The 204432-nt window shown below is 42.0% G+C and overlaps 2 protein-coding genes across 6 annotated transcripts in view; both read right to left on the reverse strand.

Annotated features, from left to right (window-relative positions):
- The window catches only part of DMRT1 (doublesex and mab-3 related transcription factor 1), a 58310-nt gene extending 2559 nt beyond the window's left edge, over positions 1-55751 (reverse strand). Inside the window, exons 1-4 of the mRNA XM_054652567.2 lie at positions 55467-55751; positions 52265-52448; positions 32017-32300; positions 22504-22666 (exon numbers count right to left, since the gene is read on the reverse strand). Coding sequence (XP_054508542.1) covers positions 22504-22666; positions 32017-32300; positions 52265-52448; positions 55467-55751 — 916 coding nt within the window. The remainder of the gene's footprint in view (positions 1-22503; positions 22667-32016; positions 32301-52264; positions 52449-55466) is intronic.
- A 17690-nt stretch (positions 55752-73441) lies between these two features.
- KANK1 (KN motif and ankyrin repeat domains 1) lies at positions 73442-204120 on the reverse strand. 5 transcript variants are annotated; one of them, XM_077171235.1, is made up of 13 exons: positions 203986-204120; positions 171122-171254; positions 124143-124259; positions 98128-100779; positions 87758-87976; positions 87003-87111; positions 85782-85991; positions 83784-83871; positions 80880-81099; positions 78089-78231; positions 77350-77550; positions 75050-75148; positions 73442-74434 (listed from the first exon to the last, which is right to left on the reverse strand). In XM_077171235.1, exons 3-13 carry the CDS (start codon positions 124177-124179, stop codon positions 74372-74374), a joined length of 4041 nt encoding a protein of 1346 aa, XP_077027350.1. In that variant the 5' UTR covers positions 124180-124259; positions 171122-171254; positions 203986-204120; the 3' UTR covers positions 73442-74371. The 5 variants fall into 5 exon arrangements, with proteins under 5 accessions (XP_077027350.1, XP_077027352.1, XP_077027351.1 ...); XM_077171237.1 differs by lacking the exon at positions 203986-204120 and adding an exon at positions 196475-196587; XM_077171236.1 differs by lacking the exon at positions 203986-204120 and adding an exon at positions 193698-193780.
- Between the last annotated feature and the right edge of the window lie 312 nt (positions 204121-204432).

The following is a 204432-nucleotide window of genomic DNA, read 5'->3' on the forward strand; positions in this document are numbered from 1 at the left end:
GTGTCCTACAGACTAGCTCCTCAATGGTAATTCACAGCTTTCGGTTGTGCCTGCCAACAATTGCAGCTTTGGTAGGATATGGCCAGGTCTAGCACCAGGAATCATCTCCTTCTCCATAAGGTGCCTTATGTTATGTAGTACTGCAGCTGGCATCACCTCAACATCGCTGCTGGCTCAAGGGCTCAGCTCTCCAACTCTCAGAACCTCATTCTGCTCTGATTTAGCAAAGCCCAAGGTGTGTGAAGGATTACAACATGTTGTAAGGATTTTGTGTGTTCCTAGACTCCAGGACAAAAGTATGAGGGAAGTGACTGAGGTTAAAAGGGGATAACTTTTTGTTTAATCCCAAGTAGCCAATGGGCAAGAGGTTTATTTGTTTTAAAGGATTTGTTAATACTTCTAAGCATGGATGTGCCTGAAGTGATGTAAAGGTCCACTTTCAAATACTGACATCTATAAATCTCTGATCTTCGTGACAAAGTTTCAGAAAGTGTTGGGTTTTTTGAAGTTTTATTGGGCTGTTTTTTAAAAATTTATTTTCCAAACACAAAGAATCCAACAGATTCAACATGCTACAGTACAGATGTTAAAACCCTACCATAGCACAACTGCCACTTTGTTTTTGTGGTCTACTTTTTGAGCAAATCTATGTTAGTTTAGTATAGACTTGTGGAATGACACAGAGGACACCTTCTTTTGGTAGACAGACAACCAAATCTGTTTCTTAGCATCTCAAGTGATGGCTCCTAAGTCTCCTGGGCAAGTGAAGCTCCACCAATTTTTCCACTGACTTCCAAATTAATCAAAATTTTGCTTATTAGACACTTTGGGCTGTATACCCTGCTCTCTGAATATATGGAAGTGTATGTAATAAGAGCCACAAAGGTTTTAAAAACCATCTGGCACTACCAAGATTTACCTTGAGCAGGTAAGACTGCTACTTCTGTATCCAGACCTGGACTGCTTTATTGAACAGACCTCCACTGCAGTCAACAGTCACTGAAGTCAAACAAGGTGCAGTGAGTAGGTGCAATGCTGATAAGAAGTACAAGATACTCAGATTGGGACTTGTAGCTATAAAAAGGCAGCAAAAAGGAAATAAGCCATTCTGTTCCAGTGTTTTAATCATACAGCAATAAAATGTAGAAATTCCAAGTTCAAAGAAACAAAACCCATGTTCTTTTTGACTTAAGTATATGAGTTTCATCTGTTTGAGGCTTGTGGCTGATCCTCCCACAGTTGTTACAAAGCCCTTATCTGTGTAAATAACAGCACCAGAATTGGGTCTATGACAGTTTTTAAAGACCATTCCTTAATCTAATTAACTTTTACCCTTGGGAAAGCACCTGAATACTTTTGAGCCATATGAATCTGAAAAAAAAATCAGCTAATATCACACAGGAAAAAGTAGTGAGAAGGGATCTCAACCACAGACACAAAACCTTATGTCTTCTGACACTGGTAACTGCACTGACTTTTACCTTGAGTGATCCCCAAAATTTAATGGACTGAAAAGTCTAATACACTTTCAGTGAAGTGAGAAATCAGAAGGACATTCATGCTTGGAAAGTATATATTTTCTTGAGTATACATTTAAAAAAACGATCAAACTCTAAATAAGGAATAATTTGTAAGGATTCAAAACTGAGTGGTACAATTAATTTTTTTAATCTCTTTCACCTTTCTTAGGGAAAGGAAAGTAAGCAAGCATGTCAGGCTCACACACTGCCAAGGGTCATTCACTTCCTCTTGGTGTGCCTACTTGTGCACAGCACAGCTACACATGCAGGATGGAGAACTAGATGCCAGTGGCAGTTTGATGGCATGGGAACATCACTAAAGCATGCCTAAAGCTTTTGGCATGAGGGTGGACAGGGAATGCTCTTCGTAGTACCTTCTCCTCCAAAACACTTTCCTTCTGCAAATACTACTGCTGCTGCAAGCAGCAACTTCCAGCCCAGGCTACAGAGATCCCACATAAAGGCTCCTGAAAACCAGACTGGCCTGGGAAACCACTGGAAGTCAAGCCAAGAAGCAAGTCATGATACCTGCAGAAAGGGCAGAATAAAAGAAAATAGCACTGGCAGAATAAGAGAAAATTGCCATCTCCTCAGGATGCCAATTCAAACCACTAGAAGACATAAAGGGTGGCTGGCCATGCTGGCTGACTTGGTGGCTCGGAAATAACCACAGGTCAAATTCAGTTTGAACACACTGTCCTGTTTCCACTCAAGTCAACGGTACCCTGTTACTCTCCTACTCAGATTGCTGCCAAAAGGGCTGACTCTACCTCCCAGCATCAGGTCAAAAGCCCCAAATCAACCAAACAAACCCCCAAAACAGTCAGTGCGGCAAAATCAGCCACTAGGAACCAGAGAAGTATCAGAACCCTCAGCTGCTGTCTCAGCAACTGAGAAGACATACAAAAAAAAAGAGAATGGGAGAAAGCAAATTTTCCTGTTATGGAGAAAACATTAGAATGGCAGCAAGAGTGTCAAGGTCTGTCCTGATGTCACTGTAGATGATAAGATGGGCAAGATGCGGCCTCCAAGTGAACACATGCAGGTAGGTCAAGTAAATTCTCCTAACAGCTGCCTCTCACCTTGGGGAGTACTTAACCCTATGTTCTCGAACAAGGGTTCAACTCCTTAAGCAGAGTTAACTAACAAATGGTCAAAAAGAAAACCTACCTCTGTGATACCACTCATGTGGTCCATTCCTGTGTGAATGCTCCATTTAAAGACGGAGGACTATTGACTTACACCAGGGTGCAAACTGCTCATAAGCCAGCAGTGCAATGTGCTCAGTCTCATATCCTGGTATTTGGCCCCGTGCAGATCTAAGACACCAACAGACAAGAGCCTATGGGTCTGTGGGTTCCTAATAGGCCCCAGAGAAGCTTCAAGAAGAAACAAACTTGAATCAGCTCTGTTTTCAAAATCTTCTTTAACACAAAGATTCCAATTTTGTAAAGCCTCAGCAATGCATGTTCCTGAAGGACATTTGCTCTTGGTGAATCCAAATATATATTATTTCTTTTGTTCCTACTCTGTATGAATTGAAGTAAAAAAACCTCCAAATTGCTATCTTCTCCATTACATCTCTCTTGCTCAGGATGACTGGATGAAATGGTTCTTACTGAAAATTCCTGCCAACATCCACAAGTGCATAAATGCGCTATGCATTTCTGTGTTTGATTGTCCTTCTCCTCTGTCCTTTGGGCCTCACTACAGATCTGGACCAGGGAATAGCTTTCACAGGGATAAATCCCAGAAGCCCACTTGAAGCCAAGGGTGTCCGCTTGCTGCAGCTGGTCACCACAACATAGCGTGAGTGCAGACTTCTTCACAGCAGTATGATGTGCACCAATGTGTAAGATGAGGAGGCTGATACTAAGCAGTTTACAAGGGGAAAAAGAAAACTCAGCTTAAGAGAACCCTAATGGTTTTCTTAAAAATAAACTTCACATATTACTCTGATCAGCTGAAATGTCTTTATGACTGTTCCTGCGACCAATCTGTAATGGACTCTTCTGTGCTGACCACAATGCAAACTGACTTGCAAGAACACAGGAGTGATGATCCTTTTCTGCTTTGCAAACTATTACCACAACGGAAACTTGTCCAGTTCTAGAAATATATGTCTGTGGATATTTTCCTGCTGAAAAGAAGTTACAAGAGCAACAAACAGAGCTGCTTTTTGATGCAAAAATAAAAACAAGCCTAAGGATCCTGAAACAAACACACACTCCATCTGTGTCTCTTAACACAGGTGTAGTATTTCACTGCACTGCCCTTCTCCCCTTCTTAAACACCTACTCTTGTCACTAACATTTAAGGCAATTAGGATTATCCTGGATGCCCACAGTAGGACACATTTATTGTGTATTTTCATTTAGCATTAATTTTTGGCATTAGGAGCTCAGGATAAAAGGTAAAGATCTGAATAGAGATCTTTATTCAGTATGCTTTACCATGGATTATCTCAATTCTTTTCCAGTTCATGCTTGCAGTTTTAGCAACTAAGAAGGTAGGGCTATAACTGATGTAATTAGAAACCAGAAGCCAGAGAAAATATTCTCCTGTTGACTCCCTCACCTCTGGTTTCAAATTCTCTTACAGCAATATGTGAAACAATCAAATAGGAATTTCCACTTCTCACCCACTACCAGCTAGACAAACAGGTTGCTAAAATGGTACTTGAGAAGCTTGGGCTTTTTACTCAGACTCCAAAACATAGCCTGAAACTATACCAATCTTCTACAAAGCAACTGCCCTTCATGCTTGCATGCACAAACTGGAGCAGAGCAGTACTGATGGACCAATGCTCTCTCTTATCAGCTTTACATTCTGTGGCTAACTTGGTAACATTAAGCCACTGCAGCAGGCTAGGAAAGGCATAGGATGAACAATCTCAGAAAACTTCAGGTGTGCTGAGGTGAGTAACCTTGCTTTGAGTGACTGAAAGGCAGCATGCAGAATTCAGCTGATAGAAGCTCTCTCTGTTTGGCAGACATGAATTGTTACTTGCCTCTTGTGGATGTACCCACCCCAAGTACTCTACCGAGTCAGGTCCCAGCCAGACACACCTCCACAGAAACCTCCCCAGTTTATATTCCACTGCCAGGAACCTTAATGGCTAGTCCTCTCAAAAAGAAAGCATTGTTTTAATAATTTCAGAAAGATTTTGTGCTGGAAGACATGAAGCAAAATGTTATCCAGCATCTCAACATAAAGCAGGCATCTCCCACTGCTGGGTATCAAGGTAAAACAGACATTTCTGTAGATCATTTTTGACTCATCTATAAGTGAAAACATTCTGTACGATTACACATAAAGCATGACAACCTCAGCCACAGAAGAGCTGGGATGAAGTCACAGACTTGACCTATTTTCAACCTGGTAGTAAAACTACAAAGAAAGGTGTTGTGATTTAGTGCAGAAAGTATCTCCCTTTTCCCTCCCTAGCCTTCTCCAGCCCTTTATTTAATCCCCTGTGTTATCCTGGGCACACAGTTGCCCAGCAGCATGGGGAATTATAATGAAGAATAGGTGTTGTATTGCCAGTACTGCAGAGATACTACTCTTTCAGGCTGTAACTCTTGACTAGCAGATCTACTTTTGGAGATCCTTACTTCCCTCAGGTATTCAGGGTCCACCAGAGTCCAACAGTTTGCACTGCTGTACTCTGCATCAGAGACCAACGGGAATTTTGAGAAACAGAAACCAGGCCACCAACAAACCATTTAAAGATTCAAGTTTAAAGAACAGCCACAGAAACTTGGGAGTCAGCACTGATTTCCAGCAAAGGAAGATTTAAAAAGTTGCTTTGAAGTATAGGGGGTATTTGGACATCTGTCACTAACTGAGGAGCAGCAAGGAATCTCAGAGGAATGAAGTTATTTGCTTCATCATGTAACAAGACTGTGACAAAGCTAGGACCTTCCATCTCTCTCTTCCTGGAAGTCAGATACTGCTTCTCTATTCCACACACAACACTGGAGACTGATTCTCCATCAAAAAAGATGTCCCTGGTGTGTTATACTCAGAAGACTGACAAAAGACAGGTAGCACTGAGAAAAAAATGAACTTCAAATCCACTCTTCAGATTGTTTTTCTTACTCTTACAGTAATCAAATTCTGACAAGATTAAAATGCAAACATATCAATAATTTCTCATAAGAAATATATAACTATCTTATCAGCTACTGGTGCACAGGTCTAAGTTTCTATTTTGAGCATTTTATCCTGCCAGGACTGGTTTTGCATGAAATTGCTGTGCTATGGGGGCCAGAGTTTTGGAAATCCCTAGACTGTCGCACTACTGGGCACAGTACTAAGGCAGGTCTTAGCACCCCACATGCCTCTCCTGTGTGGCAAATTCCTGAAGCCAGATCCATGAAGTGAACTGTTTTTACAGAGGTTTGTTTGGCTGTTTTTTTCCCCATGAAAAGAGAACAAACCATTCCACAAACCAGAGTCACAAGAGGCCACACAACCATGTGAATGGCCATCAAGCAATGGCCATCAATGGCCTTGAGAGCAAGGCAAGAACAGCAGTGGACTGCCTACAACTCCAAATCTTAGACAGGAATCATAAAATAGTTTGGTTTGAGGGGATCTTTATGCTATCCAGTTCAACTCCCTTGCAGTGAGAAGAGACATCTCAAACTAGATCATGTAGCTCAGAGTCCATTCAACCTGACCTTGAATGTTCCCACTTGTGAACTTTCTGGACAACCTGTGCCAGTATTTTACCACCATCATTGTAAAAATTTTCTCCCAGTATCTGGTCTGAACTTACCCTCCTTTAGTTTAAAATCATCATTCCTTCTCCTATCTACTAAAAAGCTAATCATGCCCTTATCAGCCCCCTCTAACTACTGAAAGGCCCCAGTAATGTCTCCCTGGAGTCTCTTCTCCAGGCTCAAAATGGACTCACCATCCTTGTGAGATGGTTGAGGAAAGAAAGCCAGCTGACTCCTCTGTTTGTTCTAAGTTTGCAGAAATACTTGATCTCAGCAAAAACGGTAAGTGGGTTAGATTTTTCCAAAGCAAAAGTTTCTATCAGAACAATTTCCGGCCAGCTCTAAAGAAGAGAACATGGTATTTTTCTCTTGGCACCCTTGAGTTCCCTCAGGCACAGTTAGGTCACTTCATGCTAATTTTGTGGAGACTGATTACTCCATCTCCTCTGAGTTCTGCATCTTCTCCTACGCTGATGACACAGGTTTTTCCATTTATCCCGAACACCACCTAACCAGCAAATAATGCCACATCGAGGTGACTGAACAGGCAAAAGGCTTTTTTGTGGGATGACTGCTGACACTGAGGGTGCAGATGGAGATAGGACCTGCTTCCTGTTTCAAGGGAAGACCTCACAGGCTACATCTGTCTCCTGGACCAACCAGAGACAGCTAGGGAATCCCATCTCCTGGGGCATATAGCTGCCTTTCTTTTTTAATATATATGTATTTCAAACCTGTCCACACAAGAAGTTCCTTGTGAGTGGAAGGATCCTTCCTTAGAAGCATCAATTGTCCTACCTAAAAATGCACTACCGTTTGCAACAGCTGAGGCAACAAAAAGTTTTTTGAAAAACTTTAATGGTTAATTTTAAAGGAAAGAGAACATTCGAGGCTCAGGATAATGTTACCAAGTAGCAGAGTATGTGGAGACACAAAAGGCACAAAGTTTCTCCCTTGTGTAGCTGCGCTAAACCAAAGAAACAGGATTCCAAGAGCTTAATAATCACATAAAACCTTTCAGTATTCAGCACAGAAATCCAAATACAACATTATTTTGGCTGAATGTCTCTCCACTCTTGGGTCAGAAAGGCTGTTAATCTTCACTAGTGTATCAGGAACAAAAAAAATAGTTTGCACCACATCAAGACTAGCCATGTAAATGAAAATGTTAATTCTGGTCACTTCTCTTCATATATCATCATTGCCAATGTGAATTTATAAAACAAGGATGAAATCCATACCCGGGATCATCACTCCTAATGCTCAAAGCATAATAACATAGTTAATAATCATATACTCAGCTCTTTTAGGTTTAACAATTTAATTTTAAAGAGCACTGTCTCAGTGCAAGAGTGCTATATTATACAGCTTAAATTTTTTTTTTGGACATAATTTGCAAGCATTTGGAAGTCAAGAGGTTATTAAACTATCTGTCAAAAACACTAGGTCTAATGCAAGTGATCTGCTATGGTAAATACAATATATTTTCAACTTGCAAACAGTTTAATTTACTTTTAAAATTCTCTTATAATTCAACTGTCTCTGCTGGGAAGGGAGAAGAGTACCTTGTACCACACTTGCAAAAGGAACAGGAGAGGTTTGTCAGGGACTTCAGCATGAGCAACACTATATCACAGTCACCTTTGACTGTGCCCAAAATTGAGTAAGTGAAAAGAAAGAAAAAGCCTTATCACTTACATCTTACAATTTAAATGAATCTGCAATTTAAAAAGCCCAGAAGGCTTTAAAGTTACCTAGTATTACCATGGCATTACCATTTTTAATATTAGCTTTCATCTGGATCCAAGTTCAGCAGATCTGCAATGAAATGGTTCAACGAGTATTGATGAAATACACAGCACAAGATGGGTATGTGCAGAGTAAAAATGTTGCTACTTGTTTTAAAGTGAGATTTATTCCCCCCAAAGTTTAGGAACCTTGCTGCAGTAAGTCACAATACTTGAGTAAATAGGGACAAAAACAGAACACAAAACATTTTTGAGGTAGTCAAGTAAGTTAAATGAAGTTTCACACAACATTAGGCTTAAGACAGATCCGTTGTGTTGTATTTATATTCATTTCCATGAACACAATACAAGTAATGCTGAGTTGTGTGCCATCAGCTGGAGGGCATGAGCCATGTCTAATGATGCTGCTGGTGCTGCCAGCTGCATCTCCACAGGCCCAATGATGTCCTACAGCTCACCTGGTGATGCTCACCTGGTGGGAATGTCAACCCACCAGTAGCCAGCATTTTCTTCTGGATCATGACGGCAGCAGCCTTGCTAGGAAGGACCAAAACTCCTCTGAGATCACACTGGCTATAGTCTACATGCTGCAGAGCCTGCCAGTAGGGCCCAAAAGCCTTGGTTGTGTTAGTTTCCTTCAAGGGTACTAGGTCCTCCTGTGCCAACTTTCCTTACTAACATTGGAATGGGAGCAAGTCTAGCCAGCAAGTTTCAACATGCACTTCCCTGCCCTTGTCTGGCACTCTCTGAAGTCCAGATAGCAATAGTGGCAGGAAAGTTCTAAAATACTTAAACAGAAATTCAGAATTTTATTGTTGTCATCTGTTGTAGAGAAAATTTTAAGGCAGATCTCTGGGCCCAATCCAGACCCTGGTGGCTGTATCAAAGACTGCCCACCTCCAAGGAAATCACTCCAACACTCCATCTCAGTTGATTTCAATAGTGCTGAATGCAGCTCTGGTCAGTAAGAAGGTGGTTTGACACTCTAAGGGCAAGGCAGGATGAAGGCAAGTGAAAACTGGAGCTCATCCTCTCCTGCATCATACAGCCCTGCTGCAACCCACCACGGACATGGGGCAGTGAAGGGAGTCAAGAGCACAGGCTGCAAGCAGCTTGCACAACACAGTAACTCTGTACGTGGTGCTGTTCAGGGTCAAAGCAGGGGTTTTTCCCTCTCTTGAAAGACAGGGAAGGCAGTCCTACTCCACACACACACACAGCAGTTGAAGGCAGAAGGAAAAGCAGATGAAATGGTCCAAGTTGGAAAGTTAAAAGTCACAGTTACAGAGGTCAGCTCCACAGCTGAGAAGGGACAGTTTGTTTTCAAACTACAAACCAACCCTCTCGTGAGCCTTTTTAACTACAATTAGGCAGTTGCATATTCATTTTGGGTAGTCCCAGGGAACTAATGTACCCACCTAACAGGAACACACCAGACTCCTCTTAACAAGCCAGTGTTATTTCACTCCGATGCAGACTCTGTTGGCACAAACCTGCGTGCAAGTGTTTATGCCTTTGGAAAACTTAAGAGACTCAATTCACAAAATTAAAGATCCTGAAAGCACTTGTGATTCAGGGAAGCACTGGAGCAAGATGTGTTGGTAGACACAGCTTTACAAATTAGAAGTTCGTATTTATCCAAGGGAGGAAACAGCAAAAACTAACATGAGTGAAGTCTTGATTTAGAGTAATCAGAAAAATTTATACTAAAGTTATGGATACACAGCTATCTCAAATCTGCCTCAAAACTGAAATTTATCAAAATGTGTTTCATAAACCCAAAAGCCAATACAAAAAGTCTCTGAAACAGTGTAAAAGCAGTTGTTCCAGGGTGGGAAAACGGAACCCTCCTTGCAGTGACTGCAATTGCTCACAGACAGAACTTGAAACGCAAAATTATTTATGAACAAATGGGAGAGAGCTCTCATTGATTTTTCTTTTCCTTTTATGTCCAGAAAGGAAACAAAACTACTGGCCAACTGGACTTGGAACATTCTTTTACTTTCAGCAGTCTAATACATGATTAATACTATGCTTGGAATAAATAACCACCCTACACATAGCATAGAGGGTGTGACTTAGACCTCAGACAAATCTTCAACTTGAGAAATCTAATTGATTTAACAGATACTATGAGATAAACATCAGGCATAGAGCTTTGAAACTGACACTGTAAAATTATGAAAAAGCAAGGAATAAATGCAAATATGTAAATGCCAATGTTAAAGAAGAAACTAAATTAAAATTGTTTGGTTTATTTCAATATGAGCTACAGTGAATACTCTATAACCTGGCTCCCATTTTTTCCTCACCACTTAATAAAATGAATCCCCAAGAATAAAGTCTTCAATTCCCAACATAATTCAAAACTAATCTCAAGATTTTGTCAGACTTTAAAGAAAAACTTATTTCAGAAATAAGCACTCTTCCCAGTCCTGTCAACCATTTTTAAGGGAGCTGTAATCCACAAAAGCCTTCCGCTTTTCTTCCATCAGCCTGTGGGTACCAAGTGCAGAACCTTTAGTAGTAGAGGTGGGGGCACACTGTAGGGAACAGTAGGGGGCTGCTGGCATTTGCTGCTGCTGCACCACTGTGTGTGTGCTGTGACACAACAGGAATGTGCTCAGCAAAAGGCAATCAGTGGATAACCACCCTAGTGGAAACCACCCGGTCGCTTCGGTCTTCTCCTTAAAACACCAACAGCACTAAACAGGTAGAACATGGACACTCTCCTAATTACAGAGAGTAGAGCTGAGCCTCTCTCCTATTCTGATTATTCACAATCAGCATTAATATTTATAAAGGATCATAATTTACACATGTGGAAGCAGCAAGGGGAAGCAAATACTTTTATGCGCACAAAACAAGTTCACGGGCTTTGCAGCAGTATAGCATTACAAGTCTGGTATTTCTCCATTTTTCCAGTGTAGGAACATTTTGTCTTGTTCTTTGTTCTCAGTACTGCAGACTACCAAAATGTCACAAGCAGAAGCAGCTGTAAACTGGCATGTCTGATCTACTTCAACAGGTTTGGAAGAAACGAAATGTAATATATTATAGCCTATTTATGTCTGCAACAATTACCCTTCAAAACCCGAAGGAGAACAATGTAATTGAAGGTACATGCCTTCTTCCCTGCAGAAACCTCAAACAGCCTCAGGCAAGAGCCAATACAGATGTAGTACAAGGCATTAAGAGTGTTGGATGCTGTAGCTAGCAATTATCCTGGTATTTAAACAAATCTATCGCTCATCAGGAAAGCGTTTAGTGCAGTAGTCGGAGCGGAGCGAGACAGGCTGACAGGAGCACAGCTACTTAACTGTCCCCTCCAGCGATTACACTTTCTCAGACTGAGAGTCATGTCAAATTAAACAACTACACATTGACTTTTCACTTCTATAAACATTAAGGTATGATTGACAATTCTTGGATGCTATAAGGTAGTCACCATGCGTACAGTTAGCTAATTTGTGGCACAGGTTTTTTTCCCTTTTCTGAGCCATTTCTCTTGGACTATTTTTACAGTGCCCTATAGCTACCATCTGCTTTGGCTTTTTGCAGGGTCACCATAATAAAAGGTCATCGCCACCATGAGGCCTTCATGACAAAAGGTGACCTCTTGTCACCTTCGTGTGACAAAATAATATACAATTAAGTGATTGACCTAGTCTACAAAGTAACATTTTTTCTCTTAGTCCTGGCCCACACTTACCCATTTAACTAAAATTTGGAGATGTCTGGACAGCAACAATTGGATGCTAACACTGCAGTAAATATTGTTAATGTGGCATCTCGAATATTTTTTCTAATTTCTACCCTAAGTCATGGAGATCTCTTTGGTCTATGTAAATTGACACTGCAAGAGGAAGGCATCACCTGGCAGAACGGGAAATTAAATTAAAGGCTCTACAGAAGTGTTCTGAGTACAGTATTCATAAAGACCTCAAGCTTCCTGAGGCCATTACAACACCCCTATGACAGGGCACCACTTACTAATATCTGAAGGCTGCAGCGTAGTAAAGTTACTAGAAATTGAGCAGATACATAAAGCAGTCAAGGTTGTGAAGAAATACACATCCCTTTGATTTTATATGCAACATTGTGCTGCCTGAAACCACTATGATATAAATGACAGCTTTACTATCTATCCCACTAATTCAAGCCACAAAAGTAATGGTGTCCAAACTTTCCCCTCCCAAAATAAAAGGAGTAAAAAAAAACTACATAAATAATACTTAACACTTTTACCACCACTGCTGTCACCTCCTGCCCATTCTCTACACTCCCTCCTCCTTAAAAAACCTCACCAGATTTGTTAAAGCCTCTGGTAAAGAAGTGATTTGGATTAATACTGCATCATTACGAGAATTATGAATACAAGTAAGACTAGAATGCTATTGGTAAACCTGGAAGCTTCTATACTTACATGATTAGTGAATCTGAAGCTTTACCTTTATTTTGGCTGTAGCAGACTAGAAGATCAATTTCACAGTGTTGGCTCTTTCAGATAAATTTAACAAATCAACCAAATAAAATTAGAACTAATAAACACATTTGTGAAAATGGTTCTGAGCTAGAAAAGTACAGTTTCACTGCAGTATTAGTACTTAAAAACAAATGTAGGAACTGAAAATAGGTGAGGAGGACAAATTAAGTGTAGACATCTCTCCTGTCTGGTAGTAACAACTGCAGTCTCACCCCTTTTTTCCACTTCTGAACTGTATTTAATACCTGAGCATAGGTCTCAGAAATCTAAAATTAAATATAACAGTATTTCAAATATATCTCCCCCTCTGGTTGAAAAATCAGGCAATAATAAAACCAAAAAACTTCAGTGAAGATTCCAGAAAATGACAGCTTTGTTTCAGCCTTAGAAGATAGAGCAGTCACAGCACTGAAGATGGTGAAATATAACTTAATTCACAGGCTTTGCAGAACAGCACTGAAATAAAACAACAAAAAATCACAGGAAGCATCTAAAAATTCACTGCCTGTCTCAAGTATTTTCGTTCCTTTTAATCCATTAACTACTACCAAAGTACCTAACTTTTACTGAAGCAAGTTATTCTTGTCTGTAAGGCCAACCAGCACAGTGTGCGTTCCACTTAATACAGCTATTACTGCTTAACTCCAGAGGTGTTTCTCAGACCACCAGCTGCCCAAGACAGCACATTTATCTCCAAAGACTCAGTCTCAACTTACTGATACATAAAACGTCTTGGTTGTATTTTGCACTGACTTACCACTTACATAATTAGACAAAGGCACCTACTATTTTATCCTACTCTCAATGACCTTGTGTCCACACTGCAACTGAAAGAAGTAACACAAGCAAGGAGAACGTGACCAATCCCAGCACACGGCCAGGTGTACAGTAACTTCTGTAGTTTTTGTATTTTAAAGCTTCCGCTTAAGTTTTCTCCAAATCTTCTGCTCAAAGCTTCACCTTCCAAGCTCTAGGAGACATTCACAAATAAAAATTCCACAAAACCCAAACCTCTTCAGCTCTGTTCAGTGGTTACCAGCCAACCGCATCATCTCTACTGTAGATAGAAAACTCTTTGAAAAAAGAATTTTTTAAAAAGAAATGGCTACTTCGCTGAAGAGGTAACACTAAAATGCAGCACTTTAACAAAATACTGAAATACTTAGTAAGAAACAGCATGAACATAAGACAGGGTCCTGTCAGAGAAATCTGTGAGCGTATCCAGTCTTTGTATAGAGAATGTGCACATAGCATATGTGTATCTACATATCCATGTATATCGATCTAGGCACCCACACACAAGTGCAGGTATGTGTAGATTATATATATTATATATATAAAGCTAACTTTCAGTCCTCAGAAAACAAAAGCTATCCCCATATAACAGCCAAATTCCTACATAACTCAATTTCGACATCTCATCTGGTGTGAACTGCACTCATTCCTAGTGTAAACCCCAGCGCGCTCTGCAATGATATACTGTAATGTCACATCGCAATCTGGATTTACTATAAAGGGCTGCTGACGAGTTTCAGAGCAGTAAACATTGCTGCGAGGTGTATTTCACACTGAGCTGGTTTTTATGAAGAACACTTCACCGCCCAGCCACGGCACCCAGATGATGAATGGTGAAAGATGCATGACAAGCTTCATCATTGTTTGTAAATCTTAACTGTTCCTGCTCACTAACTCTGCAGGCAATTTTCAAAGACAGCGGCCGACAGAAGGACAGCACAGCTTTCCTGAAGGTTATTCAACTTGTACTTGGCCTGAGCTATGCCTGTGAGGAACACTGGAAATAAACTCGTTGGCTACACTGAATCATAGAATTAAAAACGTCTGATGAGCAGGCACACTGATGGTTGCCAAATTAAGAAAGCCCATTAAATAGCCTTGGTATCTGTCCCTACCCTGCCCCACAGGATTACATGCATCAAGTGCAGGGAACATACATCAGTATTATTTACACATGCAATATAAATATGTATATTTATAAACAGGCAGAATTAATTATGCGCTGTCTGGTCCTCCTCCCACATGACGATTCCCTGCTATCCTGTGCAGTTACACACAGCGCTGCAACATCCCCCAGCAAATTTGCCCACTGCTTGTAGGAAAACTAATTCTCCTCTGTCAGAAGTGACAGGGGAAAGGAAAAGACAGAAAACTACTCATAGCATGCCAGCATGGCAATGGGAACAGATGCAACCCTTCTTTGGTCCCCTGAGATCATTCAGGGATCAGCACCATGGATTGCAACAGCCACTTGCCAAGTGTCACAGTTCAGCTCCCTGCAAGAGGAAAGGCCAGTCTACACTACAGAGCCTTAGTAACTCCTTTTCTTTTCCCTTTTCCTTTAGAGCTCAGTAACAAACACTTCTTCTGCTAGAGTGTCTCACAATCTGCACATGGATACTTCATAAGCAGAAGAAGCTGCAGAAGAACTAGCTCAGATGGAGACTCTCACCCGAGCTGCAAAACAAGCATCAGCTGCAAGGTGGTCTAGAGAGGTTCTCCGAGACTGAAAAATTATAGCTAAATATGGAGTTCTCTCTTCTCTTAACCAGACAAGTTAAAAGGATGCGACTGCACATTAAAGCAAAGCAAAGAGGTGAGCGGTATCACTGTTACAATTACAAATCATGCCTAGATAATCACTACTGTCCTGAAAAGGTGTCTTCATTTGTTCTATCACTTTATGGAAAAGCCTGATAGTTGATTTCTACCAATTTCTGTTGCTGTGGAAAAAATTCTGTATCAAGAGATAATAAATTTAGAGCATCAAAGCCATACCAGCTCTAAAAGAGAGCAGCTCAACTGACAGTGTTGATTTGTTGATTTTTTTCAATGAAGGACCCAACATCCTTTAAAGCATGAAGAAAAATCCCACACAGTCTCATCAGCTATAGTAACATCCACCATCTGACATAAAGAGCAGCTCATATATGCACAAAGTTAAGTCCAAGAGCGCAGTGGGTATAAGCCACTCATCTCTCAACATATGGCTCTAAAATGCTTGTAAACTGCAGAAGGCACTGAGAAACCTTCCTCTGCTAAGAGAATGTGAAGCAGAAGAGGGAAGGTGTCCAAGGAAAGCTAACAGAGCCATTATGTATTCCAGGATAGCACCTGGCAGGTGCACAGAGAGAGGCTGACATGCTGTGCAGGATCCAGTGCTACCAGGGTGGCACCTCTCTCCCACTCCTGGCTCTCTGCTGCCCGCTCAGCAAGGCTTTCCCTACTGGGATTGATGGGACACTGCAAACTTCTTTTCATAGAAGGAAACTGAAGAAGTAGAGATTTTGGCAGTACACATAAATGTATTGATTTGGATCTGGCACCTGCCTGGGCCAAATGCACCACCCATTTAAGTTTCTTCAGAATAGAAGGACTTTGTTCAAACCCTTGTTTTACCAACTCAAAGCCTGAAACTCGTAACAAGATGCAGGCTTCAATTTCAAAAACACTGCATCCTTTGATCCACACAACATAATAAGCAATGGACAAACAAATCCAATGAAGAAAAACTCAGTTTCTCTGACAACTATGCATGCACATGTGGTTTTGCAGGTGTGGGGGGACAGGGTACCACTGGCAACTGCTGAGGGTTCAAGCTGTCCCATTCTCTCTTGCTAGGATGATGAACAAATGAAGGCATTCCCACATAGTTTCCACGAGAGCTTAAAATTCCTGCTAGGGGATGCTAAAGCCTTAGTCCAGAAATACCTATGTTTCCACAAAAACAGGTGAAAAGCCTTAAAACATAGTTTTTTCCTACTACTCTGGAGGCAGGACCAGTGGCTGCTCCCAGATCAAACAGTAAGGGTTTGTCAGTCACCCTGACAAAAATCAGAAAAAGTCATGAAACAAGCCTATAATTCTGCAGCCATCCAATGCAAAGCTGCTCTGTGTACTTTTGAGTGAGCATAATATAAATGTTGCATTTAGAGAAGAAACTACTAAAATGAGCCTTTTAATCAGGACTGAATTAAAGAAGAATGCAAAAAAATGCTCGTATTACTTTATTTCTAGGAGTTCCCATCAGACATTATAAACTTATTTTAATATTGCTCAAATCTTTACTAATACAACTTCATTTATAACACAGACCAGTAATTTATAAAAAGACCTCCACACACAGAAAAATGAGATGTCTTACATTATCAAATATATTTTGACAGCTGCTGTTACAATTACTGAAATTATCAAGTATGATTAATACCATCAGAATCAGGGTTAGCAACCTCATTAGTTTAAAAGATAAAAAAAGGCTATGCTCAACAACTGTCTGTTCGGCTACACCCAAAATTCCAGTTTTTAATGAAAATGACATGTTAAAAAGTCATCTGCCAAAAGAGATCTATAAAACATTGCAATGTGCATGCAACATAATTAAGGCATGCAGAAATACAATAGAAAATCTGCTCACTGTCACTGTAATCAGTGCCAAAGGGAGGCTGCAAGCAGCATAGCCACTGAGGACTGTAAGAAGCAGAAATAAGAATGCACAAAAAAATAAACAGCTGCCCCAAGTTCAAGTGACTAACTTGAACAAACTGTTGAAGATCTACAGGCTTAGATTCTTACCCCTTTTCTCTTCTTTGGTGTTATCTCAAAATCTATTGCTAAGAGTTTGATGTAAAATGATAGTGGAAACTAGAGTCTTGAGTTTTCAGCAAACACTGCTTGCTTCTTCATCATTAAGGACAGATATTCTTGAGTAGAGGTCACTTTTTAAGCAAAGGTCACTTTTTTAGACACACATACATAACAAACAAGCTAAATACTGATGAATTTCTGGGTGCAAAATTTTATCCTCCCCATACACTCTGCTGCTGAAACCCTTCCAAACTCAAGATGATTTCTGGTGATGCTCTCCGAAGAAGTGCACAGAAAAGGAGTAGAAGAAGTATGTCTCACACCTGACAACACTGGGACTGCCTGGGACTGAAAGAGCTACTCCTTAACTTACAGAGAATGCGGCTAGCTGACTGACAGAAGATAATTTGGGCTATTTGCTATAGATGTCTCCCACTTCCTAAGCACTTTATTGGTACAGCTTTGTCAGTGCATCTTCCCAGCTAGCTGCAAATTAAGAGCAGAGAGAGGTAAAGCTTTTTGCTGTTCTTTGGGGTAATTTAATTTCTCAGCCCTATCAAACAGCCTGCTTTGTTTGCAGTTCCATCTTTGTAACTTCAATGCTTGCAGAAAGCAGCTCACATTCAGGGAAATGGTCTCAGTGACCTTTTGCTTACCAGGACTTCTTGACCTCCCTGAACCTACAGCCAGGTGCCACCTGTGGCTGTGAAGTGTTACTTGTTTGTCATGGCATTCACTTCTAGGACATATATTCATGCAAAATTAAGATATATAGGAAGCTGCAAAAAGTTTTGGTACACAAAAACCCAGCTGGGAAGAAAACATCCAATCTTTGCATCTCTCAAACATGTTTCTGGGGCACATAGCATTCCTTACATTCCAGCAATGCTTTTGACAAAGTGAAACTTTTTATCTTAACCAGGGAGACTGCTTCCAACATGCCCTTTCTTGCAGAACTACTGGAAGAGGCTCTTTACAGAGCTGCTCCAGTTTGGCCCAGCTTCTCCCATGGCTCAGTACTGTTGTTGATACAGCATCCAAGCACAGAAAGAAGGCTGAGTCTCTAAATGCAGATTCCGGAAATGTCTGTGTCAGTTTCATTTCCACAACCGTAAAACTGGGCATACCTGCTATCTGAATTCTAGAAAGGACTGTGAGAAGGTGTTTTAGCGCTGGAAGTAGTTATGCTGACACAGAAAACCTGTTACTAGAAATGTTCTTCTTCAGAAAATTATGTTTGCTTATTTACACAAAACTGCTGATGTTTTTTCTGCATCAAAATAGTATTTTCTTACATGCCTTTAGGAGAACTTTCGGACTCCTGCTTAATGTTTAGGATGCAAACACAGCACTGCTTCAGGACTTCACTCCTTGTACTTCCAACACTCACGATACTTAGGACATGAAAATAAAAAATTCAAAACTGTCCAGCAGCTGGAACATAATTTTAAATGCAAGACATTTTTTTCACCATAGATAATTACATCATAATTATGGTGTAATTATCTCAACATTTCACACAATGATGACATAGAGGAGGTTTCATTCCATGCCAACTTTAAGACCAGGTAACTGCTTTAAAATCTGAAGTGTCTGCAGATACAGGGATGTTTATCCTTTGCATCTTTCTATTTGAATGTTAAATTTTTCTGCCACTTTCCCAAACCTGGTAAACACTTTCATACAGGTAAGTAAATGCTGCACCTTCATGCAGTGTAAACAGGACCAAGAGTGAGGCACATGCCTTGCATGTGCTTTCTTGCTTTCTCAAATCAAGGTTTTGCACAGTTATTTAATAGATGCTAGAGAGGCTTACTGAAAATCAGTGGAAGGAGTTAGACTATTCTGGGTAGTGTGCCAAACCTAAAAAGCCTTATTAAAAAAACCAACCAACCAACCCCCCCCCCCCCCAAAAAAAAACCCCAACCAAAACAAACAAACAAAAAGCATACAGCTATCCTACAGGAATTAATGGGAACAAAGTATTTGAGTTTTGGAGATTAAATATCTTGTTGTGTCCCACTCTCACTTCCCCACTTCTCAACTTGTCTTCCAAAACTATGCTTTTCCACGTACATGCACAAGATTTGACAACCTTCTCATATGTATTTTCCTCCCACTGCTTTTGTAGAAAAAAGGAGAAGGAAGTATTTTGCAGTACTAAGTATGAAAACCCCCCTTCCACCTAGAAATTACTGCCTAAAACCTAAAACTTGTTGACCTAAGGAAGCCCTCTAAAACCATCCTTTTGCTGTTTGTCACTGGTTTATCAACTTATCCCCTTTTTTCCCAGTTTCTGCTGATATGGCAGCAGCTGTGCTTAGCTGGAAGCAAAACATGTTACTTGGAAACACTTCAGACTGCAAGGAGATTGACTTTGATGGTATTTTGACACTCAGAAAACATCAGCCCATTACTATATGGCAAGACATGGTAACATGCCATGATGGTCCTGTACAAGTGCTAGAAGCTTCCAGAGATCTTCACTTCACTGAAAGAAAGAAAGCGTAGCTAGTTCATCCCTTTTACTGTAACTGGTCTAAGCAGACAGCTAACTTACCAGAACAAAATTAGTTTGTGGTCTCATCAAATGCCACGACAACACATGAACTGTCAAAGCCTCTATAATACTGACGGTGCAGCTAAAGTGCAGGTAACAGACTGAATGTTTGTGTAGTAAGACCACTGCAGATTTGTGCCTGGGAATTAACAACCATTTTTGCTAATGATGCACACTTTGGATGTTTTGAAAATGTGGCTAAATCCTCAGTTTTTTTTTTTGACCTGCAGCTCTTCTAAGCACACTGTCACCTTCCTGCAAAATTTCTGGCTTCACGTAAGTCTTCACAGTGGTCTTAAAAATATAGTCACAGGTTTGCTGCAAGAGTTTAGCTGAAATTTTACAGTCTACATTATATAACAAATTAAATTAGATGATCCTAATGTTCCCTTCTGGATCTAAAATCCATCAATACATATTTTTAAAAAGAAAGGAAGACTCTGAGCATGATTACCACTTGAAACATATAAAAGAAATAAATGAAGTATGATTTGCTTTTTTAAAAAAGCACTAGAGTTGTTTTCAGCAAGTAGCAATCACTAACCCTGCAGAACCATGTCACTTGGTCTTCATAACAAAGGAGTCAGGACAGAAAGCTCAGCCTAATGATCAACAGAGAAATACTTAAGAATGTATCTTTTGTAGGAGACAGCAACTGCAACAAGTGCAGGTCAATACTTTGGGGAAATGACCCATCCTCTGTAATACACACAATCACCCAACACTCATACAGGTGACAATAAAGAGGCAACAAACCTCTAACCCTCTCAGGTCTGTGAAAAGCACCAGAAGAAAAATGTCATGGAAGAGTAAATAATATATTTCCTAAGGATATTCTTTTGTCTGTAGACAGAAGAAGTAAAAACATCTCCTCCAAGAACATGCCTAAGAAAAAAGAAGATGCTTCTAAGAAGCCTGTTGGCTATGATCCTGCTCATGGGTTCAAATTTCTTCCAAAAACATTGGTGCCTCTTTCACCCACTAGCTCCCTGCTATGGAAAAACACTTCTTCAGAGTCTGGAAAATGCTGTTTGATCTCAGTAAATTACATCTCACTGCTTGTCGGTTTCTGATTGATGGTGTAACTTAGGGAACAATATCTGTGTGTGGAATAGTGTCTGGAGAAGCAGTCAGGGATTATTGAAAATACAGTATTTATGCAGTTTAAAAATCAGTGGAACATTACGTATAATTTTTTTCTAGAGTGATGAAAAATTACTGAAGTGCATTTGGGAACAAAGGGTATAAGGTCTTTTGTCTATTTTTAAAAACACTTGGCTGGTAAGACCTCTTAGTGAGTTAGTAGTGATGGATGCAAGAAAAAGTGTCAACCGCAGTTGAGCATAAAACCAACTGCTTCTCCAACCAATGGGCAGAAAGGAAGACGTCACTGTTCACTGGTGGTTAGAAAAGAGGGAATAAAATAAAATTGAAGAAAAGAGAAGGAAAATGAACCAAGGATCACTGATTTCTCTAAACCATTTAAAACTACTGGAGAAGGAAGAAAAGTCTAAGGTTTCATCACACCATATGTTGTTTCTTCATCTATCTAACATGCCACAGTTAGTTGGAAGACTTTGAGAAACAGCCACTATGAAAGAACAGCCGCCTCCTCAACAGAAATTATTCTGGAGTTAGTGAATACAAGGGCTCAGTGCTGATTTACACAAGCCACAAGTATGACTTTATGCACACTTCACCTTCCAAAACATCACTTGGATCCCTAAGGTGCTGTCATGACACAGCTACATGACACAACTGAAAGGACTTCAACCACAGAAAGACCATGACTGAGTACAATTATGGAACCTACACAACATACATCCTTCCAAAACACAGAAAGAGAAGACTAATTTCAATGTAGAAGGAAAGAGAAGGAAATGAGGATGGATGCTGTTATCAGTGCTGTAACTCAGTGAAATAAAAAAACTGAACAAAAAAAAAACTTGGCAGGTGTAAAGTGAATGAAAAAAAATACTTCCCACAGAGCATATAAAATGAAACTGCCAAGTTCACTGATTGGTACAGAGAAACAAAATGTGTGAAAAGCTTATTGTCCTGGCTCAGGACACCTTTGAATGCTGGAGAGTGTCAAGATTTTGTTCTCTGTTTCTCTTATTTCTCCAGCATCAGTTACTGACCTGATTCAGTGATGGAGAGGCAGCTCAGTGGAGTTGGATTACTCCAGCAGAGCCATGTTAACACCTGTGTTAGCACTGTCTGCTGTGGGATAAGGGAACAAGGAAGTGCAAGAAACACTGTCAAAACCACAGGGTAAATTCACCAGTGCTGGAAATTACTGCGGATTACAGTAATCCTTAGGAGAGCCTGAAACACAATATGGAAAGAAAGATTTATCTGCAGTAGTTTTAAATTAAGTAACATGGTATGATGAGTTTGAAAAAAAAACAGAAGCAAGTCTACAAGGGGCTTCATTATATGGTTGGGATGCAGTAGTTCCCACATGTGGTACAGAAAGGATGGCAAAGGCTCAATGGGAGGCCAGTGAAAAAAATGACAGCATTTCTGAGAAGAAAAGGAATTCTGAGGTTGGAGCACAAATTGTTATTTACTTCTGTGAGGGAGCCAGGTAGTAAGCACCAAAGACAGCACCTCAAGTACTGTACAATTTTAAGAGACATACCTAAATGCAGAAGGTACAACTGATTTGACTCCTGAATCATGAGGCTTCTAAAGTGCAAGACTACGTGACTGTACACCATCACTACAAGCCTTCCAGAAACCAGCCACTATCTTTAAAACAGCTGCTTGATGATGCTTAGCTTCCTTGCCAGCAGCAACCCATGCCTCCTGGTGTAGGTCCAAGGCAAGGTGGTGACATGTGCCCAGTGGGTGCACTTACCTCTGGCTTTTGACTCTGAGGAGGAGGGGATGTCCTCAGAGGTCAGGATTTGGGGGAGGCACATGGGAGCGCCAACCCCCTGTCCCAGGTAGGAAGCAGGTGGGTAGTAGGAACACATGCGGTACTGGGAGCTGACGGCGTGGTGTCTCTCCATGCCCTTCACCTGTCAGGAGAGAGAAATGCAACAGCAGCCTGTGAAAGCAAAGCCCCAGTGCCATGGGGGCACCCTGCTATCCCTCGCCCCCACCCCTCCATGGCTTTGAAGGAGGTCACAGTGGGTGCATGGGAAGTAACATTCTGACATGCTAGCCTTGGGTTCTTGATTTGGTGGCTTCACAGTCTGCCCACACTGACCAGTTACAGGAGGTGTGGTGTGAGATGTGACCCAGCAGCAGCAGCAGCAGCAGCAGCAGCAGCAGCAGCACATCTATGGCTGTTTTACCTCACTGCAGATGGAGATGCATCTGGCACACAATCAAGTACCCTTCACTGCAAGCAGCTTCCTGCCAGGTCCCCAGATTATGGCACATTCAAGTGTATACACCTGGCCAGTTTCAGAGGTGAAGTGTCCCTCCAGTTTCTACATGTCCTCAAAGACTAACCTATCTCAGACTGCTGGTAACTGCTCTGCCAGGGACTTACTGGGTGGCTAAGGAGGACAGTCCTATGGACCAACTCTCACAGGATCTGCTCCATGGCGTTGAGCAGACACCCAAACACAAGTACACCGTTTTTCTTAGAATACCGTAAGATGGGAAAAATATTTTCTTGAAAAAAAGCAAGTTGTGTTTAGACTAGACAAGAAGCTGGTTGTGAAGCCACAACTGGACACCAGCCAGAAGGTCTGCCATGTCAGCTCAGCATCCATCAGATATCCCTTTTCCCTTCCACAGATTGCAGCAAAGTGGCTACACTCAGAAATCAAAGTTTTTTCTACTCCAATGCCCTGATACCATCCAAACTGATCTCCTCAGAGGAGTGGAAATGCTTTCTTAAATTTGTGTTTTATGAAAGAACTAACAACTTCCTATTATTTGTTACAAAGCCCTACAATGCAACATGGCCTCCATTCTCCAAAAATGCAGCCAAAACAAGATTAACATTCTCAACAGGAAAGATAAGACTAGCTGGTTTCTCTAAGTATGCTGGGAAGTGAATGGCTGAAAGACAGAAAGCTTCTAGGCAGAGACAAACCGTCAGAGTTTTGTACCGGTTATGATAGTAGCAGTGCCAACAATAATGCACATCCAGCTATGCTATTACACAGTGTCTGCAAGCAGACATGCCAGGCAGCCTTTTCAGCTAGGTCCCACCTCAGGTCTGCCGGGTCCACTGTGGTCCCTGGAGCCCTGCCCCTCAGCCTTTCCCAGGCTGCAAAGCTCAGAGCCAGGGAGCAGGGGAGGCTGGGCATGCACCTGCTGTCCCAGACGGCTGCCCCATGCCAGCATACCTACAGGGTCTGCTCCTGGCAGTAGGAGCCACACCACCTCTCAGAACCACTCCACAATGCAGTCACGCCTTGTTTTCCAAGGAGAATTCCCTGTAAGAATTCCATATTCATTTTCATGTGCCTAGCTGCAAATAATGTGGCCCAAGCCACATAAAATCCTGTTGGTTCTCTCTGAGGAATGTTTTCAGTGAGATTAGGTGCACAGAGAGAGAATGGTGGCTGTTTACAGGAAGCAAGTGCACTTCTGTCTGATTTCTGACAGCAGCATCCTTGCATATACTTGCACATGTACTGAGGGACTTGCTTTTACCCTGTGAAAAGTTAAGAGTTTTTCTCCTATAAATTAAAGCAATACTTTAAATTTTTGTTTTTCTACTTTCACATGCAGAAAAAGCTCAACACACACTGAAGTTTCATCCAGAGTAAATAGTAAATTGCTCTTCAAAAACTTAATGAGTCATCCTGAGGAAGTCTGAACTCAACCACTGACATTGCTTCTCCTCTTCTGATGAAGGGCACTCTCCTTTTTGGAAACAAGAATCCCTCAACAAAACATTGCCCAAAAGCTCAGTCTAAAGGGCATTTTGAATCTGCACATCTGCAAAGCTCAACAGCTCTGGAAGTACCACGGGAAAAAAAAGTTAGCCAGTTGTTGCCTGTGTGTTGCGTGTAGTTTTCCTTCCCTTGGTGGGGCAGGGCAGCATCCCCAGACCTCACATCTCCACTTCTCCCTTGTGTAAGGCCACGTGTGCACACAAACAACCAAGAAAAGGCTGCCTGCAGGAGATAGATTCTTTCAGCTGTAGCAAAATGGAAGGATCACTCCCTGGCATGAACTCAATCATGCGCACATCTCCCCCCTCTAAAGTGGATGCAGTGATACACCTCCTTTCAATGCTTTTTTTAGGGGTTTTCTCCATTTCTAAAAAACCAACTCACCTAAAATCCCTAGATGCAATGAATTATTACTACTATTATTATTAGTGTGTGGTAGCTGGCTAGCAAGAGACATGTTTTATAATCTTATTACCCACACCAAGTCTATGAACCACAGTTGGACCGACACCCAGAGGCTTGGCTCTGCAAAGAATATGTTGTGTATTAACCACTGAAGAAAATCCAAAACCTTTTGGTTTTCTTTTATTAAACTATTTAGAATCTACACCACAGTAAATCTGAACCATAAGGTTTCCTTTTTATAGTGCTTAGCAATCCTATTTTACAGTAACAATAAAAAAACCAACCAGTTGTAAAAATTCTTGACCTTAGTGCTGCATTAAAAAAGCGGCTTGGGAGACCACTACCTCATGAGAAAGGACATTTGGTCTGTATTAACTCCTGCAGCTCTGTGGAATCCTTGCAGGTTTTTGGGTGCCAAAAAGGGAGATCAAGACAGCCTTGGGGAAGCTCGAATATTCAGATTATTTTCAGCCTGGGGCAGTTCAGCTTTCCAAATGCTACAGTAAGGTGTCAGGTTTGGGATCCTGTGCTAGGTCTGTCTAGGGGGAATGCTGGGGTCATGCACAGACCATAGGAGGAGAATGCTTGGCCTTCTGGTGTCTCCTGCCTCCCTTGCCCCTTCCACCCTTACAACAAAGCTGAGACAGGCATGAGCTGGGACAGTCCCACCAACCACTCTGGTTTGTATCACTGCAGGCTACATGCCAAAAGAACAAAGCATATTTTAGGTGAGCAAGAGCTGTGGAAAGGAAAGGCATGCATTAGTCTTTGCAGAGGGCATCCTGAATTCCTAAGTTGCTTCCCTTCCAGCCACACAGTGCTTGTGCCCTGCACCAGCTGCAGGATTCACCAAGTACAGACTTTAGTGGGAGACACATATCATCAGAGCAGCAGCTGGCCTATGCAACATTTACAGGTTCGCCTAAATTGTACAACACAGCATACACTCAGTAATGTTTTAAAAGATGTACTGCAAGCAATGGTGAGATGCTTAAAATTCATGAACAAATAAATATGGCCTGATTGGAAGGCCACGAGTGCATAGGAAATTCTTTCCCTGTGCCTTGAAAAGCCACTGTGAGGAACTGAGAGGCAGCTGCAGTTTGCCCTTGCACAGGTAAGCTGGAAACAGGACTTGTTAATCACTGAGCGAAATGGTCAGTGCAGCCCTCCAGCTATGTCCAAGTGACAGCATACATAGCAAAATCCAGGGAAAACATGAGGAAAATGCTTTTGCATCAGACCATTCCTGTAAAAAGCCTTTCTCAACAGCTGGTCGAAGACCACATAAAGCCCAGCACCCCTTCCCAAGCTGGCAGCATAACTCTACATATCTTCTTCATGGAAAAAGAGCCAAGGAGAGAAAGTGGCCAAACCAGAAACAGGAAGGTGTCAAAGCAGGCACCAAGTGGTGATTCACCTCTCTAGCCTCAGAGATTAGAAAATGATCCTGTCCTTCCCAGATATTTGTTTAGCCAAAACATCACCTGTGTACTTCTTTTATTTGCAGAAGCTGCCAGGCACAATCTCTATGTGAGCCTGCCAGTGTTATCTTCACACTTTCCAGCTGATCCCAACTATAGGGCTTGTTTCCAAGAAACACAAACAGGAGGAGGTCATGAATGCTATTCCTGGGTGACAAGGGCTGCAAAAATTTATAAACAACACAGGAGATCAAAGCGCAATCCTTCGGCTCTGCCACTGGTGTGCCATATGATCTTGGCAAAGTCACTTTACCCAGGATTTCCATCCTTTTATTTCACCCATGACTCAGCAACAAATATACCAAGCTCAGTAATTATGGAAACACCAGAGAAACTTGAAAGTTTAACATAGCCTCCTGCTTCTGTCTTGATTTTAAAGTCGATTTTAGTGGGCATAAAATTGCATTCGTGTCATTGCTTGCAAACAACAGAATTCACAGGTTGGTTTTTGGCATGGGCAAGAAGGCAGCCACTGGGCAATGAAATGGAAGTTCAGGCATCAGTAACCTCCCCTCTGTCATTTGTGAGCTGTGTGACTGTGACAAGTTATTTGACACTTCCCTGCCTCAGCTTCTGCAGTTATAAACCAGGTTTGCTGCTTCTCTCCCATCTTGCAATGTTACTGCTTTTGTGCTGACCACTCACAACTTCTCTTGCACTCATACTGGCCAAGGTGTTTCATTCCTAAAACCAGCTAAGCATGTTTTTCAGAAAAAAGAAAAAATGAGTCTATGATTCCCTGCCTTTACTTACTTTGATTCTAGCACAGAAAATACAAGACACATCTATATCTGTCCCTCCTTGATAGACAAACTTAATTAACCTTTGCTATTCTGTTCCAACCTATTCTTTTAGACAAAGGCAGTGACCCATAAACAATATGTTACCATCAGAATCTCAACTGCAGTGACACCTAGAGATATAGCCCTATCAGCAGTATTGGAAAATAAACCACTTAGATTAGCTCCTCCAAGAAATATGGATTGCATTCATGTCACACATGAGCTGTCAGAAACATTAGGATACTTTTAGCATAAATCTGTAGTGTGAAGGGTATGTTATGAATACAGTATATAATTCACTGCTTACACATAAAATTGGGACTGTCTTGGGTGACTTGCACAATGTATATATATTTACACACACATGCACACATTCTACACTGACTTTTGGAGAGTAAGACTGCAATTTCTATAAGAGAGACAGGCTTTTTGGAGGAAAAACTGCACCAGAAAGCAGAAGCAGGTGGAAGAAGTTGAAAAGAGACATCTTTTTTTATTAGCAAGTGGCTATTCTTCAACCTCCTAGCTGTCCTGTCACAGCCACATTCTTCTGGATTTAGTAAGATAATTTTTCCAAGTTTGGTACCTCTAAGAAATCTTTGGTACTTCTAAGAAATCCTTAAAAAGCAGTTTCCTACATCAGCAATACTAAATACTTTAGAGATGGTAAATGTAAATCCCACACTAGAAAGCCAGTCAAAATTTCTCACAAGTTATTTTTGCTCTAAACTGGGGTAAGGAAAGAACAAAAAAGATGAGGTTCTGAAAGTGAGAACACTGGTTTGCCAAGAATGGGAAGTTCCAGGAAAGGGAAGGGAAGAGGAAAAGGAAAGCTGAAGTTCTGAAATGTGTCTAAAACATCCACACCAGCCTTAACCTTTCCCAGGAGCAGGATACCTGGAGTTACCAGAATACCAAAGAAAAAGCAGCCACTGGTCCCGAGGTGTGGGGGCACATTCTGCATTCTTTCCAATTTTTAATTTTTAATGGTTTAGCTGCATGTACCAGAAGTTTTAACATTTCTGGGGCATGATGCTGACTCACAATGAGTCCAGATTAGACTTGTGCTGTGGAACACGTGCCAGCAGTTTGTCAGCTTTGAAAATCAAGTCTGATTAGATTCAGACGTGTCCAACAAGGCTTTACTTTTGCTGAGATAGAAAAGGCTTCAATCACCCCATATTCTCCCACTGCAGTGAGACCAGTTTCAGAAGCACCAACTTTCAAGTACACCAACTCACTCTGACACGTGGTACTTATGCTGGCAAACTGATTTTACTTTTAACTGGATGGAAGTGGGTGGAATGCACACAAATTCCCATTGTAATGAGCAATTACAAGAGCTTCAAGGGAAACTAGATGCCCACACAGGACAGGGAAAGGAGAGGTACAGTAACCACCAAATCTGCTACATTTCCTACCAACCTAGGCTTGTCTCTTCCTCAGGTGCAACAACAGACATAGGTGATTATCTGCCTTAGAGCTGGAAGGAGCAGCAGAATATAAATGACCAAAGGAGCCTCAACCAAAACAATAATGTTCATTACACTTATCAAATCATGATAGATACAACTTCTGGTGTGACTGTATATAGACGAGGAAAACCTACAGAGAAATACATAAAATATTTGAACCCTTATGAATCCACTCGAGCATGCCAGCCCCTGCAAAGAACAAAGACTAATGAAATCTGACATTAATCTACATTAAAGATTCAGTGATTCAGTTTATTTGCCAATGCTCAATGATGCATTAATCCTCATCTCATCCCACACACACTCACATGTTTCCTCCCTGGCTTTTCTCTCTTGCTCCCTAAATTCTGAAACAGCAGACAGCTGGGCTGCTCAAGGCCTTGTCTGCATCCAGAAGTTAAATATGCAATTCTCCCTGTGTGGTTCAAGTTAATCTAGGATCTGTGAGCCTTCACCAACTGAGTCTGAAAAAGCCAGGTGTCTTGTCTACCCAGCTTAAACTGGAATATCTTCCAGTGAGCACAGTGGTGACTTCTACCATAAAAGAATACCTCCTGTGGGCTCACACCTTAGCAAGCTGCCCTAATTTGGTTACAGCAAGCACTGCCCAGCTATGACTCTGGCAAAGAAACAAAGATCAAAAACTTTGATAAAAAAGTTAACAGCGATACATGTTAGAAAAGAAAATGTGCTTCTATTGGAGACTGGTTGAATAAAGCCTGTACATGTAAAAAATAAATTCAGTCAGTATAAGCTGCCCAGCAGAAGTCCCAGTATAGGTAACAGCTACGTGTTTCCTCTGAGGAGGATAAGCACGCACAGGTTTGCCAGCAAAACCTCCTGAGTGTAAGCAAGGTCTGATTCCTCTTTGAGGATCATGCTTTGAATTAAACTCTCCTTCAATTCCTTACTGTGCTTGACAGAAAGGCTCATTAGTTATTCATCCTCCATTTATTGCTATTTCTGTGATCTTCCCTTGCTGGTAACCCACATGTGCAGAATTGATGTAAAACCACGTGCAGCAACTGAGACTTTGTTCCCCTTACAATAAACCATCTTCAGTGCCACACAGGGTTTTACAACCTCAGCATCACTGTACCCACTGCCATCAAATGTTTTCTAGCCTCTCACTAAAACTTTTTATTATTATTTGTGCAATCTTACGCTGTTAAGAGGATGCAAACCCTGTGACTCAGAACTCTTCGATCAAAAACTATCCTACATGTACATCAGTCTGAGAAACAGTTTGTAAGTTCAAAACACTGACCCTGAACTACACCCTGCCCTGTGTCAGAGGAGAAGTTGATCCTGGTTTCATGACATTTAGAAGCTTCTGGGATTTAGAAGCTGCATCAATTCTGCAGGCCAAAAGCAGCACCTTTATTCTCTCTGCTTGGACATCCAAAACATCAAAACAGCACTGAGGAATCCCAAAAGGTCTGCTATGGAGAAATTAAAATCTTAGATGTGGTAGACAATTAAATTCACATAAAGGTGAATGGAATAATGTGGTATATCCCACAAGAGACATCACCGCTTTGAGCCTGCTGGGGGAAAGAAAACTGTCCTTTTTGAGAACACTCATGTAGTTTTTTTCCTTACTTACCCTGTAAAGATCTCACTAATTTGAATGGCACTTAAGCAGAAGTTAGTTTCTGCAGGGCCTGAAGAGAAGAATTATGGAAATCACAGAGTTGTTTTTATTTCTTTAAGGGGTGTCAAAGGTTCCACAGCAACTGGCAATCTCACAAGTGAGACACAGATTCTCTAAGCCAAGCCTTTCTGTATACATTACAGTACATGACAACAGAACTGTGAGTGAGGACACCACATCGTCATTCTAAGGTTTAACATACTCACACAACTCTTCCTCAAACACTATGTGCTAGGTGAAATGTGGGACTAGCAGCCTGCAAGAACATTATTTTCTCAAGGCAAATGTTGCCACTCTTCATTTGTCTTGTGATGGTGTCTCCATGCATCAGCAAGCTAAGTGCTGCAGATGCTTGAGAAGTAACCTTCTATCTGAAACATTCTGAGATACCAAGCTAACGCAATCAACCAAAATAAAAAAGTTGAAAAAACACTTGGCACCTCACACCACTACCATGCACAAAATCCTGTAACTCGCCTTGACTAATTTTACCCATGGCCTGGTGGTTGAACTCATCAGCTGGAGAGGACACCATCAACTGGAAAGGTGTACCTTCATGTATCAACATACTGAGAGAAGAAAGCTCTCATGGGATGGGCTTGCATTGCAGAAGGAAGAGAGATAGCTCTTGATCCCATACAGCTGTACTCATGGCAGAAAAAGGCATGTGGAATAGTGATAAGTGCTACAGTAATTGCAATCACCCTGGCATTAGTTTCAGCTCCTCGGTATCAAAAATTAAAACGCCCTTTCGGAGCTGGTCCCTCTGCCAGAGAAACCTGGCTAGAGAAACTCTCTGTCAGCAAACAGGATGACCTATCTGTTCACTTACACAAGGAGGTTTTGGTGGACATTTCACTGTTGAGTGGTTTCACAACACAGCCTTTGCAGAAGCAGCCTGCCCTGTCTCGATGCTCTACAGAAGAGGTCTGCCCTCTCCTGTCCTTACACAAGGGACACAGGCATACGCAGACTCAGAGGGCAGTCTTACCAGTTCAGTCTCAAACAGGAAAAGCATCTCTGCAGTCCAAAACCAAATAGTCCCAGAGTTACTGAAATGTTTCCACTTTGCCAAGAATCCCCCATACTGGCAGATTTTCCCTTTTTCCAGTTTCTGACTGAGTTGGACGCTACAATTATCATGTCCTAGAGTGCGAGGGCTTGATGTGCTTTGTATCCTAACGAAGTATATAGAGCTCTGGTTTGAAACTCGCAGGTACTGCCTGTAACCTGAACTACATGAATAAAAATCACGAGCTCTGGAGCTGCCAGAACACGCAACTAGCATGATGCCACGTCACATTCAACTGACTGCAACCAAACTGCTGCACAACAGCATGGTCTCCCAGGTCACCTCAGCGTATTGGATGTGAAACATGGAAAAAACCCATGCTTCTGAAGAGCAAAGCCTCCCAGGAATTACACCTTAGGCTCTCAGGATGTTATATTGGGCAATTGAATTGGACTCTTTTTTTCTGGAAAACAATTAATAATCTACTGTCACATAATACAGAACATAAAATCACGTTAGTGCCCTTTGTGCTTGTGGCAATTTATCCATACCATTATCACTGTCCGACTATGTAATTACTTTTGTTATGCTGCATTGCAACATTTTGTCTAACTTTCTCAAAATGGGTCCTAATGCCTCCCTGGAATATGGTTCTGGTTTTGCACTGCCACGAAACCAGCAAAGAGGAGATCATACCTGCCACTGTTTTCCTGACTGGCTTGGCATGTATGTTGCTGGGAGACTTCGAAGGCTGTTCTTCATGGCCGACCCTACAATTGTACCCCCTGTCTCACTTGAGGAAGGCTCACTCGCCACTGCCATCTGGTACTGGGAGTAGTTGTACAGGTTGTTGTAACAAGGATACAGAGATGGCTGGTAAAAACTGCTGTAGTAGGCGGAGTCCACAACCAACTCAGATGTGCTCTCCAAGTGCCCTCTGCTGGGGATGGAAGGGATGTCCTGAATGAGCATCCGTCCCTCTGGAAAAGAAAAAAAAGACCATTATCTTTCATCTTCTAATGAGCTACTACTCCTCCCAAAGGCTGGACAGAGACTGGTAAATAAGTAGGAGCTGAAAGCTAAACATGGCTGAGTGTTCGGTGGAAACTCAAGTGGATCAAGAACTACTCACAGTCCAAGACTGCCACCTACACACACCACAGTCTGTGAAACAGCAGACAAAACCAACTGCAGGTTAAAACAATGCTCTGAATCCTCAGTCAGTATCAACTGATGGGGACAATGATTTACATCGCCTAACTTTGCAGTCCCCTACTACTTTTTAATCTGTAACAGTGTGCCAAGTCTCTTGTAACTGTCTGGAAGCAGAAAGGATCTAGCTACAGAATGACTCCTCCCAGCCAGCATCCTGAAGGTGAGAGGACACCTTCTGAACATGCCTCTATGAGGGGCAAACAGCCACAAGGCAAGAGAAGCTGCAGTGGGCAAAATACCACAGGAACAGCCAAGGTGTCCCAGAAACCCACACGCTACCTGTGAGCAGTACGGTCCTCAATCCTTGCTGAGCATTCAAGCCCAAATTTAGCTCCCGTACCTAGAAAATCACCAAGCAGAACAAGATGCCCCACCACTAGCAAAAGAGGATGAGGAGAAAGGTACTGCGTGTGACTTGCTGCATCCACTCTGGACTGCCTCCAGATCTGGAGGTTAGCTGGCTGCGCTCCCCACAGGCAAGGTCTGTCTCCCTGCCATTCCCTAAGATGGGGATGCTTCTCAGACAATGGGAAGCCACGATTTCCCCACTTCACTGTCAACCAGGGCCCTGCAAAATTTGCAAGCATGAAAAACAGAAGGTGCTTGTTGGTACTATTGCATACCTAAGCTCTCTCTCATACATGGCATCAGTTACATTGCCAAGCCAGACATAACAAAAAACTGCCACAATCTTATATATACATTTACAGGGGGAAAAAAAAATCAAACATCCAGATCCCTCCATATCTGTAGTTCTGGCTCTAGTCTGCATGCCTGTGACCCTGCCTTGTACCAGTTCTCTGTAAGGAGCTCCTCTTCTCCCCATGATGCTGTCCTCCAATTGTTTTGTAGAGAAGAAAACAATGTGGTTTAAAACATATGGATGAGCTCCCAAGAGCTATTGGTATGGACATGAAGCAGCATGGGCAACAGGCACATAGGAAATAACAGCCCTAAGAGAAGACATTTCAGGCAGCTCTAGTTTGTTCTGGATCTTTCTCTTGGTGTACCTGTATCTTGGTTACTTACCCGTGGAAGGAATATAGTGGCATACCAGCCTCTCAGAGTCATGATAACAACATCTACAGTCCTGTGTATTAGGTGCATATTAGATCAAATTATCAGTTTTACCCATTATTGCTATTTACAATGCAATCTTGTTTCACTTCTTCAGCTATAATGAAAGCTTTCTGCAATCATGGATCATCTCCTTGCAGGTCACTAAATTACACAGTGCCCCCATTCAGTTCTTGCTGCCATTCTGTTGCCGTCAATGAACTATTTATTAGCAAAGACTGTTTTATGCTTCCCGCACCTGATTTTTCTGCAGAACCATGTCAGCTGGCCTTGTTTATCTGAAGTATTTCTCAAATTTGCATGCAAAACAGAAGTGCCTGCAACACCACAGAAGACTTTCAGAGTTTCTGCACTTTCATTTTGTAATTTTTAAAATTATTATCCTGCTTTTAGGCAAGACTCTTAGATCCTTTTGTCTGCATCTGATAAAATCAGAACTTAGACCACAGACACAGCACAAGCTTGACTCCCCTCCCTAAATTTACCTCTCAAATAAAGCTGCATTCCAGTTGCTCTGCTTTAAATGTTGCAAAATAGAAGCCAAAAGTAAAATCCTCCAACACATTCCTTGCTGGGATACAGATTTCACATGACAGAGACATGCAAGGCAATCACCTGCTAAACTTCTCACAAGGCTATATTATTGCACAAATGTGCGATTTCTTCTAAAATCTCTGCAGTGTCTTTCAATTTACAATGCATCATCAGAAGGGCTACTACTCCCCATTAAAAATACTAGCACCAGGAAGATGAGGTCTTTTTACACCTGCATGATCTGGATGAGGGGATCAAGATTATCCTCAGTCAGCTCACAGACAACACTATGTCAGGCAGGAGTGCTGATCTGCTGGAGGGCAGGAAGGCTCTGCAGAGGGGTCTGGACAGTGCTGGGTCCTGCCCTTGGGTCACAGCAAGCCCAGGCAGTGCCACAGGCTGGGGCAGAGTGGCTGCAAAGCTGCCACAGGAAAAGGCCCTGGGGGTGCTGGTGACAGCAGCTGAACATGAGCCAGCAGTGCCCAGGTGGCCAAGAAGGCCAATGGCATCCTGGCCTGTGCCAGCAATGGTGTGGCCAGCAGGAGCAGGGCAGGGATTGTTCCTCTGTACTCAGCACTGGTGAGGCCACACCTTGAGTACTGTATTCAGCTGGGCCCCTCACTCCAAGAAAGACATTGAGGTACTGCAGCATGTCCAGAGAAGGGCAATGGAGCGGGAAGGTTCTAGAACACCTGCCCTAGGAGGAGTGACTGGGGTTGTTTAGGCTGGAGTAAAGGAGGCTTCCTTATTGCTCTCTACAACCGCCTGAAAGTAGGTTGTACCCAGGTGGGGTTTGGACTCTTTTCCCAGGTACAAAGTGGCAGAATGACAGGAGACAGCCTCAATCTGTGCCAGTGAAGGTTCAGGCTGGCAATCAGAAAGAACTTTACCGAAAAGGTTGTTAAGCATTGGAATGGGCTGACCAGGGAAGTGGTAGAATCACCATTCCTGGAGGGTATCAAGGAATGACTGGATATGACACTAGGTGCTATAGTCAAGTTGACAAGGTGGTGATGGGTCAAAGGCTGGACTCAATGATCTTAATAAGTCTTTTCCAATCTAAATGGTTCTGTGATTCTGATTCTCTAATACACAGGAGAGATCAGTCACCGTGGGTGCCAGCAGCTAAAAGGAAGAGAGGGGGAGAAAGTAACAGCTTTTGTTGCAACTTTTGGAAAGCTCTTATGCAGTACACTTCCTAACATGGGACAAGATGGGCTAGGCTGGAACAGAAACCTACCCATAGCTATTCAACAAATCACACAACCATTCCTGATATTCCTGACGCTTCTGTGACATTCCAGCGGCTGTTACAGGGAGCTGTGCTACAGCTCCCTCCTGAAGAGCAGCAGTGGCAGTATTCTGCTGCATTACGGAGGAGGAAAAAAAATAAAAGCTTTTTGATCCTTCTTTTCCCTTTTTGTCTTCTATCTGTGGTTTGGGCTACCATCATTTGGCACCAGCAGCGCAAAAGGTTTGACTTGTCCCACATTTTCTTTTATGTAGCTGCAGAACACCCACCAGTGGTTCAGAGTTCAGGGCTGTTAAAACCCACCAGAAGTGTTCTCTGCTTTCTTTGGCCATCACTCCATGCTCCAAGTCCTTACACTACTATCAGCTGCTATCTCCAAAGCTGGTCTGCAGAGATTGCTCATTCAGCCACTCAGGCACCCATATGCATAAATCCCCAAGCATCAGCAGCCTGGGGCATTTTTCCCTTATAAACTCAGAGTTATGAAATCCATGCTCCTTGTAACATCTCCAGCACACAACCATTCTGAGCCACTGGGCCACACCACAGAGATGTGCCCCAGGAGATTAACAACAAAAAATATGAGCAAAGGGAAAGGCAAAAGTTCAAATGAAGGGAAAGACACATCCAGCTCCTTGAAGAACTAGGACTCCTGTGACACCGCAGGAAATACCGCCAGAAGAGTTAGTTTTCCCTAAATCCCACAAGACACCATGCTTCTAAATGTGGAAAGGACATATCTGTAGCAATCAACATCTGTAACTATCTAGCTGGGGTTCCTCTGGTTGGTCCTTGGCCCATACCTGTAAGGGCAGACTCCTACCTACTGGCTGAACCTTCCTACAGCCATGCCTCCAGCCACTCAACAAAGTGTTCTCCTCAAGAGAGGCTGTCAGCCTGTCACTGTGACTGTTTTCTGCCAGCAAGTAGAGAACACCAAGGTTAAGGAAGCAGCTTTCAGCTGATTTCTTTCTTTCTTCCAAATTCAACACAGCTGAATGGCTCTCCTGGCAAGAAGAGGGTCTTCCTCTGCCTTAGAGCTTGCAGCATTACAACACATGTATATCAGGGTGAAATTTTTGAGAGGAATTAAGTTCTCAAGAAGGTAACCCCTACTGCACTGTCAAGCTTCCACTCTGTCCCTCCACCTGCACTTAAAAAGATGAGATCTGTTGCAGGAGCTGGGCTTATGACTTGGCTGTCTTCACTCTCTAGATGGAAAGAGTAGGAAAAGGGAAAAGGCACCTGGGCCTTTCCCTTGCTATTACACACAAATTTAATATTCTGGAAGTTGCCTATACAACATGATCAATGGGGCTGAGCCAGTACAAGGAGGTACAGAAAATAGGGTAACAGTAACAAAAAAAGAAAGCAGTTTAAATTCGCACTCAGATTTTGGAATGCCAAGTCTACTACGTAGGGCCACCCCAGGCTCTTCACCCATGAGCAACACTTTTACAGCAAAGACAACAGTACCTCTTCATGCAGCTGTGCCCTTGGATCTCTTAAGTTCTTTTCTACATCTTCACTAAGTCCCGTAGAGAACCGATGCTACTTTTTTTGCACTATGTACACAGTGTGAAATATGGCCCACTCTTTCATAGAAGATCAATATGATGCACAATAAATACTGGTATTGATCTTTCAGTGTTGTAGACGACTCTCCGACTCTATGGCATATTAATAGTAGTTAACCAGTAATTCATTTCAGGGTGGCTGGTATTTTCTTTTAAAGAAGGTGAGTACTAGGGGTCAGTTACACATATATGTCTTTTACATTCAGTAACCTATGATGGGCTCCTGCCTTTGCTTAGCAGAGCACAGTGAAAAACACTGGTCCAGTTCTTCGGTAATGTAAACCAGTCTCAGACCATTTACTTCAATAAAGCTACGGTGATTTACACAAATTACAGATATGCATGGCAAAATCAACGCAGAAGCCAGTATATAGATCATTTGGGAGAAGAAAGGAGAAAGGCCAGGTAATTTACAGGAATTTCCATCATCATCTCCTTCTCACAGATGCAAATGTGTTTTTAAGGTATATACTGAGAAGTAAAAACACTGAAATTTGAAGGCTGCATAAAAGCATGGAGTATTTTCTATTCCAACTGTACTGTTAAGGGCCAGTTTTACATCTTATTATGTGCTGGCAACGGTAATTTAAGTATGTGTGGGTAAGCCTCTGATATGAGGTCAAATGACATAGAGTCTATACTATTAGACTTTCTTAGCATGTAAAACAGGGTGGTAGCACCAAAGTGCCTACTGGGAATGGTTACTGAACCACACAGAAATCTGGGGGAGATTATCAGTCATCCTACTTGTGACAGATGCACACCAGTAACTGTTTTATAAATCAGGATAGCAGAGCCACATTTCCATGTCTGGGAGCATGCCGTAGCATGGTTCAATTTAGTCATGTGGCATTAGACTGGATTAGTCTCCAACTGATTGAGCACTTCAGAAAAGGGACTGGTATATGCATTGTGGCAATTATTCTGAATTCAGAATTTCACTGCTCCCATTTACTGGCATGTGTTCTCATATAAACCAATGGTTCACAGTTTTGTTTTTTTTCTTTGCCTACAGAGACTCTGCACATAGACAGCTCTGCTGTTGAAAATACAGAACTGTGACTACTCAAGTAACACGATGACTCAACAAGCAGGTAAGCACTGCCCAGTAAGTAAGCTCAACCACTGGTAAGTTTACGTTTCCTGCAGTTTTCAATTTAGAGTGACACTTTTCACCAGTTTTAATACTTCCTGCAACCCAGCTTCTGCACAGGGACAGCTACACCATTAAAACACACACAAAAAATTATTCAGTCAGGAAACACCTGCCTTCATACCTCAAAAGAATCTTGTATCTGACAACTTCTCCCTGCTCAGTACATAAAGCATTGACACACTCCTATTAGCTGGTTTAGCAATATTAAGTCTTGCAATGCATTAGTTTAGTTCAATTCGTATCTGGCTTTGAGGTTGGACAGTAGCCTTGAACAAGGCCAGTGTGAAATCACTCCCTAACATCATAATCAGAAACTCTGGTACAATGTGTTTCTCCCACCAGACAATCATGACAGAGCTATTTCAGATGTCAAAGAAAGCTGGCACTATTACTTTCTGCTGAGAAACGCTGCCTCCCAGAGAACAAAACGCACACGCTTGCTCTGTCTTTGAGAGGAGTATTTCTACTCTCTTCCTATTAGAAGTTGTGGATTATCTTTGGTTCCAGCACTGAACTTTTAACTTGATATAAAGTTAATGTGCTAGACAATGTTCATTTCAGGCAAGGCTATGGGGTTGTGTAATTTTCTGCCACCCCCAAAAAAGGCCATTATCTGTAATTACCCATTACCATGCATAATTATTTCTTCTATTCTGGTCTATGGCCCCCAGGACTTCATGATGTTACAGCTCACTGCATTATCTTATCAAATTTGTTAAGGAAGCTTTTTTGACCTTTTGAGCACTTGTCACAGCGTATACAAAAGCCGGCAGTAAATTGTTGAAGCATGTACTATGTGATTTATTATTTGTACCTTGCATAGTGATACCGTACAAAATACTACACATGAACACCTTCCCTATTTCCACTCCCTGCTTTAGATCAAGTAAGAAAAGGAAAGGAAACCCCTCCAGTAACAGAAGGAAGGGAACAGGAAAAGGCTGGAGTCTCTCAGTGGGAATTTAAGAAGCATGACAGCAACAAGCAGCTAAACCAGAACATCGAACTCTGCAGACAACCCCAGCTGCTCTCTTCTCCAGTGCCACCTTTTTTCTTTCTCCTCTTTCTCCACAGAGTCTATTTCATCTTGTTTTCACAGCTTTGTAACCTGCTGATCCCTGCTCTTTCACACAAAGTCCATTTACTGCTCCTTCACTATGCAGAATACAAACCACCCCCCACTCACAGCTTTGGTTAATGCAGTATAGGTTCTTGACAGACAAATTTGGGCCAGTATGACATTCACAGGGATTGTCCTTTATGTATACTGATGTGAATGTGCAATAACCAGGATTTTGTGTTCATTACTCTCAAAGTTCCCAGAAAAGGACCAGGCAGTGATCAACATCCCAGCACTACCTGCTTTGGCTAAGAGCTTCACTGCACTCTAAGTCCATGTACTACACCCCTCTTCTTCCTAACGGCACTAGAACTGATGGTGACAGAGAAGCAGGGCACTCAAGAAAACAAGAGAGACAATTCCCTGTTATCCTAACTTTTGTTTTCCCCTTAGTCCCCTATTTATCAATAGTCTCCAGAGAGTGCTTTATCTTAAAACCTCTTGTTTAGGTGCTTGTATGCATAAAACTCTCAACTCATATCCCTAACTGCAACAACAAATTGACGAAATTATGACTTAGGAAACTAGTACAAAAAAGAGGTTTTGGTGCTTTTGAACTACATTGTTAAATAAACAAACTTCCCAGGAATCAGAAAATCTGAAATACTTTTCTATCATGACAAACAGAAGGAAACATCAAGGATCAGGTATTTAGTTTGGACTAAAAGTGAACACTATGAATTGCTGTAGCACAAAGTATCCAGAATCATGCCTTTCAAATCTGTCAGTAAAAGCCTTCTCCCCTTTAAAAGAAGACTGAACCAGGAGACCCTGGTTTCCTTAAAGTAACCCTGAATTCAAATGCTAAGAGGTAGCTACTCAAGCAGCTGCTGTGAAGATAAAACCCTTCTCTGCAGTTTGCAGATTTCTGGCCCTTCACTCTGTGCTGCCTCTCAGGCAGTGGGGAGGTGGAAACCACTCTGCAACCAAGATGAGCCAGCAAACACAAGAAACAAGCAGGGTCCACAGAGCAGAAGAGGAGATGGTGCTTGTTCCTGTGTCCTGGAACCTGATTTCTGAGATGTATGGGCTCTTTTGCTCTCATTCTCTTATTGAAAGCCAGATCTGCAGCACTCCCAATTATTTTCACCAGAAAGCTTTTAAGAAAACTGTGTCTCTTTCTCCCTCCATCAATTGCCAATGTTATGGCAATTGTTATGGCTATGTTGAGCTCAAACATGAAATCTGGTGGTTCTTCTTCCTTTCTGTTCAGATTACCTTCCCAGACAGCCCTGGGTATGGAGCTGTGCTCTAACACCTGTTAGAGACAGAAAAATATCAAGTACCATGCCATATCATGTTAGACATGAGGGCTAACAGCAGCTATGTGTCCGGTTAGGAACAGCCAAAACACCTTACTGACACCACAGGACCTCTCCAACCCAGCCTAGAAATACACATAATTCTTCTCAAAGCAGGAATACACATTTAAAACAAACAAACAAACCAACCCCAAAGTGTGTGGTGTAACAATTCTGAGCTTCTTGTAGGCCTCTGGCCTCTTCCCTGAAATTGAAGTGCACAAGGACCAATCTATTCCACCTCTTTATCGCAGCTATGCCTTATCACCTGCCAACTCCTACCATTTGCTTTTCACCTCCTCCCACCACATCAAGACAAAACAACCAGTCATTGCAGCTTTCCTGCAGTGGGTCTGAAAACTGGTGCTGTATGGGTGTCATGAAAAATTCCTTGCTAGGTGTAGCTGCTGGACCGTTGAGTTCAGCCGGCATTACTAGTGAGGAGCTAGCATAATGGCAGCAATGTCTGTGGGTACAAGGCATGCTTCTCAAGGGCTACTTGACTGGAAGAATTCAATTTCACCTGGAAGGAATCAGTATTATTTTTCCTCCCCTCTAGGAATAACTCCAGAGTGGTCTTTGAGCAAAATGGCATTCACCTAGTTCTACTTCTGAAGGGCTAAACCAGTTCTAAGTGGGACAACAGATTTTAACAAGAACAGAACTTGCCAGAAAGAAACACTCTAAGATAAATGTTATGCAAAGGGGACAATACATTTCAGGGAAAGTTGGGAGACCTCAGAACTAAGGTTATTTCCTATAGGCCTTCTTGAGCCTTATGGTGAATTCACAGGATTTTGCTGCTGCTGTTCACAACACCAAACTTACCCCATGAAATAACACAGAAAACTTTACTGGAGCTGACACAGTCTGGCAAAGGCATAAGCAATCAGAACAATCATACTGGAGATCAAATAAAGGTTAGCTAAGGAGATCACCAAAGTGTAAAATAAACTGACTTTCACTCCAGTACCATTCTCTGGTCTTTTAATAATTTGTCTCCTGCCTGAGCTCTTCCAACTTAAAAGTCCAGATGTGTGGGTCCAGACCATTGCTACATCCCCACCACTACCTACAAAGAGAAACCTAGGAACAGTATGAACAGGGAAACAGATCTACTGCCCTTGTCCCCTCTCCTAATCTTACACTGGTTTTGGTTCAGTGATGCCCTTCCTTCCAACATTCATTTTGAGCCCACTTTCTGGGGCATGTACCATGCTCCCAGGGCAGAAGTCCCACTAGCATTAGTTCCATGACCACCCCACCAGCTTCCCAAACCACATAACTGCCTAGAAGGACTGTGCCAGTTCATCCTCTTTTACCAGGAACCACTAACATTCAGCACAGTATCCTCCAGGATCACCAGCTGTGCAGCATGTTTGTTTGGGATGGACTTCTTAATTTTTCACTTCTTGTATGGGTTAAAACAGCTTTTGCTTTCATGTGACCATCATCTAACCAAGCCTCCCTGCAGTGCGCTTTTGTCTTCTGCAGTACTTGCCAGTACATCTTTCCATCACGTACCAGCACAACCTGTGATAATGCCAGATTTCTTTCCAAAATACCAATGGGATGATTACAGCAAAGAGCACATCCCTGTGAGATGCCTCCAGAAACACTACTTTTAAAATTCCCCACTCAGACCTACAAATGAATAGGATCATTTTCCTTAAAACCAGGTAACACATACAATACTGATTTTCTGTCAGTTCAGGTTCCTAATCAAGATGTCAGGGGATACAAAAATCAAATGCCTTGCAGGATTTGTGATCACATCAGTATGGTACTTCACCGAACAATTTTGTAACAATATAAGATTACCAACTTGACAGAATTTTTACCCATAAACTTCTGTTAATTCATGTTGTGTGAACATCATTCGACAGCTGCATTTCTCCCCTTCTTGCAGATTTCATTTTGCTGTGGATTGTTCCACTATTTTCAAAAAAGTGATGTCAAGCTGACAGATTTGCAGCCATGTACCCCACCACACCCACTTTTCTTGAAACACTGGCACGACATCATGTTTCTTTCAAGATTTAGGAACTTCCTCAGTGTTAAAAGACCTGCTGGAAATCAGAGAGTGGGTCAGGTTGAAAGGGATGGCAGGGGGTCATCTGGCCCACCCACCCTGCTCAAGCAGGGTCATCCTACAAGATATTGTACAGCACTGTGTCCAGGCAGTTCTGGAGTATTTACAGGAAGGGACACTTCCCATATCCTCAGCCAAGTTATTGGGTTTTTTTCTTTTTTCTTCCTAATATTGCATATGAGTCGTCCAGTCCTGCTGATTTCAGTTCCTGTTGGAACTGGAATGTCACCATCTCCATATACACCTATAATACTACATATCTTTTTGTAAAGCAAGGACCAGAAAAAAATTACTGAGCATTTATTCCCATCTTCCATTGTACAGTTATTATTCCATAATGGGTGAAATTACTGCTACCTCTGTATGTGTGTTTCTAACAAAGTTCAAAAACCCTTTCAATTTCAAGATTTTTGTTTAATTTTAATCTTCAGACGAATCTGTATTTTTTAAAAGAAAAAGTGATTTGTGCAAAGAAAAAAAAACCAAAACAACAAGGAGAGAGCAATTTCATCCAGAAGACTGCAGGCCTGGCATAGTAAATTTCTCAGTCCCACAGAGAGCCCCAGTCCAGATCCAGCTAAGAGAAGCTGAAATATGCCTGATTTCAGAAGAACTGGAGAAGGAACATTTTGTTCACATTTAGTGTACACTTAATAAAAATGATCTGCTGCAAACATTTACCATGCAGCTTAACAATCCTCCTAATACAGCAGTAGAAATAAAACCTACGGAAAATAATATTTTATTTCCACAATTAATTTCAGCTCCAGGCCTTCACTAAGATATCTATGGCAGCAAATTCAACTTTCAATGTCTCTGTCACTGACTATAGCAGAGTGGTCGATCTTTTTATGTGAGCTGAGGGGTAATGCTTAGTCTTTCTTTTCGTGCACTTTTGGTCATTATAACACAGCTATAGTGATCATATTCAAATCTTAAGTGGAAAAAAAAATATGAATAGCTTTGGTAAAGAAAACACCTTCTAAATCTTTGAGTATGGCTTCAACTCCGTGAAGGTGGTAGGCACTATTTTAATGCTCCTGCATATGTTTATCCACACTGAACTGAAACAACAGCATTATTTACATATCTGAAGTTATTAGCATGTGTGACAGCTAGCGGGATCAGGACCAATAAAATCAGTGCTTCAGAAAATTAAGGGCATGAGAAACAAGGACCATTTTCAATCCTCAGTATAAAATCTGGGAGTATGATTACTGTGTGTGCATATCTATGTACACATGTTATTATTCACCCTGAGATATCCGATTTGAGAAGGAAATTTACAAAGAGTTAACTCTTTGTGTTCATGCTACCAAATCCAACATGCCACTGAAGTGAGTAATGGAGACAAAAGTAAAAACACAATTTTTAAAAGAACAGAGAAAGAAATTAAAAATTATAGGAAGGTTAGGGAAGAAAAACAGATTTATGGACAATGATGGAAAACAGCCCAGACACCTGCAGGGGCAAAGAAGCAAATTCAGAGGAGGAGAAAGAAACACGGTGTGGATTAAATCTAAAGGGATTTAAGTCATTAATGAGAGATCAAAGAAAACATTAGAAGGGAGGGAAAGCTTCACAAGTGTCTGAGATAGGAGACCTTGGAGAAATATGACTAGGTTAAAACCACTATGCCTCACACTAAAAATAATAAAGGGAGTAGGACGATGGTTGGAATGAGCTGGAGCCCATGCTTGGTTATAAGCTATTATCATGACAGAAACCCAAAAGTTTCTACAACAGACGAACTGGAAATAACAGGAGGGCTTTTTAACTCTACTTAATATGTGATGCAAAAAACTAAAAGTGGGAGTAGTGAAAAAACACTGCAGACATCTAGCAGACCTGACTGAGAGAACAAGAATCACACAGATGTGCGTAACTTTTGTGTATGATTGCCAGTGTCGCATGGGTGCAACAACATTTGCACTGACAAAACTGGCTTCAATGCAAATGCAAACTGATCACTAATGAATGGTGTTCATGCATAACTGACAGAAATGCACAGTGACTGGAAGTACAGCGGCTTAGCATCTGCTGAGGTGCAGCTGTGTTCATAACTACAGACATCCAAATAACCAAATAGTGGCTTATCCTGTATGCAATAAAGTAGTACCAATAAAGACTGGAGACAGGAATTAAGAAACAAAAAAACAGACATCCAGTCTCACTGCAAAGGAAGTCAAACTCAGTTTTTAACTAACTGCGAGCTCTTCAAGAAAACACAGGAAAGATGTGCATGTTGTTATTTAAGTAAAGGAGCTGTTCACAATCCTGATTAATACTATCAGATACTCAAACTCAGAAGAAAGTTTAGTAAAGTTCAATAAAACAGAGGAATGAGAAGAAGCATACGAAAAGGCATTCCTACAAAAGAAACCTTCAAAACTGCATTATACATGTCATATTATTAAGGGACAAATCTACTGTAAATGGAAAATGGTTGAACAGGCTGAAATAGGAAGTTATTTGATAAATTAAGCAAATGAAAGAAGTCTTCAAGGTACAAGAAAGCATGTGAAACAAAAGGAGAAGCAAGAAATCAAATCAGTGCTCAGTTAGGGAAGCGTGCAGTACTCCTTCACTCCTCACTTACATCTTTTCTTTAAAACAAAGAGCCCCACACATTCAGAGAAGATGTAATAACTGTTTCAAGGACACAGAAAGGAACAAGAGGTTAGCTGCAGATAGTGAATAATGTGCCCATGGATAGTACATTCTTAGAAAATCCTAGTACATTTTCTGCTTCTGCTCCATTCCTTATCTCAGTGTTCATAATAACAAATGGAAAGCACAATCTGGCACAGATAACTCTCTAAATCTGAATGCACATATGCAAATGCCAGTGTTACAGAGGAAGAGCTTCCAAGGAAAAAAGAACAATCGGATGTGCTGACCAGCCCTGTTACCTTAGGTGGGAAGAAAATCTGGTGCTAGGACACTGTACATGGCAAAGTCTGTCCAGCACACAGCAAACATCACTCAGCAGCTATCTTGCTCTAACCATAGATATATGTCTTTAATCTTCATGTGGTATGAAAAAATTTGGACAGCAAGATGCTGAAAACACAGAAAGCCCTACAGTGAAGTATTTTTGAACCACTCTAAAAAAAAAAAAGGTCTGAAAGTCCTTTTGGGGAAAAAAAATCTCTTCTGAAATGTGAAAGGACAGAAGTAACTTCTGAGCTTCCTGTGCTTTGCCTCCATCTCAGGGCTGAGCAGCCTTTCTCTCTCAAAGGGAGTAGGGGTAGGTCATGACTGGTCCCTGGCACCCTTGCTTCCCTGGCACATGCAGAAACCTCTCCCCAGCCCCTGCCTCTGGTGAAGACAGCCCTAGGCAACATTCAGAATACCACTTGCACAGAAAAAGAAAAGCAATCTTCTGTGAGAATTTTCCAAATATGTTTATAATTCTATTTGTTTTTACACTTCCAGTGAAGCATCACACAGGACTGAAAGTCTGAAAGGAAAATAAAAACTTCTTAATTCAGACACTTTGAGAACTGCTGTTAGTTCTACCTTGTTTCACCAATACAACAGAAATACCAGCCTTTTGACAAGAGTCAGTGCCTCACTGAATGGATACGTACAGCACTTCAAACGTTAGCTCAGTTAAAACAGAGGCACCTACACACACGCATGCATGCAAAGCTGCAGTAACCAATACTGCTTGAAAAGAGGAGCAGGAAAACTGCAAGCTTTGCAAGAGAACTGGAGAATTGACTGGAAACATCTAATCAGGGATGCAGAACCCTGTAACATTATGATTTATTTAACACAGTCAAGGAATGGCTAGAGGCAATGAATCATGTAAGAGATGACAAAGCTGTAGGAGATTTCCGTCATCTACTTTAACCTGCACATTGATCAGAGTTCACCCCCATATTAATCACTAGAGATCATAATCTAACACACTCTTAAACACCTCTCCTGATTACGCTTCACTTACCCCCTTGTCCTTATGCAGGTCACTCTGTTGCTAATTGCACTACTCGTTAGGAAAAAAAGTGTCTAGTGTCTAATTTAATTTTGCCTTTTTTAGTTTCAAGCCGTTGCTCCTTGTTATGCTGTCTCAAGCACTGTAAATAATCCCTCCCCCTCCTCCATATTATTACCTCTCAAATATTTATAGACTGTTTATATCCACCCTTAGTCTCCCTTTCTACAAGCAATATATCATTTTTGTCACCCTTCCCTCTATCCTTTCAGATTTATCTATGTCCTTTTATAATGAGATGCTCAGAACTCCTCTACCATTTTCCCAAGTACAGTGAACCCAAAGCAGCAGAGAGAAGCTGAAATGCCCACCCCTTCTTGTTTCACAACCAACTCCTTCTTACATAACTCTGAGTGAAACACATTATTTTGATAGGAATTGAAAATTACAAAGCCATGGCCACCTCACTGTGGAAGGCATTGTTTAATGCATACTTGTATCAGTCCAGGATTTCAAAAGCCTATTCAGGATAAATTTCATCCTAAATCAAGGGAAGATTGTTCAAAGCTCCTATAATATTTACAAAGTCCAGCTTGAAAGAGATTTAGTAACTAAGCAAACTACTATACAGGCAGACCACTTCCAGCAACTACTTCCCAAGACAATTATCTAACTTGTGCTGTGGAAATCACATCAATCCAAGAGGGCTAAGAAGTTCACAAACTCTTACAAGAGACACATGCAAATGTAATTCTTTTTCTCTCATCTTAACTGCAATGAACTGGAGAAAACCAGATGATGATGATGATGATGATGGATTAGTTATTCACAGGTGAAGGACACAAAACTTCTCTCTTTGTTTGCTGTTACAATCCACTAAAGACAGGTAATGTTTAACTGTGCTCCTCACTTTTTAAGAGAGATTTGTTGACTGCGGGAGAAGCCAGGGCAAAGCACCAGAAAGCAATGGAAGAGGGTTGGCAGGACCAGGAGGCAGCCAGCAACTAAAACTGGTAAAGAAGCAGCCATGGCTGCAGCAGGAGAAAATCATCCTTAGAAAGTAGTGAGGAAACCAAGGGAAAAGGGAAGAGCAGGAGGATGGACAGCTAAGCACTGCAGACCCACCAAGATCTCTGAGGGCATGCAGCCACTATGTTAGTCCTGGCACAGGCAGGCAAAGCAGCTAATCCTGCCTTCTTACTGCCAGCCTTGTTGAGGCTGCTGCCACCTGAACTATCAATCCCCTCCACCATTTGTCAATCCCCACAATTCTAACTCTTTGTTTAAAAAAAAATCTACCATTGAGTTTTACTAGGTCAAAAGAGTTAAGATTTCTTTCACAGGCTTGCAAGTGTTTATCAGTATTGAGGCTGACTGAACTTCAAATTTGAGTATGCTGACTTAATGTCAGGGCAAGCAAGTAGACATTTCAGAGATTCACAGAACAGTCTAGTTTGGAAAGGATCTTGGGAGACCAGCTGGCTCAAACTTAACTCAAACCAGAACCAGCTTTTAGTTGGATCATGTTGCTTATACACCATCCACCCAAGCTCTGAGCCTCCCCAAACATGGAGACTCCAGAACCTCTCTGGACAACCTGTTTCAACCCTCAAGCACTCTCACAGTGAAAAGAAGCTTCCACAAGATCAGTTGACTAAAATGAGGCTTCTTTGATGAAACTGAAATTTTTACAGCACCTGACACTACACTATAAATACTGTAAAAGAGCTTTCTTTCTAAAAGAAAATTTCTCACTTTTTTAAACCAGGCTATGATATTTTTCCATTGTAACAAATAGGTTTTTTTTAAACTCATCACCTATGCAGCACAACAGCTGCAAGATCTGGCATCAATTTTTGAAATCACAATACACTGATCAAGAAAGTAAAGGAATAGTAAAGGAGGCATGGTAGGGTTTTTGCAGACAGCTAGGGCACTGCAAGTTCAAAGGGATCTCAGTACCATCAAACATCAGGCATTCTATTACTGCTGATCCCACTATGGTCTGTATTTATGAGTAAAACCCCTTCTATTTGTCAAAGAGTTTCAAACTGAAGACAGCAGCTACTTAGAGAAAAAAAGAATACTATTTTGTTTCTGTCAAACATAATAAATGTAACAAAGGGAAATAACAAATACAAGCTTACTATTCACAATTGTTCAAAATGATGTTTGTCAACCAGTGATACTAGGGAGGCACCTGAACACTGATGACATTGCAAATACAACAGGGAAATAGGACCAGGAGCTGGCATTTTGCATCACAGAGTAGCCCCATCTATAGTGGATGTTTCTAAACTGGGCCAACAAGAGTGCAGAGCAGCAGAAAGAAGGGGTGCTTTCCAGCACCTTCCAGCCATCTGGTGGGGTATCTTGCAGCCACTCCGATGGCCAATAGCCAAACATGACCCTTAGTCTGTGGCAAGGATCAAATATAATGAAGCAAAGGTGAAATGCATTCTCCTTCATTCAGTATGAGCAGCTTTCTTTTTTTCAGTAAATTCTACGATGTTTAGTTAGTGACCTCATCTGCCTCCCCTCTCTGACCCCCATGACTGCTAAATATCAAAATGGTAGAGGCTCTAAATTGACACAAACCAGTGAAGAACACAGATATTATAAAATGAGAATGTATGAAAAGCACATTCTACATGCTTCACCATAATCTTTCCTATATTTTGCAGATCCTAACACGATATACCTATCCTACAGAAGGGAAGACAATTACATCAAATGCCATGGGAAAATGACTTTTGTTGCTCTGTACAATTAAAAGGCCTTTTCTTTCAGCAATCTACAACTTTTTAAGGGGAAATGCACAGGAACTACAAATTCATGAGATCATGGTCTGTTCTATTCCAACTACCCTGCAAATTCCCAGTTTGCTTTTGAGGGGAACATACAGTTCATCCAAAGTAAACATTCCTGACATGGTTAATGTTCGAACACCTATGTTATGATCATGATAATTCATTTTTTCCCCTCTTCAAAAACAGCGTGTCACAACGGGATCTGAAAAAGTGCCTCTGGTATCCAGGTGTCATACTATTTCTGATCTTCTAAAAAAATGGATACAGCCAGCAATGACTCTTCTTCTGGCACTATGTCTGATTTGTGTGACTCCTTCACACATCACTCCTCTGCTGGAAAACAATGTTCCATGTGATAGGAGTCCAAAAGAAGAACTGCCCTTATAAGCCAAAAACCTTAGAGGAGGAACAGAATTACCACTGTCAAAATCACCTCTTGCCCCATCTAATGTGAATCATACAGGACACACTGTACTCCCAGAAGCTACTGCTTCCCCTGGGGCTTGCAGGGAACTGCTGGCTCCCCTTGCCATGAAAGGTTTCACTTTCCCTGCTTCCTTTAATAATTACTGTAAGTTCTTGAAAAATCAGCGCCTCAGACTACCAACCTCAGACAATGACACTTGCTCCAATGGGGTCTCTCATTTTGCTTGCAGTTTAGGATAGTAATAAAATCATAAAACAGCAATACAAGAATCCATCAAGTACCTGGTCCTGAAACAACCCAACATCTAAAGCCAGAACTTATGCCACATGGCAATTTTTCATGTGAAAAAAAGATCATTATATGCTAAAAAGAAAAACATGGGGATATTTAGGCTATGTTCGACACCAAAGCCTGTACTCAGACTCCTGACAAAGCTACCCTACAGATCTGGATAAATGCACAGAGCACCTTCTCCACCTTCAGAGCCAGCACACGGTCACTGGTATAAAGTCAAATCCCATGAGTACTTACACTGCTTTCAGCAGATGAACATACCAAAACTATTAAGGACGTAACTTCATTTATACAGCGTAGTCACATCTGAGCTAAGTGCAATGTCTGTTGCTACTTAGGTGCCCAAAAGCAAAACTATGGACCTGATTTCCTATTCATTCGCAGATGCTTCCATTTCTGATGAACAAGGTTGATGCTCTCTTGATTCTTGACTTGAATCACATCTTCTTTCTGGAGATGAAGCTGTGTATTTCAAATATTGTCACTCACAAACAGTTATTTATTTGGACACAAATAATAACAGTTAGTTATTTAGTAAAATGCTTGAGAAACAATGTATTTAAATTGCTCAAATTCCGTTGTAAGAAAGATGACTGCTCTAACCAAAAACAGTGAAACAATTCAAAATTCTTTAAAATTAGGCATTTTTATGTTTTCAAGTACTTTTTCAAGCATGTGAATTGCCTTAAGCCTGTTTGGTCAATGCTTTCCATTAAAATAATTTAATTAAATTAACTAGCAATTATTAAAATGGAATTAATAAATGAAATACTGTCATTTTAAAAACATTAAGATCAAAGCTTAAGCCAGTTTTGTCAACAATAAAACGATTTCATTCTTTGGCCTTTCTGTACAAGCAAGGATCTTCTTGTTCTCCTGAGTTACACACAATCTCTATATATCACTGAATATACTACTTTAATCTTTAGCCAGCTTTTTCCATGTCTATAGACAAAGCATGCAGTAATGCAAATATGAAAGGAGTAACTGCATCAATTCAAAGGTGACACTAACATAATGAAAACAAAAAAAGCTAATAAAAAGCTATTTATTGCTTTATTAAGCAGTTCTTTTAAAATCTTCCCAACAAAATTCCTCTACAATGGTCTGAAACTGCCTGTCTGCACTAGATCCAACAAATCCATCTGACATACTTTTAATGGCCTGCAAAACAGAATAGCATCACTTGACAGACACACACATGCATTGTCCTTTTATTAACTAATGCAAAGCATTGCCCACTTTAGAATCACCTTTCTATCTGGCAAGTATATTCACCTGTATTACTGGCATATGCATAGATTATTAAAAATGAATGAAACTTCCTTTTCCTTTTATGTGTATTTGTTTTTCTGTCTATACACAAGAAATCAATTACACCAGCTCCTTTCTTCTTTCTTCTGTATGTTCAATCACTGTATCTGTCAGGCATAGTTAGAAAATGGAGAAAGCAATTTGCATAGGAAAAAACATTTTGCCTAGAGCCTTCACTTGCCTAGCATATTCAAATTCCCATCTTTGCTTAGCTATGCTTTCACTGAATATACAGACAAATACTGAAACATCTGTTTCTTGTTGTTTGTTTTTTTTGGGGTTTTGTTTTACAAGTGTTAAATGCAATACAGTAATTGTAGTAAAAGAGAAGGACATCACTCTTTCATAGTTCATCACAGCATGCCACACAGAACCAATGTGCCACCACACTGAGTTTTGTAAGGCTGGAAGATCTTTGCTGCTGGGGTCAATAACATAACGTCCGTACTTGGCTTCTCTACAGTTCTGGAAACTCTTGAATTTTGAAGAAGCTACACAGGCAGCCAAAACCCACCTTGCTATGACTGTAGTGGGAGTACATGTTTGGGAAAAAGGACAAAAGCTTCCCATAATTCTCTACTTGCAATCACACACCCTATCGAATTTTATTACAGCACCAGTGTGTGTAAAAGAAATTTTGATTTTCAAGTAAAAATAATCAAATAAAATATTAAAGACTGATAGTGGATTATTCCCTTCCACTAACTGTACCAAAAGTACAATGTTGTACTGTACTGTAACCTTGTCACTGCAAAGAGGGACAGGTGTGAACAGTGAGCACCAGCAGTGCTGGCCATGGCCCTCAGACATGAGCACCACTCTCCCAGCAGCTTACCTGGTGGTGTACTAGCTGCTGTCATGGCTGTACTTGTCGAGTGCATTGGGCTGCTGCTTTCCAGTGAGAGGCAAGAACTGCCACCACTGTTCTTCTTAACAAACGTCTCAGGGACACTGGGCAGGGGCACTGGGTGGCTGATTCCCAGTTCCTCTTCCTGAGCTTGCTGTCTTCTTAGGGCAACCTAGGAACAAAAGAGAAGACATGCTCTGTGATTTTGAGCACAATTTATACTGTCAGCAATGAACGACTCAGATTCAAAGATGGTTTTTCACTATTCGTACTGTAGAGTAGTGCTGATCGTAGACTCGCTAAGGCTGGAAAAGATCTCCAAGACCACTGAGTCCAGTTTTCAACCAAACACCATGTCAACTAAACCACAGCACTAAATGCCAGGTCCAGTTGTTTCTTGAACACCTCCAGGGATGGTTCCTGGTTTCAGTACTTGACAATTCTTTCTATTCTTCCTGATGTCAACTTGAACCTCCCCTGGCCCAGCTTGAGCCCATTTCCCCTCATCCTGTCACCACTCGCTGCCTGGAAGAAGAGGCCAACCCACAACCTCCTTTCAGACAGTTGCAGAAGGTCCCTCCTGAGCCCCCTTTTCTTCAGGTTAGACAAAGGCAGCTCTCTCAGCCACTCCTCACTTGGCTTACTCTCTAGGCCCTTCACACAATCCAGCCAATGGGCAGAGACGTATGTAAACAAAAACCAACCCCATTTTGTATACAAGCACAAATGAACAAACCTATGAAATGCTGATGACATACACATCTTCCTCCACTGAGGCCAGATTAACACTTGCTGCAGCTGACTAAACTCCCCCAACACAGTTGCTCTTGCGACAGGCACACTGGAAAGTGTAGTCACTACCCTCCTCTCTACTGATACACAGCTGCTGGGGTTAAGAAGTTAGTCTGCTTGCAGGGTTCTGCTGTGCCTCTTATCAATATAAAGCAGCTTTTCATGAGGGCTTGTACCTGTAATCTGCTGCTCTATCCAGGCCTGCTAGGTTCCCTGATGGCTCTTTGCTGGAAGTGTTGTCCTTCAAGGAAATTTCAGCATACAGTACACTGTACAGAGAGAACCATTATGGAAGAAGCACAGCAAATGTAGGGTACCATCCTGCAAGCATCTCAGACAGCATCACACACGTTGAAGAGTGCTGGGCAAGTCTGGAGAAGCTAGAGCTTCCCATTTCTTTCCTAATACTGACAATGTTCCAAAGCCTAACTGGTACTGGCCAAGCCTATAGGCACTACACAGTCTGGACATGGGTGCAGATAAACCATATTCACTGCTTGCAGACAGCCTCTTCTGCTTCATCTGAACTAGTAGATCAATTTAACACCCATGCCATATCTGTCTGGGAAGTATATATGACACTGCTACAGCTACATACCCTGCTACTTATGAGGTGACTGATTTGCATCTTTACTTGAACCTCTGAAATTTGGTCCAGTTTACAGACTGGGATCATGGGCGTTTCTTGCTGGAAATTCTCCTGGGTATCTGGGACAGGACTTCCCTACATTTTCATGTTCAACAGCCATGCTTTTTTCTAATACAGAGTTTATAATTCTGTTAGATAGTATTAGCCCTTGCAATAAGAAACATCCTGTACAGAAGGCGCAGACTTGCAAACACCACTTCAACTTCACAAGCCAGTAACCTTGACCTGTAAAATTCCACCAGCATCAAGGGGCTTACTGCAGAAATATATCAAAAGGGGGAAAGACAGACTTTCAATGTGTAACTCCTGCACAGATAAGGTTTAGCTAGGGAGGCTTTCAAAGCTACTTTCAAATACTAGGTAGGGAAGAGAATACCCCCAGGAGGACCATCACCGGAGCTTGCTAGGAGGAGGCACCCACTGCCTGACAGAAGCAGCTGAGCAGCAAGATTCTGTGCCGACGGGGACACTTCGTGCTCCCTTCCCCGAGGCAGACAGCAAAGCGATTCACATTTATTTTTCCAAGGTTCACACCAGGCAGAAAAAGTGCATGTAACTTGGGCATAACAACAATTTCTGGACTGCCATACTACCAATAGGAGGAATTGTTTAAATGAACTCCCATTGAGTTCTGAGGACGTTATATGCACTGAATAACAAAATTAAAAAAAAAAAAAAAAACAAAACCAAAAACGAGGATTTAATCTAGAGCTGCTTAGGTTTTTAAAACCTGTCAGCCCGACACACATTTTATCTGGGATCATGAAGCTCTGAGCAGACAGCAATTACAAACTGATGGGTGGGTCTGGTATCACCATAATGTACCTTCACTCGCACCAGGAGCCCTAAAGCTTTGTCAATTATGTGCTGGCAGGCGATCGTTTGCTCTAACGAGGGCGTAAAATGCCCCTCGCAGAGCTCAACTACTCCAGCAGCCGCTCCAGTACACGCCCAGGACCCCCTTAATAAAGTTTGCAAGATAAAGATCACAAGGGTTAATAGAGCCCTATACTTACACCGCCAGAATTGTGACGCAGAAGCGAGACGACCCAACGAAAACGTTATTCCCACCCCGAACTGGATACTGTTTGTTTTCTTAGACCTCAGAATACTGAGCCCGCGTTGAGATAAAAGATGACCCACCTACACAGCTATGTGAAGAACTGCTATACACCAAATTTCGAACAACGCCATTAAAAAAATCCCAAAAAATGTTAGAAATGCGCTCAACTGAAGCCACCAGCATCAGGAAACGCAGTTTGCGTTTACACCGAGTCTGAAAACGTCAACACAAAATATTCTCGATAAGCAATTTGTTGGCTAGATTATTCATTTTCTAGCTAAAAGCAAGCGGGAAAACGGCTCCTGACGGTAAGTTAGGTGCTGCTCCGTGCAGGTTCTACGGCCCCCCAGGAGCTGTCCATAGGGCCGGACTGCACCCGGCCCGGGGGCGCGGCGCTCGGCCGTGCCCGGCAGGTGCAGCTAACCGCTCACCGCCGCTCGCCCCGGCTGCAATCCTCCGCACCTCTGGGGCATCTCCCATTTCTTATGGAAAAACAAAATTTAAATAACTTGCGAGAAATACAGCGACAAGTCTCACTAACAGCGGTGTAACTCCTGGCTCCCGTCCGGGGAGAGGCTACCCGCGGCTGCCGTCTCGCAGCGCACCGCATCCTGGCGCGGCCGCTCGGCCCCGACGGGCCCGACCCCCCAGGGGCGCGGAGCACACCCCGCTCGGACACAGCTCACCTGCGCTGCCATGACGCGCTGCCGCTCGGCGATTAGGCTGCACTTGTTGCACTGGCAGTCCCGCCACATGCAGAAGCGCTTGTGCCCCTTCAGCGGCGAGGAGTAGCCGTGGTTGCGGCAGCGGGCACACTTGGGCAGTCGCGGCCGCTTCTTCCCCGCTGCAGCGGCTCCCCTGTCCGCCGGGGCGGCCGCCATGGGGGCCGCCGCCTTCCCGAAGCTGTTCGCCTTGTCCCCCGGGCCCGCGACGTCCGGGGGCTTGCTGAAGGCCGGGGTGTCACTGGGCATCGTGGCAGGCGGGGGGCAGCTGGGAGAGCAGTCTGCGCGCTTCTGCCCCGTCCCGTCCCGCCACCCCGCGCGTTTTGGCGGGCAGCACCAGGCGGGCGTCGCCCCTCCTGCCGCGCCTCCCCCACTCCTGCTCCGGGGGGTCCGTGGCCGCTAAATCCTCGCTACCCCGAGGGAGCGGCCACCCTTCCCTTCGCGCTCCTCCCTCCCCCACCGGGCCGGCCTGCGGCGGGAAAGGCGGGCCCCGTCCAGGCCGGTCCCCGTCGGATGCAGGGCGCGGGCCCGGGGCGGCCTGACGGCCGGAGGTTCTGCGGGGCTCGGCTCCGTCGCGCTGCCCGCAGGTCCCGCACGACAGGATGCCCAGGCCCCCGGTCGGAGGCTGCTCCGCGGCTGTCCTGCGGCCTCTGCCCGCCCTCTGTGCCCCGCAGCGGCCAGCGCAGGCCGTGTCCATGCTGGTGATGCTGGACGAGGTCTGCGGCAGCAAGGCGGAATCGATCCGGAGAGGCCATGTTTAAGCCCAGGGGTCCCCTGGGTTGGGTAGGTAGGGTTTGGGCATGGCCTGGCCCAGGAGAGGTGTGACGCCCGAATAAAACACCCCAGTAGCCGCAGCTCAGCTGCTCTGTCGTGGGGCTGCTGGCGTCTTGCTGGACTCCAGCTTCCCTTACCGCGTTACCTCGCACTCGTGCCGTGCAATGTGTTTAAAGACACCTTGATCAATATCTGTGTGGGCAGGTGATACCGGCAGGTATAAGGGCGAGTGAGAGCACGGTGATAACTCGGTAGCCATCACCTCCGGAGCTGGTGTGGGTGACAGTGGCTGAACTCTGCAGGGGAAGACAAGCAAAGATGCTTTTTTTCTTCTTTACATAGGCCGCCCTTCCAACTTGGCACTATGTGATTTATAAACACATGCAGCTCTACAGATATTATTTACAGTATTAATATTTCCTCTGTTACACCTTTAAATCTTTCTGAGCTCAACTTTAGATGACGCTATCTTCATGCTGAAATGAAACTATTAAATTACATCTCAATCTAAGATGAATGACAACTGTCAAATGAGTGACTCAACAGAGATGAAGCAGAAAGCACCTGAGATTATGTGAGGCTGATTTATAAAGATTGCATAAAGATTTCTATAACCCCAGCTTCATGACTCAGCATATCAGATGGCAGTAAGTTACAGTAGGTAGAAATTTATTTCTGCTAGAAGAAGCCAAGAAAGGCATCTCTCTCTTTGTGATCAGCTAACTCCAAGCTAATTCTGCTCAGACTGAGCTTCCATGCTGGAAACAGTGAATGCATATCTTAACCTGAAGAAAGCCCCAGATCCTTGCTGCTTGATGCTTTGCATTAGCTTTTAATAAATTACATTTAAAGAATTTGTTTCTTCATGGCACAACATTGGAGACATTTATGGCACTTCTCATCGTCCAGAGAGAAAACTCATTTGAACACTCCTGTTAAGCCCCAGTCGCAGCCAGTCAGACGGTCCACAAGTGAAGGCTGAGCACAAGCTGTGTGGGCTTGGTGTGACCATCATTCAGCTCACAGAAACCGAAATTTTTCCCTTGCATCACTTTTCTGGGATTGACATTTCTGATGTCAGTATCTGCACATTTTCCCACAAGACAGGAGAAGATGAACATGATCATTAGAGAAACAAGATTAGGATTTGCCTTTACATGTAGAGCTACATATCACTAATATTTAAGGAGGTGAAAAATGTAAGCATACTTAGCTTTGGATATCAAAATATAAAATTCCTCCCTGAATGAAACCAGTTGAAATCCTCACAAGTCATATGGGCATTGATCAGTTTCCAAAATTTTGTCTAGGAGCAAGCCTTGAATATCCAGTTTGTGAAGTACATTGCATGGTGGAGCACACACAGAGAAATGTTTTCAGGTGCTCCCCTTAAAATTATCTTAAGCCAATTGAAAATGCAGATTAAAAAGTTGATGAAAGGAGGCTAAATCAAAAGACCAAGAAAGGCAAAATAAAATAAACCCAACAGAGGTAGGAGAAGAAAATCAGAAATAACAGCAGGGGTGGAAAAGGAGAAGATAAGAGAAGAACAGTGCATAAAGCAGGCAGAAACAGACAAAAGAAAAATAAGAGCAGTCTCCATGTGCTTACATATCTGACTTTTCACTAGAAACTAAGTGGGCCAGCCAGCCTCAGAGATGAAGTACAGGATGCAAAAAATGCAACAGTTCCAAGAAGAGCATTCATTCATCACTCTTTCACATAATTAGTATTTTCTACTACTGCCTTTCAGGCTAACTGCACAGATATGTATTATCCATGTTACAGAACCTACCATACAGAACAAAATATTAATGTTGTTAGTACCTATCTGGTATTTTATGTTCTGGATGAATATCACCAAAATATCTAGATGCCTGATGAATACAAGTACATGATCAAACATTTACAAATGAATTGCTTTAGTTTTGCTAGCTCAAGTCACACTTTGAGTATGGTTTAGAGTGCAATGTTTTTCTCCAATTTTTTTAATGGCTGTATGGTGAGGTTGACAACACACTGCTGGATTTGTCCTCTGTGGAGTAATGAAGGATTAGGAGATGGTCATAAACTGCCATTAGTCCTAAGACAAATCATAATAACTTCACTGCAAGTCTTCAGGAAATATTGTCATTCATTTAATTAATGTCTGGGCATCTCTGGTTCAAATCTGTCTAGTGATGATGTCAGTGACTTAAGATTACTGCAGTTTGCCATCACCTTTGCAAATAACTGTAATTAATATTTATGATGACAAAAATAACAGTCAAAAGACATTTTTGCCTTTCTTTTTTTCTTTTGCCTTAATAGATATATGATAGTTGTCCTTTAAAGGACCTTTTTCTTTAAAGTCCCTAATGTCATCTGTTAGTGATGATCTGTCCTTTGCATGCCTTTTGCTGATCCCTTGAACCTGACAAAAATATTTTATTTGCTAACAAGATTATAATTTTGATGGACAGATGTGAGCAAGACCGGATCCTATCACCACATTTGGTATGACTCAGCAAGCCAGTGGAGAGATGACAAATTAAAAACAGTTTAATTCTAGCACTGTTGCCTGGAAAGTGAAGACCCTCCGTTTCCCAGAAGTCAATGCAGTTGAGTGCATTTCATTTTAGAGATCTGCTAGACCTGATTCTGTTTAATTTTTGTTTTGTGGTGAAATTTAGGTTTTTTTTTCTGTCAGTGGGTTAAATCAGAGAGATTTTGAGATATTTTTGACTCTGACAGATCATTTTATAGACTGTATCCCCAGGGCTGCTTGTGGATTCCCCAAAGAGCCTCAGCTGCAGGAGTGGTGAGGGACAGAAGATAAAGCATGCACACTGGCAGTCTGCATTGGCTGAAAACATCAACATGTCCATAAACACACTCTGGACATTCTGAACAAAATATCAAAGACGGCCAGAGGGAGTCAAGCAAAGGAGGGAAACCATGCCAGCACATTCCCTGACACTGATAGGAGCTGGGAAGCTCCTCAGTGTTGAACTTCAGTGCTTGCCTGCAGCTTTGGGTGTCTGGGCTGCCCTAAAGCCATCAGCTTAGCAGAGTAAACAAGTGTAGAGCTACCCTCCTCTCTACTCCTCCAGCCTTCTCAGTCTGCACATGCACTTACTCATGTCTCATCAGCTGGGTTTCTGCTGGTTTACTTGTGTGAGTAGTCTCCCATGCAAGTGCATTTGCTGGAGTGACAGACATCATCGCAACTGAAACACTTGAAAAGATACTTCAAGAAAAATCCAGTAGGTGGCATAAATAAGCCGTGCCTTTTTTTTTTTCCTTTCATTTGTATATGTGTGCCGTTCTCTTTCATTCATTCTTTATTTTAATCCTCCTTTAACTTACAGAGAAGCTGAAGTTTTGTCATTTGGCTCTTAAAACACAATCCCCCAGACAAAGTTTTGTATTTGAAGCAGAGGATTCTCTTGATACTTTCTGGCAGCATATAGATTTTTGGGTTGTTTTATCCCCCCACATCTATATTTATGTTTCTAACAGTTTCTATTTGCAGGTTATACTACCTGCAGGTCTCGAACTGCCAGCAGCACAACAAAAGGAAAGGTTTTCTTATTGGACATATATCTGAACCCAAACCTTGCCTTGAAATGCTCAGTATTTACAAGATTTTAAAGTTGGCCTTACAGCTGCTCTCAGACACTCCTCTGATGATATACAGAGTATTGGCACCAGGAACATTACTCCAGATCTGTGAGATCTGATGGCTTTTATTGAAAGTAATTTCAGGCAAGCTGAATCTTTCATTCAGACTTAAGATTTTAAGTACCTCAGTCTTCCATGGTCCAAAAATATTTCTATGCCATGGGCATTTAGGACTTCCAATGGAGTTTCAATATGCTGCTTTTTTCTCTTTTCCTCAAACTCCTTTTTCGTTTGTTTTTTTGTCTGGTTGTTTGGTTTTTTGTTTTGTTTTGTTTTATGTTGTTGTTGTGGGGTTTTTTTGGTTTGGTTTGATTTGGTTTTTTGGTTTGGGTTTTTTTGTTTTGTTTTTTTTTTTTTTTTTTTTTGTCATTGTTTTTTTCCCTCTGGTGCCCAGGACTCTGCTGTCACTGGGTGAACAACTAAAGCAATTTATCGTGCTGCCACCATTTGTCTATTTGCTGCCTTTCCTCAGTGAGAGTAAGGAGAGTAGTGGGGTGGTGGTCCACAGCTTGCCAACAGTGAAAAAGCTGCTGTGCCTGTCTCCGCTTACAAACACCACTGGTTGTTAGCAAGGCAGGACAAATTGTGTACACTCTTCAGCATCCTCAGTTCACATTCTTTCCTCTTGGTACAAATCCATACCCACTGGGAAGATAAGGTGTAGAAGGGGACCCTTGTACAAAGAATCTTCTGCAAGAAGGAATGTTGGCAGGGGGCAGGGAACAGCATCATGTGTATCCCAAGGTGGAGAACAGGCCTGCCATAGCAGGTGACATGCCTTAATGGCCTCTGAAGCTGCGTGTGTATTCACAGTCCCCTCATTGGTATTCTCCCATTAAGCACAGGAAAAGAGAACCTTCACATCAATAACTTCAGATGAGCCACAACTGAGAAGAGCCACCAGCAACGGGTGCCTAAGCAGAAATGTTTGTTTGCAAGATACACACTAATCAGAATCTAGAGTTTAATGGTCCATATGTCAGGGCTATTGTAAAAATTACTTAGGTAAAAATAAAGAAAACCCTGCCTGTTACAACAAATAGCTCTTCCCTTTCATGGCTGGGAACCCAGCCAATGAGATTGGCCCACACTGCTCTTTAAAAACAGGATTCGTTGGAAACAAAATTCATGTTGTTACATTATGCCAAATGTAATACAAAACTAAAGCAGTTTTCAAGTTCAGTGAAGCAGATACAATGGAGATATTTTAAAAATGTATATGTTTATCATGTTTCCACTCTGACTAGTTTTACAAATAATATGCATAAAGAAGGGAGAAAAATTAGTGTTTTTTACACTAACACCTACATTCTTCTTTTCCTCATTTATTCATGCAAATTGGAGTAATTTCATTGCAGACGTAAAGGCTGAAGAAAAAACACTGTCAGCTCCTTGGAAATTTCAATCATTGTTAATAATTGACTTGGATAGCTATTTGAAAGCATTATTAGGTCCAACATATAAAATAGAAGTTAAAAAGTGACTGTGGAGAAAACCACTGAACTGCTTCTTCTCAGTATTCATCGTTCATTTTAGGCAGACTTGAAAATTAATTGGATCCAGTGACTTAGAACATTGAAGACTGTTGCATGACTCATTAAGCTGACATTTCTAACATTCCTAATTCACACAGTAAGAATGATAGAGTTGCATAAGCCATCTATACATTTGAGCTCCTTCATCAGGGCAGGACTACTGAAGAGAATGCCCTTACTTCTGAATATCATCATCAATTCAGCTCTAAGACATCTGTAATGGAGCTGAGTTTGATAGACTGCCAGAATATGAAAAACTAAGCTCCAACATCTTAAAAATAGGCAACACAATTAATTGCTATTTTTTAATTTATGGTATTTAATGTTTTAATGGATACAGTTAAATTTCCACTTCACTGAGCAAACTAATTTGCTATGTAAAGGAAGAAATAGATCATTGCAAATTATAAAGCACTTGGTTTATTATCTATGCCTTCTCTAAATCTTCTCTCGCAAGTTTTTATTATTTTGCATTCTTGATGTTCAGAAACTTGAAACTGTTGAAACTCTGTAATTCTGAAGGATGGTTGTGACAGTGGTCACATGGGTTCTTGGATGAGGGAGGGGATGAAAATGTTGACTATGTTCAGAAGGCTTGATTTATTATTTTATTTTATATATATATTACATTATAACTATACTGAAAAGAAATAGAAGGAAAAGTTTCCTCTCAGAAGGCTAGCTAAGAATAGAAAAGAATGATAAGAAAAGGTAGCTCTCGCAGACTCTGTCCAAGATAGCTCAGCCTTGATTGGCCATTTATTATAAACATCTAAGATGGGCCAATCAAAAATATACCTGTTGCATTCCACAGCAGCAGATAATTATTGTTTAGATTTTGTTTCTGAGGCCTCAGCTTCTCAGAAGGGAAAAAAATCCCAAGAAAGGATTTTCACAGAAAGATGTTTACGACAGATGGTTACAGCTGAGGTAAAGGAAGGGCTAGGTTTTTGCTATGTCAATTTACTATCCATCCATTTTTTTATTTGTTATTATTATTTGTTGCTCCTAATTCTGATGCTCAGTAGAAGCAAAGTTATTGTTACAATATCTCTGATTTATTTTCATCTTTTTTCTTTAAGCTTAAACAAATATATTTTTTACATGATATACTGCTCTCAAGGGAGCATTCTATAAGACTTCCCATTAAAATCAGTCTGTGTAGCACACATGCATGAGAGCAAACTATTGTGCTGCTCTTCCCCCATTTCTTGCTGTTTCCTGTAAGAAGCCTTTCAGATCCACTGAGTGGGGTAGGGGTGTCAGAATTGCCTTCAGAAACAGCTGAGCTCTTCCAAATATTTTAATCAAAGTCAAATGACTGTTACTTAATCAGCCATGCTGTGAAATGATTTGATGTGAGCTGCTGACCTTTTGTGTCTCCTAGCATGAGAAAGAGGCTTTCTTCTTTGCTGTCAGCCAGCCTCTCTTCCCCTAGAGCCTCTCCCATTCCAGCCTCCATGCCCAGAGCCCCCAGAGCAATTGGGCAGTTCAGAGGTGGTGCCCAAATGCTAATGCAGTGCATTGGGTCTTTCCTCCTTCAAAGGTTTGTGTGTCCATTCCACCTCCATGCTAGGAATCAGTTCAGAGAAAGGACCTGGGAGATCTGGGTCTCAGGAAACATATGCCCATCAAGTAAAGCTTTCCTTAGTGCTATCAAGGTACAGATAATCAGAGCACTTAGTTGGCTTCCTTAGGCAACAGTTTTCTTCTACCACTTGTGTGTCAGTCAGCAGTGCACATTATATATGCACATTTGGTAATTAAGAGTAATTGAGTTCCTCTTATACTGTAGGTGAGAAGCTGGTAAAGATGACACATTTATCAAATTATTACAACTGTCATAATAATTACAATAATAAAATAATTATTACAAATTATTTCAACTGTCCAGCTATCAATTTTAATTAGGCTGGCTTTGTCTTGACACTGAGATACCTTGAAAAGTGAAGGAAATATTGCCTAAAAACTAATGAGAGGCCTTAATTTTCTGTCATTCATATGCAAACAGGGCCATTTAGAGATACCAGAATAAAGGTATTCTGAGCCCAGCTCAGTCATCCAGCCAATTGCATGAAAATATTCACATTGTCTGAGTAAAATATTGTTAAATATCCTCAGAGTTTGAAATTGTAAAATATAGCATGTGATGAGGCTGAGAACAAAGAGTATCTTCTCTGCATGGTTGTTTAACTCATTATTTTCTCTTACCTGTTTTCAAGAAACCAAGCTATCAATCATGGAGATTGCCTTTTCCCTGGAAGGCAGCTTCTCTGAATTCACAATAATGACATCTAAGAAGATAGTTCATTAGGCACCTAACATAAGTAGGGTACAACTTTACTATTACCTGAGTCTCTTTTATAAACATAATTCCTCTCTGCAGGACTCACTGTGTTCTACTTCTGAATCATACATACCTTAAATACCTGCCTGGATACTCAGTTTGCTCTGTGGGCCCTAAGCCTGCTGATGTTTTTTCCCTCTGGGTGAAGAACACATGCCAACTTTGAGTAGCTGTTTATTCTTATGTGCTGCAGTGAGACCCTCCTGTCTTTTTTCAAAACAAATTTGAGGAATAAAGTGAAAATTACACATACAGACACACATGTACTTTTTAAACTTTTTTTTTGGAAAGAATACTCACTTGGTTATAATAATGATATTATTAAAGTAGGAGCTGTTATCAAGGGTGGCAATGTTATTAACAAAGAGTATCTTGTACTTATCTTTTATTCCTATTCAAAAAGATATCTAAAATAATTGCTATTATCAATATTAACTTCTAGGGAGCACCGATAAATTTCCTAAGATGGTCAAAATAACTGATGTCCCAAACCAAGACATGTGAGATTGCACTGTTAATCATACTTTAGAAGGAACCAGTGATGGTGGTAAAGGGTGACAGCGGGACACTGAAATTCAGGAGTGGCCTTAAAATACTGGTTAATGCAGCCCTTTTCTTAGTAGGGGACAGAAGGAACGACTTCTGCACGCTTAGTTATGTTTGGATGCTATTGAAGTAGAAGGAAACACAACCTCATTATGATGTGACACTCATTAGTTTCCTTACTTCAGGTACTTTCACTCAGTCTGTATTATATTTCAGGATGAATTGTTTGGAATAGCTAGTTCCTCAGCTCCAGTATTTATGTGTTGGAGAAGTGTACCCAGCTCAGCTTGTTTGCATGTTTCTCAGTAAGAGTGCATGTCAGCAGCAGACCGTTGGAAGCCCTGTTCAGGTCCATGGTAGATTATAGCCTGTTTCTCAGGTCTGTTCCTGCCTTTGAAAAACTCATTTTCTTGTAGGCTTGAGGAAAATAATACACAAACCTTTCTGCAATTGGAAAAGAGTTTCAGCCACCATCTTCACTGCTGTAAGTTGGGCCCTTTTGATCTGCGCTCTGGTGAGGGTGGGGGTAGGGGATGACCTGTTTGTGTGAAATATGTCTCCTGCACCAGATTCCATGGCAGGTGATTTTGTTAGCATCCTCAAGAAAATCATCCCGTAATTTGAAGAGAACTTTAATTTCTAGAGCAGAGATAGAGCCTGTATAGCCATCCTATACCTCTTGGGTAGACCAGCTCCGTACAAGAGAAACCAGAGATTTCTCAAGGTAAAGTCAGGCTCCTTCCTGAACTTCTTCCATATTGATTTGGGAGAAGAGCAGTAGAAGTCTTGTGATTTAGCACAGGGTTGTATGGCAAGGTTTCTTTCTCTGTCTATGGAGCTTACATTTCTGTTAGCAGTTGTTTTACAATGCTCATCCCTCCTTCCAAAGGTTGTTCTGGGCTACAGGGCACACAGCATTTTTCCATCCTCTGACACCAGATCTTAGGAGAATACTGCTTGGTCTCTTTGCACAAAATTTGGGTAGAAAACAGTGGGTTACTAATTCAGTGTTAAATTAGAAAATGGTTGATTTGCATACGTCAGGTCATGCATGCAGCCCTGATATCAGCAGTTGAAAGGTGATTTTTAAAAGAGAAAGAATGAATTAAATAATACCACAATACTAAAACAAACAAACAAAACCCCAATTCAAGCAATCAGAAAATCACAACCTAACCCCAAACAGAAACACATAAACAAAACCCCAAACCCCAACAAACCTCTGTAACTAACTGCTCTGTCAGAGAATCTAGTTGTCTCCTTCTGCACGCCTGCAGCAATGTTGGATTTATCCTGTCTGCAGAGGTCTCCCCACTCCACAGAAAAGTCACGGGGGAGGCTGTGCCAGACGAGGGAGGGAGCCAGCATCTGATAGATTGCAGCTGGGCTGTCCCATCAGATCTACTGGGCACAGTGGGAAGGCACTGGATTTTGTCCACCCAGCTTAAAGGAGACATTCACAGTCATATCTGCAGCATGTTTGCAGAAACTCACACGCATACCCATTTTCATATGAATATGTTTCTTCTTTGTTTCTTCTATGTGTCTGTTTTCAATTCTTGACCATATTCTGACCAAATATGAGTTGTGTGAAGGCTAGAAAAGGCAGTTACTACATGAGACAAAAATGGAAACAAACTCAATATTTATTTAAACACTCACCCAAATTTACCAAGAACTAAAACCTGTTTTTACAGAACTAATCTAGAGAACTTTCTGTATTTCTTGCCTGTCTCTTTGCAAACCATCCACATGGCTTATTACTTCAGCACTCATTTAATGTGAGATGTTCTAAATTCCTTATTCATAGGATTTAACTATTGCCAAAAGAAAACTACCATTTTAAACTTCTTCCTTTTTTTTCAGCTTCCAACTTTTTAGCAGCTGTTGTTTGTTCTGTTGAGGGTGGCAGATTTTGGACCTGTTTGCTGGAACACTGTGACTATAAATGGTGTCAAGTTGCATCACATCTTCCAGTGTCAGGTGCCTCTGCTCCATCTGAAATGGACAAAAATGCACAGACCATTTTTTATTCTCATCACACTGCCAGTTCTTCTTTAAGCAACTCTCTGGCAAGTTCTCTTTCAGCATTACAGACTTCCAATTTTCTGTTGTGCCCACAAATTCATAATCTTTTTCCTCAATTGCTTCAACCTGGTTTTGCTAAAATGAGCCTCATTTTGTCATGCCTTGTTTCTAATCTCTCCCAATCTCTTTGTACAGCTGTTCTGCTCACAAATCTCCCAAATCAGCTTCCACTGCAGAAGGCATTACATGCTTCTTGCTCCTCCTGCTAGACTGGTGATGCAGATTAAGCCACCACAATAAAGGGCCTCTGAACAGATGTATCTGGTTGGACTGGAAAATTCTCATGATAAATTTGCAAGAATGGGTGTATGGTGGTGGAGTGAGGGCAAGCCATTTCTAGGGCCAGCCCCTACCTGCTCAGTAATCAAGGAATTGTTACTGTCTGACTCCAAGTCTCACTCACACTTGGGACTGGAGAAAAGTTGCCTTTCCAGCCCCAGAAAATGCCCAAGAGCAATGCAGGGGTGCCTGCCAGACACAGCAGGTGGCTTTTCATGCCTCAAAGAAAGGTGTAATACTATAGCCAGGAAGTAGAGGAGGATCTTTCCTATCTGCCTGTTCCACCATGAGAAGTGAAATCTCATGCAAATGAAATCTCATGTCTTCATCTTGGTGAAGATAATGTGGCTCAGTGATGAAGGACAGCATTACTGGGGGACATGAGCTACCCTTCCAGCTCTGCAGCTGGACAAAGCTCCAGAGAACACAGCAAGGCCTGTTTCTGTAGCAGTGCTAAAACCATTAAGTGAAAGGCTAAAAAAGAAAATTACCAGTACATCTCTTAGAAATACCTCTTTGCTACTCACTTTCAGATCAGCTCTTAGAGATTTCTAAGCACATACACAGCTTTGAAAAAAATGTTACCCCTCCTGTTATCTAAATAATAATACTGCAAATGAGTGTAATGTTGTTTGGAGTACATGGACATTGAGATTTGTCATTTATAGCTGAATGTATTTCATCATACTCTGCTTAAATATAATGAGGCCCTTATTTACAGGTCTCTGCATAGAAGTCCTTGAAGGGCAGTTTTGTATTGCAATAAATATTTTAAAAGGCACTTTATTTTTTCTGGTGTTGGCTAAACAAACACGCACAGACATGGTTCTCAAGAGGAATGGCTACCACTCGCCCAGTGGCACAGGGTGAAGCATCAAACCACCGGTGGATGAAATGATAATAAAACATGAATCAAGCTTGCCTGCAGTGCCCCATTTGCTTTAAGTCATTTCTACATGCTGTGAAGTTCTCACAGCAGGTACCAACTACCTAAAGACTCCTGTTTTCCCTAATGACCCTCTCATTCCTGAGATCTCTTCAGGGATGATGCATAGGGTGGGGGTTTTGGTGTGTGGAAACATGCTTTTTTTTCAACAGGAAGAATTTAAAATAGTTAAGGAAATAGAACACTTACAACAGAAGTTTTGAGAATTAATTAATCACCTATAGCAAGGAACCATCTGATACATTGACAAAGGTTTGTTGTACTGGGTTTATATTGCCAGGTTTTGGTAGCAGGCTGCTAGCAGGGTGCTTCTGTGAAAAGATGCCAGACTCTTCCCCCGCATCCAACTGAGCCAGTGCTAGCTGGCTCTAAGATGGACCCACTGCTGGCCAAGGCTGAGCCCATCAGCAACAGTGATAGCTGTTTGAGCATAATGTGTATAAGAAAGGGTAAAAGCTGCTCAGCAACAGCAACTGGAAGATATGAGTGAGAACATTTGAGAGAAACAGCTCTGCAAACACCAAAGTCAGTGGAGAAGGACAGGGAGGAGGTGCTCAAGGAACTGGAGCTGAGATCCCCGTGCAGCCCCTGGTGCAGACCATGGTGAGGCAGCTGTGCCCCTGCAGCCCATGGAGGTCTACAGTGGAGCCACCTCCAGCCTGTGCAGGACCCCATGGCAGAGCAGGTGGATACATAGTGGAAGCTGTGGACCCTGTTGGGAGCCCACTATGGAGCAGTCTCTTGGCAGGACCTGTGTTATCATGGAGAGAAAAGCCCATGCTGGAGCAGGTTTGTTGGCAGAACTTGTGACCCTGTGAGAAACCCACACTGGAGTGAAGAACTGCAGCCTATTGGAAGGATTAATGGTGGAGAATTTGTGGAGGACTGTCTCCCATGGGACAGATCCCATGCTGGAGCAAGGTAAGCAGGAGATGTAAGAAGGAGAAGCAGCAGAAGCAACTTAATGGAATAACTACAACCCTCATTCCAGTCCTCCTGTGCCACTGGTGGGGAGGAGGCAGAGAATTCAGTAGTAAACTTTGGCCTGGGAAGAAGGGAGGGGAGAGGGAAGGTGTTTAAAGATTTGGGGGTTATTTCCTTGTCATTCCACTCTGATTTGATTGGCAGTAAATTAAACTAATCTCTCTTGTGTCTGTTTTGCCTGTGACAGTAACTGGTGAGTGATCTCTCCCTGTCCTTATCTCAACCCACCAGACTTTTCTCTCTCTCCCTGACCATCAGAGGAGGGGATTGACTGAGTTGTTTTGGTGGGCATCTGGTGTTCAGTCAGGACCAACCCACCACAGATGTATACAGCTGTAAGACAATACCACTTTGAGCATAACTTATTTATGTGCCTTGTTTTCATTGCTGAACAACCTGGCAGGAAAACAGATGTACTCTCTTACAAACAACTTTAAGAAGTTGTTAGAATCGTCTTTGAAAAACAAAAAACCACCAACAAAATCTTCTTAGCATTTCCTGATTAGTTTCTTAGAGAGAGGTTCCCAAATATTTGTGCAGGTAGCATGCAATTCTTCAGCTCCTTCAACAATACTTGAACTGTCCAGTGGTACTCAAGGTACTGGTACACTGGATGATGTTACAGGAACTAAAACCAACCAGGTGGCTCAGCTTTAACCAGGCACTTCTGTTCAGCGTAGGTATGCACAAAGATCCTACAGCCAAAGTGAAGTAAGGCAGGAATTTTTAAATTGACTTCCCCAGGCATTGCATTAAACTGTGAGTAGTAACGGCTAATACCTCCACAATACAAAACAAACCTGAAACTGGGTACCCCTTTCTTCTAATCACACTGTAGCCATTTCTAAAAAGGATTTTAATGCAAAATCCTCCTTGCAGGTCTTCCAACACTGTTCCCTCGTCTCACGTCAGAACTTCAGAGACAGGCCCAAAGATACCATATGAACTGAACAACTGAAAGCATCTCTTTTTACTGAGGAAATGTTTGTAGTTAATACACCTGGGTGCCCACAGAAGAGCAGGAAGGGATGAAGTTTACAGGCCTGCATGCAGGCACTGAGTCCACTGAGGAGAGTTGTTTGCAGCTGCAGTAAGAGCATGAATGCTGTTTTGGCCAGCTTTGCTGGTGCCTTTCAAAGGCAGGAAGATGCCTGTAATGTTTGGGCTGCTTCCATTCCAGGAAACAGCTAGTCCTGTGTGTCAGGGATTGATGCCAAGGCTTGCATTAATTCACACCATGGTTGAACTGGACTTCTAACAGACAAATGTCTCAGCCAAAAGTATGAGACACCAGGAGAAATGGACTAAAAAGCTATTTCTAGAATAATTTGAGTGCTTCCAGCCTTATCAAGAAGATAAAACCTCTGGAAGTATGTCTTGCAAAAAATGTTTTCCTCAGTTGTTGATTTTAGATTAATATTTTGTTGGCTAATTTCCATAATGTAAAACTCCATACCAGTAACTCTCACCTTTCAAGTGACAGACTCACTTAATGTATGACAATGTAACTGGAAAAAGACAGTGACATATTTTACAGTCTTGAAAAAGTGCCAATCTCTTTTATATTCACTGACAATCAGAGTTCAAAGGTGATGACAACATCATGCTTGCATATACTGAAAGTCAATCATCATCTAACCTGAAAAACAAATGCCAGTGAGAGTGTGTAGGGGGAGCTCAGGTCAGAGCTGGTATGCATGGTAAACCCCTTAATCCCAGCACTGGTGATAAATGCCATCCAGCATTAGTGGGTGGAATTAAACTTGGCTTGCAGAGGGCATCAGTGGACACAAACACTTTTGGGAACCTCTTAACTATTTCCTGGGGAAGGGCCCAACCTCCACAGTATGAACTGCTTCAGGTGTCACCTCTTGGAGCTGGCAGAACCATTTAAGAGAACAAAAGTTGAAAAGAAGTAATTATTCTTATTTTGTACTTCTTTTTTTTTTTAAGTGCTTAATTCATTAAGTCTAGCTTAATAGGATTTTAAATAACAGAAATTACATTCACTGACTTTAGTAAAATAGTCAAGTAATTTTGTACTTTTCACCTATATTCACTAACACGTCCAAAATTTTGGTTCCTTTTGGCAATCTTCCTGATATCATACCACAATAGCCTATTTCACCATACAACTAAAACTGGGGTCACTTTTCTTTAGCAAGGCATTTTAGCCCAGGAAAATGAAGTTTTGTGGTGAAACTGAAAGTTTCACAGAAATGCAAAGCCCACAGCTTCACCTAACATTATCTGAAGCTCTAGACAGTTAGTTTCTTTTGCTTACCAGGAAAATGGCACCTAAATAAATCCAGGCACTCCAAGTTACATAGTTTGACACTTATATGGTGTTACGGTGGTCAGATTCCTCCACAGATTTCTGTCACTTAAAAAATGTTTTAATTTCTGATATACCAATTGTATTCAGGATTGGGGGAAGAAAACAAAAGAAAAAAAAGGAAAGAATGTTTATTCCACATTACTCTTCTTATGTTTTTGTTGCAGGTAAAAAAAAATATTTAAGTACATTTAGTGATTCTCCCTGTGTCATCAGTCACCTAAACTACTGGACTAATTGTTTTAAACCCTGCACAGCCAGGAATCCCATCAAGCCCAGGACTCCCACTGATTTATGGAGGGAGAGACAGAAATCTGTTCCGACATGGAAAATAACAGTCATGGCCCTCTGCTGTGGAAAACCATTATTCATGGGCATTTCACATTCTTTTTTTAGCTCCATTATGTACAAAGAGGGGGATAGGCTACAGTATGTACAAATATCCTGTGTAATTGAAGCTCAGTAGCACAGCAACAGAGATCATAGTTTAAAAACTATTTTTGGGGCAAAGACCTATTAGACATGTTACTAATTAACCTATTTCCAAGAGCAATACAGAGGCACTACTGAAGAGGACATTATTGGGTGGCTCAGCATACTCTTTATCAAAGTCAGACTTTGGAGCATAATCTACATGCTTTAAAACTGCCATCACAGTGTCACAGAATCACAGCATATCTCAAGTTAGAACAAACACATAAGTCCAGACACTCCCTGCTCCTCTAAAGATTACCTAAAACTACTGTCATGTATGATCACTAACTCCCTTAAAAAAGCACCAGTAGTCTAGTTTTGGTCAACCCAGTGCTAAATAAAAATTATATTCTTGGTAAAACTGAAATTAGAAACCTCTTTGCTCTCCAAATTCTGTTCTGGCAGCACGTCTCTCTGCTAGACAGGAATTTAATCCATGAGATACAGGCAAGCATGTATTAAGTAAGCGAACTGGATTTTCTGTAATATTAGATTAAGTTCTACAGAAAGATTAAAGCAGTCATCCATTTTCTTCACTTCTTCAGCTTGATTTGTTTATCTCTAGCCCTGTGTGTATTTTAAACTCATGAAGACAAGAACAAATTATCTTGACTTTGCTTTCCAGGCAGTTGTTCAAACTGGGGCAAACATGTTCAACAGATCTGAAAAAAACTCAGAGGAAACTCTTGCCATAGCCAAGCCAGGGAGATCTAACTTGCACTAATTCTGTTTAATTATAAAATTGCCCAGATCTTAAGTGAATGAGGAATTCATTGGGAAGCTTGCACTGCTGTTGTGTAGTATGTCTGACACAACCTCAGGTTATTGTGTGCAGCACCTTGCTATGCAGGACAGCCTGCACCCACTGACTCTTGACAGATGGCAAAGTGAGGGGCATTTTTCTGGTGAAGTTTTTTGTGTTGTTGATTTTTTTTTTGTTTGGTTGTTTTTTATTTTTTTCTGCTGTTGTTGTTTGTTTGTTATTTTTGGCAGCTGCTGCTGCTCTTTGCTGTGAGTCTTGTGTCAGAGGAAAGACCTTATTTTCACAGTAATTTGGCTTGCTGGGTGATGTGCTTACCTAGCACGTAGGATCCAGGTGGGAGAGCATCCACACATTAACAGATGCTAAGTGAAGCGTGAGAAGAAAAGTTGGCCAGAGAGGTGCAAGAGTAAAAACTGACTGACATCAAGGGGCGGGGGGCTTATTTGGGACAGCTCTGCTGTGTCTCCCCCTGTCAGAGGTACTTCAGCTGCCCTTTGCTCACGAGACAGCCCAAGCACTGGGGTACTAGGCTGGCATAGGATATCACACCGTACCTGCAGTGCTGGGCCAAACCACGTGCAGCCCACAGAGACTTCTTGGCATGCCAAGTCACCAAGTCAATGTAGGCCAAGTGAGAATGGCTTCAGTGAGTTCCTATTTCAAAGGGACTGTGCAGGAAAAGCTGTTTGATAAGGACTTAGGGAGAGAAGGACAAAGGACGGAGAGTGACGGAACTGTTCAGATCCCTTGAAGGAAGGCACTGAGGTGTATTTCTGCCCAATCAGGTATGTCAGAACTGACAGGGATACATAGGCACTAGCTTAGCACTTGGTTCCATGCCATCTAAAAAGCATCCCCTTCACCAAGTAGCCAGGGTTGCTTGTAAGGTAAAGCTCAAAGGCTTTTATTTCAGTTAACTACTTTTCAGTTCAAGTGAACTGCTTGAACACAGTCCTTCAACACCTCCCCAAGATCCTTCACATGGCTGAGAGAGGTCACTTCTTAACCAAAGGCCACCCTTAAGCAAAGGGTGCACCCTGTGCAAGACAAGCAAAGGCAGATCATCTTGGGCAAAGGAAAAACCTCATGTGGGGACTGTCCAGTCCTCCCTGCCTTGATTTTCCAATTTAGCTCGTTTTCCTGCTGCAGTTGTAATGTGCAGCCTTTCTGGATGATGGCAAATCACAAGTAAAACAGGAGAGGAGTAAAACAGCATAATGAAGTTTTATTCTGAAAATATGGCAAGAGTCTAAGGCACTTCAAACATTTCAATGCACTTGACTAAAGTGAATGTGACAAGGTAATAGCACTCCATAAATATGCACCAAGATGTACACTCAATTACACTCAAGGGGAATATACAGCTGGTACCTGTAATTTTATTCTCCAATAAACATGTATGGAGCTTATAGACTGAAACAGTTAATAAAAATATGGTAACAGGACATGTAATTCTTCATGTAGGTTTTAATTATTATGGAATATAAAATGTTGAAAATACTGTGTGAGTTAATTTTATAGATACTAGCATCTTTTATATAAAAAGTTATACATTATCCCCAATTAGCAACAACTTATTAAGTGAACTTCAGACCTGACAAGAGGCTTTATCCCCAATACCTACCCACTCACCCACCAGCTCAAGATCCATGGAACTGACTACATAAGCAACTGCAACTTCTGAATTTCAAGGTAATTAAAAACATGAAAATCATGTTGGAATGAAATTTATGAAAAGTTTACTGTGATGTAGTCTAAGCACAGTAAATATATTTTAGAATGACTAAAAATAAGCCACTGGGACACCCCTGCATGGATGGCTTTAGAAGTCTTAATCTGCACATAACATAAGGAAGGACAATCTACAACAAAGAAAAAGAGGATTTATGCCAGTGTACAGAAAGATGAGTATGTGAGCAAAAGAACAGTTCTGGCTAAGGTTCTCCACAGAGCACTACTTAACTATATGCTTGCTTCAAGTTTACAGTTTTCTACCTTTAGCATTAGATCTCTGCTTTCACTTTGCTGGTGAGTTCAGGCACAAGACAATTACATTCAGTATCTGTCTCAGTAAAACAGTAACATTTAGCAGCTTAAAGATGGCATAGAGATTTTTTACAGATATTTATACACTACTACTCAAATGTGGCTCTGTGGGTGGGACCAGGAGATGTCCTTCTGCTAAGCCTGGGAGTGCCCTAAAAGAGAATAAAGAACAGTTAATCAAAGAGAAATTATTCAGCCAGCGGATGGAAAACACAACACTCAGAATTACTCTGTTCAATTCCTTACCTTTAATTGTACAGATTTTTTTTTTTTTAAAATTTTAGGAAGAAAAGTGCCAGCTATCATACAGCCTACTAACTCCAAGTGCATATTGTTTCAACAGTGAGGTGTTTAGCAGCAGTTTATCAGGAGAGTGAGTCAGGGCTAGAGGAGAGGTGGACAGCTGCCAAAATACCTAGCTATGTTTCAGTTTCCAGGTCAATAATTGCCATTAAAGTAATACAACAGCACCTCTGTACACTAGCCAGAATCAGTGAACCTTGCTAGTGAGCTATCTGTACCCCATGGTAATTAGGAGGAGAAGCAGGAACTATCCCTCAGCCAGGCTTCAACCTTCTGCAGTCAGTATGTACTTTAAAAAGTACATTCCACTTACCAGCACAGAAATTGTCTTTACGAATAAAAGTCAAAATTTCATGTGCTGTACTGCTGTACAGCTGTCAGGGAGTAAATTTCTTGTTTACATTTCACTATTATGTTCAACAGCAGCAAGTTAAAACATCGCCTACAGGAGGTTGTGTACTAACCGGTGACTGGGTTTTGGAAAAGTTGACATGGGCATAGAGGAGAACTGCTATGTCCTTATGTCCAGCTTCCAGGGCTATTGAAAGTGCTGTGCTGCCATCCTGAGAGAAGAAAGGAAGAAACAAGAGAATTAGTGCTTGTATGCTTTAACAGATCTCTTAAAAGCCCCATCAGCCCACAGAGAAGCGCAGTTATGAAGTGGAGGCCCTACTGCTCAAACAGACAGGTTAATTTAGAGTCTTGTTTAATTTCTTTTGTTTTAAGCCTTGCACTGCTGTTTTATGAGGCAGTCCAATTGTCAAAGCCTCATAATTTCTCTAAACAAGGAGTCTCAATTATTGCTGTGGAAGAATGAGCACACTATTATCACAGTAATGTTACATGTAGTGCTGTGCAAGACCAGAAGATTGGGGTGTCTCAGAGAAACTACAACATCAGTAACAAGCAGAAGAGATGATAAGGGAGGGGAAAATGGTGGTCAGATATAATGATAATTGCTGTGTTAAAATGATAATTGTTGTGGTATAGCTCCCATCAACACTAAGAGAAATTGCACTCATTATTCCAAATGGTCCTTGATGGAAGTCTAAATACAAACAAATGGATTTTCCTAGTCAAATACTGCCACCTTAGTTTCTCAGAAGATACCATTGCTTTCATAAACCACAGCTGTTGAGAATAGAAAAAAAAAGCTGAACAAAAACAAATAGCTGAAAGAATATTTTACTAATCTGTTTTTACTTACTAGTAAGAGTATTTTATTAATTTTTCTTTAGACCATGTTTGGTCCAGGAAGACATGGATGTCAGACAACCTGTGATGTGAACTTGGTGCTTGGTTCACTGCCTGGCTTTTGGCTCTTGCACACAGAAGACTCTACAATAATGCCAGCATTTGCAGTGTCTCACAGGGACGGAGCACACACTCCAGCCACTGCTGTAGCACTGGTATTGGAATGGTTAGCACCAGTTTTTAAATGGCCACATGGGACACAACGGACAGCATCCACATGGAAAGTCTTCTTATGAGACTAAAGGCAGCAATTTCTAATTTCCTGAACAGACAGGGAGCTAGAAGAGCTGTCTACTACAGTGCAATATAATGCATGACAAATGCAAAGCTAACACTTTCCAGTCAACAGAAGATCTTAAAGAGAGGTGCTGAATCACTGTGGCACACATTAGTAGGATGGTGCTCAGCTTACTACTGATCACGCAGACTGGAAAAGCATCACTGTGATACTCAGAATAGCTTGGGGAATGTTAAAAATCTCAATCCCACAGCACAGACAAATCTGTGAATAAGCAGCAAACTGTGCTTGGGAAACTATCAAAGTGGCCACAGGAGTAGTTAAGTTATCATGTCCCCATAAAGACTGTAATTATTGATTTTGTATCTGATAGTGCTAACAGCATCCAAGCAGCAATAATCTAGACTGCTCCTGAAAGTTTTTGCTAGACTGAGGTCTTCTTACATTTTCCTCTCTGGCCAGAAGTTCCACACTGCTAGCACAAGGAACTGAGCTGCCTCCTGCAGCAGTTGGGTGAATGAAGAGAAATTATGTCCTTGCCTCTCTGCAACAGCTTCAACAAATAACCTCCCACTGCCCTCCCAAATCCCAAACCCAGGCTCCATTTCAGTGTTCAGTGGGTAAAACAATAGGAAGAAAGGAAAAGTATGCAAGAAATATTGTTATCAAGAACATAACAAGAAAGGAGCTAAGTCAATGTTTTCAAGCTTGAGAAATCTATAGATCAAATTGTCTGCTGACAGTGTAGGCTGCAATGGTCCCTGCAGACAAGAAATATGCATGTGTCTCACTTGGCACTGAAGTCACAGTCTGTATCTGTTTATTGTCAGGACAGTGTAGCTTCATGACTAAGACTGAACCTACAGTCTCAAAAGTCATGGTGTAGGAGCAGTGTGAACATCGTTTCAAGAGAATTGTAGGGCTGATGTTTGCCATGGGCACAGAAAAGCAAGACAGTGAGGACCTAAGTCACCAGATAAGGTCCTCTCTGACAACTAGAAAACTCCTTTGAAAGGGGGAAGGAATGTGAGAGGGAAAGGTGTTGAGCTAACTATGAGCTAACAAATGTTTTTTTCTGTTGTGGCCACTAAACACCTACAGCTAACCACAGAAATTGCTACCAGGTGTGTCTGTTAGAAAAGTAAAAATACTAGCCAAATAATCACAGCACTTGCTACCAATTAAGCAGAAGATTCATTGTGGTTGGTACTCTGGCACTCTGAGTCAGACATTCGCCCAAGCAGATTTCAGAAGCATTGAAAGGCAGCTCACATTGTCCTCCAGGGTGCTGTTACACCCAGGCTGAGCCAGCAGAAGCTTAACAATTTCCACATGTCCATGCTCACTAGCGCACATCAGAGCTGTAGAGCCCTCATCATCCTGGATATTGACATCTGCACCACAGGCCAGTAAAGCTTTAACCATGTCTATTCGGCCATGACTCACAGCTAGCATCAGTGCAGTCTGACCAGCCTGCATGGAGAGAAGAGAAAAACCCAAATAACTACAGAGGAAATCAGTGACAAAGTACAAATACTTCTATTTTTTTGAGACACTGTGTTTCTTCTGGGGGGGGCGGAATTTTTATTTTAAATGGTACTCTCAAGGCTTTGACTGCCATCATTTAAATACTTTTTATGTATTATATATCCCACATTCACATAGGTATTTATTGAATTAATGGAATTAATATTTTCAGACACCTGTAGTTTATTTAAAGGAGCTAAATACTGCAGACTTTGTAAATGCCACCCAAAATTCAGTAACAGTTCTTTCACGCAATGATTAACCTTCATTTTTAGGAGACGTCCAGACCTGAGGCTCAACTGTTGTTCCACAACTCCATTTTGTATATGGCAATCAAAAACACACATAAAAACCCCATAAATGGTGAAAGCAAATGAGAGCAAAATTTAAACTGACAAGAGCAGGGATGGGAGCACGGAAGGAACAATAAAAAGGCACAGGAGTACAGCAGTAAGAACTGTGCCTCACGAACTGTTTGACTGACCTGGCTGGCTTTAGCATTCACGTCCCCACAGCTGAACAGTTCCTCCACTATCCTCATGTCCTTCTCCGCTTCCACAGCTGCAAGCGCAGCAAGCATGATGGGGGTGTAACCAGCCTTGTTCTGATGATTTACATTACAGACATCTGCAGCGGGATGACATAATTTCTTCAGAAAGCAAGAACCCAAAAAGCAGTAATTGTGCTAATCAACTGAATAAACTGTCAGTAGAGCAGCCTATAAAAAGAAAAAGTAGCAACTGCTTTCATAATGGATGCAATTCAAGGGAAGGTGGAGAAGAAAAAAATTAACAGAGGAGCTCTTGAGCCAGACAAAGAAGAGAATTCTTTTGTACTATGTGTACAACACAAGAGAGAGCACAAAGACATTTTATATGTTATCATTTAGGGCTTTATTTGTGCATTATTTTTTCCTTTTGTGAAAGCAAATGGTCTGAAATTTAGCATGATACTCAGTAACACTGCCAGGATAGTCCTTAAGCTCTTCTCCCAAGGACATCCATACTGCAGAATAGAAGTGGTCCAGCAACGTGGTCAATGGAAAAGATATTTCTCTTCAGCACAAGGACTGTCCTCAGCACAATTTTCCTGCAATTGGTGTTACTTTAAAAGTCTGCAAGTGTACTTCAGCATATTTTGGAGCTGCCAAAAAACCCACCCCTTTAAATTAAAGACTGCTGCCAGTTCTACAGTGTATTTGACAACGAACAAAACCGCTCTGGGAACAAATACAGGCAAGTCCTCTCACCAGTGCCAGCAACCAACAAGAGTTCTCCTTTTTGTTCAAACCTTGCCTCCAGTCTGTCTCTGCTCCTAAAATTCAGCAGAAATTCAGCAGTGCTTATTGGTTTATTGGGCAGCATGGTTTTCAGTGTGTTCATCATATTGGAAAGCAGGGACTCAGCTTTACATAAACATTATCTGCAGACTAGAGGTTAAATTGCACCACAGATAGCTTAACAAGCAAAAATGGCTCAGGAAATTCTTCAGGTTTATGGGCAAAGGATCTTTTCAGTAAAAAAAATTGCAAATTTTTTTCATATTAAATAGACATTGGTGATGATACCTTATAACCAGTAGACCAATACTTCTTTCAGACATCACTTCTGTGAAGCCGTTGAAGCCAGAGAACATGACAATCTGCTAAATGCATTACAACCTGAGTAATGAATAACTTAGAAGTGGTGTGCTCCTACTCTGACTAGACTACTTCAGCAGAGTGTGTTTTCTGAGGTCCCATTTAGCTCCTTTTCCATATGGCTGAGGGAAATTGTTCTCGTATTTGTCCTCTTGGTGACTCTGCTTCATGCTATTGGAGGATTCTCTCATCTCATCTTGTCCACTCTTCTCACCAAACACAGACACAGAGTTCTTGGTCTAAGAATCTACCTGTGATATCACCACACTGCAGAGCTGACCACAGTGACCATTCAGACACAGTCCAGAGAAAGATTGTTGAAACCTGAAGGAATCTGCCTATTCGCAAACATTTTCCAAGTGCTGGCATGAGCAGTTCTCTCTTTCAGAAAGAACTCTATGTGGGACTAGTCATGATTATTACATTTTACATATAATACCCCTGGTGTTCATGGGTATACAATAGCTGCCATAACCTACAGAAGTCCTGATTTCCAGCAAGAGATGAGCAAGTTCCTGCTCCTCTGAGACACTTAGGGAAGCAGAGGGGCAGCTTCCTCCTACCACAGTGTGCTGCAGAGCCAGCCTGCCCCGTTTCACCACGCTCCTGACATTCCCTGCATTCCCCTGCTGTGACTCACTCTTCTCAAACACAGACTGCCTTCAAAAGGACCAGAGATTTCAAAGTGCTCCCTTTCCTCTTGAGGAAGTCTCTGCATGTGTGACACCTGTGCTAGGTTATCAAAGCTGAGATTTGTATCATTCATATCCTTGTTTATCTGATGCTACCCTTCTGGACTTTTGAATACTGCTTGGCTTACACTCCAGGCATGTCATTGGCCTAGTTAAGCTTTCACAATCAACTGTGACAGGTTTTTTAACTAGTTTAGAGAAACAAACTTCACTCATAGAGCAAAACTAGGATTAAACAGATTAAACATCCAGCCTGGGACCAATTCCAGTGTGTGATACCTTCTGCTGGATGCCATCTGGCACACTGAAAGTGGGGAGCAGATATTCCAGTCTCCCCTTTGCCACTACCCTTTCTGCACGTGTGTTGCAAGAGGATCAAGAAAATGAGGCAACAAAAGCAAACACATGAAGCAGAATCAGATTGCTTATGGACTAGGAAAATGGTCTCTGTGACAGAATGCCATATTGCCCCAGTTTCTCAGGAAAGTAGCATAGATGAGTCAATGTGGTGGCCAGAAAAAACTTCTGCACTGCTCTAGACAAAGCTAGACTAGCTTGCATGTTTAAGATGGTATTTATACCTCAATGCATCCTCCTCCATCAGCACCCTACAGAGTGCTGAGCAGCAGCTGTGCTGCCTCCAGAGAAAACTGCTGGAGACTGGTGCTGCTGACCATGGGACTACAGTGCAAGAGTCAAGAATCCAGCTATCTATCTCAACTCTGTATATAATTTACTTAGATGGTTTTTTACCTTCTTCAAGAACCTCCAAAGCTAGTACTAGAAACAAAGATTGTAGACTACCTAGGTGAGCCACCATATAACTGTTAACAGTTGAAACACCTGCTGGAAGAAGATGGAACTTGGCCTGTAGTCCATCAAGAATTTCATCCGTGAGAATAGCAAAACCAAGAATAATTAAAAAAAACATAAAGCAAACTTACTTGCATCCAGAAGAAGCTTTACAATTTCAAAGTTAGAATGTGAGACACTGTAATGCAGAGCTGTGTTTCCATTTCCATCTGCCATGTTGATGATATGTCTGAGGACAGCAGGAGAAATCTCTTCAAAAGCAGTTATGTAGTCTCCAACCATTTCAGGGAGAGCTGACTTCTGACTTGAGACGCGAAACCACTCATGCTGGATAGTATTTAAACAAAACCTCTGCCAAAACCAAGACAGAAAAATTTACATATGGACAATCTATTTAAAAGATTTTCCATCCTGTAAGTCAGCAATGCAGGTCAAGTCTTTTTTAGTCCAATGTGGGAAGAAAGTATTCAGCTCACAAACAAGATGTAGAGACTGAAGCGTGCCCCCTGACTAAAGTCCGCTTTAAACCACCGTTTACTTCCTCTCACTTCATCTGATTTTTACCTCTGACAGCACAGAATTTCAGGGTGAGAATACTCCCAGAATAAACAGTTATCAAATACTGATGAATGGAAAAAAAAGACCTGCGTAACTACTTCCATCAAATACTTAACTACGTTTATAAATCACTGATGAACTCAAGACTTTCTCACTGGACTTAACACCATGCTAAGTCAGACAGGCCCAGTACTGAGGCACAAATTATCAAATGCACAAAGTATATGAGAACTGGCTGCACAGCAGTTCTGAAGAAGAAGAACTGGTCATTACAGACAATTACAAACTGAACCCAACATCCCATCGTAATGTAAAAGGTAAATACTGTTTTGGGGTGAATAGACAGATTTATAGCTTGCATGGCACGTGATGAAGTCCCTTCTTTCTGCCTAGTACTGTGAAGACAACACCTGGACTATCTTGTCTTGTCTGAATGGCACAAAATATTTGGTTGAAACAGTTTCAAAGATAAGCAGCAAGAATGAACAAAAGTCAAGGAAATCTGACTTACTGGACAGACAGGAAGGACTGGAGATGCTCCGCTGAAAAGAACCGCTGGGGAAAGAAACTGTGCAACTTTTGTTGCAGAAAAGAGGAAAAAAGGAAGAACCTGTTCTTCACCTGACGTCTGGCTGGCTTTAATAATAAGAGATTTTAGTTGCAGTGAGAAGATGCAGGCTATATATTCAGGATAAACTTTCTCATGGGTATGGACTGCGAGTGGGGGAGTAGGAGCCTCTTAGGCCAGGTGACTTGTCTGTTGTGACAAGGTAGGTAGAGCAGATCTCACTGTGAGCCAAGAAGGCTTCCACATTCACCACCAGCTCTGACTTTGAGACACTTTCTCTGACCTGGAAGGACCACCATATCTTTCTCATTAACCCTCACCTGCAAGGCAGCCAGTAAATTCAAGGGCAATTTTGCAGAGAAGACATTCAGAAAGTTTATACAGCCTCTTGTGAAAACACACCAGTATCTCTAGAGGTGGTCTGTGTCTGGTAAAGAGAAAATATTCTACACAGACCAGTGCTACCTATGTATCTGTACTACATAAACACATTAACAGAATATTTTACATCAGTGCTACTATAATGTGATGTATGTATTCTGTGAACATAGAGTTGAAATGCAAAGGTGGCCATAAACTGACACAATAGAATTTTTTATTTATTTCAGGCACTAATGAGTGCAGAATACCACTAAGAAACTATTTTTAGTCAGTATCACACACATTATTAAATACACAATACACTTTTAAAATTCAATTAATCCATCACATTCAAAAAGATGCAGTCCACAGCTCTTTCTGGTGTAAACAGCAGCTACAAGAGCTGAGCATGCTGGAAGAGGTTGGGACAACTCATACAGATCCTTAGCTATACTGACATTTAAGCTGTTTGGACAAGACTTCTTTATCAGCAGACAGAGGACAAGAGCTGATCAGTCTGCAGCTTCCATCTACAAAGCACTGCTTGTACTGGAAAACACTTAGGCACAAGAAAGTAAAATGTAAATTCAAATTACACTTTCAAGGCAGAGATCATAATCTGGTTTTGCCATTTTTGACACTTTCAACTCCAAGAGGGACTAAAGCATTTGTTGTTTGAATGCCTAAACTACTTGTGAAGGACAAACACAATTAAAAACTATGTGTCACAACTCTATGAAACACCCTTTCAAAACATTCCCTGGACCACAGATGTCAGCACTGGACACAGACAGTATTACTGTGTCATACAGACAACACTATTGTCTTTAAGCAGCTGCAGATGCTCTACTGTAGAAGAGAATGACACTAAGTTGTTGCCATTTATATGCACAAGTGTATGTAACAAATGCAAAATTCAATTTAATATCATTAAGCAGTGTTCCTTTGCTTTCAGATTGCCCTCATAGAGTAGAGCAGGCAATCCCTATCTGAGGTATTTCCAATAAGGCAAATACAATTTTATGTCCTGAGACTTGAGTATTTGTTAAGTTTTAACAATAAATCCTCCTTACTCTCTGCAGCACCAATACAAAAACCACCAGTGCAGTAAACAAGACAAACAGCATCCCTGCACTCAGAAGGCACATCACCTAGTGTTTCAGAACAGACTCTGAGGTTCTTTCATAGGATGCAACAGAGTCTTCATCCACTGCAGCCTCCTAATGTGAGGCCTGAGAGCTACCCGTACCAGTGCTAAACCAAAAAAACCACAGGAATAACAAAGGAATGCACATATGTGTTGAAACTGTATTTTCATGTTACTGTTTTTATGTGTGTGCCTTGGGACAACAACACTTAAGCACACAAAACACAAGTATACTCTCTGGATGAAAGTGTCCTGGTAGAAAGAGCTTTGTGACTCTTGCAGCAAAGATGAGATCCTCTTCTGCCTAGCCACTGCAGTGCTGGTCCTGTAAAACCAGAAGTTACCTCTCCCTAAAGTTTTGCTATTGCATCTCAAGAGAAAATTTTCACCTGTATTGCTTACCACATCTTTGTTGGTCAAGGCCTTGGGGTCATCAATGTTGTTTCTCAGCAGGTTACAGGCAGAAAGCATCTTTTCACTTAGCTCATACCTGAGGGAGACAGCAAAATACATGGCATGTTTCAATTTTTATATTAGTGTTTCAGTATAGAAACATTTGTTTTTCTGAAAGTTCTCTGGGAATGAAAGTTTCCAGGCAAGCCATCTGCTCCTACCATGCAGAAGCTGCTCCAGCAGCTCTTCTCACAGAGATATTCACTCCACACTGAATGGAGATTAGTGTGGGAAGGGCAACAGGAATGGAGAGTGGGAAACACATCACTTTCGTGCTCTAAGACTTGGCAACCCTTCTGGTGGAAATTCTCACCTACTGCTGTGTGACTGCAGAGCACACTTCATATGCTGTGTGCTTTGATTACTTGACTGACAAGGAGAAATGCCAGTAGTTGTGATGGAAACAGAATTAAGCAGTGGAAAACAGCTCAAGAGGTGCCTCCCTGCCAGCTCCCATTCACTGGAACTAGCCTTTCTCATCCCACCCACTCTGGAAATTTATTCTCTTTCTCCAGCCCTCTTCATTTTTACTCCCTTGTCATTACAAATTTCTAAACTCATGGTGGGCCAAAAAAAAGGTCAAGAAGGCTTGTACCAGGCTGTGGCCAACCACCTTTGCCTAAAACCTGCCCAGAGGATAATGGCAATTTTTCTGAAAAATTCTCCCAAGAAGCAGAGAAGCTAACACACTCATGTGTGTAAGATGGGCATTTTAGTCCTCATGGATTAGAAGCCAGCTGCTAGTGCTAACAGAGCAGTGAAATTGTCCACCATTGCCATACATGGCCACATGCCCTGACTCTTCCCCTCAGAGGGCATTGCCAGAGCACTCAGCTTGCAAGGAACGTGCTCCTTAAGTGCGATGGCTATCTAAGCTGTTCTGCTGCTCTTCTTCCCAATCACCCCTTGCTACTGTAAATAAAAATTAGAAAGGTCTTTTGACAGGCTGCCTATCTTTTTATGCCACCTGTAAAACAACAGGCTATCCTACAGTACTGTATAAAGTAAGCTCAGGGCTCTTCAAAAAACACACAGCTCCAGGGCCACCAAGGTCTTAATTATTAATTTCTGCATCTCCTTTATTTAACAGCTGACAATTACAGATAACTTGATGCTAAGCTACATCTCCAGTGAAACATGACATTAATTTCATTTTAGCTTTTACTGTTGTTATTCTACCTACCTAATTTTCCAAATTAGCACACTGGCAAACCCATTATCTGTAAGAGATCCTTTCACTGTCTCGGTTCATACTTCCTTTTGCTGTTTGCTAACCGAGAATCAGTAAACACTCACCACTTTATTCTTTCCATATGCCTAAAAAGCACAGCCTTGTCTGTCAAATTCTACCTTACACAGCAATTTGAAAAGTACCCTAAGACATGACATGTTGAACAAGTGTGTGATAGCAGCCTTGAAAGTGTATTACAGTATACAATCTCCTGTCATATGAAGCACATGATCCCAGTGTCCTCAGTGCTGTACCCCATCATCTCTCTGTGCCATGCCCAAGATGCTGTGGAAGGTGCAAATGCAAGATGCACTCCCAGCAGCCAGCTGACCTGGTGTGCATGGCTCAAGATTAATTTGTTTGCTTACATGCCAGGACATTAACAAGGCATTGCCTGCTCCCAGGCAAGTGCCAGCTGTGACCTGGGAGAGCCTCTGCTAGGGGAGGCACCAGGGTCTTCTGCTAATGAATCATTTAAAGTCAATGGGGCGAGCTGCTGGAAAGGATACCCTCTGACACCTTCTGCCTGCTCACACAGAGTCATTTTGCCATGAAGCTGCCTCTGGCTACCCACTTGAGGAGGAGGGAAGTGGGCAGCAGTCAGCCAGTGCTGGGGCTGATGCTTTCTCCACAAGCACAGCCCACACAGCTTGCTCCACGACAGGAGGCAGAGGTGCACACCTCAGAGGCACACTCTGGAGAGGGTGGGCACCTACCTCTCTCTGATTTCCACCTCCTCGGCCTCACACTCTGGGAGGGGACTGTCCTTCTCTGCCCCCACGGCGCAGACCTCTGCAGCATGGGGGGTGGGCTGCTTCTCTTCTGGGTGCTGGTCACAGGAGTACTCATGGCTCTCACACTCCTCCTCCGAATCTGAGGAGGAGCTCTCCTCAGAGCTGGAGTCATCGCTGGATGTGGTCTCATACCTACGGGGAGAATGGGCAGGGACAGAGGTGCTTGCTCCATGCCATTCAGCAGCAGTCAGTACCTGCTTGCACTGGCACAAGTGGAAAAATGTCCTGCAAAAGCTTTGTCTTCCTGTTTTTTCCTTGGAGACCTCTTCTACTCACTGAACTCAGTGTTACTGGCAAATGACACTGTCAGTATTATGTGCACAGAGTGTAATGAAAAAAGAACAATCTCTTTTAAATGTAAGTCTTAACATTTTATCAGACCTTGCCTTATCCCCAAAAGGAAATTACTTTGCTCAGAGTAAACTGTACTGCCTTACTAGGCAGATATAAGCAGGGAAGCTAACAAACCTATGATAACTGCCCCTCAATATATGTAATGATACTTTTAGCTATTATGTAGGAAATTAGGTAAGTGAGATATTTAGGCTATATACCACACAAAACATTTGTACTAAAGAAAAACTAATCTGAGGAAAGGGCTAGAAAAGCTATATAAAAACAATTGGATGAAACCATTTTAAAACCACTTAAAAAATTTCTTCAAAACATTCCGGGAGGGCAAGTAATATTTTAAAAGAAGATCATTTTCCATACTGTCCTCTGTATTTGTATAGGAATACAAAGCCAGAAAAATTAATTCTACAGTTATGGCATCTCTTGCTGTATTGTTTAATAGTATAATGTTGTGCTTGTCCGCTACCGAAGTTATGTATAAATTTTGGTTACTACAGCATTGACTGAGAAATGTCCTCATGGCTGTCTGAGATTGTTTCTCTTTCCTGTGGTAAATCTGGCAGCAATCTAATGTACAGGTATTTGAGACTGATGCCATATATGACTAGCAAGCACAAGAGGATTAAGAGGAGCTCAGCTGTTCAATTCTTCCTTCTGATCCTTACACTCAGTGGTTGCACCTCAGCCTGAAAGACAGCCCAAACCTATGCATGTATTCCTGGGTTGCTTCTCTTCTTCCTGCTGTGAAAAGTGCTACAGTAACAGATGTTTTGGAGACAGGTTTCTTACCCCCCATTAATGCCAACAAATTGCAGGTTCTTCTTGGTGTTGCTCAAATCCTTCTTCCCATCTCTTTTCTTCATGATAGATTTAAGTGTGTTCTCATTATTAGTACATACTGTTAGAAAGGCAGATGAAGCATACATATCAGTATAAATCTGTAGCCAGCTTTGAATGCAGCAGCATTATAGCTGATTTTGCAAAATAACTGTATTTTTTAACAGCTCTCTCTGTAATTTACCATCTGAAGCTGGGTTTTCTAATATAGATACAGTCATGGTTTGACGTGCACATTGGAAATACAGAAGAACAGCTTCAAAATCAGCTGTGGAAACAGTTAAGCCTAACTTTTCCACCTTACAACATGCTGCTAATCTTCATGATGCTTTAGAAAACTATTCAACAGGTAGGTTCAATCAAAGATGGTCTTTTAGACTTAGTACTCATTGAAAAAACTTTTAAACCAGTCTCTGTACAAAGGACAGGTAAAAGATGCATACAAATTTAAGTTAATTATAAACCCTTTATCTTTCATTAGATTTTTCTTAGCAAAACACTAAATGGCATTTCACTGATGCGCTACCAATCTGCCACTTAAAACCTAACCACTACCTGCAGACACATGGTGTCACACTGTGAATTTCCCCTCAGCTGCATCTTTTCCAGCTTTTTGCATTTTTGAGAATATTAAAAACCTTCTTTAACTGTATTTCATATTCAGACTCCACCAGCATGATGAAAGGTGAATGTGAGACAGTTATTACCATAGAGACCTGCGGCAAGCTGATCATCTGTCAGATTAATTGGAGTGAGAGCTTTATCCTGAGAGGAAAAAGACTTCCTTCCCCGAGCAGCTTCCACCAGGGGAGTCTTCCTCTCCTCCTGAGTGGGCACAGTGTCCTGCTCCAATTTCAGCGTTCGCAAATTTGAAGTTAAGTGTGTGTTTGCAAGTTGGCCATGAGGGATGTACTCCAAAGTAGCACCTGCCAAAGAAGACAGTAGGCATCACGGACGAGTCAAACAATAATATTTCCATCAATATTGTGATCCACAGGAAAAAATCTCCACAAACTAGAAAAAAAAAAGCTTGTCCTTTAAAATACTATTTTCTGAGGACCTAAAAAGACTGTGATCATTTTCAGAAAATGCAAAAAAAAGGCTGTGAGTTTTTCTTTTGATAAAGATATATAATACAAGGACAAGCTATAAAGATAATGGCTTTAAAATGCATGAAAGGAACGTCCTTCTTTTTCCTTCTCTTTCAGTATGAGCAGTGACCTCAGCTCCTGGCACCATGGTCAGGGTGGGCTCACTGAGCTGCTCCTTGATAACATGCCTGAGGAGCACAGCATGTTCACAGGCTCTGAGGGTTCTTTCTGCAAGAACAGTAACCTTTTCATTGTATCATTGTACTTGTTTTTTAAGAAATGTCATTTTCCATGAAAGCATAAATTTTTCAGGAAATTTTTCTTTTTCTTCCAGTACTCAAACTAATTCTGAAGGCTACGTGCTTTGCCCAGTTACTGAGACAACTGCAATAAACTCCCACACACTACATTTCTTTTGGTCAGGATTGTAGTGAGCTAGTAGTTGTATTTAAACCAAATTCCAATTCTTTGGGTTATACTTTTTTCCCCTCGCTGATTTTTTGGCGTTCACTTGCTTTTTCCCACTGTGTATTCAAAACGCAGTGCTAATTACACACAGACTTTTACAGATCCCCCTGCAGTTACTCCAGCTGTGCTATTACAACTTCTCTACAAATCTGCACAAATGCTTTTGTTTGTGAAATACACAGAGTGGTTTTTTACACACCTATGCCTCCCTAGTGATCTTGTTAGCATTCAAGGAAAAAAAAAGTTGAAGTTTAACTTGCTTTAAACACTACTGCTTTTTTTCCCCTCACTCTTTTCTTGCTTTCAATGATGTGTGCCTGTATATTATTATTATTTGCCTTTGTATTTATCAAGAACTAAGGCACAGCCTTCTCATTCAAATATAAGTGGAACTGCACAGGGTGCTAATACACTGTAGTAAGGTAAATTCCAAACATTAATTTTTAGACACACAGTTACATCTCTGTCTAGCAAGCTGTTCTTGTTAGACTGCCTTTCCCCCTTGTTTCTTCACCTCAGTGAATTTTTTCTACAACAGGACATAACAAAGCTGATTTTTCCAAACATTGTCACTTCCCAGCAGCTTCCTCCTTTTTGCTCCCATTCCCACCCAAGTTTCTGAGCTTCCAACCAAGTCTCACCCTGCATGCATTTCCCAAAGCACCCTTCTCCAGCAGTGAGGCCTACTGCCCAGTTCCATCATGGATTACAGCTCCTCCAACATACAGGGAAAGCTGTCTGCAGGAAAAGGCACACAGCAGGGCATTGATCATCATGTCACAAGCAGCACAGCAAAAGTGCTTTTTTCTTAAGAGTAAAAAGTGTGTGTGTGTGAGTGTGTGTGAGTGTGTGTGTGTGAGTGTGTGTGTGTGTGTGAGTGTATGTGTGTGTGTGTGTGAGTGTATGTGTGTATGTGTGTGTGTGTGTGTGTGAGTGTGTGTGTGTGTGTGAGTGTATGTGTGTGTGTGTGTGAGTGTATGTGTGTATGTGTGTGTGTGTGTGTGTGTGTGTGTGTGTGTGTGTGTGTGTGTGTAAGAAGGCAGCAGCTTCCCGGGCCCCCTAGGTAGAAGTAACCCTTCTAGAGACATGGCTGAGCACCTGGACACCCACAAAAAGCAAGAGGGAAGTCCTGCCCTTGCTCCCCCACCACTACTGACTTTGCAGCACTGACTGACTTTGGTCAGGTCTCATCCCAACCAACAGCAAGCATCATCCTTCATCCAACAGCTGTGGAGAAGAGGGCTGCCAAGGTGATAGAACATCAAGCCAACAATGATTTTTCAACTCCCATGGCTGAAAAACAAGGGAACTGTCTCTTTGCTTGCTTGGAGCTGTGACAGGTAGAATTAAAGAGTACCAAGTAACCACTTCCAGCTGCAGCTGGTGGTGGCTGCCTGGGCTGGTTTTACCAGGTCACCCCTTCTGCTCCAGACTGGCCTCTGAGGACAAAAAAGAGAGTGAAGGAAACCTGCTCTGAAGCATCCAGAGACATGCAAAGTTCCCAAGATGCCCAGGTTTGCTTTCAGCAGAACTGTCTGCATAGTCTGCCAGACAGCAGGGTTCTCCTACAGAAGCAGCTGTGACAACCATGGCATGTCTGGAGGCACAGCTGGGCTTATGCATGCCAGAGCTGAAGGCAGGACTCTGGCAGGGCAAAGTGGGGCTCCAGCCTGAGGTGAACCAACAGCAGCACCTGGTGGACCCCTATCATGCCCCCAAAGCCTGAGCCTAAATTTCTTCAGGTGTCTCCCTCCTGCCCTGAGACAAGCAGGGGAGGGAGCTGCAGGGTAGGACAGATAGAAATAAGGACAGTAGTAGACTTCTCTCCCCTGACTCACAGCCTATCCTGAACCTGCCAACAATGCAACATGATTTCAATAGGTTCCCTCTTCTGGTACATGCATCATTGGCTGAGAAGCACCAGACTGAATTCAGGATCTAGGGCATGATGTCCTTGCCTTCCAATGAAGAAGAAAAGGGTTCTGCTCAGCTGGTTCCTGGCACCTGACGAAAGAGGGTGACATCAAGACTTGAGGGCAAGGAGACAATTAATGTGCATTAGATGAACCAGTCAGTGCACTAATTCTCCCTGCAAAGCTCTTAGATGTCTACACTTACTGCATGCACAGTACCCAATGATGAGGCAAAGAGAGCTTTGGGTCCAACTCAGTATTAATGCTGTGAGCCATTAATTATCATTTAATATCAGCTCCCAGGCCTTCCTTTTCAAGACAGCGAACATAACGACACTTGGATAGCACTGAGTCAAATCACTGAGAAAAACAGACAAAGGAAGGAGCTGTACCACCCAACATTACAGTCCATGATTTAACAGATTAATGTACTGCTGTACAAACCAAAAAGTCAAATGAACTGAGTTCCTTCTTCCTCCAACAGAACTGCAGGGCCACTCTTACAGCTGGAGGTAGTGCACACCTCTCCAGTGTGGAAATGAAACCCTGGCTGAGGATCACCACTGGTCTACACAGACCTTAAAATAGACTGTTCCTCTCACTTCAGAGAGATCTCAAGTATGGTTGAGCAGAATCCTTCTCCAGGTTGTGGTGCATACCACTGTCAGCAAATCTGCCAACAGGTCAATCCTTAGTCAGGCACTGCCTCCAGACAGAGACCCTCGGGACCCTCGGAGACCCTCCAGACAGAGACTTGCCTTGGCTTACTGTTGCAGGCAAATACTGCAAACTTGACATAAGTCTCTAAGTATTGATATAGAATAGCAAGCTACAGAAGGGACCCGTCAAAAACTTCTTATGTATTTTTCAATATAGTAGACGATTTTGGAAAAGTTCAGGAGTAATTTAGAGGCAGAAGTATGACATACCAAACAAAAAAACTTGCTAGGTTCACCTGTACATAAACAAGCAGAAAACAACTGCACCTGTACATAAACACTTAGCAGAAAGCTGCTCTCATCAGTATCATAGGGAAACAAGTGATTGGACCATCTTCAGGGATTTAGCTCCAGTGGTTTGAAGGAATGAGAACACATATTTTTAATTTTTTAGAAGGAATCTCCTCTCATAAATCACTTGTGCTTCTTTTGAAAATCTCTCCAATTTACACCAGGGTGATAGCAAAGCTGCTACAGAGAAGCAACAGACTACCCATGCCATTTCTGGCACCTATAATATAATGTTATTAGGATGCAAACTTCCTTCCTGATTGCAGACTTTCCCTCACATTTATGACAGCACAAGCAGTCATGCTGTTAGCTGGTTCAGGGAACTCAACAGATTCTTTTGAATTTGTGATGAACTCATGGGAACAGAAGTCTGGCCTTCACCCGCTTTTGAAAATTTCAATTTAGTTTGATGGAAGTAAACCTAAGTATTATCACAAACCCAATTTAGCTTGACAATACTTTTATCCTACTGGAAATCAAGAGAAGTGCAAACAAGGCTGGGGGATTAAATATCATCAGGATGAGAACCCAGCTCTCTGGATGGAACATCATAGGCTTGTAGGTTAAAAAAGTGCACAAGCTTTTTTTTATGTGGTAGCTGCACAAAGATTTTATTCTTAACCTTTTGGTCAGTGCAAGCATTTATTTGCACAATATGTTTATAATGGTCAGTCATACAAGCTACACATTCCCCACTAAAGACAGTGCACGAATACTGTCTGGAGCATATATAGCAAGGAAATACTTCTCTTTCACACTGCATGATTTCTTTACAGTAACAATAAGCTCATTACAAAATTATTTTAACTGAACTACTCTCCTCCAAAGTTTTTAAATTGTCATGCCTAAAAAGTGCTTTTTTAATATAAATTATTTTAATCCACTTTCAATTTGGTCTACATATCAGAACTATTAAAGAATAAAACCCATTCTACAAAGGTACATAAAAAGGCAGTAATGAGCAAACATGTTATGTTTAAACATTTACAACGATTGATAGTAACCCATCCAACTGATGAATGCAGTACTTTCACAAGACTAGAAAGCAGTTTCATTATAAAGGGTACTTTTGAGCCATTCCAGGTTAAAAGTCAGTGAACTCGAAGTTTCAAAACAAAAATTGCGACACGTGAGCTTTTTATACAATAAACTGACAGAAGGCAGATTCTCTTGGGGCCTGAGCATTGGCAGATGTTGAACTATAATTCAGCTCCAGGGAAAACACTCCTTCTAATAGGATGAAGGCTCTAGTAAGAGAACTGCAAGAACAATCTAATTTTCACTCTCACTTTAACCATTTTCTCTGTGCTAAGAAGTTGTTTTCTAACCTCAAATTAGATTGTGAATCCAGCTTGTTGAAACTGGAAGTTAAACCCAATTCTTTTCATTAAACATGACTGACCACAAAAGATCACACATCTTTGAAGCAGATAATCATCTTATTTATGAAAGGCACTCTTTTCCAAGACAATTGTGTGTGAAGCTTGGTGAGAGCCATCCTTCATCTCCCTGAGGAGTGGTGGTTCAAAGCATCTCATGATTCTGGGCACACTAGGAAGGTCAGCTTGGAGTACTTTCTCTCTCATTCATGTGGATTTGATTTTATCAGCTGACGTTTTATTGTTGCAGAAATATGACAACACTTCCTTGGAAAAATGGGAATCTCTTGCTATTAAATATTCATAGCTGTGTCTGTTACCATGGGAGTGGAACTCCAAAATAGAGCTCAGTGCTTGAACATTACATCTCTGTGCCACACCATAGGGAAAGAATTGGGCTCTATCTAACAGGCAGCTTAGCAGACTGCAGATTGCCACTCTATAAGCAGCAATAAATTTGAAGGGAAAAATAATCTATACTGTGGTAAATTATGCTCTCTGCTAACTGAAGCAGAATCCATGAAGCAGATAGAGCAGCTTTTACATTCAAACACCACAAGTAGTGCTACCACTGAGTCAAACAAGCAAATATTACAGTGCTAATAATGACAACAGTAATGAGCTTGTGCTAACATATGACATGGGAAGGTACATCAAACCTCTCAGAAGAGGTTTATGGAGGCTTGCACCATTTTTGAACAGCATTCCCATTTGAGCTTCCCGTGTTGTCACAACTAGCAGAAAGCACCTGCCAGTAAACATGCAGAGGAGGCACTGCATTCTCTGAGACATCAGCCAGACACATGTAAATAAACAGAACTCATGTAGCACTTAGGTGGGACCATCTGCGTGGCTGTTCTGTGTCACACACAACCTTCCAGGGATGTGGAAAATGCTTCACATCTTCCCAGCAGACTGATGGATGTATCCTGTTTGCTACACAAGCAAGAACATCTGTACAGAAACTTAACCTGATGATTAAGGCATGCATCTGTGGCAGTGGGAGCTGAGGACTTCCTTCACCTGCCCAGACACAGGCACAACCACTCTGATTTGTAGCAACCCAGAGCTTTACAGGATCACCACCATACCTGTGCCACATCAGCACAAGCTTCTGAGCCTCAAGCAAGCCCTAAGTCTTCAGCTGCAATAGCATGGTCTGTGCTCCCAGGAGAGAAGCTACTAACCTGTCAAATGACTTGCTCTTAAAGAGAAAGGTGTCTCAAGCACAAGAGCTGCAAAGAAAAACAGCTTTCTGCAACTGCCTGCATTACAACTGACAGCACAGAAGAAGTTCACACTGCCTCATTAGTCCAATTTTGGGGAACCAGGGCCTTCTCACATCACCATCATCCTTTTGGTCTTTCCACCGTCCCTCAGCCTGCTTCCCCAGCTCTGGTTAAAACTTAAAAGCTGAAAACCTTGGAAGATTTTCCACCAGATGGCACATCAAGATTTCCAAACCCTCTAGACATTCTGACACCACATGCTTCCTATTTTCTTTCACTCCTTGAAGTTTTAACTCAAGAAGCTGCCTCCTTCCTCAAGATGACTAAGTAGTGTAATGCTTCTACTGGGACACTCAGTCAGGATTGTTCAAAAATGTGACAATAAAACTGATATCTGAAGACCAGTGAGGCAAAATAGCAATGCATTTTCAGGTCAAGTGTGCTCAGCTAATTTTTCAGGGCAATGGCAGATCAGTTGTTCTTAAATACCATTCTTGAAAACTCCCTGCCAGTGAAAGACAGCCACCTAGTCTTGTAAAAGACTTGTGAAAAGTCCATGTAATTAGAACCTGTACAAGTGACATTAGGTTTCTGGCTGGTATCTCGCAAAACATATCATATGACCATTCAAATACAACATCCTGAAAATTCTTTAAAAATCTAGTGCAACAAACAGAGGAGATTAATCCACTTGCCTCCCTTTAGGCTTCCTATATGCTGTCTAGTCTAAGAATATGGATCAGTTAGCATCTAGGTTTGTGACCCACATCCATATGGATAAGGTGGACACACAGGCGGCCAAGGCCAGCTAACATGACTTTGCAGAGTGGGAATGTGCTCATCTGGCCAGCGGGTTTGAATTCCCTAAGGTCACTAGGGCTGCTGAAAGACAGTACATATGTAAATGTTAATAGGAGTTGCCAAGTTACAGAAGGGAAGGTGATTATTTTGCAACAAGCAAAATACCAATTGCTAGTAGACTTGGCTCAGAGACCATCTCAGTGGTCTAAAGTTTATAGAGATGAAAACTGCCAGCCTGTGTCCTGCTCAGCAGGCTCCAGCTTTCCTGCCTGTGTCTCCATCACCTGCCACAAACTGTGTCTGAGAAGGTGAGACGGCAGAGGCCCCTGCAGCACACCCTGTCTCCCGAGCAATAACAGGGAGATAAATCTGTAAAACTGAGAACTCGACTGATGTGCTACCTCAGAAGCAGCACAGAGCACTGATCCATCAGTATGGCAAACTGGTACCCAAATCATGTGGTGAAACCAACAAGGACAAAAGCAGAAGATGAGAGGCGCTCTTTCTTCTCCAGACCAAAGTCCCACAGCTTTAATGTGGAACAACTCCAGGAGAGGAAAGAGAGTCCAGGAGAGTCCAGGAGGGGAAAAGAGGGAGCCCAGGAGAGGTAATGGTGTTCGGGAGAAGAGAGAGCACATCTTGAGTTTTGCTTTTGTCCTTGCTGGTTTCACCAGGGTCCAGAGCTAGCTGGCCTAACTGATTCCCACAAAGAGATAAACCACAGCTGGCACATGCCTCGAAGCTAGCTCAGGTATTTTTGCCCTAAAAGAAACTGGCCTCTAAGAGATACTTCCTAAGATGCTCTTTGAATAAAACATTAAATGTGACACTACTGATGCTAACTGGAAACTGACACTTCAGCCTGTTTTTCTAAAAAAAACGAGGTGTGTGCAGTCACGCTTCTCTAAATAGCTTCAACTCAGTTGCTTATTTGAACTGAAGTTGAATAGAGACTCAGTGCTCTGAAGGCTTTTTGTGTTTATACAAGCTTTACAGAAATCAGTCTGAGATGCCAGGCCCAGAGAAAAGGGAACTGGCTGAGTTCACACACACACCTGAAAAGCTACATCCAAGAGACCTAGATGTGAGGAAAAAGACTTATTAAGAGCTCACAAGCTGTCATGAAATACTGATGCATGGAAAAAGAAAGGCTCTATTAGTTCCCATGATTACAGAATTAGTCAATTTAGTGCCTCATTCAGCAAATAATCTCTCTACATGTAACACATGATCTGTAATACCATAGGAAGGGCAGCAGGACCAACATATAAATGTATTAAAGGCAGTATTTTCAGAATTAATAGAAAGAGACAGGGTAACATTTCAGGCTTAAGACCTCTTTTCCACTCCAATTCTCCATGGGTCTAAACCGTTATAGACCATAGCTTGATTTATGTATGCTGTCCAGGCATCCCTCACCGGGGACTAAAAATAAAGAAATTTTACACTCATCATCCACAGCTATAGATAATGGCATTACAAGTTAAAATAAAATTATTCCAAAATAATTTTATCAGGAATGTGAAATCTGAATCCACGTATTAACATTTTTAGTAAATATGATCTGTTGTTCCACCTGTGTCTAAATGCTTTCAAACCTCTTGACCACACATTTGATACTGTGCAGTAAAAGCTGGGAAAGGAATTAAGGATTTACAGCTAGTGATAACTCTGGTTCGCTGTTTTACAGACATTTCTGATGTCTGCTAGATACCACTATTATTATTATTATTATTATTATTATTATTATTATTATTATTATTATATCATTACTTCTAAGAAGACTGGAATATAAAGTGCATACCAGAAAGATAATAATATTGCTTATACAGTATCATATTGCATGTATGCAGACAGAATATCATCTGTTTTCCTTACCACTACATAAATGTTGCTTATTCCTTCACTATGAGAACCTAAACCTTTCAGGTTTTTAAACTCAGCTTATTACATGGATGGCTCTATTTAGCACATCAACAGATGTGCTAAAAAAACAGATTTACCAAGCTGCGTTTTAACAAAAACAGGTAAGTTTTAAGACAGTAAGCAAGCTGCAAGACCTTTATGTAACTATTTGGATTAGCCAATAACATTATGCTGACATTAAATATCCTGACATTCAGCATCTACAGGACATGCATTTGAGCCAGTCTTCGACACCTTCTTAACCTCTTGTTTCAGTCACTGTATGGCAGAAGCAAGAAGAAGGTATCTAACAGTCATCACCAGGCATTACATATTGGTTTCCAGGATGCCACCATTTATAAACTTAATAGTAATGTGGTTGGATTCACTGATATTTAAAAAATGGCTAAGTTTTAAACTAGATGATCAGACACATTAAAAAAAATTGAAAGTACTCAACTCTACCCCAGGGAATTAAAAAAATCCCTCAAAATAATTGCCTATTTTTTAAAAATTAATAAATAAAAAGCAAGGAGTGTTTAAATTAAAATTCTTGCCTTTCCTGAGTGTCACCAAAGCCTCCAGCAGTAGTTATGCCTTTCAAACACGAGGCTGTAACTAGGGATTACAACAAACAGTTACTGGAACAGAGAAAGTTCAAGATGTGGTTTCTGTGAAGTGCTCTGGAGTTGCCTATTATAAAGCAATCAGCCCTGCTGGAATAGGGAAAGCACCCCACAGCTCTCTGTCTGAGCAGCACAAGGAACAAAGGCAATGTGCCTTTGGAAGAAATACTACAAAATCTAGGCAAATGTCTGTGGAAATAAGTCAGTTTGATACCAACACTCTAAGAGACTTTTGGCTCTAAAAAATCTGACAGTTGTTTTTAAAAATATGCATGCCAAGTTTAAAATTCCAAACCCATGGGCATTAACCTCAAAACTCCTGAAATTATAACATGAAGTCAGCATGTTGCACAGTGGTCAAACCTTTCAAAATTTTTGACACCTCTCTTGCATGGTCAGAGCCATAGCACCATCATCAACAGGACCTTCAGAGCCTGCTAGACTGGGAGAGATAAAACTCTGCTTTTTCAGCTGCCAGCGATGGGTTGGATGGAATACCCAATGGGCATTCCACAACAGTGCTATGCTCTGTGCTTCTTTGGGGAGGGCTACACAGTGGCTTCCAGACTAACTGAGAGCCTAGCAGGCAACTGATCTGCAGCCCTGGGAAAGAGCCGAACAATGAACCAGATGTGCGCCTCGATGCTGGGCTTACCTGATGGGGTGCTCCTCTCCATGCACTGCTTCTGAAGGTCCAGGCTACGTAGCTCCTCTGTACTGGCGCATTTCATGACAGAGTTGATGGAGGTGAGGGTGCTGATGAGTTGTGAATTGAGAGATCCAATCTGGGAGTGGGGCTCCCCAAAGGCTTCTGCCAATTCGCTGTAATTTTCAGCAAGCAGCATCTGCTGTTCCTGCAGCAGCTTCTGCACACGTTCAATGTAGTGATCCAAGCCTGTCCTCAGCTCAGATGGAGGCAGAGGGCTCTCTGACTGACCACTGACTGGGTCGAACACAGACTCTCCCCCAACGCCTATGCTCCTGGTGCCAGCTGGGACAACCGGCAACGGCGGGGGTCCACAGGCAATGCTCCTCATTTTCAGACCAACCAGATAGTTCTCATAAACACTTATCTGCCCAGTGCCACAGTCTTTGGTTTTTATTGCAGAAGGCTTTTCGAAGCCAGGGTGGCTGGAGAGCACGGTGCCCACTCCAACCGAACGCATCTTAGCAGACGCGTGTATGTCCTTCACCCGGCCATCCCCTACTGCCACACTCCGCAGCTCCACGCTGTCCGTGCCGGTCTGCTTATCACAGCTGCTCAGAGTGGTGTTAGTCCCACAGTCTGCCAGGCAGGCCACCTCCGTGCTGGTGCACTGGCTCACCATCTCCAAAGCAGTGCTGGTTTGCTGGCTAGCTGTGGAAGGCACAGCCATCACCGTTGCCTCTGCCCTGGGTACAGCCTCTGTGGCTGTTTCACGGGACACGTGTTCCTTGGGCACACAAACCACCACGTTCACCGAGCAGTCCCCGCAGCCCACAGACCTTACTGCTCCAACCACCTGTGCCATCTGACAAGGGCTCGGCACCTCTGATGGCTCCTCCGTGTTGACACCTGTCTCACAGATGCTTGTTTCTGTGCCCACGGACTTATCACGCAGCTCCAAGGACCTCCCTGTACCCTGATCTTGCACGTCTGCCCTCTCCCTCACCAGCCATCGGCTCATCAGGAGCTCGGGGCCCGCAGCCGTGCTCCGCGTGGCAGGTCTGCAGGAGGTGCCGATGCTGCTTGTCTGCAGATGGTTTCCCACTGACGAATCAGCAACGTCCACGTGGTCTCCCACCATTTGGTCTCTCGTTTGTACGACAGCCTCCACCATCCTACTGACAACATAAGGCTGAGCCATCATGGCTTTATCCACCTTCTTTCTAGACCCAGCTGCCTGCAACTCCTGTTTTAATTTGGTCATTTCCCTGTCATGGGTGGTTTCCTTTAACTGCACCTCTAGTCTATATATCTTCTCCTTAAGGGCTTCGATGGTCTGCTGCTGAAGCTCTATCTCCTTCTCAACCTCTGTAGACAATCCAAGCATGGCCTCTGTCACTCCAACTCCACACTCCTTCACTTCTTTTTCTGTTCCCACAGCTATTTCTTTGTGTTGCCTTGCAGATCTGTTGTATATAACAACATCGTTCATGTTCTCATCAGCACCCACAGCAACAGATCGGGCTTCTTTTGTCAGACTTTCTCTGTTCACCCGAAGGTTTGCTGGACTTTCATAGCTGCTATCTTGGATTTTTTTCTCCAGGGCTTGCATTTCAGCAGTCAGCTGTCTGAACTCCTCTATCCTCTGAGAGCTCTGCTCCACACTCTCCATCTCTTCCTCACAATCTATATACAGTTCTCCACCTCTTCTCACCTGAGACATGTGTTCCCACTGCTCTGCATTTCCTGCACTATAGGATCGCTTTCTGAAACCGTATGTGTCATTCTGAGTGGCTTTCCTGTGGTTTTTCAGTTCAGCCATCATGTGCCTCTTCTCCTCCTGCAACACTGAAATTTTGACCTGCAGCACAGGAATAGTCTTGACTTGCTCCTCGAGCTCCTTGAGACGCTTGAGGGCAACTGCCATTTGCTCCCTGATGTGCTGCAGATGCACCGGGCTCACGTTGGTGACTGGTGTGCATATTCCCGAGCTCATGGGGCTGTGACGTATGGAACTGCCCAGTGAGGAGCTGAAACAGGCACCGTAGTCGCCGTTCCCCTGGTAGCCATTCTGCAGATGCTGAGACACATGACTGTACCCACTGGATCCCACAAAAGAGGGGAGGGAGCTTGTGGAGCCCATGCCTCCAAAGCTGGAAAGTCGAGGCCTGCGGACATCTCCAGGCGTGACCTGCATCATCCTCTCCTGCTCCAGTCGCCTCCGTGTTTCCATAAGGGTTTTTGTTACAAGGAGGTTGTGCCGAGGAGGCTGGGGGGAGGGAGGAGGAAGCTGTTTATTCTCTGGGACAGTTAAGTAGGTAGGAGATACTTCAAAGGAAACTGAGGGTTTGGCAGGGATAGGCAAGGTTACTTGACACCTCGTTGCCAAAGACTGCTTGTTCTCATCACTGTTCGATGAAGAGAGAGACTCTGTGGAGGTCCAGCCACTGCACTGGCCACCAGAATTCTTGGCACCCACCGAGGCTGGTACAGCTTTCCTCCTCTTTCTTATATTTAGCTTCTTAATGGTATTCCCCTTTTGTATATCATCCACGTACTTCAGAAAATCCAAGTCTAGCTGGTAGCCATAAGGCGTTTCCACAAAGTAAGGGTCTTTACGTTCTTTTTCATCTTCTCCATTTATATTAACTTCCTCTTTTTCTGGAAAAGAAGAAACAGAATCAGCATTCAGTAAACTACGTACTCACACACAAGCGTAGAAGGACGGGTGCTCACTGCACGCCTGAGGCAGAAACTGCTGCTGCAGCTCAGCGAACAGACCAACTTTCCGCTGACTGACCCTTAACACTAAATCCTGATTAACTTTTTAAAAGTTAATCAGTGGGTTTTCAAATGCTGAGAAGTGCATACCCACATAAATGTGAACACATGCATACACAGAGATAGTGTCTGCTAATGAAGGGGCACAGCGAGTATCTCAAATCCTTCCAGTCCTTGCTCAAATCCTTCCAGTCTTCCTATGCCCCACCAAGCTTTCCCACATGTTATGTTATCATGTAAAGACCACAGGATTACAATGTACCACATGAATCATCCGCACACCAACTTCTCTAGAGGGTGCATTCAAGCAGGCAATTGGAACTCTGACCCTGCTCCTTATGCAACTGATGCCACTGGACTTTACACAGCTCTGCAGCGCTGTTTCATGGCTCTGGGAAGTGCTGCTGCAACAGCAGCACCACCAATTTGCTCTCACCTCAGCTCGTATTACTTCCACCAGCACCTCTGCCTCTTTAATTTTAAACTCCGTGAAGCTCCACCACCACGACAGGCAGCAAGATCCCCCTCCAGCAGAGTCCCGACCCCCTGCTAAGGGACAAGCGTCATACAAGAGGTGCACCCGCCTGCCCTCCAGCCGCAGGACTCACCTGTTCCTGAAGCAATCTAAATAAAAAGTTCAATACATCGGCTGGGTTTTCTCAGGCTGCGTATATATATACAGCACTGCCTTACAACCTGCTCCTCCTGGCCTCATACTTGGCAGGAGGAAACATACAAATACAGATAAAAAAAAAAACAACCAAAAAAAAACCAAAACAACAAACCAAAAAACAACGGAAAAACAACTATTGCAAATTATGCGCTGGAGGAATAATAAAAGCCAGCTTTCCGGTTACCTGACTTAGCCACATGTCTCTGCCCCCACACTGCAAATTTTCCAGCCACGTATGGCTGTCCCAGCTTCATGTGTCACACGCCGGAGCCCTGCCTCCCTCCGGCTTGCTCCTGCTTCAATCACCCCATAAGGAAGCGCCGTCCTCCTCCCCCGCGCTGCGCTGCGCTCCGCCCGCCGCGCTGCCCCCTCTGCTCCCGCCCGCTTCCCACAGGAGAGGCTCGGGAGCCGCGTCTTCCTAAAGGAATACAAGCCTCAGGGAAGGAGGAGGCAGGGGGCAGAGAGGAGGGGAAAAAAGAAGCTCTAGACTTACTGCAACTACAGGAAGTGACTTAATGTTGTACTGAAAAGGTTTTCGGCGGGGGGGAAGCTCCTGTTTTTCCAGTCTCCTTGGCATACTTACGAAAAGCTTTGCCTGCAAACAGTGTAACTGCTTTCCTGGCATGCTTTTGGCACATCCCGAGCTATAGAGGAGGACGCTGCTCAGAAGAGCCTACCATCCACGGTTCGGGAAGAGAATAGCATGGAGGCACAGACACAGGCATGCACATGTCAGAGACACAGCACTGGGGCTAGCCAGGTCACCTTAGTACCTCGGTTCTGCAGTGTAGACAGAGGGTTCGACAGACACAAACAACCCCCCCAGACCACATGTTTCTGCTGAAAGACCAGAGTGTCAGTGTGGTGTGGTATTTACTTACAGATACACCCAAAATAGCCATCTAAATACCACTGTAAGCAAAAATACATGCATACAAAACCACTTCAGACACATGAGGACACACAGCTCAGTGCTGTCCAGTAGGACTGTCTCAATGTCCCAATGTCAGGCAGGGAACAATCTCCAGGACTGCCACTGCCATGGAGAGAATGAGAGCATATTCTCTAAATTACTCCTCTTCCTCCCTGAAGTCAGTACTCTGTTCCCAGATTCTCATGCTGGCTCCATTCCCTGCAGACAAACTCTCCACACCCCAACACCTCCACACCCTAGGCCGGTCCTGCCTGCACCCTAGGTTTGTGCCCACTCTCTCCTTGACACTCATTCCCTGTACTCTTCTGGATTCTTTTTGCCTTCTCCTCATACTTTATATTTCTCAACCATTTTCTCCCTGTATTTCTTATATCCATTTGCTGGCACTACCAATTACAGACCAAAATCTGGTTATACTCTCACCCCTCATCTCAGGTTTGGTTCTAGTCACTTTACCCAGCCCATGTAAATTCAAGCTCCATCAGTTTTTCTTGTTGTCCCATTTTCCCCAGTTCCTTTCCTTTGCTTGTCTTGGTCCTTGTCCTCCTACCTAGCAACATCTCTGATTTTCCCATCATTACACCAGTGAAGTCAAACAATTTCTCTAAAGTGTCCTTGGGCACAATGTGTAAGTGTTGGATGGGGGAAGGAAGAGCAGACTCTTTCTCTGTGAAGGGCCTAGGACTTAAGAATTAATGCATCTTTGGAAAAATATTCATAAATCCTCTAAAAAGACATGCAAATCTCATGTTCAGTCATGGGAATCAAACTGGGATCTCTTATGTATTTTGTTCTTCATGGAATTAAGACTGCTGAACAGAAACCTATAAAAAATACAGTCAGAGAGAAACAACCACTCTGACAACTGAATCCCTCAATAAACTTCTCTACAACATTTGCAGACAGCTCAGTGTCTCACAGTGAAATCTCTCTGGTCCTCAGCTTGAGCTGCAGCACTGCCAGGACTGAGTTTGTTTGTGGTATAAGCACAAGACGTGCCTGGAGCTGAGAGCCTGCTGCTTCTCCTTAAAACAGCACAGTGATCATTCCACCCATGCGACCCCAGTATTGTCAGCTGACCCCTGGAGAACTTCTTGGAATGTTAAGACAAAAGGGGATCAGGCATGCAATCCACTACCACCACCAACACTACACCGATGCAGCTTGCAGGAGCTGTGCCAAGCCTTTGTGCATTTTGTTGTCTCAGAGAAAAGTCAAAATGGGCGTGCCTGCTAAACATGAAACAAAACAAAATGGATGGCTGTTTTGAAGCAATAAAAATGGTTTTGTTGGTTCCAAAAGGGGAAAAAATCTAATAAAAATGAAATTAATAAACACCTAGTAAGGGTGCAGCCTTTTCAGCCCTTAGGTCGTGGATGAACCATGGATACATTCACTTCCTAGCTGTGGTGGGTGAGTACCAAACGCTACGTCAGCAGGTACCCCAGATTAACCTCAGTGTCCCTTCATGCCCAAAGACCTCAAGTGAACCAAAGATCCTATGCCCACACACATAGAAATATTGCAGCAAACACCACACAGTACAAACACTCTTGTTAAGCTCCTTGTCTCATCCTTGGCCAGTTGATCATGGACACTGGTGAAGTTAGAACTATTCCCTAGCCTCTGTAGTATATCAGGCAAGTATTAATCACAGGTGCAGATGCACAAACACATGCACTTTTGTCTGTACAAATGCTGCAGACACTCTTCTTTTTGTAGAAAAGGAAGGTTGGAAAAGACCTTTAAGATCATCAAGTCCAAATGCAATGAGACACAAACACATCATGTTTTAAAGCCAGTACCAGTGAAGCAGAACACTCTGTGAAGCACATAGAGACCTCGTTGTGGTACTGTCATTATTAATGCATTTCTCCAGAAGTACACATAGACTTCATTTCCCTCTCCCTGCTACAGGATAACCATGGGCAGGACACAAGTAGCATTTAAAAAATGTACTCCTCACTTTCTGTACCACTGGGACTGACTCTGTCCAAACATTCCATTCTTGCCAACTTCTATTAAATTATATCCTATCCAATGCACTACACAAGAACATCAGTATATTAAAATATTGAGTCAGCTCTACCTGAGTCCACATTAATCATGGCAGCTTTCAGACCAGGAGAACTGGAAAAAGAATAGAATATTTAGTTTCTGTGCCACAAGACTTCTCAGGAAGACAAAAGCAAGGGAAATGTGGGCACACATTGAGTTTTGGTTCTGCATGCTAGAAAACCTTTATTGTAGAGCTGACTTGGAGGGTCCAAGAAGAGCAAACAGAAGATGTTATTTCCAACTGAAAGTCTGAGGTGCCTTGAAAAATATCATATGTTGAGCCCGCTATCCCCATCTGGTTATGATATCTGCTCTAATGCATTTTTATCATGGATTTGACTACTACTAAAGTAGTATTTTTCATTGAAATATTGTTATGAGTAACAGAGTCCTTCCAGAGTTATGGCTTAAGACAGTCCATAAAGAATGTTGCAAAGGAAAAAAATGCAGAAGAAATAGTTGGCATAAATGGAGTCAATCAGTATTTTTATATGCTCAACTTCAATTTGAAAGTTTATCTGGGCCAGGAAAAGGAATTAAAAAAGAAAAGTTCTGACTTTTTGATTCCTTACTACAACAGAGAATAAATTGGTGAATTTTCCCCTTCTCCTCCACCTCCAAAATACTACTTTCATTCTTTTTTTTTCCTTCACTTTACTATATATATAAACATCAATCTCACCTTCCAAAAAGATCCAAAACGTAAGAGGCCAAGCACTTTTTTTTTTTTTTTAAAAAGCAAAACTGAATATTTGACCATTTTTCTTTCATTCTCCTTTTCAAGTGTTGGCATTTGAATATAAGTTAAACAAAACCACAATAAAACCTCTTGGAAAATAGACCTTGACTTTCACACTCATTTTGTCAGTTTTCTCTTGGCTAGCAATATACAGGAGATGCCATGAAACTACTTGCTCCCCAACTGTTCAATCTAGGTTCTGTTGTTTTCAAAAGTGCTGGTGTGGAAAAGTCCAAAAACTAACCAGTTGACCTAAAAGATTTTTTTTTTAATTCCAAGAACCTAGAGAGAAAAACTTACAGAAACAGCAAATAATTTCTGTACTTTTCCAGACACAGCAGGAGCATCAAGTGTTTGATTTTCTCTTTGCAGTTAAAGCACAAAGTGGGAATGTGAAGCACACCACAGGTGTGGAGTACACACTGCCCCAGCAGGCACGACAAGCCAGCAAGCTGCTCATGATCGTACCCTGGGGCTGGGTGCTGGCCTCAGCCACCCTTCCTGCAGCACAAGGCTGTGGTGCTGGGATGGCCCAGCTCTGCTGGTACAAGAACACTGCAGAACTGCACAACTGCCCAGAATGCTACACTGTACTGTGGATGTGGCTGATAACGCCTTCATCTCTTTTTCTGCCATGGAAACCAACCAATAAATACTGCCTTGTAAGGAAGGTAGGCTGTTTTGCTCATACTCAGCTACAGTCATGCTCTAAGCAAATGTGATGTAACTCCTGATGCACCTGATACTGTTGGGTATGGGGTACTACAGTCCAAACCAGAGCTCCCCAACCAGAACAGGCCCTGCTACCAAACCCACACTTAGAGGGATGGAGGATTCTCCTGTTACAGAGGAGCATTTACTGCATATTTTACCAAACAAATAAATCTCTGGTGTAAAACGTATGCTGCAAATTTAATTTGAAAAAAAATGAGAAGCAGAAAACTGGGAAAACACTTAGTTTTTAGATTATTTTTCAAAATTTATGTGCCAATACCCCAGCTGGAGAGCTGACTTTTACATCTGACATCTAAATACTCAGTGCTTAGGGTGGGGGTTGTAATCGGAAAATGGGGGATAGCAACTTCCCTGATAATAACAGAGAAGGGGTGAAGCTGTATAGTATGGGTTTTATTTCACAATGTAGATGCTCCAGCTCAAGTATTTGCAGTGGTCAAGCTGCAGAAATGTGAATTAAGTCAATTAAGAGTACAGTCAATTCTTAAGGTACAGAGATGTAGTACCTTAAGTCAATGAACATAAGCAGCATCAGTTGAAAAGCGATGGTTCAGATGGCTGCTGTGTTTTGCTTGCTCTGGGAACAAACACCAGGGCACTGGGCTAAGATGGCCCATTTACCATGCAACTTTGGTAAAAGAAGGAATTTAAGGAATTTATCTGCTCTTTAGGATGATTACAGCAACAAGAGAATAAACAATCACAGCCACAAACAAATAACATTAAAAGCATCACTACATGCCCTCATAGAAAGTGCCTCTCCAGCTTTCTCGCAGGCCCCCCTGTATGTGCTCAGAATGTTGCTGGAAGGTCTCCCTGGAGGCTTCACTTCTCCAGGCTGAACAACTCACACTCTCTCAGCCTGTCTTCACAGGAGAGATGATCCAGTCCTCTGATCATCTTAATGACCCTCCTCTGAACTCATTCCAACAGGTCCACATGCCTCTTATGCTGGGGGATCCAGACCTGGACACAGTATTCCAGGTGGGGTCTCACAAGAGTGGAGAAAAGGTGGAGAATGGCCTCCCTTGACCTGTTGGTCACACTTCTGTGGATGCAGCCCAAGATGCAGTTGGCTTTCTGGGCTGCAAATACACATTGCTGGCTTATTTAAAGCTTCTTGTCAAACAACATCTCCGAGTCCTTCTCCCTGAGGCTGCTCTCAGTCCATTCTCTGCTCAGCCTCTATTTGTGCTCAGGATTGCCCTGATCCAGAACCTTACACTTGGCCTTGCTGTACTTGAGGACACAGGCCCACCTCTCAACCCTTCTGGATGGCATCCCTGCTCCCTGGAATGTTGACCACATCATGTGACCTGGTATCCCTGGCAAATGTGCTGAGGGTGCTGCCACTGATCATGTCACCAATAAAGACATTAAACAGTGCCAGTCCCATTACTGACCTTGGGGTGGGGGGTGTCACTGATCTTCATTTGGACATTCAGTTATTGAGTCCAACTCTTTGAGTGCAGGCATCCAGTCTATTCTTTATACATCTATCAAATCCATGTGTCTCTGGTTTAGAGAGGTGAGACAGTGTCAAATACTTTGCATAAATCCAGGTAGGTAATATTGGATCTTCAATCTTTCCTCATCCCACCATCCACTGTCACCCCACCACGGAAGGCCCCCACATTTGTTGGGCATAGGGTGCCCTCAGTGAAGCCATGTTGGCTGTCAGCAAATGCCTCCTTATTTTTCATGTACATAATTTTCAGGAGGATCTCCTCCATGATCTCACCTGGCACTGAAGTGAGGCTGACTGGCCAGCTCTTGCTTTGGTACTGGTGATCAGATGGATGCACTAGTCTGGATGTCCCACTGTCACCTCCTCCTCAGGGCTCAGTTCCTCAACCACAGAACAATTTCTTAACCTTGAAGAGGTTAAGAAGAGACTCTAGCTTTTATTCTTCTCTTTGGTACATGTTTGCCAGCTACGACAGAGCATTTTGGTGTCACATAGAAAATGCTCCGAATGCTTACCAGCCAGCTAATCAAAGGAGTTTATATCTAGTGAATAGCCCTTTTGGTGTTAGAACAGGGTCTTTCAAGGTCACATTACCCATTTTCACACTGTTAAGTGTTTTCTTTCACATGGTACAAACAGACTTACCTACAGAATTTATATCTGAACATCATATACCCACAGCTAAAAGTTATTTCTGTGAGCTGAAAGCAAAAACCACCTTCCAAAAACACACCTCTTAAACCCTCTCTAGACCTTTTAATGTCTAAAACTTTTACTTCTAGAATCTGTGAACTGAAAACTTGCAGCTCAAACAAAAGTTATTTTAAACTAGAAAATACATACTATAAGAAAGTTGTGCAAATTAATTAATCCTGAATAAAGAGATAATATTTTTTTAAGAGAAATATGTTCCTGGGGAAGTAAAAAGCACAATAATCTTAAGAGTGACTGCAAAACGCCCCCTATTGAAATTCACAAAATCTGCTTTATATTATTGACAACTCCTTTAGTTGAGGCTGAGAATAAATCTACTTTTTAATATACTTGGAATAATTCAATATCTGTCAGTTTTGTCTTGGAACATCTTGTGTGTGCACCACCTCAAGGCCATTAACCACAAAAACTAAGAGGCTTGCCTGTTCTGCCTCCATCCCAGTTTCTGACTCAGAGGTCCCAAGTGGCAGGAAGCAGGGCATGGGTGGGAAGGGACACAGTCATCAGCTTTGTCTGCTAAATGCCCCATCAGCAGCAAGGAAGAGCAGAGCAGACACCGTGGTGGTGACTGCTCCTGTTACCAATGCACTGCCACCTCTGGACAGAAACACCTGGAAACAGTGGCTACTTCGGCTAATTGCTGTTGCGGCTCCACCTGTGGGGTGAGCTGTGGCTTTGAGCATGACCAGCAGGTCCACTGTCAGGCAAGTCAGAAACAGCCTTAGTTGCATTTCACTGATGTGCTTCCCACATCGTCCTCCACCAATGCCCCATTAATGTCAAGCAATGTAACTGAGAAAGAAACACCTTGTCTTACTGAAAGCAAGTGATGAACACGAGGTTGACTCCCAGTGTTGGTGAAGCACCTTGCTGTCCTCTGTGACACAGGAGAAACCCCACAGCTCCCCCACCTCCCTTGCCAGCCCTTGAAAATGTGGCACACCTGCCCCACTCTTCCAACAGTACATCATCCATCCCCTGTTGCTTCAGTATCACAGTAAAAGTGACAAAGGAAAAATGTAGTTACGAAGTCCAGGACTTGAATCCACACAGTAGGTTGGGCTTCACAATACTGAGGTAAAAGGCTGGTAAAGCAAAAGCCCCCAATCTTTTTTCTTCCTTTCTTATTTATCCAAATCATCTCCCCAAAGAAGTCATGGATGTAAGCAGGGTGTTTGCCTGAAAACGTCTTTTGACACAAAGGTGCATCAGTGTTACCTGCTGAAGCACAAGCAAAGAAGGCTGTATTCCCTTTCTATCCAAGAACAACTGAATCACAAAACCAAAATATTTAGATTTATAATGCCATTACCCTTCTGTGCTTATAAATCTCTGAAGAGGTGAGAAGTGGAGAACAGATACATAGGGCTATTGTAACAGGAATAACCACCAGAAAAGAACCTGGACTCCTGGGATATAAACCTGCTGTGGAGTATTAAAACTGATTTACAGTTTCAGTTTTGTCTTACAGCTGTGCACAGAGTGGAAAAAATGGAAGAATTGTCTTCTGCAAGAATGGTTCAACAAATATTTGTTTTTATGAGTCCTGGAAGGACATTATTTTGTCACATGCTTGCCTCCATAAGAAATATGGTTTATGCTGCATAATCAGTATGATATTTCGAACACTGGAAATTGTTCCCTCCTCCCCTTCTTTATATTAATCTAGTACTGATTCCTTCTATGAGATGTGTATTGCTTTCCCAGCTTCAAAAGCCTAAGCGATTTGCATTTGCCAAAAAAAATTGAAAGCTTTTCCTCTGCATTTAAACTAGCTCAGAACAACAAACTGATTTTCTGAAAACAGTTTAAAAATAACTAAAACCAGTGTTTTATAATTGAAAGTCTATGAAAAATACTCAAAATTACCAGCTTTGAGAGCCACAGCTACCTTTCTGCTTTTGAAGTGATGCTTTGCAGCAAATAGGTGCACAGTCCCACTCCCTTCTCTAGAGCTTTCACAACGCTGATCTTCCATGAGAAAACCTGAGCTTTTTGAAGGAAACAAACTACTGCGTATATAGGGACGAAAACACAGAGGCTACCAGAGGTGCCTGAAACCCCAAGTGCAAACTCCCTTCAGATGGCAGCACTTGTGACACAACCCGACCAACCCAGCACCACTAAAAACATGAAAAAACCCCTCTACCCGTCCCAACTTAATATCCTGCCAGAACATCAAGGGCTGGTTTTAGCAGAGCCAGCCCCTCACCCAGGCCCATTCTCACTCACCAATCCATGAGAAGCAAACCCCTGGATGTTAACGTGTTCCGTTTTCCAGCAAATTAAGGCTGAAGCACACTTTCCTTTGCCTTAAAGGGACTGCATAGTCCTGACACATCAGCAGGCAGGGAGCCCAGTGGTTGCTACAGAGCATTTATTTATACTCATTTGGAATTTCCTGAGACAGTCCCAGCCCGGCAGCCAGCCCAGCCCAGCGCCAGCGGTTTCCTTCACAGCACTTCACATGCAGTGCACTTCAGGCGCAATGCCTCTGGTTCCCCACGGGTTAAAATACTTGAAATTGGTAGCAGGACAAAAGGAACTCTACCAAGTGACACACTAAAATGATGTTGGGTTTCTGGGCTTTTTTTTTTGTTTTGGTGTGGGTTTTTGGGGGGGGGGGGGGCACGGGGGGTGGTAGGCAGGGGTTGGTGTTGTTTGTTTTTGTTTTGGTGTTTTTTTTTCCTGAAGAAGACAGATGTAATTCCCAAAAGGGAATTTTCATTTCAGGTCACTTCTCTTCCACCCTGTGCTCTCCCTTCCTCCCCAAGCCTTTCACCCCCACCCACCTCTCATTTCTCACTCCTACATGTGGACTGAGAGCACAGAAAGGTTCATTGATATAATTTGGGCAGAACAATTACCCTTGTTGTAACCACCACTGCTTGCAATTTTGTCTGTGTTACATTCAATCCTGTTTTATTTATGCTTCTCATATGCAGGTTATAATTTGAGGGATAAAAATAAAACATTTAGTATATGTTTTCTTTTTTTTTCCTAAAACACATCCAAAATATGCAAGATATCCTTCATGTTAGTAGTAGCACTTTGAAAACAATGCACCATTTTTCCATATTCAATTTTCTTGTTTCCACGTAACACCAGGTATTAACTCAAGTAAGGATAACTGGAATTCTAGATGCAAGAAGACCCACTTCTCAGGATCATAAAAAGAGCCTCAAAGCCCTCAGCTCCATCTCTCTTCATCTCTACTTACAACAGTTGCTCTTAAAAGGTGACAGACTCATTTAACAAGGGCAAAGGTCCTAATACTTCACAGGACTAAAGGAAAATAACTTTATTTTCATGTTTTCCATGCAGATTCTCAAGAACAGTTAAAAATAAAAAGGGAGGGGGAACATGAATTCTCAAAACAATTTCCAAGTTCATTGCAGACTGGAAGAGCTGTGCTTCAAACAGAAGCAGGATCTTGTGCTGAATTGGCAGGAGCAAGGTCCAAGTCCTCTGCAATACCTTCAGCTAAAATTGCAGACTTCCAGTAAAAGTGTTTCCTGAATGTCTTGATAGTTTCAGTGGTATTTAATATGAAGCAAGGTAATATACAATACTTCCAGGCATCAGCTTTTGGACTCTAAAGTAGGTTCTGCCCTCTAGGTAATTTAAAATTATTTCCTTGAATTACAAGTCATTGATGTATCCCGTATAAACCATGAGCTCACAAAATAAGTCTGAAGAACACAACTTGTTTCATCTATGGACCACAAAGGTATTGAATTTTAAATGAAAGGGGTTTGGTCTGTGCTCTAACAACCCCATGCATGAAGAAAAGCAGCTCTCCACAAAATATTATTTGGGAACAGTTCCTAACCATGGTTTGAAGCTTCTGCCAGAAGACAGAAAAACTCTAGGGCAGCTGACACTCAACCCATGTTTTCAATTCAGGAAAAAAAGGAAAAATTCAGCCCTTTAAACACTGCCTGGCCTGCACACCACTTTGTGCTTGCTGCTTTTAAAGTCCTATTTTTCAACCAGCCAGGTGAGAATAAGCAGTGCAAAGCAGGATTGTGTGTTAGTGGTGGGCATCTCTAGCTCCATCAGCAGGGGAGATCATTAAAATAGCCATGTAGTTTTCTGTTGTGAAAACAAACGTGACACTTGGAATAGGGAGGCAAAGAGAAGAGAATGGCCAGAATCCAGTTAGGATTCTGCTCAGAGAAAAAAAAAAATCTTAACATTATATGGTTTCATTTTTCTAAAAAAAGACAGCATGATATCCTGTTTAGAGAAGAACAGATTTTAGCAGCTGTCTACACATGCTCCATCTGTTTATCATTACTCTGCGGTTTTGAGGGCTTGACATTTGAACAGGCACTTCATCAAGTCATGCACCTTGAGTGGACTGTCCTCAAAACTGTTACTCAGCAGGCTGAAAAAGACCTCATGAGTCCATACAATAACCCAAAGCGTGTATCAGCACATCAGCCCTTGTCCAGCAATTCAAATATGGAGGCACCAGTTAAACCTAAAGGCAAAGAGCATACACGTATTTATTTTCTTGGCCTTTGAGACCATTAAAATGTCAAATAAACTCATTCAGCTACTGTTTGCAGTAGAAACAAAACTGAGGTCAGAGCACAGCTCCCCAGCGACCAAAAAACCTGACTTGGTCTGAAGCAGAGGGAATGTAAGGTTTGGTGCATGGGCAGCCATCCAGCTGATAAATTCTTATCTAAAAAGCAGGTTATTTCACACCCCTTTTGAAAACAAAAGGCAGAGAGAGCACAATGGATCTGTGAAAGGCGATGGACGAAACACAGCTCTTTAAAACACATGCCTCCAACAGACCATTTCCTCAGCAATGGTGTGGCTCTGCTTGGAAAGAATGAAATAATCTGCTTGATTACACAGATCCAGTTCAGGGGAGAACTGAGCTTGGCCATACCCACTACTGTCAGGTTTATGTTCCTATCCCCAAAAACAGCTGCTGCATTTTGATGCAGATTGGATATGGGGTTCTTCTAGATTTTAATTTGTGAGAGAATGGGCACGTGCTATTCTGTTTTTTTTCTTTACAGCCTTCCAGAATTTGGCAGCTGGTTTCCACAGAATGATTTAAAACCTGCTAGCCATTGAGGTCAGACATGAAACTGATCTGCCCAGCTATCTCCTCTCTAGCAGATGCCTCTGGAAGGTCATAAGAAGCAAGCAAACATACTTCTTCTCTTGGTGTACAGAAACCTGCAACTCAGAGACTTCCCAAGCTGGGGTGGTCCAGGATGGGTTTTAAGTCACAGTGTCAAATATATGTTTTCAGGTGCAACTGATAAATGCTCCCCATATTATTGTTAAGTGTACATCTAGTTTGGAATCACACAGAATGAACTTCAACTACTTGGTATTTTGTGTATCCTCAGGTAAGTAATGCCAATCTGATTGCCTGGAAAAGCTTATGGTAAGAAGTTTTGTTGTAGGAGCAAGTAGACAATTCAAGCCTTCATATCTGGTGATTTTTTTTTTTCTTAGAATCATAAAATCACAGAAATTTTTAGGTTGGAAAAGACCTTTATGATCATCAACTATTAACTCAACACTTTCATGTTCACTACTAGAACATGTCTGTTCCCAAGCACTGCACGTACACATCTTTTAAACACCTTCAGAGATGGCGTTTCCACCACTTCCCTGAGAAGCCTCTTCCAAACTTGGCAACTATTTTGGTGAAGAATTTCTATCCAACCTTCTCCGGCACAACTTGAGGCCTTTGCCTCACATCCAGTCACTTGTTCCATAGCAGAAGAGGCTGACCCTCACCTGGCTACACACTCCTTTCTGGCAGTTGTAGAGAGTGATACAGTCCTGCTGAGCCTCTTTTCCTTCAGGCTAAACAGCCCCAGCTCCCTTAGCTGCTCCTTAAACAACTTGTGTTCCAGACCCTTCCCCAGCTCCACTGCCCTTCTCTGGTCTCCCTCCAGCACCTCAATGTCCTTCTTGGAGTGAGTGGCCCAGAACTGAGCACAGGATTTGAGGTGTGGCCTCACCAGTGCTGAGTACAGGGCAACAATCCCTGCCCTGCTCCTGCTGGCCACACCATTGCTGGCACAGGCCAGGATGCCATTGGCCTTCTTGGCCACCTGGGCACTGCTGGCTCATGTTCAGCTGCTGTCACCAGCACCCCCAGGGCCTTTTCCTGTGGCAGCTTTGCAGCCACTCTGCCCCAGCCTGTGGCACTGCCTGGGCTTGCTGTGACCCAAGGGCAGGACCCAGCACTGGGCCTTGTTGAACCTCACACCACTGGCCTGGGCCCATGGTCCAGCCTGTCCAGATCCCTCTGCAGAGCCTTCCTGCCCTCCAGCAGATCAACACTTCTGCTGGAGTTGGTGTTGTCTCTAAACTGCATGAAAGTGCCCTTGATATGCCCTCATCCAGATAATCCATAAAACCCTCAAACAGAACTGGCTCCAGTACTGAGCCCTGGGGAACACCACCGGTGACCGGCCACCAGCTGGATGTAACTCCATCCATCAGCATCCTCCAGCTTGAGGCCTGGCCATCCAGATGGTTTTTTACCCAGTGAGCAGTGGGTAAAGCCACTGAGCCATGAGCAGCCTATTTCTCCAGGAGAATGCTGTGGGAAACAGTGTCAAAGCCTTACTTAGTCCTGGCAGAAACATCCACAACCTTTCCCTCATCCACTAAGCAAGTCACTTGTCAGAGAAGGAGATCAGGTCAGTTTACCAGGACATCACACAGTAGCAGGATTGATGATGGACAGTAAAGCTGGACTGGATGAAGAGATACTACACACAGTTTCACAGAGAGATGTCTCTCCTGCTGCTGTGGTGGTGACTTGTTCTGTGAGCTGAAATGGTGTCGCACACATCTTTCATGAAAAATCCTTTCTTAGGATTTTTCCTTGTGAGAAGCTGCAGTTTCAGCAACCAAAAGTAAACAATGGTTATCTGCTGCTGTGGAATGCAACAGGTAGACCTGTGATTAGTCTCCTGTAGATGTTTAGATTTACTGACCACTCATGGCAGAGCTAACTCTTGCTCTCTGTCTGAGACACAGATCTTTATTATTCTTTCTTGTCTATTCTTAGCTTAGCTAGCTTCTGAAAAAACCTTTTCCTTTCTATTTCTTTTTAGTATAGTCTTAATGTAACATATATCATAAAATAATAAATCAAGCCTTCTGATCATGGAGTCAACATTCTCGTCTCTTCTTCATCCTGAAAACCCTTGTGACCATGGTCACAAAATGGGGTGGCTGAGCCACATTTATGTTTGCAGAGTTGTAGTCTTACAACTTTTCTCTGTAAAGGGACAGGTAAGTAATTTTCTCAAAATTGTCAACATTGCATTTTCCAGAGCACTGAAAATGGGTTGTGAAGAAGCAGAGGCAGAGGAAGGTTGGGTATCAGTCTACACTCTTCAGGGTACAGACTTGGAGAAGTCCCTTTGCATCCCTGGGGAGAGCTGGGGAGAAACCAAGCACTGGAAAAAGGCACTGAGTGTTAGGGAGCAAAAAGGGAAGGACAAGCATCCTGGCAGACACAGTGTCTGAGAGAGAGGAAGGGAACAGGGCTGTAACTAATGATGACGAGGGAGAATGGTGAAAGTCTAAAGGGTGATGCAGTGGGTGCACAGCCATGTAAGCACACTCAGGTCCTGACAATCTTGCACGCTATATAACAGCCATCTGTCTCCACATACAAAAAACAGACAACAGGAGCAGAAGAGCAAAGAATGAATACTTTTTTTTAACTTTATATCTTAAGATATGGAAAAAGATATCTAAAATTAAAGAATCTGATGGAGGGAGGGGAGAAGAGGAAAGGGGGAGAAAGGACTTAGCCATGGGCTTACTGAAGTAAAAAAACCCTGGTGACATTTGTAAGTCCTTGAAACCTGACTGCCCTGATCTTACCTTTATGCTTGTATCATATGCAAATATTAGTCCACTTTTTTCAACCATGGCCATGCGCTTCCCTTTATTTTCTTGCACTGTACTGGTTTTTTTTGAAAGCTGCACATTTTAGATTTACGAAGTGTACATGTGAAGTCTTAAAAATTGACCTATTTACTAGTATTAGACCTGAAATTCCAGTAACAGCAGCAGAGTTGCACAAGTGTTTCCTTTCTATTTCTTGATCTGCAAACCATATGACAGTGCTCCAGGCAGAAAGGTTGAGTGAAGCAAGGGTAGGGAAGGGGCTAGGACAACCAAACATGCCCCTCAGCAGTAAGAGACTGCTCCAGACAAGGGATGTCTGGTTTACATAGGGCGTACAGTCTGCTCCCAATTATCAGGTAATTTGATCCTCATCCTAATCTGACCAAACCTTCGAACTCAGATATTAAAAAGTCTGTGTCCCCTGTCTTCTCCCCCGCCTCCCCGCAGCTTTCAAACAAATACAGAAGGGCAAAACTATCACATACAGGCCCTTATATGTTGAAGGAAATCAACATAATGTTATAAAGAAAAAAATACAAGAATATGTTAATTTAAAAAAGAGGAAACAGTTCTATAAAACATTAATTACAGTGCAAGATAACTAGGGAGGAGACACTGGGCAAAATAAAGGGATGGACTGTGAGAAGGGGTAAGGGTCACATTACCTACTTCTACAGGTCAGAAGGTTTTGCAAAAGGTAGGGAAGGACAGACAGAAAACATGAACGAGTATGACTAGATTGCACACTCACCTACCTCTCCAAGTGTCTGAGCATTTAGTTTTGTCAAAGTCTGTGTGAAGAGTCAGAAGAAGAAAGTTTTCAGCTCTTTTCTGAGCAGACAGCAGAGCTTTGACAGCCTAGTCCAAAATCAGTAAGAAGTCACAAAAAACTTCCAAATTATATAAAAAAGAACAAATAAGAGACTGAGAATATGCTCTAAAGAGTTTTAGAGAGATAGGGAGCAGAAGAGCCCTTTTTAGACCTGGTTGATCTGCTAATTCTCCCCAGACACCCCAACCTATATCCCACAGCAGAGGTTAACTGCTGCTTTCTGCCAATGTGGTAAGTGTAATTTCTGGATGAAATCAGAGGAGGGAATGACAGAAATAAAAAGAGGAGGATAGACACAAGCATGCTGCTGTCCCAAAGCTCAGAGCTGGTTACACTGGGACATCCTGGCAGAAATAGTACTCTGCTACCAAGGGGAGTCATGTTACCAGAGGAAGGAAATGGAGATACAGCAGCAATGCCAACGTGGGAAGTCCAAGTGCTCCCTCTCAGCCCCTAAAAGTGCTGTGGAAACATGATACAGGAAGGGCTGCCCTTCTGTCATCTCTAATACAAAGCCTTACAAGTGGCTCAAAAGAGAGGGAGGAGAGAGGTGGCTGCTACAAGAAGCTTCTCAAGGACTTCTGCTCCAGTAGTAACCCTTTTGTAAGGAACATGTCTAAATGTAGGCACTCACGTGTTTACAAACAGGAGGACAAGCAACTGTCATCAGGCTATTTTCATCCAAGTAATTTTCCTGAGGGACCATATACTTTTAAAGTGAATAAAGTATCTTCCCTTCCCACAGGGAGGAGATTCATATGCATTATTCATTAAATGCTTTTTAAATGCAGAATAATCTGGTAAGTGAGGAATACTGTAGAATAGTTTTGGGGAAAATTTACTGAGTTGTGTGTCTTGTAAGTGGGGGAAAGACAGACAATGAAGAGAGAATAATTTTTCAGGTCTGGAAAATGTTTATTCTTGGTGTTTTTCCTGTGACAGGTGCCTGTCCTGTTTCTGGTGCTTGCTCCTTACCCTCACCCCAGCTGCCACCAGACAGTGCAAAGCAGTGACTTCCACCACGAGAACTTGGGGATTTTATCACTGTTAATCTCCTGTTCAGTAGGGCTGCATGGTACCACAAACAGCAATATGTGCCTGTTGAGTCCCTAGAAAACCTTAAAATACAAGATGAGCACCCTTAGCTCCCTCCCAGGGTGTAAAGGACATGTATTTCCACAGGGAGCAGCAGCAGGCCACAGGAGAACGTCCAGGTGCTGCCCACACAAGTGTATCACAACATCCCAGAGAAGGAAAGCCTGCACTGCTCTATGAGCAAGCTTTCATCAGAGAGAATGAACACAGTCCTCTGCCCTAGGTGAGATGTAAGAATCTGGGCAGCTCCAGAAAGTAATCCAGAACAAGACACAACTGCAGTAATCTCTGACAAAAAGACAGATCAATTAAACCTCTTCTTTTTCTCAAGGTCACTTTGTCCTCCTGCAGAGCATCATCATCTGCATATCGTTGTTTTGTATCTTGGGCCATCTCTTTCCCACCACATGCAATCTCCATTTCTAAGGACTGGGCTATCCAGAGCAGACTCCTATGTCCCCAACTTCCAATGACACTGTATTTAAGGTATTCTTTCTAACTTCTTCCTGATGCCTACCTTTCCACCAGAATCCAAAATCAGACCTGTAGCACGTTCTTTGGGCAACAACTCCTGAGTAAAAGAAGATGTGTGGTCACTGGCCCTCTGCAGTCTCATAAAGGCCTTTAAGTTGAGCAAATGCAAGTCGGTGAATTTTTAAGCTTTCTGCTGCAGAGGCAAATGCATCTTTGGATTACAGTCATCAACTAGTAGTTGCAGAAGCAATTATTAATTCAAGTAAAAAGATGCATTCACTGTGAGATCACGTGCTTCAGCTCCAGCCATCTGTCCTTAAGGCAAATCTGTCATCAGTGAACGTACTACAGCACACTGATGAAAATTTTGATATGACTTGTGATAGAGATTATGTGAAATCACTGGAGGCGCACTCACCCTTCTCCCCACAGATTTCAGGGTCCCACCCTAGCTTGTTTTTAAATACTGGGCACCACCGGAGTGACTCACAGGATCACTTGTGGGTGAGGCTCCTGCTGGATCCCAGTGACAGCTGTCTGCCCATCCCAAAAGCTCAAGACTGCAGGCCAATGGAGCAGGCTCTCCTGATGGCAAGAGCTTTTCACCAGCTACTAAAACACGCACTTGGGCATACGCCCATCTCCATTAATTCTGAAAATTATTGGAAATAGGCTTGAAGCAGGGAGCATGGTAGGGGGAGGAATAGGTTTAAATAGTCTGTCATCACACAGTCCTGACTCAAACAAATTGTCTTTGCATGACTGATTAGGTAAAAAGACCAACTGTCCTGAATCCTGGTCACTTGCATCTGCTAAACAAAGTAAACTCAGAGGCTGCTGAGTGCAGAGCTTGGTGTGGCAGTAGCACTGCGGCCATGCCACAGTGACAGCCACCATGCAGGAAGCAGTGAGAGTGGCTGGCAGCTGGCTCCCAGGGCAGGCACCTGCAGTACTCAGGAGGAAAGGCTCCAGCAGATGGACTACTACCTGGCAATCAAACACTTTTAACTGCAAACTCATTTAGATCTGTAAGTTCCCAGATGGATGGTCTGTAATGAAGAATGGTGGATATTCTGCATAAGTTAGTAACAGTGGTAATGTTCTGGTGCACACTTTCTGCTTAGACTTATTTACATCATGAGGCTAGAAATAATGCAAAATTCTGTGCATATTACCTAAAATGAATGGAATCAAAGGAGAGACTGTAAATCAAATGGAAAATGGAATCAAAGGAGAGACTGTAAATCAAATAATACAGTAACTGAAAGAAAAGTGTGTCTACATATCTTTGGTAAGGGTTGTTACAAATCAATGCAGAGGATGTGTATGATTAAAACATTTGCTCTAAGTAAATGTTCTATTTACTGGCTTCAATTAAAAGGGTTAATAAGTTAACTGGGGTTTTCATAATACTTTTCAACAGTTGCTCAAGCATTTATATACCAGCAGATGGAAAACACATTTATTAAACATTTGGTCTTTGAGTCATGCTGACGTTAGTATCTCAAACAAAATTAATTCAGGCAGCAGCTTTTCGTAATGGCCTCATTCTCTGACTAACTGGTGTATAGTTATAACTTTAAGTAGGAGTTAAGAAAACAGCTCAGATACAAAGAAAATCTGACCAGAAGCCCACAGGGTGCTCCAGTGTAACTGAGCACATATGAAATAACTAGAGGATGCCAGGCTGCTGCAGAGGAAACAGTGGTCCAGATATGATTTGTATCTCTCATCAAAGCACCTGTGGTCCCATAGCCCTGGCTTACTGCAAGGAATGGAGGTGGATGCCCAGATCAGCTGCGAGTGAAAAGAGTACACTGGAAGCAAAGACACTTGTCAACTGCAGACTGGCTATCACAGCAGCAGTCTTGCTTTTCATGTGCACTAACAGTGAAAATGGTGTTCAGGGGCTATAATGCCACTGCTTTAAGAGTTGTGCATGAATCTAAAGTGTGGAGCAGAGTTAAACATGCAGGTAGACAGTTCCAATGAATGTGTTTGCAGGATGCTGTGCTTCTGTATGTAGAGAAGCAAGTTAAAAATGGAGTGGGAAGGCATGGAAACATAAATCCATACACTAGACTGAGGAGAAGGCAGAGACAAAAGGGAGGAAAGAGAAAAGGGAAATCTCCGACCCTGCATACAGAAAATAATATACATTTTCTTTACAGCAAAAGTAAAGAAAGGGTCTGTACAACAGCCTTGCTATACTGACCCCTGCAGCCCATCCTACTCAAGAAAACTGGAAATTGCATAAAAAAGCATAAAAACTGCTTTTTTATGTCTGTTAAGAAAAAATTAACAATTCTCCAGTCTCTAGATATAGAGAATGAGGTCCTTAGAAAACATGGTTTTTATTATGGTTAATGACAAAACCAGTTTTTAATCCTTTATCTTTTCTAAATCTAAATCCAATGTTTGTTTTGCTGCTTCCTTGTTTTCCACATCAGAATAAATAGAATTAGACTGGAAGTTTATTCCATGCAGTGCCTTTCAGAACATGTGTTTTGAAAAGCAAGTTTTCACAAAGAGGTTGTTAGTGAAAGGAGTGAAAATCCATCCAGAGCTATTTCCAAACTGCCCTGTAAGTTTTCTGCTCGTGCATTGTGCTTTTTGTAGCTGACTGGGAGACATTTCTACAGATATCACTATAGAAATGTTAGCAGAGCCTCATTAAATAGATGAATTATGCATCAGTCCTAGCAAGAACAGAAGCTAACAATTACTGGAAGTTTCACCCAGCAGTTAATGGAGACACTAATACTATTTAGAGAAACAATCACCTCATTTATTTTTTTCTTGTACTATGCAAAGAGAAATTAATTTGTATCGTGTACCAAACCAACTGCAGACTACGAATAGGGTATTTCCCAGCTCCCAAGGCAGCTTCTTGGATGACTGCACAGCATGCTCTGGACTTGAACTACGCTCCTTAACCCTGGTGAGTTTACTGGACTGAGCAGTGAGCTCACATGCCACCAGGGAAAACTCTAAACAGTTATCCAGAACCTATAACTAAACACTATCCAGCATCTCATAAAATACGGCAAATTTTTCTGCAAGCACCAATTTATTCAGCTCTTTTCTGAGCAGACAGCACAGCTTTGACAGCCTAGTCCAAAATCAGTAAGAAGTCACAAAAACTTCCAAATTGGATAAAAAAGAACAAATAAGCTTGCAGCCCAAAGAAATACAGTTCACTACAAGACCTCTGTGCAATGAAACTGTGAACAGAGTGATAAAATTTTGAAGTCAGCAGCAAACAAAACTATTGACAAACAGTACTGAAGCATAAATCACAGTCTCTATCATTTATTCAGCACATTTATGGTTAATGTCTTTACTGAGATAGGCAAGAGACGGAGAAACTTATGATAGGTGCTTTCATGATAAAGTCATCACTTGCTTTGTAGTTTATCTCCTATACACACTCACTAAAATATTTACAGCAAATCTACTTCCCATAAATATCTCTTTAAAAAAAATCTCTATACAAATGCAAAGTAGCTAGATCCTTTCCTGGAAACAAGTTCCAAATTCAAGCATTCCTCTACAGATTTCATCTGCAGCAGCAGTAGTCCATATAGGCTTGTACACTGAAAAAAAATTACCGAAATGGCACATAGGCATAATTATTTGATAGTGCAAGTACTCACATTCTCGAGTTAACCAAAGCAAACCACTGCTTGCTTCTTAGTCACTTCATACTTGAATGAAGCTGAACATGTGGTCAGACTTGACAAAATATTCAAGTAACATAAATGCGGCTTAGTAGTCCCTAACAAGTCTTTCTAGTTCTTTTTCCTGCTGCTGATTGATTCAGAGGGCGCAGAAAACACCACCCCTGAAGTTTGTCTTTCCACTCGTAGAGCTCCATGCAATTAAGAAATTTGCTTCAGTACCTCCAACGCCCAGATCAGTTCCTGCTCATCCAAAGGCATTCTCTCCCAGGCAGCACAGCAGCACAACAAATCACAGGTATTTGCCACCCAATATTTTGTCTATTGTGAACTGCTGAGGATTTGGAGACACGGGCGTACATAGCTGCATGTTAGAACACCGGCCTCAAGGGTTTGCAAAGCCAACAAGTCCTGACAGTATCTGTAAAATGTTGTCCAATTTAGTTCTGAATTAAATACTCGTAATTTATTACAGCGTCTTTCTATGAATAAGGGAACAAACAGCTTTATCCTGCAAGAAGCCTTGTTTGCATAACAATCCTGAAACTAAAACTTCATCTTGCAGTAACAGTACAAGCATTTAGCTTCTTTTAGACTTACACATCAGCCCACCAACTTTTTCAATACACAATTCTACTGCAGGGAGAAAAAAGATTAGTAAAGCAATCAGTAACACTCCATGCACAATTTTTCTTTCCTTGTAAGCAGAGGAAATTTTTCTGCATGACTTAAGTTAAAGGCATATTACAAACAAAAGTCAAGTTACATGGGAGGTTTAGGCAGCAAATAGCTACAGTTAAGTCAGACACCAGAGGTTTTGCAGTCCACCTTCTCAAAAGGATTACTAAAGGTTACAAAAGGATATGGTTTCTATCTTAAAGAATATACTTCCAATTATATAAAAAGGGGGTGGGGGAAGGGAACAGAAATACCTTATTTCAGCAGTCTCAAGATTTAACAACATTGGTAAATTTAACCTTAAATCATCAACAGATAATAGTAATTCCAAAGACTTAAATCAACTTTCACTAGCTTTTAAAAAACACTTCTTGTTTTGCATAAACTGCACATAGTGACACTCCATATTTCTAATATCCTGCTCACAAAATGTTTTAATCCCATGCTCTAATTAGAATAATTGTACGGTGAGCACAGTGAGCAACTCACAAGCTCCTGCCATGTACTTGGCATTTTCTGTGTAATCCTACTGTAACAGCCTCAGCTTTAGTGGGCTAAAACTATGTTTGTGCAGTGATCAGAAGAGGAAAATATTGACATAACTGCAGGAGGAACACTGCTGCTGTGTTGTTATCAGTTGTTCTGCAATTTCTGCCCCTTCCTTACCTGCCAGCCCTCCTCAGCAACCTTTGAACATGCCAAGCAATCCATATCACAGAGTATCACACAACCAAAACAGACAGTTCGGGAAGTTCTTAAACAATAACAAAAAAGTGAACACCTCTTCAGGGTATTGCTTGAGAAATGTTTTTATGCTTTGCAGAGAAGCAAGCAACAAAAATTAGACTGATCAGTAAGGGTGACCAGGAAGGGCTGGGGATTTGATGCATTAAGAGTTGATTAATCTCACAAATTATTACAGACTCAGTGTAACAGCCACATGATTCTGCAGCAAAGCCCTAGGCCTCCCAGCGCCTAGGGTAAGCCCCTGTAGGTCCTTGAGAGCAGAGGACACTGCATGCTGAATGACTGAGCGCCAGCCCTTAAGTCTTCCCAAACTACTTTGCACACTATAAATATTTAAAAGATTATTGAGGTGGGGGATGGGGGCCGAACAGATGGGCTGTGATCTACCAGGAAACTGTTTTTCAGTATTTAAACTGCCATTACTTCCTTTTCCTGCTCGCACAATGTAAGAATTCTTTTAATTAATAATCCAAAGGGGGAAGTGTTCCCGTTTGGTTACCTGTAGCGCTGCCGTTAGTATTTGCTGGGTAGGCCATGTTTGCTCAGTGACACATCCACAGCTGGGCTGTTTAGTGTCATGCAAATGCCATGCATCAAGTCCAACCAGACATGCAACCTGGAACAAACAAGTAAAAAGCAGTTAAAAACAGGTAGTTTTAAGAAGTTAGGTACATTAAGCAGTAGTAAAGTCTCTCTTCAATGCAAACTTCAACCCAGCACTAGCATGCTCATCTTAAATCAGCATCTTATTTATCACAAACCCCAAGGGTGTCCAAGTGACTGAAGCTGAACTGTGGCTCTCTGACAACCTCCGGATCTGTCGTCAGTGAGGATGTAATTAGCTGAATCTAAAACTGGCCTTTGATTTTCTGGCCTGCCCTCAGCTTTTTTGCAGCTGGTCTCTAAACTCCCCTGTACCACCGCAGATTCCTCATTTGCAGGCATGTGCATAAAATTTTATATTACCCAGCATCTTGTGAAGGCAGGGTTAGAGAATATTTTAGGTGAAGAGCACCTACAGAAGCACTGTACCAGTGCGCAATTTCTGAGCTCAGATGTCCCCCTTGGGAGGTGAGGGTAGAACCCTGAGATGCAGCCAGAGCAGGCATCTCTGCCTGACAAACCTAGATACCAACAGCTAGTGTATGGAAGCCATCAGGGTGGGGGGACCAGGGGTGGCATGGACACTGTCAGGAATGGTGCTCAGCTGGCTACAAGACCTCTCCACTGCAAATTCCAGCAGCAATGGGTTCTCTGGGTGCTATGTTTTCTTCCAATCCACACATGGCAGATTGAACCAATAAGCATTTGCCTGAAGCTCATGCTGCAGGTACAGAAAAAGAGCACTGTCCTCTTGAGTGGGTGGCTGCCAAGAATGAAGCCAAATGAGAGGCAGAGGCCAAACCAACAGCAGTTCTGTGGTTTGCTGGCTGACTTGGCAAAGCCAGAATTGTTGGCTCTGCAGTAGGGCTCTTGTTCCTTCTTCCCTGCCCACCTTCAGTGCAGGGGGCAGCCTGATCACAGATCTTACTTCAGGACATAAGATCTGACTCATCTGGGGCTGCAGAGATGCCTCTTCCTGAGTCTGCTTTGAGTTTTCTGCAGTCCAAACAGCATTTTATTTTGTTGACTCAGATAGGTGGAGCTTAGGCATATGAAGAACACGCTGCTTTGCTGACCCCCATCTGACTTGGGCTGACAACTCCTCAAGAAACTAGTCACATTTTTCCAATTATATTTGATTTAGTTCTGATAGTATGTGCAGAAAAGTATTTAAAAGCTAAGCAGATTAGCAAAGAAAAAGAAAATCAAGAAATTAATGAGTGCAGGCACCATGTGAATTTGAGTCAGAGATACACTGACTGATAGAGAAGACTGGCTGTCTTCTATGACAGAGCTCCATCATAGAAGCTAGTACCGCTTTGCTTTTTCCTTCAAGAACACAAATACCTTCATTTTTAGTACAGTCCTGATATCAATTTTCCAAGCATGCAGGAAGAGCTTCATTGCAATTCCTCCTCCCCTAGCTCTGCCTTATACACTGACATTTGCCATCTCTTGTTCAGTGGAGGGCAGAGCATGAAGCTGCTATAAAGATATAAGTGAAAGGCTATGAACAGCAATATAAGGCAGGAATCCAACAAAGGCCATGATGCATAGAGGCCCATCACAAGATTCCTGGCCTAATGATAATTATAAAATTTCTGAAACAATGAAGCATGGCAAAAAAACAAAACAAAACAAAAAGAAAAACATGTTGCTGGCAGAGTTTGCAGCTGGGGCAGAAGTTTTAAACCTGTGAGCTTTTAGGAAAATATTAACTACTTTCTTTCAAACAGATTTTAAAGCATCACTCCCATCACTGCTTGCTGAAGGATATAAAGTTATCCTTTAAGCTGAAGACAGGCAATTTTTACTGAGTCCCAGTGAATGCTTACTGAAAAATTATTGTCAGCCTCCATGTGAAGTTCAGGATGTGTCCTGAAGCTCAGGACAGCCACTGTCTCAGGGCAGGCTGCACTTAGCAGGGTATCAATCTCTATCACTGCAACCAAGGGTAAAGGAAACTGAATTTATTTACCCACTTCTAATTTGTTCGGCATAGCTCTGTGCTGTCTCGGTAGCACTGTAACAAGAGGTATCCTTCCCTGCTTTCATTACATCCCTTGTACAAGGGGAGACCTGAGAGCAGAGCCTGCACCCAGGGATGGGTACAGACAGATGGGTGGGAGGGGATCCTGCGGGGGGAGACATCTCTTTTAGGTGCACTGCAGTCCCAAGTATGAATGGATCAACCACAAAAATGAGACCCGACTGTGGCGTGCCTCATCATGGGTTTAAAAGTAAAATCTGTTACAGTCACTATTCTCAGGCACAACGAGGAGAGCTTCCCAATAGCAAGAAACAAATGTAATTCAGGTGAGAATGGAGACAAAGTTAATAAAAATAGGGCTGAAAATCTAAACAAGGTCTGAGATCTCCATTTTGTTGTGGTTTGAAGAGATGAAATTGACCTAGTACAAGAGTGAGTATGCTTCTGCCAATTTCAAAGCTATGCAGGCTCAAGTACCTCAAGCAAACTCACTCGCTGCTTCTGAGCTTTAGTGACAATTAATAAAATAATTCAGGAAGCAAATTCAGTCCAACAGATAGAAGAAAATGAAAAAAAGAAAGGAAAACATAGGATCTAATAATTTGTTAGCTAAGTAAAATAATTGATTCCTATATTTTTTGGTACAGTAGGGTGGTTTAGATTTTTTTGTTTTGTTTTGTTTTTTGTTTGTTTGTTTTATATTACATGTAGCAGGACTTGAAATTCTGTCTATTAAACAGCTCTTCAACTACAGAAAAAAATCTAATCTAGCTCAACAAACTCATGGAAGAAGGGAATTTTGCTAAAACGTGCTTTGAGCCATACGTCGGGAACTGAATTCCTGAAATTGCACCAGCACATACATGGATCATTTTTAGAATGGTGCCACATGTGATTCCCCAGCTGCACACACCCCAGAAGCTGTATTTGGACACAAGTCTCTCATGTGGGCGAGGCACAGCAAAATACCAGAGAGGAGGAAAACTTAGTCTCTTCTACAGCAAAGCATATTCTCCAGCAGAGACATCTTACACAAGAAAATTAGTAGAGGAGCTTGTATATTCCATTCCCAAGTCTTCAACTCTTTGCCTATGTGTTTTTACATGCTCAACCCATGCTTGCCTGTGAATATTGTGATTTACAGATCCTAGGGCAAATGCAAAACAAGCAGAGACTAGCTGTACGAAGAGTTATTGCTCAATGAAGCAGTTGTTAAAAGTGTTTTGCATTAGATATTCAAACTCTCTTCTACCCTGAGGTTCAATAGCAGAAACCTTAAACACACATGATCCTCAGTTTCTACAAACATTCACGACACCCCAGCTTTTACAGGTTTTTCCAGAATGGCAATTTTTTAGGCAGAACATAAAGCCTATGTCCTAATCCTGCCCGAGTCACAAGGGAAAAGAACCTTGCTTCTTTTTTGTGGAGCAACCTGCATCTTGCTAGGTCACTGACACCTATTGTGGTGTTTCAGCACCACAAGTATCTGAGTATGTATAGATCAGTTCTGGCATCCACACAGCAGAACTACAGAAATGCAGGGGCCTCTAGAGGCACAGACCTTGCAGAAAATCCAGACTCACACTTCAGTCTGATGTTTGCAGGAGACACTCAAGATAGAGAACAGCTGAGATTTGGTCTAAGAGCAGCTGTAGAACAGCATGTCGGCAACACTGTAATTAGAAGAGAAATATAACTCGGCTCTTAACCCAGAGAAGCAGTCCTGAAAGTCCTCCTGTCCAGGGCTGAGGTCACATGTGGAAAGGGTGATGGGTGCACACTGGTTTGTGGGATTCAAGGAAATAGATTGTGGCTTCCCAGGCAAAGAGGCTTTAGGCTAAATAGATGCATAAGTAACTTTTTTTCTCATGGCACACGCAGACTCTTAAGAGCAAACAGTCACATCAACCACTCCAAAGAAGGTCCAGATCAGCACCATATTTTGAACCACTCACGGGGTGAATGTGGTTCAGACAATACAATTCTGTTGTTTAAGACCTGGATTTAAAAGTGGGAGCACTGTAGGTCAGAACTATGAAGGATCCAAAGGTATGGGCTCCCAATTGTTCAGATGGATGTAGTCAGGGAATGGTTCCAGGAGAAAAACCAGCTCTGCAATCCTATCCAGCGAGTGCAAAGTGGTGATTAAATAGGTCTAGGGTAGAATGGTTTGACAGTGCAAGTCGACCCATGAGATGCAATACTCAAGAAGAACTGGTACTGCTCCATTCCTGCTGTAGATCAGCACAACGAGACTTCTGCCTGAGACTTCCCTCTCACATGTGGGTCGTCCTGGCAGTAGAACTTGCCCAGTTTCATTCTGCAAGACACTGATATAATTTGCAAACAGGAGACAAGATATATGCAAAACCTATCTGAAAACATAGATGGTAATTTCTCTAGCTGCAAGAAATTGGCACTGGGAATCTCTCCTGCTCAGCCAGAGTGGCAAGCACTTTTCAAACTTGTGCTTTTCTACAGCAAACAGGAATGTCTGCAACCTACGTGTACTAAGTATGCCAGGTGCAATTTAAATGAAGCAAGGTCTGAAGCCAACAACAGCAAAAGAGAAAGTATGTGGGGAGTTGCTGTGGTTGGTATCTATCCTGGGATAATGACTGTATCTCACTGATACTTTCTTTTCAATCTTACCCCTACTCTGGTTGTGTTTTTCTTATCTTTATGTTTATCAAAATGAGTGGCCAATAAACTGAAAGACAACATTTTTAAGGGAGAAATATATATTTTTAATATATATACTACTTTACAATTAAAAGCAAAAACCAAGTAAGAATGCAGGCATATAAGGATTTTTTTTCAAGTGAGACACAGAGTGATCAACATTGAGATAAAGGTAAACTGTGAATGATTTTAAATTTCACTTAATTATTTAATCACGTAACAATTCAGCCATTCATAAACTTTCTAGAGCCAATGTCTTTATAATGTTGCATCCAAATCACAAGCAAAATTATGCAAGTTGCTGTTCAAGTCTCACTAACGGAACAAAATAAATCAGTAGCTAGGCCACCTTGAAATGCAGAACTAAAAATCCCTGGGACCAGTGTTTCCTGCAGCATCTCTCAGACAGCAGTCAGTTGTGGTTCTGTCTCTCCATCACAAGACAGAAACTATTCTTACTATATGCAGTATGACAGGTAATTCATTTTGGAGAATATTTAAGCAGTCAATCAAAAGAAGTCACCTCTCACTATGCGGTTGTGAGTTTTTTTGGTTTGGTTTGGTTTTTTTTTCTGCAGAATCTGCAGTATGATGAGAGCAAAAGAAGCCTTGTAAATCCTTTCAACAAGCAAGTTAATTAAAAAGATATGGCTACGGTCAGCATGAATTTACCTGCCTGCCTTCATCACTCCCTCCACTTATGGCAGTGGTCTGAAAAAAGGTCTTTCTTTACAGCAGGGCTCCAGGCAAAAGCTGAGCTAAGCTCTGTTAAGAAGAGAGTGATGGCTCAGAAATTCTGGGACCTGAGTCAGCAAGCTGAAGAAAGAACAGTCAGAGTGCTGCTACCCAGGGCTAATGCTTCCCTTCTGACAAAAACAACAACAAAATATCAGACCCAACTCTAAGCTTTCTTGCTTTTGAACCCCAGAGTCTGAGCTAATGCCATGCCAGGCTCCAGTTCTCAAGCTGCGTTGGAAAAAACGTGAGTTTCAAGGGGATTCCCTCAATTGTCTTCTCCCCCAGCCCCTGCCTTAAGCAGACTTGCATTAAGGGCTTGTCTGCCCTCCTTGTTGTTGCTGCAAGCACAGAATAAATGTACAGCCTTCAGTAATGTAGGGGTCTGAACGGTTTTCTTCTACATACTTGAAAATGGTCTTCTCATCTCCTGAGCTGAGCTTCTACAAAGCTTCTGCTTCACTATCCCGAGCCACCTACCCACTGCACAGGAATGGGGCTTCACTGGGCAGCTTTCAGCAGAGAAAATGCCTCAGAAAATGGATATATGGGAAAATATTTCAAAGGTACTGGGTCCTTCTGGCTATTCGAAATATCCCACAAATTTTCTGAATTTCTGCAAGTATTGCTTTGTCACATTTGCTAGCAATAGCAGAAATGGTCTACCATCAGCTGCTGGGTTTCAGTGTCCCTTCCACATGGAGTTATCCCAGTTCTGTCTGGAGGATCAAGAAGAGAAATCTGATCCAGAAGAGAAGCTGTTCTACACAAGCCAATCAGTGACTTGCTGGGAAAGGAAAAAGAAACAGCAAAAGAGTAGGAAATGGATTTGTAAAGAATTTTCAAAACTTGATAGAAAGTTTATATAGTTTTGTACATCTGTATGTAAACACTGAGAAAAGGTGTGTTAATTTAAGAAGGTTATAGAATAGAGATACCCCATCTCTATAAAAACTAAAAAAAAACCAACACAAAAGGATTTCAGAATAGTACCCAGCAGAAACAAACATAACCAGCATTCTGTAGGGTCAGACAAATGATCCATCCAGACTGTCTTGTTTTGAATAGTAGCAACAGCAGATATTATTTAAGGAGTGTTCAAGTGCCTTCTGACCATTAAACCATGCTTCTGTATTGTCCCAGCATCAACAATTATTGGATTGGGAATATTTAAAGATACATCCTTACCATGTAATTTTAATATTCACATAAATTGCCTGGATTTAACTAGCCTCTTTCTGACCCTGCTGATGCCACCTGCTTCTGCTGCCTTGTGGGACAGAAGTCCCAGACTGTAAATACCCACCACAACATCTTTTCTTATTTTATGCTGATGTTTCACATATTTTATTGTCACCAAATTCTTGCATTGCAGGTCTTAGTCAAAATCAGTGCAGATTTTTTCAGATTCAGCTTTTTCAGATTCAAACCACACCCTTTGTGATTTTATGAACTATAATCTTCTCTCCCAGCTCAAAGGCAATACAGTCCCCAGCTCATTTTACTTTGCCCTTTTTTAACCCTTTCATGTTTACTCAACATGTGGAAGATCCTGGTCATGAACAGCATCTTACAAAAAAGTTGTTTGCAAGAACAATCGTACAAAATGGGGTAAGGTACATTCAATATTTTTCAGTGTAACCAAGCTTGGCTCTAACATCTAGGTAATTTGTGGGAAGGCAAACCTCAGCTCTAGTAATTCTTGTCAAGCAGTTAAGACAAAACAGAACTTACCTGCAAGCACAAGCAGCTTTCTCTAGCACAGGCCAGAGGTTAGACACAGCCCTCCACAGCACACTCCCAAAAGACATCAGGTCAGCCTAGTGGACTTTTGGTACCCATACCTGTGGTCAGAAGTCCAGCAGACTCACTGCCAGCCAGAAGTGGCAGCTCTTACGGCAGCCCTATGTTCTTACTGACAGGATCACCACTAATTAGTAAAAGGAAATCTTTGTATGGATTCTGTGAACCTGAACCATAGTTGGGATGCTTTTGTCACTTGTAATAAGGAGGACATCCTATCCATACAGAACTAGGCTACAGTCTGATGACTTGGTGGTCCTTGTCTGATGTGCAAGAGCATGATCTTCACTCATGAGTGAGCCTAAACACAGACAGGTATGTCTGGATGACACCCATCACACAGTGCTGCAAGGCCCCCCACACCCTGCAAGCATTTTCAGACCACCCATCTCTTTTGGAAATCATTCCTGACAACATTGTTGTCATCACATTACATTACAGAAGAAAAAAAAAAACACCTTCAGAAGACTGCATGGTGCAGCAACTCAGAAACCCATTTCTGTTTATGTTAGAGAGAAAAAAAATCAACTAGAAAAAGAAAGGCAATCCATGGTAGAAAAAAACAACTTTTTTTTTATACCTGAAATTCCTAATGGGTGATGTAGAGGACACTCCCTTCACTTTATGCCAGTGAATAATGAGTCACATAAAAGTGCATTAATTCAAACCATTATGGTATTGCTATGGGTTATGCTGTGACAGGGAGCTGTGACAGGGAGCCCAAAGGATGCAACTGTGCTATCCATATTTTTCTTGTGGAAAAGCAGGAGGGATGAAACTTCCATGGCTTGAAGTAGTTCAGTCTCCAGGAGGGAAATGAAACATGTGCTGAGCAGCATTTTCATCTGCTCTGACAAAGACTGAAATCCAACATGAATAACAAATGAAAAGGCTTCCAAAAAGCTGGCAGAAAAAAAGAATGCATCCTGGGGATGACACATGCATCCCAGCACCAGTACACCTGTGGCCTCCCAGAGCTGACAACCCTGGTACTGCTCTGCCTGGGAGGAGAAGCGGTTCTACCTTCCTCTCCACAGCATGTGTACAAACTGTCCATTACATCTGTTCACTCAATGGGGCAGGACAAAACACAGCATCCTTTCCACTCTATATTTAAAGATTAAGAGTTGAACAACACATATGCAGATCCAAATAATTTAAAATTAATTCACTTATTCAAAGAGAATTTACAGGTAGATAAACTTGAAGGCTGAAATGAAGAAACCAACCAAGGATGTTTACAAACAGTTTATGAAATGGACTGTGATCTTGTTTAGACTTTGCATCTAAGACAAACTGCAAGGATTTTAAGGCATAAAATTTCATAAATAGACAAGTCTAACTCTTCTATAAAGTACCCAAGTATTTAGTCTTCAGTGAGATTGCATATATAATGGCACAAGCAAGAAACATATTTAGAGGCCGACAGTCAAATATCAGTCTGTCTCTTCCTCTGATTTTAGGTCTGAGATGCTATACATAACCAGACCAACCATAAATCTGATATGACAAAAGGACAACGATATGGAACAGTTGGTAAGTTCAAGAATAAATACTTTTGTCTAGCAGCATTTGCTCATGTAGCTCTGACTTCAGCTGAAGGTGTATCTTTACCTGAGAAAGCTCCAGCAGATCAGCTTTGTTTCCATACAGCCCTTAATGCTGCTTTTCCCCCACAATAATGCCCAAATCCTGGTGTCTCTTCCTTTTTTTAACTACTAGTATAGGTACTGTGGACTGTGGTATCAACCTTACATGAACAGAGAAATTATAGGCTTTTTCCACAATGAAAGTGGAAAATTTTAGGGGCAAGGGGACAATATTGCAAGGACCAGGCTCTTGCTTTTCATCTACCACAGTTTACAAGAGAGGACTTAAAGTGTCACTCTCCATTAGACTCTGTCTACAGCCCACACTGCCAACATCTGTCCCCAAGTGCTAGACTGTATTTACAACCTCAATACTACCATGGGCCCATTTCTCTTCAAGCTGACTGAAGTGGCCCTTCAGCAATAGAAGGGGACCCTAGTTACCACCACTTTTCTATAGAGACCACAACCCCCCAGCTTCAGCATGGCCAGGGAGCACACTCCAGACATGCTCCAGGGTGCTGTCCCTTCCCACTCCATCACACAGCATCCCTCAGAAGCAGCCAGCACATGTGCACAATTATTTTTACCTCCTCACTAAGGCACAAACCATCTCTTGTGAGGCTTTCAACATTCATTCCAGGGGTGAGGAGGTTTCTCTGGTCCTGCCTCCAAAGCCACCATATGTCCACACCACGGCCTATGGACTGCAAGCCTGCACTCTCGGCAGGAGGGAGGCAAGATATCTCAGCAGCAAAGACCTGCCAGTCAACCCACCACATGCCATATGGGCTCTCACTGCTGAGCATGCAGAGTCACCAAACCATGCTAGCGCTGTGATTTGGAGCTGGCAGGAACCAGCTGGAGACCATCTGCAGCTGCAGCAGAGCATGATGGAGCCAGTGTAGCTGGGTATCTCCATACTCTTGCTGCTCAACAGCACATAGAGAAAGACAGGTCAGCTTGTCAGGCAAGTGTCACTCAGCCTCTGCACTGCATGCAGCCAAAAACATTTTGCTACATGTGGACACCTGCAAGGAATTTACCCACCCAAAGGAGGGGACCACAAGTTGGGGCAATGCACTTGTCCTCACAGGGGATGTTCCTCTCTGCAGCCTAGTCAAATCAACATTAAAACAACCTGTTCCTAATGCTCTGGGACTCTGTAATTTAATCCAAGTAATTGAAATCAGCATAGAGTTCACATAACCTGTCTTCCTCCTTCTCAGTCAGAGAATGAACTAACACTTGCATCAATTATTCACAGCATCCTCTCATGCTCATGCTCCCCATCTTTTTCAAACAGATGTACAGTGGCAAGAGAGTCCAGTGCGGACAAAAGTGTGATGATCAACTTACTGCACAAGAACTTTTCACCTTAGGAAGCCAGGACTCAGTGAATTATGTCTCTCCCCTGAAAATTCTAATAAGACAGCCCTGCATCTGGCAAGTGGCATGAGGCACACCACTGCTGTGCCATGGGGTGCCAGGGAGCAGAGGGGCTGACACGCTGCTGGGACACGTGTGGTATGACTGCCATGTGCAGCATCGAGGCTGGCAGTGCTGACTCTCATTTCTGCCAGGAACATCCAAATAAACTCAGCCTTCATTCACGTTGTCTGTCAGCCAAAACTGTATCTCAGCGCTGACATGAACTGAAACAATAACAAACAAGCGGCCATCTATATCTTACATCATGTGCCAAGTTAGAATCAAATCTGTAATTCCCCAAATGGCGTATGGATCTGAAACACTCACCCACTTAATAACCCCGAGACAGTGGACAGTGGAGTCCACCATAATCTGCAAAAACGATACCTTTCTATGGGGATCTACAAATACGTTACCTTTAGTGTTTTTAGTTTATATTTTGTTAGATAGCAGAACGTTAATAAAGAAATAGCAAAATAAGGTATGTTTTTATCAGTCACCATATGAGCAAACAGACAGATGGCAGTGCATCTTGCACAACAAACCAAATTCTGGTAAAAAAGCAACGCAAGAACTTAAGCTTCTGAAGAGCAACACAGCAGGACTGTCACTGAAACAATGCATCTTCAGTGTGATTCATGTGTTTCTCCACAGAAAGCAAGTCCTAAGCAGGCAACTATGTGGTGTACTTAAAACTAAAACTAATTGAGATGTTATTAGTAACAAAAGAATGGCTTTCATATTCACTTGTATTATTATCTTGAGAGCAGAATAAGCTGCTGCACAGTTATCAATGCCCTCCTGAAACCATACCAGACAGGTCCTAGCAGAGAGGTACTTTTCTTGTTCAGGTTATCCCCATCCACATGGTGCTTCCCCAGAAAGGTAGGCCATACTTTGAGCTCTCCTCAGCCCCAGTACCCACAAATTTCTGATAAAAACACAGCCACAGCGAACAAATCAATACAGAGCTTAAAAGCACATCCATCTATCTTCTTGCAAGAACTACAGAACAGGAAAAACACAAGTTATTTATACCTGTCCCCCTTCTCCCTCATTCCATGCATAATCCAGAAGACAGCAGCTGAATTTGAACAAGGGCAGTCCCAGTCAGATAAAAAGGAAATTTTTTTTAAGATCTAGGTTCTGGTTTTTTCAGTCTGAGTAGAACTTAAGGGTCCCTTCTGCAGCCACTCTAATTTCCTTACAAAGTCTAAAAATAACCCTTTTCCACAATACAACTAATCTTTTACTGATTTAAAATCTTGAGGAAAGTTCTTATAGAAGAGGACTCTTAAAACAGATTTCTCCCCCCTAGCTTTTTTCTTAAGATATGCTGATGTTCCTTTTCCCCACCTTACTTATTTGGAGGAGCTGCTTATTTTTACTGTTTTGTCACCAAGGATCTATGTACCTCATTTGGGGCTAATCTTATCTGCTCCCATTCCTTGGAGCACATAATTTTATCTGCTCCTATTCCTTGGAGCAACAGTTCACTACCTAAGCAATAGGAATTGTTACACTTCTGTATATTTTTACTGCAAGGGAAGACAATATACAACCAAAACCATTAAAAAGCAGCACCACACTAGACGATTAAAGACCTTTGCAAGTCCTCCTCTTTGTTTTAATTTCTTAAATTTCTAAAGCTATTCAGTCACCATATGAGGAAATACTAGCATTTACTTTTTACTCTTCTCTGCTGTACTGAATAACCCTTCTTCCCCCCTCTCCTCAAAACAATAGCAAAAGCAAGCAGAGAGACTACAACTGAACGACTGTGGACATATGTTTTGCTAATTATTAATCCATGTTTTGCCCCTTGTTTCTAATAATGTACATCCAGAATCAAAATGTTGCCAAGAAAATGTACAGAATGAAGGCTGTGTGCTGATGTTAGCCTGCAATGAAGTTTCAAAAGCTGAAAACATGTAAGCAGGCAAAATTCTCCTTAGATAAACAGTTAATTTTCCATTCCCTACATCTAAATGCCATCACATGTCTTGTATATACATGCTTACACAAAGGGCATTTTCCTTTGCTATTAAGCAATGGGGTAAAAATAATAGATTTAACATATTACATTGCACAGTATTTAGAAATACTCTGTATTTCCCTATTCATAAAAGCATTTCCTCTTTCAGGGAGGAAAGCTGCCATCAAGGTGGGAAGCTCTCTGCAATCATTTAAGCTGGGGAAACACCTTGTTGAGAAGGTGATCCGATCTTACATAAGTACAGGCACAAAAACTGCTTGAGTTTTCCTCCACCACGACAGAACTGGCAGTACAAAATACTTGCTTGTAAACCAGACAATATTTCCAACACAGTATTATCTGCTTCACCAGAAAAATGTAAAGTGAAAAGAGAAGAAACAGGCAAATGATGCTAAGCTTGCAGAAGACAAACATTAAGAAGTGAAATAAACACTATGTGAATTATTATTTCAAAAATATGATTTAAGAAGCAGACTATATTTATGTATGCAATGGAGTATTACAAGTCAAATGCTTTATTTTTGCTATATATTAGTTATTTTATAGCATATTCTTAACTGGGGGAAGAAACACAAACCCAAATGAAAATGATTTTGAGTTATCTGAGGACATTGGCATGCTTCTTACCTGCTGCCATCACACTGAAAAATAATTGCTATGAAAATTTCAAAGGAAAATACCAGCTAGGTCACACATCAAAATGAAGTTCTTAAAGGGTGAAAACCAATGTTAGTTTCCTTATAAATGTAGCTATATTAATCATATGATAGCTCAGGCACATGAGCCTTTGAGGGCACATAGACAAGCACTATTTTCATCAGCAGCTGTCAAGTAAGGCATGTTCTTTAGGGGCCAATTTTAAGAAAGCTAAATGGCACTTAAACAACAAAACTCCTATGGAAACTTACTCGATTTACATTGTCTCAATTCCCACTAAAATTAGGAAAGCAAATGTTAAACATGGACATGTCTAAAACTTGATCATAACTTACTGGGCAACATGCACCTCACAAATTGATGTGTCAAGTCACACCAACTTCTACACTGTGAACCATGCTTGCAGCTTAGAGGGAATAAAGAAATGGATGGCTGCAAATTTTATCCTTAACTGAAGTATTTTTGCTGCAGCATAAGACTTCAAACCTTTGCATGTATCTCTCTGCTTAACTAGAACAAACTCTCAGCTGATTTTAAGAAAATCGTGGTGTTTGTTTTTTGGTGCATAAATCACACATCAACAGTTGCTCTAGAATAATAACTAGGTAGCTAAATGTTGCTGCCAAAATTTGTGGTGGGTGGCTTTTTTTGGTTGTTGTTGTTGTAAATAAATACATGGAAACTTAACATATTGTGAAGTAACATAGCAAAATCAAGATTATTTTATTGTTTTATAACTCAGATACCAGAATACATTCTTGGAAAAGTGTGATAGAAATAGGAAGGGTTAACTTAGTGGCAGACACTGCAGCACAAAAAGTAGACTGCAGATTTTCAGCAGTAATAATACTTCATTTTCCTTAGGGAGCTCATTGCAGGACTTGCAGAAGCAGAAAAGGACTTTCAAAGTTTCCTTGGAGAACTGCTGATAATCAGATTACAGCACAGACTACCAGAGCTGCCATATATGTGAACATCCCTCTCTGTGATCTAGTCTGCTCCCAGTTGCAGGGAAAGGAGTAGCGTAAAAAAAAAGTTGAAACAAATTTCTTAGCATCACTGTTTAACAGCAAGATTTCTTGGTCCAAAACTAATGAGATTTTTGCCTCTCACAGAAGAGCTATAGAGATGAATCAAGGTTTTCAAGGTGCCTCCCACCATCATCAGCTCAGTGACATCCACAAACGCAGTGCTCTTCATGGTGTTTACCTCTCTGCTGAGAGCCCGAGGCAGCTGGCCTTGTTGCAGGAGAGGCACATAAAACCCTGATTCTATCCATAAGGTGACCTACTGCTGCTCTGGTGGTACTCTCTTTATGGCTGTGCATTTTGGAGTGGGCAGTTTTTAGCTCATACGGAAATAAACACAGCTGTGTGTGTGAACACCACTCCATCTCCTCCCCTCCTGAAAGATTTTACAGGCAGCTGCTATGCTCAAAAAAAAAAAAAACTGCAGAAACAAACATTGCCAAAAGTGCCAATTAGGAAGGCAATGTGGAAGGCAAAACCTGAGCAGGTATAATGTTTGGCATCAGCAGCTCTTTGCTCAGAAACAAAGAAGTATTAAAGGTTTAAAAAAGAAGAAGAAGAAAAGGACAGCTTTAAAGAATTCCACTTTTGTTTTATTGACTTGGCAGCAGTGAACAGTGGCAGAAGGAATGCAAGTGTGGAGAGAACATTTTGTTCATTCTCAGCAGCACACAGGTTTTTGAAGCAAGGTGGGACAGAACAGCAGAAATCACTCCCTACACTCTCTAGACCTGTGAAGACACCAGCCAGCCCCTCCCATGAGATTAGTGTGTATTTATGTTGCTGCAATAACAAAATAGCATTCAAAGCAACAATGATGATAACACACTTTAAAAAAAACCCTTAGGAATCACTGCTACTCTATGCATATGAATATTATCTGTAAATATAAATGTCCTCTTATTAAAAAGTGTTGATAAATACTGCAAGATACAGTTGACTCATGAAGGAGACAACTGCTGTCTAAAGAAGTAATTAATTTCTACCTGTGAACATCTTTAAAGGCATTAGTTCTGGAAAAATAACTATTGCAGACTGAGTTTTGTAGTTAGAAATTTGACGTTACTCCATTTGCCCCTTCCTGAAGGGAGGACAGAGTAAAATCAGAGACAACGAGCAGCTCGAAGACACTTGGACAGTCCTTCAGAAACATTATTAGTTTCATCCATTCATCAGGCAGAGCAAAGTACTGTAGGAAAGCATGTCTGATGAGCCACTGTGCTCAGAAGCATTATCACTCATGATGAGCATGACAGATACTTGAGCTCTTTTCTCTGCAGCACTGACAAGCACTGATCTTGCCAATTCCAACTGCTGATACTGAATAGAGCTCATCTTAGCAAAATCCAGTTGGGCTACTGAATGCCATCCTCTCTCCAAAAATGGGACACACTCTCTGCAATGCAACTGCAATCCTGCGTGGTATCACCGAGTGGCAGCTGCACAGCTCTGTTCTGTGTATAAAACAACTCGGAAAAACCTGACCCCAAAGAAAAATAGCACCCCAGAGTCAGGTTTCAGAATACCAAAACAGATTATTTCAGAACAAAAGATGGCTTTCATAAGAACAGAAGTTATTCCAGTGTACCCCAATGGTGATAACATTTTCAAACAACAAATTTGCTTTTTTTGTTTTTAAACAAAGTTTCACGGTTCCAGAAAATGGCTTCATTAAAAAGCTAACCATATCTCCCCCTTCAGCATCCAAACAGTGACTAATGACAGTAAAAATTCACTTCTAACATTCAAACCACAACACTTAAAACCTGTTTGTGGGACACTATAAAGCAATTACCTTTTTTTAATTTTCAGCTTTGGTATCAAGGCATGTGGTTTCTGCTCCCAATCACCTGGAACCTACACAGTTAATTCCCAAATATGCCAATATCATCAGTGGGCATAGCAGCACATACCTCTACAGAGCAACCACTAAAGGGAGTAGTGGGGGGAAATAAACATCATGCTTCTTACTATCCCTCAGGGCCAGCTGTGTTTTGCACCAGTTACAGCATGGGCGGAAATTTGCATTAGAGAAAAGTAGGAGGAATAAGTAACAGGAATAAAAGATAAACAAATCTCCCAGTGAATATGTTTTAATTATTTCCTGCCAACTCTCTCACACCAACCTCTAATCCCAGATGAGATTATTATTAATTTTATTTATTTATTGTCTATTCTTTATGTCCTAATCAGTCCTGTTCTTGGTCTTGCCTGATCTGTTGATTAAATGACTGTTACTTATGTATATTACAAAATCAAAATGCATCACAATGACCTGTGGCATCCTAGTGCTAGTTTTAACAAACTTTTGCCAGAAAATTTCTGAGTCTCTACAGAAGTGTAAACAGGGAAAAACTGCTGCTCTTGGCAGAACTGTAGCTCCAGCCCCCATAGCACAGGCACTGAAGCAGACTACCTAATATTCCCGACCAACACAAGTCAAAGAAAAACAGGATAGGGAAATATGGTGCAAGCTAAGAGGCATGCTGTTTTTATCAGGAACATCTTCTATGTGAATATGGAGACTAGTCAGCTGACAACAAGATTTAATGGAATAGCAAGGACCCCGTTTGATTTGCAAAAGGCAGGAATCCACTAAAGCAGCTAGTAACATGGCAGGTGAGCCTGCTACACTTTAACACTCCTAAAAGACTCCGAATTTTGACCCAAATACCAAGATCTGTAAGCCTCCCAAGATGTAGGGAACAAGTTTCACAGGCTGCTCCTACACAGCTTGTGGTCTGTGCTGCTACTGATTTGCAGCGCCTGCCTTTGCTCCTGCAAGATGGTTGATCTCACCACAGGGCCATTCAGGGAGTGAAAACAGCAGCAAAAACACCCACAGTAGACCACAGTCTTTTCATTGGCACTGCCAATTTAGTAATTGAGCAAGTTATTTCCCAGACCAGCCTGCAGCGCTGGGACCTGCGAAAAGCAGCGTGCATATGCCCCAAACAAAAGCCTGGGCTGCTCCATCCTGCCCTCCAGCCCAGCCATTTCCTTTAGCTTTATTCCAGGGGATATGGGGAGCTGATAAACTGAAAACTAACTGCAAGCACAAGGTATTATTATTCCCCCCTATTCTGCATAATGTCACAGGGAATATTAACAAATAGGCAAGCACAGGATGCACAAACACCCAACTTTCCCAGGCATCAGTGGTAAAAATGTGAAAGCAGTGACCCATGCCAACTGATAAGCAGCTGTTTCAGTAAACACGCAAGAGCACTGTGGCTGACCTCATACATATGGGTCTGCTTCTTGGGGCGTAACCCACTCTGAAAATGGTTTAATTTCCAAAAAATTGATGGAATGATTGAACTTCATTAAGTGAAACCAGAATTTCAGACAAAATTTCTCCCAGATAGAGAAGTCGAAGTTGTAAACTCTGTATTTTGCTACTCTCTTCCTAAGCTTGGTGAACCTCTCTGGCCAAAGCATTCAAAGCAACGACCCACCCTTTCAGCTGCAGATACTTCTAGCATTTTGCAAGGTGTGACCATTTTCCATAAAGTAGTCCAAGACTCAGTACATAAAATAAGAAGGTACATCTATTATTTTGCTCTACCTGGAAAATAAAAGTTTTTCAGCACAACTTAAACCACAGAGTGCAGAACTGGCAAAGGCCAGTGTAAAACCTGGCAGTAATATCAATCTGGCAGTAAAAATGGTGAATGATCCACAGATAAAAGGACTACAAATCTAATTTCCCAGCATTATGTTTACTTCTTCAGGAAACTATATGTTCCTCTCAGTTCAAACTAATTAAACCAGTATGTAATCAAGACAATTTTCTAAAAAACTGTGCTGAGAGTACTGGGCAGAGTTTTCTTTGCAATAACCCAATCTTTTCCTACAGAGGCTTCACTTCTGCAAGAGATGTCCTATCAGCATGATGCAGCTGCACAAATCAAGCTTCCTTTTACCCCTAGTGAATGCACAGACATTTAACAATTGCTCCTGTCAACAAATTCCTCGTCTCTTACTCACAGAAATATTCTTGACTTGAAGCACATTCAGCCCAGTGGTTACAGTATAATAAAAACCAGTTATTACTCCATTTTCTGTAACTTCTATATTATAGCATGTCTACATTTCCGCTTATCTTTGGTAGACCACAGTCTTTTCATTGGCACTGCTAGCTCACTTTTAAGGTCATTTGTAACTCCCAGATGGAAGGAGGGGTGGAGTTTTCTATTTATTTGTTTGTTTAGTAACACAGTGTGAAATAAAAAGCAGTAATTCTTAATAAGTATGTTTGGGGAAATGGTCATCCAGAAATATTCCCTTGTACTGCCTACAGTGCCAATAATGTCCTGGTAGAGGAGATCATGAAAGAGAAACAAAACAGAAAGTATGTGTATTTTTATTTATTTATTTTTGCTTAAAAAAAAGGAGAGTAATACACACTAGTTTTGTTATCCTTTTTAAATACAAGACAGACTGAGAAAGCAGATGGTTCCCATGAGATGAAAATTGAAACATCTTTTCTCCATATTTTTTTTTTTTTTTAACTCAGGTACCAAACCAGCTGCATTCTCTTACCCAGACTATCTTTCCTAACTTTTACTCTGAAACTTGTCACTGCTTGTTCATTTCAGAAGGACAGCTGGACACTTAGATATATGTATACTAATCTGACCTCATAATACATTGTGGCACTCACCTCTTTGTCTATTCCAAAACAAGATAAGGCTGGAGATTGGTTTATTCTGTATTTAAGCAAATCCTAGACATTTAAAATAAATAACACAGTATCTTCTCATGATGACAGCTGAATGAACTGGGCCCTTGTTTAAACCACAATATTAATTAGTTTAACAGTTAAGCAAAAAGTGACATTATTTAAATGGCTGGAAGTCCAATTTTATTAGTAGAATGAAGGCAACTTTCAACAAGTCTGTGAATTGTGGCAGAGCCATGTTTAAGAGGGGAGCTAAGGCAGGGGTGAGAAATCAAGCTGGTACCAGCAGAACCACAGATTAGTACCAAGTCTCTGCCCAGCAGCCTGCAGAACCATCAGAAAGGTTAGCTGAGGCTGCAGTCACCAGCTCTGCTTAGATGAGACGTGCTTCTTCAGCAAGAGCCTAATCTTTGTCTATGTTTTTAGTTATCTTGTACTTAGAAGAGGGCCCTTTTTCAACCATAAAGATTCCCTGGAGCAGCAAGATAAGAGTTCCATGTCCAGGTAGCAATTGTGCCTTTGCTACTCAGGCAAAGCAGAACAATTGCAGAAGAAATTCCTTTACAACATCTGGGCTCCTTCTTTGCCTGCCACGTCTCCCCACTGATACATTTTAAATCACTGTCTAGGAGGACACAGCTGTGACAGAGTACCAGCATTCTGCCAATTTTCATTCAAGGCACTGAAATGCAGACCAATCCTCAGCAGTGCCCCTTACAATCATTTAGAGAGGGCAAGTAAATCTCACTCAATTTGTTCTCTCTGCTTAAATGAAATGTAATCTGCATCTGAGTATCCAATTGCCTCTACCACAGAGCAATTTCTGCCTAAGAAACTTTGTATTAAGAAGCTTAATATATAATACACAAATAGCAATGGACAATAGAGAATAATTACTTATTCCAATAGCATACAACTCATACAAACGCTGAGTTGTATTCATATTAAGGAATAATGCAATGTGTTAACTAGCAGACATCTGAACAAGACAAGGAAAGAATATGGATCCTGCAAATACAAAAATTAAGCTTGTTAAGTTCAGCATTCTGACCATTTTATTTCTAGTTAACATTAGCCACTAAACATCTTTTTTATTAAATAGAAATGTAAAATATAAAATTTCAATATAAAATATTTAAACATATTTAAGTATATTTAAAATATTTATACATATTTAAACCAATAAAATGTATTTTGTATTTAATACATTAAGAACATCAATTAAATAATTTTACTCTTCTCAAACATGCTTGCTGTCTTCTCAATATTTTTAAAAAAGCAACATGCATTTTTATTGGAAAGGTTTTGTTATATAGACACATATAACACTGCATGTGTGCAAGCCAAGATTTATTCCTACTGTTGATTGTCTGGGGTTTTTCAATTATTATTATTATTTTATCTTTTATACTTTTATCTCCTATAGATTGCACAAGCCATGGGAAGATGCTGTCACTTCAGTGTAAGAGCATCTGGGTAATGGATACCTATTTGCAAATAAAAGTTTCATAGTTCGCTCACCATACAATATAATTAGCTTTACCTTAAAAACTTTCTGATAACTGGTCTCAAATCACTAATTTTAATTTCTTATTTGCATTATGTATGAAAGCAAAAGGATATGCCACAAAACACTTGGTGAAAATACACTTTTATACATCTAAGACAAGTTTTTGCAGAGGTGCCTGCATGGTACTTTTTCTAATTACACCTAAGGGCTAAGTTGAACCAGATAGCAACTTTTTTACCTAACTCAAAATAAATGCAAGTGGATTTGCCAATGATTATCCAGACTTTCTTTCCAGGTGAAACCCCTTCTGTCTTCTGGCAAACAGGTCTTGCTAAAGGGAAAATGTGATACCACAACCCCCACCAACTCAAAGACCTATGCCTTGGCATAAATGGCTCAGAATAGGGACCAATATTTTTTCCAGCATCCAACAGGTTCATGACCATCTAGCCAAAGAAGAACTTCAGATACCATGTCTCAGTTCAGGTCTGCCCTTCAATTTCTTTCAGTGAAAAGCAGCATTGCTGTATTTCAATAGAAGATTGCTGGTATTCACCAGGATTTTACTCTCAATTGGCACTCAGGTATGGGACACACATCCTTATTTAACTAAGTTTATCTACTGTGTTTAGTATGTCACATGTATAGAAGGATGCTGTATTTTTCTTAATTATTGCTTGATTTTGATAATTTGACAAAGTTTCTTCAAGATATGTGCAACTTGGTACACCTATTCATCCACTGCTAACCCTTGACCAACAATCCGTAATTACACCCAATCATTTTAGCATACTTCTCAATATTTAGTAATTGTCACTCTTCATTCAGCAGAATACCCCCCAGGTTTGTGTCTGAGGGACAGCAGCAATGCATCTTTAGAAGTGTGTAGATGAACACTCAGCTCAGTAGGACCTCAGCTCTTCTGAGATGTAAGAGGAGAAATGAAAAGGAAAATAATGCAATAATTTGCAACTCTGAAAATTGGCACCTCCTACACAAGCTTTTCAGACCTGGAATACACATTTTTCCCCAGCACAAATGTGTGATGGACAACGAAAAGCAATTTTGCCATCACTAGAAAATGATTTTATTTTTTTTTGTTGAATACTTTCTATCATCAATCTTATGATTTTTCTAAATAAAACAAGTTTCCCATTGAACCATCCACACTGCCATCTAGTGCAAGAAGCTGGGTTGTTGGAGGGTTTTTTTAAAAATAGGTGAAACTGCGAGTTTTAAGGGAGCATATTTTCAGCATTTTTCTGCCATACAAAGCAGCAAAAAGAGAAAAAAAATTGCAAAACACTTCTGTATTTTCAATGGCCAACAAAAATTATCTTCTACTTTTGTAACTGCAGACCAGAATAGCTAAAGGTGTGAGATCAGCATTGTAAAAAAAGACTTGTTCACAGACTGGAATGAGAGTTTATTATTCAATCTGGTATTGGGAACAGAAGAGGTTTTTCTGTTCCCATTTTAATAAGTACATCAATTATACAGACACACCAGGGTGTGTCTGGGAACCTAACAAAATCCATCTAGCAACTGTCAGCCCACGGGTAAAACACACAGCCTCACCCTGAGAGAATGGCAGATGTTACAACAAAATTATTATTTGTGTGTTACACTAATCATTACGCTACCTCTGAAGCCAAAGCTCTGCTGGCTGTCACAGCTGTCAAAAGCAAACTGCACAGGACAAGGGTTACAGCCCTCTGCTTCCTGCAAAGGCTTGTGAGCCACTGCTGCTGAGGGCACAGAGGGACAGGAACGAGCAGGGTAAGGCAGGGAGCAGCACCTTGTGTCAGCCTCTGCCCACCTACCTGCTGGGGGCAAGGCAGGGACGTGGGACACGGCCTGGTCGCTTGGTGCTGTACACCCTACCACAGCCGGTCATCATGGCATGCTGAGGGGGCCACACCGGCTACTTAGCCACCTTTCTGGTCAGCAAGATGAGCAAACAAATCATATTGCCAACTAGACACAGAGTCTGGCTGCTTCAGCATCACTGTCTAGCATCCAAAACAGATACATACTGTTAATAGTATAGGTTGATTCCTAACCAAGGAGTTTTCGTGTCTCTAACGTTTAGGTCCCCCTTTAATATTGTGAGGGCCTTCTTCTGTCCAGGAGGGGAAGAGATGGAGCTCCTCCCAAGAACTGGGGTCAAAACTTAGTGAATGCTCCAAGTTATCCACTGCAGGAGCCTCCTGGCTTCCTCCACCAACTCATAAAGCTGATGAGGAAAATGATGAAACCTGCCTCCTGGATGATGTGCCCAACTTATGTGACATTTATAATCTATGATGCTTGCATTTCACTTGGGGTGAAGTGATGCCTTGGCAGGATTCTGAATGCATCTAGCTGTTAGTATCCTGAGTTTTTCTATATGAAAAGCAGGAATGTTTGTGCACAAATTAATGCCCTTCTCTGTATGGCATCAGAAAAAAACCTAGGTGTAATAGTGAAAAAAGTCCTTAGATCAGCAGCCTGCCCACTTGTGATTTTACTATGCACTGAATTAGTCATAAAAGAATGACACCAGAAGATCTGGTGTCTAAATAAGCCTCCCTATGCATGGCTCTCAAGCAGAACAATAACACAGTTACATTGCTTAGTAACGCTGTGAGATCAGAGTGCTTTTCTTGCTTTGAAAGAATGGCTCTCCTTAGAGCAAGCCTCCTGTATGAGATTACTTTCCACCTTGGGACTGGAGACGTTGAGACCAGTGACCCAGTGATGCTCACTCTCTCAACAGCATCCCAGAAAACAATGGAAAGTTATTTCAATTTTGTTACAAAGAATTAAGTTCCACCAGTTTACAAAAATGACACAGTTGTGGAGTCTAAAACTTCTTAAAAGAACAAATTCTTTGCTAACTTACTGCTGCAGTCTGAAGGAGACTGTACTTTTATCAGATATTAGAGGGTTTCTCTGTTGTCCCTTAAAAATCATTGGAGAGGATCCCATGGAGCACGTAAACATTTGTATACCATGGAAAGCAGTTGCCTTCACTTGCACGGCTGAACAGCTCAGAGAGGTAAGATCAGTAGCCAGTAGACATGCCTCAGTCTGGAACTTTACTTTCAAGAGGAATTACAAGGATGTTTTTCTTGGTAATAGGACAGAGTCTGCTCCCAGAGACATGGACTGCACTGCAGAGAAAAGTAAGCTAGCCTATGGCACAGACAGCTGCCCGGTAAATCCTGTCACCTTTGTGACCAAAAGACCACAACTTGCTGTGTGTGGACAAGGCACCAGTCACTTCTATCTACCCTTCTGCTGTCCTTCAGCAACAGAAAAGCTTTGTCTAAAACTGCACAGACCCATTACCTACAATTGAGCCTTCATCCAAAAATAATTTTAAATAATCAACCCTCACCTTTGTGAACTTAGCAAAAAATATCTTAATGACCCAATGGTAACTAAGATGACAGCAGTAGCTGTCCTGAAGGCAGTCACCACTAGTTGTGCCAGCTGCAGAGGCCATGGTGGTTACCTGTTACAGTCTCTCTCAAAGTCACAGTGGTGCGCTGGGACAATGAATTTAGGAGACTTTACCTGCATCTCTGTACCTGGGTCCAGCCTAAGCACAGCCTATCAGTGGCCACCAGGTCACAACCTGGAGGGACAGTACTCAGGTCACCTAGCACCCAGCAGACTACTCAGTGACACTTTATCCTGCAAAGAAATCCTACCGAAAAAATTGATCAGTCATAAAGCTGGTGGGAAGGGAAACAGTCTTTTGGTTTGGGAGGGAGGAGGATTTGGCAACTCCTTGGCCAGCTCACCAGATTGACAACTCAGGTATCACCATCTGCAGGGAGAGCTGATGAGTGGTGATGCTGCTGACGATATGGCAATTAAGAAATCACACCTGAGCTGCAAGGAAGGAGAAGAATTTCACTGTCAGAGAATTTCTTTCTCTCTCACACTAAAACAATGATTAGCAAATGCTATGGAAAAAAGATGATTCTTTGTTAAATATGTAAAATCCCTAATCTCTGCTATTGTATGCACAAGCAGAACAGGATCTCCTTGATTCCTGCCCCCCTCCTCCTTACTCAGTGCTAGAAATACTCAAAATACTTCAAAATGGAAGACAAAAGAAATATATCTACACAATCATATTTTTACAGTTTAGCAAGAAGCCTTTGACAGCAGCAAGGAAAGCCAAGTATTTTTCCTATTACTGAGCCATCTAAACAAGATTGGGCAGGAAGGAGAAATAATATATGTTGCCAATATACTCCCCCTACACTACATTTTAAGTATTCTCTAATTTACATCTCAGTATTTTTTTAAAATTATGATCTGAGATACAAAGATGCTGCTTGCCACTGTAGGGAGAAAACTTGTGTGGCCAAAGCTCAACTGGAGTTGAAGCTGGCCAGAACTGTGGGGGATAATAAAAAGGTTTTTTAAATCCATTAATAACAAAAGGTAGTGCAGAAGTAACATTGGCCTGTTATAGTATGAATATGATCACAGAGACATGAACTTCTGCAGGATCTGCTGCTCCAGCTGAACCACTGTAAATCGATGGGGCCTAATGGGATTCTGAGAGTTTAAAGAGCTGCCTGATGTCAACTATAAGGCCTCTCTCAATGATTTTTGAATGGTTTTGGAAATCTGGAAATGTCCCAATTGACTGGAAGCTGGTAACATTGTCCCAGTTTCCAAGAAGGGCAAGAAGGATGAGCCTGGAAACTACAGGCCTGTCGCAGTCTAATTTCAGTGACTGACAAAATTTTGGAGATTACTCAGTGAGATATTGAAAAACACCTGAAGGACAATGCAGCTATTGGTCACAGCTAAAACATGTTCATAAGGGAAAAACCTTCTTGTCAAACTTAATTTTATTTTATGACAGGGTCATCCACATAGCTGATCAAGGGAAGATGAGTGATATTTGGAATTCAATAAAGTTTTTGATACTGTCGCTTACAGAATCCTTCTGGATATGTCATGCAGTGGGTGAACAGCTGGCTTAGCAGCCAACCACAAAGGGCTACAGTGAATGAGGAGGCATCAGGCTGGTGACCTGTGACTAGTACAGTTCCACAGGGCTCCTCCTTAGGGCAGTGCTCTTCAACCTCTTCATAAATTACTTGGGTACACAACTGAAGGGATATTAAGCAAGTTTGCTGACAATTGGAAAGAGCTGTTGAAGGCAGAGAGGCCTAGCAGAGAGACCTAAGCAAAGTGCAGGACTGGGCAATCACCAGTGACATGAAGTTTATTATAAGGACAAGTGCCACACCTAGCACCTGGGACAAGGCAAGCCTGGATGTACTGACAAACCAGGACACAAAAGGCTGGGAAAGCAGCCCCTTGGAAGCACACTATTCGGTCCTGGTCTGTGGCAAGTTGAACAATGGTCAGCAGTGTCCTGGTGTCAACAGGGACAACATGGAAAACCAGGCAAGGGAGGGGATTGTCCTGCTGTGCTCTGGGGCAGCCTCACCTCAGGTGCTGGGGGCAGTTCTGGGTGCCACAATAAAAGAGATATAAAGCTACTGGAGAGAGTCCAAAGGAAGGCCATGAGGATGGTGAAGAGCCTTAAGGGGATCCCTTATGAGGAGGGGCTAAGGTCACCCAGTCTGTTCACCCTGGAGAAGAGGAGACTGAGGGAAGACCTCATTGCAGTCTACAACTTTGTCATGAGGGGAAGAGGACAGACACTGATCTCTGTGGTGACAGTGACAAGACCCGAGGGAATGGACTGAAGTTGTGTCAGGGGAGGTTTAGGTTGGGTGTTAGGAAAAGATGGATTATCACACAGATGGTGGTTAGGCACTGGAACAGGCTCCCTAGGGAACTGGTCACAGCTCCAAGCCTGACAGAGTCCAAGAGGCCTTTGGACAACATTCTCAGGACACTGCTCGCATGGTGTGATTATTGGGGTGTCCTGTGCATGGCCAGAAGTTGGACTTCATGATCCTTGTGGGTACCCCCCAAGTCAGGATATTCTATGAACTTTTACTGATGTGAGGGAAAATAAAAATTCTATAATTAAAAAGACATTAAATATGTGGTTTAAAAACTATGAACGGATTTACAGGAAGAAAATGTTTCTCAAGTTTGCAAAAACTAGAGGATGTCAGGCAGGATAAAAAGAAAAACTAAAAATGAGGTTTAGTCACAAAACCCAAGTAGTTAATGAAACTCCTTGCCACAGGATGTTACTGACGATGCTAAAAGTCACCCATACTTAAAAACGCCAGATGGAAGAAAAATATAATGTATTTGTCCACCAGAGGCTATTGAAACAAACAAATACCTTTCTTGTGGCTTAAGACAATGCTGGACTACAAATTGCTAGCGATTAGTGGTATATTCTAACAATGTACTGTGCGCCTACCCTGTTCTTATGTTATATTCCCTGGGCACTTTTCTCTGGTCACTGTCAGGGAACAGACTGAACCTTGTGGACCTTGACCTGATCCAGGAGAGACAGACCTGTATAAACAAAACAGAATAAAGTGACAGAGGGAAAGCACCACCTCCACTGGTGGCAGCCTTAACAGAAGTGGTTTGAAGTGACTGTGTAATTTTGAACTATTCAACCTCATTCTTTTATGGACAAATCCATGCTAAACTGTACAACTCTAGAATGAGTCCAAGGAAAATGTAGCATACCTGCACTTCTCTGAAAGCTGCTTTCCAGACAGCTGGCTTTCTGGTTTCGTGGGGTTTTTTTGTTGGTTTTTGTGGTTTTTTGGTTTTGGTGGGTTTTTTTGGTTTTTTTTTTTTTTTTTTTTGGGTGAGGTTTTTTTTGGGGTTTTTTTTGTTTTGGTTTGGTTTGGTTTGGTGTTTTTTTTTTTTGTTTTTGAATCATTTGAAGCATTTTTAAACAATTTAGAACAACATTTCAAAGAAGGCACAAGCTCTGCATCCCATCTCCAGACACATGCCAAAACTTATCCATAATTGCGAACTAAATTTCAAAGGCATGGAAATATTTTACTAGCTCCCCATCAGGTTGTGCAAGTGTCCAGAGACAGACCTTGTTTTTGGGGGTGCTGTTCATCTACCAATAGGGCATTTTGCTAAGGAATGCCTAACCTAAACTAAACATTTGAGAGAAACCTGGCAAATCTACAGGTTATCACAGACTAGGAAATAAAGGATCTTTTCACTCCCACAGCAAGCTGTGCTGAAAATTTGTTTTTCTGAGATGGAGAGGAAAATCTGCACAGCTTTCTAATTATAATGATTTATTTATATACACACTATGTTATGAAAAACAGTGTTCACAAAGGAGGCCATCCTGTTGAACAGAGACTGAGAACATCCTTCAGGGCATACTCATGCAGATTTACACTGATATTACCTGATAGCTGAGTCCTAAAGCAGCCTGGCTCTTGAGAAAAACAGAGGTGCCTGCTGCCAAACTGCTGAGGCTGCTCACCCTCCTCACAATTGTTACATAGGCTCCTGGGAACTTCTGAAGGTTTCTTTGTTCATTCTTGGCTTTTCTTCACTCTAAGTTTTGTATCTTGATGATTATTTCATGCAGCACCTTCTACTCTGCTGAGTTACCTACTGTATAGCACCAGGATTTTCAGCAAGGGAAGGGCAGAGCCCTTAAGGAAAGCCAAGCCTCTGGAGCAGTTTTCTGCCCAGAATATACTAGCACCTAAAAAGCAAAGCCTTTAATGTATTCTTTTTAAAACTGTTCACACAGGTTTACCATGAACATGCATGACTCCCAAACTGCATCACCTACCATCTGCAGGCAGAGGGGCAGCAGACTCGTAGGCACAGAGTGCATGGTTCTCACTCAGGCATCAGCTGTGTCCTCACCACAAATACCATGGATGAATCTCTGGGTTTCAGTTAATTGCACTTACTGTACAGACCTTTGAATTCCATCTGCTCACCTTTCTGCCCAGCTGACCCCTTGTGGTTTCTGTACTAGGAGACAAGGAGGCTAGCAGGAGACTGATTAATGAGTCATCCAAACACTTAGACTAATACTCTTGCATATGATATTGAAGCCAATGCAGAATGATTTGTATAATATTAACACTCTGCAGTCAGTATTAACACTTTTTTTTTTAAGCAATCCATTACAGACTAGATTAAGAACAATCCTATTTTCACATTGGTCAAAACTGTCAGTCTTGCAAGGCATCTGACAGCTAATAGATCAACTCATGTATAGTATCTTTCTAGGAGATCTGAAGACTCATTCAGCACATTTTGGAAAGACTGACCTAGGACACAACAATCCTATAGAACAGACACAGCCGTGAGTTGTGGAAAACCTTAAAGAGACAGAAGGAAGCATGTGGGTAACATCACGTAGAGACAATTGCTGCTGAGTGTAACAGCATAAGCAATGCCCCACTGCAGCCAAAGGAGGCCAGCAGGCCTATGGAGAGAGCAGGAGTTGCTGCATTCAGAGAGACACAGCAAGTACTGCACAGTGACAAAAACTCTTGTCAGGCCTGCAGACCTGTTGTGCAGGCAAGTGCAGAAGGGGACTCTAGGATGACACAGGATTCCAAATGCCCACCAGTGAACAGCTGCCACACTCACTGGGGACATGCCTTTGCTCAAAGCACAGAAGGCACCAGGAATTAGGAGAGGCACTGAAGTGCCACGATGGTGCCAGCTCTGCTGATGCACAGATGTGCCAGGGAGGGCTTTGTCTAACTCCTGGCATGGGATCCAGGCTGCTCAGTGCCCCTGGACTGAGGGCAAATACTACAGCATACCTCTGATTTCCTTCCAGTTCAAGGCTGTAAGTCTCAGTAGCCCATAAATAATGCAAAGGTCCACCCACTCCCCTCTTCCCCCTAGCAAGAACATTTTTGGCAGCATTGATATGGATCACTTAGAATCCCCTGGGAATTGTCTCACTATATATCACTCCCTTTAACGCTTTCATTGTGAAGTGAACCATGATTTGGAAACCTTAAAGCCAAGTTTCAAAACTTGTGATTATTTTGGAAGCAAGTTGTGCTTTTATGCATAAATCCAGGAAACAATAGAAAGACTGACAGAATTCATCCAGAAGCCAATATACACACATGGAGACAGTGCTTAAATGCAACCTTTAACCTTCTCATTACTCAAAATTTGGACATGCAAATACATATGCAAAAACCTAATAAAATAAAAAAAAAAACAGCAAACCAACATGGAGGTTTTTCTCATATCTGTTGTTGCTGTCATCTAAAACCTACAACAGCTCTGCCAAAATAATTTTCTTTATTAAGGACAGAGCCTGTAGAAAGCATAGAAGAAACCAGGAGTTTCAATCACCCAAGCACATTAGAGCTGCCAAACTGTCTTTCCTGGTTAGACAGTTTAGACTAATTTTCCCATGATCCATGTGTGCCTAAAGTCTTTGGTTTCCTTCCTAGGTTACATGCATCTGGTGACAGTCTTGTAATGGAGATTTATGAAAATGCTTTCAAGCATGAAGTACTGCACCGTTGGGATTAACACAAAATTCTCTTAACAAAAGAACATTCCAACAGTGGAACAGTTGTTGATTACTAACCTGCAATGACTCAAGTTGTACAGTAAACTCTACTATACTTCCATATATCCTGTGTAGAGCATCAAATAAAGAAAGAATACCTAAGCAGTCTTACAGAAATTAAACCATTTTGACAGTGCTCCCTAGTGTGTGTACTGTCCCAGAAGACACATGGGGAATCGTACATACCAAATCTGATAGAAACTGTGTATGTTGGCTGAAATAAAAACACCAGTTAAATTTATCTCCATACTATCTCTTGGTAAGGCACCAAACTCCACAATAAATAACATTATTCCTTGTAGCTTGTCTGTACTTTGCCACTGATATGTGATTCTTGGTATCTCGGGTTTTTAAAATCTTATCTCCTCCCTTACAGAAACCCAAGCCAGCAGCCCTACTTTCCTTCAGAAAGCTATTTGATACTAGTGGACCAAAAGGAAAAAAGGGCCCCATTTCCTCTGCAACCTCTCCTTCAAAAAGTGAGGCCTGTGCACTGGCATGTCAGGTGCTAGGAAAAGCAGCACCTCAGCTGCCTAGACAGGGCAGAGAGCAGAGGAGGCAGCAATGCATCCCCTTGCAGACAGCCAGCCAGCAGCAGTCTGTAACTCCAGAGTGCTGCACTCACCTCAGCTCACCTCGCTGGCTGTGGAAAGGAGAAGTCTTTCCAGCCCTGCCACTCTGCCTGAATCTGGTGGCCCCCTGGGCGCCTTTCTACAAGCTAAGGAGGCATATGAACAGTCAGATCTGCCACCTCCTCTGCTTTGTGCCTACTCTTTAAGATGACAGCAAAGAACCAGGAGATTTGTGTTCTACCTCCCTCCACTGTTCCCCCAATACATTTGTTTCTCCTGCTTGCCGTTCAGGGTCAAGGCAAGTCAGTGCTTCCAAGGCTTCTCCCTGGGCTTGCACAGATATCCAAACTGCGGAAGGGTCCAGAAGATGAAGAAATAAAGTCTGTGGCTGGGCTGTATTGCTGCAGCCTCAGTAAGCAGAGGACTGTCAAATACAGCCATTATCTTAGTTGCCTTCTCTCACAAACCTTCAGAGCAGCACCTGTGGCATTACCCACAAAGCTGTGACAGGCAGTTTCAGCAGTGTCCCCTCTGCATGGAGGACAGCATCTAAAGATCAGTCTAGCCATCAGGCATAAACCATGTAACTGTTCCTGTGGTAATTCCAACATTTTTTTAATTGCAATTCTTATTTTCCAGGATCAATTGCCCAAAGAATGAAATGGGACAGATTAGTCCTCTCAGTGGTTATTCCAGCCTGTCTACACATTCAAAGGTGTGAGTATCATCTGCTCCCTTATTTTTATATCAGATTTTAGTTTAAAGAACAAACAATTAGTTTTGCAGCAAAACGTTGCCAAAGAATTTTGCAGCAGCCTTGCCCCACTTGGGAGGGAGTCATAAAGAGCTTTTGTTACCTTTTCAGTTTCTACTGAAAAGAACATTTTTTTGTAATGAAACAGCATAATCATTTTGCAATGCATTGTAACAGACAATAATGCTACCTCCATCTTATCTCACTTGTGGAGCCTGCAACAGAGAACACTTTACAACAACAGAAGTAAGCAAAGACAGGACAGCATTTGCAGAGCTATTCAGGATACCAAAATGTACCAGCTTTTGAGAAGGTCTGAATTTATGGCCTCTTGATTTGTTCTAATTGCCTGACAGGACACAAACACAGCTAATGCCTTTCAAAATTAGCCTGCATGTAGTTGAAAATGTATTTTCCATAACCGAGAGCCACCTAATGGACATTGCCTGCCACATCTGCCCCAAGTGCAATTCCACAGGAAATCATCTTTATAGAGAACACATAGGATAGCACTCTGCTTCTACAGAGCTGTTACTGGGTTAATGACTTTGGAAACTGTGACACCTCAAAATCTCCTGAATTCCACAACAATGTATCATTTTGAAAAACAGACACACACAGATTAAGAGGTGAAAGCACACCAATAGTTTCCTGCAAAGAAGTTGATTTTCTTCCTAAACATGCACGTTTTTATATGCAGTGTGTTATACTCAAGAAAAAAAAATTTCTTGCTTCCCAAAAGAAGAGGGAAAGCAATCAGGATATGAATATATTCATGCCTATCAGTATCTCATATAGGGATGCCTGAAAAACCTGTGCAGGTATTCTAAGTTTTCCTGAACACACAGGAAGACCCAAGATCACAGGTGCCCAAGACTATCCATAGTCTGATGAATAACAGCTTTTATTGGTTACAGTAAATGAACAAGAGACTGTACCCATGATCTATGACATGCCTGAAGGTCATTTCTCTAAGGGATTATTTTTCTCTAAGAGATTATTTTTATTGACCAAAGCATTAACAGCTACTGTCTCCTGAAATGACATTGAGTAATTTTGCATTTCACTCTTCATTGCTTAAAAATCAAATGGACTTTTGCAATTGCACACTGAAACCCAGCACTCCTGAATTCCTCTGTGTGAAGGAAAAAAACCTAACAGTGGACATCAAAACAGAAAACAATTAAGGTAAATTAGCATTGTCATGATGTTCTGTCCTATTCATTACCCAGGTTCTCCCTCCAAGTCTTACTCAATTGATTCATTTCACTAACACAGTAGAAACCTTTCTTTTGTCAGGTTAGTTTTCTGAACAGCATGATGAATTAGCATTGCTCACTTTCCAAACTGTGCATTTATCTCGCTCTCCCTGTCTTTCCACAGCAGAACTGTCCTACCTTGACTCAAACTAAGCAATCTCTTCAGCTAAAGAACCTGCTGGAGGACAGTCTTCAGTATGCAGAATTCACACACATACCTTATTTTTCCATTTTCACTAAACAAAAATATTGTCCTAGTATTCCTGTTTTCCTGTGGCATCTGTCCAGCCCAATGTGTGCCTTCCAAAACCACAGTACAACACAAACATGTACTTCCTGCACTCAATAAGAGTGATACCTACTCAGTCCAAAAATATTAGTCTAAAACGTATGCTAAATATTTGCAGAGGGAAGCAAGGCCACTCTGGTTTTTAAGCCCAGTGCTAAAGAAAGGTGTACATTTCATAATCTCAGTAACTATGAGGCTGTCAGTAGAGTAGGATATACAACTGCTAGAGCTCATTGATAATCCGAAGAACACAGCCAGCCTTGCAAGAACTGTGATCATTGACCATCTGCTGAGGTACTGCCTCCTGACGTCACTCACTCCCCTACTCAATGAAAAGCTCACAACCAAGGCTGTTCTGCTTGGTTGTGAGCAGTGCACAACCAAGATCAGTGCTGCCCTGTCTCTGCAGTACACAGTGCTGAGGAAGCTCAATAAACCTCAGCATGACTATGGGGAGAGACAACTCCACACATTACCAATTTTGGGAAAAATCTACTAAATGCTTAATGCCAGAAGATTGCCTAACATCTGCATCTCTTCCTCTCCTGTGCATGTTTTGTGGTACAGTGTACTAAGAGGGAGAGAATATTATTACAGCTCTTTAAGTGACAGTTCCCTTAAGTCAGTTCCCTTGACTTAATCCACTTCATGCCACTGCTTCTCAATGGGAACACTGGCAAAACGTGCTGCAGCCATGCTAAGGATAAAATACAGTTATTGAATCAGAATGCTGTTCTAAAACACAGAGGAGAAAAAAAATGAGGAAGACATTCTAGAATGTACAGTGAAAACAGAAGAAAAAGATTACGGAACACTAAAAAATTCTTTTACTTTCCTTTTCTCTCATGATGGAGGACCTGTCTGCAGCAAAACAACACATAAAATCTTCTGAAAAGTTCTTGTGCTCTTACTGAAGCTTGTTTTGCTTTTCCAGTTATTCATTCCTCCAGTGCCACCACAGTATTTATTGAGGTTTACAAACAAAAACAGCTGTAGGTTGTACAGATTAACTGGAATCAACACATATAGTTTCCAACTATCAACTAATTTCAACCACATCATTACTAAACAGAAACTCTCGCAACTTACATTTGGGATTTACAAACTAGTGACAAACAGAACAGCTTTCATAATTTTAAGCACTTTTTTTTCTTTTTTTCTATTCTTCCCTGTCCTGAGGAGAGACAGTTATTCCCTGATTGAGGAGGAGTCTTAGTCACTGCTAAAAATTCATACAAAACATGAGCAGCATCACCTCTGTTCTGATATACTTCACTTGTTCTTAAAAAAACCCCAAAATTACAATGTACTCCATCTACATCAGTAGAATATCAATCTATTTCTCCAGGTTTGTCTGAAAATTGTTCCACACAGTAAAAGGCAGGAAAAAACCCCATTAAATGAATCTTTATCAGAAATTGGAGGAAGGCTAGAAGTCATTTCTGAGACACAGAATGATACTGTACCTCTGGGAAGTACTTCCGACTTTGGTTTTTCACCATTAAAAAAAAGATAAAGTAGAATGGGAGATAAATGTGTGATAGGAAAGATGTGTGCTAACATCTTTACAAACAATTTGATGGGTGAGGGTCTTCAGAAGCAATGGGTGGTAATATCTTTGAAATGGGTCTTAATGCCTCTACTCAAGCTGCAAGTTTGTTACAGAGCCTAGACAGTTTGGCTCATGAACTTCAGGGTAACAGACAAATGGGCGCAAACAAAGTCTACTCCAGGACCCAGATAGCCTGAACTTCTCATCTTTGGGGTAAAAAGACAGGTTAAAGGGAGCACATGGGGTTGGTGGTTTGGGAAGGCTGTACCTTCCTAGTACCTCAGCCAGTGAGGAAATAAAGAGGGAAACGTGCAGCCGGGAGTTTGGGATAAAGGAGGCTGCGCCCTCTGAAACCCCGAGAGAGAAATCCCGACAGGCGTGTGTGCCCCAGAGGACTCTCCCCCTTTATTTGAATGAAGTTGAAGGACTCCTCTGTCTCCTTTTTGGACACTGGCTTTTCATAGTGTGATTTTCTGCACACATGAAATAGGTCATAATCTGTTGATTTGGATTATGAAGAATGTTAAATTTCACATCCTCCATCTCTTTCTTCTTGGCCTCCTTACAGACTAGCTCTGAGATATTTTGTGTGTTCAGTCTTTTATATCAGGTAATGTAAACATCCTCAGGTTTCCCACTATGATTCACACTCCATTACAAGCTTTACACTGTGTCTAAAGACTTCACAAGTGAAACTGTATTTGGGCTTCTTGCCCTCTCAAGTCCTATTATCTCCTACACATCCTTCCTATCCCCTTCTTCCAGACTCTCACATTGTCCCATTATGTGCTTCTGCATTATTAATTTCTTCTGTAAAAGGGCACATGCATTTGGAGAGCAAGGCTCAGGGTAGAGTTCTCTGGCTAACAACTGCTGTGGTCAGCTCATATCTGACTTAAATGTGCTCTGCCCATCACTCTCAGAGAGGCTTTACAGAAGTGCCCTACCCAAGAACAGAAGATTTTGTAGTACTGTGTTAAGCTACTCTTAATTACCTACACAAGAGGAGGCATGAAAGTCAAACTCTGAAGCTCTTTACAGCTGAAATAATTGCTTTCAAAATCCAGGATTAGATCTTGTGTTGCTCAATGCATTAGGAATCTTGAAATTGAAAAAAAGAAAACCAAAACAAAACAATGGCTCATCTCTAAAGCACGTGCAGAAATCTTTACATAACTTACATCAAAAACACTTGTTGAAAAAAACACTGTAAAGGCAGGTTAGCACCACAGCTAATGCTAAGCTAGCATGAACTGAAGTAAATGACTCTTCTGAGCAGCAAACCTGACACAGAAGAGATGGTCATAGCTACAGAGTGAATCATCTTCTCTCTCAACTCCTTCAGACTGGCTCACTGCCAGTGTACATCCCTAAGTTCTCCTGTGTTTATAAGGCTCCTCTGCCTTCAAAATTCCATGATCTTCTGATCTGTTTTTTCCCTAGGTGTCTTAGTTTGAAAAAAGACAGGTGTCTGCTTAGGAAGGCAGGAGCGTCTTTAAAATGGAAAATGAACCTCCCTCTCTCCCCCCCTGAATTATTATCGTTTTAAAATGAAGTGTCTCTTAGGCAAAGATATGGGAATAGGAATAACAGTTCTTTACTAGGAAAATAAAATACAATGCAATAGTACAAAAAAACCCCTACTGACAGGGTCAGAAGATGACCTGATACCCTGTTGGTCAGAGTGCTGGTAGCACTCCCATTCAGTGGTGGCTGCAGTCCTCCTGCAGTGACAGGTGTGGTTCTGTTGAAGCAGTGATCCTCTAGAAGGGTGCAGTTTTCCTCTGAAGGTCCAGTGGTGGTGTAGATGGGCCTGGTCTTCCTCTCGGAATCCAGTGAAAAAGAAGGCTGCACCTCTGGGAATCCAGAGGGAAAAAGCTGGCTGTAGCATTCCAAATCTCAGATCATATCCAGGTAGGAATGCTTGGCTCTTCCCCCTGGGCAGAGCATCTCCCAATGGGGTGATGAAATTTTATCAGTCATGCAGTGACACTCAATGGCCCATTAACACAAGATAATTCCCAGAGGTAGGATTGGTTGTGGAAGAGATAAAGAAAAAACCAGGTGGGGCAGTTAACAGGTGGCCCAATTAACAGAAGATAACTCTAAGAGCTGCCCCACCTCTAAGAGATGGCAATAGAATACACACCCCTGGCCACATCTTGTAACCCAAGACACTAAGTGCCTACAAGAAAACCTATTTCCAATACAGTTTGAACAATTACTCATTGACCACTGATATATCATAAATTGTTTCAGATACCTAGCAAAGGACATAATGCCCTAGTAGCCACCCTTTTTTTTAACGTAAAGAAAAATTTTGTGTTGTACAAAAGGAGATTTCCATTTTAAATACATTACTGATTCTTGCTTCTATGCATTTTCAATTAAAAGAGAAGCCAAGCTAACCATCCTCAACAAAGGCACACTGTTGGGCATTTAAACCTGTGATTACCTGCTAATTCTGCTCCCAGTCACGACTAAAAGGAATGTTACAGGTAAAACACACAGCCAAAAGTTAAATAGATACAGACACATAAAATAATGAGATGCATACTTCTGCTGTAAAGTTACATTAACCAAGCCAAACTCCTCCCTGAATTGAAATGCCATCAATTACTGACTTTGAAAGGCAGTCACCCGGATTCTCGGTCTCTCTTTAAAACATTGTGAATCTATCTGAAATGCCATTTTTTATTATTATTTTTTAAGCAGAGGGAGCAAGGATTTGAAGCAAAATGAAGGGAGCCATCAAGCTGAAGTGATATGACAGAGAGACAAGTTTAGGATAGTAGCATTTCTCACAAGTGAGGGGTAACCTGGCAAAAAATACTTCCCTCTTTCCTACAGTTTCTAATTTGGCCAGAACAAGCCATAATCCATTCTTCACTGAGGACAGACTTCAAATAAGATCTCTTGCTACTCAGTTGAATTTGGCACAGGAACTCTTTTACCCTTTGGGAATCATGGACACATTCCAGCAATGGAATGGAAAAATGTATTTTTCACCAACCCTTTTTAAGTTATTCTGAAGTTTAAAAATTGGTTCACAAAAAAATCAACAATGCAACATTACATGTTTACTTATCAGGGAATAAACTTTAAAGATTTTAATGAATATGTCAGCATTGTAACTATTGGTCTTTTAAAAATCTCAAGGACAAGCTTTCCTTTTACAGCCCAGGGACTGCCAAATACATTCAGCTGAAATAACTCCTAAGTGCCTGTGCCCAGATTTGTCTTGCATGTTGATCACATTGTTAGCATCTGAAACTTCATTTTGATCTTCAAGAAGCAATAATGTTGGATCTTTACTTTGCACCCTTCTTTATCGTGGAAGATAATTTATAGTTGCTGTTGCACCTCTTAAGAGGCTGCTGTGGAAGAAAGGGAACACAAGATACCAAAACATTCAAGACCAAGGCAAAGAAAAAGCTGGAATAAAACCCGAAATCACTTGTGATTTCACTCCAAAGTAAACCACAGGATCCTTAAAGTGGTATGTACCTCAAAACTGTTAGGGTGAAAATTCCTTGGGTATAAGACACATTAAGCTCAGTCATTCATGGTGTACCTTTAAAATTGAGTTCTTCACCCTATTCTGTATTTTGAAACCTCACATGCCAGCACTGCCTTTGCTATAGGCAGCCTACAGAAAGCTTACAGGAATGCAATTTTTCTAGCACAAATAAATAAAACAACAGAAACAAAACTGCTTTTATAGCTCAGTTTTCCAGGTGCACAAGAATATCCCAGGTTAAACCAGAAGGAGGAAGGGTGAGGAACCTTGAAGAACAGCTGAGGATCATGCTGGATCCAAACTTTATTTACTCAATTTTCTATTTCATAGCAAATTTCAGCACTAAAAAAAACAGATCATGTTTCAGATACTTAAAGCTTGCAGTGAGGCAACACATAACCACTCATTCAATTATTTTGTAATTAGCCAGGGGTGCAATCATTTTCCCAAACAACATAACTCAGTTTTCCCCTACCTAGCAATTCTTCTACCGTATCTAACAATGTTTTGCTTTTACTGCATCCAGCTTAGGTGTGTTTGTTTTGATGTATACTGGGAAAATCTGTGCTGCCATCCCCTAGCTGCTTATTAAGAGCAGCACAAAAGGGAGGAGGAAAAGGGGAACAGGAGGAAAACACAAGAGCAACCTACAGCTCTGTGTTCTGTACACATAGTAGAGGAGTAACATGCCTAGACCACCACATTCAATGGAAATTGCATGAGCATTACCAGCCAAAATTGTTGTTGGGAGAAGAAGGGTTAAAAAGTGCTCTGCATTTTGCAAAGAGGGTCTCATCAAGCTCACTGTGGAAAGATCATTAATAGAGTGTTCTAGAAGGACAAAATGTTATTAATTATCGGCGTTACAGACATTAGGCAAGGACATAGCTCTACTTAAAACATATTTTGCAGAGAATTAATTACTTTTACAGCTGAAAGTTCACGGCAAATTCAGTAAGAATCAGTTTCTGCCAGTGCAGAGTCTCTCAGAGCAGATAACTGCACTGTTGACACAGTAACTTGACAGAATCAGGGTAATTCAGTGTACTCCCCATCTCTTTCAAATTAATGGAGGAAAATCAGTGTACCAACAAAAAGGAGAAAAAGAGATTTTGTCCACAATGATGACTGTTCTGTGATTCACAGAACAAGTGTGTACTGCAGCCTGGCTGGTTGAGGTAAATGGAAGCACAACATACCCATGTCAGAACCAACACAGGTTTTGTACTACTAATCAAACCTGGAAGAGCCCTCTGAAGTTTATCCCACCCAAAACAAGCTTAATACATTTTTTTGTACCAAGAGAGAGGAAAGCAGTTTTCTTTCCCCTATAGTAGGGCATAATGCAACTTGTCAGAGACAAAATTTGGTGTTACTCCTGGGTGGGGACAGATGCAGCAACTTGTTTTACTCTCCTACCCTATGCTTTTAAAAATAAAATATTTTAGGGTGAAGGATCCCACCCCACCCCTGTTAATTCCTATACTGGAAAGAAAAAAAAAATAAAATAACATCTTCTTCCAATGCATTTGAAAAGGAATGGGAAATACCACATGAAAGGTAACAGGAGGTTTTCAGAAAACTTTTCTTCACAAGTCACTGGCCTCACTCTTCCCCTACCACCTTTTCATTTCTACTGACTGCTAGGAAAAGTCTCTGGTTTCCCTTAGAAAAACTGACCTTTTTATATTTTATTTACTTGTTTTTAAATCAACTACTTTCAGGTCCTTTTGCATCACACCATTCCTCCATCATCTGTCCCTGTATTTTGAGCATGGTCTGCAGAGATCAGTCATGTGAAGTTGATTTCTTACAGCCTCATCCATCCCACCCTCCTCCACAATGGTCCTCCCAAGGGTCAAGGATTTTGGATGGTGGCAAGCAACACTCAGGTCACTTGCACAGTACATTTCTAATCTACGTAACTTTCCAAAAGTCACTCAACCTGACTGGACCAAGGGATATTTTGTTAGTAGTATGAAGAAAATAAATGTCAAATTGCATTAAAGCACTTTTATGTTTGTCAGACTACTGATTGAGTTCCAAGGGGGCAAATGAAGAGGTCTGAACAACACCATCCCTCCACTGCCTGGAGAGTGTGCAGATATGGAGGAGAATACAATCCTATTGTACTCTGGAGTATTTCCTTATCTTACAGTTTTTCATTACAGTGGCTTCTAACAAGGCCAGTGAAATATGCTCTTTTAAACAAACAACAGGAACAAAGGATTTTCAAAACTGCATTTCACTACCAAAGTATACTTGTTTCCAGAAGAAATTACACACACACTCACACTCTCAAAGTGTATGAACAGAGTTGTAGTAACATGGCTGAAGCCTGCCCTTCTCTAAAAAAATACAGCTGCACAGTTGCTCCAAAGTCAAAATCACAGGCAAGTCAATGTCCACTGTTTGTATTTTCTGTAGGATCAAACCAGAGGTATCCTCTTCAACCAGCACAGAAATTTTTAGATGACTGTGTAACATCTAAATTGTGTAAGTATTTAAACTATAGTAAGATTTGCCACTTTGATTTATCAAGTGAATTACCACAGATCTACCAGATGACCTATGGAAAAAAATCTCCCATGTCTCTTCCATGACAGCTTTCTATGCAAGCCACATAATTAATGATGTTGAATATCAAAATAACCTTCTTCAAGAGTTGAAGCTTTCATTTAAAAAAATCACAGCCTCAAGACTGCTTTAAGATAAATTATTTTATATTAACAGTAATCAGATTTACAAAGTCAGTAAAAATTCATAAGTTTTGCATTTTAATCACTCATAGCCACTGTATTTGATTTACTCCACAATTTCCATCAGAAAATGAAAAAGTTTTGAAGAATGACTCATTCTCAATGTAAATCTCTAGCAAGCCTCCGTCAGTCATGTTAGTCCTTTTACCAATGGTTTTTCCTGCCTTCTGACTGCAATGACACCAACAGTTTAATTACTTCATTACTTAATGACTTCTAACCTTAAAACACTGCAAATATATGGAAAGTTAAACTAATACACACCAATTCCCCATAGAATAAAAGAAACCATTATAACATCAGTATAACGTGTAAATTCCTTACCCTGACACTTTTCCAAAGACAAAAAAAAAAAAAAAGGAGAGTAAAAATCTGTAGGGGTCTGGAATGCTTCTACCAAAGGATATCTATCTACAAACATAAAAGAGGGAAATAAAATTCCATAATTCTAATACAATATTTCCTTGGCACAAATTGTCAATTCCCTTGGCTGCAGTACAATAACAACCTCTGGGAAGCTACTCTTCCAAAAATTATAGCTTAAAAAGAAGTTTCAATGCTGGACATCTGTTGGAAAAACTAAGTGCCTCATAGTTTTGCTGGCGAGTTGTTTTTTTTTTTTTTTTTTTACTTACATATTTATTAATTTCCAGTTTTCAGCAGTCCATTGTACCTTTGTTCAACTACAGGGAAAGAACTGTTTAGTTTACAGCACAGTTTTATATGCAAATTATATTCAGTAGAGTCTCTACTCATCGTAAGTGTCAACAGGAGAAAAGGCATGACAGATTTAAGGCTTGAGATTTTTTCATAAACTTTGAAGGAACACTGAAATTACAAAGTACACTGAGCTCACTGTAAAGCATTTTCTCTAAGCATGTGCCAAATGAAGTATATTAAAGCGTTTTTTCTTCTAGATGTACTGTGAGACTTTATGATCCATTTTCTATTTCTACATATTTGAGATAATTAGGAGAGTCCTGTCTTCAGCATGGAGTCAAACTTACAGTTTGCTTAGCTCCCCCTGAACTTAAGTTTGTTTCTGTTCTGTGAAAATATTTCCATTACATTTAGTAACACTGGAGACAAAGCAAGTTTTCAACCCCAAACAAATCAAAAGTCAGAAAAACTCAGAGTTCAAAATGAAGAGATATTTTACTGCCAATAAGAGGGGGAAAAGTCTTAACAAATCAGCCAGTTGTTGCACTAACAACATCAAATAAAGAAATTGTAGAGCTTATTCTACCCTTTATCAATAATGCATGGCTGTGCACAGACAATTTATAGCTGTTTTCCATCACTGGGTATTGTGCAGTACTAAATTAAGTTGACAAAATTCAAGGACAGTCCACCCACACAGCTACTGTGAGCCAGCCAGGCCACTTTGAATAAACATTTTAAAGGCATAAAGTGAGTTTTATTAGCATGCTGAGACACAGTTCCTAGTGGACAAAGCATCTCCCTTGAAAAAATAGAAGAACCTTTAGCAGAAAGAAAGATGAGTTACTCTTGTACCTCCTCACATGTAGAGAAACAGCAAAAGGGTAAATAAAAATATATAGGTAACAGCTCAAAACTTATCAAGATTAAAACATGAAACAAGAGAATTTACTTTCTATACTAGCAACTGATGGTCATTCTCAGAAAACCCTGAGAGTTGCTGAATTGGTGTCAGGTTCTGACAGCAAAAGAACTAAAACTCAAAGATGTTTTGGTGGGATTTTTTTTTAATGTTAGGTTGTTCCAAAGATTAAATGACTTATTTTTTTAATTCTTCACAAGCCTCATAAATCAGAAAAGGACACAAGCCTTTCATCAATATAAAGAATTAGTTACTGTACTTAAATAGCTCAGCATTCATTGTGGCCATAAAATTGAGGAGTGGGGTCCCTTCCAAAGACCAAATTCACAAAAATATAGTATGGCACAAGTTGGCTGCTCTTGGTCAGTAGCATCACTTCCAACCAGTGGTCCCAGCACCTGAATGCCTGAAATGCAAGAAAGCATCAAGCAACTTGGAGCACATGAGCTGGCCACCAGCAGTGTAGGATGCAGACACACGATCTGCACATCCCAGTTTCACCTGGACTCTGCCCTGGCAGTGATCAGTGCACAGGGGGGCCTCCACCTGAGCCTCCTCAGCTTGGGTGCAGACATGGAGTCAGGTGCAACCAGCCACAAGACGGATGGCAGCACCACCAGGAGGTGGGCTTGGGTCACACTGCAGACTTCCACTGCTGTTTCTTTTACAGTCAGGCTGCACAGCTGGCTTCCCTCTAGAAACTGGCAAGCACAAGGTGACACGGGGACAACCTTTTCATACCCAGAGCATCACTCTAGGTGGGAACCTCCAGGTCTCTCTGGCAAGTGGCATGACAAGATGACTCAGAAAAATCCTTCTGTACAATGTGGGAAGGTGGAAGCTGTAACAGAGCATGGCTGGGCAGCTTGATGGCCTTGTGGCATATTTAAGTACAACCACAAATAAGGGGAGGAAGGATGAAACAGTCAGAGCTTAAGCTACAACTGTTTTACATTAGTCAAGTGGAAATACCTGGTCAAATAAAAAAAGTGACTGCATTTAATTGTGCAGGTGTTGAGAGAAGAAAATCAACTCTTTTCAGTGGTTTGGATTTGAGCAAAGCTCAACTGCTTTGAGTTTGCTCAAATCCAAATTTTTGCTCAAAATTTGGATTTGAGCAAAGCTTAACTGCACTTACAATACACATTTTCTCAAAAATCGGATCTTCCTTGTACATGAAAGTATATCAGGAACCTCTGAAGCCAACTAATCAGTGTGCAAAACTCCAATTTAACTGGTCCAACAAGCACAGAAAACTCAGAAAGGCCAGCTAAAAAGACTAAGATAACATAAACAGAAGATAACAAGAAGTGTAAAAAAGCTACAGTTTAAGGATCAGCTAAGCAAGGTGATTGTTGAGCATTTGTATTTCAACCAGTCTGTATTTTCATCTGTCAGAAGTGCAAGACTTTGTTCATAAGGTTGGTTGCTGTTCCAAATTTTTTTCCCTCTTAAATAGGCTGAGTTTCTTCTGTGAAAAGTGAAAATGCTTTAAGTGTCATGATATTGCAGTAAATACTTTCTTTTTACTAAAATCAAAGCTTAATTAAGGCTACAGGACACAGCTTTGAGAAACCCAAGGCAATCCCAATGAAGCAACCATGGTTTTATAAATGGAAATTAATTTTAATAAGTCTGTTGCTCATCTCACATTGCCAAAGTCTGTGATCCAATTAGAATGCAGTGCTTTAATCATCTGCACAGGGATCACATTCAGTGAATTTCAGAAATAGATAAAATGCTTTTGGGCCCTCTCCATGGAATGTATCACACCAGTGAGATGCTGGCTTTGTAACACACAGGCAAAAATCACTGAGATGTTCACATTAGTATTTCAAGGTATCAGTATCTGTACAAACGCAAAATGCCTTGAGCACAATGAAATGTTGTGTTACATGCCATCATGCCACACCCAGTTTTCTAACACTCTGCTTTGAGGAAATAAATTAAGCCCACTTTTCCCAAGACTTGCTAAATTACTAACCCTACCTTGTGTACTAACATTTAATTGGTAGCACATCTCTGTGCTGATGGCTACTGCCAGTAATGCCTGTGCTCCTCTGCCCTCTGTGCATGCCCAGAGCTACTGATGCAGCAGGACAGCTCACCATGCCACTCTGTGTAGGGACAAGCAAAGATACATGTAAATGTATGTATGTATGTAACTTGGCGGGGGGACCTAAACTCAGAGTGCCTGAAAAGGAATATCTTCATCTTCCTCCTCTCCATACGCACAGCTTTGTGACAAGTGACTGAGAAGAGTCCACTTCTCAGTGACTGTACCTGGTGCTCCTGTGCTTTCCGAGGCAGTCAGCAATCATCCCTATTTTTAGCTCCCTGAGAGCCCCTACAAGTCTGCTCTGGATTTTCCAGCCTTTCTGCAATCTCTTCCTCTCTCTCTGCATGTGTTTCCCTACAGCACCCTCCTCTCAATTCCCACCCTGTACCTCGCAGGGCCACCCACTGCACCCCACTGGACACAAAGGCTGTAACTGCACTACATTACTGGCACCTGCTGCAGTGCACTGGTAGGGCTGGGGGTCTGAAAAAGGCAACCTGAGAGCTCCTCTGGGCATATATGTACACATTTCCTTAATTTAGAAGCCCATGCTTGGCTAAGGGTGTCCACTTCTACAGTCAGGACACGGCTGCAGCACACAGCCACAGAGGAACTGCAACCAGCCTAGTCACAGCAACAGTAAAGTTTCCTTATTTTGCCTGTTCTAAGCATTTCTCCTGCTGTATCAAAACACTTTTTTGCCACCAGCAAAGATAAAATCCACAAATGCTAATGCTTTTCCAGTAAAAGAATAATCTCCAGAAGAGTAAGAGCCCAGGAACACCCAAGTGAAGAACAGCATCCTCCCAGGAGGAACAGACACTGCCCCATGAGCAAGAGCCCAGGGCCAATCCAAAATGTGCTGGTATGAGACCTGCAGAGGAAGTGTACACAGGCTTCCCAATCATGGCAGCTTGTCTACTGCAGAACCCTCTGCCCCCTTCCTGAAGTGCTTTTACATAGCAGAGCCAGAGAGTCAGTGGAGTCCGGGTGTTTACAGCTACACACACACCTCCACATCTAAATGGGAAGTTCACAGAGTAATGAAAAATGGCAGGAGATCTGCTTTTCCACACTTACTCAGTTTCAAAATTTGAGGAAAATCAGCTGGTGTCCTCATGTCTTTGGAATCACTAGATTCAGGAGCCCTTTACCCGCCCCATAAGCTGGCAGGAATTCAAGTCCACACATGTAAGCACCACATTTACTCCACAGTCAAAAGTGAGACAAGTTCTCCACACTCAAAAGCCAAACAAGCTGTCTCCACTGTTTGTTTACACTCTGATTAAAGCTGCAAAAGCAGCAGAAGAAAAGCAATTAGCCATCCCAGGTAGTCACAACTGTCAAGAGACTAAATCCTTCCTCTTCAAAAGAGAAGTTCAGTTTTAGGTGTGTCTTACCTCTCATCCAACTCTGCAGCATATTGCAGTGTATGCAATAAGGTGGGCAGGCAGTGACACTCTAAGTGTAAATAAAAACAGGATTCAACTGCCACTTCAAACAGCAGCTGTCAAACCTGAGGCAATTCAGCAGTCAGCAGCAAAGAGCCTTTACACAGCCTTTACTTATCTGGGTTTCCTTTCTTAGAGATTTCATTCAGGCCACCCCTTTGGTGTTGCTCTTAACATGATCTTTGCACAGAAAAGAGAAAAAAAAATCTATATAGCCCTGTCCTGCTGGTCACCGTAACAACTCTGCAGTGGTAAGAGGCCACAGTGCTCACTGGGCACAGCACAACCCTGGTACTGACTGACTCTGTCAGTCTGCTTTGTGGCTGGTCTGCTGTGCTCCTGACAAAATGCAGCAGCCCTACAGTGCAGCTGATAATGCAACCACGAATCCCAAAGATGCACAGGAAACATGGTGACAGATCACAGCAGCAGTCCTAGTCAAAGCAGAATGGTTACTTTTCTGGCTACAGTTATGTTTAGCTTCATAGCCTTATTTTTCCTGGTGGTGAATTGATCTCAGCATGGCATTCTATAGGGACTGAAGACCACTACTACTAAATAATTCTAATACATAGATAGAAGAGCTAAGGCATGTGAATGGAAAGATATACAAGCACTTAAGAGTGCTTGCATAGCACTTGCATAGAATTAGTGATATAGGAAAAGAAAATAAATTGTTTCTTCATGGATGTTTCTTGAAATTGCATGGATTTTGTCTTTTACTGAAGCCAGTGAATTTGCTTATAATCAACAAATAATGATAGCTGGGTCCAATACAAGACCTCAGATTCATGTACTTTTGAGCTGACTTTGACTAAGGTGGAGTTCATTTTCCTCACAATAGCTGATAAAAAGCTATGTTTTAGATTTTTGCTGGTAACAGGATTGATAATACATGGACATTTTAGTTATTGCTGAGTTCATGCATAGTGACAAGGCCTTTTTTGGTCCTCATACCACATCACCAGCAAGGAGGCTGGGGGTGCACAAGGAACTGGGAGGGAACACAGCCAGGACAGGTAACCCCAGCTGACCAAAGTGATATTCTAGACCATATGGCATCGCACTCAGCATATGAAGAGGGAAGAAGGAAGAGGGAACATTTGTAGTGATCGCATTTGTCTTCCCAAATCATCTTCATGCGTGAAGGGGCCTGGCTTTCCTGGGATGGCTGAACACCTGCCTGCTCATGAGAAGTGGTGAATTAATTCCTTGTTTTGCTTTGCTTCTGTGCATGGATTTTGCTTTCCATATTAAACTGTCTTTGTCTCAATGCACAAGTTTTTCACTTTTACTCTTCTGATTCTCTCCCCCATCAGAGTGAGCAAGTGAGTGAGCGAGCAAGTGAGCGAGCAAGTGGCTGTATTGGACAAAACCACAACAGCTTGATTAGAGACCAAGAGGTGGGACTAGGACAGCCTGTGGAATCTGTCTTCTTCCCTCTGCCCTGGCAAAAGAAATAACATCTTACCTTAAAAGACTGTAACAGAAGTGCCAGTCTCTATTTTCCTTTAGGCCTTTTTAAACATCAGAAATAATGCAGCAGATTCAGCTAATTCAATGTGTCAGCATGTGACAGCACATTCGGGAACCTGAGAGTTATCCTACAAGAAGAGAAGTTAAAAGCACCAATTAGTCCATATGTTCTGCAATATATCTTGTGCTTCAAACTGCTGATGCCTAGTAGAGCCATGCTGCTGAAGAATGAAGAAATTACCACAAAAATGAAAGGCTAAGTTATTTTTTATTTCCAAGGTAAAGTGCTCAAGCACATTTTGGCTACAGCACGATGGTGGGAAAGCATGCATATTGCAATAGCTGTGTCACCCTGCCCTGCCTTCCCAATTTAAATCTTTGTTCAAACAACAGTCCATATGAATGCACAGAAACTAAGTTCCAGGCATATCACGATACACCAGCCACACCAGTTACAGAAACAGAGCAGTAAATGTTTATAACCTGGATTTGTTTGAACTGGGAAATGCATCAGAAGCCCATGTGAGCTAAGTATTAGCACATTATAAGCAAGGATCTTGACGTATGTGGAAGACACATGGAGGTACTATATAAACTAGAGGAAAAGGAGAAACATTTTACAGATGGACTTGGTTCATTCCCCTGGATAGGCTTTTTGCAGAATTCTCACCTTGCAAGCACTCAACCCATACTGAGTGAAGCTGCAGCAGAGTTAATGCCTGCACCACTACAGCACATAAGGCAGCTCTCTTCCTCCGCAATAATTCAGCAGAGATATTCCACCACTAAGGTTTAGATACTTGTTTTTCAGCTCCAACCCGTTTGGTGTGTTTAATCCTCCAAATGAGCAAACTTCCCAAAACTAGAGGCACACACACACAGGCACACACACACAGGCACACACACACAGGCACACACAGAGACAGGACAGGGCTCCTTGCACTGAGATATCCTGCCTCAGGGCCACTCAGGAGTACAGTCCAACAGCTGCACCCTGATGTGGTGCTGATGTGTAACAGTTGCACAGGGACACCACTTTGATATCTGACAGCTACAGAGTGATGGGCCAGCAGAAAAACTTATCTATAGCATGGTTACTCTAGAGAGCTTTAAAGATTATTTTCAGGTAAAAGACACTTCTTATCATCCAAGTTGTTAAACACTTCCCTAATGCATTGGTACGAACATAAGTGACCTCTGTCCCAGTTTGTAAAGCTATAGAGATGGGGGCTTAATGGAGTGCATGCAAATCATAGAGTTTTTATTATAAACTAATAAAAAAATCTAGCATTGAAAGCACGTCATAGGCCAATGTGCCATACAGACAAATATATTATTCTAATGCTACACTGTTTACAAATCCGTAAAAAAGCCTTGTAAGGGTTAATTATCTTCATAAACTTCAATAAAAAGTAGCATTTGAAGGGAAACTACAAGGGTCCATGTCTTTCAGAGAAGTGGGGGGGGGGGGGAAAATAAGTTGGACACCTACATTTGTTAAAAACACAGAAATCCAAAAGTCCCAAGCAATTTCTTCCCCCCTCCTGTTTCTAACACTTTCTCAATACATTGACTTTTAATTTTAGCTATATGTGTAAAATATGAGTATAGTAGAAACAGACGATCCCCCAGCCAGGGAATAATGTGCATTGACTCCAATGACTTCAGAAGGCTGAGCAAATGCTTTATTAACGTATACTATATTACACTAATAATATACTAAACTATAGACTAAAAAGATACTATACTAAAGAATACTATACTAAAAAAGATACTAAAGAAAAATCTGGAGACAGGACACAGCTTTGACCCAACTGGCCAAGGAAACAAAACCTTCACCAGTGTCCAATAACCAAATCACTTTTGGTAAACAATCTCCATAACATGTTCCACATGTGCCAAACAACAGGAACACCAACCAAGTAGAGATTTGTTTTCTCTTCTTCTCTGAGCTTCTCACTGCCTTCCCCAGGAAAAATCCTGGGAGAAAGAATTTTGTCTCCCTCTGTGAATGTGAATACCACATACGAATGTTTTATACAGCAAGTTACCTATTCATGATACCTTAAAAATGCCTTTCTTATCATGGAGGTATATTCTAAGCTGATTACAAACATCTCCATTTACATAATAATAAAGACTTCAATTGCATACAGAAATTTGAGATTATAGGAAACAAATAATATCCTTGGAGCTCTATATTCACAGATTATAGGAAGTACCCCAATCACTGTTCTTCTCTATAACCTCCTCCACTACGCTTCTCTATAAAGCAATACAGCACTTCCCAGATGTTCAGTCTGCAAAGTTATAGTTATACCCAGTCATACACCTATATACAGTCATACCCAGTCATACACCTGTTCAAGGACACAAAACCCTGTCTTTCAAACCCCTGCTGCCATATGTCCCTATACCATGGAGTCAAGATCAGCCAGGTGTTTCTCATGAGTTATTTTTTCCAACAGATGTCACATTCCGCTCATTGTCCCACAGCTAGCATAAACTCCTTACCAGACACTCTGTGTAATTTAGCTGAAGAGGGTTTATGCCCACACCTGTTTCACATCAGTCTAAAAACACAGAAACTGTTCAACTCCAAAGGCTAGAACCAGGACAGGGCTTGAGCCCCAAGATGAACTAGTAGCAATGTTGGGGGAATTTTTCCTTTTTGTCAAAGAGGTATGATTGAAAGTCAAAAATCCTTTGGGAGCTGAGACTTATCATGTACCTGACTGTTTTCCACACCAGATGGAAAGAATGCTTCTGTTTTACTTTTTACCCCAAACAAATCACAGCATGCATGTGTACACAATCATCTGACTCCTACACATCCAAGCATGACCAAAATGAAAAACAGTACACTGAAAAAATGGGTACATTTTTTCCCTTAAGGGAAGAACAAACCACACCTAACAGGTATTAATAAAAACACCAAACATCAGAAAACATTCTGTTACAATGGGTATTTAAAATAATATATGTAACACTAAGCAAAATTTTGATCTGTACAAAATAGATGTAGTATCTCACATAAAAAAGTAATTGTTCTTCTAAACTGCCTCACACATGGCAATCTCATTTTATTTCCAGCCAGCAAATTTACTCAGTGATTAGCATAATGAGTATTAAGCACAAGGAAAGAAAAGCAGAAATGAAAACAAACACGGTCAAACAGTTAAGCGGACATATTGAATATACAACAGGAGTCCATTTGCTGATAAAGTTGTAATTTTTACATAAAGTTTCAACCTTCATAACATTTTAGATATAAGTTAAACTTGCTATGCAACAGATATTCCTTAAGGTCCCTTAGACATGGTGTCAATTTTTAACGAAAGTTCCACGTCTCACAGCGTACTTCACTAGCCTGACAAGTCACCAGATGGGTAACACACGCATTCCATCTTCTCTCCTTTTCCATCCTAGCACTGTTGAACACCTCCGCCCACACGCTCCTCCAACACACACACTTCCCTCCAGCAGACAGCAGCCTGATTCACTTATCTAAAGAGGAATTTATGCTGGCCTGAGAAAACACCGGCCCCCTCAATTGCAAGGACATGCCTAGATTGCTTATTGAGATATGCCTCAGATGATGTGTCCAACAAGCACTGCTAAGTCAGCTAGAGATGTCCTGTGTAGCACCAGAGGGGCAGTTACATTCTTGGTGTGAAGGAGACATTTTTTAAAAATAAATTTGAATGCAACATTTTCAGTGGTGAAGGCACTATTTCCTGGTGAACATGTTCTACACTTTGGGACAGGAAAGCCTTTAAGTAGTCAAAAGCACTATTCAGCCTTGGTACATTTCACTGACATAAGTTCTCATAATTACTAAAGAAAATAACTAAGGCTGTGTCTGGGTGGCACAAAGCACCATGCTAATTACCGTTTGAGAGACACTAATTAATCCGGGCAGGGCACCACAGTCCTTGGGAATCTCACAATGTTGATGTATTGCCATTTGGACACCCGCCTCCCACCCCAGCAGTCTCTTTCACACAAAAGAGTCTTACACCAAAGATGAGCCCTCCATAGAGGGGTGTTTCCTCTCAGAAGCTGTGTGTTTCATTAAAATCTACCACCTTCAGCACACAATACTGAGCTGTACACTGCACCAATTCTTGAAAAACAGTAAAATAATCGACAAGCCATTACTGAGCATCCTCGGCTGCTAGGAGGAGGAATGTGAGAGGGTATACCTACAGACAGTATCCCGGGCTCCAGAAGAAAAGGTTCAGGTTAGCATCTCAGAGGAGCTATGTGTAATGATAATGGTGACTGTCCGACAATCAATCAGCTGTGGCATTCATGCCACATTTTAACAGACACGTTTAAAACGGACCAAGGAGAAACCCTCTAGCACTAGTGCAAATGTTCTCCATTTCGTAAGCTCCAAGTAGCAGGTAATAGTGTGCTTGTTAGCAGGGTGGAAGTTAAATTGTTGCCAAAGTGACTTTGTCTTCAACTTTCTGGAGATAAAACAAGTCCGGGGCTAAAGCCAGAACACTTTATCTACTGTACCTGATGCCACCTCTTGGTACCAGACATGCTCTTCACATACTTCAAATGGACTTTGATCTTCTTTTGAATTGTTAAAACACGTTCAATAACAAATAATGTACCCAGCAGTAGCTTAAAGCACCTGTCCCAATAGGAACTGGTTTTTGAACAACCAAAGAGTAATAGGGAAGGGGAACACCTGATACACAATACAACCTGAAGCAGAACACAGCCTCCTACCTGTCCACAATAAAGAATGAAAGACACAGAAGGGTCATTCCATGTGGCACAAACAAACCATAGTCAGAGAAGTACTGCCATGCACAACAGATAATTTCAGATACTGAAGAGCCCCTATCCAGTCCTGTCCCCTCTTTCTTCTCCCCACAAATATTTATTTTAAAATGAATAATTTTCGAAACAATCCTGTTCTTATGGTTTCTCTCAACAGACACAGACCTTCTACAGAACACAGTCCCATGAATTCAGGATTTACTTAAGTGAGATGGCTCATGTTGCAGGTAAATGGTATACACCAGCTCACCTAGAAGCTGGCAGGCAAGGCTGGCTTCTCACATGTCTGTCAGCTCTGCACAGAGGTCACAGCACAAGGAGACAGCTTTACCTTGGGTTTGTACCATAGTGTTCAGAAGTTGGTGACTGGCTTCAGCACGTAAGCCCTTTCTTGTAGCAAAAGCACAGGGACAACTGTCTAACAGAGTGCACTGCCTTGAGACAGGGAGAAATCACATCAATTAAACAGTATTAAGAGTCCTTGAGCTTTTCATGCTCTCAGCAGAGAGGACAAATACTCAAATAATTCTGCCCAATACAGCACAGGTGAATAAAACACTACAAAAACCACAACAATTCACTTATGAGTAATTAAATTGCATTTGATAAATAGGTGTTAAAGTAGCAGTTCTCACACTTACAAATACTTCAGCTCATGAAAAAATAGAAAGGTGCCATAAAAGATGTATTTGCTACCCAAACCATTTAAAAAATATTCACAAATGTAGTCAAAACATACAGTGTACATCTGAGTTTAACACTGCCTAATAAAAGGCTCTCTCCTTCAAAATATTTTTTTTTACCCACAGGCTGATTATGAATGGTAGACAGTAAAAGTGGCAATATAGGTGAACACCTCAGTCTCCAAACAACAACGGCTAGTCAGGATGGTGACAAAACCCAGCAAGCCATACAAACGTGTGCTGAATCTTAATAGCTTTAGCTGCCACATGAGGTGAAGTTAACTCAGCATTCCGTGGACACTCAGAGGTCAGATACATGTCCCACTCCCTCCTCCAGAACCTTCCCTACAGAAACTGTTGAGCTCACACTGGGCTTTCTGAGAGGAGCCCTTTGCAATACCATGACACGACAACCACTGCAATGGAGAGCTTGATCTGGCAGACAGAGATCTGCGTCTTAACCAGAAATGGGCAAAGAAGCAAAACAAACAGCAGCCAAGGCTGCTGCCACAGATGTAGCCTCACTGACACTGCTAGAATTCACCCAGGACTTTCCTTTCTCCCATCTGCAGGGAGATTGCTACTCTTGGACTTCACTTATATAGGGATTCACACCCAGTGACTGAGGAGATAAAGATTAACACACCCAAGTTTTGTTTGTGAGGATTTTTTTTTCCCACACATGCCCATGTGCCTGCAGACATAATTCTTTGTTCTCTGACTGCAAAACTAAGCTACCAAAATTAGTCCAGATTAAAAACATAGTGAATTTTCTATGGCTCCAAAGCAGGATGTGTTTAACAAGGCCAGTTTAGATGGGATACTTGACATTAGGCAAGGAATGGAGGGAGAAGAGGGTGTCACAACAGAAGCACTGATGCGAAGTTACCTAAAAAAGTGATTCAAGAAAGAAGGAAAACTGGAAAGACCCTCAGCTACCTATCTTCTCTTTTTAACTTTCCTTCATACACCAATTATATCCTGTACTGCATCTCTTACCCAGTTGTATCCTTTGCTTCTTTACATCACCATATCATAAATTACTGCTGATAAGCAACAACAGACATGATGAATCTGTGCTTGCTTCCTGAAGGCAAGCAGACATTAGGAAAGGGCATGAAGGTATTTCTTTTGTCTTGCAATGAAAAGGAACTGCAAAGGTGGGGAATGAAACTGAAAGGGATCATAAAACACTATCTTGCTTGCCCTGCTCCAGGTGAGACACATGATGCTCCTGAGGAGAGTCACTTGCTTACTCCTCTGATCCCTTCTCAGCTGGACAAGGAGAGGAAGGAAGGGAGGGAAAGGGGCCTGGAAACTTTTAAAAGGCAGAAGATATTTCACTAGATATCTTACCCTTTAAAATTCAGTTAAAGATATAGAATTGATAGATATTATCTCCAGAAGCAGCAGATCTGAAACACTAATAACCTTTATGACTCCCAAAAATGTTTAGTTGCTAGATTTCAAGTGAGAAAAGCAAATATCTGTAAAAACTCTTCTTTGTACTATTTCCCCATCCTCACAGAATATGAAAACATTCCCCAAAGGTCAGTCATCACTACACATCTTCCTGGGTGCAACACAGCAATAGCTAACAATAGGCAGCTGGTCATGCTAGCTAGAGGCATGCCAAGAACCCGCATCTTAGGGAATTCCTGTCCCTCATATATCCATCTCCATATCTAGGCCTAAAGGCTGAAGCTCCCCTTAATTAGGGACAGGCAATATCCTGAGACTTTGAGTCAGAATGAAAATCAACAACAGAGCTCACATCTTCCCCTGGCACCAAGTCAAACCCTGGACCAGGTCACTTCTTTGCAGCCTGGGCTTTCCATGTGCATGTTGCCTAGCTGCATTTCAGGATTTTTAAGTGGATCTTATGACCATCTTCCCAGTGATATTCTAAAGTTTATATTCCTAAAGGATGGGAATTTTGGAAGGGCTGTGGTGGACTACTGTTCAAAATCCAGCACTGTTTGGTAATGATCCTCAACACTCTCCACACACTCCTGGTAATAGCTCTAATCACTCTGGTAACAGTGGAAGTTATGACACTGAACCAAGATGAGAAAAAAGGCTCCATCATATTTTCAGCCTAAAACTCTGAAAACACAATGAATTTATGAATCCCAGGCTGCACAGTGCTATTGGGTGGCACACTCCTCACTGCAGCAGACTTCAACAAAAAGGGTCCTCAGAAGTCATGTATCACTCAGGGCCATTGTCATGGCAATACTGTTTCCCTTGTACAGAAAAGAAAAAAAAGCAGATATGACAGCTGTCTCATCAGATGTTCTGAATCAATTGCTTGAAGAACAGCTAAAACTAAGATCATTCTGAATTTACCTCCTGTGAAGCAAACTAATCCAGAATAACTATTGTATGTTCCTATGCCTTCAAGAGCACTGTGTTCCAGACAAAAGAGTAAACCAGACATTTTACATGAGAGATGGTAGACAAAAAAAGCACTTCCAAGTATTCAATGACCAGGAAAATTAAATAACCAAGTATATGGCCTCCAAGAAAAAGGACAGATTATTCCCCAGAGTTCTACCACCAGCTCTCAACAGAACAGCTTTCCCCAATTACACTTCAAACCCAGTCAAGGTAAGACATTTGTCAGTGTCCCTAGGAAACAAAGCAGCTTGTCCTAACATAAGGAAGACAAGGGGAGGAGAAGTAGGGCACAGGTAGCGGTGGTCAGGATGTTCTTCTTTTCTGAAGCTTACCATGGCTTGCATATTCAGCAATGGTATTGATCAGGAACTCTACTAAAGGCAGCATACACAAATGGCAGTATTTTTGGAATTATAAAATGGTTTGGCTTGGAAGGGACATTAAAGATATCTAGTTCCAATCCCCCTGCCATGGACAGGGACACCTTTCACTAGACCAGCTTGCTCCAAGCTCTGATCAGCCTGGCCCTGAACATTTCCAGGGATGGGACATCCACAACTTTTCTGGGCAATCTGTTCCCGTGTCTTACCTCATCCCACAATAAAGAATTTTTTCCTAATATCTAATGCAAACCTACCTTCTTTCAGTTTTAATCCATTATCCCCATCCTGTTGCTACATGCTCTTGTAAAAAAAACACCCTCCATCTTTCTTGCAGGCTCCCTTCAGATACTGAAAGGCAGCAATTACATCACCCCAAAGGCCTTCTCTTTTCCAGGCTGAACAATCCCAATTCTTTCAGCTTTTCCTCATAGGACAGCTGCTCCATCCCTCTAAGCACCTTAGTGTCCGTCCTCTGGACTCACTCCAACAATTCCATGTCCTTCCTGTGCTGGGAGCCCAGAGCTGATGCAGCCCTGCAGGTGCGGTCTCAGCAGGGCAGGGCAGAGAGGCAGAATCCCCTCCCTGGCCCACCCTGCTCTGGAGGCAGCCCAGGACACGTGTGGCTCTCTGGGCTGGGAGTGCCCATGGCTGGGTCAGGTCCAGCCTCTTATCCACTAATATTCCTGTCCCTTCCACCAAAAAATAAGCAGTGAGTCTCTCCTTATAATATTAATACACACTCTCTCTCTCCACATACGGAACACCACTGCCCCTCTCCAAAACCTTAAATGCTAGATTTTCATTCTCCAGCTCACAGACATTAAGGTTGTAGTCTAACAACAATCTTTCAAAGTAGATTGTGGAAAACATGTGTGTGCACAGTGTGATTGTCACTGTATGTTTCTCTAACTACTAAAAATGTCACTACATGCAAAAGTTCCATCTACCCACACAGTGCATGAAACATGAAGGTCACTAAGCAATGTGAACCTCAACCAATTCTGTCTGCAAGGGCAGCCAGCAAAAGGCAGGGGAGGCAGAGCACAGAATGGAAATGCAGATGAAAAAGTCAGCACAAGCTTTGCAATGCTATTTTAACATCTCAGCGTACTTGCAGGTATTCTGGGTCACCATAGATGAAAAATCACCAGCAATTTAATTGTCATCCCACCACCGTTTCTGCTGGGCAGAATTTGACTTGTGTGGGACTGTCTGTGTTGCTGCAGCAGTTTGCAAACAATTAGTGCACCATAAAGAGACACCGACCAGGCACACACATACGCACACACACACTTTAATACTCCTTCGACATTAAGTACTGCTGTTCAAAAACAAATCACCACTTCAAGCCACAAGTACTCTCCCATTTAGAAATATTTTAAATAGTCCATTAGATTGTAAATCCAAAACCTACCCAGTGACACAAACCTGATCTGATTTCACTATTTCCTGAAAGAGCAAAAAAAAAAAAACAAAAACCTGTATAAAAACTTACAGAGCTGTTAGTCCACCGTTTCTCTCTGGCACACGGTACATTATTTAACTGCAATGCCTGAAACAGTAACTTGACCTCTCTGGGAAGGTGGGCGGTATTATTCAAGCTGAAACATTAGAAACATGCATAATTACTCTGGGTATTCGCCACACATTCTTTCATCCGAAAACCAATATGAATGGAAAAGTCACACTGACACTCTGGGTTTAGATCATATCCCAACCATCAATTATAAAAATTTTTCATAAGGTCTCAGGAGAACAATATTTCTTAGGGCCAGAGAAATTTTCTCTGGACTTAACTGTGCTTATGTTACCAAGATAAAATGTCAGTGCTGCCAAATCCAAACCAAGACTTCAGCAGGCTAAACCATGAATTTTGAGCTTTCTACCCCACCACTCATAATACTGTAATTTTGTTTTCCTTCAACGCCACAAACCCATTGCATCCATTCATGTGGCACTTCTAAGGATGCCTGCTGTAGCACCAACCACATCCCATCATTCATCGTCCATCCCTCACTGCAGGGTGATGCTTCACACACCTGTGTATTGCCTGCCTGCTCCTCAGCAAAGCCAAGGACCTTTGGCAGAACCAATCCATAGGGCTGGGTGGGATAAAAACCCACTGGAAGGTAAACAGGCAGATGGAGCATGAAGAAAAGAGACCATGCTTGTTCCTGACTCCAGAGGCATCCACTTCTTGCATCATGGCTGCCTATGCTGATGGCAGTTCCCCCTTCACACCAAGCATACACAGTGTCCCCTCTATATAGTCTTGTCTTCCCTTCAAGGATAAACCATTCAAATTTTGGGTGGCAGAGCCACCGCCAAGAAAAATTAAATACTACAAACTAATATTCACAGCTGGAGCTGTGAAATGTACAACATTTTCAGTACTTTAAGGGTTTTCAGTACTTTTTAAGGCTAGCAACACAAAATGCAATTTTTTTGAAGAGGGAGAAAATGCTGTTCACAAGACAGAAGAACTGCACACACATGTCAAATAGCAGTCTTCTCTAGCTAAGTTCTCATACTCCTCAAAATCAAGATCTAGCTGCACTCCTGACCAAGTGAGATGCAGCAATACCTATAACTATTCTGAACCCAATTGCCCCAGAACTTATTTTGATACCAACATCTACATGTCGCTGCTCTGGGCAACTGACCTGACTAACTCCTTGCCTACAATGGAACTTCCAGTATTCTTGATTCAGCCCATTTAACTCCTGGCACTTAGCACAAATGCACGTGGAATACAAGGTGTTCATTTCAGCTAATTCCCCAGGCATTAGGGACAATGCATGCATCTGGAACACTGTTCCAGCAATTATACATGAATAATTCTGGAAGCATTCTTCTGTTTTGTCTTCCAAGCAGTCCAGGTCCCTGCATCTTGTTCATCATCCCGCTCTTGTTCATCATTTTATACTTCCAAAACATTGAAAATCATAGCAATGCACACAGTGAAGCACCTCTTGATATTTTAAGTCAGATTTTGTAGTATCAACAATGTGTTTTCCCTTTATGCAAAATAACCATGCATATCAGGGAATACAAGTTGCCACAGCAACCTCATAGAAAGTAAAATTTCAGGACAGTATTTTCCACATGTATTTGAAATCTCAAGATAATGAAAACTGGTCAGTGTTAAGTTGTTTTGACCATATAACCAGAACGTGCTGGAGATTTTTTGGGTAAGTTTTAAATATGCTTTTGTAAACAATGGTTTATGTAAAGTGTAACACCTGTGTACTTTCTTACACAGCAATGAAAAATGTGGACAGCTTTATTTTGAAGATTCTCTCCCTCTTCCACATAAACTACAAAATAATTAAAAGATGACAAAGTGACCATCTTAAGCATTACCTAAAATACCTATTCAAAAGGTCTGAGGTATGCAATAAAAATGCTTTGAATCAAACAAAAGTGGCTTGTGGTAAAGAGAGGAAACAGAACAAAGATCTGAATTTGCATCAAATGTTGGTTGCAATCATTTAATTGTCACTGTTTAAGAGAAGGAATTTCTCCAGTCTGTTTCAGTATTTGCTATTCCAGTAAACACAAATAAAGGGAAAAGTCAACATTACAGTTTTCCAGTTTCAAAGTCATTTGATAACCTTCCCCAAGTCATTCTCCTGGGAAAGAGCTGCTAGAGAACAGAGCTAATTAGAGCTTGTCAGTTAAGCTCTCTCTCCTGCTTTGTTCAGAAAACCTGGACCAATAGCTTATCCATGGATAGACCTGGGGGCCTTTCACAAATATTTTGTATTCCACAGCAAGCTTAGGCACATTGCATAAACATCTGGAGTACGCACTAGAAACATTAACATCTCCCTGCTCTGCCCTGCAGCAAGTGCCTTCATCAGCAGCGACACTTTCATCAGCAGTGACAGAAAAAAACCCCAGTATTATTGTGGGCTTCCATCCAAAAAAATGTTGCCATGTATAGTCTGTCTGTAGGCACATGAGGATTTGGGGTAAAAGGAAGGAGGGGTAATTCAGGCACATAAACAAGTGTTCCAGTCTTCCTTCTCAATACCTAAGTTCTGAGAGAAAGAGGGAAAGAGCCTTTTCTCATTATTAAAAGAGAGACTATTTCCAGAATGATTGAAGACTAAGCTGCTTTGAGGGGAAACATCAGTGAAAACCGATATGTTCGTATTTTCCCTGGAGGTGCAGTCCAGTTTGGAAGTGCTCTCAGCACACAGAAGTTAAGACAAATACAAATCATCCTGAGGTACTCTGGCACCATCCCAGACCACAAGCACAGAGAAAACCACAGACACTGCATGAAGCAGGGGCACCTACAAAATGTCCCTGCTTTGCTGACCATGCCAGGGCCAATGATCAATAAACCAATTGCTCACAATAGAGCAGATACTTTGATACCACATTTCACAGCATAGCTGGATTGAAGCAAAGAATCTACGTGCTCTGGGAGCCAAGCTATATATAAGGAGGGAAAGGCACAGAGTTCTCTCTAGCAAGCTTTCCTAGAACAGCAACACCTGTGCCTTCAGTTTTGCTGCAGTTCTGCAGGCATCTCTGCAGCCTATCAAGCCTAACCATTGGACAATTGTTTGTGTATTTTTTGTGTATTTATTCTTAAAATTTGTAGAGCTGTACTTTACCGTACATTACAGCATCTGCATAATAGCTGCAGTTTAGCTACCTCAAAATATTACCAGGGAAACAAAATCTCACTCTTCCCTGCTACTTCACAGGAGAGCACTGAACGCTTCTGGTGAGACAGACAAAAGCAATAGCAAACAACCAGTGTGATAAACTACCATTCACATTTTATTCCACGGAGTAGTAATTAGTCATTTAAAAATACACAAAATCCAATCATGTGTTAAACATGAAAGAAGCTGTCCTGAGAGCTAGATGCTCTGAGATCACATTTCAAAGCAGTGCAGCATCATTCTGTTAATCTTTTGGGAAAACCAGCATGGATATTCTGCTGCAATGTAATTAAGGCAGGAATTCCAGCTCCTCCATTGTGACCTTCACAGAAACACCAGGGGTCAAGAGTAGCAGCCTGTACCCGGCTACAGTGCCAATATAGCCATACTATAAACAAAAAACCTCTTGCAACAATAGTACCAACAAGCTTCAGGGAGGTAAAGGGGGGACATGTAGATACACTCAAAGACACACTGCCACAAAACAGCTTCTACCACAAGTGTAAGGGAAAAGTTGTTTTTCTAAAGGTAGTTGCAGGAATTTCATTTTTACTGTGTAGGTGGAAAAAGGCTGACATATTTACTTTCATGTTTTATTCTCAACAAATATCCATGCTTATCAAAACAGTAATTAAAGACTTGCTTTCTTAGAGCAATGTTTAGTGAACAAAACGAAGCCAAGGGAAAGGCGACTTCTGGCTGTAACAGTGAAGTTCTACACAGAGAGCGAGGGTTTGGAGAAAGTGTTGGGTTTTTTAGCCCTGGTGAAACCTCATGGGTACAGGCAAAGCTGCAGCCTGCAGTGACAATGCTGATTCTCACCCTTCATACTGCAGCAGTCATGCCCTTTGTCCCCAACACCTCCCAGCAGGGACTGAGAAGGACTGCAGCAGTCAAAGGACAGCACGGACAGGCAGAGTGTGTAGGGTGGGAATGGCAACACTCAGCTCTGCAAAGGCCCTGTCTGGTGGAAACTTTAACTGAACTCTATCCAGAATGCTTGGCATAAACTGTCTGGGGTGGGCCAACATGAAATCAAGAAAAGAGATCATCAGGTAGCCTTTTTTCTCATTCTTACCCTCTGCAATCTGAGAACAGTGAAAGAGGACACCACCTAGCAAGAAGATTGCTAATTAATTCCTCCTCACCCAGGCATTGCAAAGCTTCTAGTTGCAGAGTGAGTGCTTACCTACGAATGAGCACTTGATAGCATTTTAAGAACTGGCTTCGTTTGTTTTGAAAAATGACATTAAAAAGACACAGTCATCTCTAGATTTTCTCTATCAGCAGTGAGAAAGAGTGAAAGTAAAGCACCATTGCTGTTGCCTGACTAATTTTCAGGGCACCAACTTACCGTGCACAGTGAGTTTGGTGGGAGGTCAGCATGCCAAAGGCATAGATGCTTTCAAACATATAATGAGAGGAGATCTCATATCTCTTAGCTGAACAAGTTTCCCTGAAATAAACTATTTCTGAACAAGTTGTAACAGGGTAGAGATGCCTTGCTGTAAGGGCAGGACCAGAATGCAGTTGCAAGTGACATGCCAGTTTAAGACATGGGTAGCTGACATACTTTTAAACCAAGGAAGCCAGACTCTGTTAAGTGTCAGTTATCTTGGATCAAAGGCTAAAAAAAAAGCTGCTTGGATATAGCACTAAAACAAGACATGAGCCACACAGAAGAAACAATGGAAAAACACTCCACAAAAAGAGTTAAGCACACTTTTCACACTATGGATCACAAGCATTCTGCAAAGACTGCTCTGTTAGTACCAGCACAACACAAATAACAAAAGTACCAATAGCAAAAGTCAAAACTCTGGGCTGTGATTAGGCAGATACATCCAGAAGTCAAGTATTCTCTAAAACATCTGCACTCAGCTGCAGCATTTTAGAGTAGCAAAGGGACACTACAACCATTAAAAATGTAAGTAAAACATCCACCTGCCTGAACATATGTTTCATTCATCCAACGTATGTTTCTCCTCTTCATTCTGTTTATGACTGAGATGTCCCTGATTTTAGCTAGGACAAAAATCATGGAGTTTCTTAAATTATTATTTTTGGTTTATTTTTTTAATGAGGAAGGACAAGCTATAAATTTGTGCCACACCCAAAGCACCTCTAATCTCATTGCCCTTTTCCAGTTATACCAGTAGCTCCCAGCACTACTTTTCTCTTCATCTTTGCTTTACCCAGAGTGAAGCAGGAGCACCCAGACCACGTCTTCACAACTGCATGAGTACAACTGGGCAACAGGCCAATTGGACAAACATAGGCAATGGAAACAATCTTTTTATTTTGTGTTATCACCCTTTAGATACACAGAGCTCAATGCACTGGAGATGTGCAGCCTAGCCAGCTGTGCTTTCTCACACAAATTTTTTATCCCTTTGTCCTCACCCTTTGCTTTATACCCACCCACACAGCAATTTCAGCCACCTATTTTTCCCTGGAAAAAAAAAAAAAAACAACTATTACAGTTTCTGGTCTTACAGCACACATATTTCATTGAAATTTGAGAAGCAAGAATGCTCTACTTCATTTGAGCCTGAAGACACCTGCAGCTCAGTCTCAGGTGAGCAATTCAGAGCCAACAATAAGAAAATGAAAATGTCAAGGACCAGGTACTTCCTTGAAACAAAACAGACTTTGTTCTGGGCAAACAACAGGAATACTATTTGTTCTGCTTTCTTTCCTTTTAAGGGAGAGACCTTCTCCAGAAGATACATCACTCTAGGTAAATGAGTCCCTCTCTTCAAACTCTTTTCTGACAAACTGACTGGCTTGAAGCCCTTCTTTGGACAAGAAATCAGGAAGAGGCCATTTAAAAGACCCTGAAGATGCAGCAGGCTGGATCAAGAACACTGATGTCCAGAACATAGGCTGGATGAGCAGCTGCCCTCTGGTTGATTACCAGGCAATTTCACACCAAGGCTTTCCATCTGAAGAACATTACAGAGAACAAAAGGCATAGGGACACATTTCCTATTACATCCTGTTACTTCTTCTCAAAAGCAATAAAACGCCCTGGCTTTGAGTGTAAGAATGAGGGCGAGTCCTTCTGTACTTGGAATAAACACACTTGTGCACATTCCTTCCTTTCATGCTGTGTACATCTCTACTTGGCATTGCAAGCTGTTGCAAGATGACTCAGCTTGTTACTGATTAACATCTCACCTTATGTCTTTTCTGTGTGCTTCGATCCAGCTCTTCTCACATCCATCAGGCATCCTGACACCATGCATTTCTTTCCATTTCGCCCTCAGGTGTACCAGACAGACACGCACTCAATAGCCCAGAGTCACCACGTACCACCAATTTTCTTCTCCCTTCTCCAGAGCACAAACCCCCCTCCTTCACGCTACACAGTGCTGCAGCGCAAGCCATTCACATCCCCAAAGGCACTGCAGGCAGCAGAACAGGGTTTGCCACACCAGATTTCTGTGCCTTCCTTTCCTTTCATATGGAATCAAGGAGAGGTGTCACGTGCCTGAGAGATACTGGCAGCTCAGCCACCATGCAATGCATCATCCATTTGTTTCTGGAGAGCAGGGCCTGGCCTTCCTGCCCAGAGAGGGTATGTGTTCCCCACTTTCGGGGTGGGAAATTACTTTGGGGTGACTGAGAAATGTGGTACTTCAAATCAGAGAGCAGGAAAAGAATGTGTAACTTGCTTTTTGGGTATGTTTCACCCAAATACAATTTTTATAGGAAAAAAAACCAATTGGTTCCCAAATATTGAAGAGAGTGTGTTCGTCCTTCATAATGGTACTGTTATCTTGAATAGTCATCTAGAGCTGTGTGCTCTCATGGACAAAAGGAATCACCACCCCTCACCCTCAAGAAACTTTCTTGTAAAAGCTTCTGAAGAGTGATGTTACCCAGCCACTACCTCACTGCCTTGCACCCTGACCTCCCCCCTCCCACCTTCTCCTCAGGCATCAACACAACTTTACTCAGCTTTATTTCCTCACAGAACACATTCCCTAGCTGAAGACCACCTCCATCTGTGCCTGCAGCTCATCCTTCTCCCACCAGCACTGGCACCTGCACAGACATGTACACACCTGTCCCAACAACAGCACTCTACCTGTGTTCTAGGGAACAAAGGAATCCCAGGCACAGGAGCTCACCCCTTCTCTCACTCTACTCTCACAGCATGGCATTGCCAATAAAATATTTGCAAACACACAGACACACAAGCTGAGAACACTCTCAAGCCCTCCCAGTGGTTCTTACTTCACTGCATTTTTGCATGGCACAATGAGCACCTGTAAACCCTGCAATTCCCAGAAGCCCTTAGAGCAGTGCAGAGGAGAAGTCATATCTCCATAGTGTCACAAAGCCTCCAAAGGCCAACATAGTGCCAAATGACATGCCACTGGCTTTCAGAAACAAAGGCAGAAGAGGAGGCAAAGGGAGGAGTTCACTGTCAACACTGGAAGTTTGTTCGCTGCTTTCAGAATTGTATCAGGAGATGAGCTAAGAGACCTTCTGCCACCTGCATGCAACTTACTGGCACATCTGATCTATTTCCAAATGTGATCTCTAACAGTCCATGCAGGCTGCTCTGTAAAATTAGCAGTGTCAACCCCAGTTTTATTCGGGTTAGAGCCAAAAATCATTCCTGTGCAAAGATCACTCTGTCCCAATAATTATCAGACAATATTTACATATGCATCAAAGCTACAGTTTGGCAAAAAAAAGTTAATTCACCCAAGAGTGCTTTGATCCTCTGACAAATCATTTCCTGATTAAAGCTGAAACAACAAAAAGGACTTTGGACACTAACCAGCTGTCACACTTGTGTTGTGAGCTGGCACTAAATCCCACAAAGCCTGGGAGGAAAGATTTAGGTGGTGGGAGGGGAACAAACGGTCTATTTGCATTCACAGCATGCGAGAAGTTCCTTCTGGAAAGGCAATTCCTTTTCTTGCTGCCTATCTGAAGCAAGCTAACAGAACAGAGATCCATTAAAACTCATCAAAAGGAAAGCGAGCAACTGCAGGACACTCTGGCAGTACTGAAGTATTGCAAAACTTGTTGGATGTACTACAGCTGGGGGTGTTGTGTGTTAGAGGAGTTTTCTGTTTTGGCTTTTTTTGCTTTGCTCTCCAGAGGATGTTTAGAAATGGAAAAATTTCCAAATGCAATGACCCATTCGACTGACCTGAATGAGACAAAAACAAAAAATGAGCTTAACAAAGATCTGAGTTGCAGCTGGGAAAAGTGAGGGCAGAGCTGAGGTTTAGTAGTATCTCCTTTTTTCCTACTAAAATGAAGCATTCACTGGACTGTTGTACTCCTAACCATAAAAAGAGTCCTGATGCTCGCAGACTTCTTTCAACATTGTTCATCAGATAGTCTCTCAGTTATTAATATTTTCCCATGCTTCTACTGGCAAATAGAACATTTGACAATTAAACAGAAATGCACCTTGGGGGGTTGCAGATTAGAAGCATATTTTGCCACATAGTTCTGGTATGATGAACTCTTAATTAAAAAAAAAAAAACCAAACAAAACCCAAACATTATTAATCCAAGGTGTTGAAAGAAACAGTCCACAAAACTAAATAATTTCATCCAAACTTCAGCCTCATTTTAACTGATGTATTTTGTTACCAGGCTTTGAGAAATTGAGTCTACGGTCTCATTAAATCAATAGGCCATAATACACAAAATAAGAGACTGATTACCTCTTTAGATGCTCTTAGTATGTTGGTGTTTATTAACTTAGTTTTACTGGTGATGTCATACAACTGAACTCCTGAAATCTCTCCTTGTGACAGGCTTGTTACTTTTCTATTCTCTCATTTAAACAAGTTTTCTCGGCAGTCAACTCTCAGATGTGCTGCTCGACCTGCCACCTGTCTACTTCCAACAAGATCAGTATCTTCAAATTTGGAAGCACAAAGGGACCAACTTGATAAAACTCATGCCTTGCACTTTGAACTGCCTAACACCAGATCCAGAGCTGACATTACTGCAAGCCTTTCATAGGGCTCTGTTGTGATGCAAATAAAGTACAATCCCCAGACACAAAAAAGTCATTAAACCGGAATTAGGAGTTATAAGTAACTGGCAAGCTGAACGAAAAATCTGGGTTAAGAGAAACACCAAAGAAAGACCTACAAAGAAAGTGGGAAACGGCTGTTGACAATTACCCTTCAGCAAACACAAGGAAACAGGTAGGGGACCGCAGTGCTCTGCAGCAGCAGCTTCCACGGCAGGCTCAGCCGGCTCGGCTTCCACAGCGTGAGCTGGGCACTCACATCAGCCTTCTCCCCCAAAGGGGACAGAGTGTGCCATCCAGCCCTGCCTGCTCAGTGGGCTGAGCGCGCTGACAGCATTTTAACTGAGCAGCTCCGGCTCAGCTCGCCGGCAGACGCCAGCTCTGTGAGTGACAGCCAGAGGCCAGCCAGGCTCCCAGCAGCTCCCCAGCTGCTGACCAAACAGGGAATTGAGCAAACTGGGCAACAGCAAACACTCACATGCTATTAGGTCAGGAGTTAAAATATCTCAATGACCTGCAACTTCCATCATGAACAAAGGCTGATAAAAGCCAGAGCCTTAGGGAATACAAACTCATCTACAAAAAAACCCATCCAGGCAATTTCTGTCATTTGAATAGACAGCAAGACAAAAGTAAGGAGGGTTTTCCTTCGTTCTGAAGAAAAAAAAAATTAAAAGTCATGATGTAAAATGAAGTTTTCAAGAAGGGATCAAGGAAATGGATGGATCTAATGGATCCTTCCTAGACATCAGAGAGAAGCTCAGCATATCAGTGTAGCAAGACAAATACTGCCCCTTTTTTCGTGGTAAGAAGCCATGAAGCCAAGAACCTCTTTGCCTGTAACTCCATCTTCAACATCAGCACTAATCACCTCATCCATCAGCACCATCCAACTTGAGTCCCGAGTGGGCCATGCAAGATGAATTGCAAATCAATCATACAGCACAACAGCCTTCTTTTCACAGCAGCAAAACGTAATTCATACATAGGAATATTGCCAACACGGACTGGGGCTATTCTTGACCCAGAACGTATTCAGTCCTCTTACAGCCAGCTGTGAATTAGCATATTAACAGTGAAAGGAAATCAAGAGATCTGTTTAAAAAAATCATACATAAATCAGCCTAGAAGAGTGTTCACAGCTAAGAAAACACCAGATTCCTGCAGCAAGCAGGAAGAGCTTAAAAGAGCATGGGTCACAGCCCATGGCCAGAGGAGAAGGCAGTGAGGTGGCTAATCCACAGCCCCCACTACCCAGCTGCAAACAGGAGAGCTCACTACAGCGAGCATGGCACATTTGTGCTGTGACCCCTAGCCACTATCCCAGGTTTATCCCAGGTTGTGTTCTGCTGAGAAGACGACAAAAATGCAAGTTCTCAGACACTCGGGGACAAGGCAAGGTCATGCCAACATTCCTTACCAGAAAAAGTTCTCTCTGCACACTGCCAAGAAGAAGTATGTATACCTTTAATTAGCTACACAAACTTTCTTTGCAATGCTGAGCCTTGAACTTGGTACTAAGAATAGTCCAGTATATCTTCTTTTTTTCATTTCCAAAGTAGAACATTTTGTAAGACTGCAACAGCCTAAAAAGTCATGGCAGTCACCCACTGCTGCTGTGTTACAGTGAGAGGCAACTGAATCTTTTTTTTTCCCCCTCCACTTCTAAGGACAAGAAAAGGAATTGCACTGCTGGCTCATTACTCCTGCTCCTGCAACAGCCTCACGAGACAAAGTTCAAAACTAGCAGAAATTTGGTGACAGGCTGAAAATGTGAAGCAAAGGACAGTTTCTCAAGAAAAAGTTATACTTGTCAGATTAGACAGCGGAGCCTGAATTCTGTCAGAGACAGCTCTTTCACTTCTCCTTTTTATTTCTTACATTATCTTCATGGTGACCCCCCCTTTTCTGTATTGTCTTAGAGACTTTGAACAGAGCAAGCATTCAGGGGCAGGGTGAAAGAGGAGGAACAGGCATGACTTGATGGGCACTGAACAAAGTGCGCACTAGATAGAAAAGCTACAGGAAATAAAAGGAGTCCAGAGAGCTGAAACAGAGGAATAGCAAAAGCATGAGAACAGCCAAGATGCTTCACAGACATGTCTGGGCAAACATTCAAGGCCATGAGGTAGAACTATCAGAAGCCAGGAGTTACATTATGCTTTGTACTCCAGTAAAACCTACCCTGAACAGCTCCAGGGAGGGATCCACAGGCAATACCACAACTTCCACTCAGTGACTTACTCAGAGATGGGAGAAACCAGCTGTGTTAGACATCCAGGACTCCCCTAATCCCTCTTAATCAATAAGCAGCTGGTAATCAACCTGAGTTAAGATGAGGCAATGGGCACAGATGGGCAATGAACTCACAAGCTTAGACATGAGGGTGGCTGGCCAGCACGGACTAATTAGTGTTGTGCATCTAACATGTTTAACCTCCAGTATCAAACCCAGTATTTCTAGCAGGATATTTTAAGACTCTTCATATCTCTGCAATGCAGTCAGAAACTTTCTGGTAACTCTCAGAATTATTCACCTAATTTTCCAAAACCAGCAGGAAGTTGATTTCAATTTTTCTGAGAAGACTGTGCTGAAACCCTTATCACCATGGCTATCCTACTCTAGGCACATGATGTTCTCTTTGTGGCAGGCTAAGCAGGTGGGCAGAAGTACCAGTTCAAAGGTATCTGACTTGAATTTACCTCCAAATTCAAGCCAAAACCACTTCAGCCATGGTCAGCCTCCTTCTAGCAAAAGCCAGGATAACATACTTCAGTTAAATCTGTACCTGAAAGCCACCATTGCTTTAATTAGATTCAGCCAAATCCAGGTCTTTGCAGTCTAGACATGGTTTAGCAAGTGCTTTTATGTGAGTAATTCATTGAGAAAGAGCACATGTTAAGTTCTATCTGGAGCTTACCTCAGTTTTGGCAAAAAAAAATAGCTGGATTTTGACAGGCCTAACACAGCTCAACCTAACTATTCAAGCATCGGTCCAAGGGAAGATTTTATTTGACAAAGAAAGGAAAATGTTCCTCCTTGGGCCAAATGCTTTTCCAAAGTTTAGTCAGCCACAAAAGGTGTTTCCATTCAGAGCAAGAGCAATAAACAGGACAATTTTGCAACACAGCACAGACATGAATCTTGGAGCAATACAGAATACATACCCCATGCCTTACTCCGCCCCTCCTGCAGTCTCTGTAATACTCTAGGTTTTAGACAAAGGTACAGAGATTAATAGAAAGGAAAGAGAAAAAGCACATATGGAGTAACTACTGCTTCTGACCTGTGGTACATGTACACTGGTCACACACATATTTACAGCAACTTTATACAGGAATGTCAGGGCAGCCTTGTGGCTTGACAACTTCTGCACTGAAATCAAAGTGATGAGATGCTCCAGCTCCAACAAAGTCAGTTTGACTAAGCTTTAATATAGATACAAATGGCTGTTGGCCTACAGAAAATTGTTAGTGCTCCTAGCTGTGTACAAATACATTATAACTATTTTCTATTTCTCAAAGAATCTCTGGCTTAGCAGTAGTAAAACATGGGAAACAGCTCACTGTTTCTGAAGACAGGATGTGCAGGAAAGTGCCTTACATACCCAGCTGGTTCTTCCACAGGGCAACACCAGTATCACAGGCCAGACAGTCCTCCTCCTTGCAATGAGACTCTCTCAGCACTGATGAAAGACTAGCTGTAACTGGACATTGTGGTCAAAGAATATTAGGCAGTTAAATTAACAGTTATACTTGAATGCATCAGCATGCATAAAGCAGCCCATACATCGTGTCATTTTCACTCAGAGTTAAGACAATTGTTATTTTCTGAAACAAAGTCAGGAGACAACCCTGGCTCACTTTTGTGATGCAAATTAGCAAGTCGCTTGGAGGAAGAGGTGGGGAGGAAAAATCTTTTAATTGACATTACAATGAAACTTCCTCCCTACACAAGAGTCACAGACATCAGCTCCAGTGGTGTCTCCTCCAGGACCCCAGCATTCTCCTTCAGCCCGTGCACAGCCAAACCTCTGGCTCCTCACTGCTGCATCTGCCATGTCACTCACTTGCAGTCACCAAAGAGACCTTGGTGTACCATCCAGAATAGCCACCAAGTGTGTTAAACAAGGGGACATAAACTGCTGCTCTTCCATGAAGATCTAGCTACAAGGAAACTTGTTTTACCAAGCAGGAACAGCATCCAAAGCAAAACACCATCCCAAATGAAATTCAGCTCAGGAATGTGAGCTATGTGGGCAGGGGGGCTCTGATGGATATAAAGGGAGGACAGGAGCAGGCAGGCTGCTTTCACAACAGTGGTTTTCAAGCCAGAGCAGAGGACCAGCTTAGGCACCTCCCTCATCCCACTTCGTGCACGGCAGAGCTCGGGAATGTGAGCAATGCGGACTGGGGGCCAGGGGGCTTCGCTGCCCGGGAGAGAGGGATGGGAGGGGCTACCAGGGCAACAACACATGAAGACCAAGAGGCAGCTGGGGTTGCTGAGGAGTTGTAGGGCTCCTTTTAAGGGAGGGGCGGTCTGTGGAAGGGTCAAAAGGCTCAACTGCAGGCTGTGAACCAACAAAGGTCCCTTCCTGTCCCAGTCACCCTGTGCTTGTGAAACAAAACTACAAATGTAGCTTTGCAATAAAACTGTCATTAATCTCTACTACTTAAAACAAACTGCAGGCCATCCTGGTTTTTTGGCTAGTTGTGGGCGTGAAAAATATACCAGCATTAAGACTAATAAATCCATGCACCTAACACTTCCTGAGCCAGAGATTTAATATTCAGCTGTAAATGCACAAACCTTCTCTGCCCCAGGCCAACAAAAGATGGAATTGCTATAGGTAACAGCCCTGAAACCCTCTCAAGTCTGCTTCAACCAAAACCAACAACCCCTTACAATGTGAACAATATTCTGTCAGTTGTTTATTTATAAGATTTTTGAAGAACTCCATTTTATTTTGACCACATTTTCTTGATCCCCACATCCCAGTCCAGCCACTAAGTGACTGAGCGCTGCCTATCTGGCTGGAGCAGCAGCCTCCCAGGACGTGCACCTCCCAGCGCTGGGTCTCTGGAGGGAGCACCGACTGCATCTCCTTAGCACGCCTACCACATAACTCGTGACAGTCATGATGTGTGCACAGATACAAAGAGGGGTTTGTTTTCCTTAAATTTCCTCAGTAAGAAGGCTCCCGGCAGCCACTAGTATTTGCGTGTGTGTGATCCTGCTACATTGCTTAAAAACACGGCAGTGGGCACAAGCAGCAGTACTTATGGGATGAAAAACTGCAAGAAAAACACTAAGGAGACTAAGACTCAGTGCTAAATCACAGATGGAATCAGGACCGTGGCAACTTCCACTACACACATCAGAACCCTTGTTAACTCGAAAAACCCCCATGCATAAAGCAGCCCATAACACTACAAGAACAAAGTAAGAAGCATTCATCAAGTTTGTCAGCCCACTTAAACGATGCTGACAAGATACATACACTGCAGCTGACCATGCCTACGTAATTTCCAGCACCTCTTTGTTTCAGAGAGATTTCACCTTGGTCTTGCAGGTGATTATATCTCCTCTTTGAATGTTACTGATTTGTCATGGACAGAAAGCTGCCTGAGAAGGCTGCTGGTAAAATCTAAGTTGAGAAAATGGTCAATGATGCCAGAGTAAGACTATCATTCATCTGAGGAAAGAAAACCCTTCAAGAGCTTATCATCAGGAAAAAAACCCCAAGAAAGCAGCAACTTGAAAGTTTAAGAACAAGTTCAGCCCCACATATCAGGAAGGAATGGAACTTAAGCTAAAAAAATCTCTTCTTGTATTGCATTTTCTGAGTCTTAAGATTAGTCTGGGAAAAAGACTATTGTTTTAAAAGTGAAGTCATTAATTGAAAACTGTGAAGTGTGGTTTTAAAAAAAAATACCACAAGGCAGCTTAATTCTAATCACGTTCCTGTAAATCCAAGCTGAACACCTGAAAAGAGCCAAATGACTTTCAATGCCTTAAAAAATGGAAGAAAAAACACCAAAACCTGTCTCCCCTATTCAGGAAATCTAGCATTTCACAGTTCGGTTTGGATTCCCCCCCCCGCTCTCTTTTTTGATTTATTTGTGCAAAACTAGGTATTATGAACAGAGTTTAGAGCAACTTCAAAACTTACATTTCTATTAAGTTCATTGTGAAGCAGCTTCAAAACTGAGTAGAGGCAACTGCTTTTCATTCAGCAAGCCTGAATTTTCTGTTGCTAGACTCTACAAGGCAAAGTGTTACTGCTAGACAGACAGCTGAAAAATACAGAGCAGCAAGAGAAGGACTCTAAAAAGTCACAGGAGGCTATAGAAATTCTGCTTCAATATAGCTGTAAAGTCCCACCTTGGTTAAGTTCCATGATATTCCACAACATCCAGATCAAGTTTTGACAACTGTCCTCTGCTTTGTTAGGAGTTCTCCAGCCATTCTGCACCACTCTTTTACTTCTGCTCTCTTCTGCACTTACAACACACGGAACAAAAAAGCTAAGCCTGGCCTGCCAAATTACTTCTGCTTCCTGTCCCTGTTTGCCCCAGAAACCCAATTACAAAGTTAACTCACGCTAATGGAGCCTGAAGGGACGTGCACTCACACTCAGCTACATGACAGGTCTCAATGAATGAACAGCCTGATTTTCACCCTGGTTTGGTATCTGAAATGTAAACAATGCACATTAAAGTTATCTATTGCAGAACGGCAGGTACCTCTGGGTGTATCTGTGGCTAATCGGAGTGAAAAGTCAGATTCCAGCATGAGTCATTACCCAGTAAAGGACTCTCCTTAAAAACAAAACAAACAAACAAACCCCCCCACAGTGGCGTTCACCCCTGATAGAAACACCAGTTTCTACTCTGAAGAAACAGCCAGCTAAACGAAACATCTCTTAGCAGGTATTTTGCTGCGCCTATTGAGGTAGATACACCCCGGGAAAAAAAAAAAAGCAAAGCTCTGCTCTAGTGCAGCCCTCCAAAAACTGAACTGCAGCGGGAAGTAGAATATATCTTAATGTATCAGTCTACTACCACTGCAAAGGAACACTGATGAATTGAAACAACCTGTCTACTGACAGGTGGGTTAATAACAAAGCACTGGTCAGAAAATACCAACAACCTTAAATTGCGTTTGCCAAGCTGCAAAACTGAGAAGACCTACCAACTCTTTCATTCTGCTTTCTCTTCTGTTGGAAGTTTGGAAATTGGGAGAAAAATTCTGCAATATTGCTTCATTTAATAACTAGGCATCAGTCAAGTGCCCCTGCTTTTGTCTCACGATCAGTATCTTGACTGTCCTTTGTTACTTTTCATATTCTAATTTTAAAACACTCAAAAGTGTCTACGTAAATAAAGAGAAAGATTCTCTAGTCTAAACCTAAACATTACTTTCCCCAGTCACTACACTTCTTCGCAAATTCCGTCTGGAGAAGTACTGAATACCCACATAAAACACTCATGTATGTATCTTTCTTTCCCTATCCAAACTAGATTAGTTTAGTATAACCCTCAGAGATCTTCTGCATATGCTGTGATGAAAAGAGCATCATTCATAGAGATTTCACTATTGTCCGAGCTCCCTGGGGGCTTTTTGACACAGCTGTTCCAAAACAGCTCAAGAATGAGCACCATCCTTTTCTCATTTAACCGCTCATGAAGTGAATGAAAACACTCTGATGGAAGCCCCACCACGCACAGCCATGTTTATGCACCTAAACAAACACATTCAACCTCTGACATGGTCTCACTTCAGGGAAGACTTCCAGCTGTTAACTGGGAAAACAGTTGAGGTTAAAAAAAAAATTAAAAAAAATATAAAGGGATCAGAATAGCTCGGGGGAGATAATTAGTTTAGTTTTAAATAGATAATTAGTTTAGTTTTAAACTAAACTCAACTTGTTAGTCTTTGAGACTAACAGGTTGCAGGCTGGTAGCTGATGAGTAGAAAGTGCAAGGCGAGGAGCTCTCCCAGTCCCACCCTCAAAGCAGGGCTTTGACGATCAGTGCTCCTGATCCTCATCTACCAAAAAGGTTCTAAAAGACCAAATCCACATCACATGGGTTTCCAACTCACAGGCTCGGGAGGCAATCACAGCACCATGATTTCATGCCTGTTCATTTCTGACGCATCCCTGTACTACCGCTGAGGCTTCCCACCCTCTCATGCTATGTTGCCACAGCCCGTGGGACACTCTGCACACATCAAGTAGCCGGGGGCGAGGGGAGGGAGGGAGGCATTCCAGCACATCTGTTTCCAGCCAGATCAGTGTTCCAATAGGTTTTGTCCCACAGCCACATTAATATTAGCACCAACAGAAAGAAGGTAGCAGCAAAAGTGTGAGAGAAGAGCTCACTGCTTTCAGCCAGGCACAGGTTTTCTGCCTGGCTGCAGCCCCTGTAAAGTCCCTGTGGCACAGGCAGAGTCAACAGGAAAGAGCCAGGAGGTGTGGAGACTGGCACAGGCACTGAATAAAACAGAAACATTTCTGGCACCACTCGGCAATTTGTGGTGCAAAATCATCTGAGTCAATCTGGGCAGCATCCTCCCCCTTAATAATGACACTGCAAAATTGGGAAAGGATCAGAAATACTTACAAATTGTGAAAGAGGCTTCAAAAAGACAGTTCAATCTTTAACAGACCAAACTACATTATTTGGAAGGGGCTGGTGGATTATGTAAAATAATAGATAGTGCATAAAAGCTAAGTCAGTGTTTGTCCTTATGTCAAGAAGTGTTGATCAAGCCATACAATTAGGAGGCTGAAATGTGTGCACACATGCTACAGAACTCATTGTGAGTGCACAGCGGCCATAAAGAGAGACCAAGAGAAGGACTGACACTTGTGTGGGTAACAGCCCTGTATGGAAGTTAACTTGGGAATACAACCTGAAACGTAAAAGTAAAAAAAGTAGGAAAAAAAGTCCAGGGACTAAGAGTTTAAAAGTCAATGTTAACTATTTACAGACTCATACAAGACATACAGGATTGATTAGGCCTCATCAGTCTTAGATGTATGGGTACCTCACACTGGATAAAAACCTCTGGTACAGAACTTCTCAACCCAAAGCAGCCTTACTAAGGCTAGTGCCTTGTTCAATAACCAATATTTTGACTGTTTGCATCTTCTTGGAACCCTCAGCAGCAGTGTAATCGGCTCCTGCCAGGGCACTACTGTTTCATGTAAATGCACTGAACTTGTTGGGCCCAGAAGATGGCAGACCAGTAAGAAAAAGCAAGGTCCTTGGCATGAGGAAAGGGTACATCTAGATAAGGAAGAACACAACAGTAAATCCTTCTAGATTTCCACAATCAGCAGCTTAGGGCATCTACAGGCAGGAACTTCAGAGCACTAGCACCGAATACAGCACCAGGACAGCACAGACCACCAATCCATCCCCTAAGTGTGGCGGCACAAACATTTGTCCCAGAAATCCACTGAGGTGTCCCCACTGCCCTCCTGGACACCAACCATCCCCCAAAACCACAAAAAGCTGCTGTAGCTCATGGCATACACAGCTGCAGAGAAGATGGAAAAACAGACATATTATGCATGTAGGAGAGTTCTCTCACTGACACTTGTTAGTCTTGATTTCTGTGTGTGACACAGCAACATCCCAGTGCTCCAGGACGGCACAGACATCTCTCTCTGCGTGAGGGATGGGACACAGCACTATCCCTGAGCCCCAAAGCAGGCTGGGACACCCCCGATGCCCAACAGCCTCCCACCATCCCCTTCACCAGAACATTTTCTGGAGATGGCTTGTTTTAGGGAAAGGTAGTTACAACCTCCAACACAGCAGGGCAGGTATCTGGGTCTACTTTTGGCTCCTGCGTGCAACAGGAACCCATACATCAGAAGAGTATGTGAACAGTAGCTGGGCTTTTGAAAAGACCAGACTCAGTTTGACAATGCTTATCCACAATTAAGTTCCAACTGATCTTGTCCGACTCCTCTGTCTTCAGTCTACTCACATCTCCAAAGAATTAAAGGGATGCATTCATGACTCATGTTTAATTGCCAGCTATCCTTCCTCAGTACAGCTCTAATTAGAAATCAGAAACACATTTTTGAGCTCAGAAAAACACAAAAATTGGCACTAAGTGACAAGGGAAACCTGTGGGAGTGCTTTAAGTCCAACAGGACCTCCTAAGTTATGCTTTAGCCAGACTAGTCATTGGGCTTAATACAGGGTTAAGAGCCCAGAGTCTGCAGCAGCCTAAAAGAGAGATCAGATGCTCTTGCCACCCCTCCTGAATGACAGATTTTTTTTCATTACTATCAAAGCTCAGAAAGCATTTCCCATGTTCACTACAGCACATTACAAGCTATTTCCTTTCTTCTTCATCATGGACAACTACACCATTACTGGTGAAAAAGTGACTATCACCACATACATCTTTCTGCTTTCTGGAGTTTGCCAGGGAACCTTTGGCGAAGTACAAATATAAACATGGCCTGAATCACTATTCAGATTTAACCACAAGTCTCAACACTACTGTCATGACTGCAGATATAGTTTCCCAAAGTAAAATATGTGGGCAGAATTCAGAATTAGAGAACACACTAGATAGACCTTACAAGTATAATTCACAATACAACACTGCCAGGAAAACATATAAACTGAAAAAAATATCAATTATGCCAATTGTTAATTCCTGATATGTATTTATTTCTCTTCAGGTACCAGTCTTTTGATAGCTGGGAACAGTCATATAATTTACATGTTATTTCCCCTCAATATATAGCCTCTATAATGGGAGCAAGAGACAACTGTGGAGTGTCAGAATTGACAACCCTAAGTAGTTTCCCTTGAGATGCCTAAATGCCTTTTTACAGCACTGCCAATTATTCAACCATGCAAGCAGATACTATTAAGATACTTAAAATGAATCATTTCCCACTAGACTCAAACACATTATAAACATCACCATAAATCTCAATCTCTAGTCAAGATGAACTTATTAAATAATATTCATAAATATTGTTATTTCATAAAGGCTTGTGAAATATACGAAAGGTTTATAAACATACGTTATTTTTAGATATTTTTATATTTAAACAAAAGACTTCTCAAATAAATTCCATAAAAAGTTACAGCTGGCATTTCAAGTCATCTGTAAACTACATTTACTGCATCTTTAAGAACTTAGGTGGAATCATAATTTTTTGGAAGTAGTTCGTTGCTACTTCTTGTTGCAATTCCACATGAACTCCTCATCATCACAACATGAAGACCTAATCATCAGCTTAACACATCATCTTGACACAACCCACAAAAATTTCAGATAGAATTCATACTTGTGCACATACACACAAGCTTTTAAGCCACTTTCCAAGTATTATGTTTCTTCCCTTTCTAAAGCGCAGATGAGAATTTTTGGATGGATAAACAGTTTCAGGCAGTGATGCCTGAAACATCTCCTTTGGCCCATTAGACAATTCCATTAGCTAAATGACTAGGGAAAAAGCCCTTCATCTCCATGACCTACCACTTCAACAGGTGCTGACACCACAAGAAAATCTGCAACTCTCCTCAGTTAACAACTAATGTTTTAGCAACTAAAAGCATGATCAGATGCCCATTCCCGACAGCTCTTCAGGAGCTCTGCATCATTTGCAAAACTGACTCTTCATTTGGACGTTTTCATTTCACTTTCACCATCTATTATTTAGACATGCAGTGCACTGCAGAAATTGAGACAAGCTGTACCAGAAGCTTACAAACCTAAGAAAACTGCTAGAGTGAGAGAAGGCAAACAGATACTGAGGGGGAGCTACTGGATCAACTCATCTCAAAGTGAAGTCATTTGTGCTACAAGAAATATCTCCATAGCAGGTTCTCCCAAGGAGGTGGGATTTATAAAGACACCTAAAACCAGTTCACATTCAGTTTTTAATCAAGGCTTTCTCCAGTGCAATTTTGAAGTAAAGCCCAATCTTAAAAGAAAGCAGGTGTGCACAAATTTAAAGATTAAGACACTAGGGACTCCTGTATGGGCTGGAGTGCTACAGAAGTTGTCACCAAAATACACTTCACAATATGAATTTCCTTCTAGTTAGATTGCTAGCAACACAAAGGGACAAACCACACTGTGATGTCAGACAAATGAAACAGAGTCAAATGTAACACCAAATTCCATTAAACACATGGACAGCAAAGCTACAGATTTTGAGGCACGCAAGAGCCTGTATCCACCTATCCTTAAGCCCATACTCTGCCACAACATGGAGTTGTGCCACTGCCCCTAGCACTGGTGTGACCCCCCATTCCCCTGTGTGGAACGCAACAAGTTTCCCACCCCACTGCCCCACACCAGAGCTGCAACCTCTCTCACTCAGACCCAAGAGAGGAGGACACAGGCTGTCCTGTCATATGACAATATTTCATCTCCTCTTGAGGAAGAAGTTTCGGGGTGGAATCCTATTTCATCTAATCACTAATATATGGCAAATGTTCCCAGGCAGAAGAGAAACAAGACTTCAAAAGTACTGCTTGCAGCACAGATTGGACTCAGCCCTACTCCTGTCTGGCAGTACCACTTTGCCCTACTGGCACCCACTCCCTTTGGAAAGCAGACTCTGGACTTGAAGACCAAAGCAGCACTTCTAAGGACTTGACACACCACCTGAACAAAAATGTCAGGGCTTTCCCTGCACATCATGAACACTTTTTAAATTAGTTTGGCCTTTCTAAAATTCACACATTAACCCCGATCAGCCTCCTCTCACTTTTCTGATATTGTCCTTCTTTCTCAACAGACACCCACACAACGTTTAATAAGACCTAGTCACTCTGACAGAAGGGGTGAAATAAAAGGGTAAGATACAACCAATATATTTAATCAGCAAATTGTCATGGTATCTTTCATGGCTTGCCAAGATACAAGGCAGTCAACTATGCTACTGGTATGTCAGACGGGCTCAGCTGCTACTTAAATGTTTGAGAGCTTTGATTTAACAAAAGCACATTACACCTGACCTCAACATCGGTACAAAAAAAGTTAAACTCAGCTTGGTCTTATGTGTAACTCGGGAACAAAGCAGTCAAAAGAAAGCCACTATCATTACTGAGGCTTGTAATTACATCTGGATCAGTTTTTACACGTAAATGTGTACCAAGCTATTGGGTCCCACAGCGTTATTTCAGAAAAAGTAAGACTGTTTTCAAACACTTCAGGATGTCTATAAGAGTTTGTGAGTTGGGTTTTTTCTTTTTTCGTGAAGAGCATTCGTGAGATTCGTGAAGAGCAGCCAAAGTTAAGGCACTTTCATGTACTGAGCATCAAAGCCCAAGACCTTCCCCTTTTCCCATCCCCCTACCCCCCAAAAAAATCTCTACTCTTTTGAAGTGCCGGCTCACAAGTTAGTGACGGTCCATTTAAACAAAGCACCGGTGAACACCGCTCTCACGCGTGACCCATTGCACCCCTCTTCTCCCCTGCCCAGGTACTTCCCACTGCACCTAGCAGCGCCTCCCTCGGGGCCGGGGGAGCCGGGCAGGGTCGCGGCTTCGAGAGCGGGCGGGATGCGGCGATGCACGGAATACGCGCGTCCGCGCCTCGTTTGGTATAATCCAGCATTTTTAATCAAAACGGGGAGGGAGATCAACAACTCTTCGCGACACGCTCACAGACCGGTCCGCCGGGACCGCCGTCTTCCTACTTGGGGGGCAGCGCCGTGGCTGACCGTCCGCTGCCCGCTCCCGACAGACCCAGGCGCTCCCCCGGGGCCGGGGAGAGCTGCGCTGCTCCTCTCGACGAGAGCGGCAGCAGCAGCAGCTTCGCCGCCGCTACGCTAGCAGCTTGCCCCTCGCCCGAGCGCCCGCGTCCAGCCCATCCCAATCGCATCCCCCGCCGCTCACCTCCGGGCTCCGCGTCCCGGCGAGGAGGTTGGGGTGTGCTCCGGTGACCCCGCAAAACTTCAGCTCCTGCCTCTGTCCCCGCCTCCCTCCCTCCCGCCGCGCTGCGAGTCCGCGGAGCGCTCCGGCCCCGCTTTGTACCCGGCGGCGGCCGCACTGCGGCTGCGCGCTGCCCAAAACCAGAGCGGCGCCTCCGGCCACCCTCCGGCTCCGGGCCGGGCTGCTGCCCGCCTGGACCCCCACACGGCCCTCCCTGCACCCCCACACGGCCCTCCTGCCCCCCTGCACCCTCACACGGCCCGCCTGCCCCCCTGCACCCCCACACGGCCCTCCTGCCCCCCTGCACCCTCACACGGCCCTCCTGCCCCCCTGCACCTTCGCACGGCCCTCCTGCACCTCTGCATCCCCACACGGCCCTCCTGCCCCCCTGCACCTTCACACGGCCCGCCT

The sequence above is a fragment of the Agelaius phoeniceus genome, chromosome Z (assembly GCF_051311805.1).
Source record: "Agelaius phoeniceus isolate bAgePho1 chromosome Z, bAgePho1.hap1, whole genome shotgun sequence".
Classification (NCBI taxonomy): Eukaryota; Metazoa; Chordata; class Aves; order Passeriformes; family Icteridae; genus Agelaius; species Agelaius phoeniceus.

What these genes read in the sequence shown, in the direction of transcription:
- KANK1 (XM_054652060.2), bottom strand. Translation starts at nt 101,826, where the DNA reads ATGAAGCTGGGACAGCCATACGTGGCTGGAAAATTTGCAGTGTGGGGG. An exon ending in GCTTGCCGCAGGTCTCTATG is followed by an intron (nt 87,112 to 87,757) that starts GTAATAACTGTC and finishes CCTTTCTAACAG; the next exon opens with TATGTACTAATAATGAGAAC. An exon ending in AAAGCTTCTTCTGGATGCAA is followed by an intron (nt 78,232 to 80,879) that starts GTAAGTTTGCTT and finishes ATCCCGCTGCAG; the next exon opens with ATGTCTGTAATGTAAATCAT.